The sequence below is a fragment of the Hyperolius riggenbachi genome, chromosome 4 (assembly GCF_040937935.1).
Source record: "Hyperolius riggenbachi isolate aHypRig1 chromosome 4, aHypRig1.pri, whole genome shotgun sequence".
Lineage (NCBI taxonomy): Eukaryota > Metazoa > Chordata > Amphibia > Anura > Hyperoliidae > Hyperolius > Hyperolius riggenbachi.
This window is the reverse complement of record NC_090649.1, coordinates 85,570,603-85,858,960: the sequence shown is the minus strand read 5'-3', so window position 1 is coordinate 85,858,960 and position 288,358 is coordinate 85,570,603. Positions and strand designations below refer to the sequence as shown.

At 45.6% G+C, this 288,358-nt stretch overlaps 1 protein-coding gene across 5 annotated transcripts; it reads right to left on the bottom strand.

Moving 5' to 3' along the window:
• Positions 1-79,917: 79,917 nt before the first annotated feature.
• CYRIA (CYFIP related Rac1 interactor A) lies at positions 79,918-243,779 on the bottom strand. 5 transcript variants are annotated; one of them, XM_068280278.1, is made up of 12 exons: positions 243,624-243,779; positions 163,984-164,049; positions 128,837-128,916; positions 108,607-108,728; positions 106,712-106,817; positions 105,416-105,552; positions 105,260-105,337; positions 98,816-98,932; positions 98,635-98,714; positions 92,255-92,381; positions 88,030-88,100; positions 79,918-83,707 (listed from the first exon to the last, which is right to left on the bottom strand). In XM_068280278.1, exons 3-12 carry the CDS (start codon positions 128,904-128,906, stop codon positions 83,644-83,646), a joined length of 972 nt encoding a protein of 323 aa, XP_068136379.1. In that variant the 5' UTR covers positions 128,907-128,916; positions 163,984-164,049; positions 243,624-243,779; the 3' UTR covers positions 79,918-83,643. The 5 variants fall into 5 exon arrangements, with proteins under 5 accessions (XP_068136379.1, XP_068136376.1, XP_068136380.1 ...); XM_068280275.1 differs by lacking the exon at positions 128,837-128,916 and adding an exon at positions 128,549-128,628 and having other exon boundaries at positions 243,624-243,777; XM_068280279.1 differs by lacking the exon at positions 243,624-243,779 and adding an exon at positions 178,609-178,818.
• Positions 243,780-288,358: the final 44,579 nt, after the last annotated feature.

The following is a 288,358-nucleotide window of genomic DNA, read 5'->3' as shown; positions in this document are numbered from 1 at the left end:
GAGATGCTCCAGCCTCAGGGCACAGTGTAGGAGGGGGCGCACAGCTCACTCAGTTATCATTCCCCTATTGTGTTTGAAGCAGAGAGAAATAAGAAAAGGGGATATATGGCAGTGACTGCAAGCCAGATAACTAGAGATTGAGGTGTTGGGGATCCTAGGGCACCTCTTTAGTCTAATAGCAATCAGTGTGTGACGACTGGGGGGGGGGGGGGGGGGGAGGGATGGAGGACCGCACTTTGGTGTCTCAGCCATGGGTGCTGGAGGACCTTGTTCCGGCTCTGGCCAGCAGGCAAACACTTCATACTCTGTAAGCTGAAACTGAAGTTGAGGCAATCTCTGGATAACTCATAAGTTTATTATATTTTATTATTTAGTATTTATATAGCACTGACATCATCAGCAGCACTGAACAGAGTAGGGGCTCACAATCTAATCCCTGCCATACATCTATGTGTGTATCATGTAGTACATGTATCATAGTCTAGGGACAATTTGGGGGGAAGCCAATTAACGTATCTGTATGTTGGGATGTGGGAGGAAACCAGAGTGCCTGAAGGAAACCCATGCAGACACAGGTAGAATATACAAACTCCAAGCAGAGAGTGCCCTTGCTGGGATTCGAACCGGGAACCGCAAGGCAGGAGTGCTAATAATCACTACTCCACCACGCTGCTCTTATTTTATAAAAGCTAACATTAAGTTATTAGTAATGTCATTGCGATTCTGAATTCTATTTTGCATTGGTGTTTGTAGCTACACTTCTATATTTTCCATGAACTGTATATGAGGTTTAGTGGTTTAAAGGTCAGTAAAAACAGTAATCAATAGAGACATTATAATATCATAATAAACCCGTAAAACATTTCTGCATGGCTGAATGCGTATTTGCGGTTTCCAGCTGGTAATAGGAACAATTTCATTTGTAGAGGTCATTTCGTAAATAAGTTTCTGTTACATCCTTAAGCAGCACATAGTGCAGGGCAACAGCATGGGACCTATTAACTGCAAAGCATGGATATTTCACATGTGGCGTTAGGTGCACAAAGCCAGATCAAGGGCACTGACATCTATCCATGCGCTTTTCTGTGATTTTCCACACATTTGATTATGCGTTTTGCAATGTTTTTTTGGGGGGGAGGGGGGGGGGGGGGGTTTCTGCCCTTTGATTTTTCTTCTGCAATTTCACATTTTTTTGTATGTTTTTGTATGTGATTTTTCAGCTTGCATTGTTTTTGAGCAGATCAATTAAAGTGAATTTACTTGAGACCTGTATCTGTTTAACTTCAAAGTGTGATTTTTGCAATTTTTCTGTGTTTTATTGACTTATGGAGCATTAGATGCGAATCGCACACAAAAAAGCATCACTGCGGTTGAGAGTGGTGGTGAAGGACAACGGTTCACTTGATATTTGTTGTGCTATGTGAGAATGAGGCCTTCATCTTTGCTCTGTTGTTGCAAAATAATCAACAAACAACATTTGTAAAGCGCTTTCTCCTGTAAGCATGGTTGAGACAAATAATTGGTTTAATGGTAAATTTTGGTACAGATGAAGAATTCCACAAGTCTGGAAATGCCAGGCTAAACGGGTGGCTTTTCAGTCTGGATTTGAATAACTCCAGAGATGGAGCTGTCTTTACTGGGTGTGGTAGGGAATTCCAAGGGGTATGGACAGCATGACAGAAAGCTCTGGTTTTTAAACAGCACAAGGACTGTTATGGATTGATTGGCCTAATTCTAAGATGCATACAGTTAGCACAAAATTTGCATGCCAAACAGAATAATTAGGATTTAATGGACTATCTCTAGTGCTGACTTTGAGTCTTGGTGTTGCTTTGTTTAGACATTTTAACTAAAGTTACCAGTAACTAAACATTTGATTTTCAAGAATTCTGCAAAATGGCGTCATCCAGCAGTGCACACCTAGAGCTACTTTAAGTTAATTTGAAAACTCAGTGAGATTGGCAACTTATTTTACAGTTAAAGTGGAATAAACGTGCCATGTTAATAATGCATTCCCATTGCGCTAATGCTCTGGAGGGAGGGGGAGGGGAGGGGGGGTGACAAAGGGCAAAGCATTAGTGATGTCAAAAAATATCTGCAAAGGATTTCTGTTTCCTATACTAGTTTTGTCTTTTAACTTGAATTACTGAAATAAATGGACTGCAAGATATTCTAATTTTTTGAATTTTACCTGTAGTTGTAAACGATGCTGATATCATCTCCTGTCTACCGATAGAAGCAAAAAGGAAGACCACAGGGTGGGATGTCCGGTTGTGAAGACCAGGCTATGGCAGCACATGGCTGTGATGTCAAAAGCCATTTCCTGTAAGAAGCCTAAAGCTATGCACCCACGTCTCGATTTTACTGAGGACTTTCCTGACAACTGTAGATTTTTTAAGCGCCATGCGGTCATTTCTGTAATATCGCAATATCGCACGACCACGCGAACGTCGCTTAGCATCGCGCAGCAATAACGACCATCACAGCGGATCGGATCTTTTACATCCCCGACGACTCCCGTGCAAAGTACCTAGATCGCGTGACATCATGCATACCTGCCAGCAGGAAGAGGTCTCGCTGAATGACTGCCGTCAAGGGGACATCGTTAGACCCGTCAGGTGGTAAGTAAGGAACTTTACCCCGATCTACTTCCTAGCTTCTTTGGCCAAACAGGAGATGCAGCCCCTGGCCGTCCATGAGGCGGGGTGAGGCAGGTTCCTCAGGCGGCAGAAGTGGGGGGGAGGGGCGGAGCACACCTGGCTTTGGTGGGGAGGCCGCCGAGCTGGAGGGGGTAGCAGCCACGAAGGGGAAGCAGCAGGCACAGGAGTGAGGAGGGGGGGTCATACCTATTCCCTTTTAAAATTAGTATTGTGGTATCCCCTGATATCCCTGGTGTCAGTGGTGGCACCTAAAATTGAAAAAAATGACTCACTTGGCAGGTGACTCTCCATCGTCGGTCTCCAGTCTTCCCTGCAGCAGCTCCAGCAAAACTCTTGTGCTGTGCCGACACGTACAGGTGAAACTCAAAAACTTAGAATATCGAGTAAAAGTCCATTTATTTCAGCAATTCAACTTAAAAGGTGAAACTAATATATGAAATGGGAACCCTTTGCAGGTGTTTTGGATGAATTAGCTGAATAAAGTCTGACACTTTTAGCCTGGAATATTGAACATTTTCATTGATCTAAATTCTCTATTAAAAAAAATATTTAAAAAAATTGTACTATGTATGGGCACCATAAGGGTTTCATCCCGTTTCAAGGCAGAAAGAACAGAAAGGAGAAAGAAAAGGAGAGCAAGAGAAGAAGACTAACAGAACTACTTGAGTCATGATTTCCATCCAAAAGAACCACACATGAGTTGGTGGATGCTGATGCAGGATCCCTAGGCTGTATACTTCCAATGGTCAAAGGAGGAATCCGCACACAGACTTCTTGGAAAGTTTGTTGTTCCATCACACACACAAGCAATGTGTCTGATCGATTGTCCAACGATCGTTTCGGGCCGTTAAGGTCCCCTTTGTCAAGGCATATTCGTATATGTTTTGTCTGCCCCATGCCTTGACAAAGGGGACCTTAATGGCCCCGAAACGATTTTCGGCCAATCGGTCAGACACATTGCTTGTTGTGTGTGTGATGGAACAATAAACTTCACTTAATGGTTCCAAGAAGTCTTGCGCAGATTCCTCCTTTGACCATTGGCTACCTGAGTCATGGACATCCACCTAACCCCTTACAAGTTTACTATTATTCAATCTGCAGTGGGTGTGGACCTACTAGGGGTTAAAAAGAGAAGACATTTCCCATACCTTTTGAAACAAGTGCATCTTATCCGATAACCTAGTAAGATGTTCCATCTTATAAACATACCTAACCTGAGCAATAAGCTTCTGGAGTCCTGGTGGATCTTAGATGGCCATTTTAGGTGTAAATACTTTTTTTCCCCCTAAAGCTCTTTGATCCTAACTGGAACAATTTCAAACCATTCTAGCTTGCAGAAAAAGAAAACTTTATTGACATCTTTATTCATGAACAAGACCGCTCAATTTTCCTGCCGGTGCAGATCTATTGCTGGCGTTCTGCTTTCATTACACACCGTCTCTTCCCCGCGATGACAGATGTTGCATTCAAAAGGAAAATCAGATTTTCTCTGAGGATGGAGATGCACATGAATTAACTGGCCTACTTGGCACCACAGCTAAGAAGATCTACTGAACAGATTACGAGTCTACACCTAGAGATTTATAATTACCTAATTGCAAGTTAAATCCTCTCAGGGCCAGGCTGGGTGATTCTCATTCAGGCGAGCAGCGCTGGGCCACACTAATTGTACCGTACTATTCATGGGGGTCATAATCTCTGGAAAAGACCAGAGTCTTCCGGTCACTCCTAATGAGACCGTTGCCCGTGGAGAGGTTACAGTGGCTTCAGCTTCAATGTCAAGGCAGCTATTAAGTCTGACAGACTGCCAATTGTCTCATAATGCGTCTCCCCATAGCTCTGAATAACCTACAATGATTCAGTCGGTTAAGGTTGACAGGCCTCCTTTAAAATGGCTGTGCGCAGAATTCCATAGGTCATTGTGAGTTTACAGGCCTCAACTCCAGCCGTGATGAATGGATCACGGCCAACGAAATCTCCGTTCCAGGCAGCAGATTGAACCAATTGCACTTTCTAATCAGTAGCTGACTACACACTCTGTGGGGAAAAACACCTGTCCATGTATCAGAGTGGACACTGTTTTTCTTTTTTGTTTTTCTTTCTTAAAAAGGAAAAAAAAAAGAAAAATCAGGAAGTATTATTGACCCACTGGCGGTTTTACAGTTTATGGCTTTTGGGTATAGAGTCAGACAAAATAATCACTGCTGGAGCTCTCAGGGCTGTTTGGTGCCTAGTAAAAATGTAAAAAATCTGTGCAACTGCCAAAAATATGCAGAGGAGGGGGGAAGAGGGAACCAGCTTGTGGGGCTTGTTAGAAGAAGAACTTAAAGAGGAACTCCAGTGAAAATAATGTAATAAAGAAAGTTCTTCATTTTTACAATAATGATGTATAAATGATTTAGTCAGTGTTTGCCCATTGTAAAATATTTTAAATCCCTGATTTATATTCTGACATTTATCACATGGTGACAATTTACTGCTGGCAAGTGATGTAGCTGCTGCTTGCTGTTTTGGCAGTTGGAAACAGCGCCCGCTGATTGTCTGTTTGTGAAAAGGAATAGATTTCTCATGTAAAAGGGGGTATCAACTACTGATTGGGATAAAGTTCAATTCTTGGTCGGAGTTTCTCTTTAACAGATGTTACAGCCAACAGTGGGAATACGCATGTAGCAGACTGTACAGCAGCTATGTGGTCAGTAGGCGGCAGTATTGTACGGGTGCATTTAGCAACGATTGCCACCCAGTTCTAGCAGAATAGTGTAGTTGTTGTTAGGTTAGCTAAATTGATCCCTCCCTGACACCTAACCCTAACCTCATGCCCTAAACATTAACTTTTTTTCTGACACTTTACCCTAATTTGCCAACACTTCCTGATGCCTAACCTTACCAATCCCCCTTAAAGATACAGTACCTCTCTTTAATGGCCAATCCTCAGCTCACCACATTATGCTCTCTCTTGATCCCCAGCCTTAACCTTTTTTCCCCTTATCATTAACCCCCTTCTTGTCCCCTATCCTCCCCCGTCAGCCATATCGCCTTTTTTTTTAAACCAATCTTGCCCTGTTTAAAGAAAAACCATAACCAAGAATTAAACTTCATCCCAATCAGTAGCTGATATCCCCTTTCCCATGAGAAATCTTTTCCTTTTCACAAACGGGTCATCAGGGGGCTCTGTATGGCTGATATTGTGGTGAAACCCCTCCCACACAGTGTGATGTCAAGACCATGGTTCTGACATCACACTGTGGGAGCCTTGTTGCATTGTGGGAAATAATAGCTGTTTAAAAAAGGGTATACTGTAAAAAGACGCACTAAATGGGGGGTTAGAATAATACTGAGCACATTATTAAAATGCACTAGAATAAGGAGACAGAGTAATGAGGGGCTGTGTAATAGGTGGTAGTGAAATAAACAGCCACACCTACTTTTAAAGTCCATACCTCCTGAAAAATTATTACAGCGGTTCCTTGAGATCCGAAAAATATTTGCACAGATCCTCCAGGGGGAAAAGGTTGAGAAAGGCTGGTCTAAAGGTTTAAAGAGAAACCGTGACCAAGGATTGAACTTTATCTCAATCAGTAGCTGATACCCCCTTTCCCATGAGAAATCTATTCCTTTTCACAAACTAATCATCAGGGGGCTCTGTATGGCTGATATTGTGGTGAAACCCCTCCCACAGTGTGATGTCAGGACCATGGTCCTGACAGTTTCCTGTCTGGGCACCTCATTGCTTTGTGGGAAACAACTTTCCAACTGCCAAAAAAGCAAGCAGCATCTCCTTCCACTGACATCACCTGCCAGCAGTAAAAATGTCACCATGTAATAAATGTCAGAATGTAAATCAGGGAGAGGAAAGATTTTACAATGGGCAAACACTAACTAAATCATTTATACATAATTGTTGTAAAAATGAAGCACTTTTTTTTATAACATTATTTTCACTGGAGTTCCTCTTTGACATTGGCAGTTTGCTCATGAAAACCCCTCCTAGCATCTGACCTTGACTGTCAAACCCAACCTCCCTCTACCCTATGTCCTAGCAATAACCCTCCTAGCTCCCACCAAACCCTCAGCAACAAATCTATGCATCAGGGGTTAACATTTTCGGGTCTTTGCCTACATGATGGCTGAACACCGGCATCCAAATTAACCTCTCCCAGCCCTAAAAGCCCCAAAATAACCATGACAAAATAAGCTGCTTTATGGTTTTCATGGTTGACAGAACTTTCCATGACTATTATTACTACTACAAGGTGTTCACATTTTACACATTAGTAAAATAAATTCATTTTAATTAAAACAATCTGACAGATTAGTTGGAATATGAGGCAACACAAGAAGTGAAGGATAACTCTATACTGACAACTGCAAAAAGATTCCTTCTTTATAATAATAATAATAATACTACAATACAATAATACAATAACATTTCTATAGCGCTTTTCTCCCATAGGACACAAAGCGCTTAGGCTCTCTCAGATTCAGTAATTAGTAGGATGAAGTATTCACACAACAAAAGTTATATTTCTGCAAATGCCAAACTGAACAGGTGGGTTTTCAGTCTGGATTTAAACACGTCCAGGGATGGGCTGTCCTGATCTGTTGAGGTAAGGAGTTCCAAAACGTAGGGGCAGCATGACAGAAGGCTCTGGGACCAACAGTTTCCAAGTGGACTCTGGGTATGACTAGATTATTAGAACCTGTGGATCTGAGAATGCGGGGATTGCTACACGGCTGTAACATATCTTTCATGTATCCAGGGCCCAGATTATTCAGGGATTTAAATGTCAGTAGGCCGATCTTGAATAGGACCCTCCATTCTATAGGTAGCCAGTGAAGGGAATGCAGGACTGGCGTTATGTGGCAGTGACGGGGTTGGTTGGTTAGCAGTCTGGCAGCAGTATTCTGTATCAGCTGTAGGCGGTACAAGACCTTTTTTGGAAGGCCAGTGTAGAGAGCATTGCAGTAGTCCAGTCGGGATGTGATGAAGGCGTGGACTAAGGTTGGCAGATCTTCTGGGGGTATGAGGTGCTTGATTTTTGCAATGTTCTTCAGGTGAAAATAGGATGATTTCACCACAGCAGAGATTTGAGTTCTGAAGTTTAAATCCCCATCAATTAGAACTCCCAGGCTACGCACATGATCAGAGCTGCGTAGATCCGTGCCTCCTATTCCCAGTGGTGAAGACTGCAAGTTAAGTTGTTTTGTTAGTCAACCTTAAAGAGGAACTAGTTGAAAAAATAGTTGTAGGTGAAAAAAATAAATCTACATAAGGAACCTGCCTGTTTCTGATGATGTTTCCGCCGAGACCCGGGCGGAATCCGTTGCTTCCGGGTCTCGGCGCTTTTTTCCCGCTGATGACGCTGCTATTGGAACACAAGCCGCACATTCTGATAGGCAGAGGGCGCGTTCCCAGTACGCCCTCCGCAGATGTAAACAATAGTCAGCTGACTCCGGTCAGCTGACAGCGTGGTGTCAGCTGACGCTACAGCTGACACCTAGGTAGGTGTACTGCTGTGTTATTGGATGTGGGGTGTGTGGCCAGCCACTGATGGGATGAAAGTTGTATTTAAACCTGCAGAGTGCTCCCAGTCATCGCCCGTGATAAACATAGCTGTGGCTAGTTGCTGGGTGCACACTCACATTGTCTAAATTACTGGAATTAGACCTTGGCTTGTATTTGACCATTCTTGTCTGCCGTTACTAACCCTCGCTTTGATTCCTGGATAATCTTGCCTGCTGCCTGGGCCGACCTCTGCTGGTTACCTGGACACTCATTGCCTGCTGTCTGGACCGACCTCTGCTTGTTACCTGGATACTCTTGCCTGCTGCCTGGACCGACCTCTGCTTGTTACCTGGATACTCTTGCCTGCTGCCTGGACCGACCTCTGCTTGTTACCTGAATACTCTTGCCTGCTGCCTGGACCGACCTCTGCTTGTTACCTGGATACTCTTGCCTGCTGCCTGGACCAACCTTTGCTTGTTACCTGGATAGTCTTGTCTGCTGCCTGAACCGACCCTTGCTTGTTTACTGGACACTCTTGTTTATACCTGGACTGACCTTGCCTGTTGCTTGGATAACCTTGCATGCTGACCTTGCATGAACTCTTTCACGTGCAGTTTGGATCATCCACTGCCTGTTTCCTGAATCATCTGTCATTACTGACAATCGATGCTGAGGGCCTCATCCTCCTAAATCAAGGTACTAGTCCTGTGTGATACTTATGAACTATTGAACTGTGTTATACTTGCCTCAGTGTGGTTCTGGCGGGTTACTGTATTCTCTACTCCAGTCTGTATGCCTTGCACGTTAAGACCTGGAGGTAACCATAGTCAGGAGACAAATAAAGCGTCCTGTTCAGGCGGGGGCTTGTCTATAGGTGAAGACCGTGGGCCGGGCTCAGAGCCGTAGCACTAGATTGGGGCATAGAGACTGATTGGGGACATAACCTGTCAGGCCTTACTATCTAATTGCAAAATGAGATGTTACAGAACAGAAGAGAGATCAAGAAATTATTGATATTTGTCATGTAATTTGTTCATATTGTTTGGTCCCCAATCAGCCTGCACGTCATCATCTTTACTACTGGCACACATGAAAAAAACAGAAGAGAGATAAATAAATGATTGATATTTGCCTTGTAATTTGTTAATGTTGTTTGATCAACAGTGAGCCTGCAGGTCATCATCTTTACTACTTGCAGTCAAGAAAAAATACTAGACAGCACCAACTGCTATTGAACTGCTAATACTGCCAGGACGTATTGTTCAATCATTCCCATGACGCGATCTCATCGCTCTCGATGTTCCCGACGCCGTTCAGGTCGCTGCACCTGCCATGCTAACAGCAGAGTTTCTGCATATCGGTCACGAGCTGATTTTATTGGCTCCTGACCCCCCACAGTGCTAATAAGGGCCCTGAAGGGGTTAAAGGATGTTAAGGGATCAAAATATGCATAGCAAATACCACGGTCCTCAATGGGAAAGCATGGTATAACTTATGAAAAAAAGTAATTTACACTATGGCCTCCTGGAACACATCTCTGGCATAAACTGAGAATTAACTGTATGTTTTAAAAAAAAAATTTATTCAAAGCCATTGGGCTGTACAGTAAAGCTTTAACCATTATTCTCCTGCAAAGGTATGCAAATGGGAAGCAGTAGATTTGGGCGCATGAGACAAGTGGACAAAAAGGGCGCCCCATTCACTTTCATTATAAATATCGTTTAATGGGCGCTGAACGGGGAAAATAAGGCGCCGGAGATTTTTAAGGATTTATAACGGCGCCCGGAGATTTTTAAGGATTTATAACTATGTTTGTGATGATTTAAGTTTACAAAATGAGCCCGTGACGAATAACGTTTATGAAGATAATAAATCACTATTTCTAAAACATTTCTAACACATTATTATCCACCCAAAAAAATAATTTACATTTTTTTTCTTTACATTCTTTATTTATTCATGTCTGTAAAACATTATTATCCATAGGGGGTTTTAGGTTTAGGCACCAACAGGGGGGTCTTAGGTTTAGGCACCTACAGGGGGGTCTTAGGTTTAGGCACTAACAGGGGGGTCTTAGGGTTAGGCACCAACAGGGGGGTCTTAGGGTTAGGCACCAACAGGGGGGTCTTAGGGTTAGGCACCAACAGGGGGGTCTTAGGTTTAGGCACCAACCGGGGGTCTAGGGGTTAGGGATAGGTACAGGGAGGGTTTTTAATAAACGAAAATATAAGTTTCACTTTACAAACAGGGAAGATTAACGTTTTAAGAATTGCCGATCTCATACACATTATTTAGTGATTTATACATTTTTAAATCACTATTTATAAACGAAATTCTACACAATAATTTCTATAAACGATATTTCCATTTATCGTTTATACCACGCGCCCTTTTTTCCCGACGCCCTTTTCGTACGTACGCATGCAAATGGCAAGCTTACATACCTAATTGGTGCAATGTAGGAGAAGGAGGAGAAGAGTACCTGGCACAATACAGCTAATAGTCAGAGAGCTGGGGGAATATAGAATGTGATAGGTGGGAGAAGTGGGACTGTAAGGCCTCTTTTCCATGGGCAGCTGAAGGCGGTGAGTTGCACAAAAAATGCATGCAACCATGAATCGCAATGCATGGATGGAACCATCAGACAGTGCTGCCTATTCACTTCTGCTCCTTTTCCCCCCAATCCAGCTCAGTGTTATTTATTTCTCTCTACTGCCACAGCTTACTGTCCCTCCAACATCAAACATCACCTAGACAACATCAGGCTTACATCAGTGTGCAAACTATTCGGGGGGGAATTTCAATCATAGTGTCCTTATCTTACCTATGTGCAAACTAGTGTCCTTATCTTACCTAAAATAGGAAGCTTTCTGTCATTTGCATGCTGAGATAAGCTTGTTACTGTAGGCAGACCAAGTAAAACAAAAATGGGGACAAATAGGGACCTATTTTTAAAAAAACATGGGTTTCAATATATTTTGGGGGCACTATTTGCGTACGTATGTTTCAGCCGCGCTTGAGCTGGGCACAGGGTGACCAGAATGATGGCTCACCCTGCTGCTGCTCAGTACCTCGCCGGCGTTAAATGCTGTTCCCCCACTGAGTTGTAGCAACTCAGGGGAGCCCTGAATTACTCTTACACGGGGTGTGCAGCATAACACTAGTTCAATGGCTGCGCCCAGCTTCTAAAATGACCTGATTCGCACTATTTTGTGGCAACTTTTTATTCTTGGATGATACAATAGGATGGAGCTGAGAGCCTTATCTCAAGCTGTCCTGCCCAGTGCCTGGCTTATCTCGAGAAAGGTAACTATGGCGGGAGAGCAACCCCCGACAATGCTGCCGTATTTGGCTATCATCTCCTATAAAGCATCGTTGGATGTTAGATGTCTCTGGATGAAGCACGTAAATATTTTTAATTTAGGTTTGGAAGCTTGCAAAATATATAATTGAATCCCATAAGAATTCTGTTTAATTACTTTTAATAGACTCTGTTTTTTTCCTTCTCTCTACTGACTTTTAAATAAGCAGCCTAAAACTTGAACACTGTCCATGTTTATTCTGCTGTCCCCACGGTGCTCTTGTTGAGGAGTTCTGCAATTTAGGATTTATCATTCCTAATTAAATATTTAAGATAAACGTGTTGGCTGGAGATAGTGAGAAATGTTGCCTTTTACATAAGATAAACGCTCACATTTAGCGAAAGAAATAGCATCATACCACTAGAAGACGGAACGCAGTGTAGCAGGTGAAGGGTGGCTGTAATGATTGGATTTAAAGTGGACCTGAAGTTGAACTCTTGCACAGGACAGAAGAAAAACAGAGAGAAACGCACCCTGTGTGTATTTAGAGAGTTTAGCCTGTCTAATTCCCCCTTACATGTGACTAATCACAAGTTGTAATTTGATATCTCAGCTGTGCCATCTGGTTGCCATGGCAGAGCAGCTAAATTGTAAACATAGGATGTTAACCCTATGTCTGCTCCCATGAAAGCAGGAAGTAGACACATTGCAGATTTATTGCAGGATTTGTATCAGATGTAACAAAAAAATTCTTTTTCTTTAAAGGTTATTATGCTGTTGCCTATCTTTTACAACTGAAGGAAGTTCTGAGCTCAGGTCTGCTTTAACCACTTGCCGACCGCGCACTCATACCGCGCGTCAGCAAAGTGGCAGCTACAGGCTGCTTCCTGTCAATTCACGGCGGGGGGCTCCGTGAATAGCCTGTGGGCCGCCGATGGCGGCTCGCAGGCTAAATGTAAACACAAGCGGAAATAATCCGCTTTGTTTACATTCGTACAACGCTGCTAACAGTAGCAGCGTTGTACCAGATCAGCGATCCCCGGCCAATCAGCGGCCGAGGATCGCTGTCACATGACAGCGGGGAGCCTGTTAGAGGCTGCACAGGACAGATCCGTTCCTGTGCAGCCTCGGATCTCCAGGGAAGGGAGGGAGGAGAGGGAGGGGGGAATTTCGCCACGGAGGGGGGCTTTGAGGTGCCCCCCCCCGCAACACCCAGGCAGGCAGGAGCGATCAGACCCCCCCCCCAGCACATCATCCCCCTAGTGGGGAAAAAAGGGGGGCGATCTGGTCGCTCTGCCTGCACCCTGATCTGTGCTGGGGGCTGCACAGCCCAACCAGCACAGATCAGCTAAAACAGCGCTGGTCCTTAAGGGGGGGTAAAGGGTGGGTCCTCAAGTGGTTAAGGTGCCCATTAACAGTACAATTTTTTATCAAATGTGGTCTGTCGATGCACTTTTTACAATGGAAAGTAATCAGAAGGTAAATTATTCTCATAAACAGACATGTTCTCTCTTTGAAGAGAGTCTGAAACCAGTAAAATTACCTTTTTTTTATTTCCCATTCCCCTTCAGCATTAACATGAAAGATGAGTCACCGCATTCCCGCAGCAGAACTATGTATTTATCCCGCCAAAATCCCCGGGGGCAAAATTCTCCATTACTTCCTGGAGGAGGCAGAGCTGTGTGCAGTAGCTCTGCCTCCAGTGCAGTCAATCTCTGCTTCTCCCCACCCCTCTCAGTCTTCTTTCACCAAGAGGGGCGGGGAGAGGCGGAGATTGTTTGGACTGGAGGCAGAGCTACAGCGCTCAGCTCTGCCTCCCCCGGGCAGCAAAATCTGCAACTTGGAAAGTTGTGAAATTTTGCCCCGGGGATTTTGGGGGTTAAATGCATCATTCTGCCGCAGGGATGTGGGGAATCATCTTTGATGTTAATGCTGAAGAGGAATGGGAAATAAAATAAGTAAATTTTACTGGCTTCAGACTCTCTTTAAATAAGATCATAAAATCCAACTTTGGAATCGACAGAATCTTCAGGTCCAAACGACCAAAGAATCGTTTCACATTGATTTTCACGAAACACTGCACTAATTTTTTTATTTGATCGTAAATATTGGGTGCCTTTAGAGACATTTATTGGGCATACACTTGTTGATTTTTTTTTGCATCAGTATCTGACTAATTCGATCAGTTGATTAAATCTCCGATCGGCTGACTTTTGGGTGAAATGGATCCGCAGTGGGCCAGGAGCACGTTGCTAGTGGTGTAGATTTTGTGATGAGCAATGTAGGCAGCAATGCTAAAGCAAAGTATAAGTACCCACAGCCAGATGAATCAGGGGATCTCCGCCAAGGAATGATCGTTGCCCCATCCATCTGGTAAATCTTTTGCCGTGGTTTATGGCCAGAAAACGATGATTGCAGAGAGGATTGTTTTCGCGATCGTGCTAACAGTCGCAGGAGTCTATGGGGATCTGAATAATCGCTCATTCAGAGATCAGCAGGGCTGGTTCTAGTAACAATTGGACCTCATGGCCAAATTAACCCAGGGGCCCCCAAGACACCCCACAACGAAATGTGGCATCAAGGGCCCTTTGTTGCAGCCAAATTTTCTCCTGGGCCCCTGAACCAGCTGCTGACCCTGCTGCCCAATCACCTTCAAAATGAACTTTGCTCCCCTGCAGAGTCTTTGGTAGTGTGGCGTCTCACCTGCCTACCAGCACAGGTGAGATGCTACTCTGCCTAAGACACTACAGAGGCACCAGGGAGGAACAGTTAAAATGGGGGAAGACACCTGGGGGGCCCCTACAGGTTGTGGGGCCCTGGGGCGATTGCTCCTTTGCCTTTATGGTAGCGCCGGCCCTGGTGATCAGACATGATGGTCCCAATCATTGCCCGTTGTCAAACACAATTGTGTTATCATGAATATGTTACATAGGTCACAAAATTGTAAAATTATCGTTAGTTGCGGAAAAGTTGTCTGAAAATTGCATCGTGGGTTTGGGTTTTTACTCTCACCTGTCTGCGGCTCGGTTGTCTTTTCTCCCCGCATTTAGTAGTTCAGTGGGATGCGAAAGTTTGGGCAACGTTGTTAATCGTCATGATTTTCCTGCATAAATCGTTGGTTGTTACGATAAGAAAATGTCAGTTAAATATATCATATATCATATAGAACAGTGGTTCCCAACCTTTTCCGGCCCGGGGAACACTGTCTGACCAAATTTTTCTCCGGGGAACGGCGCGGGGGGGGGGGGGGGGGATGGGGCCCCCGGTTGTTTGCGCGACCTAGTGGACAGTGCCGTGCGTAGCAGGCTATGGGGGGGGGGGAGGCCTGGGGTGCGGCTGCATAGCTAGCATAGTTGCCCCAGTGTAGGGGGTTTAGTTGCCTCAGTGTAGCTAGTATAGTGCCCCAGTATAGTGCCCCAGTATAGCCAGTATAGTGCCCCAGTATAGCTAGTATAGTGCCCCAGTATAGCTAGTATAGTGCTCCAGTATAGCTAGTATAGTGCCCCAGTATAGCCAGTATAGTGCCCCAGTATAGCCAGAATAGTGCCCCAGTATAGTGCCCCAGTATAGCTAGTATAGTGCCACAGTATAGCCAGTATAGTGCCCCAGTATAGTGCCCCACTATAGCCAGTATAGTGCCCCAGTATAGCCAGAATAGTGCCCCAGTATAGTGCCCCAGTATAGCTAGTATAGTGCCCCAGAATAGTGCCCCAGTATAGCCAGTATAGTGCCCCAGTATAGTCAGTATAGCCAGTATAGTGCCCCAGTATAGCCCCCCAGTATAGCTAGTATAGTGACCCAGTATAGCCAGAATAGTGCCCCAGTATAGCCAGAATAGTGCCCCAGTATAGTGCCCCAGTATAGTCAGTATAGCCAGTATAGTGCCCCAGTATAGTGCCCCAGTATAGCCCCCCAGTATAGCTAGTATAGTACCCCAGTATAGCCAGAATAGTGCCCCAGTATAGTCAGTATAGCCAGTATAGTCCCCCAGTATAGTGCCCCAGTATAGCTAGTATAGTGCCCCAGTATGGCCAGAATAGTGCCACAGTATAGCTAGTATAGTGGCCCAGAATAGTGCCCCAGTATAGTGCCCCAGTATAGCCAGTATAGTGCCCCAGGATAGTCAGTATAGTGCCCCAGGATAGTTCCCCCCGCCCGTCCCCGCCGCTGTTATTACCTTAACAGCTGCCGCCCCTCCCCTCTCCGGCGCGTGTATATTTCAAGCAGCGTATCTCCGGCTGCTCTGTGTGATTCGGAAGGAGGCAGGGCAGCGGCTTCCTGTAACGGCGATATGTATCGCCGTTACTATGGAAACCGAGCCCTGCCTCCTGCGCATCACACACAGAGCAGCCGGGAGATACGCTGCTAGAATAAAAACATGCGCTGGAGAGGGGAGAGCGGCCGCTGCTAAGGTAATAGCAGTGGCGGCCGCGGGGACGTGCGGGAGGGGGGATAAGAGCACGGCACACCAGGCAACGTTCCGCGGCACACTAGTGTGCCGCGGAACACTGGTTGAAAAACGCTGATATAGAAGACACACACACAGTGATATTTGAGAAGTGAAATTAAGTTTTATTGCATTTACAGAAAGTGCGCAATAATTGTTTACATAAAATTAGGTCATTTAATTGATTCCAAAACCTTTAGAACTAATTATTGGAACTCAAATTGGCTTGGTAAGCTCATTGACCCCTGACCTACATACACAGGTGAATCCAATTATAAGAAAGAGTTTTTAAGGGGGTCAATTGCAAGTTTCCCTCCTTTTTTAAATTTCTCTGAAGAGTATCAACATGGGGGTCTCAAAACAACTCTCAAATGACCTGAAGACAAAGATTGTTCACCATCATGGTTCAAGGGAAGGATACAAAAAGTTTTCTCAGAGATTTCAGCTGTCTGTTTCCACAGTTAGGAACATATTGAGTAAATGGAAGACCACAGGCTCAGTTCAAGTTAGGCTTGAAGTGGCAGACCAAGTAAAATCTCGGATAAACAGAAGCAACGAATGGTGAGAACAGTCAGAGTCAACCCACAGACCAGCACCAAAGACCTACAACATCATCTTACTGCAGATGGAGTCACTGTGCATCGTTCAACCATTCGACGCACTTTACACAAGGAGATGCTGTATGCAAAGGAAGCCTTTTCTCCACCCACAGCACAAACAGAGCCGCTTGAGGTATGCTAAAGCACCTTTGGACATGCTAGCTACATTTTGGAATAAGGTGCTGTGGACTGATGAAATGAAAATTTAGTTATTTGGGCATAACAAGGGGCGTTATGCGTGGAGGAAAAACAACACAGCATTTCAAGAAAAACACCTGCTACCTACAGTAAAATATGGTGGTGGTTCCATCATGCTGTGGGGCTGTGGGGCTGTGTGGCCAGTGCAGGGACTAAGAATATTGTCAAAGTTGAGGGACGCATGGATTCCACTCAGTATCAGCAGATTCTGGAGACCAATGTCCAGGAATCAGTGACAAGGCTGAAGCTGCACCGCGGCTGGATCTTTCAACAAGACAACGACCCTAACCACTGCTCAAAATCCACTAAGGCATTCATGCAGAGTAACAAGTACAATGTTCTGCAATGGCCATCTCAGTCCTCAGACCTGAATATAACTGAAAATCTGTGGTGTGAGTTAAAGAGAGCTGTCCATGCTTGGAAGCCATCAAACCGGAATGAACTAGAGATGTTTTGTAAAGATGAATGGTCCAAAATACCTTATTTATTTATTTGTTGTATTTATAAAGCGCCAACATATTACGCAGCGCTGGACATTAATTTAGGTTACAGACAATATTTAGGGGTGACAAACAGCAATATGACAATACAGGAATACAAGAAAACCAGATCACACAGCACAGTATGAGTACAAGGTAATGCTTAGTCAGTCACTGGATGGGAGCATGGAGTTAGGCAAGTTAGGTTCACTCAAATGCATAGCATGGGTGCACAGTAATAGAGGTGCATGATCAGGTAGGACACAAAAGGAGTGAGGACCCTGCCCAAAGGCTTACAATCTAGAGGGAGAGGTAGGGACACGAGAGGTAGGGGACCAGAGTTCGGCTGTGGGTTTAGAGCAATTGTGAGGGGTGGTAGGCAAGAGTGAAAAGGTGAGTTTTGAGGGCCTTCTTGAAGGTGTTGAAGGAGGGGGCTGCCCTAATGGGTGGAGGTAGGGAGTTCCATAGTGTCGGAGCGGCTCTTGAGAAATCTTGGAGGCGTGCATGGGACTGGGTGATGCGGGGGACGGTCAGGCGAAGTTCATTGGAGGAGTGGAGAGAGCGGCTTGGTGTGTATCTCTGAGTAAGATCAGAAATGTAGGTTGGACAGGTTTTGTGGATGGATTTGTAGGTCAGACACAATATCTTGAATCTGATTCTGGACTGGATAGGAAGCCAGTGGAGGGATTCACGGAGGGGAGCCGCCCTGGTGGAGCGATGGGAGGAGTGGATAATTCTGGCAGCCGCATTCATGATGGACTGCAGTGGGGCTATTCGGGTCTTAGGGAGTCCAGACAGAAGGGCATTGCAGTAGTCGAGGCGGGAAATTATGAGGGCATGGATGAGGAGTTTGGTGGTGGCAGGGGTCAGGAAAGGGCGAATCTTACAGATGTTACGAAGGTGGAAGTTGCAGGACTTTGTGAGGTTTTGGATGTGGGGAGTGGAGGAGAGTGCGGAGTCCAGGGTGACACCGAGACAGCGGGCTTGAGAGGTAGGGTGAATAGTAGTGTGGTTAATAGTGACCTGCACATCTGGGAGGTCCAGGGATGACCGGGGTGGGAAGATCATAAATTCCGTTTTGTCTAGATTTAGTTTTAGGAACCTAGCGGACATCCAGGAGGAGATGGCAGATAGGTAGGAGGAGACCTTGTCCATGGTAGTGGTGGATATGTCAGGGGTGTGGAGATAGATTTGGGTGTCATCTGCATACAGATGATAGTTAAAACCCAAGGAGGAGATAACCTTGCCAATGGAGGATGTGTATAGGGAGAACAGTAGGGGGCCAAGGACCGAGCCTTGGGGGACTCCCACTGAGAGGTGGTTGGGGGTGGACGAGGACTCATTGAAGGAGGTCGTGAAGGAGCGGTTGGAGAGGTAGGATGAAAGCCAGGTCGAGATCATGAATGCCCATGGATTGGAGGGACTGGAGGAGTAGGGGATGATCTACTGTATCAAAAGCTGCTGAAAGGTCAAGGAGGAGGAGAATGGTGTATTTACCTTCAGCTTTAGCTAAGGCAAGGTCACTGACCACTTTGGTGAGAGCCGTTTCGGTTGAGTGGGCAGGCCGAAATCCAGATTGCAGTGGGTCTAGTAGTGAGTTGGCATTGAGGTACTGGGTCAGGCGTTTGTGAACCCGACGCTCAAGGAGTTTTGAGGCGAAGGGGAGGAGGGAGATCGGGCGGTAGTTGGAGGGTAGCGAGGGGTCGAGGGAGGGTTTCTTGAGCAGAGGCAGTACAGTGGCCTGCTTGAAGTCTGAGGGGAAGGTGCCTGTGGATAGGGAGAGGTTAAACATGGTAGTGAGGACTGGGGCCAGATCCGTGAAGTGAGGCTGAAGTAGATCAGAAGGGATAAGGTCAAGGGGGGAGGTAGTGGTATGGGAAGTCTGCAGTAGGTGGTTGACCTCCTCAGTGGTAGTAGGAGTGAAGGAGGTGAGGGGAGGATAGGGTGGAGAAGGAGTAGGTTGTGAGCAGGTGGGAGGTGAAGATTGAAGATTGGATATTTCCTGACGGATGGAGACTATTTTGTTGGTGAAGTGGGTGGCTAAATCTGTGGCAGAGAGGGAGGAAACAGAAGGTGGGGGTGTGGGTTTAAGCAGGGAGTTGAAGGTGCTAAAAAGACGCCGGGGATTGGAAGCTTGTGCTCCGATGAGCTTGGTAAAGTATTCCTGCTTCGCATGAGCAAGGGCAGTGTGGAACTGCTGCAGGTTAGTCTTGTACTGTAGGAAATCCTGGTTTAGTCGAGTTTTCCGCCATTTTCGTTCAGTGGCGCATGTTTCCCTCTGGAGGTTGCGAGTATGGGTAGTGCGCCAGGGCTGGCGGTTAAGGGGTCGGTTGCCGCGGAATATTGGTGGAGTAGCTTTCTCTAGGGCTGATGAGAGAATTTGGTGATACTGAGCTGCAGCAAGATTAGGACAGGTTAGGGTGGGGAGAGTGGAGGATAGGCCATGGAGGGAGTCAACCAGAATCCAGACTCTCATTGGAACCTACAGGAAGAGTTTAGTGGCTGTAATTTCTACAAAAGGAGGATCTACTAAATATTGATTTAATTTCTTTTTTGTGGTGCCCAAATTTATGCACCTGCCTAATTTTGTTTAAACAATTATTGCACACTTTCTGTAAATCCAATCCAATAAACTTCATTTCACTTCTCAAATATCACTGTGTGTGTCTCCTACATACAGTATTTAACTGACATTTTTTATCTTAACAACCAACGATTTATACAGGAAAATCATGACAATTAACAACGTTGCCCAAACTTTGGCATCTCACTGTAAGTTGGTGTTGTGCTGGGAATACACTATGAGATTTTTCAGCAAATTTACTGTTAGAAAAACAATCGAAAATCAGATCGGACCTGTCGGAAATTATCAATCGAACCATCTATCTGCCAAAAGATCTCATGTTTCCAGCATTAGGCCTCTATGATGATGATGTTATCCATTCAGTCGTGTCCGACTCTTGGCGATTCTATGGGTTAGCTCTCTCCATGTTGGCCTCTATAGCATTTGTTAAGTCACACAGGCACCCCAGGACTCAGAAGTGAAGAGACAGAAAGGATCAGCCTTAAGGAAGAGAAGACATGGAAGCCTCACAGCGAACAAGTGAGTGTAAGCTCTGCAAGGCTCAGGGGGACTGGAAGACATGGGGCCCGCAGGCAGTGGGCACAAAATTTCAATAGATTTCATGCGGAAATCCATTGAAAATGTGTGTGTGTGGAGGCATTCGATCAGATAATCCGAGAGGGATCTATTTGATGATGGCTACATTGACCAGTATATTCAGGCCCGGATTTACCTCACAGGAGTCTATAGACACAGATGTCCTGGCACCTTAGACTTCACCCTCCATTAATCTACAATTCCTCACCAAACTGCGCCGCAAGTGTGCTGGCTGGCCCAGCTGTCACTTCTCCCTTACTTCCCTTGCCTGTCATAGGTAGCTACAGGTGCCCCTTAGGTAGCCAGAAGTACCCTCAGTATTAAGTAGCTAGAGGTGCCCCTGACTGTAGGTCAGTGGTCAGTGGAATGCTGAGATCCAGGTGAGTAACCTCTCATACACACTCTCATCAGTCAGGGCTCTGCATAGTGAAGGAGGGAAGTGCTCAGAGAGGGGAGTGAGCCGCCTTTCCATCATCAGGCGCCTGTAGGCACGTGCCTACAGTGCCTTATGAATCCAGCCCTGAGGATATTGGCTATATATCTACATATTTTGTGGCCCGATCAGCCATCTAGTTTGACCAACGAAGGCGACAGACCCCTGGCCGCTGTCCCTCCAAATATAAATGTAGAACCCCCCCAGTGCTTGAGCATTCACATCTCACTTGCTCCAGCTGCCCCGACTGTCCATCTACTCCCGGTCTCATTCACTGCTTCTCTCGAGTGCCACCAGGTACGTGTGTGTGATGTCATATGTTCCCCCAACACGTACCCTTAGTGCAAAACGATTTCTTATCGTATTAAGATTTGCGTGAAAAGTCGCATTGTGGTTATGTGCCTTTACCCTGATATGCTCTCTGGCCCCCAATCTCTCTATTCACGTTGGAGGAGGTGAAACAGTGCGGAATCTGAGAATCTGTGTACACTGCAGACACACACTTATATTTACCATTTAATATACACACACTTTTAGTCCGGCTATATAATTTATTAAAAGTATGGTAAGCCTTTAATGATTGAAACAGGTTTATTTCTTTTAGCCAGCCATCCAGTATATAGAAAAAGCTAAAAATATCACAGCTTAGCTCCACACTGGCACAAGTTACCGCTCATACTGTTCATACGCTGTCTAGCCAAGTCAAAGAATTTCAATTAAACTGATCCAAGGAAACAGTGACATAACGCCGTGTATAGTAACCACATACTTGCTGTGTTATAAGAAGGTGAGAACGAGATCAGCCTTTAGAGACCCTCTAACTTCACAGCAAAGTGCCAGAAAACTGTGCAAGGAAAGTGATAGAGGTGACCGCAATGGAATGACAGACCTCGAAGGGGAATTCCAGCATTTCACTTACACGCATGTGTTTTTTCTTCAACTCACGCATTTCATTGGGTTATATTAAAGCTATGGGAACTGAAAAAAACCCATAAACAAAGAGATACTTACCTAAGGAGAGGGAAGGCTCTGGTTCCTATAGAGTCTTCCTGCACCTCTCACAAACCAGGCATTCCAGCGCTGGCTCCCCAAGTGGCAAAACGGGCGGCTCTGTACCGTGCCTGCGCGAGCACGCTTTCTCACGCACCCACGTATGCGCAGTACACAGCCGCCTTCTGCGGCTGGGGATTCAAACAGAGGAGCCAGTGCTGGAACAAGAAAACTGTGAGAGTAACAGGAAGTCTGTATAAGACCCAGAGCCTTCCCTGTCTTTAGGTAAGTATCTGTTTAGTTTTTTTTTTTTTTTTTTTGCGCTTCCCATTCACTTTAATCAATTCTAAATTACCTTGCCCTGTTATTAAAGAAAAACTCCTCTGCCCAGCACTTTTGCAAATTTTTGAGATGAGAAGGAGGGACATTTTAAGACACACCCCTGGCAAACTTCTAATCATCATGCCCCTGCCCCCACCACCACATCCTTAGCCACGCATACCACTAAAAATTCATAAGTCAAAGATGTCATTCTAAAATTCAAACTATCATTATTGGTTTTTCTTCATATAAGCATTAAGAAATATATCAATTTAAAGGATGGTAATAAAGTTTGGAGCCAATTAAACACATTTTTCTGTAGAAGAAATATACATATATTTACATATATCTGTGTATCTGTTTCCTGAAGGAGGGGCAGATGAGGTAGAAAGAGGGACAGATGAGGTAAAAAGAGGGACAGAGGGATTTGGTTTCCAAAGAAGGACTGTCCCTCTAAAAAAGGCACAGTTGTGAGCTACCGTACTGCTTCCAGTGTACTGACAGGGCATTCTTCCTGTACCATTCAGTGGGCGGGGCGTGTCCCTGACTGCCAGAGTGCCGCCGCCCTTGCCTGTAGATTTTGAAACTATAGTCAAAATTTCCTCTCCGCTCCAAAGGATTAGACACACTATAAGTAATTCTAGGAACAAACTTCTGATTAAAGACACTCACCCCACCTGCCAGAAGCCGATAAGTTGTGCACCACAAGTTGTCCCTTCTTCACCCTCCATTCAACAGTACAGGATGCTCAGCTGCAGCCAAGCAGCATGTCTGTATAGCACTCATGCCAAACTGTTCCCCTAACAAAAGATGCACAGTCATTAAGGGTGACAGATATTGTGCCTATGTATGCACCTTAAAGCGGATCCGAGATGGAAGTAGCTTGTCTATATATCTAAAGTTTAGATAGTTTACACAGCAAATCTAGCTGCAAACAGCTTTAAAAGAATATGATTATTTCTTCCTGTGATACAATGACAGCAGCCATGTTGTTTGTAAACATTACACAGAGGCAGGCTTATCTGCATCTTGAGCACTCAGCCTGTGAAAAAAACCTAATCCCGCCTCCTCCCCTCTGCCTCTGAAATCTCTGGCTAGTAATACCTGCCCTTCCTCCTGCCCAGACTGAGCTCCCATGAGCCCTTGCTACTGTCTGAAAATGCCTTGGCTCTCTGAAAACCTGTGGGCGAGGCTTGTTTAGTTTATAGGGAATTAGAGTATTAAAACAAAACAAAAAAGTATTTGGCTTGAGGAATTCCCTATAAACTATATGTAAGGAACACAATTATGCAATGAGTAAAAGTTCATCTCGGATCCACTTTAAGGCCTCATTCACACCTAAAAGCGAAAACACAAGCGTTTGTGTGCTTGACCCAGCCCCCCTCCCGGCACTCCACTGCGTGCTGCGTTTCTGGTAAAAGCGCTGTTCTAAGTGCTTTTCCAGAGCAGTTTTGTAATTCACTCCCTGACGCAAGTCAGGAAGTGAACTCTTTGACCCCGGAAAGAATAAATACAATGTATTCATTCTCAAAAACCATGAACGCAATTGCCGCATAAAGCGGTTTTGCTCTTCCTATACCTTTCATTATAGTAAAAACACCCGAAAAATGGTACAGGCACCGCTTTGATGAATGCACAGCGCACAAACCGCCCTGATATGAACCTTATCATAGTGATTCACTGCACAAGCGTTTTGTGGGCGATTTTAAAAAATCGCCTGCGCTTGAAAAAAGGCCCGAAAACGCCCCTAGTGTGAACGAGCCCTAACTTATACTTAGCTTTAGTACTGGCAGGTGATCTCTACAGAATATAAGTTTACTGCGAGTTCTACGAGAGTCTGACGGAGGCCCAAGGACCGAAAGCTTACTCTCCAATATACAACAATATATACATATATAGGAAGTGTTTCTGATGTTGGAATACATTATTTTTTATGTAAAAGTGAGTATCCTGAATAATTTACTGTATTCTACAACATCTGGTTACCGTTTCTCTTTAAGACTATAACCCTAAATTTTAAAAAGCGTTGTTATTATAGTGATATACTACTTCTATCATCTTCCTTAGCTCAGTATAGATCTCGGTGGGTAACAATACCGGTTGTGTTCTTTACTAGTAAATGGATCCATCACTCACTCCCAGCACCAGTTTACTGCATCGCTACATGGGGGGAGGCAATAAAAAGAATTATTCCTAATTTCAAGAGGAAATACATTTGCTGCCAGATCACAGATGCACGGAGTGAATGTACAGCAGAGGAGGAGAGAGATTTAGCTGGGTGGGGTATAATTATAACTATCAAAGCATCCTTTGTAATAATATCCTTTATTTCATGTTCCCCTTTCCTACCTATGCGACAGATCTACGGGTGATCCATTTAATGGAGTGGGATACAGTATGTGATTTATATACAGACGGTGGGGTGTATTCATTAATATATCCACTAACAAAATAATAACAACTTTAAAGGGAGTATAGTGTGATTTTGCATATTTGTTTTATTGGCTTGTTGTGTTTTGCACCTAAAATTTAAGATGTAATTATTTCTATAATTGGAAATGTTTGAAATATTACAAATAAATGTCTCAGTTGTTTTGGTGCTCAGCCTGGTAATGAATTGTGAGCCTAAGGGCACATTCACACTACAGAGCGCATACACGAACGCGAATACACGTTGTGGTGCGCTAGGAGCGAAGATGTCGACAGCCAACCCATCAGGAGAGTGTGTGCGTTGTGCGATTAGATGTTCCCACTTCCCAGAAGCGTTACAGCGTATTACATCGTAACACATGGGAACGCACACCTGTAATGTGAATGGTAACATGAAAGTCTATGGACTCTCATGTTGCCATGTAGATCGTACACTATGTGCGTTGCGTCAGAGCTGACAGCGCAGCACATCGTGTGAATGAGCCCTTAGGGAGGTCATGTTACTGCTGCACTAGATTAGTCTCTCACATTCAAGTGAGTACATATGCACAAGTAGTATGGGGGCGTGTTCTGTACGGACACGACGCTAGCCTAGTGGCTGCTGCTATGCAGGGGGGGGGGGGGGGAGGAGACAACGTGCAGGAAGGGTAAAGAGGAGATTAATGGGCTCCACTGAGATGATACAGCTAGAGCTGCTCAAATCCAGGGACGGATCTAGGGGGGGGCAAGCGGGTATCTTGCCCCAGGCGCAGTTTGTTGAATTCTTAAGGCGGCAAAATGAATGGCAGTTTAGGCGCAAAAACCTGACCTTGCCCCAGGCGCAACTTGGTCTTGATCCGTCCCTGCTCAAATCCGATCCGGATGAAATCTGGATAGTAGCTATTCGGATTTCATCCGGTTAAACTCAAATCACCTGTGAGGGCTGGGCGGGGGGTTTAATCTTACCTATTATGACGTCTTCTTCGTCCGTCCCTCGGCGCCTCCCACAATGCGCTCCAATCCGGCGTCACGTGACTAAAAACACTTCCTCCTTCCGGGTTGAAGGAGGTGGTGTATAGTCACGTGACGCCGGATTGGAGCGCATCGTGGGAGGCGCCGAGGGACGGACGAAGAAGACGTCATGATAGGTAAGATTAAACCCCCCGCCCAGCCCTCACAGGTGATTTGAGTTTAACCGGATGAAATCCGAATAGCTACTATCCAGATTTCATCCGGATCGGATTTGAGCAGCTCTACTTTGGTGATGCATCGGGGTATCTACCAAGAACCATCTGGTGTTTATGCATGGCCTTTAAGCAAAGCTGAAGCAAAAATAAACTTATGATATAATGAATTGTGTGTAGTACAGCTAAGAAATGGAACATAAGTAGCAAAAAAAAATGTCTCATATTGTTTTCCAGTACAGGAATAGTTAAAAAAAACTTCAGTTGTTATCTATGCAAAAGAGTTTCCCTGAGCTATTTGATCCTCTGAGTCGAATACAGTCCTGTTTTCTGAACGTAAAGGAAACCAGAGGCAAAGCATATTCAAAGTTTTATAGATACCTGGGGCTTCCTCCAGCCCCATCCGAATGGATCGCTCTCATGCCGCCGTCCTCAGCCTTCCCCATCTCCGGTACCGGGTCCCGTAACTTCAGCCCATCGCGGCCAGTTTGACGCATGCGCAGTGCGCTGCCTCCGTCTCTCTCCGGCGGAGAATAGTACTGCGCCTGACAGAGAGAGCGCACTGCGCATGCTCAGACTGGCCGCGATGGGCTGAAGTTACGGGACCCTGTGCCGGAGATGGAGAAGACTGTGGACGGCGGTGTGGGAGTGATCCGTGTGGATGGGGCTGGAGGAAGCCCCAGGTATGTATAAAACTTTGAATATACTTCATCTCTGATACACTTTAAACAGCCAAGAAACAGCGAGAGACAGCTTGAGATAAGGTTTTACTGCAGGAAAGTTCAAAAGGTCGTTATTTATGCTTTGCTTTATAGCCTGAAAGACTTAGGCCCATATGCAATTCACTTTTTCTCCTGCATTTTCTCCTAGGTGATAATTTCACAACTTGTAATAAAATGCTTTTTAAGCCACCACCAAGAAAGAAATTACTCAAAATAATTTTGATGGTCGTTTTTCACCAACTTTTAGGTCATTTTTGAATTGTAAAATGATGAATAGTTATTTATAGAGAAGATAAAAATGATCTCCTAGGAGATAACTCAGGAGAAAACTTTAATTGCATATGCGCCAGAGTGTAATTTCTAAACTGCAAATGTGACAGAATGATGTAATGTTATAAAAAAAAAGGCTACCGGTATATAACTAAAAGAAATGACTGTTTTCTTTGCTACTAATTTTCTATTCGTTATCCATACTACACATACAATACATTATATTATAAGGTTTTTTCTTGCTTCAGGTTTTATCTGTATACAAACATGCCACGAGGTCATCGGAAACAAACAACAGCTCGGCCGATTATCATTTTAAAAAAATGTCCCAACAACAGTAAAAGACATTGATTATTGTCCATGTAGACTGATCCGTCCTGGCCGATTGGTTCTGATGATAATCGCTGTTAATCGATTCGTTCATATCACATGATGGCAAGTGATCAATCCATTCAAAATTCTCACACGTTGGGAATTTTGCACATCCAGGTCCTAATTTTTTATGCTCCTGGAAACATTGAATCGGGAGACTGTCATCGTGCCATCGCTGAATTCATTGTGCACCCACATCATTTGCTTGTTGTTAACCATCGAGGATTGCTCGTTTTCTGATGAGCGTGGTCACATTTGGTGAATGATAAGTAGACCCTATTGTGCTCCATCGAGCTATAATATAGGCCTTTCTTGTACTAAAGCTTGCCTGTATACATCTCCATAGATATATTTTAGTCCAACCAACTATCTGTGGCATGAAAGATCTTTTGTCATCAGAACAGAATGTCTAAAGGTGGCCATACACCTATAGAATTGCAGCAGATTCGACCATCAGATAGATTTTTGTCAGATGCCTGTCAAGCAGGGATGGTCGTAGTCAGCCAACTTCGCTACGCTGGAAATACGCGTAGTTTTACGCAATTACGCTCTGACAAACTACGGCTTCGAAAACAAATATTCGCTTCGTATGCATTTCGTAGAATACGCGTTAAAATACGCAATTACGCGTAGTGCGAAGCGTAGTGTATGCGGATACTTATGCCATTATGCGGAAAATTGTAGGCATTAATTTCTTTAGAAATGCATATACTGGGAATCCTTCTATGCGTACATTCCCCTTTCCAATGCGTAAATTTGTAAGCATACAATCGCATGCGGAAAATTAGACGCGAGTAACGCATTCGTAGTTCACTACGCAATACACATGTTAACTACGCATAGTGGGCGTAAGCTACGCGTAGTGGTACTTCGCTACGCGTAAATTCGTAAGCGTAGGTTTAAAACTTCGCCTATGAACTACGATGCGTAGATGCGAACTACGATGCGTAAATTCACACTGGCGTAGTTTCTGCTCATCCCTGCTGTCAAGTCGAATCTGACAGGAATCTAACTGATGTGTGCCACACACTAGGAACAGATTTCAGAATGAAATCTTATGGAAATAGATCTAAGTGTATTATTGGACCATTAGATCCAATACAACGCTATGGGCCATCAATCTGCTCCCAGCAGCGGAACGACCTAGATTTTCCATCCAGTCAGATTGATCAAATTGATCGAAATCAGTAGCAAATCGATCGATTGGCTGATTCAATAGAATCGATTTCTTATCGATCATTTCTATTGAATTGATGGCAGATTTTTTTTTGGCCAAATATCGGGGATAGATCAAGAAACAATAGCAACCCACCCGACAAAAAATGGAGAAACTCCGTACAGTGCTGCGTTAGCACTCTGCTGGCCGATGTATTCTGAAACATCAGTACAGGGAGCTTGCTATGAACGCCCAGTGATGCTAATATTAGCAGATGATAGGGATTGGGCATTGACACTTACTGAAGCTAAAGGGGATAATGGAAGTTGAGTATCCATTATAGTCATTGGTTAGGGTATGATGCCGAAATTGGTAGTTTTAATGTTAGGGAAGAGGAAAGGGACAGATAGCACCAGTTGTTGGAATTAGGTTAGATTTAGTCATCAGGAAGTGGTTAAAGGGTACCTGAGCTGACATATCACTTCATTAGACTGTTAAGAATTAGGACACGTTCCTTTTTTCTCACTGTATGGGTTAAGAATCCAGGGCTGGAGTTCACAGTTTCTCTGCATTTGGACTGTACTCAGACTTCAGTGTAAAAGTCTGTCGTACACACGCTCAACAAACACTTCACTTCAGGTTAATGTTGGGCGAGGTTAGGGTTGGGAAGCAGTGTATGCGGGGTGGAGGAATACAGATAGACATCATGAAGAGGTATGGTGTTAGGGAAATGGGTTGGGATAGGTGATGGTTGAGTCCTGGATCTACCTGTTAGGCAATTGTTGGGTGCCAGAAGTGGTTAGGGAGCATAAGGCCCCGTTCACGTCTAAAATAGCAAAACTCTAGCCCTAAGCGCTAGAGTTTTGCTTGAATGATTTTATCGCAATTAGAGCGGTAAAAATCACTGGACACTTGTAACGTTTGTGAAGCGTTTTCGTGTTCAGCGCACAAGATGCGCACTGACACAACGAAAACCCTCCACACGCGTATAATTAGGTGAACCCAGGCTAGGTGCAATGCACTAGCAGAGGGCAATTCCCACCGGCAGATGGCGCTGTGGAGTGCAGACGAGCACAGCCTCTGCACGGCCACAAATGCCAGATGGGAATTGTACAGATCTAAGACAATGCGGGGCTGAACAGCCCTTAAAGAGAAGAGCACAGAGATAGACTAAATGTGTGTTCCCCAAACTAGTCGCCACCCAGCGACGGCGAACACACAACGTATGAACGCGATCGCGAGAGAGGCGATCGCCAGAAGTGACACAAGACTGATCAGAACAGAACACAAGAGTAGCAAAGGCACAGCAAACGACAATGAGAAAATAACGAAAATAACAAACGCTAACTAAACGCGAACACCGCACTCATTCGCAACAGCGAACCCGTTTACAGCGCGATCTCCGCACGTTAAGCGCAACAGAGACAAGCACGCCTAACTAACCACCGACACACAAACACGAAACAGAGAACGCAAGCGCTTGCATAATGGTTGCCTCACCGAGCCTACACCAAGCGTTCGTATCAGACAAGACAGACAAACGGACGGGAAACAGGACTGGAAAGATCCACTGCTCTTTCCGCCAGAGCGAGAGCGATCCAAGTTCAGGAACAGGATAGGGAAGATCCACTGCTCTTTCCACCAGAGCGAGTGCAATCCGGGTACAGGAACAGGATAGCAGATCAGAAGGATCCACAGCTGCTACCACTAGGGGCCAGTGCGATCCAAACACGACAGACAGAAGAGGTAGCCGGTAGCAACCGCTGCTCCAGCTTACACTCCAAGAACATAGATCAGAAGGATCCACAGCCGCTACCACTAGAGGCTAGTGCGATCCAAACACGGCAGACAGATGAGGTAGCCAGTAGCAACCGCTGCTCCAGCTTACACTCCAAGAACATAGATCAGAAGGATCCACAGCCGCTACCACTAGAGGCTAGTGCGATCCAAACACGGCAGACAGATGAACAGAAGGAGCTACCAGTAGCAACCGCTGCTCTGGTTAGCACCCCAGACAGGCAGAACGATTTCCTGACAACCACCGTTGGCGACAGCACAATCGCAACAGAGAGGCAATACAGACAAAACAGATAGCAACCTAACTGCACTAGGGAAGCTGCCTAGTGCAGTCCCAAGAATTACTCTAAGATAACTTTAACAAGCAATAGCACGGCTGACACTCTAGGAGTGTTTCAACAAACCATGAAGGATGACCAGCAAAGGACTCTGGGAAAACATGGCTTTTATACTGCCAGCCTACAAAGGAGGCAGCAAGGTGATTTGCATAACCAATATATGCAAATTCCTCAGCAGCAGAGCAGATCAGAAACTTGCAAATGAAAAACAGGTCTCTCTTCCAGAGACCTGCAGCCCACAGACTAGAGGAATGGTCAAACAGCTGTCTGCCTGTGCAGCCAGCTGAGCGGATCATTACAACACTTCCGAGATTTCAGAGCGATCGCGGTCAGCGCTTATAAGCACTGTACCGTGATCGTGGCATCTGAGAACACAACAATAGGGTGAAATAGCACTAGCGCTTTAAAAAGCGCTAGCGCTTTAGAGATTAGTGGGAATCGCCCGCTAATCATTTAAGTGTGAATGGGCCCTAAGAGGGGAGGGAAGTCTTAGATTGTTTGGCTCCTGAGATGGAGAGGAGACACACGTTCAGAGGGATTGGGTTAGTTGTAGGGAGAGGATATGTGTATTTTAAACACATAGATGCATATAAATACATATTATATACATAAAAACGTTTTTACGTAAGTTGGTACTTTAAGCAGCTACATAACTTGGATATATCATTGGAGTTAAGACATTACTTGTTACGCTTCTAATGTTCCTTTTTTCCATGGTTGTTGCAGCTAGGTGGAGTCCCTTTTCTCTTGGAGGTGACAGACAGGTTCTAGCAAAGTTGGTAAGGTCAGGCCAATGGTTGTGCGATTAACCTGTTTTCATCAGGTAGCTCTCAAGTCAGTAAGGCGACTGTCAGAGGCTGGCATCAGATGAAGAGGGTGTGACCAGTCTTAGCGGAATCCCCAGCATCCCTTTAGATCTGGATACATGCCACTGGAGGGCACTCTCTGCGTATCAGTCTTTCTCTGTGCACATCTAAACGGTAACAGGGAAAATATCTATGAATGTGCCCTGCTCCTGCATCTTGTGTTTTATATATTTTTTGATGTCCCCCCAGCAGTACATCGGTGAGTGACAATGGAGTAAGGAGTAGGACTGGGCGAAGCAGGTGCTGTCAGCGCCTGGCGTCATGCGTGTAGCGCCTGACTTGGGCGCCACAATAGCACTAGTGCAAGTTTAATTCTGTTTTCCGGCGATTACTTCTCCCTTCGAGTTGGTTCGACTCGGAGGGGAAATAATATTTTACACAGCCAGGAATTTGGCCGTCAGCAAGGTGAGCAGTCATTTGGCTCATCTTGCACCCAACTCACCAGCGGTATGCATATAAGTACGTGGAATGGGTGGCTCCTCCTATTGCCTCTCTCCTTTGCCTATTTCACCAAATGGCTGACTGTTAGTTACCGACAGCTCCAGGCTGGAGCTAAAATACCGACCATCTCGCTTGTTTAACCGAATGTTCTAATCTTTGTGAATGGACATTATTGAGGTATTTACCGCACAAGTTGGTAATTTCACTTTTTCATGCGGTAATAGCCTTAGTGAATTGAAATTTGACAAGATGTTCGGTAAAATCAGCTATTTTCTCCATTATGGAATGTGGTAATGCTGAGTGAATTGAGCCCTTGGTGCCATTGCCCTGCAGCAAAACAAAGCATCATATTCCATCTGTGTATGGCGTGGTCACGCTCAGATGTGACGCAACACGGCAGACGCCTCTCCGCTCACTGTACCGGGCACTTGCAAGCACCCAGCCAGTGCTTGGGAGCCGCTGACAGGCGATGGATTCACCACCTTCAGCCTCCCATGGGAAACCAGTCCAAGAGTGTAACCAGGAACCTAGTGATGTTCATAAGCAGCTGGTTACGATTTCGTGAAATTTTGCATACATTATCGCAATTAGACCTATACGTAATTACGATATTTAAATTAAATTGATATTGTGTAATCATTTGTAATTTTGCTTACCCGTATTTTTCGGACTATAAGACGCTCCTGACCATAAGACACACCTAGGTTTAGAGGACAAAAACCAGGGGGAAAAATATATACTAAACCTGCTGCATCCATGGTGAAGGGGCATCTTGTGGATAATGCCCCCTTTGTATTTCATGCTTCTTGTGGCTCCCTGCGTCCCCTTTGTGTGTCCTCCTGTGTTCCCCATGTGTCTGCCTCTGTCCTCCTCTATGCCCCTTTGTCTCCCCTTGTGTTCTCCTTTATGCCCCTTTGTCTCCTCCTTGTGTCCTCCTCTATGCCCCTTTGTGTCTCCCTGTGTCCCCCTTGTGTCCTCCTTTGTTCCCCATGTGTCTGCCTCTGTCCTCCTCTATGCCCCTGTGTCTCTCCCTTGTGTCCTCCTCTATGCCCCTTTGTCTCTCCCTTGTGTCCTCCTCTATGCCCCTTTGTCTCCCCCTTGTGTCCTCCTCTATGCCCCTTTGTGTCCCCCTGTGTCCTCCTTAGCATGGGCACGGTATACGGAGGTTCGTATTGGCAGATGTTCACAAGTCCGGAACTCCCTGCATTTGGACTAGAAGACGCAGTGAGGGAGAAAAAGTGAGTCTTATAGTCCACAAAATACAGTAATGTTCGCGTAATTTTAAGTTTGTGCCGACTTTAGCAGTGAATAGCAAAGCCCCCATACATGCTGTTGTCACAAAAATTGCTACATATGTTAAGGATAATATTGGTTACAAGAAAAAAAATGTTCAAATAGACCCTGTAGTTTATGAGAAAATTGATTTTAAAAATGAAAAGAAAGATACTTTTTAAACTCAAAAAAATGACAGCTTAAAAAACATTTTTCCTTTGCATTTTTTAAAATCAATTTTCTCAAAAACTACGAAGTCTTTTTGAAAAATTCTTGTTTTGACTTGTACCCACTATTCTCCTTAGCATATGTAATTTGCAACATACTGTATGTCATTTTGGTGACAAAAGCTTTGCTATTATCCACTTAACACCGCGTTTCTGCACTAACCACGCCTTCGTCAGGTGACATGATGGCGTATACGGCTCAGACATATACCTCCCGTTACGGGAGGAACAAGGGAGTGACTAGTATCTGTCACTTTTTGTGGGCGGAACATCATTAAGCTGAATAGCGTAATAGAGTAATAAAAAATGTGTGGTAAATTGTTAAACAACAGTTTATTCACAAGAGAGGTTAAGTAAAATATATACAATAAAAACAAATTGCGAGGTACGTGGGTCCATATAACGTGGATAATGCTATTCCTCATAGGTTTCAATTTATAGTGCCTGGATGCAAAGTCATGCAATCTCAACTCATACACAGAAGTGGATGGAACGTGAGGAACACTGATTTTCGGCCGCCTTAGCTGCCAAGATCTTGTCACGGAAAACCGTGAATAGACCGTGTCGTCCTGGGTGGGGAGCACTCGAAGTTAGAGGGCTTCATATTTTGAAAGGGGCTTGCCACCTGAAGGACTGTTGTCCTTGTGTCTATTATGCGGATCAAAATAATATTCCGCAACACTAACACCTTATGGCAGACCCCTGATTACTGCCTGAATCCAATGAATGGCTGGCTCATAAGAATTATGAGCGGGGCTACAGGAACTTATCCCGTCATGTTGCTAGGGGTTACAATTGTAAAGTATTAGAAGACTGCCCACGGGATATTTTACCTGGAACCAGTGCTGGTCGTAATGGAGAAAGCTACGCTTACGGATCATTACGCGTAATTTTACGCTATTACGCATTACGAAATTACGCTATGGGTAAGGGGTACTACAAGTACCTCTATACTCATTTCTCCTGGGAGGGGGGTGGGCATCTGGGGGACCCCTTTTTAAAGGGGACTCCCAGATGCCACCATGAACCCCTCCCCAGGAAATCGCGGCCTCCACCTCCACCGCCCATCGGAGGTGGAGAAGAGCCCCTTGTCCTTGGATTGGACAAGGGCTCGGAGGGGGAGGGGAAAGCTTGGCTGCCCCTCCCCTTCCGAGACCCCCCAATCCATGGACCATGCGGGCTGGTATAGTCAGGGTGCGGAGCCCCACACGGCCGGTGCTCCGCATTCTGGCTATCCCAGTCTGCATGGGGGACAAGGGGTTAAAGAGGTCTGGGAGGAGGGACCCCACGTCGTTTTTTTTTTATATTTCCCACACTCAGAACGAAGTAAGTAAAACTCTTCCCACTTGGGGGAATCTATGAAAATAAAACACTATTGTTACCTGTGCAAAAAAAACTGACATTTTCCGCATTTAAAAGACATTTTCGCCCTTGAAACTTAAAAATCGATTTTCTCAAAAACTATAAGGTCTTTTTGAAAAAAAATTTTTTCCTCTTATTCCCACTGATCCCCTTAATATACCCTGTGAATTTGGTGTTCCTAAATTTTAAGCAGGCTTTGCTATTAACCGTTAAAGTCGGCGGGTTTTTAAATGTATATATTTTTCCTTTGAAACTTTAACATCGATTTTCTCAAAAACTATAAGGTCTTTTTGAAAAAAAATTTTTCCCTCTTATTCCTTCTGATCTCCTTAATATATTCTCCAAATTTGAGGCTCTTAGCACTTAAGGGGGCTTTGCTATTAACCCTTAAAGTCGGCGGCTTTTTTATATTATACGGGAGCGTAATATTACGCGATTACGGCAGACTGTGTAATTTCAATGGGAGTTTACTGTCTTACGCGTAATTTGTTACGCGTAAAACGTAACCCTACGGTCTACGCGTAATTAATTACGCGTAATACCGTAACCTTACACGTAACGCTTACGGTGCATTTGTAGTGAATTACGATGCGTAATTACGCTAATGCGTAATTTCGGCCCAGCACTGCCTGGAACGGCCTCCTTATGGCCCAATGGTTGGCATCAGGTATGCAGTGGCAGGGTTGATCGGTAATAAACTCCACCTGTGCGATGGGAAAGTCGCATCGGGCTTATTGCATTGGTCATTCCCAGCATGCGAAGTTAAAGTCGCATGGGGATTAAGAAACCCTATTTTAATAAAAGAGGCCGTTCTGCCATAAGGTGTTAGTGTTGCGGAATATTATTTTGATCCGCATGATAGACACAAGGACAATAGTCCTTCAGGTGGAAAGCCCCTTTCAAAATATGAAGCCCTCTAACCTTGATGCCCAAGTGTGCCCCACCCAGGATGACATGGTCTATTCATGGTTTTCCGTGACAAGATCTTGGCAGCTAAGGCGGCCGAAAATCAGTGGAGTCTCACGTTCCATCCACTTCTGTGTATGAGTTGAGATTGCATGACTTTGCATCCAGGCACTATAAATTGAAACCTATGAGGAATAGCATTATCCACGTAAGGTTATACGGACCCACGTACCTCGCAATTTGTTTTTATTGTATATATTTTACTTAGCCTCTCTTGTGAATAAACTGTTGTTTAACAATTTACCACACATTTTTTATTACTCGATTATGCCTTTTAGCTTAATGATTGATGTTCCGCCCACAAAAAGTGACAGATACTAGTCACACCCTTGTTCCTCCCATAACGGGAGGTATAATTCTGAGCCGCATACGCCATCACGTCACCTGACGAAGGCGTTCCTAGCGCCGAAACGCGTTGTGACATCAGACGGCTCCAGTGCGACCAAGCACCACCCACCGCTACCCGCTCCACACCGAGTGACATCGCATCTGTTGCTTTGGCCAAGCACAGGGCCGGAGAGGACGGCTGGCAGGCCTGAGATGCGCATTTGTTTTTACAAACACTGTAAGTGCAGCTTTTTAAGCGTGCTAATTTTAGTAAAGAAGTTAATACCCCAGAGGAGCGCTCTTGTTTCTTTTATCGTTTGCATAGGCTACTGGCACCCCCCAGCACCTGGAGCAGCACCTTATACACCCTAAAGCCATCTAATAGTGCAAGGGCAGCACAGGGTCAATTCTTACTGTATCAACCACTTAAGTCGGCACGAAGATTTTGGCAAAATTACGAATGATTATATTTACAGATGTAATTAATTACGATTTTTCCCAAAATTACGCATTAGGATTTCGCATTGTAATTACAAATTTTGATGCAAAATCATGTCTATGCGTAATTTGTGCTCATCACTACCAGGAACAAGAACAAAAAACAAAAAAAACACATTGTTTGGCAGTGGAAGGTGTTGATTTTTATAAGCTTTTAAGTAACCGCCACTTCTATTTAAATATATATATATTTTTATTATGGAAAGGAAATCACGAGATAGGTGTTATGTGTCTTTTACGGTAATAAAAGCTTTAAGGACTTTTAGCAGCAAGAAAATATCTGATACTGTCAAAGCCCAGTATTAGCAGCGTGTCTGTGCGGATACACAATCCCCCCGCCTGCGTTAATGGGTAATTCCTTTTACTGCATGCATCTGTGGCTCCCAGCCATGGGAAAATCGCTGCCTGTATTAGGTGGGAGAGCAACAGTTAAAGTGTAAGCTGTGGGGTACGGCGGCAGATTACATTATTGATTAGCAGAGTGATATCCGGAGGGCTGATTCCCAGGTGCCTTCTTGTAGTCTACTTCCTCGTATACTGCTAATCTCACTAAGGGGCAATGTAGGACACTTAAAAGGGAGCTCCGATTTTAGCTGAAAACCACATATACTTTATATGATTGCTAAAGAAGCTATTGTATTCTTTAAAGCCGATTTCCAAACAAACCCTGTTTTGTTAAAGAGGAACTTTATGAATTAAACTTCAGTAGCTGATATCCCCTTTCCCACAAAGAATCCTTTACCTTTTCTCTAATAGATAATCAGGGAGGGTCTGTGGCTGAAATTATGGTGAAAACCCTCCCACAGTGTGATGTCATGACCATGGTCCTGACAGTTTGCTGTCTGTTACCCTCATTGCATTGTGGGAAATAACAGCTTTTTTCAACTGCCAAGCAAGCAATATCTCCCTCTGTGCATAGAACATTCCGTACAGATCACCTGGCGAAACTAAAGATGTCACCCTCACCACCAGTGATACATTTCAGAATGTAAATCAGGGAGAGGAAAGATTTTACAATATCAGACCTGTTGGAAATTATCAATCGAGCCATCAGCGGCTCAATTGATAAGGGCCCATCGGCCCGTGTATGCCCAGTAATACAGCATACATGTCAAGCTCCGGCCCAAGAGCCCACAAGTGGCAATTTGGCCCACAAGTGGTTTTTCTACTTTGCATTATGTTTGGTCCACTCCAGACCACCAGGGAAGCAATATTGGAGGTGAATTAGATCACCAGAGAAGCCATATGAGGGAGAGAGGGATAAGCAATACACACAAGGTAAACAAGAGGTAGAAAGCACTAGACACAAGGTAAATGTATATGGGGGGGGGTCTCTAGACACCAGGGAACTGTATAGACGAGGGAGTACCACTAAACACCAGGGAACGATATAGTTGAGGGAGGACCACTAAACACCAGGGAATTATATAGGTGGCGGGAGGACTACTAGACACAAGGAAACTGTATAGGGGAGGGGAAGCATTAGACACCAGGAAATTTTATAAGGGAGGGAGTTGGCCACTAGACATTGAGGTCGGCCCATGACTTGGTCCCAGTGTTCACTTTTGCCGCACTTTTTATTTGAGTTTAGCACCCCCCTGCTATAGAGGCTTCACTGGTCCTCCTCGCTCATGCCGCTTCTCGCTGGGACCCTCCTTAACATCAGGGCCATGCTCCTCTTCTGAAATTAGCACAGTGGCACGGAGCAGCTCATGCATGTATGAGTATGGTCATGCTCATGCCTGAGGAGGAGAATGGCCCCGATATGATTACAGAGAAGCCCTTTTCATCGGGTCCGCACTCAGTGATGGGGGACCAGAGGTCAGCGTGGGAAGCCTCTATAGGATCCAGAGACTCCCTTTTTAGGTAAGTATGTCTTTTCGTACCTGAGGTTCTCCTCAGGTACAATGTTTTTATAAATGACATTTCATTTCAACCTTCCTCCAGATCTAATTCAGTTATAGGTTATGGACCCCCAGATTAGTGGGGTTTTTACTAGAGTCTGAGTATATAGAGGTGAGTGGCGTGCAGGGCCGGATTTAAGGCAAGGCCTCATGGCCTACGGCACCACAGGAGAAAGGGCAGGTGGGCAGCAAGCTATACTGGGGTGAGGGGCAAGAAGGGTCACCTGGCTACCTATACTGGAGGGAGGGGGGGTCATCGGGTTGCCTACATGTAAGGGGGAGTGTCATCTGGCTTCTAATACAAAAGGGAAGGGGGAGGGGTCATTAGTCTACCTTAACAGGAGGGAAGGGGGGGGGGTCATCAGGCAATAAAAACTGGAGGACAGTGGAAGGGTCATCTGCCTGTCTATACTAAAAGGAAGGGTCAACGGGCTACCTATACCAGAGGGAGGCGGCTGCTGACAGTGGCCTTGGGCGGTAAAGAGTACAAATCTGGCCCTGGAGGCGTGATCTTGACAATTGTAGCCCGGTACAAACTAGCGGTACCTAATCTATGCCAGTACAAATGAATGTACTGTTTTACATGATGTTATGTCTGTTTTTTAACAAGCAATTAATATAATTTAGGTTTTTAACAATTCACAGACACATCCGTGAGTTTTGCAATTCAGGGGATGATCATCTCTGTATACTGTGACCCCAATTATATGCCAATGTCCTGGGTATTCCCATCCCATAATTGAATGAGTCCAGTAGTGCAGGGGCGGGAGGAGGCCTCTAGCACTTTGTTCTAATTTATGACAGAACTGACCTGTGAGTTTTCTTACAGACAGATGTCATGTTTTTAAACTGCTAAAGAAAATCTGTTCAGGTTTCCTAGCAACTTTAGCATCAGTGCACTGAGTAATGGACTTCCGGAAATCCTCATATAGAAATGTGTACCGTATTTTTCAGCATATAAGCTGCACTATTTCTCCCCCCAAAATGGGGAGAAAAAGCCACTGCGTCTTATATTTTAAATACAGGGAGCCCCGACTTACGAATGCCTGCCGATACGAACTGCTGCGATTTTGGGAACTCCCTATATTGTCTCCTCTGCTCCCCTCTTGTGTCCTCCCCTGCTCCCCCTGAGTAAGTGAAAGCAGCAGCAGCCCGGCTCACCTACGGTAATCCATCAGAGACCCCTCCTCTCCCTCATGACTCCCCTAGTGGTGGCTTCTGCTGATGACGCGATCATCATAAGCCAGCACTAGTGGAACATTGAAGAAGAAGAGAGGTCTCTGATTAGCTCCGTACTGGCACTAGACAGCCCCCCCACACACACACACACACAGAGTCACATCTGCGGCTGCGCTCGAACGCTATATGTTGGGGTTCTCTGCCACTGACACCACCACGTTTTAGTGCTTGAGACTCATGGTGTTACAACTGCTGCCATTCAGCTGCGTTTACACTGCAATTGTGGTGATGGGCGGCAGATAAGATGCTGACCTGTTGGGCAAGAGCGTAGTTCAATCTTCTGTCTGAAGGAGGCTTTGTCAAATTTTTGTCAGACACATCTGATCTGCATGCTTGTTCAGGGTCTATGGCTAATAGTATAAGAGGCGAAGGATCAGTGGGACAGCCAGGCAACTGATATTTAAAAATAAATAAATATGACAGCCTCCATGTCCCTCTCACTTCAGGTTCCCTTTAAATGACATAACTATGAACACTATGTAAGACGATGTCATGGCGTTGGCATAAAATAGAGGCAAAATGGATGCTGTGTGAAGCCTATATAAGGCTAATAAAATGCCATTGTATATTGGGCGCCAAATAAGAAACCAAAAAATATTTACAGTGGTAATGACGATAGTAAAACATTGGTAAATATGACCGATAGTTTACTACAACTAAACCAAACTAACCCTACTGTCACACAGAACCCTCCACCCTCCAATGCCAAACCCTAAACCCACCATCCTGACACCCTACCCTAAAACCACCCTTCCTGATGCCTAACCTTAAATGTCCACTTCCAAACATTATAATTTAAAAAACAATAAATTGCAAAATGACAATTTAAAAAAAAAATAAAAAATTCATAAATGCAAAAGACAACATTTTTTCAAAAACTATTAAGTTCTAATTCTCAAAACTGAAAAATGAGTCTATTTATCAGGTGCCCAAATTTCTGCTTTAGGCACCAATAGTCAATATTGACTTTAGTGCCTATCGGGCACCCAAATCGGCCATTAGCCACTTGGCACCAAAATTTCCTGCTTCCGTCATGGCTATATAAATACACAATAATATTAATAATAATAATATTTGCCATTCTTGTTTCTATGTCACTAATGATTACACTGTATAAATATAGCAGGTGGCAGTTAATGACAGTAATAATTGGAGATAGAGAGGATACCCATAAAAAACTAGTATCCCTTTAATAATTACAGCGATCAGCTGATCCCCATAAAAGTGCTGTCTTTTTCCTGCAGGTATAAATTACCCCTCTCTATGTTTCCAGGAAGAATCCCACCCAAATATCGGCACATGCAAACTCCAAGCAGGCAGCTTCCCTAGTGGGAATGAAAACCAGGGCAATGCCATATTGCTAACCACTTAGCCACCGCGCTGTAATGCCTAAACGGCTCCCCCACCCCTCGCTGCCGAGTCCTTCCCTGTGTTTATCTGCCCCCAAGAGCCCCCCAGAATCTCCTTAATCAGCATCTATCCGGCTGCTGTCACAGCAAGAAAATTGATAGGATCTGCATTGCAGATGAATCACTAGAGCCAGATTAGCTGCTGATGCTGAGGCTCCGCTGCTCTCTGCAGTTTCCTTTGTCTTCCACTGTCTGCGTCTGTGTATAGATAGGCAGACACATTCAGCTGCTGGTGCCAGACAGACACATTCCAGCTGACAGACACGCCGCCTTCTGATACACCAGCGCCATCTAGAGGCCAAAAAGGATTATCACAGGTCAGGTTGTTCAGATGAAAGTTGGGAGGTTTCCAAGAGTAAAAAAAAAAGGCAAAGAATAAAAACTGCAGATCCTAAGCTCGAAATGAGCTAATTTTGTCATAATTACCCACAAAACTTCCCAGTTTTATTTCCTCTGGGGGTCTTCCTGCTTTTAAAGTGGGGGGTATTATCCATGCGGCGGTTGTTAGTGGCAGTGCCTGGGACAAGGTCATTTGGTGGTCAACCGACAGCATCCTGCGGAGATACAGTTTTCAATGAAAGCGACATGGCAATTTAGACACAATTGGGAGATAGTTAACAAATGACCACTGCAGCAAAGAGATAGACTTCTATTGGAAGCTCACACAAAAATCCTGACTTTATTTCAAGCGCCTTGCTTCTTTTAGGCTGTCACAGTAGTTAGTCGACAATAAAAACAATGCATCACTCCCTGTTCCCCGCACTGCACAAACGTATCCGCTAGTGTTACCATCACAATGCCTTGTAAGGAACCCTCTAAGAGCCAGGCTGTAAAACAAAACAAAAAAAAAAAAACAAAACAAAAAACTTCAGTCACTGCCTAACTGGATAAGAAAAACAAAAAGAAACAAACTTTGATCTTGAGAAAAAAAAAATCAGGTTGTAAAATTTCAATATACTTACGCTGCTACAGCTCTGTGTGTGGTGCAGATCCAGCATTTATTTGGGGGTAAAAGCAAGAAGTTTTGAATCAGGATTTGGGTTAGCAATCTGCCCGAGCGTCAGAAAAAAAAAACACTGCTCTGTTTACAAAAAGAGGCATTCAGCTTGAATATAATGCTAGTGTATTTTACAGTGATTGCAATTTCTTTTTTTTTTTAAAGGACAACTGAAGTGAGAAGAATACGGAGGCTGCCATGTTTATTTCCTTTTAAGCAATACCAGTTGCCTGGCACTGGCAGCGCTGCTGGTTTGTTTGGCTTCCTCCTTCCGGCCAGTGTGGGGTAGTAAATCGTGGAACGCGTCCCATTGGACACGTGTGAGAGTGTGATACGCATAAAAGCGGCGGACATCTGGGTAATTAACCCCCTCTCTCCCATGCACACACCTGAGGAAATTAAGCCTCATTAGAATCCCAAATTTGAGTAGTTATCTACTTGTGAGCCCATTACTGGTTGCAATCACTTAAAGGGACTCTGAGCACCTCTCATGGGCATGCCTTTGAAGGGGAACTGAAGTAAGAGGTATACGGAGGCTGCCATATTTATTTCCTTTTAGTCGATACCAGTTGCCTGGCAGCCCTGCTGGTCTATTTCTCTGCAGTAGTATCTGAATAACACCAGAAACAAGCATGCAGCTAGTCTTGTCAGATCTGACTTTAAAGTCTGAAACACATCATCTGCTGCATGCTTGTTCAGAGGCTGTGGCTAATAGTATTAGAGACAGAGGACCAGCAGGGCTGCCAGGCAACTGGTATTGCTTAAAAGGAAACAAACATGGCAGCCTCCATATACCTCTCTCTTCAGTTCCCCTTAAAGCCAGATGACTTCCAACAAAGTCGTGCTATAACCCCTCTGGAGGAGTCTCTTGCAATGGCCATGCGTGTCACTTCCTCTTCCTGCTTCATTCAGTGATGCACTTTTCTAACAGAGAAGACAGGGGTGACCCGGAAGTAATAACATAGTCAAGATGGCAGGCGCGATTTTTAAATTGAAGTCAAATGAAAACTATTTGGTGTAGAACGGTGATTCAGGCATCAAATAAAAGAGGAGAGCACAAGTTCCAGAAAGATATGCATCTTTAAAGAGACTTCGTAACAAAAATTGCATCCTGTTTTTTATCATCCTACAAGTTCCAAAAGCTATTCTAATGTGTTCTGGCTAACTGCAGCACTTTCTACTATCACAGTCTCTGTAATAAATTAATGTATCTTTCCCCTGTCAGACTTGTCCGCCTGTGTCTGGAAGGCTGCCGAGTTCTTCAGTGTTGTGGTTCTGCTATGAACTCCCCCTTCCAGGCCCCTCTATGCACACTGCCTGTGTATTATTTAGATTAGGGCAGCTTCTCTCTTCTCTCATCTTTTACAAGCTGGATAAATCGTCCTCTGAGCTGGCTGGGCTTTCACATACTGAGGAATTACAAACAAGGGCAAAGCTGTTTGCAAGAAGAAAAGAGCAGCCTGAAACTTCAGTGCATGAGAACTGCAGGGGGAAAGAAACACACAAATGATCTCTTGAGATTCAAAAGGAAGGGTGTATACAGTCTGCTTGTGTATGGATGTATTTTTCTATGTGTGGACATACTGTACATCAACCTACTTCCTGTTTTGGTGGCCATTTTGTTTGTTTATAAACAAACTTTTTAAAACTGTTTTTAACCACTTTTAATGCGGCGAGGAGCGGCGAAATTGTGACAGAGGGTAATAGGAGATGTCCCCTAACGCACTGGTATGTTTACTTTTGAGCGATTTTAACAATACAGATTCTCTTTAAGGACCGGGGCTGGTTTCTGTGATCTGTGCTGCGTGGGCTCTCCAGCCCGCAGCACAGATCAGCTTTGAGGCAGGGCGATCAGACTTCCCCCCCCCCTTTTTTCCCCACTAGGGGAGTCTGATCGCCGTCGCTCCGTGTGGGCGAGCAGGGGGGCTCCTCAAAGCCCCCCTCCGCAGCGATCTTCCGCCTCGCTCCCTTTCCCTCCCTCCCCCCCTTCCTCTGGGCGGCACAGGACGGCGATGCGTCCTGCACCACCTCTGATAGGCTTCAGCCTATCAGATGCCGGCGATCCACCGCCAATCAGAGGCCAGGCATCGCCGATCTCCTTTACGGCGCTGCTGCACAGCAGCACCGTATGGATGTAAACACAGGGGATTTCTTCCCCGCGTGTTTACATTTAGCCTGTGAGCCGTGATCAGAGGCTCGCAGGCTGTTCACGGAGACACCCTCCGTGAACTGACATGGAACGGCCACTCGAACGAGCGGCCATTTCCATGGAAACCCACAAACGCCACCTATCGGCGTTAGCTGGTCGTTTTTAAACTGTAATATCACCCACTTGAGCCATAGATAAACATGGACCTTACCTTGTACATTCAGTTGTAACTGACAGCTGCTGATATATAACTGACAGCAACTGGTATATTTCAGTTCTGACAAAATATTGTCAGAACTAAAAGGGATCACTGTAAGAAGAAAATGGTGAGCTTCTGAGAGGAACTGATGTGAGGTTAGTATGTAATATTCATTTGCAGCTATATCATGTGTTTATTTTAAATAATTTTCCTCGCTTCAGGTTCCCTTTAAATATCAGAGGTAAAAGCTTTAATTCATTGTGTGTAGGATTTAGCTCTATCGGGACAAATGATTCTCAAAAGGGATGTCTGTTTCAATGCAAAGCTAGTGTTTTTTTCATATCAGCCTACAGAGTTTTTTCTCTGAAAGCAAACAAAGTATGAAGAGCTGTGGTGTCACAGACAATTACAAGTGTTTACAACAAGTTACAATTCCTCTGATCTCTTCAGACCCTTCAGTCAGAGACACAGGACGCTGGACTTTCTCTCTCACACACAGGGTTAACACATGCACTGTGAGGGAATTCCTTCTCCCCTCATGGCTCATTCTGCCATCAGATTAGAGCAGACTGCCCTCTGTTTAGAGTGAAAGGAATATGATACAGTAAACAAAAGAGATAAGCAAATGAAATGTATTCAATATTATTTACCAGCACTTCAGGAACTCTCTTAATCCCAGGTTAAACAAAAACATGTTAATCGATAGTGTTTTGCTTATTCACAAACGCTAGTATAAGGGGCTATTCTCTCTTGTGATTTCCTGCAAGCACAAATCTGTATATTGTGTTTAGTTTTTTTAAATATTTTGCTTTTTTTTGGCTTTGTTATTTGTGTTTGTGTTCATGTTCAAATTTCTGTTTGCATTTTTTCTGTTATCGTGAAATGACATAGTTACATAGTTACATAGTTATTTTGGTTGAAAAAAGACATACGTCCATCGAGTTCAACCAGTATAAAGTACAACACCAGCCTGCTCCCTCACATATCCCTGTTGATCCAGAGGAAGGCGAAAAAACCCTTACAAGGCATGGTCCAATTAGCCCCTAAAGGGAAAAATTCCTTCCCGACTCCAGATGGCAATCAGATAAAATCCCTGGATCAACATCACTAGGCATTACCTAGTAATTGTAGCCATGGATGTCTTTCAACGCAAGTAAAGCATCTAAGCCCCCTTTAAATGCAGGTATAGAGTTTGCCATAACGACTTCCTGTGGCAATGCATTCCACATCTTAATCACTCTTACTGTAAAGAACCCTTTCCTAAATAAATGGCTAAAACATTTTTCCTCCATGCGCAGATCATGTCCTCTAGTCCTTTGAGAAGGCCTAGGGACAAAAAGCTCATCCGCCAAGGTATTATATTGCCCTCTGATGTATTTATACATGTTAATTAGATCCCCTCTAAGGCGTCTTTTCTCTAGACTAAATAAACCCAGTTTATCTAACCTTTCTCGATAAGTGAGACCTTCCATCCCACGCATCAATTTTGTTGCTCGTCTCTGCACCTGCTCTAAAACTGCAATATCTTTTTTGTAATGTGGTGCCCAGAACTGAATTCCATATTCCAGATGTGGCCTTACTAGAGAGTTAAACAGGGGCAATATTATGCTAGCATCTCGAGTTTTTATTTCCCTTTTAATGCATCCCAAAATTTTGTTAGCTTTAGCTGCAGCTGCTTGGCATTGAGTACGATTATTTAACTTGTTGTCAATGAGTACTCCTAAGTCCTTCTCCAAGTTTGATGTCCCCAACTGTATCCCATTTATTTTGTATGGTGCTAGACCATTAGTACGTCCAAAATGCATGACCTTACATTTGTCAACATTGAATTTCATCTGCCATGTATGTGCCCATATAGCCATCCTATCCAGATCCTGTTGCAATATGACACTATCTTCCTGAGAGTTAATGATTCTGCACAATTTTGTATCATCTGCAAAAATAGCAACATTGCTCACTACTGCATCTACTAGGTCATTAATAAATAAATTGAAGAGCACTGGACCCAGAACCTGTGGGACCTGTGGGACCCCACTGCTAACAGTCTCCCATTTTGAGTATGATCCATTGACCACAACTCTTTGTTTTCTGTCCATTAGCCAGTTCCCTATCCATGAACACAGACTCTTCCCCAGTCCTTGCATCCTCAACTTTTGCACCAGACTTTTGTGGGGAACAGTGTCGAAGGCCTTTGCAAAGTCCAAGTATATCACATCTACAGCATTCCCAATATCCATATTAGCATTCACTACCTCATAAAAGCTGAGCATGTTAGTCAAACAGGACCTGTCTTTAGTAAACCCATGTTGATGCTGAGAAATAAGATTATTTTCTACTATGAAGTCATGTATAGCATCTCTTAGTAACCCCTCAAATAGTTTGCATACAACTGATGTTAAACTTACAGGTCTATAATTTCCTGGATCAGATTTTTTGCCCTTCTTAAATAATGGGAAAACGTGGGCTGTACGCCAATCCACTGGGACTCTGCCAGTTGCAAGAGAGTCACAAAAGATAAGATAAAGGGGTTTATCTATAACTGAACTTAATTCCCTTAGGAACCGAGGATGCATGGCATCCGGGCCAGGTGCCTTGTCTATTTTTAATTTATTTAGTCTTGCCTTCACTTCTTCCTGCGTTAAGTATTTAATATTACAGTTAGAAGATTGAGACTCTTCCGCCTCTGTAGTTTGCAACAGTGCTGTTTCTTTTGTGAAGACAGAAGCAAAGAAAGCATTTAATAACTCTGCCTTACCTTGGTCATCCACCATTGAGTTCCCATCCTCATCCTTTAGGAGTCCTATACAGTCAACCTTTCTTTTTTTAGAGTTAATGTACTTGTAAAACTTTTTTGGGTTAGATTTGATATCCTTAGCGATTTGTTTTTCAGCTTCAATCTTTGCCTGCCTAATTTCTTTTTTACAATTTTTATTGCACTCCTTATAATTGCTTAGTGCAGCCTCTGTCCCCTCCTGTTTTAAGACCTTATAGGCATTCTTTTTCCTCTTCATTTTATCTTTAACCTTTCTATTCATCCATAGAGGCCTTTTTTTATTCCTAGACATTTTGTTTCCATATGGGATATACATACTACAGTATTGATTGAGTATAAGTTTAAAAGCTTGCCATTTCCCTTCAGTGTCTTCCCCTTGTAGTACATTATCCCAGTTCACCAAACTTAGTGCCTGCCTAATTTGAGTGAACTTTGCTTTTCTAAAGTTCATAGTTTTAGTGGTCCCGCTGCCCCGTGGCCTATCAGTCACCAGCTCAAACGTTATCATGTTGTGATCACTATTTCCCAAATGTTCTTGAACCTGCACATTTGATACATTATCTGGTCTATTAGAAATGATCAGATCCAGTAACGCATTCCCCCTAGTTGGTTCAGTTACCATTTGAGTCAAGTAATTGTCCTGTAGTGCTGCCAGAAATCTGCTGCTTTTACCAGAATGGGTAGCCTCAATACTCCAGTCAATGTCTGGAAAGTTGAAGTCGCCCATAATTATGACCTCATTTTTACCTGCAGCTTTTTCAATCTGCTGTAGTAATCGCAGTTCTGCAGCTTCATTAATAAGAGGTGGCCTGTAGCATACCCCAATAAGCAATTGGCAACTTTTATTTCCACCATGAATATTTACCCAAACGGACTCCACATCTTCGCAATCTTCCTCCATCTCATCGTTGAGGACAGCTGTAAGAGAATTCTTAACAAAGAGACCTCCACCTTTTTTCCCTGTTCTATCCCTCCTAAACACATTGTATCCTTTTAAATTAGCTATCCAGTCATGGCTTTCATCCATCCATGTCTCGGTTATTCCCACAATGTCATAGCCTTTGTCATTCAGAATGAACTCTAGTTCGTCTATTTTATTTGCAAGGCTCCGAGCATTGGTTACCATGCACTTTATATTTTTACCACCACATTTACCAATTTTGTTTACATGAAATTGGCTACTTGAATTTTTACCAACCTCCTTAATCTTTACACTGTCCCCACCCCCCTCTCCACCCTCCATAATGATAGGTTCCCACTGTCTTTTTACCTCATCTTGTCTACGTATTGAGACTTTATCCTCCCGCCTCCCCCCAGATCCTAGTTTAAAATCTCCTCCAACCGTTTAGCCATCTTCTCCCCCAATGCAGCTGCACCCTCCCCATTAAGGTGCAGCCCATCCCTGCTGTAGAACCTGTAGCCGACTGCAAAGTCTGCCCAGTTCTCCAGGAACCCAAACCCTTCCTTCCTACACCAATTTCTCAGCCACTTATTTAACTCCCTAAGCTCCCTCTGTCTCTCAGATGTAGCACGTGGCACTGGCAGTATTTCAGAAAACACCACCTTGGAGGTCCTTGCTTTAAGTTTATCTCCAAGTACCTGAAAATCCTTTTTGAGGACCTTCCATCTCCCACTAACTTTGTCATTGGTGTTTCAATGCATGTCGTTAATATACATGAAGTGTATCTAATTAACTAACTTCAAAAGCGGAATTTTTTTTAGCAAAATGTGATTTTTCTGCATTACCATTGGCATGCATTGAAACACAAAGTGCAAGTTGCACACACAAAAAAAAGCAAAAAAAGCAAAGAAGCTGCGTAAATTTAAGAGGCCCGTTCACACTGTGATTTTTGAGCGATCACAATTTGCACTTTTTTTAAAATTGCAATTGCGATCACTTAAACATTATGAAAAAGCACTGCATGTACTGCGTTTGCAATCACTGTGAATTGCGAATCGCTGGCGATCATGGCAGTAAGTTAAACTAGGATCTGGGGGGAGGCGGGAGGATAAAGTCTCAATACATAGACAAGATGAGGTAAAAAGACAGTGGGAACCTATCATTATGGAGGGTGGAGAGGGGGGTGGGGACAGTGTAAAGATTAAGGAGGTTGGTAAAAATTCAAGTAGCCAATTTCATGTAAACAAAATTGGTAAATGTGGTGGTAAAAATATAAAGTGCATGGTAACCAATGCTCGGAGCCTTGCAAATAAAATAGACGAACTAGAGTTCATTCTGAATGACAAAGGCTATGACATTGTGGGAATAACCGAGACATGGATGGATGAAAGCCATGACTGGATAGCTAATTTAAAAGGATACAATGTGTTTAGGAGGGATAGAACAGGGAAAAAAGGTGGAGGGGTTTGTCTCTTTGTTAAGAATTCTCTTACAGCTGTCCTCAACGATGAGATGGAGGAAGATTGCGAAGATGTGGAGTCCGTTTGGGTAAATATTCATGGTGGAAATAAAAGTTGCCAATTGCTTATTGGGGTATGCTACAGGCCACCTCTTATTAATGAAGCTGCAGAACTGCGATTACTACAGCAGATTGAAAAAGCTGCAGGTAAAAATGAGGTCATAATTATGGGCGACTTCAACTTTCCAGACATTGACTGGGGTATTGAGGCTACCCATTCTGGTAAAAGCAGCAGATTTCTGGCAGCACTACAGGACAATTACTTGACTCAAATGGTAACTGAACCAACTAGGGGGAATGCGTTACTGGATCTGATCATTTCTAATAGACCAGATAATGTATCAAATGTGCAGGTTCAAGAACATTTGGGAAATAGTGATCACAACATGATAACGTTTGAGCTGGTGACTGATAGGCCACGGGGCAGCGGGACCACTAAAACTATGAACTTTAGAAAAGCAAAGTTCACTCAAATTAGGCAGGCACTAAGTTTGGTGAACTGGGATAATGTACTACAAGGGGAAGACACTGAAGGGAAATGGCAAGCTTTTAAACTTATACTCAATCAATACTGTAGTATGTATATCCCATATGGAAACAAAATGTCTAGGAATAAAAAAAGGCCTCTATGGATGAATAGAAAGGTTAAAGATAAAATGAAGAGGAAAAAGAATGCCTATAAGGTCTTAAAACAGGAGGGGACAGAGGCTGCACTAAGCAATTATAAGGAGTGCAATAAAAATTGTAAAAAAGAAATTAGGCAGGCAAAGATTGAAGCTGAAAAACAAATCGCTAAGGATATCAAATCTAACCCAAAAAAGTTTTACAAGTACATTAACTCTAAAAAAAGAAAGGTTGACTGTATAGGACTCCTAAAGGATGAGGATGGGAACTCAATGGTGGATGACCAAGGTAAGGCAGAGTTATTAAATGCTTTCTTTGCTTCTGTCTTCACAAAAGAAACAGCACTGTTGCAAACTACAGAGGCGGAAGAGTCTCAATCTTCTAACTGTAATATTAAATACTTAACGCAGGAAGAAGTGAAGGCAAGACTAAATAAATTAAAAATAGACAAGGCACCTGGCCCGGATGGCATGCATCCTCGGGTCCTAAGGGAATTAAGTTCAGTTATAGATAAACCCCTTTATCTTATCTTTTGTGACTCTCTTGCAACTGGCAGAGTCCCAGTGGATTGGCGTACAGCCCACGTTTTCCCATTATTTAAGAAGGGCAAAAAATCTGATCCAGGAAATTATAGACCTGTAAGTTTAACATCAGTTGTATGCAAACTATTTGAGGGGTTACTAAGAGATGCTATACATGACTTCATAGTAGAAAATAATCTTATTTCTCAGCATCAACATGGGTTTACTAAAGACAGGTCCTGTTTGACTAACATGCTCAGCTTTTATGAGGTAGTGAATGCTAATATGGATATTGGGAATGCTGTAGATGTGATATACTTGGACTTTGCAAAGGCCTTCGACACTGTTCCCCACAAAAGTCTGGTGCAAAAGTTGAGGATGCAAGGACTGGGGAAGAGTCTGTGTTCATGGATAGGGAACTGGCTAATGGACAGAAAACAAAGAGTTGTGGTCAATGGATCATACTCAAAATGGGAGACTGTTAGCAGTGGGGTCCCACAGGCGGATCAGTTAATTGAAGCGCAAGTTGAAAAGGGCGCAGCTACTCCGCCAATGTATTTATCGGCTACAGCTCTTAGTCACGGCGCAGACTGAATAAAATGGGCGCATTAAACGGCTATGCATATGCCGCTGTAACTCACGTCTGTGCCTGCGGCTATGGCTCTCTTTAGAGTATTAGAGGCTTTGATGTTTTGCGGCTATGGTGATATGGCTCTCTTTTGATTATTAGTTCATTTGATTTAGTTTTTTTTGCGGCTATGGCTCCGTGGCTGTCGTGATGTCTGAGCCTGAAGCTTTATGTGGGAGACACTCCTGACATCTTTAGCACACAAAGCTATAAAAATATAGTATGCACTGATGTTTCTTAAATCATATGTTTAACTCTGCAACTGTAATATAAAACATGAAGTGCTGATAGACGCAACAGTAAATAACGGCAGTGCAGTGTGGAGTCGGGGAGAAAACCGGAGAAGAGAGGTGCAGTGAATGAGTGCGAGCTGAGCAATCATTGTAAAAATGACAATTATTGCTTAATGTTTCTATAGCGGCAGTAGTCTGGGCAAGTCAGAACTGCGGGATTTAGCTTTAGAGAGCGGTGGAGAAATAGTGATTGTGCATAAGGAAATGCAGGGATGATCGATACTGAGTGGCAAGCTGAGGGCACCAGGGATGATCGGAGCATGAATGGCATTAGTGCTGAGTAAGGGGAAGGAAAGCAAAGCAGGTACAGTTAGTGTGACAGGGTAACAAAACCGGGGATACACGGGGCTTAGAAAGTGGCAGAACACCCAGGCAGGGAATGTCATCAGTGGGGTTTAAATAGTGGCAGGAATACGGGGAATGTTGGCAATGCTGGTGGGGATTACACAGTAAAAGCTTTAATCCTTCAAACAGGCAGTTAACAAAATATCGGTAGTGCAGCATAATTCAAGTTTCAAACTGTACCAAAGCAGCCATGCGTCATTATTTAAGAGTTAAAGCCGGTATTCGTGTTTTCCTGTGATTTGAATGGTGGCACCGTAATTATACAGCAGATCTGTGCACCATAATTATTTGCTCTGATTTCAATAACCACAAGTAAATTGTTAATTAGCGGAATTTATTTCTGACCAATATACACTGCACATTATTCATAGTTACCACCTTACGTGTGTACGCTCTTTTATTAGAATTTGGGCACAATGAAGTGGTACATAGTTCATATACTAGCCCAAATCAGTGCTTGCTTACACTGCTAAAGGGGACTGACTTAATAAACCGCAAAGATACATTGTATATAGTAACAAGTATACACAAATCAATATACACCTGCTGTAGTAGCAGCCCTGCCTTTGGTACTTTACGTTTCTCTGCTTGCATATGCTGACATTCTTGTATTGGTAACAGTATCAAAATGTATTTTTTAAAGTAAACAATTGCTACAGTTGCGTCCGCTAAATGTGTTTCTCATCAGCACTTTTTTCCCCTGAAGTGAGATGGGAACTGCCCTAGTGTATCTATATTGAACATTCCCGAGCCCTGGCATCTGCACCAGGCAGTGCTGCGAGTTGGGCTCTGTAATTTCGGCAATGGAGCCCGTGTACAAATAGCGGTGGGAGCTGGGTGCCGCTGCAGAACACACAGGCTATATGGCTAGAACTGGTATTTGAAGCCAAAAGTGCAGAACAAGCTGGGAACTGAGAATTGTGACATAAGCTGGAAGCTGATTGTCACTGCAGTTATGGGGCAAAGGAATCAGAGAGCCTGGGCATCTGGAGCAGAACATTGCAGTGACTCTCAGCTCCTTCCAGAGTTCTCAGCTCCCAGCTTCATCTTCTGCAGTTTGTGTGCTCACCCTATTTAAACTATATAACTGGTGTTCTGCAGCGGCACCCAGCTCCCAACGCTATTTGGTCTCCGGGATCCAGCATCTGTTCTCTCTGTATAGATGCCAGGGCTCTGCTCCAAATGTCAGGGTTTGCTGCAGACTTCACCCCACAGCAGGGAGCTAAAGCTCCCTTCACCCCCCTCCACCACGCAGCTGCTGTGGGGTCTACTATACAGGCAGGCGCCCAATGGATTTAGTAATCATAATAGCGGCTACAACCACTCTCAAAATAAAAAGCTAATGGAGCTTTAGCTGCTGAAAAAACAGGCTAAAAGATTTGTAAGCGCTAATAGACGCGCATGAGGTGCACATGGAGTGCAGTAATAACCGAGATTTGTGCAAAGGAGAAGTAGCGCGGAAGGAAATTAAGAAAAAAAAAACGGCTATTGCCATTGCAATTGAGATTTAAGTTTACCGATATCCGCGCCCATTTTAACTTGCGGCTATTTTAAATGTACGCCCCACAGGGGTCTGTTCTGGGTCCAGTGCTCTTCAATTTATTTATTAATGACCTAGTAGATGCAGTAGTGAGCAGTGTTGCTATTTTTGCAGATGATACAAAATTGTGCAGAATCATTAACTCTCAGGAAGATAGTGTCATATTGCAACAGGATCTGGATAGGACGGCTATATGGGCACATACATGGCAGATGAAATTCAATGTTGACAAATGTAAGGTCATGCATTTTGGACGTACTAATGGTCTAGCACCATACAAAATAAATGGGATACAGTTGGGGACATCAAACTTGGAGAAGGACTTAGGAGTACTCATTGACAACAAGTTAAATAATCGTACTCAATGCCAAGCCGCTGCAGCTAAAGCTAACAAAATTTTGGGATGCATTAAAAGGGAAATAAAAACTCGAGATGCTAGCATAATATTGCCCCTGTTTAACTCTCTAGTAAGGCCACATCTGGAATATGGAATTCAGTTCTGGGCACCACATTACAAAAAAGATATTGCAGTTTTAGAGCAGGTGCAGAGACGAGCAACAAAATTGATGCGTGGGATGGAAGGTCTCACTTATCGAGAAAGGTTAGATAAACTGGGTTTATTTAGTCTAGAGAAAAGACGCCTTAGAGGGGATTTTATTAACATGTATAAATACATCAGAGGGCAATATAATACCTTGGCGGATGAGCTTTTTGTCCCTAGGCCTTCTCAAAGGACTAGAGGACATGATCTGCGCATGGAGGAAAAATGTTTTAGCCATTTATTTAGGAAAGGGTTCTTTACAGTAAGAGTGATTAAGATGTGGAATGCATTGCCACAGGAAGTCGTTATGGCAAACTCTATACCTGCATTTAAAGGGGGCTTAGATGCTTTCCTTGCGTTGAAAGACATCCATGGCTACAATTACTAGGTAATGCCTAATGATGTTGATCCAGGGATTTTATCTGATTGCCATCTGGAGTCGGGAAGGAATTTTTCCCTTTAGGGGCTAATTGGACCATGCCTTGTAAGGGTTTTTTCGCCTTCCTCTGGATCAACAGGGATATGTGAGGGAGCAGGCTGGTGTTGTACTTTATACTGGTTGAACTCGATGGACGTATGTCTTTTTTCAACCAAAATAACTATGTAACTATGTAAGATCACTGCCATATGCTTAACACTAGCTCTTTTATGATGCGTATGAACACACAAAAAAATGTGATGACATTTAAATGCATTAGATTGCAATTTTGAAAAGAACCTGCCAAAACTTTCTGCAAGTATTCTTACTCATACATTTCCTCATGATGTTCCCAGAGGAGTAGCTATGGGTGGGCAGGAGGGTACACATGTCCCCTGGTGCAGCACTGTGAGGGCGCTCAGCATGGGCGTTGCACCCCCACATACATGAGAGGCGGCTCGCTGGCTGCCCAAAGTGCCCCTGCTTCTTTTCTCCCTACACAGAGGAGTGCAGAAGTGTTAACAGCAGCAGAAAAAGCAGGGCACATCTGGCTATATAAAGGGGGGACATCTGGTTATCTAAAGGGAGGCATATCTGACTATCTATGGGGGGGGGGGGGGGGGCACATCAGGCTATCTGAATGGGGAAGGGGGGACATTTGGCTATCTATAGGGAAAAAGGGGGCACATCTGGCTATCTAAACAGCATTTGTAAATTTGACTCCACCCATGACCTTGACCATATTCTGATGTGTAGCCACGCCCATTTTGTCCAGAGGTGGGCACACAAACTGTCTTTGTCCCCAGGCACTGAAAACCCTTAGCTACACCTCTGGATGTTCCTGACTGGAGGTGTCATGGGGACAAGGGCATATTCCAGTATAGGATAGATCATTAGCCGCCCCCCAGTATAGGTTAGATTAGGTAGGTGCCCCCCAGTATAGGTTAGATTAGGTAGGTGCCCCCCAGTATAGGTTAGATTAGGTAGGTGCCCCCAGTATAGGTTAGATTAGGTAGGTGCCCCCCAGTATAGGTTAGATAGGTAGCTGCCCCCCAGTATCGGTTAGATTAGGTAGCTGCCCCCCAGTATAAGTTAGGTAGGTGGTTAGGATGGAGGAGGTGAGAGCAGCAGCTGCGGGGAGGGCAGCCCGACCTCTCCCTCCCTTCCTCTCCCCGGGCCGCCCTCCGAGCTCCCCCCTCAGATGCAGAGTGATTGCAGCAGGGAAGCGCTGTAAATAGTAACTCATCTCCCTGGTTCCAATCGCCGATCACTCACTTGCCGCCGGCCTCCTGCTCTGCATAGACGCGTATACACATGCTGCTTCCTGCTAAACAGGAAGCAGCGTGTGTATACCCAGATATACAGAAGAGGAGATCGGCGGCAAGTGAGCGATCGGCGATTGGAACCAGGGAGGCAAGTAGCTATTTACAGCGCTTCCCTGCTGCAATCACTCTGCAGTCGGAGGGGGGAGCACAGAAGGCAGCCCGGGGAGAGGAAGGGAGGGAGAGGTCGGGCTGCCCTCCCAGTGGCTGCGGCTCCCCCCTCCATTACAGCGCCCCCCTCCCAATAGAGCTCAGGGCGGCTGCACAGCCCCTAGAAACGGGCCTGACTATTGTAACATACTACTTTCTGGTCTACCAACTAACAGGCTGGCACCACACCAATCTATACTGAACTCTACTGCTCGTCTCCTTCTTTCTTCTCGCTCTTCCTCTGCTGCTCCTCTATGCTCTACATTGGCTACCAATTAACCAGAGGATCCAATTCAAACACTTAACCCTAACCTACAAAGCTCTTCACAATCTCTGTCCTGTGTATATCTCCTCACTAGTTTCCAGATACCAACCCAATCACAATCTCAGATCTGCACATGACCTTCTTTTGTCCTCCTGGAATGACCTCTTCGGATTCATGAATACAAGACTTCACAAGTGTTTCATCCCTCCTCCGGAATCCCCTTCCCAACCTGCTCCAACCTTTGAGCCCTTTAAACTCACTTTTCACGATAAGCATGCGCTCTACCTGAGGCCAGTATTACTTTGACCTCTGGCCAAGTTGTACTCTTACTAGATACCCTAAAACACACTGCCTCTAGGTATGAATATTGTATACTACCTCACCACTTGTCCCCCCCCCCCCCCCCCCCCATTCCTTTAGATTGTAAGCTCACAAGGGCAGGGCTCTCTCACCCTTTTGTGTCTTGGAATTTGTTACACATTTATTCATATTTATCTTGTCACCATTTCTGTACTTTGTACCAACTCTGTAGTTCAGATATCGGTGTACACCATTGTCCGTATTATTTTCTACCCCATGTTTGTTTCTAATGCTGTACAGTGCCACGGAATATGTTGCCGCTTTATAAAACGGTAATAATAATAAGTATTAGGCACTGATATGGTTTCAGTGTGAGGTGCATAATAATTCCACAAAACTAATTTCCCAGCAAGCACCTTGTAAAAGCACAATCCTGCTTCTCAGCTGGCACAAGATGGAGACTGAATGGCTCGTTTCTTCTATGACACAGAACAGGTGAAGAGAAAATATTAATAGATATTTATACTGTGGCATTAATACACGTCACTGCAGACACACACCTGCCTGTCTACCAGCAGCCAGTTCAGCACACTGCTCTAATTTATTTCATTAATGTTTGTGGGGAAAATTTATGATTATTTTTACTGTTTTGGATAATTTTCAAAACTACGAAGAGGTCTTTAAAATCATAAGCTAAAATGAAATTAAATTGTATGTAGGAGCCCCTTATTCCCTCTCCTGTAACACCTGGAAACACTGTGCCTGGCCAGGGCATGCAAACTGGAACTGAGCAAATATGAAGCTGTTGCCCATAGCAACCAATCAGTTTACATTTTTTACTCTTCAGTATAAACAGCAAGAAAATGATTTGTTTGATGGTTTCCTCCTGGCATGGAGTTTGTCATCTTTGGTAACTGGTTCCATAAAGCTCTGTGAGAATTATGATCAGAGCTGGATTTCTGATTAGGACACAAAGGCCCAGATGTTGGACAGCTAGGGCCCTAGGGGGTGGTTGGACGTGTAAGAGGGGTTGCTGCATATGCGACACATATATGCTGTCCAAAGAAGCTGTGCATGAAAGAAAAGGGCTGATGTACATGGATAGGACTGGATTTACATCACAGGAGCCTATAGACACCAACACTCTGGAATCCCAGATTTGGACCTCCATAAAACCACACACCCCTGCTGAACCGCACTGCAAGAGTAGTATATGCAGCCAGAGTTGCCTCCATTGTTAAAGAGGAGCTGTCAGCCATACTATATCAGAAAAGAAAACCACATATATGTAGATAAATACTTGCTCTACTTACATACCATATGTATTGCATTGTCCGCGTTTTGATTTTAGTGATTTTTCTATAGTAAAAAAAGAGAAAATCCTTCTTAGGATTCTCCATTTTAACTGCGTCTATCTTGAAGCCAATCCTGATGTCATTTCCTCTCTTACTCATGTATGGGAACCATTACTCTGTCTGTGCATCATTGCCCGCCCTCCTCACAGTTTTCAGGCACTCCCACCCAGCTCTGCAATAGAAAGTGCATTGTCTCAGCATGAGAAATATTGGCCAATCAGAGAGGAACAGAGGGGTGGGAGGAGAAAACAGGAGGGAAAGAGGCTTCAGCCAATCAGGCTCGATTAGTGAAGTCTGAGGGGAAATAAAGCAAAAAAAGACAACCCAGCATGCCCTGCAACTTCCTTTGTGTGGCAATGTACCAAATAAAAATCAGGTATTAACATTTCTCAACAAGAAAAGTAATAGTGATTTTTAACTTTTGGATTGCTTGGTTAGCATCCTTATTACTTGTTTACCAGATGAAAATAAAGAATTGATTGTTGATTTTATGCCCGACAGTTACACTTTAAATAGTCCCCCTCTTTCAGTATACAGTAGATAGCAGATTAAGCAGCTCTAGGCACTTTCCCCCAGTGTAGGTATTAGACATGTGTGCCTCGTCCTCCTTCCCTATGCAGAGTCGCCAGCGTAGTGTAAGGCTCTGTTCCCACTAGAACTGACTTTTTTTTGTCCATTCTCCGCTCATTGTTGATCGGAGAGAGTGAACAGCCGTTCACACTTGTTACGCTGCCACAGATCTGCGGGATCCATTGCAGTAAGCGGACCTCACTTCTGTGCAGTCCACGATAATCCCGGGCCAGGCAGATGCGTTCCCCCATATAGCCTATGGGGGAGCACATCTACCCCGGGCTTCAGCTGCATCACTGCCGACCATCGGGGCTCCCGGACGTGATGCAGAAGCCAAGTGGGAACGTAGCCTACTCACCCTGTCATTCTACTGACTCTCAACCACCGCAACCACTATTTCATGTTCAGGTGCCCTCTTGGGCAACAGCCACCCAAGGCCCGGGCCTTTGTGGCCCTTCCAGAAATCCAGCCCTGGTCCTGGACCAGATTTAAACCTGGGACCTCCTTGCTGTAAGACACAAAGGAGCGATTAAAAAAAACTAATAAATATACATTCTTGAGAAGTTTATGGTTTAGAGCTAAAATAAATGACTGTAAAAATAAAGTATAGAATCCCTGAAATTCAGGCTGTTCAGATGTGACTGAAGTGTGGCTGGCAGTGCAGTCAGCAGAGGCAGCCGTAACACACAGGCATTGTCTCGGGTGCTGATGTCATTAGTTCCTTGTCACTGTTCTGCTGAGCTGAAACTTCTCTTCCAGTCGCTCAGCTATCCCTCTATTCCCCGGATCCTTGTTATCCTTTCTTCTCGCTGAAATGAAGTCTTCCATCCACACTATTGTGTGCAGTGAGGAGATCAGGCCTTGAAATCCCCGGACAGCTGCGTTTCTTAAAAGACGGCACTCACAGGCTCTGCTGGGATGCCGGGGAAAGAAAATACACTCAGTAAAACATATAAAACAAAAATCTTCCGAGAGTAAAAATGCCCCCGCTTTGGAGCACCCAACTCTGAAGCAACGCATGGCAATCTGATTGTACAGACTTTGTTCATCTAGGATGATTGGTTCAGGAATTAAAATCTCGTATGCCTGGTACACACCATGCAATTTCAAGTCAGATCGATGAGTCAAATCAATAATTTCCAAAAGGTTTGATTTGTTTATTTTTTATCGATTTTGTACAGAAGTGATTGGAATATCAATCAGAAAAACAATCTGAAATGGGGAGGGACATGTCAGAAATGATCAGTTTGACCCGTCGATCTGATGGGAAATTGCATGGTGTACACCAGGCATACAGTATGTTAAATCAGGACGTAAGGAAAAAGGGCACAGGGTGAAGCCAAAATCTCAAAATACTCTCAAAATCTCAAAAACATATTTTTTTATTGTTTCTCCATGTTTATCATTAGAATAATAAATATTATTATAATAAATAAATATGCAGCAGGTGCATTGCAGTATGGTAATACACTGCATATAGTGCGTTACCACTAAACGCCTAAGTTAACAGTAAAAAGTAAAAGTGAAGCATATCTTTCATCAACTGTATGCTTTACTGTACTCGACACAACACAAGTATAAGGTGCATTATCACTGTCCCGATACGTTCTTCCTGCTACCACAGGAAACACACCGCAACGGCCACTGTGAACGTGGCTTGAACGAACATTCTGCAGAGATCACCTGGCAGGACTAGAGATGTTGCCGTCTGTGATAAATTTCAGAAAGTTAAGCAGGGAGAGGAAAGATATTACAATGGGCAAACACTGACTAAATAATCAATAAGGCTATGTTCACATTATAAATCGCCAGTGCTATTGCAAGCGCTGAGCGATTTATTGCAATTTTTAATAGTCTTTCCCTGCGCTTTCTAAGCGCTTTTGCAGAGCAATTCTTTTTTTTAACTCTTTCACCCGGAAATGAATAAATACAAAGTATTTATTCATGAAAGCGCTGGGGAAATCGCTATACAAAGTGCTTTTTCAAGCGCTTTGCGATTTCGCTATACCTTCCATTGAGCCAAAGCGCTCAGAAAATGGTACAGGCAGCACTTTGGTGAGCGGATCGCAAGCAAACCGCTCATATGTGAACACTTATAGGGAATCATTGCACAAACTCTTTTAGGTCGATTTAAAAAAAATCGCCAGCGCTTAAAAAAATATGCAAATGCTCAAAGTGTGAACAAGCCCTAAAAGTACAGGTAGTCCCCGGTTAACGAACGAGATAGGGACTGTAGGTTCGTTCTTAACCTGAATCTGTTCTTAAGTCGGAACACTGTGCCATCTCTGCCCCCTGTACCTCCCCTGTCCCCCTCTGTGTCACCTCTGTTCCCCAGTGCCTTTAGTGTTCCCCTCTGTGTCACCTCTGCCCTCTGTACCTGCTTATACAAGTTTAAAAGCCATTTTTTCTTTGAATTTTTCAAAATCGATTCCAATTTGAAATTTTTTTTTGGACTTGTTCCCATGGAAACAGAGAATTCATGCCGTTCGTATCGGCGGATCGTTCGTAAGTTGGGCGTTCGTAAGTCGGGGACTACCTTTATATTGTAAGAATAACCAATTTCATTCATTATGTTATTTTCACTTCACCTCTTTAACCACTCCTACTGTGAACTTGAAGCCGAAAAGGATTAGGATGAAATGGGGCCCTAGGCAAGATGGCACGTTTTGCCCAGCACTGATGGTTTGATAGTTGCATGGCTTTTTTAGCTAGGTTTGGTGGGGACTAGCATCCACCAGGCCCCTATCCCAGTGTTTCTCAAACCTTTCCTTGCTGTGGCTGGATAGTGTAATGGTTAAGGGCTCTGCCTCTGACACAGGAGACCAGGGTTCAAATCTCGGCTCTGCCTGTTCAGTAAGCCAGCACCTATTCAGTAGGGATGGTCGGAAATGCCAATTTCCGATTCCGCAGTAAATCCGCAGGTACTTATCCGTTAGCCGGGCGCATCCGGCAGGTGGCGACAAAACTCCACCAGAGTTACATCTTTTCCTACTATCCATGTCGGCCTGGAGGAGGAATAGTAATTAGCGCCACCTGCCGGATGCGCCCGGCTAACGGATAAGTACCAATCCGCATTCCGCCATTGCCAAATACCGATTCCGCTTTCCGCTACCAATTTCCGCATTCCAATGCAAAATTTCCGCCGGAAATTTTCTCAAAAACTATAAGGTCTTTTTAAAAACTTTTTTTGCATCTTGTTCAGGAGATTCGGTTTAATAAACCCTGAAAATTTGGTGTTTCTAGGACTTAAGGGGGCTTTGCTATTAACCGCTAAAATCGGCGGATTTTTACTGTAATGTAAATGCAGAAAATTGGCAGATGCAGATTTTCTGCATTTTACATTACAGTAAAAATACGCAGACTTTAGCGTTTAATAGCAAAGCCCCCTTAAGTCCTAGAAACACCAAATTTTCAGGGTTTATTAAACAGAATCTCCTGAACAAGATGCAAAAAAAGTTTTCAAAAAGACCGTATAGTTTTTGAGAAAATCGATGTTAAAGTCGGGCGGATTTTCCGCGATTTCCGGCAGAAATCCGCCTACCGCATTTGCATTACCAATTTCCGCATTCCGATGCTGAAATGCAATTTCCAATCGGAATTTCGGAAATTGCATTTCCGCGGAATCCGAATGAGCATCCCTACTATTCAGTAAGGAGTTTCTTGGGCAAGTCTCCCTAACACTGCTACTGCCTACTGAGTGCGCTCTAGTGGCTGCCTCGCAAGCGCTTTGAGTCCGACAGGAGAAAGGCGCTATACAAATACTGCCATTATTAATTATTATTATTACTGCCCAATGGTGCATGGTTTGCAGGCAACCTCACCTATGCACAGGTGGGGTAATTAGTGTCTCAGCAAGGTGGATTCCATGTAGCTGAGATACTAATTCCCCCACCTGGGCATAGGTGAGGTTGCCTGCAAAACAGGCCTGGATTTACACCACAGGAGCCTATAGGCACAGGTATTATTATTATTTATATAGCGCCGACATCTTCCGCAGCGCTGTACAGAGTATATTGTCTTCTGAGGGGCTCACAATCACAATCTAATCCCTACCATAGTCCTATGTCTATGTATGTATTGTGTAGTGTATGTATCGTAGTCTAGGGTCAATTTATGGGGAAGCCAACTAACTTATTTGTATGTTTTTTGGGATGTGGGAGGGAACCGGAGTACCCGGAGGAAACCCACACAGACACAGGAGAACATACAAACTCCTTGCAGATGTTGACCTGGCTGGGATTTGAACCGGGGACCCAGCATTGTAAGGCAGGAGCGCTAACCACTACACCACCTGGCCTAGGGTGCCAGATATCCTGCACCCTAGACTTCGCCCCTCAGGATCTACAAACTCCCACCAAACTACACCACAAGTGTTCTGGCTGGCCCAGCTGTCACTTCTACCTTACCTCCCTTGTCCTTCAAAGGTAGCTACAGGTGTCCCTTAATACTGAGGGTACATCTGGCTACCTAATGCAAAGTAGCTAGTGGTGCCCCCGACTGAAGGGAGATCAGGTCAGGGGAATGCCCAGAACTGGGTGAGTAACCTCTCATTTACGCTCTGCTTGGAACTCTGCATAGGGAAGGGTGGAGGAAGGCACTCAGGGAGGGGAGTGAACCGCCTTTCCATCATGAGGCGCCTGTTGGCATGTGCCTACAGTGCCTTATGGTAAATCCAGCCCTGCTGCAAAACATGCACCATTGGGGAGCCACAAAACAGGTTTGAGAAACACTGCCCTAGACTCTCTCCAGGCCCTAGGCAGCTGCCTACTGCCTATGTTTGCCTTGTTTATAAATTCGGCTCTGCTGTGAAGAATACCTTTTTTACACAGGTGGTAAAATCTCCTTCAAGCTTGGAGAGGCAGTAAAGATAGATGGGCCTGGCCTGCAGTGGCGGCGCCACACTGGGGCTTACCCAGGCTTCAGCCCCAGCTGGCGACTCATTAGCCCCCCTGAAAGCCCCCCCGCTGGCCGCCGCAAGTTCTGAGGAGCCCGACCCTGACCCGACCTTTGTGCAGCACAAACACGGAGCCGAGCCTGGCTGGGAGGAGGACTTGGGCTGGCACAGACTGTCACCACCCACCACCAGCGATCAGTCACCGGCCGCCCCGGCCCGAGTGCAGGGTCGGCTCACGCTGACACGCTCAGCCTTGCAGAGCGGCCCGCCCTGCAAGGGTACGTGGTGGCGACAGTATAAGTGTGCACTGTTGCGTGACGACGTCCGGCGGCATCACGTGACATGCAGCGCGCTCTCTTTGCCCGCCCGTGCAGCTAGTTGCCGCCAACAGGAGTCTCCTCTCCACTCCAGACTATCCGCCGCACAGGCACACAGCAGCGCTGCGCTACACCCAGTCACATCCAGTGGCAGTGACCCAGGAACCCGCGGACAGCGCACAGGGCTGGACTCAGCTAAGACAGCCAGCAGGAGGACAGCACTCGGAACTCCAACAAGGTGGGTGTCCTGTTCACTCCAGCCAGCCTGGCCAACTGCCAATTTTTTTTTTTTTGCACCAGACAGCCACCTAGGCCTGAGCTGCCCTCCTGAGCCTAGCACCAGCTGGCACCACCAACCATCAGGCCTGACTCTGAGCACCCCCCTGGGGGGCCACACTCCCTAGCCCACCCACCATCAGCTGGGCCTGAGGCATTTCCACCACCATCCAGGCCTGAGCTGCCCTGGGGCCCCCAGCCCACCACCTACCAGGCCTGAGCTACCTTGGGGCCCTCAGCCCACCACCACCAGCCAGGACTGAGGCCTTTCCACCACCTACCAGGCCTGAGCTGCCCTGGGGCCCCCAGCCCACCACCTACCAGGCCTGAGCTGCCCTGGGGCCCCCAGCCCACCACCTACCAGGCCTGAGCTGCCCTGGGGCCCCCAGCCCACCACCACCAGCCAGGCTTGAGCTGCCCTGGGTCCCCCAGCCCACCAGCTAGGCCTGAGCTGCCCTGGGTCCCCCAGCCCACCACCACTAGCCAGGCCTAAGCTGCCCTGGGTCCCTCAGCCCACCACCACTGCTGGGGCCCCCTTCCCTGGGGCCCCCAGCCTGGCCTGAGTCCTTCCGCCCAGCCCACCACCACCAGCCAGGCCTGAGCTGCCCTGAGCCCAGCCCGGCACCACCACCAGCCAGGCCTGAGCTGCCCTGGGGCCCTCAGCCCACCACCACCAGCAAGGCCTGAGCTGCCCTGGGGCCCCCAGCCCACCACCACCAGTCAGGCCTGAGCTGCCCTGGGGCCCCCAGCCCATCACCACCAGCCAGGCCTGAGCTGCCCTGGGGCCCCTAGACCACCACCAGCCACGCAGGCCTGAGGCCTCCAGCCCACCACCAGTCAGGATTGAGGCGCCCTGGGGCCCCCAGCCCACCACCACCAGCCTGACTACATATACTGGGGAAAGCGATACGCCTGGCTACATATACTGGGGACAGCTATACACCTGGTTACCTATGCTGGGGACACTGGCTGTCTGTCATTATGTGCATTTACTGGTGAAAAGTTGTCTCTTATGTGCATTTACTGGGGAAATGCTGTCTGTCATTATGTGCATGAACTGGTGAAAAGTTGTCTTTTATGTGCATTTACTGGGGAAAAGCTGACTCTTATGTGCATTTACTGGTGAAAGGCTATCTGTCATTATGTACGTTTACTTCATTTTTTTTAATGTAACTACGTTAGCTGGTACAACTACATTACAGCTAGCCCCGCCCACATGACGTCATGACCACGTCCAATTGTTCACCGCGCTCCGCGCGGCACAAGTTACCTCCCCCCCCCCACCAAGCCTGGCCTGCCAGCCCTTGTGCCCCCTTTGAGCCCCCCCAAAAATCTGAAGCTGGAGCCGCCACTGCTGGCCTGCTGTGCTCCATTAGGTCATAAAGAGTCAGACACTACTGGATAGTAACTGAATACAAAATCTCCTTTCTTCCTCGTCAGATGGTGATGGTAATATGTTTTCCCATGTCTGCAGAGTCCACCTGACGGTCTGTATTTGTCGATCGGAGCAACAAACGCTTTGATCACCCAAACCTCAGTGCTAGTATCTCTACCTATCCTGCTGGAGGGAAGAGCGCACTCTGGTATTGAGAATCTCAGTGGTTGGAAGAGCTAATTCAGCCAGACGAGCTGATTGGTGCCATCTGCTTGTAATGTAATTAAATATCTGCCCTGTAATCAGGGGTGCTTCGCTAATTTCTTTCATCTTTCCCAATTCCGAAGCTATTAGTGCTGACCAAGATAAGTGAGGAATTCCCAAGGACTTCCCGTGGCATTCCGCAGCCAGCAGAATGAGAAAATCAGAGATTCTTTTACTATTTCACTCGTTTTTTTTGGAACAATTACAAATTAAGGCTTGGGGTGAATTTTACATAGCAATAGTATCTAATCTACAACTGATAGCACAAATTCATCTAGAGCAGTGATGGCCAACCTTGGCACTCCAGCTGTGACAAAACTACAAATCCCATCATGCCTCTGCCTCCCCGAGTTAAGCTTAGAGCTGTCAAGAGTATTGCAGTGCCTCATGGGACTTTTAGTTCCACTACAGCTGGAGTGCCAAGGTTAGCCAACACTGATCTAGAAGTACACATAGACGAGTTTCCAGGCAGATCAGATCAGTGATCAGATCTGCCGGAGATTGATGCACACCAACTGACTATAAAGATGGCCATATACTGGTCGATATGGCCAATAGATACACCCCCTTAGGGCTGGAACCCACAGTGATTCCTAGGACGATTGCAACCACGGTTTGCTACAATTTGAAATAAGCTGTATAGCCCCAAAAGACGGTGCCCAAATTACTATGAAAAAAGCGTAATTCGGCCGCCAGCAATAGCTGAAAGCCAAATTATGTATTTTCCCACTGTCCATGGTGACCTAGAGTGGAAATGGTAATAAACACCGCCAGGACTTATGCAGGAGCAGGGTGAGACTTAATTATAGCTACACCTCCTGATTCCCCTCACTTGGGCCATGTGTTGTAGCTCACTGTCCACCGAGATCCTGATCTCTGCTCTTCCCGACGGCTCCTCCTTCTTCACTCCACAGTCTCACGCAACTGTGTGATGAGAAGACAGACACTAGCGGCAGCGTGGCACATACCTTACGTGACTACTAGAGGCCTCTAGTGTTAGTTACATCAGTGTCCCCCAACCCTGTCCTCACCAACACTGCATGTTTTGTAGAAATCCACAGAGGTAGTTAATCAGCTCTGCTGAGACACTAATTACATCACCTGTGCATGTTTGTGTTTCCTACAAAACATGCACTGTTGGTGGGTCTTGAGGACAGGGTTGGAGAACTGAGTTACATCACGTGTCCCAGGACATGAAAGTGAAGCGAAAGGAAGCAGCCAGCGTGGAGAGAAGACACCGGAACCTCGCACCATGGACAGGTGAGAGTAGCTCCATTAGGCGTTTGATCAAACATCGCTACTGACACAGATTAGAAACAATAGATGTTATTAGAGTGAGTGCTCAATTTAAATCCGTGGATCTCTTGTGGCAATTTATGCACGGGTATACCGTCATTTGGCAATGCCTATGCAATGGGTCTGTGTTTCTGCAACACAATGTACCCATTTTTATCCCACCACTGATGTACATCCCACACAGTGACTGCACTGGCTCCTAATCTCTCACGGCTATTCTACTTCTTCACAGCTTGATGAGCCTTCCACTTTATGTTGATTAACCTGAGTTGGAGATTAAAAATAATCACTGAATGGTGTGCGTTGGCTACGATCCTCTTATACTCAAGCAGTGACTAAGCACAAAGTTCATCAGAGCTTGCAGAAGACAGACGTATGTCGTTGTCTAGTGACCACCTCCCCCCCATACAGTTCTCTGGTGTCTAATGGACCCCTCTATACAGTACCATGCAGTCCCAAGGGCCAAAGTTTGACATATATGGTTTTGTAAAGATGAAGAAAGCTCTTGTATATGTTATGGCCAGAACACAAAGTCTGGCCTTTTCGGGTTCTGGCCGGGCAAAACTAGAAGTGGCCATCTCACTGCGGCCAATGTGAGAAATGAATTTAAGATTTCCGGATTCCTGGCAGCAATGTGACAAATGAAGCCGGCTCGTTGGCTCTGGCTCCTCCCGCTGCCCCTCTCCTATTCACGCGTGGCCCCCAGAGTCGTTCATAGCTGCAGGGAAGCAGAGCAGGAAGGTTGCACATATTGCTTCTGCCAGCATCCGCTTTGTCACTATAAACGATTCTGGGGGACACGCGAGTCCCCAGCTGCCATAGCTGAATAGGAGGTGGGCAAGGAGAGAAGCCAGAGCTGAGGAGCCATCTTCATTTGTCACATTGCTGCCGGGAATCCGGAAATCTTAAATTTATTTCTAGATTTGCCCGGCCAGAACCTTAAGTGGCCAGACCTCGGGTTCAGGCCGTAACATTTATAAGAAGCTGGTGCTATACTCCATCTATAATTAAAATGTTAGCATGGATGCCCAGTTGTTTACTTTGAGACAGTTGTGAATACTGGGGAGCAGGCCTTGTAGTGGTATGGGAGCCCAGGAGTGTGGGGGCTTCCAACTTCTTACTTGTCCTCCCTCCTACACAGTCCACCCACCTCAACTGCCCAAAGCAGAAGCTGCTGTGGCCAAACTTCTTATAGATGCTGGGAGTCACTCTGACCACACTGTTATGGGGAGGAAGGCGATCATGGGAGCCATATGTGTTATATGACACTCCAGTAGATAGTGTAATGGTTAAGAGCTCTGCCTCTGACATGGGAGACCAGGGTTCGAATCCCGGCTCTGCCTGTTCAGTAAGCCAGCACCTATTCAGTAGGAGACCTTAGGCAAGTCTCCCTAACACTGCTACTGCCTAGAGCGCACGTCCTAGTGGCTGCAGCTCTGTCGCTTTGAGTCCGCCAGGAGAAAAGCGCAATATAAATGTTTGTCTTTGTCTTTAGATGGCTCCTTGGCTATGGGAATCACCATTGGTAGAGGGATGTCAACATCATGGGGGGACTTGATCTAGTGGATTTATCATTCAGCAATTAACTTGACAACAAAAACCTTAGTCACTACAAAGGGAGCATTGAAAGTGTCATTATATCGGCCTCCTTGTAGCTGCGAGGAGTGGAGACAAATGGCATTAACATGGAGCTGCTTGATTAGCCTGCCAGTGTCAGCCATAATGTGCTGGCCCCATCCTGAAGGTATATAAAATAGAAACAGAGGGTGTTGTTTTATGAGCACACCAGCGCTGCCTGCCACAGTGCATATGTTGTGAGTTAACGTCAAAGGGAAGGAATTGAAAGCAGGCTGCTGGAGGTATTTATAAGACGAACATTTCCGCTCTTTGTGTCACATGGCCGGTTCACAATTCGTAAATATTTCAGCCTCTCCATAACAAACGTATGAAAGGTACCAGGCCAGCAAGTTTATAGAGACTAGTAAATTTCGGCACAACGGCTGCGCAGGACAAGTAACCAAAGTCCCAAGTAAACATTACAAGTCAATTATAAAAAAAAAATTATGGCGTACAGGAGATTTTAAGAGACGCAGCAGTCTAGAGGAGAGGCCTGTTTTCAGGCATTCCCTCATAATGACAAAAACAAGACTCAGTATCAAAAAACCGATAGTAGTCATGATATACAATTGAAAACATGTAAGGAAGAAAGGGCTTAAAGAGAACAAAAGTGAGTGCTTTTACACTGCCACCATTGAATCCATCCTCTGCACCTCCGTCATAATCTGGTATGCAGGAGTTACCACTGGTGAAAATTATAAACTCCAAAGGGTGATTAACGTGGTGGAAAAGATAATTGGTGATACCCTACCACCGCTAGATCTCCTCCATACCACTAGAATGAGGACAAGGGCCTCCAGGATTTCGCGTGATCCCTCCCACTCAGGCAATCACTACTTTGAGCTCCTCCCATCTGGCCACAGTTACAGAATCATCCAATCCAATACCACCAGGCGCAGGAGCAACTTCTTCCCTCAAGCAGTCCTCCTGCTGAACTCGAGTCCACCCCGCCAGATTGGCCCTCCTGGGGCACTTTAGCCGCCTGGTGAACACTCAGTGCACACTCTGAACTTCAAAAGCACCTCCTGTGCAGCTCTGCCCATCACTCTGCCTGCTCTTAAGTATGTCCTCATGCCTATATCAATGTAATCTCTTTGGTATGTCAATGTATAGTTTATCATATGTTTTTCCTTTACTGCCATGGCCATGTGAACCACAAATAATTCAGGGTATGCTAATCTTGGTGAATTAAGGTGATTTTGATTTATATGTAATGGAGTAATAAGGCACCAAACATCAAAAACATTAAAATATTGTGTGCTTTGACTGAAAAAAAAAATTAAGCATAAATAGTTATACTAGTAGTCAACCTGTCATTAGAGCCCCGAATAAACAACTGTAACTTGTGTGCTAAGCCCGATGGATCACTCAGGCAAGGTTCACACTTGGGGGAATCGCACACATTTTGTAACAATAAGAAAACACGTGATGGAATTTTCTATGGATGTCTGCGGTCTATTGGTGTAATGTGTGTTTTTGCGCGTGTGGGAAAGACCACCAGCTTTCTTGCTTTTATTTAGACTGAAATGGGTGGCTCAGTGCTAGAATGAGGAGACGCAGAGAGGAACGAGAAGACCCTAAGGCAGGGGTAGGGAACGTTGGCTCTCCAGCTGTTAAGGAACTACAAGTCCCACAATGCATTGCATGAGTCTGACAGCCACACTCATGATTAATAAAGGCAAATGCATGCTGGGATTTGTAGTTTTATGACAGCTGGTGAGCCAAGGTTCCCTACCCCTGCCCTAAGGCATACATGCCACACTCCGGCCCGCGGGCCAAATTTGGCCCGCAAGTGGTTTCCCCACTTTGCATTGTTTGGCCCACTCTAGACCACCAGGGAAGCTATATTGGAGGTGAAGCCCTAGAACACCAGGGAGGCCATATGGGGGAACACTCGGGAACTGTATAGGGGAGGCTGGGGGGCTCTAGCCACCAGGGAACTGTATAGGGGAGGGAAAACCTCTAGACACCAGAGAAATTTATAAGGGAGGAAGATGGCCAGTAGACATTGAGGTTGGCCCGCAACTAGGCCCAGTGTACAATTTTGGCCCACTTTGTATTTGAGTTTGACACCCCTGCCCTAAGGGATCCAGTCTTCCCTCCTCTTAGAGCAGTATCTAACTTTTTTTTTTTTTTTTTTAAATTTATAATTGTCCTTTAAACAGAACCTGAAGTGAGAGGAAAGTAGAAACTGACATTTCCATTACCTTATAAACAGTGCCAGTTGCCTACATAGCTTCAGGCTTTAGTCATTTTGAAACAAGCATGCAACCAGTGGAGTCAAAGCATCCGATCTGCATTCTCATGCTGGGCCAGTGAATCAGAATCATTTATTTCGCCAAGCATGAGGGGTCATGCCCGGAATTGTTTTTGGCACAATACAAATAGCTCAGGAAGAGAACATAGAGAGAGACAGGTGTCAGATTAACATTACATTGTAAACACATCACATTCCCAGAGTGTCATTGAGATTTCTAATAGTTAGTCTTGTGGGCTAGTCAGATGTGCGGCAGTTGCGCTGCCGGCCCCGCCGCTCGTTGAAGCTTGCTTTGATGGTAGAATGTGGAGGGAGTTAAGGAGGCTGACTGCCGAGGGGAAGAACGAGTTCCTGTGTCTCATGGTTTTAGTGGAGATGGCTCGTAGCCTCCGTCCCAAGGGCATAATGCTGAAGTAGCGGTGGCCTGGGTGAGAGGGATCATTTGCAATCCTCAATGCCCTTTGTTTTTAGTCTTTTGTTGTGCAGTAGGGCAAGTTAGGGGAGGAGGCACCCAATGATCCTCTCTGCTGACCTGATGACCCTCTGTAGTTTGTCCCTATCATTTACAGTGGCGCCAGCATACCACACCAAGATGGAGGAGCAGAGGATCGACTCAATGGTGGCGGAGTAAAAGCTGGTTTATAGTATTAAAGGCAGACCAGCAGCACAGACAGCAGGCAACTGGCATTGCTTATTGGTGAATAAAGATGGCAGCCTCTTGCTTCAGGTTCACTATAAGCTGGCAAACATGTACTGTAGTGACGCTAGCCAGGGTAAACTGTGACGTTTTAAGATCTACCAACCTTACTTCATGCCTTCCTTATATGCCAGCTGGACTACTGCAATGCTCACTAAACTGGCCTTCCAAAAAAGGACTTGTACCGCCTACAGCTGATGCAGATTACTGTTACCAGACTATTAACCAGCCAATCCCATCACTGCCACATAATGCCAGTCCTGCACTCCCTCAACTGGCTACTTATAAAATGTAGGGTCCTATTCAAGATTGGCCTACTGACATTTAAATCACTAAATAATCTGGGCCCTGGATACATGAAAGGCTCCCTGCACACTGCAAATCCGTTTTCCGATTCCGTTTCCGATTTTCCTTGAATACATTCAACAGAAAAACGGATCAAAAAACGCAGCATGCAGTTAAGATTAAAAATCTGAATCGGAATCGGATGTAAAAACAGATTAAAAATCTGAATCTGATTTGCTTGCAGTGTGCAAGAGGCCAAAGATATGTTACAGCCGTGTAGCAATCCCCGCAATCTCAGATCCACAGGTTCTAATAATCTAGTCATACCCAGAGCCCACTTGGAAACTTTTGGTCCCAGGGCCTTCTGTCATGCTGCTTCTACATTTTGGAACTCCTTACCTCAGCAGATCAGGACAGCTCCATCCCTGGACGAGTTTAAATCCTGACAGAAAACCCACCTGTTCAGTTTGGCATTTGCAGAAATATAACTTTTGTTGTGTGACTACTTCATCCTACTACCAACTACTGAATCTGAAAGAGCCTAAGCGCTTTGAGTCCTACGGGAGAAAAGCGCTATAGAAATGTTATTGTACATTATTGTAGAAGAATTGAGAGGGACATGGAGGCTACTACATTTATTGCCCTTAAACAATGCAAATTGCGTGGCTGATCTCTAATACTTTTAGCCATCAACCCTGAACAAGCATATAGATCAGATGTTTGATTTAAAGCCTGGCACACACCTTCAATTTTAATTGGCCGATTTTACTACCTTAATTTAGACAGCTTTTAAATACTATGAACAGATTGTGTAGGTAAACTCTCAAACTACATGGAGGTGATAAAATTGATCAGTGATTGGCCAATCAAAATTGAAGGCGTGTATCAGGACTGCCAGGCAACTGGTATTGTATAAAGGGAAATAAAACATGACAGCCTCCATATTCATCTCACTTCAGATGTCATTTAAAGTAAAACTCCAGACAGAGACAAAAAAATGTACTGGTTCCCACCACAATTTTATAAAGTAGGTAAAAAGGAACTTAAAATCCTTTCACTAAAAACATTGGCACATTGAGTAAAATGAGTCAAAAATTACTTCTCTCCTATGTTGCTGTCACTTACAGTAGGTAGTAAGAATCTGAAAGAAGTGACAGGTTTTGGACTAGTCCATCTCTTCATAGGGGATCCTCAGCAAGGCTTTTATTCTTTATCAAGATATTCCCTAAAAAGGATTTAAATAATGATGCTGGCCAGCCCCCCTGCTCGCTACACAGTTTTGTGGCAGTTGGACAGAGCAACTGCCATTCATTAAGTGCTTTTGAAAATAACTAAATCCCTGAGAATCCCTTATGAATAGATGGACTAGTCCAAAACCTGTCGCTTTTGGCAGATTTCTACTACCTACTGTAAGTGACAGCAACATAGGAGAAAAGTAATTTATGGTTCATTTTACTCTGGAAAAAATGTACTTATTTGTATGTTTGCACGTATTTTACATTTTACAATTTTTCACCATAGTGCCCATTTAAGAACTTAAATTCAGAGCATTTCTTCCATTAGAAATACATCCCTTAAGAGGAAATAAAAAACCCCAACTTTTTTTTCCTTCTTACCTTTACCCAGTTTTGTGCCAAATTGTGGTGACACATGTTTTCTATGAGCATATATTAAGATGGATTCTAGTCTACAAATAACTGGATACAGCTTTACCGGGGGTAGAAATTCCTGCAGCATTATGTCAAATATTTAAGAATGGGAATTAAAAATAGCATATAAAATCTGGGCCCAGCCAGGCTGGCAGTGAACCAGAAGAGAACATTTGGGAAGTATTATTGGCTTATCAGAGCTCGTCTACTGTGTGAAATCCGCTTCTGTATCTGCAGCTCAGACTCAGTATGCTGGTATATGGAGTGAAATGGACTACTCAGACCTCAAACCATTAAGTTATAAAACTTCTATCGGTGCGCCAAAACAAGTCACACACAAATAACAGACCTGGAAATTTGCCGCCATAATAATAATTCACATAATAATGTGAATTATGGCTATAGCAATGCTCAGTCGGTAATTTGGGTTCCGTCAAAAGATAGAGGCAAAATTACAATTAAACAGCGTAATTCGGCCGCCAGCAATAGCTGGAAGCCGGATTTCGTTTTACCCCAGAGTCAATGGTGGCCTGGAGGAGAAATAGTTATTAACGCCACAGGGCAAGGGGAAAGTTTTTCGACTTTACCCTGCACCCAAATTTCCCGGGTGTCTTATTTAGATGTTTCGATGGAATGTCTCATTATTAAAGAGGGGTGAGAGGATAACGTTTCCCTCACTCCCCTTTTGCTAAAATAGGACTTTTCATTAAACAGATGTTTATACAAAAATGTAATGTCATTGTAAAGAGGGGTCTTTAAAGAAAACCTATAGTGAAAAAAGTGCCCCATTTAGGTACTTACATAGGATTATTCAGAGGCTTCCCCTGTCCTGCTCCTACTCGCCATTCCACCACTTTGCCTCATTCACACTTGTGCCTCCACCCAGGTTCACCGCTGAGGAACAGCACTGCAATACTGATAGAATAATGTTGGACTGTCCACTACATCAGAAGCCTCTCTCCCTAGTGAGGATTTTCATTGGTCCATTGAGTGGGATGCCATTTTTATTGGTCCACGGAGTGGAATGTTTTGGAGGCCATGCAAGGTGCAGTAGGAAAGACAGCTGCTGGAAAAGCTGAAGCAGAATGCTAGCAAAAAGTGCCTGCTACCCATGCCCATGCTTGAGAGATTCCCCATCACTTCCAACCCATATGACATCATGTGACATAAAGGAAGTGACACCAACTAAAAAATTTTTTTGCAGTGGTTATAGTCCAGAGGAAATCCCCAGCATAAAGTCTTACAGGACTCTACCTCCATCCCTCAATGAGGACAACATGTAGGCCTCAATTCACTAAGCAGTTTAGACTAGTCTACTGATGGTTTTTAGTCTACTGATGGTTTGGTCAGTTGCATCAAAGGGGAATTCACTATTACCAAATGTTTTAGACCTGGCCACAAACGAGTAGCTATGACTGACATCTTTCTCCTCTGATGAGCTCTCCTCTGCATAAAATTAAACACCCGCATAATTAATTCAAAAGGTTCCATCCTCACATCTAAAATACCTCACAGAATTACTTTATCTACAGAAATCAGCTGGTCTAATCTCTGTCAGCAAAAGTGGGCATGGTTAGTCCTTGTTTGCCTTTGTGAATTGCATCTTTTGATCATTTCCTCTGCTTTACTGACCTAATTACCGAAGGTTTTAGACCAGGTCTAAAACATTACACCAAACCATCAGTAGACTAAAAACCATCTGTAGACTAGTCTAAACTGCTTAGTAAATTAAGGCCATAGTAAAAACCCTCCCTTGTAAAGCCTGGTACACACATCTAATAGTGATTGGCCAATCACCAGCCAAATTTACTACCTCCATGAAGTATGAGGGCCAAAACATTTTGAATACTATGAACAGATTGTGTAGGTAAGATCTTATATTACATGGCAGTGGTAAAATTAGCCAATCAAAATTTTAGGTGACCTAACTGAAGTCTGTATTAGCCACATGCTTGTTTCTGGTGTGTGATTCAGACTTTACTGCAGCCAGATCAGCAGGGCATCCAGGCAACTGGTATTTTTTTTAAAGGAAACAAATATGACAGCTTCCATATCCCTCTCAGTTCAGGTGTCAGTTAAAGTAAATCTGAAGCACATTTTTGTTTTCCATTTTAAAGAATATTTTTGTTCCTTTAGGCTGGTTTCACAGTGGGACGTTACAGGCGCACGTTAGAGCAGCCTGTAACGCACCCCACCCCACCGCACAGCAATGAAAAATCAATGGGCTGTTCACAGGGCCCACGTTGTGTTACACAGTAACGCTGCGCCATTACACAACGTACTGCATGCAGTACTTTGTAAGCGGCAGAGCCGCGTTAGACTGCTTGGACATGCGCAGTAATGTTGGGGAGGAGCAGAGAGCGGCCAGGCACATGGCTAATTAATATTCACTGCACTCAGTGACGTGCAGTGTTTACTTCTTAGAACGGCCGCTCTGTTCGGCGATTGGCCGGGCGGGACCACGTGATGCCGCATGCGTCCAAGAGTGCGCATCACGGACGCCAGAGTGAGCTGCACACCGCGGCTCACTCTGACGTCCACCTCAGAGAGCACCAGGCGTTGCGTTTGGGGCGCGTTATGCGACCATAACGTCCCCTAAAACGCAGCGTCCTGGTGTGAAACCAGCCTTAATGCTCACCTTTTACTCTGTGGTTACCCCGCGGCTCTTCGCTTCAACCAGCATGGTCAATTACTGTTGTAGCAGGAAGAGGCAGAGCTGATCCCTGTCTCTGATACATCCATCTCCGCCCCCTTCTTGTTACTACCACTGCCCATCTGATGCAGGGTGGCCCGCTCAGGGGTGCGGCATGTACACGTCAAGACAGGAAAGCCAGGACCCAGAGGTTTTACAAAGGTCACAGCCCTCTTGGGGCAAGAAGTATATTTTCTTTAGAGCATAAATTATTGGTGAATGAGAGGCGACAGTGAGGTGGTAATTGCTGAAACTAAGGTTATTTTAAATACTTTTCCCACCAACGTGATTTTTTTTCTTCATAACTATCACTTAAGTAACTGCATTGTAACTTGGCATACAGGGGAGGACTGTGACCTTTTGGCCTGGGGGAAAAAAACCCCAAAAAACTAGAGGCCCGTTTTCACGGCAGCACAAATGACATCACACACGTGCCCCATGTGCTATATGCCAGTAGTCACATGGGAACCATTGATGGAATTAGGTCTTGCAGGATCTTAGTTTTTGCCTCACCACCATCATCATCATCAGCTCAGTCAGAGATTGGACACAGGATGGGGAAAGAAGGGTAGATAGGTCTTCAAGTGCCACGTTTGAATAATTACCACTTATTAATACAGCTGTAGGCAAAACATTTCTACAGTCTCTACTGAACAGATTTTCCCAAAATACTTTGCAATTTTCACAGTGCATTTGCGTTTTCACACACAGGGCTGTGGAGTCGGTACAAAAATCACCCGACTCCAACTCCTGTTTATGAAACCACCAACTCCGACTCCAGGTACCCCAAATTGCTCCGACTCCTCAGCCCTTGCATGGCTATGCAGTGGGTACAAAAATCATGACTCCAACTCAGACTCCTCAGTTTATGAAACCCCAGACTCCAGGTACCCAAAATTGGACTCCCCAGTTTAGGAAATCAATGACTCCCGACTGCAGGTACCCAAAATTACTCAGACTGACTCCACAGCGCTATTCACAAATCACTCCATTGTGAAATAATAACCTTCCTTCATTTGATTAGCGAAGCAGGCAATTTGGCACCAGCTAGAGCTGGAAGTTTGGGCACCGCCATAAGCGCCTATTGAAATATCGGCATTGAGGCGCAATATCTGGCACCGTGGATGCCCAAATTATGCCTCAATGCCGATATTTCAATAGGCGCCTCTGGCAGTGCCCAAGAAATTACGTTTCAGTTAGGCATCAGGTAGGAAGTTTTCTTTAGAGCCCATTGATGATGTGTACAAAGATATATTGCAAAGCAATTGTCAGCTGCTTTCCTACCCACCTTACACCAATTTTATCTGTGCACTACAGTATTTACCTTGTGTGAAGGGGGAAAAAAACCCAAAAAACTAACTTTAAACATCACTAACTTTAAAGTGTACCTGTAGCGAAAAAAGTCCCCCTAGGGGGTACTTACCTTGGGAGAGGGAAGCCTCTGGATCCTAAAGAGACTTTCTTCCGCCACAGCCCTGCTCCAAAGCTGGGACTCTGAAAAAATCGAACACAAGGAATGCAGCGCAAGAGATTTGGGCGTAGCCGGCACCACCATAGACCGTAATAGGAATTATAACTATAGAGGCCCACAGAATGCAACTTCGGTGCCGTCAGAAGACAGAGCTGAAGTTACATTTAAAACACTGTCATTCGGCGGCCAGCAATAGCTGGAAGCCAAATTACATCTTCAGCAGCAGGATCAGCCATATACCAGCTGTACCCTGCGCCCAAGTCTCCCGGCGGCCACTTATCCTGTATGTGGAAAAAAAAGCGTATCGACAGCTCAAGCAGTTGCACTAGATGAAGCTGGTTATTTCCAGGATACACTTAACATTTGGTGCTCGGGCCTTTTCCTATGCAGCCCCTACTCTATGGAACTCACTTCCACAATCAGTACGAGAGGCTCCTTCTCTGGACAGCTGTAAAAAAAAAGGCTAAAAACTCACCTCTTTTCCCGAGCCTTTGAGACTGCATAATGCAGGGTCACAGCGCTTTGAGTCCTTAGGGAGAAAAGCGACATAGAAATGTTATTGTTGTTACCACCATCCTGCTTGGCTTTCTTCGGAAAAAGAAGGGCCGGATCGGCTCCGCGCTACTGAAGAGGCCATCTGCGTCTACGCAGTAGCATCGACCCAATCGAGCTTGGCTATCTCCAAGTGGGAAGGTAGTAATGTGCAGGGAGGTCACTCTTCAGGGGTCTGATCTGCATACTTGTTCAGGGTCTATGGCTAAAAGTATTAGAGACACAGATTTAAGAGAATTGCCAGGCAACTGGTATTGTTTAAAAGGAAATAAATATGACAGTCTCCATAGGTTTCTCACTTCGTGTTCCCTGTAATAAGGGAAGGAGAGGGAACTATGTGCTGAACACACATTTGTCTAGACAAGTGTCTTAAGGGATATGGAATTCCTCTGTAAAGAGCTTTTGCTACAGCTGTGTTGTTATTGGGGAACAAAACGACCCTGCCATATCCCTGACCACTTGGAGCATCAATCCAATTCAAATCCAGGCCGGGAACGCACTCGTCAAAATCGAATGCTTTCTTTTCCGCATGCAAAATCGCATTTCAACTGAAAACCATTGTAAGTCAATGAGATGATTCATAGTTTAATATACGCATATGGGAAAAAAAAAACTTCCTTTTGTTTCAAAGATCGTGTTTTGGACTGAAAACTCATCAGCTGCTGGGGAGAAACGCTTGTGTTTAAATGCACAGAAACCCTCAGTGTGTGCGGAAAAACTGTATGTAGGACACCAGATGTCTTCCCAGATTTATACACAGCCAAGAGGAAGAGGGTGACTCCCTTTTGTGAACTTGATGCATGAGGTATATGGAGGCTGACATATTTATTTCCTTTTAAGCAATACCAGTTGCCTGGCAATCCTGCTGATCTATTTGGCTGCATTGGCATCTGAATCATACCAGAAACTAGCATGCAGCTAATCTTGTTAGATCTGACAAAAAACAAACTTGATCTTCTGCATGCTTGTTCAGGGTCTACATCTAGAAGTATAAGAGGAAGAGAATCAGTGGGACATCCAGGCAACTGGTATAGCTTAAAAATAAAGCAAATATGGAGCCTCCATATACCTCTCACTTCAGTTGTCCTTTAATAGTAGTATCAGCTTTTCTAGTGAACACTCTGGCCGGATTTCTTTTAAGGACAAGTGAAGTGAGAGGGATATGGAGGCTGCCATATTTATTTCCTTTTAAAATGGACCTGAACTCTTGCACAGACACAAGGAAAACATAGAGAAATGCACCCTGTATGTATTTAGAAAGTTTAGGCTGTCTAATTCCCCCTCATTTGTGTCTAATCACAAGTTGTAATTTGATCTCCCTCCAGTGTCACATGACTGCCTATGGCAAATAAGCCCATTTGAAAGTACAGGCTGTAAGCAATATATCTACTTACATGAATCAGGAAGCAAAAACTGTGCAAATTTATTTTAGAATTTGTATCAGCTGTAACAAATACATGTTTTTTGTATAAAGGTTATAACGCTGTTATGCATCTTTTACAGCAGACAGGAGTTCTGAGTTCAGGTCCACTTTAAGCAATACCAGTTGCCTGGCAGCCCTGCTGATCCTCTGCCTCTAATACTTTCCGCCATAGACCCTGAACAAGCATGCAGCAGATCAGGTGTTTCTGACATTATTATCAGATCTGACAAGATAGCTCTATGCTTTCTTTTTTTTCAGCCAGTAGTGCAGCCTAATAGATCAGCAGGGTTGCCAGGCAACCAGTATTGATAAAAGGATATAAATATGGCAGACTCCATATTCTTCTCACTACGATTGTCCTTGAAGTGTTGACTGGTTAGATCTTCTGGCAGTCCAGTAAACGCTCGGTAGCTTTCGCCACACCCACAATTCATCCCATAGATCAACTTCCAAAAAACAGAATATCAGTTCTACATCAGAAAACTCTTAACATGTCTGAAAATTCTTTTGTTTTTCATTGTCAGGATGATTTATTTTTTTTTTAGCAGCAAAGTGAGTGGTTTAAACAAAAATAAAATCAGGGACATCTACAACAATTCAGTTTATTTGGTAACGGCAACGGAGTAGCAAACAGGAAGTCTATAAAATTCTAACGGGACTTCGCAGATATATAGAATTAATATATAAGATCTGTGATTCTCTCTCTTATACTGTGTATGGAGTGTTAACGCATGCTTTAAAACGGTATACAATAGGTCAAAGAAGCATCTGTTAGCAGCATTGTTCCACAATCAGCCAACCTTGAGATCAAAACTGGCCACCAAACAAAAGTCTTTAAAAAAAAATATGATAAAAAGAAGCCAGTATTTCAGGAATGAGAAGTGAACAACAGAAATCAAATGGATGAAGGAATAACAGTGCAAAGGGCAGTGCTGTGCAATAACCGCCATCAACGAGAGCTCCTACTGCGCCAGGCACAAATAGCTGAATGTATCCTTCAAAGACTGGTCACTTCAAAACACATCGGGGAAAAAGTAAAGGGAAAAGTGATTAAATTCATTGATATAGAAAAAAAAGTGTTGAAGTGTACCAGAGGCGGCACGGGGGAGGCAGATGGAACACAGAGGCACGTTCCCTGATCCATGACATGCCTCTGTGTCCTTTATGCACCGTTCTCTGCACCCCCCCCCCCCCCCCAGCTTGTCGCCAATCTCTAGTGGTAAGGACGTCCCTAGCAGGAGGAGAACTCCCACAAAACACCCACCGGGGGCGTTCCGAATGCCCTTTCCCCAGCTGCCATTGGGCAGTTCTGCCTCCCCACAGCTGCTCCCCCGCCTCCCTGCTCTGTGTGAGACACACAGAGATTGCAGGCCACAAAAACTGCAAAGAGCGGTGGGGTCTGCGGCTACCTGATCCAGCCAGCCCCCTGGATCAGGTAGTGTGTTCTTGTTTTTAGGTAAATTTGCCGCCTCGGGTTCCCTTTAAAAAGTTGGACTTCAGCTTGACAGGCAATAACACTGTCTATCCCTTGAGCAAGCAATATTTACATCCAGAATGGCTACGATCTTTAAGCAGACCTCCACGCTTAAAAGCTATCGAATGAAGAATCTATTGGACACAACCCGAGTGGGTGCAGCCATGTTTTTCAGCTGAACTACAGTGTCTGCATCATACGTGTGCTTTAGTGCTAGTGTCATTTAATGATCCCACTGTCTTGCTGTGGCAATTTACTAAAGACATTATGTAGCAAGTAAAGCAGGTTTCCCCTCCCTATTTCTACTTCCCTTTTCAGTGCCAATAGCAAAGTAAAAGAGACCGGGAATATGGGAGAAATGTTTATCAATTGGCTCTACAGACTGCATGCAAAGTACTGCTATCCAAAATATCCCCCTCAGCTTCCTGTATGCTCTGCCAGTACCTGCTCCTCCGAGCACTGGGGGCGGAGTAAGCATTGGTCAACAAAGCAGTGGTGCCAGGTGTAATCAAGTGCACAAAGCAGGATCCAGCTTTTAAGGCTCATGCACACGTCATATTTCTCTAAACGAACGGTCGTTTGAACGTCTGGTCATTTGGACGTCAAATCGGGCGTGTGTACGGTCGGTTATTCTGCTGATAAGACTGGATTTAAACGATCCACTAAGCAGATCGTTGAAATCCAGTCTTATCAGCTTAACTACCGACCATACACACACCCAATTTAACATCCAAACAACCGGACGTTCAAACGTCCAACTGACCGGTCGTTTAGAAAAATCTGACGTGTGTATGTACCTTTAAGATCAATTGATCCCCAGTATTTGCGGGCACAGATGAGCTGGGACCAGGCTGAGAAGTACAGTTAACCTTTAAAGAGAACCTGAACTCTTGCACAGGACAGAAGGAAAACAGAGAAATGCACCCTGTATGCATTTAGAGAGTTAAGCCTGTCTAATTTCCCCATCACCTGAGACTAATCATAACTGTAATTTGATCTCTCAGCTGTATCAACTGGCTGCCTTGGCAAAGCAGCTTATTTGTAAACACGGGATGTTAACCCCATGTCTGCTTCCATGAAAGCAGGAAGTAGACACTGCAGATTTATTGCAAGATTTTTATCAGCTGTAACAAAGGAATGTTTTTCTTTAAAGGTTATTATGCTGTTGCTTATCTTTTAGAGGGGCAGTCTGAGTTCAGGTCCACTTTAAATTTGGTAAAGGTGACGGTTAAAATACTGTGTGTGCAATGCCAAATTAACAAGAATAAAGACTGTACAGGACAGCTTTGGAAAGTGGGATTTTACTGTAGAAAGACATCAGTGTTTGCGGTACAGCAACTCAGTGCTGGTGTTTAACAGATAGTATTATAATTTATTAGGCAAGATAGTATTATAATTTATTAGGCATTTCTAAAGCTAATCTAATCCAAGAGAGAGTGCTCTGCTGCATCATTTCGCCAAATACCATACCATAAAATGCTAAAAGAAGGCTCAGTAATACCATAAAAACCTGACACCTGCAGTTCTTCTGAAAACTTAACCCAATAATGAATTCCGCACGGAGCGACGAGCACCTTAATTATTTGTTCTGCAGCTTGTACTGACTGAACACTCGGCACCTGCACATTGGCACATCTGTATTCAGCATCTGACACATAAATGAACGACACAGCACAGCTCTTTGCACAGAGTGGTTGAAGGACCCCAGAACTGAGAGGGATATGGAGGCTGCCATATTTATTTCCTTTTAACCCTTTAGCAGCCAATTTATTTAGAGGCTTGCAAGTGCTCCAGGCTAATTTATTTTAACACAATTTTTTTATTTTTGTTACATTTTCTTGCTTCTAATTAGTACTGCTGTAATATGTATTTATGGCCAATTGTCGCTAGGGATCAGTGTGAGACAACAGAGGACTTCTGCTTTCAGTTTCTATATTTTCTGCCAGTAGAGAGAGAGGTCAAAGCATTCCAAGAATTTACAGCACAAGAGTTCTGCTGACTGAGGTAAAAAGCAGTGCACTTATCTGAAACGAGGTAACTCTGTCGAAGCTGCTAATGGGTTACGACACTATTGCATCCAGAGAGATCAGCAGGCAATATGGCAGCCTCCGTATCCCTCTCAGTTCAGGTGTACTTTAAATGAAGCCTATAACGCAGAGATGACCAATGACGTACTCAGAGCAGGGCTTATCAAATACAACAGCCGATGATACGGATTGGTCCCGATTCCCAGCTGCATAAAATTGACATAAAATTTGCACCAACTCAAATGTATTAGCACCTCACTGGCCATCTGTATTCTTATGTCCCCAGTGTACAGCGATTTATCCGTTTGCTTGTTCACGTTTCCCTGGCCTCGGCGTACTAACCAGGACTACCACTACCTCTAACCTGAAACGTAGTCATGAAACGAAAACAATAAGAATTAACAGTGCCTAAACTGCATTTCTGGACAAACCGACAAGTAAAACACAATAGCAGATACAATCAATTCACACAACTTTAAAGTATGGTTTAAGCACTTTGGTAAAAGTAAAGAAAAAAAAATCAATTTTGCAAGTCAAATATAACAACAGAGTGTCATTGGAAAACTTGTGCTAAGTCAGATTCACCGCCCAGCCAATGGGGAAGCCGCCTCCTGGCATTGCCGGGAGACGGGCTGGGAGGGGCCGCTGCAACCCCGATGGGCTACAGACAGGAAATACAAGCCTAAAGGTTTCAGTGACAAGAGGGTCATGACTATGTAAATACACATAAGTATTAACATCAATCTGTATTAAATTATGTAAACATATACATCTTCTGAGGTCAGTAAAAGAATCCTCTTCAAGCGCAGGATCTTACTGAAGCATCGCCCGGACCTGTTTAGAAGTAGACTCGTCATTCAGGTGCTTTGTGGTGAACCTGAAATTTCAAATATAAATGGGAAAAATAAAACCACTGTTTTGCAATTCTTAATCCCAGCTCCCTTCACCCCTTCTAATGCTGGGAATACACAATGAATTTTTCAGCAGATTTACTGTCCGATCGCTTTTCCGGTCGTTTTTCCAATCATTTTTCATTCACTTCTATGAGAAATTAATCAGAGAATATCGAAAATCAGATCGGACCTGTCAGAAATTATCTATCAAACCATCTATCTGCCAAAAAAATCTCATGGTGTATTCCCAGCATAAGATAGACAAATAGTTGTGTTAAGGTGCCCATACAATGGATCCTAAAAAAATCTTTAAAGAGCAACTTCAGCCTAAACAAACATACTGTCATTAAGTTGCATTAGTTATGTTAATTAAAACAGATAGGTAATATAATCTCTAAAGGTGGGTACACACGTCAGATAAAAGTCTTTGGAAAATGAAAGATCACAGACCAATTTTACCCACTTCCATGTAGTATGAGAGCCATACCTACACAGTCTATTCTATGGAGCTGAACTCCCCATCAGATAAAAATCTTTGCAAGATGCTGCACACACAGATGCTGTACCTATGCAACAGATCAGTATCTGCAAAAGATCTGTTCATGCAAAACACATTTAAAGCCAATGATATCTGCAGATCTCATACACACCTTGTTTAATGGATCATCATCTGCAGATCAGAAAATTATCTGCAGATCTGAAGATCCATCCTGGTGAATTTGATCTGCAGATAATTGTCCGTTAAACAAGGTGTGTATGAGGATCTGCAGATATCAGACTATGAATGCATTTTGCAGGAACGGATCTTTGGCAGGAACAGATCTTTTGCAGATACTGAGCTTTTGAATGTGTACAGCATCTTTGTGTGCAGCATCTTGCAAAGATTTTTATCTGATGGAGAGTTCAGCTCCATAGAATAGACTGTGTAGAGTATGGCTCTCATACTACATGGAAGTGGGTAAAATTGGTCTGTGATCTTTCATTTTCCAAAGACTTATCTGACGTGTGTACCCACCTTTACCCACCCTGTTTTAAAAGAACAGGCAAATGTTTGTGATTTCATGAGGGCAGCCATCTTTTTGGTTGAAAGGAGGTGACAGGGAGCATGAGACAGTTCCAACTGTCTTGTGTCCTGATCACCCCTCCCAGTTGCTAAGCAATGAGAACTGTGGTCTGCAGCGTGACCAAGCATCAGGAGACGCGAAACGGCCGTCGCTTTGCCACCTCGTACCCACCACCCACCTCCATTTTCACTATGAGGACCCCCTAGTCCAAGGACACGTAAGATTTTGTATGCACAACAATACCTATGCAATATGCAATGTCAAAGGTTTAGCACAGATCACGGAATGTCACTTATGTGGAAATAAACCTGAGACGGAAGGTGCACGCCTCTTTGCCTCTTTGTGTAGATGTCATTAAAGAGAACCAGAGATGAAGCACCCTCTTGTATTTTACCTTATAAATCAGTGGGAACATGACAGTAAACACCTAATCTGCCCTTTGTTTCATTGTTCTCTGTGTAATCTGACTGTTATCACGTCTGATAAGAATCCCCGACTGAGAAGTCAGGCTGCTCTGTCTAGCTTTGCTACAGAAAGATTATAGCTAAGTCTGTATTCTGTGGTGTTATTTCAAGCCCAAGCCTGCCCCCTTGTGGCTTTGCTATAATGACTCAGCTATAATCATTCCCAGCAAAGCCAGATTTAATTGCTCAGTCTGGGATTCTTGTGACTGCTGTTAACAGACACTTTTAGCAGTGAGGAGGAAACAGAGAGCATGGTAAGTGTTTTCTCTAATGTTCTTACTGATATACATGGTAAAATACACAAGGGTGCTTCGTCTCTGGTTCCCTTTAAGCAATGAGAACATCATTAGAAATCCCATCATGCTTTGCACAGCATCAGTAGAAAAATGCCCGGGTAGTTTTCTTTGATGGGGCAGAGCTTAGCTAAAAATGCAGCTAAAAATGAGGCTTTGGTAAGAAAAACAAAGTTCTGATGCTGTGAAACTGTTAAAGAAACACCAAGCCTTTTCAGTGCTGCTTAGTAGATTTTTAGTCTGGAGGTTTACTTTAAAGCGATACGATAGGTATGCTAAATGACACTGTACCTTTAAAGGACCACTATCGCAAAATTTCTAAAAAATTAAACTAAAAAAGATTTTCTGGAAACAATACTAGTAGAAGGGATAGTGAAGATTTAAGAATTAGTTAAAAAATAAATCACAGTGCTGTTTACACATTCACAACAGCGTGAATGTGACAGCTCTTCCGACAGACAGCTCCTATCTGCCTGGCTAAGATTATTAGACTGTACTGCGGGCTGCTAATGGCATTTCAAGCAGTAAAACAGTCTCCTCCTGTGATTTTAGCCAGGTGGATAGGAGCTGTCCTTCGGAAGAGATGTCGCATCCACGCTGCCGTGAATGTGTAAACAGCACTGCGATTTATTTTTTAACTAATTCTTAATCCTTCCCTATCCCTTCTACTAGCATTCTTTCTAGTATAAAGCTTTAGTTTTATTTTTTAGAAATTTCACGATAGGGGTCCTTTAAGAGCAACAACCATTACCTACAGGCAGTCTATGAATCCTGTAATATGGCAGCGTTTACCAAATGTGAGAAAAACTGATCATTTGTATTTGCAATTTATATTTTTCAATACAATATTTGGTTAACATCTGCAAACATTTTGAAACGTTCTAGTCTAAAGCGGATTTCAAAAATTATAAAACATTTCCGGGATCAATTGCATTGTTAAAGTGTACTTGAGCACCGATGTGTCCCTTGCTGTCCTCCCGAGTACCTCAGTTCGGCCGCAATCAGTCCCGGCAATCTGGCTCAGTTGGCTCTTCTGTGCATGTGCGGCCTCTCCATGCATGCGCAGAAGAGCCGACTGGCGCGACTGAGCCAGATTACCGGGACTAATTGAGGCTGAACGGAGGCACCCGGGGAGGACGGTGAAGGACGCATCGGTGCTCATGGGGCTGGAGGAAGCCCCGGGTGAGTATAAAATCATTTTAATATGAGATTTCAGGTTTACTTTAAAGAGACTCTGTAACACAATTTTCAGCCTTATTTCTTCTATCCTATAAGTTCCTATACCTGTTCTAATGTGGTCCGACTTACTGCAGCCTTTCCTAGTTGCACAGTGGCTGTATGATCTCTGTTATAGAATCTAATCTTCTTTCCTTTGTCGGGCTCAGGCACTCAGGCAGGAATGTGCTGCTCTGCTTGCGAAAGGATAGAAGTTATACACACCCTCTCCACGCCCCCTGCAGGCTCTGTGTGAGTCACAGACTGGGCTCCTCTCAGCCTATCACAAGCTGGTTAGCAGCCATGTCTTTTGTTTGTAAACACGGTCTAAAACTGGCAAATACAAGCCAGGATTGCAGCAGGGAGTGGCAGAAACAGCACAGAGGGGCCCAGGAGAGCATAATGAATAGAATGGTATGCTTTTTACTGTAAGAATTTTAGAGTACAGATTCTCTTTAAGGTCAAAAAGTCAGGACCCTAATACTACTAGGGCTAGTGGCAAGATTTTGTGTTAAATACTCACACACCTACAGTGCACAAAAGTGCAAAACTGATGTTAAATGTCTGTTATTACATCTCATATAGCTGTTTGTATGGTCACTAGGGCCTTATCCTTATCTCAACCTCCTTAGCAGTATTCAAGAGTTCAGCTCTGGGTGGTAAAAACAAGTCAGGAGCGGTAACCCCGAGCTGAATGCTGCCGGGAGGTCTATGCAGTGCAATGCGAGCAGCGGGAGTTTTAACTCGCATCCCGAGGGATCAAGAAGTCTGCTGCCATTTTTCTTCCTCTCCTGCGTGGCTCTGCTTCCCCCTGGTGAGATCGCCGCCTGACGTCAGGACGACAGCCGGCAATCTCACTATAGGGTTACAGCTCCACCTGGAGGACTGAGGGAAAACTGCAGCACTGGATCCCAGAAAGGTGAGTGAATGATGGGCTGCTGCAGATCTCCCTAGCAGCATGATTTTTTCCAGGTTTTAGGATCTAAAAGCATGCAAAAAAATTGCACTGCTTTTAGACCCTAAAATCCGGAAAGAATCATAATGCTAAAGGGGTAAAGTAGAAGGGCTTCATCCAAAGTTTCTCTGGGTTCGGCCCATTGTCTTTAAATTACACTTCTGCTAGGTTCATGTACTTTTGTCTCCGCCCTTGATCACACCCACTTTTGGTTGTGATCACTAGTCAGTGCAACCCAACACACATTCACTCCTTTCTGGTGTGGTGGATCTTCCAGTATCCTAGCAACACGCAACTGTAGAAGTAGATCTATACCTGAGTGCATTTAATAGGCCTTCCACAGAATCTGGGGGCTGTTCTTTCAATACTTTTATACATCCTTTCATCTGGGAAAAAAAAAAAAACAGATACAAAATAATTATGAACTGTTGCTACAGACAGTGTGACCTATATAATGCACGTGTACACAAACTTGAAATCACAAACAACCAAATTGTCCATTTTGTTTGACTTACATAAGCGGTTTAAAATTACACACGTTATGGAGGAGCGTTGAAAAAGCACTGAAGTGTGGAAAGTGGTAATACATACACAAATTATGTAGGTTATTATTATTTAGTATTTATATAGCGCCGACATATTACGCAGCGCTGTACAGTGTATATATCTTGTCACTAACTGTCCCTCAAAGGAGCTCACAATCTAATCCCTACCATTGCCATATGTCTATATTATGTAGTGTAAGTACTGTAGTCTAGGGCCAATTTTAGGGGGAGCCAATTAACTTATACGTATGTTTTTGGAATGTGGGAGGAGACCGGAGTGCCCGGAGGAAACCCACGCAGCCACGGAGAGAACATAAAAACTCTTTGCAGATAGTGCCCTGGCTGGGATTTGAACCAGGGACCCAGCGCTGCAAGGCGAGAGAGCTAACCACTACGCCACCGTGCTGTATAGGTATGTATAGGAATGAACGGCTCTTATACACACTTCCAACCTAAACTGAGAACTCCCTGTACAGATAACTGTGTGGAGGTTAGCGCATTATAAAAACACATATATAAGTAGATACATATTTGTTCTACTTACGTAACAGATGTATTTTACTGTCCACATTTGATTTCAGTGAATTGTATATAGTAAATAAAGGGGGGTCTTAGGTTTAGGCACCACCAGGGGGGTCTTAGGTTTAGGCACCACCAGGGGGGTCTTAGGTTTAGGCACCACCAGGGGGGGTCTTAGGTTTAGGCACCATCAGGGGGGGGGGGGGTCTTAGGTTTAGGCACCATCAGGGGGGGGGGTCTTAGGTTTAGGCACCACCGGGGGGGGGGGGGGGTCTTAGGTTTAGGCACCACCAGGGGGGGGTCTTAGGTTTAGGCACCACCAGGGGGGGGGTCTTAGGTTTAGGCACCACCAGGGGGGGTCTTAGGTTTAGGCACCACCAGGGGGGGTCTTAGGTTTAGGCACCACCAGGGGGGTCTAGGGGTTAGGGATAGGTACAGGGAGGGTTCTGTGTAAGAGTAGGCTTAGGTATAATTTTAGTAAAATTTTAGTAATAACTACTAATGTTTTACAACACTTATTACGAACGTAGTTATATTTATATCATCGTTATAAAGAATATTTTCAGATTTTATTATAAGAACAAATCATAAATGAAGGTTATTCACAATAATATACAATTATAACAATTAAACATATATTATTGTTTTTTTAATAAACGTAATTATAAGTTTAACTTTTTAAACAGGGAAGATTAACGTTTTCACAATTTCCGATTTCATAAACATTATTTAATGATTTATAATTTTGTTAAACATTATTTGTAAATGAAATATAGCACACTATTTTTATAAACGCTATTGATGATTAATTATTAATTAGAGTTAACACCCCGCGCCCTTTTTGTCCGGGCGCCCTTTTTGTACGTACGCCTTTAAGATGGCCTACCCACCCCCTACCACACAGTAATTTTTATTCTGAATACTTATTCTACAGCCCTACCTACAGTGATGTGAAAAACTATTTGCCCCCTTCCTGATTTCTTATTCTTTTGCAGGTTTGTCACACTTAAATGTTTCTGCTCATCAAAAACCGTTAACTATTAGTCAAAGATAACAAAGCAAAATGCAGTTTTAAATGATGGCTTTTATTATTTAGTGAGAAAAAAAAAATCAAAACCTACATGGCCCTGTGTGAAAAAGAAATTGCCCCCTGAACCTAATAACTGGTTGGGCCACCCTTAGCAGCAATAACTGCAATCAAGCGTTTGCGATGACTTGCAACGAGTCTTTTACAGAGCTCTGGAGGAATTTTGGCCCGCTCATCTTTGCAGAATTGTTGTAATTCAGCATTATTTGAGGGTTTTCTAGCATGAACCGCCTTTTTAAGGTCATGCCACAACATCTCAATAGGATTCAGGTCAGGACTTTGACTAGGTCACTCCAAAGTCTTCATTTTGTTTTTCTTCAGCCATTCAGAGGTGGATTTGCTAGTGTGTTTTGGGTCATTGTCCTGCTGCAGCACCCAAGATCGCTTCAGCTTGAGTTGACGAACAGATGGCTGGACATTCTCCTTCTGGATTTTTTGGTAGACAGTAGAATTCATGGTTCCATCTATCACAGCAAGCCTTCCAGGTCCTGAAGCAGCAAAACAACCCCAGACCATCACACTACCACCACCATATTTTACTGTTGGTATGATGTTCTTTTGATGAAATGCTGTGTTACTTCTACGCCAGATGTAAAGGGACACGCACCTTCCAAAAAGTTCTACTTTTTTCTCGTCGGTCCACAAGGCATTTTCCCAAAAGTCTTGGCAATCATTGAGATGTTTTTTTAGCAAAATTGAGACGAGCATTAATGTTCTATTTGCTTAAAAGTGGTTTGCGCCTTGGATATCTGCCATGCAGGCCATTTTTCCCCAGTCTCTTTCTTATAGTGGAGTCGTGAACACTGACCTTAATTGAGGCAAGTGAGGCCTGCAGTTCTTTAGATCTTGTCCTGGGGTCTTTTGTGGCCTCTCGGATGAGTTTTCTCTGCGCTCTTGGGGTAATTTTGGTCGGCCAGCCACTCCTGGGAAGGTTCATCACTGTTCCATGTTTTTGCCATTTGTGGATAAAGGCTCTCACTGTGGTTCGCTGGAGTCCCAAAGCTTTTGAAATGGCTTTATAACCTTTACCAGACTGATAGATCTCAATTACTTTTGTTCTGATTTGTTCCCGAATTTCTTTGGATCTTGGCATTATGTCTAGCTTTTGAGGTGCTTGTGGTCTACTTCTCTGTGTCAGATAGCTCCTACTTAAAGGACTTACGAGCCCAAAAAGCTAAAAAAAGATAAGTACCTTATTCAGTTTTAAATGCACGGAGGACGCCGTCCGCGCCCTCCGTGCAGTTCCGCCGGGTCCCCGCAGTCTGATCGCCCCCCCGTGCCGCTCCCGACCCCACGGACGGGGTCGGGCTCCCCTTCCTCTCCTAAGATGGCCGCCGGAGCCGGCCGCGGCTGCGCAGTCCGCATACGCGTTAGTGCGGCTGCGCAGCTCTAGGGCCTCCCCCCTCGATCCACGCTACTGTGCGTGGATCGGGGGGGAGGGCCCTAGAGCTGCGCAGCCGCACTAACGCGTATGCGGACTGCGCAGCCGCGGCCGGCGGCCATCTTAGGAGAGGAAGGGGAGCGGCACGGGGGGCGATCAGACTGCGGGGACCCGGCGGAACTGCACGGAGGGCGCGGACGGCGTCCTCCGTGCATTTAAAACTGAATAAGGTACTTATCTTTTTTTAGCTTTTTGGGCTCGTAAGTCCTTTAAGTAATTTCTTGATTGAAACTGGTGTAGCAGTAATCAGGCTTGGGGGTGACTACAAAAATTGAACTCAGGTGTGATAAACCACAGTTAAGTTATTTTTTAACAAGGGGGGGCAATCACTTTTTCACACAGGGCCATGTAGATTTGCAGTTTTTTTCTCATTAAATAAAAAACATCATTTAAAACTGCATTTTGTGTTCAATTATGTTATCTTTGACTAATAGTGAACGGTTTTTGATGAGCAGAAACATTTAAGTGTGACAAACATGCAAAAGAATAAGAAATCAGGAAGGGGGCAAATAGTTTTTCACATCACTGTAGTGTGTCCATCTCCCCTCCCATTAGAATGTAAGCTTTTGGCATAGTCCTCCCATCCCTATTGTATTCTACATGATCGTTGGCTCATTTCCCATGACCACCTCTTATTTGTATTACTGGACCTACCTTACCAGCCCAAAATCACACGATAATGTATTTTGTACCGTTTGCCTAGTATAACTTTCTCCTATGCTGTATAACCTTATTACGTCTGTCATCCTTTGTAACATTGTATGTCATTGTCCAGCGCTGCGTAATATATGTTGGCGCTTTATAAATAAAAATAATTGTGCTATATGTGACTTCAGGCGCACTTTAGTGGTGAATGGTCATGTTCTAACAATACATCAACAAATGAGTCACTGCCGGTCTGACGAGACTGACTCATCCACAGCACATTATAGAGGTAGGGGGTCTTACATCAATCTTTGACGTCTTGCAGAAAGCACCAACTGGATGAACGTGGTCATAAAGGATTATTACGCCAACCATTACCCTCATACAAAACATGAGTGTGTCTTCACTGGTGAACCGACTCCTGTATTCCCTATGCAAAGAAAGGAGGAGACAGCACATTTACTCTTCAAACAAACAAAAAAAAATGCATCCATTCTCTGTATTTAAAGTACCTGAGACAAGAAGCCTGAAAGCCAGGCCGAGCCGAGCTGCGCCAGGCATGCACTGCCCGGCCAGGCACACTTCCCCGTCACGCTCCCATCCCTGTGCAGAACAATCCCAGTGACGGGAGCGCAACGGCGGAGCACACCTGGCCCGGGCTGCGCGATGAAGCACGGCTCGGCCAGTCTTTCGGGCAGTATTGCGGGTGACAGGAGCCACCCGTTGAGACAGGGAGGGACTGAGCGGCCTCAAGCGGGCTTTAGGAAGCCCCAAGTATGTATGGAACCTGAGACGCTTCTCATCTCATGTTCTCCTTAAAGAGAACCTGAACTAAAAATAAAAAGTCAAAATAACCGTAACCATGTTCCCATCCACTGATCCCAGGGCTACCAGTGGACACCACAGGGGCGCAATTGCGCGCGGGAGCGTGCCGAAGCGTGGCACCGCAGCAGAGCACCGTGAGCTTCACGTCCAGGCCTCAGAAATGGTTAAATACCCCTCCCTCCCCATCACAGCGATCGCTTCTGAGTCCCCCAGAGACTGTAGATCACAGCGCTGTACATGTTAATTAGGCAGGAATCGCCGCTCAGAGACTGAAGGCAGAGCTCAGCTCCGCCCACCGAGCAGGAGATGCGCACGCAGCCTGCGCGCGATTTCCTGCAAATCAGAGTCCCAGGACTTTACAACGATCGCCGTTAGTCGGTCCTGGGGCTGCCGCCGCAGCCACGCCCGTCGGCGTGACGCGGTTGGCTAGAGGTTAACAGTGTGCTGACCAGGAAGCTGTTATGGGGTAATGGCCATTTTTAAAATGGAGGCTGGAGAATTCCATTGATCGCAGTGGACAAATGGGACGCAGGAGAGGAGAAAGATTGAGTAGACTACTTACCCCCTGTGTAGTCTACTCAATCTCTTTCTCCTCTCCTAACCTAACGGCGATCGGCGTAAAGTCCTAGGGCTCTGTTTTGCAGGAGATCGCGTGCAGGGTGCGTGCGCATCTCCTGCTCGGTGGGCGGAGCTGAGCTCTGCCTTCAGTCTCCGAGCAGCGATTCCCACCTAATTAACATGTACAGCGCTGCGATCTACAGCAGCGCTGTACAGGGGACTCAGAAGCGATCCGCTGTGATAGGCTGCAGCCTATCACAGCCGATCGCTGTGATAGGCAGACGGGGGAGGGAGGGGAATTTAACCATTTCTGCCGCCCGGACGTGGAGCTCCCGTCCGGGCGGATGCCCTGCTGCGGTGTCGCGATCCCGTGCGCAATCGCGGGCGCGCCCCCGTGGTGTCCCCTGGTAGCCCTGGGATCAGTGAACAGGAACATGGTTCCCGATCACCGATCCATGTCCCCCGCAAAAAAACCGAAGCGCTCTTACAAGAGGCTTCAGTCTTTCTTCAGTCTTGCTGCGCGTCAAAATTTCCGCATCCCCCTTGTGCTTCCGCTTAGTGAGAATCAGAAGGAGGGAAAAAAAAAACTGAAGGTGGCCATCTTGTGGCCAAATCGTAAAACTACATCTACATATTTTTACATTACAATTTACACAAATAACATTAAAAATTAACTGTTTAATTCCCACACCAAAATATTACCCAAATAAAATTTGTAATGGAAAAAAAAAATTACGACATAAATATTTACCCAAGGGTCTGAACTTTTTAAATATGCATTTGAAGGGGGTATACTACAAACAATTTTTAAATTATAAGCTTGTAAATAGTGATGGACGAAAACAATGCACCTTTATTTCCAAATAAAATATTGGCGCCATACATTGTGATAGGGACAAAATTTAAATGGTATAATAACCGAGAAAAACGGGCAAATAAAATACATAGGTTTTAATTATGGTAGTGTGGATTGTTTTAAAGCTATAATGGCCAGAAACTGAGAAATGAATTTTTTCCGTTTCCATTGTCTTCTTATTAATCCTGTTAAAATGCATTTCTAAAAAAATAATTATTCGCAAAATGTACCACCCAAATACAGCCTAATTAGTGGCGGAAAAAACAAGATATAGATCAATAAATTGTGATAAGTAGTGATAAAGTTATTAGCGAATGAATGGGAGGTGAAAATTTGCTCTGATGCATAAGGTGAAAAATCCCCGTGGGCTGAAATGGTTAAATAAAAAAAAAATGCATTTTTAATAAAAAAAAAAAAATCAAATAAATATTTATTGCAAACAAACAAACCTGGGGACGATCAGACCCCACCAACAGAGAGCTCTGTTGGTGGGGAGAAAAAGGGGGGGATCACTTGTGTGCTGTGTCGTGCGGCCCTGCAGCTATGCCTTAAAGCTGCAGTGGCCTATTTAAAGGATTTAAAATAAATGCAGCATGGTGTAGGGGGAAAAAAAAAGAACATACTCACCGCTCCCCTCGCTCCCTGCCGTCGGGTCCCGTTCGTCTGCTATAGCTTCCGGTACCGGCCGACTCTTCTGACCCCTGACCCGTACATACTGCGCTGCGCATGCGCAGTATGTCCAATCATCTTCCCTTCTGCCGTCGCATCATGATGGCAGAAGATCGGACACTCCCCCGCCTCCTCCCTGCCCATCGTGTGCGCTCCACTAATAAAGCTAGCGTGACATGCTAGCTGGAGACACGCTGGGAGCAGCGATTTGGAGAGAGAGCGGAGGGGGAGTGAGTTGGGATGGCACTTATTATGAAAGTGCCCGCTTCCCGTCTATCCCAACTCATTCCCCCTCCGCTCTCTCTCCAAATCGCCGCTCCCAGCGTGTCTCCAGCTAGCATGTCACGCTAGCTTTATTAGTGGAGCGCACACGCTGGGCAGGGAGGAGGCGGGGGAGTGTCCGATCTTCTGCCATCATGATGAGACGGCAGAAGGGAAGATGATTGGACATACTGCGCATGCGCAGCGCAGTATGTCTGGGTCAGGGGTCAGAAGAGTCGGCCGGTACCGGGAGCTGTAGCAGACGAGCGAGACCCAACAGCTGGGAGCGAGGGGAGCGGTGAGTATGTCCTTTTTTTCCCCCTACACCATGCTGCATTTATTTTACCACAGCCTGTGGGCGGTGGTATCCTTTAACACAAAAAGGCCTGGTCTTTGGAGGGGAGGGGGGAGGGGTTAGAGGGTAAAACCTGTGGTCCTGAAGAGGTTAAACTTTAATATTACCTACTTGAGCCATAGGGAAACATGGACATTACCTTGCACATTCAGTTGTAACTGACAGCTGCTGATATATAACTGACAGCAACTGGTATATTTCAGTTCTGACAAAATATTGTCAGAACTGGAAGGGATCACTGTAAGAAGAAAATGGTGAGCTTCTGAGAGGAACTGACAATGAGGTTAGTATGTAATATTCATTTGCATCTACGCCATGCGTTTATTTTAAACAATTTTACTGGCTTCAGGTTCCCTTTAAGTGCTAACTCCATATTCATTAATACAAAGCTCCTAAAATTTCAGCATACGTTGAGATCACATGACTGCTGGAGCAGCCATTTATGGAAAACCCCTCTATAGAACCGTATATACTCAAATACAAGTCGACCTCGTGTATAAGTCGACTCCAATATTCAACTATCTTAAGCTGGATTTTTTTATTGACTCAAGTATAAGTCTACCCAGGCTGCACTTGGGGCCCAGAAGAACATACAGTACTGCAGCCATGAACCCCTCCTGTCCCTTAAAGGGAACCTAAACTGAGAGGGATATGGATGTTTCCTTTTAAACAATACCAGTTGCCTGGCAGTCCTGCTGATCTCTTTGACTGCAGTAGTGGCTGAATCACACACCTGAAACAAGCATGCAGCTAATCCAGTCTGACTTCAGTCAGAGCACCTGATCTGCATGCTTGTTGAGGGTCTGTGGGTAAAAGTATTAGAGACACAGGTTTAGCAGGAGAGTCAGGCAACCGGTATTATTTTAAAAAGGAATAATCCATAGCCTTCTCAGTTTAGGTTCCCATTAAGTGCAGCCAATACCTCCTCCAGGCCCCAAGTGCTGCAATTATTCACTCCCCATCCTGCAGCCGAGTATCTCTCCCTCTGCCACTTTCCTTGTTAATTGTTGTACCCAGACCTTTCAGACCTGTGTTTTCTTGGCATTTCCTTTCCTCAAAGTATCACTTAGCACTGGGTAAATTGCTGCAAATGGGAATATCACTATTAGTACACACATTACTTCGTGTGCTCAGTGTTGCTCGTGACTCGTGTATAAGTCGACCCCTATTCTTTTATTTTAAGAGTCAGACTTAAATTTCGAGACTTATACTAGAGTATATACAGTAGTAGTGTTGGTGGTCAAATTTAGCATAGCCAATTCAGAACACCCAAATACTCCCTATTACCACTGTTCAAACACGAAGAAGGGGACAGGGTCAGGAGGAGTTCATAGACTTGAGTTTCACGTGACTCCAATGCTTCTGCCTTCCAAACGGGAAGGTGATATTTCGCGGGTGCCGTGTGTGTTGGAGCATGCTGCAGGAGATCTAGCTACCTGTCCTCACTCCGGCTTGCATCCACTAGTGTTCTGTGAAGCTTCTGAACTTGCCACTAGAGCTCCAGGCTAACTGCCGTCACATGACCGTGAGCGTGGAGCTCTAGCGACCAGTTCAGAAGCTGCACTGGACACTAGAAGATGCAAGCTGGAGCAAGGACAGGTAGCTATACCTTCTATCTACAGCACGCACCAACGCGCCCTTTGCACCCACGGGCAATCTCCAACGTGCCCTGTGCACCCGCCAACAAGCTCCAATGCACACTCTGCTCCCGCTAGCACTCTCCAACATGCACTCTGCACCTGCCACCATGCTCCAATGTGCACTTTGCACCCGCCGGCACACTCCAACTGGTGCCGCCACACTCCCAACATACACCAACGCCCTTCACTGCAGTCGCATGACAGTGAGCCTGGAACTCTAGCGACCAGCTCCAAAGCTGCATGGGACACTAGAGGATGCATGCTGGACAGGTACCTTTACCTTTTACAGCACGCTCCAATGCAAACGCTACACCCGCCGGCAAGCCCCAACATGCACTCTGCACCCGCCACTACGCTGCCAGACTACTCACCTCCATGCTCCAACGTGCACCCACCGCCACGCTCCAATGCGCATCCGCCAGCATGCCCCACATGACAGTGAGCCTAGAGCTCTAGCAACCAGCTCAGAAGCTGCATGGGACACTAGAGGAAGCATGCTGGAGCAAGGACAGGTAGCTATACCTTCTACAGCACACTCTGCACCAGCCAGCACGCTCCAATGCGCACTCTGCACTCGCCAGACTCCACACTGCAATGCGCACTCTGCCGGCATGACCTAACATGCACCCTGCCCTCTCTGGCACGCTTCAGCGTGCAAGCTGCACCCGCCAGCACGCTGCAACATGCACTGTGCACTCGCCGGCACGCTCCAAAGCTAGAGGTAGATGAGGGAAAACCTTGCTATTAGCCTATTTTTTTAGACCAAAAGTGGGAAGGTCAGTCTATGCGTGGGAGGGCCTATCCATGCATATATATGATACATCTTGCTTTCTATTTTTCTAAACGGACATCTCTGGTAGATATATTTTGTATTTTCCTTAGGGCTGCTGAGAAAACAACAAGACTTTCTAGAATGGAAGGAAAAAGCACTCCTAAAAATGCATTTAATGCAAGGACAGGTGATGGCTCGAGAACATACAAGACGTTCCGGAAACAAGGAGATGTGGGTGGAACCAAAATCCTGGCACAAGGCACAGGACTGTACACCAAACTGTAGAAGATCACAATAAGAGGAGGATAATGTCATGGTTTCATTTGAAGCTGCACAACAGAGGCCAGTCTGCCTGGGAAGCAATTTGATTAGGAAAGTGAGCCAGTAGGAAGGCATTAAAAGGGTTCTCTGGGGGAGAGGGTGTTTGAAAATAAAATCTGACACTTACCTGGGGCTTCTACCAGCCCCCTGCAGCTGTCATGTCCTGCGGCGCCCTCCTCCGATCACCAGTTTCTCGCGGCCCGCACCGGGCAATTATTCGTCTAACAAGACGAATAATGCGGGCTCCCGCCATCGGGCGCTTACTGCGCAGTAAGCTTCCGATGACACGCGCGGCCACGCAGCTGCAGTTGGAGGAGATGCCGCGTTAGATCGGCGGCGGCCTTGGGGGGGGTAGGGCGGTACGTTGGAGGACGGCGTGGGACCGAGAACCCCTTTAAGGCAGGCGACAAAGAAGAAAAGACTTACGGTGTTTCAAGCATTACTTTGCAGACACTGGCCATTGTGCTCAAACAGTCTGTGGTGTTTTCAATGGGTAGCGTTTTATTCTAAAAGAAAGGAAAAAACACAGTTGGAAAGCAACAGTAATGAAAACCCAGACAAAATAGATCTCTAAATCCCAGAAGCTCAGCGGTAGAAGAGAACTCACATCGGATACAAAGCTGGTAGTGGCATTACTAAGCGTCTTCAGCATTGGCGTGGCTTCAGCATAGAATAGGGACATCCTGTTTGCCATCTCATTGTTTACTTCATTTTCAATGTCTAGCTGCAGAGTACAGAGAATCGGAAGAGCAGAGTTATTAAAAGGCTGTGAAAGCTGGAATGGAACATTCTGAACAGACTGTAGGAAGAAATGGAATATAATCTAAAGCAGCAGGGACAGCCATACTATGCCAGGGAAAAAAAACCACATATATAAGTAGATAACTACTTGTATTGTACTGTCCACGTTTCGATTTCAGTGAATTTTATATATAAAATAAAGAGCATTCTGTTTCTGGCATTTGCCATCTTTATTCCCACTGAGTGAAGCCAATCCTGGTGTCCTTTCCTCCCTTACTTCTTTTTTTTGCATGTAGAAGCACTGTCCTATCTAGCTTGCTTTGTAAACACATGAAAGCACAGCGTAGATTGTATTTCAGCTTCCCACTGAACAGCCCTCAGCCGAACAGTGAGAAGCAGGAATGTAGGAGGGGTGAAGACAAGCCTCTTAATTGGCAAAGGCAAAAATAGAGCCAGTCTGACTGAGATAAGATTTATTACAGCAGAGATATTTCTGATTATATTGGAATGCTTGCAATGCAGGGTGAGGTTGCAGGCTGTATAATAAAAACAGAGAAGTGGGTGAAAGGAATTTGATTTTGTGGCCGACAATCCCTCTAACAGTTTTTGAAACGAGTGCAAAATTTGGCATGTTTTCTTTTGCGTTCAGGGTAGGAACACACTAGGCAGTGCGGGAAAGGTAGCATTTTGCTGCATATGTGTTGGTGCGTTTTCAGTTTGCATATTTCCTGCACATGCGTTTTGCGTGCATTGTAATGTGTATGCGGTTTGCATATATAAATCGCATATGCGTTTTGTATGCTTCTTTATGCGTTTTATGAAAATCCCTAGGAAGTCGGAAATACATCATCAAACTTGTTTTGTTAAACAAACGCATAAAAAAAGCATCCAAAACGTACCAAAACGCAATTCCTCTGCATCACCATTGACTTTCATTATGTGCATTTAAGATGCGTTTTGGAAAACTATGCAGCAAAACCAGCGTTTTTAACCACTTAAAGAGAGTCTGAAGTGTCATAAAATGCCACTTTTTATGTAACATTTATGTTCAGCAGTTTCGCCCTAACTAAAACGCTGCATTCCTGCAGCAGATCGCTACATTTAAACCCTCCAAATCCCTGTGGGAAAATGTGGGGAGCGCTTCCTCAGAGGCAGAGCTTTGGGCTGTAGCTCTGCCTCCATGTGTGTCAATCCCCGCTGATCGCCGCCTCTCCCCGCCCCTCTCAGTCTTCCTTCACTGAGAGGGGCGGAGATATGCGCAGATTGATGCGCGTTTTAGTTAGGGCGAAACTGGTGAACATAAATGTTACATAAAAAGTGGTATTTTATGAGACTTCAGACACTCTTTAACTGAACAAAGTTTCAGGACGTAGATTCTACATCCTAATTACTCCCCCTGTGTGTTCTAGGACGTAGAATCTACGTCCTGCATAAATGCCCGCAGTCACGTGAATGATTGTTGCTGTTAGCTAGCAACAATCATTCAATAAAAATCGTCCACTATATCAGCGCAACCAAATAAAAGTCCAAAATAAGAGAAAAAGCAGCTGAAGTCCAACACTCCAGTACAGTGTCTTCAAGAAATACAATAAAACCTTCAGCGCTATTTTCCATGATTCCACCACCAGTAGCACCAATTATCAAGATGCGCTTACCGGATTCTTAGGACCTTAATTACAGGGTCCTAGATAAAGCCTGATCAGACCAGCAGATGGTTTCCTCCCTGCCTATCTCCACACATAGGATTGCTGTCAGATGTTATCTCAAGCGGTCAGATCCACCATAGCTCGTAATGTGCATGAGAAAAAATACATAAAAGGCTCATTTAAGCGTATAAATCTTAAAATGCTATTTATTTTCTAAAGATGAGAGCAGTGTTAAAACGTGACTCATAAGGGCCCTTATGACAGGGACCCCAACGATGTACAAGCGTATCAATACCAGGACTTCGTCCAGCCAAACATCCTCCGCGCCCGACCGGTTTCACTACTAGTTTCCTCGTGCGGAGTATGTTTGGCTGGACGGCATCATGTTATTGATACGCTTGTACATTGTTGGGGTCCCTGTAATAAGGGCCCTTTATGTGAGTCACGTTTTAACACTGCTTTTATCTTTGGAAAATAGAATTTTAAGATTGATACGCAATCCTATGTGTGGAGATTGGCAGGGAGGAAACCATCTGCTGGTCTGATCAGGCTTTATCTAGGACCCTGTAATTAAGGTCCTAAGAATCCGGTAAGCGCATCTTGATAATTGGTGCTACTGGTGGTGAAATCATTGAAAATAGCGCTGAAAGTTTTATTGTAATCATTCAATAAAGTTAGATAAAGAAAAAGTTGTCAAAGTAAAAAAAACTTTTTTTTAATTCCCCATTAATTTTTAACCTAAACTTAGCCTATTAACCCCTGCAATACCTACGCCTGTTTATAAACGTTTAATGACTGCCGCCAGTAGCAATCAGATGCAATCGCTAGGGTGAAAGTTTCAGGCCCCAATGCTCTACAGATGTAACGCTCTGCATCTGTACAGCTCTATGGCCCCCTGAACTGTCGCCCTAGCGAACGCATTTGATCGCCACAGACCCGCAGATTGGGGATAACTGTCCGCCATATGCTCAGCTAGAAGTAAAATGTGGCATATGAGGTATCATTTTCATCGGGAAGGGCCAAATAATGTATTTGTAAACGTTTTCTAACTGTGGGATGTGTGAGGTGAAAATTAGGAAGGGAGAAAAATGAAAAAAAGTTTGTTTTCTGCATTTACGCCTAATTTTTCCCCATAAATGGACTATAAAAAAATAGTTTTGGGAGAAAAATATTACCCAAAGAAAGCCTAGATTGTACTGAAAAAAACAAGATATGTATCACTAAGATGGCATAGATAATTAACAAGTCACTAGTACTCACTACTGTATCAAAACGACACAGCTAAAGTGTCAAAAATGTCAGGAGCTGTGCAACCTAGCACACAAGTGATTCAACCCCACCTCTCTTTTTCTGCCCACCAACAGAGATTTCTGATGGTGGGCTCTGATCCCTGCTTGCATATTTATTTGTATTTTTTTTTTTAAATATTACTATTTTTTCAAGCTGCTCCTCCCTCCCCCCGCCAGCCAATCACAGCGATCAGCTGGCATAGGCATCACCTCTGTGCCTCCAAAGGGGACAGTCGTGTCACACAGCTGTCCCCAGTGCAGCGATGCCTTAGATCACAGCGCTGTAGTGTAAATAGATGGCAGTTTCACTGTCTAACAGTCTCCTAGTGGCGATCGCTGCTGGGAGACTGATGACGGAGTGGAGCATCGGCACGCGCGATATCTCCTGCAAAACACCGTCCCAGGACATCACACCAATTGGTGTTGAGCGGTCATTAACCACTTAAAAAAGCACATTGCAAAACGCAAACATGTGCGTTTTTTTCATGCGGCCCATTGACTTGCATTATGTGTGTTTTCCGCAACGCTAGCGTTTCTGCCTAGCGTGTTCCTACCCTCACGCTATTTCTGATTAAAGTACACCTGAACTAAGGAATACCGAGGCTGACATTTATTTCCTTTTAAAAAATACCAGTTGCCTGGCAGTCCTGCTGATCTCTTTGGTTGCAGTTGAATAGCTGAATCACTCAAGTATGCAGCTGGATGGTGTACCGGTAAGGCTGCTGCCTTTGAAGTGGGATTTGAGCCCTCAACCAGGGTTTGAATCCCACCTCAAGCCACAACTTAATACAGTAAGGAGTATTTGGGCAAGACTCCCTAATGATCCTAGCTGCCCATGGAGCTGCACCCATAAGTGCTTTGAGTCCGCTAGGAGACACTCGCAATATAAATGTTCTGTGTTGTCTTATGTCAGATTTTGGCAGAAACATCTGATCTGCCTGCTTCTTCAGCAAATATGGCTAAAAGTATTAGAGGGATCAGCAGGACTGCCAAGCAATGTGCATGGTTTAAAAGGAAATAAATGACAGCCTCCATATTCCTTTCACTTCAGGTGTGCTTTAAGGGAGTTATCAGGCATATAATAGGAAAATAAGTGCTACTTACCGGGGGGGGCTTCGTCCAACTCCAAGCTCCCAGCATGTCCCTCGCTGCAGCTCTGCAGTCAGCTGCCGCTGCCTCCCAGTCCCCGGTGAGGACGTCAGGCTGACCTGGAGGTCGGCCAGTACTGCGCCTGCGCGAGCGGCGCTGTCAATCACTGCCACGTGGTTTGGAGTAGTACGCTCTGGTCCACGTGGCGGTGATTGACAGCGCTGCTTGCGCAGGCGCAGTACAGGGCAACCTCCAGGTCAGCCTGACGTCATCACCGGGGACCAGGAGGCAGCGGCGGCGAACGACTGATGGCGGAGCTGCAGCGAGAGACATGCTGGGAGCTTGGGGCTGGACGAAGCCCCAGGTAAGTAGCACTTATTTTCTTATTATATGCCTGATAACTCCTTTAAGGTGGATCTCCAGCTACATTTCAAATCTCTTTCAGGCTACAGCAGTGGATTCCTATACTTGCATACACTATAGGTTACCTTTACAACAGAAGGTAATGGCAGCGCTTCCAAACAGACGCTGCACCTGATTGACTACCTGCACAAATGTGCAGAGCTCAAATAACAGGCAGATTACACACCTTGCATTCAAAACAGGTACAGTAAAAGGAGGGTGTTCGCTTCAGCATAAATTGTGCACAAAGTATTCCCTTCTAGACTCTCCCACGACACTTCACTGTTAGACTAGTGGTTAGGTCTCTCTCATGGGGGCACGTCATTGTCGTGGGAGAGTCTAGTAGGGAATAATTTGTGCACAATTTATGCTGAAGCCAACGCCCTCCTTTTATTGTACCCGTTTTGAATGCAAGGTATGTAATGGTTATTCGAGCTCTCCATACCTGCACAGTTAGTCAATCAGGTGCACCGTCAGTTTGGAAGCGCTGCCAATACCTTCTGCTGTATAAAAAAAAACATAAGTATACTTCAGGCTAGCTGCATCCATGGGCTTCAGTTTGCATTCAGATTCTTAGAAAAGTTTGAACATAATTTGCATCCAATTTGTATACAAGGTGTGTATTTAGCCCCAAGGTGAATCTGTGCCTCTCTGTAGGTTTCATTTCATTTGCAGCCTGGAGCGCTGCCCATCGCTTGCTTGCTCCCTTTACAACAGCTTCACTTTGATCATCCCTCCCCCTCACCCATTTTCCATGGCCTAAAATGTATTCTCAGGCAGGTGGGAGAGGACGATTAATTGGGTAACAGTAAGGATGGCCATACACAAGTCGATTTTGCGGGCCAATCGACCTTCCAATTCAATAATTTTGCTACATGTCAACCCAATCACTCTCAAGATGGCTAATTTCGTTGATTTGGGCGCCACCATAAGCCGCAATGTGAATTATGGCTATAACGGCCCTCAGTGACTAAATTGGGTGCCGGAAATTGCTTTGAGCTAGAACTCAGAGGAAATAGCTTTAACGCCACCCCGGACTTTCATCAGGTGCAGGGTGTACCGTCTTTCACCTTCCACCCTGTGCCGAAATTTAGCCATGCCATTTTTAAGTGTATGCATCAATCTTTCGAGTAATTTCTGGATAAAAGTCAGTCAAAAGGATTGATTGGACACATGGCAGAAAATCTCGGTTGCAAGGGCTCAATCAGATGTATGTTGATAAGTGTATTACGCCGGTGACCCCCCTTCCTGTTGTGAAAGGCTCACCTGTCCCCTGGCACAACTCCTTGCCTCCTCCGGTGCCACTGCAAGTGCTCTTACCACACGACACCAACGTTTTTGTAGTAAATACACTACATATGGCAGTCTCACCTGGTGGTTGCCATGACGACGGACACAGGAGGAGACCAGAATTCATGCCGGGTGAGGCTTCAACACTGAATACGGGCATAGGAGACACAGATACACTTGAGGGGCATCAGCAGAACGATTTCCAATAGCTTTCATGCTAAAATCTATTGGAAATCACTGTGCAGTGTGTAGGCAGGCAAACTAATAAGATTAAGAGAAGGAACAATCTAATAGTAGATAGGCAGGTGTATGGGCACCTTAACAGTACACTACTCCATACAGAAATGACTGGACATGGTTGACAAATCTCATTCAACACTGCCTTAAAGCAATCTTCTCTTTGTATACTTCTATACCATTATACAGATCAGCAGTGCACAACCACAAAGACCTGCATAAGAGTGAATGACAATTGTTTGAGACTAGGGAGAATGAACAATAAGTATCCATGGCAACCTATTCACTTATGTAGGTATGATGCTGCCTCTGGTACGAGTCCGGATAATTCACAGATGTAATCACGCAGGTACTCACATGCATATTATTTATCCTGTTGCGACTTATCGTCCGCCTGTAGTAACTGAAATCATTCTGGATGGCAGGATTCCTCATCTAAAGAGAAATCAACAGTTATTTGCACTTTTCTTTCCGCTACAGCAGGAGAACCCATTGACTATGCGCCTGACTCACCTTCAGCTCATCAAAGCGTAGCGTAAAGTGCAGAATTTCAGCAAACTCTTTAGCCAGGGCCTGTTCCCGCTCCAGGTGTTGTGTGGGGGTGTAGGGGGGGCAGGTCAGAGACTCTAGTAAACTCTGTAGAGCTTTTTCTGCGTGGAGAGAAGGATTGTATACGTACATTACAACACTATTTTTTTGTAGGCCAATGTTAATAAGCTGCAACACTGGCAGGTGAGAGGTACGAGTAGGAGGAAAAGAATCACATCACCATTGTTGTCATTACTACACATTTATACGGAATAAACAAAAAAATGAAAACCACTAGCCTAATACTGTGTATACCACCTTGTGTTACACAAATGACTCTGGTGCATCAAGGCATGGAATTCACAAGACCGCTAAGGGTGTGTTGTCAGCGGCTCCCTTGGCAGGGAACACACTTGACAGTATGTTTTCCCCTGCGATTCCCAGGTTTCTGTCATTCTGAGTTAAAGAACATCTGTAAGGGGAAAAAGTGCACCCCGGGGGTACTTACCTCAGGAAGGGGATTCCTCTGAATCCTAATGTGGCTTCCCCCATTCTCCTCGGCCAGCCCAATCCTGTGCAGAGACTCCAGACAAAAGAAAAAAATCCTCTGCTGCCACTGAGCAGTAGTAGCTTCCTGCTCGGTCGGAAATGGAGTAGAGCAGTAGAGGGGAGCCGATTGGGATTCACTATGTCTATTGGAGATTAAGCTAGAAGCAGCCACCAAAGGAGATCTTTAGAGGTCTCGGTGCCGGATCTCCTCTACTGCAGATGACAGAGAAGCCTTTTTAGGATCCAGATCCTTCCCCCTTCCGAGGTTGCCTTTAGGGGCAATTTTTTCTTACAGGTACACTAACGTTTTTGTGTTTGCATAGCGGGTTGCCTTCGGAAGCTCCAGTTTCCAGCTATAAACCACATTTGTATGGGCACCTATGGCAGCACTTACATTTCCTGCTTCCAGAGGAAGAGCAGGAGAATCTGGAAGCAGTTGTAACACGGTTGTATATGGTGTTAAATGCTGTTAAATGGGAGGAGCTTATAAGCAATGGATAATCAGAATAAGCAGATCTCTTCCAGAGGCAAAACCACTATTCAGTTATACCGGTATTATTGCTGGGGATGGACTTTAGAATGGAGTCAGAATATTGGTGGAAGCCTGTCCACTGTTTCTAGTTCTGTGTTGTCCATTTGGGTTCAAAAATTGGGGGTGGGTTAGAATCATGGACAGCTTTTCAACATTGGGCGCACAGAGCTTCGGAACAACTCTGTTAATAGGAAACTTACCAAGTCTTAGGGAAAACTCATAGAACCGTTTCAGCCTAACGACCAGCGGGCACACAGAATTCCAGGCTTTTTCCTGTAGCTGGATGTCGTTTGGATTTTGTATGGCCTAAAATAAAAGTAAATAAGCAACTTGAAATACCAAAAAATAAATAAATAATCTTACATGCAGGCTTTGTCACTAGCTGCAGAACGGATTCTGTCGCCTGACAGTATATTCGGTGGGCCATGAACAGGGCATGTTACTGCTTAGGACAAATCAGAAACAGACAGCTGGAAAATGATCACTTCATACAGAGAAACTATTGGCTCACAGTGATCACAGGGTCAGGAGTCTAGGAAATCGCCTCCTGAATGTCTCAAGGAGCTCTGCTGTCATACCGACAGAAGAGCGAAAGGACTGACTGCAGTGGCCAGAGAGCAGCGAGAGCGGCAGTAGCCTGCGGAGCAATATCTATGCCCTTGCAGGGATAACAGGTCTCAAACAGGACGTAGATTTCAATTAGCCCAGTCTGGAAGCAATTAAGCCACCAGCAAAGCAGAAAAAAATCAGAATTATTTTGACAGTACTTGTTCTCCAACTTGCAAAGGCAAAGCACTGAAAAGTTATTTTAAATAGAAGATGAAAAATTATCTCCAAGGAGAAAGTGAATTGAATAAGGACCTTAGTGTGCACAGTTTAGTAATGTAACCTATTCAACGTTAACCTAGACTGCTAGCCAATAACTTTGATGATTGTTAGTCAGAGAAACTGTATTAGCAGCTGTATTGGGGAAACAAAAGATTTTCAGAGGCTGATGACTTTGTGCAGAAACTTAGTACCCTAGCCCATTGTTTCTCAACATTTTATTGGTGTGTACCCCTTTTTAAACCCTGTACTCGCCAAGTACCCCCTAGGATAGTAAACATTATCACAAGTACCCCTTGACAAATATATATTTAATCATAGTACATGATAATTGGTTTTAAATAATCTCCAAACATTTACTATTGCTTTTAATTAGCTAAAACACTAATTTGGTGTTTAGGTAAGATTTACAATTTTCTGAAACTCTAAATTTGTTATTGTTGGTGAAGTATATCAAGCACCCCCTGGAACCATCAGAAGTACCCCCTGGGGTATGCGTACCACACGTTGAGAACCTAGGCCCTAGCCCATTCATTACTCGATTTTCCTGTACCATTGACCATTCGATTCATTTCCTGCTGCTCAATCAATGGAAATGATGCAATATCTAATTGAATCAACCAATTTACCTGATCAGAAAATAGTGGTTGATTGTAAAGGAACTGGCTACTGCTCACATGATTCCGATCGACACAGAATTGATTTTTGTTTTCAGAGCATGGAGGCCCAACATCGCTCAGCTTGTTTAGTGAGAGAGAATCACATAGGATCTCACCTGCAGTGTGGGGGCCACTAGTAGATCGACTCTTAATCAACTACTCTGTAGCTGACCACCCAATAAAGTTGATTGCTCGATGGAAAAATCGAGTAATGTGGCTCCCTTTAGGCTTTGTTCACATAAATCGCCATCGCTAAGTGATTTGTTGAGCTTTTTTTAAAGTGCTTTTCCCTTAGAAAAGCTCAGCGATTTTTTTTTTCACTTCCTGATGTCAGACTTCCCTATACCTTCCATTGAGCCAAAGCGCTCAGAAAATGGTACAGGCAGCGCGTTTGCAATTTCAAGAAAATTGAAACGCTTACATGTGAACAGTGTCATAGGCAATCATTACACAATCGCTTTTAAAGTTTAAAAAAAAAAAAAAAAAGCCAACGCTGATAGTGTGAACGAACCCTATGTAAGGTCGCAGGGAAAGTACCCTTACTTTCTATCTTTATTAGTTACATTTGTTTTTTAGCAATAGTAAGTGTCAGGTTTGACAAACATGCGTACATCTCGTATTTCCTGTCCGGCTCCCTTGTACGCCTGGAGATCGGAAAGTATGCTCTCTGAGTCCTGCAGCACGGCATTGACCTGATTCCACACTTCCCGTTCACAATCCGTTGGCTGAGCATCTGCAAACACAAGGGAAAAAAAATATGAGTATTTCATGAAAACCAGCAATAAACATTTACTTGCATTACATAAGTGCTTAAAGTGAACCCGAGGTGAGATGGATATGGAAGCTGCCATACTTATTTCCTTTTAAACAATACCAGTTGCCTGGCAGCCCTGCTGATCTATTTGGCTGCAGTAGTGTCTGACTTACACCAGAAACAAGAATACAGCTAATATTGCATACGCTTATTCAGGGTCTATGGCTGAAAGTATTAGAGGCAGAGGATCAGAGAGACAGCCAGGCAACTGGTATTACTTAAAAGGAAATAAATATGGCAGCCTTCATATTGCTCTCACCTCGAGTTCACTTTAAATAGTTGCTATGGAGTGGAAAGGGTAACTTCTAAAACTGAACTCATTGAAAAGAGATTGGTGATTGGAGTCTGAATCTGAGCTCACTGAAGAGAGACTGGTGACTGGAGTCTGAATCTGAGCTCACTGAAGAGAGACTGGTGACTGGAGTCTGAATCTGAGCTCACTGAAGAGAGACTGGTGACTGAAGTCTGAATCTGAGCTCACTGAAGAGAGACTGGTGACTGGAGTCTGAATCTGAGCTCACTGAAGAGAGACTGGTGACTGGAGTCTGAATCTGAGCTCACTGAAGAGAGACTGGTGACTGGAGTCTGAATCTGAGCTCACTGTAGAGAGATTGGTGATTGAAGTCTGAATCTGAGCTCACTGAAGAGAGACTGGTGACTGGAGTCTGAATCTGAACTCACTGAAGAGAGACTGGTGACTGGAGTCTGAATCTGAACTCACTGAAGAGAGACTGGTGACTGGAGTCTGAATCTGAGCTCACTGTAGAGAGATTGGTGATTGAAGTCTGAATCTGAGCTCACTGAAGAGAGACTGGTGACTGGAGTCTGAATCTGAGCTCACTGTAGAGAGATTGGTGATTGAAGTCTGAATCTGAGCTCACTGAAGAGAGACTGGTGACTGGAGTCTGAACTCACTGAAGCGAGATTGGTGATTGAAGTCTAGCATTTGTTTTACGTATTTCTTCATGCATTTAGGTTATTATTATTATGCGTTTGTACAGCGCAGACATCTTTGGGCGTACGAGAGATAACGGTGCTGGAGACTTGGGAGCAGGATATGGCTGATCCTGCTGCTGCACAAGTTACCAGCCGTATTAAATACTATTCCCCCTCCAGGCCGCCATGGATAGTGGGGGAATGAAATAATTAGGCTTCCAGCAATTGCTGTAAGCCGAATTATTATGTTTTAAAAGTTAACTTCAGCTCCGTCTGACGGCGCTGACGTTACTCCCTGTGCCTGCTATAGGTGGCGCCGGCTGCGCCCAAATCTCTTGCGCTGCGCCCAAATCTCCTGTGCTGGTTTCAGCATGTTCGATCTTAGGATGACTAGGACCCAGTAGCATTTTGCAGCGCTTGCTGATCGCTGCTACAACAGTGGAATCCTATGAGGGTAATTCCACTACGCTAAGTGTAAACACCTGTGACTTGTGCTTAGCAATCTGCCTGCAGCAATTTTAGATTATGTTTGAAGTAACGCAGGGTAAAATTGCATTTCTTCAAAACACTTTGAAAATCGCTCGGTCTTAGCGGTTGCGATTCTTGATTCCTAGTGGATCGGAGCCCTATGTGAAATTGGGAGTCACTTAGGGAGTGAGCCAAGTGGATAGGTGGCATGGTATGGAGTATTACAAAAATTAGCTATAGGATCAGCTTTTTGAAGGACATGTTTGCATCCAGTTATGCTGCACAGTGGCATAGTGGATAGCACTCTTGCCTTGCAGCGCTGGGTCCCAGATAGATCAAATCCCAGCCAATGTACTATCTGCAAGGAGTTTGTATGTTCTAAGTTACTCTATTCCAGTAAACTAATCCTGCTTAAAGGGACTCCGAGCAGTGCAGAAACTATGGAAAGATGCATATCATTTTAAAGCTCTCTTTCTCCTCTTTCCAATGATATATAAACCACCACCATACGTCTTTTAGTTTTCGCTATTTTCGCGATTGAATTTGCCGTGGCCGCGATTTCGATCGCGAAAATAGAGAAAACTAAAAGGCGTAGGGCAACGATTTAGGTGTCGTCAGAAAGAGGAGAAAGAGAGCTTTAAAATGATATCCATCAAGCCATAGTTATATTGTATTACAGAGGACGACACTTTCCCCAGTGTCAGCAGCTCCATTCTGCTGAATGCAGCTGCTGACTTTGACAAAAAGTCGCCCTGTGTAATACAATATAACTATGGAAAGATGGATATCATTTTAAAGCTCTCTTTCTCCTCTTTCTGACGACACCTAAATCGTTGCCCTACGCCTTTTAGTTTTCTCTATTTTCGCGATCGAAATCGCGGCCACGGCAAATTCAATCGCGAAAATAGCGAAAACTAAAAGGCGTAGGGTGGTGGTTTATATATCATTGGAAAGAGGAGAAAGAGAGCTTTAAAATGATATGCATCTTTCCATAGTTTCTGCACTGCTCGGAGTCCCTTTAAAGGCAACTGAAGTGAGAAGGAAATGGAGGCTGCCATATTTATTTCCTATTAAAGGGACTCAGAGCCCCTCTCACGGGCATGCCTTTAAGACTCCGACCAGCACTGCAAAGTACTTAAAGATGCATACCTTTCTGTAGCTTGTGCTCTCCTCTTTCATTTGATGCCTGAATCGCCATTCTACACCAAATCGTTTTTGTTCTATTTCAATTTAAAAATCGCAGCTGCTATGTTATAACTTCCGGGTAACCCCTGTCTGCTCTGTTAGAGAAGTGCATCACTGAATGAAGCAGGAAGAGGAAGTGACATGCATGGCCATTGCAAGAGGCTCCTCCAGAGGGGTCATAGCATGACTTTGTTGGACGTAGTCTGTCGGCATGCCCATGAGAGGTGCTCGGAGTCCCTTTAAACAATACCAGTTGCCTCACAGCCCTGCTGATCTATTTGGCTGCAGTAGTGTCTGAATAACACCAGAAACAAGCATGCAGCTAATCTCGTCAGATGTGACAACAATGTCAGAACCAGCTGATCTGCTGCATGCTTGTTCAGGGTCCAAGGCTAAAGGTATCAGAGGCAGAAGATCAGCAGGACAGCCAGGCAACTGGTATAGCTTAAAAGGAAATAAATATGGAAGCCTCCATATCCCTCTCACTTCAGTTGTCCTTTAACTTTAACCCAACCTCCTAATAAAGTCTTCATTTTGTCACAAATGCATTAGTCTATTTTAGGGGACCCGGCAGGAAACCTCATTGTGAAATTCAGCTAAAGTGCTTGGGTGGACGGCATCCTGTGGAACTGCTAGGTTTCCAATAGGTTGTAGTAAACTACGCCAACACTGTTTGGCCAATCACAACTCATTGTGCTGTAAGAGGTTACGGTGATTGGTGAACTGTTTTCCATGAGGATTCCTGCTGGGCCCCGTAAACTAGCCTTGCACCATGTATTATTCTCCCAATAGGTCACCCAACCCTTTATAAACAAAATAAGCCGCCTGCTCTATAGTAGCGCTTCTCTGCTGTGAATGCAGGGAGAGCGCAGATAGAGCAGGAGGCATTTTTTGTTGTTGTTAAAGGTTTGGGTAACCTATTGGGAGAATAATGCAGTTGTGACAAAATAAAGAATTATACTTTCATAATCCAAAGTGTGGCAGTTTGATTACTATAACTGCAGTTTGTATGTTCTCCCTGTGTCAGTGTGGGCACTCTGGTTTCCTCCCACATCCCAAAAACATACAGGGGGTATGGGGGACACAGTGGCTAAGAGATTAGCACTACTACCAGAGCACAACTAAAATTGGAACTACACTGGTACAAAAGTAAAGCAAATGCTTAGATCAGCAACTCCGCTTGGTCACTCAGGTGTTCCGTTTCAGCACCAGATCGGCCGCAACATCCCTTGTATTAGCTAGATAATTCTGTCCCACATAGTACTGTTGCCATGGATGCAAGGAAATACAATTAGAGCTTACGGAGTTTGAAGCAAGCTGCAGACTGTAATGGAAAAGATCTTTGATACAAACAGGAACGGAACAACACTTCAGGAGCTTTGTATCTATTATCCTTAACCTAAAAATTACTTTTTAAAGGGAAGGTTCAGGGATTAGCTAAAAAAAATAAAAATCCATTTCCACTTACCTGGGGCTCCCTCCAGCCCGTGGCAGGCAGGAGGTGCCCTCGGCACCGCTCCGCAGGCTCCCGGTGGTCTCCGGTGGCCGACCCGACCTGGCCAGGCCGGCGGCCAGGTCGGGCCTCTTCTGCGCTCCATGGTGCGTTCCACGCCGGCGCGCTGACGTCATCGGACGTCCTCCGGGTTGTACTGCGCAGGCTCAGAACTACTGAGCCTACGCAGTACAGCCCGGAGGACGTCCGATGACGTCAGCGCGCCGGCGTGGAACGCACCATGGAGCGCAGAAGAGGCCCGACCTGGCCGCCGGCCTGGCCAGGTCGGCCACCGGAGACCACCGGGAGCCTGCGGAGCGGCGCCGAGGGCACCTCCTGCCTGCTACGGGCTGGAGGAAGCCCCAGGTAAGTGGAAATGGATTTTTATTTTTTTTAGCTAGTCCCTGAACCTTCCCTTTAAGATATTCCACAGTTTTAATTTATATTTAAATCTACATTTTAAGTTTTTACTGTTTTATTGTGTTTGCTCAATGACACATTCGTTGAAGCATGCCAGAGCTAAACTATAGGAACTATTGCCCATTTTTATCTCTTTCCTGCTCTCAGAAACCATTTTCTGTTAGGAAAGTGTTTTATAGTTGTAATTATCAGTGAGGGTCACACTGTAGTCTGACCCAGTCCTGACTGGGACAGCACTGTACATACACGCGTCTTTCCCATCAGGTCACCTCGGGTATCCTTTAAGGCAGTGTTCTCCAACCCTGTTGTCAAGGCCCACCAACACAGCATGTTTTATAAAAATTCATAAAAGTAGTTAATCAGCTCTGCTGCAACACTGTTTACCACCTGTGATTGTGTGTGGTCTCCTGCAAAACATGTACTGTTGGTGGGCCTTGAGGATGGGGTTGGGAACTCTGCTTTAGGCTACTTGCACACCAAGACGTTGCGTTAGGTGCTACGTTAAGGTCGCATAACGTGCACCTAACACAACGCATGGTGCTGCAAGTGAGGACGGTAGAGTGAGCCGCGTTAGGCGGCTCTATCCCTATAAGGTCTCCCAGAGTGGCGCTGATTGGCCGGCGGGACCACGTGGTGCGGAGCGAGACACTCCGCATCACGTGGTCCCGCCGGCCAATCAGCGGCCGCCAGTGCAGTGAATATTAAGTAGCCATGTGCGCGGCTACTGTAGCTGGCTCTTCCCGCCTCCTCTCCGCCCCCCACTGCGCATGTGCAAACAGTCTAACGCGGCTATAGCCGCTCTAACGCCGTAGCATGCTGCACTTTCCGGAGAACGTGCAGCGTTACATGTAACGCAACGTGGGCTGTGTGAACAGCCCACTTGTGTTACATTGCTGTGCGTTGGGGGAGCGTTACAGGCGCACTAACGTGCGCCTGTAACGTCTTAGTGTGTAAGCAGCCTTAAGGCATGGAGAGTCTAGCGCCCTAAACTCTGTCCTCTTAACACAGGCTACCGCCCAAATCTTGGCCCTTATTTTCTTATATCACATAAAGAGCTAAATGTACATGAACCAGCAGCAGTGTAATTCAAATAGTGGGCCTGTCCAGCAAAATCTTGGATAAGTCCCCCTCTACTTTAATAATTTAACAAAAAAAAAAAAAGATTATATATGGCCTTAGTTGCCTTACCTCTTTACACAATCAGGGACTAGGCTACACGATTGGGGGTTGCACACAACCAAGTCACCACCTTACATTGCCACAAGCCCACCCCCACCAAGAGGAAAAGAGCAAGTGGCAAATGGCAGTGTGTGTGGCCAGAGTGCTGCAGCTGGTGTGGTGCCGGGACAGAGGATGTAATCCCCACACCACCCACCACGCTACTCTCACTTTCACAGGCTTAAATCCCTGTCGCTAACTACATGCCTGCAGCTGCCGGACTGGAGCCGGTCGGTGAGTGACATCGCCCTCCGGCTCTGCTGAGAGAGAGGAAATTCGGGAAGGGAGCCGCCTCTGCCACATAAGGCGCCTGTAGGCATGCACCTACAGTGCCTTAATCTGGCCCTGGATACAAAGCAAGCATATTTATTGGCAAGAGTTGTGCAGCATCCCTCTATATTTATGGAAAAGGCAGAGTAGGTAAATGTCATTAAATGTGTGATCTTGGCTGGGAATCCCTGCGGTGAATTTAGGTAACACTGGACTCCTGGCAGCAGAAACAGAACGTGTTTCATGTGTAACTGCACAGACCATCGCCCCGCTATACGTTATTATGTAGGCTGTCTCCAGCTCCCTGTCTGCATGTGCTCCTGCCAATCTGATCCGCTCTGAAGAAAAATAACATGCGTGATAAACATAATACCAGAGCTTGCAGCAGCCTTCTAGAACACTCTGCTTTTATTTCTGAGAGAACAGCCAGTGTCCACGGATAATCGAAGCATTCTGACCAGGACGCCTCTCAGGTAACACTGCCAGACACCTCTCTGTACTGCTGCCAAGGGGCCCCATCTAACCGTAACCCACGGGCCTTGCTCCAGAAGGAGTGCATTACAATTCCAGGGCATACATTACATATTTACTAGTTCATGTGTTGGAGGAGAAAAGCATAGACGGGTTAGTTTATCAATACAGATCTGAAAGGTTTGCTGGGAATACTTGCTATGTGCGCACTTCCCTGGCCAATATTCATGTGTGTTACAGAGAACCCATAACCAAGAATTGAACTTTATCCCAATCAGTACCTGATGCACCCTTTCCCATGAGAAATCTATTCCTTTTCTCAAACGCATCATCAGAGGGCTTTGTATGGCGGATTTTGTGATGAAACTCCTCCCACAGTGTGATGTCAGCGCCTCACAGCTCTGAAGTCCTGTCATCAGATTGTGGGAGCCTTGTTGCATTGTGGGAAATAACAGTTGTTTCCAACTACCAAATAAAAGCAAGCAGCATCCCCGTCCAGTGACATCACCTGCCAGCAGTAAATATGTCACCATGTGATAAATGTCAGTTGGCAGTTGGAAAAAGTCAGTTGGCAGTTGGAAAAAGCCATTATTTCCCACAATGCAATGAGGTTCACAGACCGCAAACTGTCAGGACCATGGTCATGACATCACACTGTAGGTGGGGTTTCACATCACACTGTGGGAGAATAACGTGCTTGGTGCTGTTGGGTTTATGGGTGGTGCTCTCTCATAGTACTAAAATGGCTGTGTGCTGCCTGTGTACGGGAATCTTACCGATGCATGCTTAGCCAGGACCACAGAATCAGCAGCCGTATTCAAGTAACTTTTTCTCCTGAGTTTTTTTCCTATGAGATAATTTTTCATCTTCTCTTTAAAATATAACTTTTTAGCACTTTGCAACTGAAAAAAAATACCAAAAAGTGTAATACTACCGTAAAAAATTATTTTGAGAATTTTCTTGCTTGCTGGTGGTTTAAAAAGGTGTTAAAATTTCACCTAGGAGAAAAAGCTAATTGCATAAGGACCAGTGTCTTAGTGCTATAGTCCTTGGTTTGCCCAAACCTAACAGATCCTCTAAATATTAATCCCTCTATCCAGACCCCTAAACTCCACCTCTCCATCAAAATAAACTAATTCCAGATACCAAACCCGAAACCTCCGGTCAACATAAACCCCTACATGACACCTAATCCTAACCATCCTACCAAGATAAACCCCTTCCTGACGACCAACCCAAACATCCATGCCAATATAAATCCCTTCCTGACACCTAACCCTAACCTTCCTGACACCTAACATCCATGTTAGTATAAACCCCTTCCTGAACACCTAACCAGCAGTAGGGAAAGGAGGGGAAAGATGTCCTCATTCACAGCTGCCCCTTTAAAGGGTACCAGAGATCAAACACACTAAAGATTTGATACTTACCCGGAGCTTCCTGCAGCCCCATAAGTTCATCTGAGTCCCACGTCGTCCTCCCGCAGTCTGACGTTCAGCCCCACTAACAGCTCAGCCGTGTCCAGTCTGGGTCTTCTGCGCATGCACTGGAGGTCTGCACATGCACAGAGGAACCAGACTGGAAGCGGCTGAGCTGTTACAGAGGCTGATCGCGGCTGAACGGCAGACCGCGGGAGGACGGCGTAGGACTCAGACGAGCTTATGGGGCTGGTGGAAGCCCCGGGTAAGTATCAAATCTTTAATGCCGTTGATCTATGATTCACTTTAAGTTTCTGTGTGCTGGATCGTGAAGTGACTTCATGGAACACCTGTACAAATCTTTGACTGACACGAGTTAGACTGGCCACGTTGGCCCTGTTCCGTCTAGTGCATATACAAGGTTTTACACTATAGTCTGCCTACCGAGAATCTTGATCAAACTAGTAAAGACAAAAAACACACAGGGACGCCGGGAGCCCAGTATCGTGTATTACCGTACCAACAGATGGTCTAGGGAAAAAAATCGTAATATACTCACAAACGTGGGTAGCTTTTGACGGCAACCAGTGAGCTGTGCTTGTGGAGAAGTACCGTCTCCACTCAGCCTTGTCGGTCGCTGCTCCAAAAAACCTTTGCCCTATAACTATAGTGGTGAATACCCTAATAGGTAGGGTGAGATTCTAGTGTCACTTGCTACGGAGAATCTTGTTATGCGGAAACCTGAATTTTTAACCCTTACAGTGAGAAGAAAAACAAACAGACTAGTTCTGAGCAGGACTGAGACAACATACATGCTTATCTCATTTTACGTCATTTCAGGTACCCTTTCAAGTGTAGCGCAGAACAAGCAACAGCATACCAGGATTTTGTGAAAGAAGTAGCAAGGTCTTGATGAAATGTGCAAACAGAAGAAATAATCACAACGGTTTCAGATTCAAAGTACAGACAATACTGTTATACTGTAATATGAACATTTGAAGCTGAACTCCAAGCAAATTGATATGTACACATACACACAGATGTAACCTACTTTGTAATAAGTATTGGCAGCATTCAGATTGGGAGAGCTGGTAGTGTGAGCCAATCAAATGCTATTGCACATTGCGTAATGATGCCTAGTAACAACTAAAAGGTGGGAGGAGCAGCAAAACAATGACCTCACTAGAATGCTGCTGCTCTCTCCTTGCACCAATCATAAGGCTGAGGCAGGCTTGTAACAAAGCTGTACTTCTATGCACACTGGATACAGAAAGTGTGGAATCTTAAAGGCCTGCTATTGCAAAAAAACACAACAACAACAAAAAATGAAAATACACACATGTAAAATGTAATTTCTCCCAGAGTAAAATACCAGTCCGCCATAAAATAACTTCTTTTCTATGTTTCTGTCAATAACAGTCGGTAGTAAATGCAGCCAGATTTTGGACTCGTCCATTTCCTCATGGGAGAGTCTCAGTATTACCTTTATTGTTTACAAAAGCACTGCCTGGAAAGGATCCATACAAAGAGGTCAGTCAGGTTCCCTACTCATGTGCACACTATTCTGGCAGTTGGACTGAGCAATGGCAGTTCATGAACTCCTTTTGTAAATAAAGTCATAACTGACAATACCCATGAGGAGATGGATAAGTCCAAAACATAACATATCTGTCAAATTGACACTACCTAACGTAAAGAACAATGGCACAGGGAAAAACTAATTTAGAGGGCATTTTACTCTTGGAGAAATGCACATTTATATGTATCTGTTTTAAATTGCGTAATTTTCTGCAAAAGTTGTCCTTTAAGTGCTGTCTCGTATGACTGATTTACAGGAATGCCTGAACCAAGCTGTACAGCTATGCGCAGATAAAAGAGGCTATATACCTGGATTCCGGCTGTGCATATACAGATCTGCTTGGGTTTCAACCTTCATTATACAACACATTCAACAGTGATAAATGTACAATATATAAATAGACACAACGCTGGCGTCACCCCACCACAGAGCAGCATCAGGTTAGACATGCACATTAGTACAGATCATGCAGGAAGACAGAAGCACGGAAATCACAAACAAAAGAATAACCATCCCTGGAAATGACACTAAACTCCTATCTGCACTAATCTAGATCTCTGCACTGTACATGGATGTGTGGGGATTGTATGCATTACCTATTACCATGGGGATGCTCCGCCCCCTGCTGGAGTCATGGTGATTCTTCCTCATTTGGCTTCTTAAGATTTTCATACCCAGGTTAAACTTATTTCTATGACAGAGCCTGATAAAGGGACCTGTTGCAGTCTGAAACGGACTAGTTTCATCACTAATATTTTACCTGTTCTGGAAGTATGCAGTACTTTATTCTAGGTCAACTTCTGTCATTGTGGAATTATGCGATGTAAATCTACACATAGGCCTGGTGCACACCAAAAACCGCTAGCAGATCCGCAAAATGCTAGCAGATTTTGAAACGCTTTTTCTTTTTTTTCTGCAGCATTTCAGCTAGCGATTTGCGGTTTTGTGTAGCGGTTTTGGTATAGTAGATTTCATGTATTGTTACAGTAAAGCTGTTACTGAACAGCTACTGTAACAAAAACCGCCTGGCAAACCGCTCTGAAGTGCCATTTTTCAGAGCGGTTTGCGGTTTTCCTATACTTAACATAGAGGCAGAAACGCATCCGCAATCCAAAATCTGCAGCAGCCCGGGAGTATGCGTTTCTGCAAAACGCCTCCCGCTCTGGTGTGCACCAGCCCATTGAAATACATTACCCTAGCGGATCCGCACCCGCAAGCGGATCGCAAACAGCAGCGGAAACGCTCCGGTGTGCACTAGGCCTTAAAGGGAAGGTTCAGGGAGGGGATTAAAAAAAATAAAAATAAATTTCCACTTACCTGGGGCTTCCTCCAGCAGGAGGTGCCCTCGCCGCCGCTCCGCAGGCTCCCGGTGGTCTCCGGTGCCCGGACGTCCGCCGGGCTGTACTGCGCAGGCGCAGTAGTTCTGCGCATGCGCAGTACAGCCCGGCGGACGTCCGATGATGTCAGCGCGCCGGCGTGGGACGCAGAAGTTCCAGGAAATGGAGCGCAGAAGAGCCCGACCTGGCAGCCGGCCTGGCCGGGTCGGGCACCGGAGACCACCGGGAGCCTGCGGAGCGGCGGTGAGGGCACCTCCTGCCTGCCACGGGCTGGAGGAAGCCCCAGGTAAGTGGAAATTTATTTTTATTTTTTTAATCCCCTCCCTGAACCTTCCCTTTAAAGAGGAACTCCAGTGAAAATAACGTAATGAACAAAAGTGCTCAATTTTTACAATAATTATGTATAAATGATTTAGTCAGTGTTTGCCCATTGTAAAAGCTTTCCTCTCCCTGATTTACATTCTGACATTTATCACATGGTGACATTTTTACTGCTGGCAGGTGATGTCAGTGGAAGGAGATGCTGCTTGCTTTTTTACCAGTTGGAAACAGCTTTTATTTCCCACAATGCAACAAGGTACACATACAGGAAACTGCCAGTAACATGGTCCTTTCAACACATCAGCCATACAGAGCCCCCTGTTGGTCTGTTTGTGAAAAGGAATAGATTTCCCATGGGAAAGGGGGTATCAGCTACTGATTGGGATGAAGTTCAATTCTTGGTCACGGTTTCTCTTTAAAGGGTCCTTCCGCACTGTGCGCATTGCCATGTGATACCATTGCAACGCTTCTGTCACACCGTGTGTTAGACGTGTAGTGCGACTATACAGTGAGGCTTACAGTACAATGAAAGTATGCTGCACGGCCAATGTAAATGCACTTACCGGGTAAATGCTCAATGCGCCGCATGTAACTGTCGGAACCCTTCGCACCGCATGTGAAAGCACCAAAGGAATATCCTTGCACAGCGTTGTGATGATATTGTCCGTTGCCACGAAACGCAATGGACACAGTACTGCGAGCGTGAAACCACTAATGGTGTATTTGAATAATGATCATTTACGCTGAATGGGGTTTTTTTTGGGGGAGGGGGTCCTCCCCAGACACTGATTTTATACACTCTTAGGACAGAATATTGGCTAAATCTTTTCTGGCGTCGTAAACAGAGACGCCAGAAGTATAAAACTAGTTAAAAGGTTTAAAAATGCTTGGAAGGCAGCGGTGGACTTACCTCCTATAAGCAGACACAAAAAGTCAATTTAAATAGACAAAACATTTATTTGTATACTCCACAAAGTGTTGCAACGCGTTTCACAGGTATAGTCTTGCTTCCTCGGGCAATAAGAATAGGGGAGCACACAACAGTCGAATGTCTGCAAACAGAGGCGCCTGGTGCATCCAGGACCATCGAATGTTGTGTGCTCCCCTATATTTATTGCCTGAGGAAGCAGGACTATACCTGTGAAACGCGTTGCAACACTTTGTGGAGTATACAAATAAATGTTTTGTCTACTTAAATTGACAGTTTTTGTGTCTGCTTCTAGGAGGTAAGTCTACCACTGACTGAGCATCTTTAACCCTTTTAACTCGTTTTATACTTCTGGCGCCTGTTTACTACGCCATTCTTTCATCCACCCCTGGTCGAGGAGGAAACCCCCTTTTTCCTATCTACAGAGAGTGCCTTCTTAATCCTGAGTGGGGACAGGTCAATCTCCCCACCTGCCTTCACAGTGGTTACCTTGGAGGTAACCCTGCTTTGTGAGTATACATTATTGTACTCTTTTACATCATCCATTTACCGGTATATACTACACTATTGGGCTCTCTGTCTCACTTCTTTTAAATCTTTTCTGTTGGACCACAGAGAGCAATAAAAAAAAAATCCCTTTGGGTAGGTTTGGGAAAACTCCTTTTTCCATCCAAACTCTTCATCTTCCCCTCCCCATGTACCCTGTCCCCATAGCTAGTATTCATTGCACATTCTCTGTAATTATTTGTATGAGAAACACAACACTAAAATGGAAGGGGGCAGTGGCCTCAATTCACGCAGCTTTACCAAACACTTTATCAAACGTTTGATAATTTACCTCATGGGTAAAATCTAATTTTGAATTCACTAAGGTGTTATAGATTTATCGAATGTTTTATCGATGAAATGATCAAGCTATAACACCTTAGTGAATTCAAAATTAGATTTTACCCATGAGGAAAATTATCAAACATTTGATAAAGTGTTTGATAAAGCTCCGTGAATTGAGGCCAGTGTAACAAGGTATATTATACCGGCGCTTAGTGTCGTGCAGCGATAACGACTATCACAGCAGATCTTTAAGATCCCAGACGACTCCCGGTACAAAGTACTGCGGTCACTTGAAGTCTTGTTCGTGCCCTTTCGTGTAACGTTGCGCATAACCGCTGGCCAGAAGATGGATCAGGCAGCGCTCGTCGTCAGGGAGATGTCGCTGGATCCATCTCCCTGCATCGAGAGGTGAGTATGTAGCTCTAGTGGCGGAAGATCAACAGGACACCCAGGCAATTTGCATTGTGTAAAAGGAAATAAATAGGTCAGCCTCCAAATCACCCTGACTTCATGTGTACTTTAAGGGCCCGTTTCCACTAACGCGAATTCGCATGCAGATTCGCATGACAAATCAAATCTATGAGCCTGTTTCCATTACAGTCGCCCCCTCTCCCCCCCCCCCCCCCCCCCGTGCAAGAAAAAAAAAAGAAAGGCCGCCTCAACGATATTGAGCAGCAAATCTGGCAGAGTATGCATTGCCTCGGCAGCTGGTAATTTGGGGGCTGTTTGATGCAGATAGTAAAATATCTGTAATATTATATTACCAATCTGAATTAATAACTTGCCCACTACCTCCATCTAGCACTAGCCCCATTCCTAATGCATAACACTAACCTCCTCTCCCCATTACCCATCCATCAGCACCTAAATGAACCCACCAGGTAGCCGGTTGGATAGTAATAGCCAGATAAGTAGCCAGTCATCTACTATTGGCCTAACTGCTCAGAACTGTGTTGTCTTGGCATTTCCTTTATCAAGACAGTGTCACTTACCCCCCAGGGAAATTGCTGCAAATGGGAATGTCACTAAAAGTACACACATTATTCAGTGTTGCCCCTGACTCATGTATAAGCCGAACCCTATACATTTATTAAGTGAGACAGGCCTATATTTGTAGACTTATACTGGAGTATATATATATTTTATGTATACTCCGGCCCCTCAGCAGTTTGAAATATGTTGACCCGGCCCTCGACCCAAAACGATTGGGGACCCGTGCTCTAGGCAAACACAGCGGCCAAAATAAACTGATTTGAACTCAGCAGTCTCCATCTTACATAAAGACAAGCTAGAACTGTGATGTGTACTGCCCTAGCAACCACTATATGATTGTTGGCTTAATTCATTCCTAATGCTGGGAATACACGGCTCGATTTTGAACCATTAAGATGGCTGTGTATTCCCAGCAGTATGCCTAGTACACACCATACAATTTTTCTGTTTATTTTCTGTAGCAACTGGTCATTATCTCTGGTGCATGGTCTTCTGGTTATTTCCTGCCGAGTAGAACAATGCCTAATTGCTAGGCAGATAGATGGTTAGATAGATCAGGGGTCCCCAACCACCGGGCCGCGACCCACTGCCGGTCCGTGGGCAGTTGCCAGCTGGGTCGCGGCGGGTCTGGCCTCTCGCCCCTCCTCCCCCCGCGGCCGCTGCTCCTGTCATCTTATGAGCTGGCGGCCGCTTCCTGTCAGATTCCCCGTAGCTGCTCTCCTCTGTGTAGCGTCTGCGTCTCCTATTACAGCAGCGCTTCCTGTGCGGCTGCTGTAAGGAGGGAAGGAGGCGGGGCAGCGGCGTTCGCCGTTACCATGGGAACCGCTGCCCCTCCTCCTTCCCTCCTCACTGCAGCCGTGCGACGCGCTGCTGTAAATAGAAGATGCTGCACGGAGGAGAGCGACTACGGGAATCTGTGACAGGAAGCGGCCGCCAGCTCATAAGGTAACAGGAGCGGCGGCCGCGGGGGGGGGGGGGGGGGGGATGAAGAGTCGGCTGCACTCGGGCACTATACTAGCTATCATGGGGCACTATACTAGCTATACTGGGGCACATGGGGCGCTATACTGGGGCACTATGCTAGCTATACTGGGGCACACTGGGCACTATACTAGCTATCCTGGGGCACACTGGGCACTATACTAGCTATACTGGGGCACATGGGGCACTATACTAGCTATCCTGGGGCACACTGGGCACTATACTAGCTATCCTGGGGCACACTGGGCACTATACTAGCTATCCTGGGGCACACTGGGCACTATACTAGCTATACTGGGGCACACTGGGCACTATACTAGCTATCCTGGGGCACACTGGGCACTATACTAGCTATACTGGGGCACACTGGGCACTATACTAGCTATGCTGGGGCACACTGGGCACTATACTAGCTATCCTGGGGCACACTGGGCACTATACTAGCTATCCTGGGGCACACTGGGCACTATACTAGCTATCCTGGGGCACACTGGGCACTATACTAGCTATCCTGGGGCACACTGGGCACTATACTAGCTATCCTGGGGCACACTGGGCACTATACTAGCTATCCTGGGGCACACTGGGCACTATACTAGCTATCCTGGGGCACACTGGGCACTATACTAGCTATCCTGGGGCACACTGGGCACTATACTAGCTATCCTGGGGCACACTGGGCACTATACTAGCTATCCTGGGGCACACTGGGCACTATACTAGCTATACTGGGGCACACTGGGCACTATACTAGCTATGCTGGGGCACACTGGGCACTATACTAGCTATCCTGGGGCACACTGGGCACTATACTAGCTATCCTGGGGCACACTGGGCACTATACTAGCTATCCTGGGGCACACTGGGCACTATACTAGCTATACTGGGGCACACTGGGCACTATACTAGCTATACTGGGGCACACTGGGCACTATACTAGCTATCCTGGGGCACACTGGGCACTATACTAGCTATCCTGGGGCACACTGGGCACCATACTAGCTATCCTGGGGCACACTGGGCACTATACTAGCTATCCTGGGGCACACTGGGCACTATACTAGCTGTACTGGGGCACACTGGGCACTATACTAGCTATGCTGGGGCACACTGGGCACTATACTAGCTATGCTGGGGCACACTGGGCACTATACTAGCTATACTGGGGCACACTGGGCACTATACTAGCTATGCTGGGGCACACTGGGCACTATGCTAGCTATACTGGGGCACATGGGGCACTATACTAGCTATACTGGGGCAACTATACTTGGTCACTTTGATACTAATCAAACTGGGGCACTATACTAGCTGTACCGGGGTAACCAGACTCCCTATACTGGGGCAACTGTGCTTGCTGTGTCGCCGCTCCAACCTCCCGAATCCCCCCCCCCCCCCCCCCCCCCCCCGCCGGGCCCCAGAGAAAATTTTGGACGGTTACCGGTCCCCGGGCCGAAAAAGGTTGGGGACCCCTGAGATAGATAATTTCCAACATGTTGGAAATTATCTATCTGGCAGGTAAATCTAACAGAAAATTGTATGGTGTGCACCTAGCATTAAGCCTCATGCAGAGGGTACAATTTTCCATCAGATCAACCGGTGATCTGATAAGACATTGCATAGTGTGTAGACGCCCAAATTGCTCCCGATAGATTTTGCGTTGATAAGTACCCAAAATCGATCACAAAAATTGATTGAAACCGATCGAAAATTATCTAATAGATCTGTCAATCTGATGGAAAACTGTAGTGAGTACCCAGCTTTATATCTGGGCTGATGGTGAGTAAAACGAAGCAATTGCTAGCAACCTACAGCATTCCAGGAGCAGCCAGACTGCACACATTATCTTACGAGCCAGCGAGCCTGGGAAAGGTCCTGCAGAATAACTATTTATGCCCTTTTCAATTACAGTAGCTGCTTTTGTATATTCATAAAGCTCAGCCTAATCTGTGGAATACATTTATAGCTGCTATATTATTAACAAGTCATTAGCGGCCAATTTGCAAAACAGTTAAGTCAGAAAACATGCACAGCTCATGCATTAGAACACAGAGATTTGCCACGTCGCCAGTGAATTTTCAATTTCTAGATATGAAAATGAAAATCTAATTAGGGGGGTTAATTTGGACCTGCGCTGAAAGTAGGAAGTCGTTAATATGGGAAGGGTCATCTGGGATATTTTAATTAGTGTGAAATGTACTTGTCAAATACACTCCGGTCTTGGGTCATGGTTTAAAGGACCACTATTGCGAAAAAAGTAAGCAGTTAAAATCTGACAGAACCGAGAAAGTTTTGGACTTGTTCATCTCCACATGGGAGATTCTCAGAGTTTTTCAAATGCATTTCCTGAATGGCAGTTTAACTGCCACAATTGTAAGATACCAGCCAGCCTATCTACTCACTTGCACACTATTTTGGCAACTAGACTTAGCAACTGCCATTCAGGAAATGCTTTTGACAAAGAAAACCCTGAGAAATTCTCCATGAGGAGATGGACTGGTCCAAAACCTGTTGGTTCTGACAGATTTTAACGGTTTACTTTTTTTGCTGGAGTGACCCTTTAAAGAATAAACAGTGTTTCTAGTTCGTAAAAGCAGCCTTCCTACCCATGTGTTTTTCCGGCTGATGTGGTGGAATGGCACAATACACCACCCATCTTTGTAATCTAATTGGGGGCCTAGGCAAGAGACAGCAGGTCAGTTTGTGACAGATAGCCATGTCCACTTCTAACTCTGAAAAACCCAACTAGATTCCAAATTAAACAAGGCAAATTCAGATTGTAAAAACAGTTTACAGAAGCAAACTACTAGAGAGAAAATCTATCCAGTGAGCCAGAGAGGGCTTTTCGCTGCAGGGCAGCTTGCTTACTGTACTTTGTGGATTCAGCTGCTGGGCAGACCAATCAGGTGCGACCATGTGACACCCCAAAAAAGGAAGCCCAACAGAGTCCAGACTACATTTCCAAGCATCCCTGCATCACAGTAGAAATCATATCTACATGAGGAGGTGGGACCTGCAGTTCACAGGAAGGGGGGTAGCAATTGTGAGATGCCAATCTGCAAAGGCAAGCAGAGCTGCACAATGGAATTTTCAATCTGAAAAGTACATTTTCAATAACACTTACTTTTAACCGCTTTGAGAAGTTGTCTTGTTCAATTTTGGGATTAGCTGGGGTTTAAAGTGCAACTCCAGCCAAATCATGCATGAGCATGGCTATACTGCGCCTGTGCAAATCTGACCGTGCCTGTGCACACAACCAGCTGGCCGTGGTCTGGAGCACATGTAGAAAATGGGGCCTATGCTAAGCCACTGCAACCAACTTTACTGGCTATTATGGAGAGGAACAATCAATGAAATGCTAATTACATCCACTTGTATACAAATGCAATACAAATTACATGCAATTGGACCAAATGCTCTTCCTGCCAGTTTGCAATGGACAAGTCCTAGGCCAGTGATGGCTAATCTGGACACTCCAGCTGTGGTGAAACTACAAATCCCATGAGGCATTGCAATACTCCGACAGCTCTAACCATAACTTGGGGAGGCAGAGGCATGATGGGATTTGTAGTTCTGTCACAGCTGGAGTGCCAAGGTTAGCCTTCACTGTCCTAGGTTATACACCATCTGTTTGCAAACTGTCAATGAAAGCATCTCACAGCCCATCTCTAGTGAGGAGAAACAGTGGCCGTGAATGTGTGTATGCCTGTTACTGATATGAAACCTGTTTAAAGAGGAACAAGAGTGTACATATATTAGGGCGAAAGAGCCCTTTTTGTAAGTGTCAGCGGTTGTCAGCGAAAATAACTCACCTGGTTGCCCTTAAAGGACCACTATCGGGAAAAATTGTAAAATGTAACTTGCATGTGTGTGCATACGTATAAAATGTAAAATTTGTTCCAGAGTAAAATGCACTACCATTGTTTTTCTTTTTTACTATGTCACTGGCACTTACAATAGCTTGTAAAACTCTGATAGATCTGACAGGTTCTGGACTAGTCATCACCTTATGAGGGATTTTCTGGGTTTTCTTTTCACTTTTTTATTTTCACTTCCTGAATGGCAGATTTTTAACCCAATTGCAAAAAAAGGGTACGAGCAGGGAGGCTGAGTGGCAACTTTGTATAGATCTTTTCCAGTGAGTGCTTTTATAAATAATAAAGGACATCTTGAGAATCCCCCACGAGGAGATGGGCTAGTCCAACACCTGTCAGATTTTTACTGCCTACTGTAAGTGACAGCAACATGGGAAAAAAGTAGTTTATAGTGCATTTTACTCTGTAAGAAATGTACTTCTTATACACATGTATTTTAAATGTTAACATTTTTCATGTTAGTGGTCCTTTAAATTAGAGGTCTGGAACTCCACCCCCTCCCCATTAGCAAGACCATCGTGGTTAGTTTTATCTGAAGTCTTCCGAAGCTTTGGCCACCCCCACTTATGCTGTCTCGGCCCGCCCCCACCTCTGCAGCCGCCTATTAGGCAGTCATGGCCACAGCTTCGGAAGACATTATAGAAAACCCACCATAGCAGTTATGCAGGTGGAGGAGGCAGATATTTAAGATCTCTAATGATTTACAAGCGAGAGGGTGAGTAATTGCAGCTGGCACTGGCCGATCCTGGCAGGATTAACAGAGTGCCTTACATCACAGGCACTCTTGTTTCTTAATCTAGTTCCTTATTCTTCATGGAAAGGAAAAAATGACACTAAGTTCCTGATGCCAGATTGAGATGTTAAGGGGTGTTTAGCAGATTTTTCCTGACGTTTTTAGCGAGGTGAGCCCTGAGGGGCACTGAAGCGAGCGTTGGCAAATCTTGAAAAAACATGCAGCAGACAACATGCAATGCTGTTAGTCGCAGGCATCACAGCCAGGCAAGGGATGTGCTCACTTTCAAAGTCAAGGAAAAAGTTTGGCCCCTGCTCAAGCTCTGTGCATGTAAGAACTTTTAAGAGATTTCCCATTTGGCTCCTGAAAAACAGAAAAAGGAAAAGAGAGAGGAAAAGAAGATCTAAGTGGGTGAGACTCAAAGTAACATGCAAACAGACAACATTCTCCGGTGCAAAGATGCTCTCGTCCCGGCCTTTCTCCAGCTCGTCAGCGAAGATCAGGGAGGTAAAATAAAAACATTTTGGTTTTGTTTTAGCCATTGTTCTAGCTGTCCCACCGTTAAACTTACTTTCAAAATCCAGGAAAAAATGTGGATAATTTTCAATTTCCCTGGTAAGCACTTTAAGAAGATTACCCATCCCAGCAAACCTGGTGGATGCAATACAAAACAGTACAGTTATGACAACAATGCACTACAGAATTTCATCATTAACATTCCACAACGGCAGGCAGCTGCAATGTGGCTACGAGCAAAGCTTTATTGATAACACTCCTTTGCGTACAGACGTAACAGAACAATAAAATAACATGGCTCATAAAATAATAAAAAAAAAAAAAAAACTGCTACATCAAAAAAATAGTTCAGCTGGCACAGAAATATGAGGACTGACTAACTTGCTGGGATCAAACCTGAAGCAAAAAAACAAAACACTTGATATAATGGACTGTATGTGTAGTACATAATGAATAGAACATTAGTAGCAAAGAAGAGTCTAATTTTTGTCCTTCCCCCATAACATCATTCTATCATATTTGCAGTTTAGAAACCATGCTGTCTTAATTTATAAAACAAAGCAGAATAATGACCCTTTGAACTTTCCTGCAGTAAAGCCTCATCGCAAGCTGCCGCTCACTGTTTCTTGGCTATTTAAGTGCTTCAGAAAACAGGACTGTATCCGACCCATGTTGGGTCTAATAGCTCAGAGAAGCTCTTTTGCATAGATAACATCTGAAGGTTTTTTGTTTTGTTTTTTATCACTACCGGTACTAGAAAACAACATGAGACTTTTCTTTGCTACTACGATTTCTTAGCTGTACTACGCATACAATTTATTATCTCTTAAGTTTATTTTCGCTTCAGGTTTGATTTAAGACTGTAGTGCGAGACTTTCCCCCAGCTTGCTCTAAAGGCCTGCACACACGCTCAACCAAATGGCCTGATTGTAATCGAACAGATCAAAATCAGGTGTGTGTATGTGTGGCAAACGACAAGACCACTGCCTGATAACCGGCAGATTGCCTGATCTATAGGGAGGATTGGCTCACAACAGATATTGTGAAGTTGGCCACGTGTGTACCATGTTTGAACTACAATGTTGTTTTGAATGCAGCCATGACGTGCAGTTTGTTGTTTGGCTTGTGCATGGAGTATTTGAAAGAGTTGGTCGTATAGTTGGTTGGTGTGCGGAAAATACTTGTGTCATCAGTTTATTGTGGTGTTGGTGGTCATGTGGTGACGTTGGTCGTGCACCTTGTTGGACATGAGTACGAGCCTTAAAGAAAATCTGTATTAAGAAAAAAAAATGCCCCTGGGGATTGCTCACCTTGGGAGGGTGAAGCCTCTGGATCCTATTGAGGCTTCCCCCGTCCTCCTTTGTCCCAAGGTTGTGGCGATACAGCTCCCGAATGGTGGGGAAGTAAATATTTATCTTACCAGCTCCAGTGCAGTAGTGGCTCAGAAATAGGTGGAAATAGCCGATCGCAGTTGAATCCGCTCTACTCGCATGCACAAGTCTCCTACGCCTGTGCAGTAGAGCGGACCCGACTGAGATTGGCTATCTCCGTCTATTCTCGAGCAGAGAACCACAATAGCCCCACCCGTTGAAGCCAGGGAAGGTAAATATTGAACAGCCTGACAAATTGTCGGCTGTGCCTTACGAGGGGCAGACAAGAGACCACCGTGGGACACAGGATGACGGGAGAAGCCTTAATGGGATCCAGAGGCTTCCCCCTCCCGAGGCGAGTACCCCCCAGGGGCCCTTTTTCTTTATACAGAGTCTCTTTAAGCCTTTTATTTGTGAGGAGTAAAGACCATTAAATGTACCCATACATTACTTGATTTTTCATCAAGAGATTAAGCGATCAACTTTATTGGGTGATGGAAAGTAAATTGACTAGTTGCCCACACTGCCGATTCTCCTTCAATAGTCTACCTGAGCGATGTTGTGCCTTCATGCTCTGAAACCAATCAATTCAATGACGATTGAAATCATGTGAACAGTAGCAGATTCCTTTACAACTGACTGATATTTTCCATCCTGTCAAATCGAGCAAATTGGTTGATTCAACCAAATATTGAGCAATTTCCATTAATCAAGCAGAATGGATCATCATCAATTCTCCCTTGATCCGATAACATGATCAAATAGAATGGTGGATTGTACAGGATAATCAGGTAATGTATGGGCACCTTCAGAATGTGTAAATCCATCAGCTGTCGTTATCACAGTTGTGAACTCTCAGTACTTCGGCTGGGGACATTTGTTTGGGATGCTGCAACCCCTTTGGCACTTTTTAATTGCAGATTGCTGAAAGTTACTTAAAAGAGAAGATGAAATATTACGGTAGCTCCCAGGAGAAAATTCAGGAGAAAAAGTGCATATGGGCCTGGGGAACTTATTTAAGTTACTTTTTCTCCTAGGAGATGATTTTTAATTTTCTGTTTAAAATGAATTTCCAGCACTCTGTAACTGAAAAGATGTCAAAAGTAGGTGAAAAAGTATTTAGTATTTTAGAAAAGTAAGAGAAATACTGTTTTATTCAGTCCTTCAAAACATAAATGCTTTGGAGGCTCTTCTGGAAGTACGAGAGCACAGCACACCTGATGAAGTGAATAAATTGCCAAACGAGTTGTGTTACACATGGTTAAAGTGTATCTGAAGGCAAAATAGGAAAGTTAGATACTTATGGCAGTTGAGGGAAGTCTCTGGATAATCCAGGGGCTTCCTCCAACCCTACTGAGCTCATCATTCCAGCTCTGGAACCCTCTGAACCTATTTGACTAAAGATAATGAGTCCACATGGCTGCACTCCTATCAATGAGCACAGGTGTATGACCGCTCGTGCCTGCCCAGTAGCATGGAGCCATTTGGGCACAGCGTTTTCCTCTGTGGACGAGCGGCCATTTATGCATCTGTGCAGTTGCACGGAGCCACTTGAACAGAGCGCTTTTTCTTTTATGCGCAAGCAGATTTGTGCTACTACGCAGGCAGGGATCGGGGAGAGAAACCAATGTACCCAGAAGTCAACGGATGGAAGACGAATGATCTCAATTGTAAGCTAACAAGTCCACATGGTAACCCTTCAGCTCCAGTTAAATGAGCATGGTTGAGGACAGGGATGCTCACCGGATGCTCTCATGAGTAAAAACGAGGTTTACAGTAATTGGCGCAGGTGTGCCGTGGGGATACAAGGTGTTATTTACCCATAATTCCGCCGACGATCGCCCTGCGTTCCAAAGAGCTTGCATGTATGCTATTGGTCGCGTGCAAGCCTCACACCGGCGCACTTCCTCCCTCCAGCTTGTAGACAGGAAAGATGATGGGGTAACACCCCTCCACCAAGAGTGGACTTGGAATGCACTATGAGCCAGACAGAGGTGCTTTTACCGGCTCAGACTCTGTAAAAGTTACTCCTGATATAGCCCGATGAAGAAGGCACAGACCATTAAAACATGTTGCAAAAATTTTGGAGTTAGGAATAAAGAGAATTTTTTTTTGTGTTTAAGTTAAAATAACTACTAGAAAACTCAGGAGAAAGTTATTTGCATATGGGCCATATATGCCCCCCCCCCTCCTTAAAATAAAAAGACACTTAAAATATAAAGACTTTACACATTATTTCTACAACTTTGTTCTAGCTTGAGAGCATTTCTTTGGTTGTGCTTTGAACAATCCAAGCTTTGTAAGGCAATACTTAGTGAGACAAACGCACACTTATAACTGATAAGGATGCTTGTAGCACTTTTCTTATAAAGTCTGGCAAACGGTAAAGAGAAAGCAGAAAATGTTCCAGTTTATTTTATTAGAACTCGCCGCCTGGGCCAGAAACCTGAACATACTGAGCCTATATAGTCCTGGAAGCAAGATTGATGCATTTGTCTGGCTAAAAGAAAACTTGTTTTTATTTTCTGTTAATACAGCTCCACAATATGTAACATTATCTGAATGGGAAAGCCGGTGAAAGGAATTTGTTTACTTTTTGGGGGAGCGTGCGGGGCTCTCCTGGGGCCCGCCGGCTATGTGATTAACCAAGTGATGTGAATTAAATGCACACGTCTGTTTGGCAATAGTAAATGCAATAAATGTGTACACATTAGCCTGCAGACAAGACCCGGAGACTGTGGCTTCTCGCGCTAAGTAGATAAACCATCAACTCAATAGGCTTTTTCTAGCAGGGGATTGGGATCGTGTCAGAAGACACGGAGAAAGTTTCCTAAACAACCTGGGAGTCCTGAACATGCTGTGACCTCAGCCCAGCTCAAATCCTCCAGCCTCTTGCTGCTGCTCAAAGAGGCCTTTTAAAAACTGTCCCCCGGCTGCTGCAAAGCAAACATTGCAGATCGTCAGCAGGCTTGTATTGTGGAGGAACCCCGCTGAGCAATGTTTGCGTCTACCAAACAGCCATAGAACTTGCCTACGTTCCATTCAGATTCATTTTGGGCCAACTTACTCCCAATACTAAGGTGAAATTTAGGAGTTGAATTCACATTCCACTGGAGTGATGGAGGACTTCTGTTGGTGTCCATTACAGGCTTTGTCTATTTTTTAAAATGGGATTAAACTCCCTAAACTAAAATTTATAGTACCCCATAATAGGGGAAAAATCTACTGATTGAAACCCACGGTGGGCTAGCAGTTTTCTACGCAGAATTTTTTTCCCAGCCAGGTGGCAGAAAAAGGTAGCAGGGTGGAGAGGGACAAGGAAATGCAGTGCTGGCGCTTCCAAAAGGGCAAACTTGGGCAATTGCCAAGGGCCCGAGAGCCATCTGACGGGGACATAGAGAAATCACACAGTACAAACACACACAGAAGCACACACTACACACCTTGCACAGTAGGCTTTTCAAAAATATAGGAAAAGCTTACCCCGGGCACTGCAACAGCATGTGGTGGAGGTGGGGGCCAGCTAGGACTGCAGTGAATATTAATAAAGATGAGGCACAAGTTAACCGCACTCGCTTAGGCCTGATTCACACTACAAGCGCTTTTAAAGCGGAACTCCTAAAAAACGTTTCACTTACTTGGGGCCCCCTGCAGCCGACCTGTGCCCGCGACGTGGCATACCGATCTACCATTCCCCTGCTCACTTTCCTGTCTTGCAGGCGGTGTCGACTGCGCCTGCGCATCCTCATTCACGCTCCTGTTGTATACTGCGCAAGACACTCCTGGCTACGGGAATGTGTACGAGGATACGCGCTGAAAGGGCGCAGTGGCAGTTGACTTCCACTACGAGAAGAAAAGTGAGGGAAATGGAGGATCGGTATGTCATGGCTGAAGGAGGCTGTCAGAAGCCCAAGGTAAGTGAGCTTTTTAGGACATTTCAGTTCCGCTTTAAGTTTGCAGCATTGTCGGGCTGGTTCTGATAGGATGGGAGTGAGGAGGAAAGCGAGGAAGAGATCCGAAGACAGCCCATCTAAATTAGCCGGTCGGCACGCCCGGCTGATAGGGCTTGGGGAGAACACCGGCTAGATCACCTCCACTTGAGTGCGTTGTCACTGCTCGTTGTCCTCAACCCCCGTTTTCTTGTATCCTGTTCCGCTTTTCTCTGCTGCCACCCGAAGGAAGTTCCTCCCTGCTCAGAGCAGTTATGAAGTACGCAGGCATGAGTTTATAACTGCCTGGATGAGCGCTTTCACTAGGCTTGTGCTGTTTTGAACTTGCATCTGAGTAGTTCATTAACGTAGTAGCAGCCACATTAGTGAAGTATCACAGCGGCGATAGGTCACTATCGCGCAGCAGTAGGAAAGAATGGTTGTTGCTAAGGAGCGCACGGTACTCTGCCAGTAGGGCACGCAGGGTGCACACAGCATAATTAAGTCACTGTAACTATATTTACGCGAGTAAGGATATTGTTAGGCATAGTAAATCTGCCCAAAAGACACAATCTCCAGGAACTGAAGAAGCTGCAGAGACTGGTAACCGAGTGATGGGCGGGCCTCAGTTATGAGGAAAGGCGAAAAAGAGCTAAATGTATTCACCCGTGAGTAGAGACTACATTTGCCTAGATAGACACTGTGATGCTGCTGTAACCCCCCCAGCAAAGCTACTGCACGCATCTCCTGAGTGCAGAACCAATCAGTTCTTTTAGGTGCAGCTCCCGCCTGATCATTTGGGCTGCACCATAGGCCACTGAAGAAATGGCGGCAGTAATTTGGAAGCTGGCTAAATTGCCACTGTGGCAGGTGCTGTAATCTTTGCTATACTATAGCGAAAGTACAACTTTTAAATTTAGCAGCGGAAAACGGAACCTGGAAGGCAATTTGGGCATCAATTGCAGTTATGGCGGGTGCCAGAGTTCCAATGCAATACAGAGAACCTCAGTGCTGCAACCCAGATTATGAAGGACCAGGGAGTTGACCAGTCAACACTCGCATCCACTAAATGTGGATATTCAGCCACAGAAAAGGCAAGACTGGGTTCAACTTTGATCTGGGCCTTTATCAAGCCCTTGATAAAGACCATAGAGTTTGAAACGTTGTGCTTTCTTTGGCACTTGCAAGAAATTGTCCAAAAAGTCCAAATGCAGGTTGAGAACCAGTCTTTCCTATTCTGGAGTACCAGAGTTCCGCCATGCTATAGCCGAACTCTGGCTTTCAATTTAGTGATGGGGAACCTGGAAGCCGAGAAAGCCATTTGGGTGCCGTGTCAATTGCGGTGAAGGTTAGTCTTTGATGTAGGTGGGGGCTTAGTGTTAGTGGTGAAGTTAGTGTTAGGTGTAGGTAGGGGAGTGGTAATGTGAGAGTAAGGTTCCAGTTAAGTGATAGTACAATATTGGTAAATATAACAATATTTTAACGGTAAAAGGAGTTACTGAAGTAGAATATTGGGAAAACTGCACCAGTTTTAATTCACATCTTTTTAAAGAGACTCTGTAACAAATTTTTCAGCCTTAGTTCTTCTATCCTATAAGTTCCTATGCCTGTTCTAATCTGTTCTGGCTTACTGCAGTCTTTCCTAACTGCACTGTCTCTGTAATAAATCAATGTATCTTTCCTCTGTCCTGTTTGTCGGGCTAAAGCTTGATTGTGTGGAATGTGCAGGGCTGCTTGTGATTGGTAGAAGCGATACACACCCTCTGCAGGCCCCCTGCATACTATGAATGACTCACACACTATGCTTAGCTGAGCCTATTAGAAGCTGGTTAGTTTGTTTGTAAACACTGCCTAAAACTGTTAATTACAAGCCAGGATTGCAGCAGGGAGTGGCAGAAACAGCACAGAGGTGCACAGGAGAAAATAATGAATAGAATGGTATGCTTTTTATTGTAAGAATATTAGAGTACAGATTCTCTTTAAAGAGGAGCTGTCAACCATATTATCTCAGGAAAAAAAACAAATATACAAGTAGATAAATACTTTCTCTACTTACATAACATGTATTGCACTGTCCACGTTATGATTCCTGGGAATTGTATAAAGGAAAAGTGGAGAATCCTATTCTAGACAATTTCCATATTTACTGTGCCTATTTTGAAGCCAGTTGTGATGTAATATCCGCCCTTAGTCTCCCCTGCCTGATTTGCCCGCCCTTCACTATAGAAAGTGCATTGTTTCAGCATGAGAAATTGGCTAATCAGAGAGGAACAGAGATGTGGGACGAGATGTGGGACGGGAAAACAGGAGGGAAAGAGGCTTCAGCCAATCAGGGCGTATTAGTTAAGTCTGAGGGGGAAGTAGAAAAGCAGAAAAATAAAAACACAACCCAGCATGCCCTGCAACTTCTCTTTTGTGTACCAAATTTTCTGTGTACCAAACAAGAGTCATGTAAACTGGGGAATGATAATTTATCAACAAGAAAAGTAATAGTGATTTTAACTTTTGGATTGCCTGATTAGTATCATCATTATTACTTGTTTACCAAATAAAAATAAAGAATTGATTTTTGATTTTATGCCCGACAGTTACTCTTTAAAATAAAACCTACAAGCCACATGCTGTCCTACAACCAGTGCTGCATGTAATATATACACACTAGAAGGTTAAAGACCCAGCTATAACAAAGCTGAATGTTTATCATTTGCTGCCCTCTGCTGCTCACTACAGGAAACATGAAAAACAACAACTGACAAGACTGAAGACTATCAACTCTTGTTTGTTTCCCTACAGGACACCTGCTACTTGTGGACCAAACCACATTCACAAATATGCAATCACTTCCCATCAAGAGTGGTCATGATAATAAGGCAATCCGGAAGCCAGGCTGTCCACAACTAAGAACAGCTGTAATTGAGAAGCTACAAGGCTCCTGCAAAGTGGCTGGATAGTGTAATGGTTAAGGGCTCTGCCTGTGACACAGGCGATCAGGATTCAAATCTTGGCTCTTCCTGTTCAGTAAGCTGCACCTATTCAGTAAGGATCCTTGGGCGACTCTGCTACTGCCTACAGAGCGCCCCTAGTGGCTGCAGCTCTGGCGCTTTGAGTCCGCCAGGAGAATAGCACGATATACGGTAAATGTTCTGTGTTTGTCTGTGTCCTACACTTCATTCCGTTCTGCCTTCAGAGAAATCTGTGATTTATATTGAAGATTTTATAACGCGTAAAGGGGCCCATACACCTAACTATTTTCCCGCCGATATACGGCCGATTCGATCACAGTGATCGAATCGGCTGTCAAATCGCTGCGCACACCGCTGACAGAACGATCGATTTCTGTCCGAAATCTGTCCCCGTCGATCCGCCCGTGCGGAAGATTTTTCTTGATCGCCAGCGGGTCGGGAGTGTGTCGATAGCAGCAGCGTTCGAATGCCTCGGCGACGGACGCAATACAGCGGGTATACATTACCTGTTCCATCCGGCACAAGTCCCCTGGGCCCCGCTGTCTTCTTTCCGCGCTGGGTTCCGGACCGGCGGCAGCTACGCAGAACTTCCTGTCCCGGCGGGAAGTTTAAACAGTAGAGCGCCCTCTACTGTTTAAACTTCCCCTGGACAGGAAGTTCAGTAGCTGCAGGAACGGTCTGGAGCCCGGAGCGGAGAAGAAGACAGCTGGGACCAGGGGACTCGCGCCGCCCGGAACAGGTAATGTATGCGGGGGGGGGGGGGGGGGGGGGCTGAAATCGATTCACAATCTGTTTGCAGTAAAGGTGGCCATACGATCCCTCTCTGATCAGATTCGATCAGAGAGGGATCATTCTGTTAATGGAAAAGGCAGTTATCCGGCACTGCCGTGGCTTTATTGGTGCAAACGTGCAATGACCTTGTTGTAGGACTTACTAGATAAGGGGCTGATAACAGGATAGGAGGCGCCCTATGTGGAAAAACACTTGTAGAATTATCACAATTTGAAAATTTGAGTATGAATATTACACACTTACCTCACCCTCAGTTCCTCTCAGAAGCTCACCATTTTCTTCTTACGGTGATCCCTTCCAATTCTGACAATATTTTGTCAGAACTGAAACATACCAGTTGCTGTCAGTTATATATCAGCAGCTGTCAGTTACAACTGAATGTGCAAGGTAATGTCCATGTTTCCCTATGGCTCAAGTGGGTGATACTACAGTTAAACAGTATGCTGACCAGGAAGCCTGTAGGGGGTAATGGCCATTTTTAAAATGGAGGACGGAGAAATCACTTGATCACAGCGGACAAATGGGATGCAGGAGAGGAGAAAGAGATTGAGGAGTAGACTACACAGGAGGTAAGTATGACCTGTGTACGGTTATTTTGACTTTATCTTCAGTTCAGGTTCTCTTTAAAGACTATTAAACCTTCCTTGAGGTAAGCTACCTGTCAAATTTTCAATTTGTGATATCCATACAAGTGTTTTTCTACACTGCGCACCTGGGAGGGAACCCAGCGAGGGTCACATCCATGCTTATGGGGCTGGAGGAAGCCCCGGGTAAGTAAAAAAAAAAAAGTCCCCTTTGTCATCTAGGAGTCTCTTTAAAGAAATAAATATGGCAGCCTCCATAGTCTTCTCACTTCAGTTGTACTTTATGAGAAAGCAACTGTTCACAAAGAGACCTACCCGAGTGCGGGACGGGAGTTACCCACACATGCAGAAGGCGTTTACTATTAGTAGCCTAACTTACGTGTTTTACTTTCCATATCACCCACTCAAGTGCCACGCATACATATTGGGCTCCTGCCCTTCTTTTGAGTTTTTTTTCTTCAAGGTTTCTGGTCTCACCCCCAAGATAAGGGGAGCACACACCTGGCGGGTGGTGAAGCAGTGGGTGCAGGGAAACTAACTGCAACTGCACTTCCCCTGAGGTAGGGGGCATTTCTAGATATAGAGATGGTCAGAGAGATGCTAATAATTTCAGCTTAAAGGGAATCTGAAGCGAAAATAAACTTATGATATAATGATTTGTATGTGTAGTACAGCTAAGAAAGAAAACATTAGCTTTAGAGATATGAGTCTCATATTGTTTCCAGTACAGAAGAGTTCAGAAACTCCAGTTATCTATGCAAAAGAGCCACTGATCTCTCCAAGACTTTAGTCGCAGAGTGCTCTGTCTACTAAAGCTTATTATCTCAAGTGTCTGTCACTGTATTTTGTTTTTCTCTGCAGAGGGCAGTTCAAAAAAGTTCACTAGCCTGCTCTCTGAAATCATTTAGAATGCTAAGTAGTGTGTAAAATGCAAATATTAGAGAATGATGCAATGTTATAAAAAAAACCTCTATAACTGAAAATAAAAATATGAGAATATTTTCTTTGCTACTAATGTTCTAGTAATTATCTGTACTACACATACAATTCATTACATCAATTTTATTTTTATTTTTTATTTTTTTTACAGCTTGAGTGTTACTTTAACCACTTCACCCCAAAGCGTTTTTTACATTAACGGACAAGAGCGATTTTCACCTTTCAGTGCTTTATTTATTTGCACATCTCACCAAACGCCTCATTCATATTCAGGTTTTCACATGAGACAGACAAAAGCTTCTGTCAATCACTACACTGGCCCAGCCTTCTCTAAACTTGTAGCCCACGAGAAGCACTTTGGAGGGAAGGAAGACCAAGTGGTGGGGTCTGGAACTGTGAGTAAGTGTAGAGCTATAGCACAGCAATACCACAGATCAGTAAATGCAGTGGGCCAAAGTAATACTTATAGCTTGGAGTGGTTAAGATTGTGAGCTCCTCCGAGGGACAATTAGTGACTTGGTTTGGGTATGAAGGGTTAGTGACTGAGTATGAAGGGTTATAAGAGCGAGGTTGGGGAAGGGGGGGGGGGGGGGGGGAGGGCGGGGGATTCTGGAGAAGACACAGCCTCCCACCACCAGGAAGTGGGGCCAGGGTTATGGTGCACAAAATAGAAATATGGATCCGCACACAGACTTGTTCAGACTTGTTTTATAGCGCTTTTCTCCCTGGGGACTCAAAGCGCTGTGACCCTGCATTATGCAGTCTCAAAGGCTAGGGAAAAGAGGTGAGTTTTTGGCCTTTTTTTAAAGCTGTCCAGAGAAGTAGCCTCTCGCACTGATTGTGGAAGTGAGTTCCATAGAGTAGGGGCTGCATAGGAATAGGCCCGAGCACCAAATGTTAGGTGTATCCTGGGAATAACCAGCTTCATCTTGTTGGCAGAGCGGAGGGTGCGTGGAGGTGCATAAAGTTCCAATAGATCCGCTATGTATTTGGGTTCCATGTGGTGTAGAGCCTTGAATGTCAGCAGGTAGATCTTAAAGTTGATTCTCCATTTTACTGGCAACCAGTTAAGAGTTTGCAGTACTGGGGTGATGTGTGAGCTGCGGGGGGCATTGGCTAGGAGTCTGGCTGCAGCATTCTGTACTAGTTGTAAGGGGCGCCGAACCTTATATGTAGATCCGATGAACATGGCGTTGCAGTAGTCTAGGCCGAGGATACAAATGCATGAACCAGGGCAGGTAGAATGAGACAGCATGTTCGTTTGTGCAGCAATATACTAAATAAGAGTCAGGTAAACTGGGGAATGAGCATTTATCAACAAGAAAAGTAATGGTGATTTTAACTTTTGGACTGCCTGGTTAGCATCCTTATTACTTGTTTACCAGATAAAAATAAAGAATTGATTTTTGATTTTTATGCCCGACAGTTACACTTTAACCACTTCGCATTCAGACCTTGTTTTTCCCTTATTGACCAGAGCAATTTTGACGTTTTAGCTATGTCCCTTTTTAATCAGCCATAACTTTATCCCTACTCACGACACCTAAATGATCTAGGTATCGTTTTTTTCAGGACAAACTAGACTATCATTGGCGGGTATTTTGTCCCTAGACCAAAAAAGTTTTCTATGCATTTTAATGGGAAAAAGAGGGAAAAAATAAAAAAATTTAATTTTTGCTCAGTTTTTATCAATTCCAGTTTAAAAATAAAAAGTGCCACAGAAGATAAAAACATGTCACCAGTATTCTGTCCCCCAGTATAGATAGCAAAATGTGTCCCGAGTATCAGACCCCCCCCCCCCCTATAGCCAGATGTGTTCCCAATATCAGTCACCCCCAGTATAGCCCGATGTGTCCTCTGTTTGGCACCTCCCAGTATAGACAGATGTATCCCCAGGATTACTGCCCCTCATAACTAAAATGTCTCCCCAGGAATAGTGGTCCCCCATTATAGCCAGATGCGCCCTCAGGATTAGCGGGTGCACCCTGGATTAGGCCCCCCCCCCACCATTATAGCCAGATCTGCCCCCAGTATAAAATTATTCACATTAAAAAAATTGTATCCCCTCTTACTTTGTCCTCTCCCCCCCCCAGCTGCACATTTTACCCCACCCCCCACCAGGGGTTCAACAACCCCCATAAGGGCCAGCCAGATGTCCCACCCCCCACCCAGGCAGCCCCCTCGGTGGCCAGATCTGTTAAAAAAAAAAAAGGATTAGAAAGCAGCCTGACTCACCTTTTTCTGTTCCAGCAAACAGCCTGCAGCCCAAGCCTCCGATCGCCGCTCTGCACGCAGCCCTGTGATGCCGGTTACCGGGTCCCGGCTTGATGACGTCATCAAGCCGGGACTCGGCTATTCAGCATCACAGGGCTGCGTGCAGAGCGGCGATCGAAGGCTTGGGGTGCAGGCTGATCACTGGAACAGGAAAAGGTGAGTCAGGCTGCTTTCTAATCCTTTTTTTTAACAGATCTGGCCACCGAGGGGAGAGATGAAGGATCACCGCTGTTTGCTACAGCGGTGATCGTTCATCCGTGGAGGGGTTACTAATTGGCTACAAGGGAACATTTTCCCTTTCACCAATTAGTATTGCAGCTGTTAGTGTCGGGAGGTGCGCTCTGAATCGCACCTGTTCCTGCACAACAGGGCTGCAAGCAGGTCAGTATATCTACGTCGCTGTGACTTGGATAGAGCCACAGCTGACGTAGATATACTGTATCAAAGGACAAAGTGGTTAAGCGCCAGGAACAATTATAAATACTTGAGGCAGGTCTTCCTTTATAAAGGACTTATTTTTTAAAGTAGTTTTAAAATAACCCATAGGGTTGTTTCACTCCAAGTGCTTGATGAAACAACTTTATGGTTGGTTTGAAAAGTGTTTGGTTAATGTAATCAGATGGACTATTTGATACTAGAGTGATTTGTTTTTATTTTTTAATTCCGATTCTGTAAAAAGTATAGAAAAGAAAAAATCTCTTTGAAATCGCTAACCACAAAGGGCTTTTTGGTGTGAAACATTACACCTAAAAAGAAAGGAAAGACTACATTCATCTGTATTACTGTACTGTGGCTGCTACTTTCCACAACAACCACCAGGAGGAGCAAATTCCCCACACATCGGCTATGGCCAGGAAAATGCAGAAAATTACCAGAGAAAAAGAAAAAGGATCAGTTCTGCCCACAGCAACCACCAAGCTCAGGTTCAAGCTCAACATAGCTGGAATTCCACCAGTGCTGGGAAGTGTAACAGTTCAGTGGTAGACATGATACGCTCTCCTGAATTACAATAGGAACCGCTTCCTTAACCTCCAGCCTGATGTTTGCCCCTTCCTGAAACCAAACCAAGCACCATCCCACCCTTCATTAAACCCTTACTGACTCCTCACCCTAATCTCTCTGCATCATTTAGCCCCATTCACACTTGAGCATTTTGCCGGCGATTTCAGCAAAACGCTCAAACGCTAGCGCTTTTAAAAAAGCGCTAGTGTAATAAAACCCCATGGGCCCGTTCTTACTTGAGGGGATTTGCGCTAATTGCCGCAAATCGCCCAAATTCGCCAAACGCGTAGCTTGCACCATTTTCAGGCGATTTCCCGCGATCGCGTTTCAGTGCTACAGAAGCGCTAAAAGCGATTGCGGAGAAATCGCTGCACTGTCCAGTGTTTTTTCCGTGTGAAAAATCACGCCCGCAAAACGCCAGCAAACATCGCCAGCGTTCGCAATTCTAATATATTTTAATCGCCATCGCTCAAAAAACGATTTTTCCGCATTAATTGCTAGCGTTTTGCCTATGTGAATGGACCCTGAGGGTTCTTTAACACTTAATCAGTTGCTTTCAGTTATAACTGAAAGAAAACTGATTTCCAAAGTAATATCTAATGTTTTCCTATGGCACTGCTCCCACAATGCGCGTTTAACTGAAAGCTTTTTCACAATGCGACACGGATTACTTCAACTGCGAGTCCATGGCGACCAGGAGAGGGTATAGTAATCAATGCCACCAGGACTTTTGCAGGAGTAGGGTGAGAATTTTTTCGGCTTCACCCCGTGCTCACATTTCCCAGCGCCGTTTTTGCATGTAGGACCACATTGATCCCCACCCCGCATGACATCGCGACCCCTCCCCCCACTGCTTTGTCAGCGCCTCCCCATGGCGAAAGAATACATGACTGTCTGTCAGTCTCAGAGAAATATCCGCCGGGAGCCATGCCTTGTACGTGTGTGCAAGGCTTTTAGACATTCATATCTTTTGACAGATTAAAGTATGGGTACCGATGAAAACAACATACTGATGTCCTCCCAGGTTCCCTGGAGTTCTGTAAACGGAATGCTGTTCTGATATATTACCATGTAGTGCAAGTCTCTCTAGGTGGCTGCTTTACATTACTTGCAACCAAGTAGTTGATTCAGCAGCAAACCCTGCAGAGTTCCTCCCATTCTAGGAGCACAGAGAGAACTCTGCACTCCACATGCAGCATTTCTTCTGCTGCTCAGAGGTGATTTATTTATTCTACAGGAGAGCTCTCAGCACAAGCATTGCACAGGCGGCAGCTATAAAAGTCATAATTATAACACATAGCATTCAATTCTATTAATACTACAAGGGGCTTTTAATAAGTCTAAGGAGTTTGTAAAGCCCATTTATTCAAGGATCTACCGTAACTAAAGTTATTCAATCTTATAAATTATACAGATTAGATATCTTATGTAAAGTGGACCTGAACTTTTACACAGGACAGAAGGAAAAGATAGAGAAATGCACCTTGTACGTATTGAGAGTTTAGCCTAATTCCCCCACATGTAAGACTAACCACAAGTGTAACTTGATCCCTCAGCTGTGTCAGTTGCCTGCCACGGCAGAGCGTTAATTGGTAAACACAGGATGTTAAAGACATACTGTCATTAAGTTACATTAGTTATGTTAATTAAAATAGATAGGTAATATAATCTCTTACCCACCCTGTTTTAAAAGAACAGGCAAATGTGTGATTTCATGAGGGCAGCCATCTTTTTGGTGGAAAGGAGGTGTCAGGGATCATGAGACAACATCAACTGTACTGTGTGCTGATCACCCCCTCCCAGTTGCTAGGCAACATGAATAAAAACATAGGAAATCCCATCATGCTTTGCACAGCATCAAGGAAAAAACGCCCGGCAGTTTTCTTTGATGGGTGGAGCTTAGCTAAAAATGCAGCTAAAAATGATGCTTTGGTAAGAAAAACAAAGTTCTGATGCTGTGAAACTGTTAAACGCCAAGCCTTTTCAGTTCTGCTGAGTAGATTTTTAGTCCGGAGGTTCACTTTAACAATACATCTGCTTCCATGAAAGCAGGAAGTAGATCAAAATTCTGCAATAAATCTGCAGTCTTTCAGCTGTAACCAGGGCCACCATCAGAAATTTTGGGGCCCCTCACACATCATCAAGCCTGGGCCCCCCTCCCTGGGCCCACCCACTGGTTTCTGTGCCTGCCCACTAGCCACCCCACCCCCATGTCCGTGCATGAATGTGCATTGCTCCGACACTGAAGAAAGCAGCATGCACAGCATGATGCGGCAAAAACTGGGCATGACCATGACATGTTGTGGGTGGAGCCAAATACTAGCAAAATACAGGTAGTCCCCGGTTAACAAATGAGATAGGGACTTGTAGGTCCGTTCTTATCCTTTATCCATTCTCTTTTGTGTCCCTCTGTCTCACCTCAGTTTGTGCCTCTTTTGTGTCCCTCTGTGTGACCTCATGTTCCTGTCTCATCTCTTTTCTCCCTGTGCCTCTTTTGCCCACCTCTGCTCCCCCTGTGCCTCTTTTTATCCCCGTGTTACCGCTTGCCCCCTTCTGTCTCAGCTCGTCCCCCTGCCCTAGCCAGGTATAGGTGCCACCAGTATAGGTAGCAAACATAGGTGCCCTTACTATAGGTAGCCAGGTATAGGTTCCCCTAATATAAGTAGCCAGCTATAGGTGGTGCCCCAGTATAGGTAGCCTGGTGTAGATTCCCCCAGTATAGGTAGCCTGGTATAGATGGTGCCCCAGTATAGGCCCGCAAGATACAGGTGCCTCAGTATAGGTATTCAACTATAGGTGGTGCCCCGATATAGGTAGCCTGGTATAGTTGCCCCCAGTATAAGTAGCCTGGTATGGGTGGTGTACCAGTATAGGTTAGCCAGGTACAGGTGCCACCAGTATAGATAGCAAGCTATAGGCGCCCCAGTATAAGTAGCCAAGTATAGGTGGTGCCCCAGTATATGTAGCCAGGTGCAGGTGTTGCCCTCAGTAAAGGTAGCCAAGTATAGGTGGTGCCCCAGTATAGGTAGCTAGGTATAGGTGGTTCCAGCCCCAGTATAGGTAGCCAGGTATAGGTGGTGGCCCAGTATAGGTAGCCTGTAGCCAGATGTAGGTGGTGCCCCAGTATAGAAAGTCCGCTGTAGCGGGCTCACTCGTCTGTTCCCCACGTTCAAGCGCTGATGTCACTCTTCTCTCAGTGCTGGAACACAGTGTGCTGGTTAGTGAGCCACAGGCCTGCAGCTAGCAAGTGCGGCCCTTCCAGCGCTTTGGGGGGGCCCAGGGCCCCTCACTGCAGAGTGTGGTCCCCACCATATGCCTGCCCTGGCTGTAACAAAGAAGTGTTTTTCTTTAAAGAGGAGCTGTCATCCATACTATCTCAGAAAAAAACCCACATATACAAGTAGGTATATACTTGCTCTACTTCGCATCACGTGGTCCCGCCAGCCAATCAGCGGCCGCTCCAGGAAGTAAACACTGCAGTAGTGTTCATTGAATCAATTCATTGAAAAGAGCCGGACTTCCTATCTACTGTTCAGAATCGATTCAGAGCAGCAGGACTGAACCTAGTGATGGGAAGTCCGGCTCTTTTCAATGAATCAAGCCGAACTTCCCATCACTACACTGCAGTGCAGTGAATATTAATTAGCCATGTGGCTAACAATAGCGGACTCTCCCCTCCTTCTCAAAAAAAATAAAAACAAAACAAAAAACCACACACACGCACAGCATTCTGCACTTTCAAATAACGTCCACGTTACAATGTAACAATGTTACAATGTGAACAGCCCATTGATTTTTCATTACTGTGAGTTGGGCTGCGTTACAGGCTGCTCTAACGTGCGCCTGTAGCGTCCCAATGTGAAACCAGCCTTAACGGAATAATCAAACGAAATTATCTAACAGAACAAAATGAAAAAATTGTACCATGTATGGTCACCATTACTCTGTGCATCATTGCCCGCCCTCCTCCCAGTCTTCAGGCACTCCCACCTAGCTCAGCAGTAGAAAGTGCATTGTCTCACCACAAGAAATGTTGGCCAATCAGAGAGAAACAGAGGTGTGGAAGGGGAAAACATGAGGGAAAGAGGCCTCAGCCAATCAGGCTGCATTAGTTATGGCTGAGGGGAAAGTAAAGAAGAAATAAAGAAAATCCAGCATGCCCTGCAACTTCCTTTTTGCAGCAGATGCTCCTCCTAGATAGAGCCCACCATTCCAGCGCTGGGTCCCTCTTCATCCTCCAGCCATGCTTCCGGTCTTGGACAAGTGTACACAAACTGGGCATAGTGTGTAAATGGGTTACAAGAGTTTGGGAGGGGCTGTCTATTGAGGTCCCACAGTTTACCGCTCAGCTCTGTTGTGCACTACAAGGGGGGTTGCACTTTGGTAGTGATTTGTGTAGAAGAAGAGACCTCCACTTTTGGGGCACTTTTTTTGGACTAAAAAACACGACTTATACATGCGTATATACGGTATGTGAAGGGGGGGCGAAATAGGTAAACTTGCCACCACCATTAATTTGTTCATCTCATAAGATGCCAAAACCCCGACCAACACAGATGTAAAGGTTCGTACACACATCAGATAGAAGTTGTTCAAATCAAATGATAAGCAACGAAAGACTGACTTGTGACACTCCTGCACACAGCACTGTAAGCTACCGATGAATCATCAGTTAATTTGCACCCGCGGCCAGAAATGGCACTTTTTTTTCACACAGCCGCACTTTGCGGATGCATTGTTCATGATGGACTGATTCCTGTAGACGCTATTGATTAAGAACGATTGTCGGCCGAAACGATCCGCTGAGCAGATCGGCGAAAGTGACCGAGAACCACCGCTTATTATTGTCTTTCAGTCATTCGCTTCCATTTTCTTTAAAGCGGAACTGTAAACTATAAAAAACAAAAACAAACAAAAAAAAAAAAACAATTGTTTCGCTTACCTGGTGCTTCCCCAAGCCCCCAGCAGCTTTCTCTTTATTTACTATATAAAATTCACCGAAATCAAAATGTGGACAGTACAATAGACGTTATGTAAGTAGCACAAGTATTTTACTACTTCTATATGTGTTTTTTCCTGGGGTAGTATGGCTGTCCCTGCTGCTTAAAGTGGATCCAAGATGAACTTTTTACGCATTACATAATTGTGTTCCTTTCCTATTGTTTACAGGGCATTCCTCAAGCCAAATACTTTTTTGTTTTTGTTTTAATACTCTAATTCCCTATAAACTAAACAAGCCACGCCCACAGGTTTTCAGAGAGCCTTGGCATTTTCAGACAGTAGCAAGGGCTCATGGGAGCTCAGTCTGGGCAGGAGGAGGGGGAGGTATTACCAGCCAGAGATTTAAGAGGCAGAGGGAAGGAGGGGGAATTAGGTTTTTTTCACAGAAGATGCAAATAAGCTTGCCTGTTTGTAATGTTTACAAACAACATGGCTGCTGTCGTATCACAGGAAGAAATGATCATATTCTATTGAAGCTGTTTGCAGCTAGATTTTCTTTGTAAACTATCTAAACTTTAGATAAGATATATAGACAAGTTACTTGTTATAGTTAGTTTTTCATCTTGGATCTGCTTTAAGTTCCAGGCCATTCAGTTCAGCCTTAGAGCCAAATGCCAAAATAGTTATTTTTAGATAAAATGGCCTCAATTCACTAAGCAGTTTAGACTAGTCTACTGATGGTTTTTAGTCTACTGATGGTTTGGTCAGTTGCATCAAAGGCAAATTCACTATTATCAGATGTTTTAGACCTGGTCTAAACCATCTGGTAATTAGGTGGGTAAAGCAGGGAAATGATCATAAGATGCAATTCACAAACAAGCAGCTATGACTGATCTCCTTCTTCTCTGATGAGCTCCCCTCTGGATACAATTAAACTCCTGCATAAATAATTAAAAAGGTTCCATCTCCACATCTAAAATACCTCACAGAATTACTTTACCGACGGAAATCAGCTGGTCTAATTTCTGTCAGAAAAAGTGGGCGTGGTTACTCCTTGTTTGCCTTTGTGAATTGTGTAATAACTGAATGTTAGACAAGGTCTAAAAACGGGTCTAAAACATTACACCAAACCATCAGTAGACTAAAAACCATCTGTGGACTAGTCTAAACTGCTTAGTGAATTGAGGCCAATGTGGAAAGATGTTTGAACTTTACTAAAATGTTACCGCTTCCCGTGTCACTATTAAGATGGGTAAATCTTCTAAACAGGGACAGAACCCTCAATAAATAAGCCCCTGTTTTGTGGTAAGAGGAAAATTAGAACCCCTATGAAGTTATTGCAGGTCTTCATTCTCTATGTCCAGGACCATCAGGGTCATTATTGAAGCCATACAAGTCCATGGAGGCTGCAGCGCATATAGAAAATAGGGACACAGACTGCACTAAAACCGGTTCCAACTCCCTTGCATGCTGACTTAAACTGAGAAAATCTATTTCTGACCGCTGGACTGTAAAAGTATCACTATTATTTTAATTTAGTAATTATATAGCACCAACATCTTCCATAGTGCTGTACAGAGTATATCTTAACTGTCCCTCAGAGGGGCTCACAATCGAATCCCTGCCATAGTCACATGTCCATCATAGTCTACGGTCAATTTTGGGGAAGCCAATTAACTTATCTGTATGTTTTTATGTGGATGTGGGCGGAAACCGGAGTGCCCTGAGGAAACCCACGTAGACACGGGGAGAACATAGAAACTCTGCAGATAGTGCCCTGGCTGGGGTTCAAACCGGGCATCCAGCGCTGCAAGGCGTGAGTGCTATCCACTATGTCATTGTGCTGCCCACTAAAGCCAGACTGTAAGTACTAATAGAACAATCCCTTATGGTAGTTTAGTTGTCTGAGGGACCATGTACAGTTAGAAGTTACAAAAAATAAAGGCTTCTGCAGTAACAGGCTGGTCACATCACCTGACACAGACCAGCTGAAGGAGTGAGCAGCAGGCCCAGACTTAGTGCACAGACCAACCTCTTTGGGTAATGACAATCTGCAGCTCAGGAAAACTGTGCTGCAACAAGTGGCTGGTGAAAGGCTTCCTGGCCAGGTATATACACTGACATCAGCTAATATAGAGGTGTATGCACTGATAAACGCCACATTCTGCTCCCGAGCGCAGGAATAGAATAGCGCTTATGCTTGCGGGATAGGCTTGGCGTCTTTGCACAGATGGAAGATATTTTCTTTGACACGGGCTCTGACAGCGGATTTCCAGCGGAATACACGGCGGCTTCTAGTTCTCGTTAGGTGAGCTTTTGACAGATGTCAGATCTGGTCTACTCTCCTGCCACTAATGCCATCTCATGGAAAGATGAGTCAGCCAGTTTCCCTTCTGCACACTCCGCTAGCTCCAGGCTCTGCTCAGATGGATGGAAGGCGCTTTTTACACGTTTTCCTCCAGCTCTACTTTTACCAATGTCAGTCTGTAACCACTACAAGCAAGCCATGCTGGAATCCTCCCAATAGAGGCAGACAGATCTGTGGCCAGCACAGTGCAGGGCTGAATAGCTGAGCTGCGCACTGCAGCCTCCATAGGTATACTGCTGTGTGTGTGTGTGTGTTTGTTTTTGTGTGTGTGTGTGTGTGTGTTTTTGTGTGTGTGTGTGTGTGGGTGTGTGTGTTTTTGTGTGTTTTTGTGTGTGTGTGTGTGGGTGTGTGTGTTTTTGTGTGTGTGTGTGTGGGTGGTGTGTGTTTTTGTGTGGTGTGTGGTGTGTGTGGTGTGTGTGTGTGTGTGTGTATGTATGTATGTGTGTAGTGTGTTGTGTGTGTGTGGTGTGTGTGTGTGTGGTGTGTGTGTGTGGTGTGTGTGTGTGTTTTTGTGTGTGTGTTTTTGTGTGTGTGTGGTGTGTGTGTGTGTGTGTGTGTGTGTGTGTGTTTTTGTGTGTGTTTTTGTGTGTGTGTGTGGTGTGTGTTTTTGTGTGGTGTGTGTTTTTGTGTGGTGTGTGTTTTTGTGTGGTGTGTGTGTGTTTTTGTGTGTGTGTGTGTTTTTGTGTGGTGTGTGTTTTTGTGTGGTGTGTGTTTTTGTGTGGTGTGTGTTTTTGTGTGGTGTGTGTTTTTGTGTGGTGTGTGTGTGTGTGTTTTTGTGTGTGTTTTAGTTACATGCAGGAGGATGCATACAGATTTACCATTGCTATGTCTTATATTAGATGCAAGTTTCTATCACAACAGGAATTGGATAGGTATAGGATAAGGATAGGATAGGATATGTATAGGATAGTGATAGGAGAGGATAGGGAGAGGATAGGTACAGGATAGGGATAGGAAAGGGTAAGGATAGGATTAGGACATGGATGAGAATGGTATAGGATAAGGATAGGAGAGGATAAGGATAGAATTAGGACCGGAATAGGAAAGGTATAGGATAAGGATAGGTACAGGATAGGGATAGGAGAGGATAAGGATAGGGATAGGAGAGGATAGGTAAAGGATAGGGATAGGATAGGGTGCTGGTGCTGCACCTCAGTTCTGCTGTTTGTCTCCTGGGTTAGAGCTGCTGTATTAGAGGCGTAAACAGATATACAGAGCAGGAAGTGAAAGCTCTGGCAAATAATGCAGTGAAATGGCAGGAAAAGCAGAGCCCACTCCCTGCACTATGATCTCTCCTCCAGGAGGGCTGATTGCTCCACCATCTATGTGCTGCACTGCTCACACATGTGAACAATAGAGCTTTGTGGCAGAAACGACACAATTATCAGTCATGTGGCGGTAGCAGCAATTAGGGATATATTACATCTGCTCTAAAACACACATGCCAAAGAGAAGATTAGAAAAGCCACGGAATAGCAAGAAGCAGACCTTTTCAAGACTTTCTTTCTTGGGAAATCTGAAATAAAGTGGAACTCCAAGCAAAAATACTGATCCACTGCTTGCCATCCCTTAGAAATAAATGTGCAGAGTATTTCCCTCAGACAACCAATCAAAGCTCCCGCCCTAACCGCCTCCCAGTTGCTCTGTAAGAACATGATGTGACAACTGCTGCATTTAAGCTCCGCCCACTGTTAACACCCTACAGCTCAGCTGGGGAATTTTTGTTTTTGAAGCTGCAATTTATAACGACTTTAATTTACAGAATAAAAAAAAAAGATACAATTTTGGATTTGTGACCTATATTGTAATACTGTATTACAATTTCCTTCCCAAAACATTCTGCAACTATGTAGCTATGCTTTTCTACATATGCTGAATTGTATTTCCTTACAGGCCAGCCCACTGATTCCTGCATGTAACAGCTTAAAATTTTCATGTTCACATCCCCATTTCACTCTGTAGCAAGCTCCATACAGGCTGGACTGTTCACATCTAGAGGCATATCATTATACTAAATGTCTGTTCATTGTCCGTGTGCAGCCTCACTCCAATTTGGTTATCTTTCAGTACACTTGAGATAGAGGAGAAGAGGAAATCAACTTTTTACAGAATAGGTTTTCTGAAATCTATGCAACCAATCTATGCAACTGATCCAGTCAGACTCCAGTCAGAGCACTGGATCTGCATGCTTGATCAGAGACTATGAGTAAGGCCCCTTTTCCACGGGCAGTTGAAAGGCAGTGAAAGTCCTCTCAAACTCTCACAACTGCTTGCTGCTGCCTGGTAACTGCTTGATGAGCACACCGTTCGGCCGCCTGTGAAAACGGGCCCTAAAAGTATTAGAGGCAAAGAATCAGCAGGACAGCTGGGAAATTTGCAAGGTTTAAAACGAAATACTGTAAATATATGGCAGCCTCCATATCCCTCTCACTTCAGGTGTGCTGTAATGTCCCAGCCGAGTGATATGTATGTGGTAATAGTATATGCTTTCTTTAAGAGGTGGAAGTTGCAGGCACACCTGAACTCAGCTGATCCTTTCATTTTGATGATAGACATTCGTGTGATAAGACTCAGGAAGGTCGCAGGTGTTCTTTTTCAGGCATCTGTCTGAACTAATCATGCCACAAAGGCCTGCTCACACTTTTGGAACAATGTGGTACATGAACTCGCATATAGTATGTCATATACTGCAACACCAAACAACATTGGAAGTATTGTCCAACTTTCCCACCAATGGCCTGTGGATCTCTGCACTGTGTAAATGAACTGCTACATGCCTATATATGTAAGGTCTCATTCAGAGCAATAACTGTCATTAACACAAGGCACTACACAGTCATCTACTTCCTTTATGGCCCTTTTCCACAGGTAGCTGAACTGCATGCTCAGTGAGCAGCCACCAGGCAGCAGCCACCAGCCACCAGTCAGCAGCCACCAGTCAGCAGCCACCAGATCATGATCACATGGGATGGGCAGCACACTTCCAAAAGGAATCATGTGATATTTGGGGTGACACGCGGCATAAGGGAGACTGTAGGAGATTTGACCAGAAATAGAGGCTGGGAATGTGTAGGGAAGGACTGTGTATAAGGCTTCAACTTTACATTCTGGTTAATGGTTGAAACACTTAGGCTTACTTTAACCGCTTCTAGACCAGCAGGCTCTGGGCCCTTAAAAACCAGAGACTTTTGGGTCAGAATAAGGGACTCACTGACATCACATCTCACAGACCAGTCTTTCTCTTTGTGCTGCTCTCCTGTCACTGATAGACAAATAAGACAAATAACATTTATATTGCGCTTTTCTCCTTGCGGACTCAAAGCACCAGAGCAGAGCAGCAGCCACTAGGGCGCGCTCTATTGGCAGTAGCAGTGTAAGGGAGACTTGCCAAAGGTCTCCTACTGAATTAGTGCTGGCTTACTGAACAGGCAGAGCCGAGATTCGAACCCTGGTCTCCTGTGTCAGAGGCAGAGCCCTTAACCATTACACCATCAGCCAACTTACCATCAGCCAACTTACCATCAGCCAACTTACCATCAGCCAACTTTGAGCCAATCACAGGGTCAGGAGCCAATGAAATTGACTGACTCACAAAGCTCTGCTGTCATACAGACAACTGAGCAAGAGGATGGAGGGAGAACGTCATGGTAATTTAAATCTACTCCCTGGCAGGGATAACAGGTCCCACACAGGGTATAGATTTCAATTGGCAAGATCCGGAAGCAGTTAATGCAAATCATAAATGGTCAATAAAAACACTGTCAGTTCATGGCAGTTAGGTGACAGGTCAAATAAGGGATTCAACATTTCCAGAATTACTGCTTTTATCTGCCACCCCATTTTCTCGGGCCACATTGTCTAACGTGGATGGCCGTGCGATTGGAACACAGTGTGCGTGATCGCACGCCATCTGTGCAACTGTTTGTTGCGCTGCTGATCCCGTGTACTACAGTGAACGGGTCAGGGCTGCACTTTACTTAAAAAAGCATGCAGAAGTGTGATATTGCATCGTACTGCTGCGCAGCGGATCGAGCCTGAACATCAGACAGTGCAGTCCGCGCACTTCTGATTTTCTTGCTGATCGCACACCATATGCATTGCCAAAATGCACATGGCAACACGTATATTGGGAACGAGGCCTTAAAGGGAAGGTTCAGGGAGGGGATTAAAAAAATAAAAATAAATTTCCACTTACCTGGGGCTTCCTCCAGCCCGTGGCAGGCAGGAGGTGCCCTCGCCGCCGCTCCGCAGGCTCCCGGTGGTCTCCGGTGCCCGACCCGACCGGCTGCCAGGTCGGGCTCTTCTGCGCTCCAATTCCTGGGACTTCTGCGTCCCACGCCGGCGCGCTGACGTCATCGGACGTCCGCCGGGGTGTACTGCGCATGCAGACCACCGGGAGCCTGCGGAGCGGCGGCGAGGGCACCTCCTGCCTGCCACGGGCTGGAGGAAGCCCCAGGTAAGTGGAAATTTATTTTTATTTTTTTAATCCCCTCCCTGAACCTTCCCTTTAATATCTGCAGCAGGGCATGTCCTCAGCCAATCAATAGTTGCAAGCCTGTTTACAGTAAGGGGTGAGGGCTGTGTGCATGGGAATTCTGTGGCCATGGTTTTCTTTTAGAACCAGCTCACAAAGCCTGTGGCTCGCCTTGCAAACATCAAACAACAGCTTAGCATAGTTTCCCATTTCTCTGTCCAGGGCTGCAGAGTCGTTACAAAAATCATCAGACTCCAACTCCTCAGTTTATGAAACCATCGAGGCATCGACTGACTCCAGGTACCCATAAATTGCCCCAACTCGTCGACTGTCACCCTCGTTATGTCACAGAGTTTCGTGCCACAAGATGGGCATGGAATTGTGAATGTAGCCAAGGCTAGAAATGACATGTGCCTTGAAAAAGTGGATCCACTGTGGTGCTTTTTGAACTGTCAGCAATTGACAAATACATTGAGACAAACGCTCCCAATCATCTTAATGTGGGACATGATGGATCCCAGTGGTAAGCGTCGAGGGCAGACGCCTGCAGCAGTCTGACTAAACCAGTCCTCAAATGTAACTTTTTGTTAGTGATTTATCTCAAGGCTCAGGGGCTTAAAGAGGAACTCCAGTGAAAAAAACAATGAAGTGCATAATTTTTACTATAATCATGTATAAATGATTTAGTCAGTGTTTGCCCATTATAAAATCTTTCCTCTTCCGGATTTACATTCTGACAGTTATCACATGGTGACATTTACTGCTGGCAGGTGTTGTCAGTGGAAGGAGATGCTGCTTGCTTTTTTGGCAGTTGGAAACAGTTATTTCCCACAATGCAACAAGGTGCCCACAGTGTGAGGTCAGACCCCTGGTCCTGACATCACACTGTGGGAGGGGTTTCACAAAATTAACCATACAGAGCACCTGTTGATCAGTTTGTGAAAAGGAAAAGATTTCTCATGGGAAAGGGTGCATCAGCTACAGATATGAAGTTCAATTCTTGGTTACGGTTTCTCTTTAAGTGGTAACAGCTTATTACAGTTTTATCTTGTAAATCACATAAGGTAGAGCTCCCCTTCTATGTGTCATCTTAGTGATTACCTCATGTTTCACATGTTTTTATTGTACAGTGCTGTATATTTTGAAGTTTGAAAACATTGTATAAGCACGGATTAATATTTAAAGTACACCTGAACTGAGTGTGATAATGGAGACTGCCATTTATTTCCTTTTAAGCAATACCAGTTGCCTGGCTGTCCTGCTGATTCCCTGTCTTTAATGCTTTTAGCCATAGGCCCTGAACAAGCATGCAGATCAGGTGTTTCTGACTAGAGTCTGACTGAATTAGTTGCATGCTTGTTTCAGGTGCGCCGCCCAGATACTACTGCAGCCAAAGAAATCAGTGGGAACCCTCTCAGTTCAGGTGTCCTTTAAATATGACTTCTACCAGGCTCCATAGGTGTTAATGGAATGGGCGCTGTCAGAGAGGAATGACTAAACAATGACCAATTTCGAGAATTGTTTCCGTAACTTATACAGTATTGGGAGTTAGAGTGTGAGTGTGTGTGTGTGTGTGTGTGTGTGTGTGTGTGTGTGTGTGTGTGTGTGTGTGTGTGTGTGTGTGTGTGTGTGTGTGTGTGTGTGTGTGTGTGTGGGGGGGGGGGGGGGGGTAAGAGACTTATAGATGGAATTCAGTTCTGGGCACCGCATTACAGGGAGAATGTACAGTTTTAGAGAAGGTGCAGAGACAAGCAAAAAAAAACGATGAAAGGGGCGGAAGGTCTCGCTTACAAGGAAAGGTTAGATAAACTGGGCTTATTTATTCTGGAGAAAAGACGCCTTAGGGGAGATCCAATTTACATGTATAAATATATCAGAGGGCAATATAAAAACTTGACAGATGAGCTTTTTGTCCCCTAGCTTACGCAAAGTACAAGGGCACATGATGGAGGAAAAAGTTTTAGCCATTTGTTGAAGGGTTCTTTACAGTTAGAGTGAATAAACTGTGGAATGTATTATCACAGGAAGTAGTTATGGCAAATTCGATATCTACATTTAACCCCCCTGGCGGTATGATTGCTTCTGATTTTAGGGTCTAAAAGCGGTACAATTTTTTTCATGTGCTTTTAGAACCTAAAATCATGAAAAAAAATCATACCAGTAGAGTCTGCAGAATCCCCAGCAATCACTCACCTCCTGGGCTCCAGCGTAGCAGTTTGCCCTCCAACCTCCGGGTGGCGCTGCAATCCTAAAGTGAGATTGCCGGCTGTCCTCACCCGGAGGAAGCAGAGCCCCGGAGGAGAGGAAGAAGAATGGCGTCCGACGTCGGGATCCCCGGGAGGTATGTAGAAACGCTCCCGCTGCGCGCATTGCTCTGCATAGACCCGGAGCAGTGCTTTTCAGCGCTGCTAGATTTGGGCGCAGCTGGCGCCTCCATAGACTTCAATAGGAATCATTCCTATTGAAGTGCTCAGTGAGTAACGTCGGCTCCGTCAGAAGACAGAGCCGAAGTTGCTTAAAACCATAATAATTCGGCCTCAAGCAATCGCTGGAAGCCGAATTATTTCATTCCCCCACTATCCATGTCGGCCTGGAGGGGGAATAGTAATTAAATCGGCCCGGACTTGTGCAGAAGCAGGATCAGCTATATACCGCTGTATCCTGCGCCCAAGTCTACCGGCGCCGATTTCAAATGTACGCCCAGCGGCTATCCCGTGTGCAGGTCGGGGTTACCGCTATGAGCTGTGGTTTTCTACCCCGACCATAGCACGGGGTTACTGCTAAGGAGGTCTTTAATGCTTTCCTTGCGTAGAAAGACATCCATGGCTATAATTACTAGGTAATTCCCGGAGGTGTTGATCCAGAGAATTATTTGACTCATCTGGAGTCCGGAAGTTTTTTATTTTATTTTTTTTTACACACTTAGGGCTAATTGGACTATGCCTTGCAAGCCTTTTTGCATTCTTCTGGATCAACAGGCAGTGTTTTCCCCAAGCTCTTTTAGCCGGGTGCTCCACCCAGCTACTTTTGGTGAGCACCCGGCTGTCTATTCTGTAGGCAGAGTTGCTCACAGAAGCACCGGCCCTGTATTCTCTCATCTCGCCCCACCCAGCTACTTTTTTATGCCACCCAGTTGGAAACAAATTCTGTGGAGAACACTGAACAGGGATATGTGAGGGAGAGGGCTAGTGCTGTATCTTATTTTCTGGTTAAACTTGATGGATGCCTGGTTTTTTTTCTTTTGTTTTTTTCTGTTTTAACCCAAATAACTATGTAGCTATGTATAAAAGAACTGCGCCAGGAAGGACAAAAAAATATTCCTCCCACTCAAATGCGCCTCTGAAGTAACTGTACCATTACCATGCTTCAGTAAGATGCATCATGGGAAAATGATCCCGTTGCTCATAATGTTATGTAAGTGCCTGAGGGAAGCGCTGGGACATCACTGGCATCTCTGCCTCTTCCCCTCCTTGCTAAACACTTCTCACATCACCAGCGAGTAAACAGATTTACACGTTACACGCACCGCGCCGGACTCTCCACAAGGGAGTATTCCACAGAGCTTCCTGATCAGACCTAACGTCATTTAAATTAGACGCAGCCTTGGGAGCTGTCCCTAACCAATTACTTTACTGCCTAATGGCTTCTAACAGAAGTTTGGAGAGTTCTAGCCAAAACAATGAGCAAATAAGTCGTGTCAGGATTCACCCTGTCTGCAGTGAAGGGAGGAAGGGATCAGCTTTACAGGATTCTTCCTCATAATGGAAATAGTCCTCAGACTTACAAGGCGCACGTAACCGTAACACATACACTGACTCTGGAGACCTGATGTACAACCTTGAGGGCCCCATCACACCGGGGCGGGGCCGGATTAAAAGAACGGAGCAGCCGGAGAGAAACCCTACGCACCCTACGCATGTATAAATATACCCATTATCTGATGCCTAGTACACACAAGGAGATTTTCAGGCAGATTTCCTACCAGACTGATTATTTTCAACATGTCCGATCTGATTTCGATTTTTCCAATTTTCCATAGAAGTGAACGGAAAATCAAAAGGAAAAATAGAAATAAGGTCGGACATGTTGAAAATAATTGATCTGACAGGAAATGTGCCTGAAAATCGTTTGTACTAGGCATTGATCTCAGGTACACTTTAAGGTCTTTCGTCAGGAAATTCGTCAGTGTACTGCCACCACCAGGAGCAAAGAAAAAGGGATTATATATTTTGTTCACACAGTTTTTGTTTCTCCTAAAGGGCCTATTCATACTAGCAGTGTAGATGGATATGCACCACTCAGCAACGCCGGTCACTATGGCACACACTGCATCGTAACCACGGCTCAGGATAAATCAATAGGGGCCATCTAGTCACTGAGCCAAACCTCCACTGGTCAGATTTTCTACTGTACACCACACTGCTCCTAATGTCAACCAGAGCCGAGCTTCAGAACCCCTATACGAGGAGTGATCCAAAAGTCCACAACACAGAATAAACCGCAGATGTTATAGGCTTAAAATTTGGCAGGCACACTTTAAAAAACAAAATGCTATAATATACTAACACCACCCTAAGCCAATCACACTTCTCACATGTTTAGATCTGTCATTTTGGATATCCAAAAAACACCATTTCATGGAAGGCTAATAAAACGCTGGCAAATAATTCAATCATATCCTGACTTCACTACTGTAACACCCTACTCTGTGGTCTACCAAAAAACAGACTGGCATCTTTCCAGTCCCTACTGAACTCTGCTGCCTGTCTCATCCCCCTCTCCCCCTGCTCTTCTAATGCTGCTCCCCTCTCTGCCAATTTCCCAAAGGATCCAGTTTTAAACTCCTCAGCCTGTCATACAAAGCCCTACATAAGTTGTCAGCTCCATACATTTCCTCAAGCTCCAGATACCTCCCCGCCCAGAACCTCCGTTCCCCCAGGAGACCCTTTTTGTCCTCTAGCTTAGTCACCTCCTCTAACTCCAGCATCCAGAACTTCTCACGTGCATCACCTCTCCTTTGGAGCTCTCTCTCACAGCCTGTCCATCATGCTCCAAGCCTTGAAACTTTCAAACGTTCTCTAAAAAAAACACCTTTCCAGACAAGCCTATAATTTGCTATAGGTAGCATTGGAGGCTCACAGCCTAATACACTAAGCCCTGTGTCTCCTTCCCTAATGTCTCCAACCTGGGGACAGAAAGGGATACAGGATGACACATGGGGAAACAAATTGGGGGAGAACATAACCTAGGCCTCCAAGACACTCCTTTTAGATGAACGCACCAGGTTTAGTATACATATTTTCTTCCCTTGTTTTTGCCCTCTAAACCTAGGTGTCTCATATTCCAGAGCGTCTTATATAGCGGCAGATAAGGTATTTATGTATTTGTATCGCTAAATATCCTAACTGTACAGCGTTTTGAACGTCTCCTATATCTATGCTCCCCACTATTTGTTTTGTACTATGTACAGTGCTACAGAAGATGTTGGCACTATTTAAATAAAAAAATAATATCCCTTCGCACATTTTTTACTAGGAATAAAAATATACCTGTGTTATTAGGCTCCGATAGAAGCAGCCACTGACTAACTCAAGAGCCTAACCCACCCTGAAATTAGATTGGTTCCTGCTTAGGAAGGCCCATAAAATCAAAACAAAAGTCAAATTTCTGTGCCGCTAAAAAGCATAACTAAAACTACAAGTATAATATGACATAATTTAACAGCTATTAGTAGAGCACTTTTACGCCCATTTTGGTGCTCAGCACCGAATATAAAGCTGTCAGGACCCTGCAAAAGACACATCTGTAATAAACAGACATAGGAAGAGACCTTGGCAATAAATTAGGGGGAAGTGCGTGCTCGCCCACAGTGTGAAGTCAGCATAACAAGAAAATAGCCCCCTCATCCCCCCCACACAATGATAATGGTGTCTCTCAGACAGGCTTAAAATCCATGTAGGGACTGAACAAACAGTGCTTGTCTCACAGCAGAGGGCTGCAGGCAGCGTGGGTTTGGGGGCCGCAGAGCATGGAATGACATTAGGCAAGGAGGAAGGCATGCTGAAGGAAGAGGAGAGAGGCACACAGTATATACGCTGAATGGAAAGGACAGCTCTGCAGCATCTCATGCAAATCTGATCCAGGGACGTTTATATACAGAGGATGAGAGAAAACTACTGTACATTGTACTAGGAGAAGAGGAAACCACAGTGACAATTGCTGCACACTACGTCACAGCATGCCACAGACAGAGGAGCATTAATGAACTGTAAACCTAAAAATGTCCATGAACTGCTAACCCACTGTACCCCTAACCCCACACCTTTCCATGTCCCCTTCCCCCACCTGCTTTGGTAATGCCTGTATGAATCTTGGTTATGCCAATAAAGCTATCTTTGATTTGATATTTCCTGTACCTCTAGCAGTGAGGTTTATTCTGAGCTGCAGTTTCCTCCTACTGCAATCATAAAGCCCTCACTAAACTCATTAATTTATTTTATATTATGCCAACTTCCTAAGAAGTAGCAACTCCTGCGCCTGGCTGCAGGAGAGGGTACACAGCGACCATCTTGTCTTTCAGTGAAGCCTCTCTGGGAGACTCAGGGTCAACTAAAGGGAACCTGAGGTGTGAGACATTTGTAGACGGACATCTTTACTCCCTACTAGACCTATGGCCCGTTAAAATAATGGGCGCTAGGCCTCTGCTCAAAACCCCCCTCCCCACCCGTCCCTATCGCGGTTCAGAGCGCATGTGCGCATGGCCGCGAGGCATACCCGCACGCCCACCCCCCTGGCTCCGTCCTCCTCCTGTCCACACGTGCCGTGCATGTGTGCTAGGCTAAAAGCACGGACACAGGGTTTTATATATAGAGAATAAACAATGCCTGACTGTCCTGACGGCCCTCTGCCTCTAACACTGAACAAGTGTGCAGCAGATCAGATGCGTCTCACGAAGATCTGACAAGATTAACTACATGCTTGTTTCAGGTGTGTGATTCAGACACTCATAACTAGAAAGATCGGCAGGAATGCCAGGTAACTGGTATTGTTTGAAAGGAAATACATACGGCAGCCTCCATATGTCTAACTGCGGGCTCGTTCTAAAAGGAAACAAACTTCCCTTCTTAAGCTGGATTGAACGTGGCCTTATTGGACGATAAAAGGCCGTATCAGCCTAGAAACCTGAGTGAATCCAGCGTGTACAGCAGCCGCCAGACATCTGCTAAATGTCGGCATGCTGAATCTTTAGCAATCTGCCGCTTGAGCAAGCAACCAGCGTATTGTTCTGCCCACTCACCCCACCCGTGTTAAGCTGATGAGTCGTACGGCACTCATTGTTCCTCCGCCCCCCTCCACAGCAATAGACATGTCGCTAGCCTGGAGGCTATTGGCACATCTGTACAGCGTTGGCTCTGCACTGTCACCCTAGGGATCATGTACAGATCCTTGCTGGTGTATACATAACTCTACTGATAATCATGCCTCAACCTATATTCAATTCCTTTATTTTAAAGTCTGACCATTGAAAGACACACCGGAGGAGGAGAGGATTTGCGCCAGCCTGACAGATTAGTCTTTAACCTCTTGCTGACCACCTAATGCCGTATGGCGGCGGCAGAGGGGCTCGGTTGTTCGTCAGCACCGCCATATGGCGTCATCTCGCACGGAGTGAGATTTGAGGGGAGCTCAAACGAGCGCGCTCTCCCGTCACTGTGCACGGAGGATCCCATCGTATAGCCTGCTAGCCAGAGATCGGCGCTGGTAGGCTGTTTATTTAGGCTATTTATGTAGTTACGTTTATTTATAAAGGGCTGACATCTCATGCAGCACTGTACAGAGTAATCTTGTCACTTAACTGTCCCTCGGAAGGGCTCACAATCTAATCCCTACCATAGGCATATGTCTATGTATGTAGTGCAGCCCCTTCTCAACCTTTTTACCCTGGAGGAACCCTGCAAATAAATTTTGGATCTCAAGGAACCCCTGCAAATATTTTTTTGATCTATTCTAGAGGAACCCCTGCATTTATCTTGCAGGAGGCGTGGTCTTTAAAAGTAGGTGCGGCTGTTTCATTACCCCCTATGACACTGCCACTCAGTATACTGTCTCCTGAGCCCCCAATTAAGTGCTTCTTTTAACAGTACCACCTATTCTATTGTGCTCTATTATACTTCCCCCACTATGGGGGAAAATGCCAAGGAACCCCTGCAGAGTACTCAAGGAACCCTGGTTGAGAAAGCCTGATGTAGAGTAATGTACGTATCGCAACCTATGGCCAATTAAGGGGGAGGGGGGGTTAAAAAAAAATAAATTAAGGGGGTAAAATTAATTTGGGTGCGAAGTAGTATGACCAAGCAGGGATGGGCTCAAATTAAAATTCAAGTGAATCCGGATAGTTGCTATCCGGATTTCCCCCTTATTAATGGCAATCACCGGTGCGGGCTGGGCGGGGGTGTCAATCTTACCTATCTGACGTCTTCTTCGGTCCGTCCCTCGGCACCTCCCACGATCACGTGATTACAAACACTTCCTCCTTCCGGGTTGAAGGAGGAAGTGTTTTTAATCACGTGATGCACGTGGACCGCATTGTGGGAGACGCCGAGGGACGGACCGAAGAAGACATCAGATAGGTAAGATTGACCCCCCCCCGCACAGGTGAATGTCATTAAAAGGGTGAAATCCAGTTAGCAACTATCTGGATTCACCCGAATTTGAATTTGAGACCATCCCTGTGACCGAGTAATAAACAGTTAAAGTTGTGCGTAATTGTAATAAAAGGCCTGGTCACTAGGGGGTATAAACCTCTGGTCTTCAAGTGGTTAACACTCACCACGGACCAGGGATAGCAGGCCTCGGCACTAGAAGGATTTCCTTAAATTTCATGCTGTTCTATCACAAGTCTGTTTGCAGTGTGTAGGCATATTTGATCATGGCTACCTTGTACGTTTAGATTTCTACCAGATTCGACCATCAGATAGATTCCTGTCAGATCAAGACCGACAGGAATCTTCTCTGAGGTGTGCTACACACTAGGAACAGATTTTAAATAGATTTCAGGATGAAATATTTTAGAAATCTATTGAACGGCATCATTGCGCTGTTCGATCCAGTGCAATGCTACGGCCCGTTGATCTGCTGCCACTTTTGACCTGCCGCCAGTCGACCTATATCTTCCATCCGTACCGACTGAGCTATTCAACCGATCTTCATTTGACATCAATCGAGCAGGTCGCCTACTGCATCAATTTTAACCCGAGTTGATCAGAGCGATCGATCTGTCAGTATATTGACAGGAGAAATTGATGTGTGTATGGCAACCTGTCACTGAGATAGCAGAATGTATCACACAGACACAGGAAGTGATAGAGATAACACTACAATTCATCTCTTGCACCACAATTCACCCCAAACATGACCCTACAGAGGATTTGGCAGCAAGTGAAACGGTGAAGGCTGACTGAAGAGAAAGCTCATATAAAAAGCATAACAGGACATGACTTTTCTGTTGCTATTATAAAAAGGTATATAGGTAAGACATAAGTAAACCAGCATATGAAAAACTTTACCTTTTCCACCAACTTTCCTAATGAACGACTCCAAAGATCTATTCTCTTAACATGAGTTCTGTAACCCTGTAAAAAGAATAAAACCATATATTATAAAAGGTTTTTTATTCTAACACAAATGTAACATTATGCAGTTTCTGTTAAAAATGTCAATAATATCTCTTTGCTCCATATAGTAGAGCTGGCCATACACTTATAGATTTCCACCCAATCTGGGAAAAAGAATCAATTCCTACCATACACTGCACATCAATTTTTTAATAGATTCCAGCAGGGAATCAATTAAGAACTGATCAACCTACAGCATTACACTGTCTGATATTATTATTATTATTATTTAGTATTTATATAGCGCCAACATATTACGCAGCGCTGTACAGTGTGTGTGTGTGTGTGTGGTGTGTGTGGTGTGTGTGGTGTGTGTGTGTGGTGTGTGTGGTGTGTGTGTGTGGTGTGTGTGTGGTGTGTGTGTGTGTGTGTGTGTGTGTGTGTGTGTGTGTGTGTGTGTGTGTGTGTGGTGTGTGTGTGGTGTGTGTGTGGTGTGTGTGTGGTGTGTGTGTGGTGTGTGTGTGTGGTGTGTGTGGTGTGTGTGGTGTGTGTGTGGTGTGTGTGTGGTGTGTGTGGTGTGTGTGTGGTGTGTGTGTGGTGTGTGTGTGGTGTGTGTGTGGTGTGTGTGTGGTGTGTGTGTGGTGTGGTGTGTGTGGTGTGTGTGGTGTGTGTGGTGTGTGTGTGTGGTGTGTGTGGTGTGTGTGGTGTGTGTGGTGTGGTGTGTGTGGTGTGTGTGGTGTGTGTGGTGTGTGTGGTGTGTGTGTGGTGTGTGTGTGATGTGTGTGTGTGATGTGTGTGTGTGTGTGTGTGTGTGTGTGTGTGTGTGTGTGTGTGTGTGTGTGTGTGTGTGTGTGTGTGTGTGTGTGTGTGCGTGCGTGTGCGTGTGTGTGTGGTGTGTGTGTGGTGTGTGTGTGGTGTGTGTGTGGTGTGTGTGTGGTGTGTGTGTGGTGTGTGTGGTGTGTGTGGTGTGTGTGTGTGGTGTGTGTGTGGTGTGTGTGTGGTGTGTGTGTGGTGTGTGTGTGGTGTGTGTGTGGTGTGTGTGTGGTGTGTGTGGTGTGTGTGTGTGGTGTGTGTGTGGTGTGTGTGTGGTGTGTGTGGTGTGTGTGGTGTGTGTGTGGTGTGTGTGTGGTGTGTGTGTGGTGTGTGTGTGGTGTGTGTGTGGTGTGTGTGTGGTGTGTGTGTGGTGTGTGTGTGGTGTGGTGTGTGTGGTGTGTGTGGTGTGTGTGGTGTGTGTGTGTGGTGTGTGTGGTGTGTGTGGTGTGGTGTGTGTGGTGTGTGTGGTGTGTGTGTGGTGTGTGTGTGGTGTGTGTGTGATGTGTGTGTGTGTGTGTGTGTGTGTGTGTGTGTGTGTGTGTGTGTGTGTGTGTGTGTGTGTGTGGTGTGTGTGTGGTGTGTGTGTGGTGTGTGTGTGGTGTGTGTGTGGTGTGTGTGTGGTGTGTGTGTGGTGTGTGTGGTGTGTGTGGTGTGTGTGTGGTGTGTGGTGTGTGTGTGGTGTGTGTGGTGTGTGTGGTGTGTGTGGTGTGTGTGGTGTGTGTGGTGTGTGTGTGGTGTGTGTGTGGTGTGTGTGTGGTGTGTGTGTGTGGTGTGTGTGGTGTGTGTGTTTGGTGTGTGTGGTGTGTGTGTGTGTGTGTGTGTGTGTGTGTGTGTGGTGTGTGTGGTGTGTGTGGTGTGTGTGTGGTGTGTGTGTGGTGTGTGTGTGTGGTGTGTGTGGTGTGTGTGTGTGGTGTGTGTGGTGTGTGTGTGGTGTGTGTGTGATGTGTGGGTGGTGTGTGTGTTTGGTGTGTGTGGTGTGTGTGTGTGTGTGTGTGGTGTGTGTGGTGTGTGTGGTGTGTGTGTGGTGTGTGTGTGGTGTGTGTGTGGTGTGTGTGTGGTGTGTGTGTGGTGTGTGTGTGGTGTGTGTGGTGTGTGTTTGGTGTGTGTGGTGTGTGTGGTGTGTGTGGTGTGTGTGGTGTGTGTGGTGTGTGTGTGTGGTGTGTGTGGTGTGTGTGGTGTGTGTGGTGTGGTGTGTGTGGTGTGTGTGGTGTGTGTGGTGTGTGTGTGATGTGTGTGTGTGATGTGTGTGTGTGTGGTGTGTGTGTGGTGTGTGTGTGGTGTGTGTGTGGTGTGTGTGTGGTGTGTGTGTGGTGTGTGTGTGGTGTGTGTGTGGTGTGTGTGTGGTGTGTGTGTGGTGTGTGTGTGGTGTGTGTGGTGTGTGTGGTGTGTGTGTGGTGTGTGTGGTGTGTGTGTGTTGTGTGTGTGTTGTGTGTGTGTTGTGTGTGTGGTGTGTGTGTGGTGTGTGTGTGGTGTGTGTGTGGTGTGTGTGTGGTGTGTGTGTGGTGTGTGGTGTGTGGTGTGTGGTGTGTGGTGTGTGTGTGTGTGTGTGTGTGTGTGTGTGTGTGTGTGTGTGTGTGTGTGTGTGTGTGTGTGTGTGTGTGTGTGTGTGTGTGTATATATAATCTCTTGTCACTAACTGTCCCTCAAAGGAGCTCACAATCTAATCGATATAGTACAATGCTATGGGCCGTGGATCTACCGGCATTCCTGCCTGGCCCCCGATCGACCTAGCTCTTCCGTCCTGTCCGGTCAGTTTTAATAAATTTTTGCTCAAAATCGTCAGAAAGTTGATCGATCAGAAATTTTGGGAGAACCCACTCTTTGCAGTTCAATCAAATCTGCAGGGAATGGAATGGGAAAAGCAATAAGTGTATGGGCACCTTAACACCACTAAGGGTCCTTCTACTCTATGCCTTAGCAAGTTAGTGAATTTTATGTTAAAGTGGAACTGAGCTCCCAAGATCAAGCAGATTTCCAGAACTCTATACAAAAAACAACAAATAAATAAAATGGTTTACAAGTTTTGCAGCTAAAGGCCAGAAAACTGGATGGGCAGCAGCATAGCGAGGTAGTGCACTGAGCATTACCATGCCAATGGTTTAATCAAATCAAGATTTCATTGACCACTACCACCCAATCATTTTCATACCAGGAACTGAACAACCCTTGTGTGGATAACTTTAACCCCCCTGGCGGTTTGCAAAAAATCCGCCAGGGGGCAGCAAATCTTTTTTTTAAATTTTTTTTTTTTTTTTTCATGTAGCGAGACAAAGTCTCGCTACATGATAGCCGCTGCTCAGCGGCATCCCCCCAGCCCCTCCGATCGCCTCCGGCGATCGGAGATCAGGAGATCCCGTTCAAAGAACGGGATCTCCTGGAGGGCTTCCCCCGTCGCCATGGCGACGGGCGGGATGACGTCATCGACGTCGTGACGTCAGAGGGGACTCCGATCTGCCCCATAGCGCTGCCTGGCACTGATTGGCCAGGCAGCGCACGGGGTCTGGGGGGGGGGGGGCGGCCGCGGCGAGAGGAATTGCGGCGGATCGGCGGGTAGCGGCGGCGATCAGATGCTACACGCAGCTAGCAAAGTGCTAGCTGCGTGTAGCAAAAAAAAAAATTATGCAAATCGGCCCAGCGGGGCCTGAGCGGTGCCTCCCGGCGGCATAGCCCGTGCTCAGCACGGGCTTACCGCCAGGGAGGTTAAAGGATTCCGGAAATCAAATCTCTGAGGTGTTCTTTTCCCCTTTCTTTTAAAGGACCACTGTCGTGAACATTTTAAAATTTAAAACACATACAAATAAAAAGTATGTTTCTTCCAGAGTAAAATGAGCCATAGATTACTTTTCTCATATGTTGCTGTCACTTGCATTAAGTAGTAGAAATCTGACATTACTGGCAGGTTTTGGGCTAGTCCATCTCTTCATGGGGGATTCTCAGCATAGCCTTTGTTCTTTACAAAGACATTCCCTGAAAAGGATTTATACAAAGATGCTGGCCATCCTCCGTGCTCACCGTACACTATTTTGGCAGTTGGATGGAGCAACTGCCATTCACTAAGTGCTTTTGAAAATAAAGAAATCCCTGAGAATCCCCCATGAGGAGATGGGATAGTCCAAATCCTGTCGGCTCACTGTACTTACTATAAGTGACAGCAACATAGGAGAAAAGTCATTTATGGCTCACTTTACTCTGGGAGAAATGCACTTATCTGTATAGGTTTACATATATTTTATATTTTAAGATTTTCACAACAGTGGTCCTTTAACCAAGCATCGGCTGACTGGCTTACAACAGAATCAGAAAGATCAGCAAAATGACCCCCTCAGGATGAGCGTGCCACGAGCCATCTTCCAGGTATGTGTGACGTCAAAAGACGGGCGCAAATGGGAATACCTTGTGTGGAATCATTGGGGATCTTAAAGTGGACCTGAACTCTTGCACAGGACAGAAGAAAACAGAGATACAGTGGGATGCGAAAGTTTGGGCAACCTTGTTAATTGTCACGATTTTCCTGTATAAATCGTTGGTTGTTACGATGACAAAATGTCAGTTAAATATATCATATAGGAGACACACACAGTGATATTTCAGAAATGAAATGAAGTTTATTGCATTTACAGAAAGTGTGCAATAATTGTTTAAACAAAATTAGGCAGGTGCATAAATTTGGGCACCACAAAAAAAATTTGAAATCAATATTTAGTAGATCCTCCTTTTGCAGAAATTCCAGACTCTAAACGCTTCCTGTAGGTTTTAATGAGAGTCTGGATTCTGGTTGAAAGTATTTTGGACCATTCCGCTTTACAAAACATCTTTAGTTTAATTCAGGTTTGAAGGCTTCCGAGCATGGACCACTATTTTTAACTCACACCACAGATTTTCAATTATATTCAGGTCTGGGGACTGAGATGGCCATTCCAGAACGTTGTACTTGTTCCTCTGCATGAACCAGTGTTCCCCAACCCTGTCCTCAAGGCCCACCAACAGTACATGTTTTGCAGAAAACCACACACAATCACAGGTGGAGTAATTAGTGTTGCAGAAGAGCGGATTACCTACCTCTGGATTTCTACAAAACATGTACTGTTGGTGGGCCTTGAGGACAGCGTTTGGGAACATTTCCTTAGTGGATTTTGAGCAATGTTTAGGGTCATTGTGTTGTTGAAGGATCCAGCCCCAGCGCAGCTTCAGCTTTGTCCCCGATTCCTGGACATTGGTCTCCAGAATCTGCTGATACTGAGTGGAATCCATGCGTCCCTCAACTTTGACAAGATTCCCAGTCCTTGCACTGGCCACACAGCCCCACAGCATGATGGAACCACCACCATATTTTACTGTAGGAAGCAGGTGTTTTTCTTGGAATGCTGTGTTTTTCCTCCATGCACAACGCCCAAATAATAAAATTTTTGTTTCATCAGTACACAGCACCTTATTCCAAAATGAAGCTGGCTTGTCCAAATGTGCTTTAGCAGCTTTTTTTGCGCTGTGGTCGGAGAAAAGGCTTCCTCTGCACCACTCTTGCATACAGCATCTCCTTGTGTAAAGTGTGCCAAATGGTTGAACGATGTGTAGCGACTTCATCTGCTGCACAATGATGTTGTAGGTCTTTGGTGCTGGTCTGTGGGTTGACTGACTGTTCTCACCATCTGTTGCTTCGGTTTATCCGAGATTTTTCTTGGTCTGCCACTTCGAGCTTTAACTTGAACTGAGCCTGTGGTCTTCCATTTCCTCAATATGTTCCTAGCTGTGGAAACAGACAGCGGATATCTCTGAGGCAGCTTTCTGTATCCTTCCCCTAAAAGATGATGGTGAACAATCTGTCTTCAGGTCATTTGAGAGTGGTTTTGAGACCCACATGTTGCTACTCTTCAGAGAAAAATAAAAGAGGAGAAAAACTTACAATTGACTCCCTTAAATACTCTCTCATAATTGGATTCACCTGTGTATGTAGGTCAGGGGTCACTGAGCTTACCAAGCCAATTTGAGTTCCAATAATTAATTCTAAGGGTTTTGGAATCAATAAAATGCATCTGCCTAATTTTATCTGAACAATTATTGCGCACTTTCTGTAAATCCAATAAACTTCATTTCACTTCTCAAATATCACGGTGTGTGTCTCCAATATATGATATGATATATTTACCTGACATTTTTCATCGTAACAACCAACGATTTATACGGGAAAATCATGACAATTAACAAGGTTGCCCAAACTTTCACATCCCACTGTAAATGCACCCTGAAGGTCTTTAGAGAATTAAGGCTGTTTAATTCCCCCTCATCTGTAACAAAGCACAAGTTGTAATTTGATCCCTTAGCTGTGTCAGTTGACTGCCATGGCAGAGAGCTAATTGGTAAACACAGGATGTTAACAATATATCTGCTTTCTTCCAAGAAAGCAGGAAGTAGACACCGCAGATTTATTGCAGGATTTGTATAAGCAGTAACAAAAGTTTTTTTTTTCCTTTAAAAGGTTATTATGCGGAGGAAGTTCTGAGTTCAGGTCAGCTTTAGAGATCCAATCTGCCACGACGGTCGTTATTGCCACACAATGCTAAACAAGATTTGCGTGAACGCACACATGTACCTATGTCTCAAGAACGTGGAAATGAACGGTCATCACTCAAAGTATCGCCGGGTTGTCTGGAAAATCCCGTCGTGGATACGAGCCTTTATACATACGGGCCATTATAGACGGCCACCAAATTCCACCATCAGATCCCTCTCAGATTAAATCTGATCTGAGAACAACCTATTACTGCCACACATTGTGAGATTTAATAGATTTTACAATGAAATCTATTAAAAATAATAATAAAAAACTGACCCTAGCGATGCACTGTTCTATGCAGTGCTATGCTAAGGCCTGTCAATCTGCCACTGCTCCTGACCCACTGCCGATCGACAGATCTCTCATATGTGGTGCGATCAACCACTTCAAGCCATTTTGTCCATGGCATCAGCTTTAGCAGATTCAATCTGGGGGATATCAACGGGGGGGGGGGGGGGGGGGGGGGGGGGGAGGGGAAATTAGTAAGTGTACGGCCAGCTTTATACGATTCAGCGTGTTATCACATGCAGCAAAACGCACACCGCCTAACTGGCAATTTAAGTCAATGGCCCTCTCAGGAAGCGCATATTCTGTGCGTTCAACCACATTCTGTCTACACGATTAAAAATTGGATGACTTTCTGCTTTTTTCACACATTTCACTCATTTCCAATATCAATGTATCTTGCCGCAATGCGAAAAATCAATAGGAGCGCGCACACAAAAAAATGCATGCGGGAAATGCGATCACATTGTGCCGGAAAATGTCCAGACAATTGCAAGGACACACCTTGCCTGAAACTTAATTTTAAAGTGAACCTGAGGTGGGAGAGATATGGAGGCGGCCATATTTATTTCCTTTTAAAGAGAACCTGTAACAAAAAAAAAAAAACTCACCTCGGGAGAATATCATTCATAAAGCGCTCCCGCATGCGGAAATGCTAAAAACAGCCGACTTTACCGAGCACTGAGTAAAATGTGTATTCATAAAGGCTGTTTCCGCATGCGAAGCTGACTTTTCCGAGCAGAGCAATAAATTACAGCCTTGTGCGGTGATTCTATGCGGGAATGTAACAAAATGTAAATTCATAAAATTTAACGCAAGCGGTATGCGGACGGGGATTACCGCTCCCCTGGATGTAGCAATAAGCATGCGGAGTACATGCAAGTGAATGGGACAAACCTCCCAAGCAGCAGCAGAGAGAACACCGCATGGAGGGACTCGGCCAGCTTCTCCTGTTTCCGCATGCCTACCGACAGCCTAACACTAGCCTACAGCGGGATATCTCCGCACTCCTATCGCATCTAGAAACATTTTTATGAATGACCACCCAGAAGGCTGAAATAACGACAGCGGTATTTTCCCGCAGGGATTTTTGTTACCGACAACACTTTTATGAATGATAGCGAAAGTGTTAGACCAAGCACTCCAATAGAGATAGGAGTGTGCTAAAGCTCAGTGTTCTCCCCAGGCTCTTTTAGCCGGGTGCTCCACCCGGCTAGATTTGGGGACCACCCGGCTGTCATCGGCTCACCTTCTCACCTCCTCCTATGCTGTAAGCAGAGTTGCCCTGCATTTTCATCTCGCCCCACCCAGCTGCTATTTCATGCCACCCAGCTAGAAAAAATTCTGGGGAGAACACTGAAGCTGATATGACCCTGATGCCCAAGTGTCGCAGATTCAAGAAACCAAGATCAGCAGCACCACTCCTGAAGAAATAGCTCTTTATTCAGACACGTAATTAAAATCACATGCCAAAAAAAACCCTGTTAGAACTTACCGGTAGCGGTATTTCAACGAATCCTCCAGGATGGCTAATACATGAGAGGAAGCCTGCTCCACCCACCAAAGGAAACACCTCCAATTAATCAATTAGACAGGCCCCATAAATCCTCCCCTGCCTTCACCTCGTCAGTTATTATAGAGTACCACTTAGAAGGATCCAACAGGAAGAGGAAAACATGCAATAATTCATAGTTATATTAACCATTTTACTAAATTTTATAATCGCCCAGATAGGGAGGGAACTAAGGTAGCCATCCTGGAGGATTCGTTGAAATACCGCTACCGGTAAGTTCTAACAGGGTTTTAACAACTCATCCTCCAGGATGGCTAATACATGAGAGACCAACGAGAAGTTTAATAAGGTTACCTTAGGGAGGGATGATGTTTTGTAGAACTTTTCTCCCAAAAGATAAGTCTTGACTTGACAATAGATCCACTCTATAATGCTTTCACAAACGTCTGATGACCAGACCAGGTCGCTGCCTTACATATTTGCTCTAAGGAAGCCCCTGACCTTTCAGCCCAAGAAGTGGCGAGGAATCTAGTGGAGTGTGCATTTACAGTTTGAGGGATGGATTTCCTGCATCGCTAGAGGCTAAAGTAATAATCTCCCTAATCCATCTTGCTATAGTATTCTTTGAGACCTGTAGTCCTTTCTTTGAGCCTGCAAAGGCTACGAAAAGGTGATTTCACTTTCTGAAAGATTTTGTAGTCTCCAGGTAAGAAAGAAGAATTCTCCTGACATCTAGTCTGTTAAATTTTGCCTCTTTCTGATTGGAAGGTGGATCACAGAAAGAGGGAATAATAATATCTTGAGATCTGTGAAATATAGAGGAGACCTTAGGCAGATAAATAGGATCTGTTTTGAAGACTATCCTGTCTGGGAATACCGATATATACGGGTCTTTAATTGAAAGGGCTTGAATTGAAAGGGCTTGAGTGGTTCAAGAGAAGAATCAGTTAAATAATTCAAAACTAAACTTAGATCCCAGGGAGGTATTAGCTTTGACAGGATCGGCTTTGATCTGGATACTGCTTTCAGGAAATCAATAACTGCCTGTTCCTTGGCTAGTTTAAAATTAGGAAAAAAAGGATAGAGCCGCAACCTGGACTCTTAGGGTACTGGTAGCAAGACCTAAATCAACACCATCTTGCAAAAAATCCAAAATAATAGGTAGTGTGGTTTCTTTTATGCTCCTTTTTCGTTTCCAAGAAGAAAATACTCTCCAAACTTTACAATAAATCTTCCTTGTAGTCAACTTACAGCAATTGACTAAAGTAGAAATGACTCTGAGAATCCTCTTAACTTCAGGGATTCCCGCTCAAGAGCCAGGCCGCTAGGGCTAATTTCTAGGGGTTCGGGTGCAAAGATTCTGCCTGTAACAAAAGGTCCATCCTGGGAAGCAGAAACAACGGTCCCTGTAGATATAGACGAAGTATTTTCGAAAAGCTTTTTTTTTTTTTTTTTTTTTTTTTTAGCCAGTGGGGGCTACAAAAATTACTAGAGCTGATTCCTGCTCTATTTTCTTCAATGCTCTCACTATCAAGTTGAAGGGAGGGAAAGCATATAGAAGCCCTTTCGGCCATGGTACCGCCAGAGCATCCAGGTGTGACAGACTGGATGAGGGATGAAGGGAAAAGAAAGTTTTGACTTTCGCATTTTGTGGTGACGCAAATGGATCCACACTCGGCTGTCCCCAATGAGGTATTAACTGGTTGAACACTTCTAGGTTGAGAGACCATTCTGCTTCTGTGCATGGTTATCTGCTTAGTCGATCAGCTAAAATATTTAGCTAGCCTTTTATATGCACCGCCGAGATCGTCCTGAAATTTTCTTCCGCTATTTGTAGAATTCGGTGCGCTAAATCCCTTAGATCCTTTGATCTCGTTCCTCCCTGTTTTTGAATGTAGGATACAGTTACTATATTGTCGGACAGTATATTTACGTGACAATCTTGTATGGCTGGGAGAACTCCAGCAGTGACAATTTTACTACAAAAAGCTATCTGAAATTTGAAGATTTTGCCTGAATCTCCGGGGACCATTGTCCTTGTACATGATCTAAATGAGCTCCCCAGCCCCCCAGACTGGCATCCGTATAAATTATCTTCAAGACCGGAGGATTCCAGAGGCGATCCTGGTTGAGGTTTGTCACTTTCTCCCACCACAGAAGGGACGAGATTACAGAGGGTGGGAGTGCACAGGATTGATCCAGACTCTCCCTGGACTTGTCCGAAACCGTCAGGAACCATTCCTGAAGGATACGGGAATGAAACTGTGCCCAGACTATCCCTGGAATTGTGGACGTCATTAGGCCCAACAGTGATAGAGTCTCCCTCAGGGATACTCTTGACTGGGCCCTGAAGTCCTGTATCTTGAGAATTAGATTCAGTTGCTTGTCCTCTGGCAACAAAAACATTTCCCTCATGGAATCTACCCAGAATCCCAGAAATTTCACTTTCTGGGCTGGGATCAACATTGACTTGACGTAGTTCACTAGCCAGACCAACTGGGAGAGGTAATGTATAGTTAGATCTATATGAAGCAGAAGAGTCTGAGTAGAATCCGCTATCATCAAACAATCGTCCAAATATGGTATTATTTGAACTCTCTGCAGATGCAAAAATGATGTCACCTCTGCCATGATCTTTGTAAATATGCGGGGAGCGGACGAGATCCTGAATGGAAGGGCCCGATACTGGTAGTGGTGAATTGTATCCCCCACTCTTATCGCAAACCTTAGGAAACGTTGATACGCCGGGTGTATCGGCACATGCAAATATGCGTCCTGGATGTCTAGCGTTGCCATAAAGGCATCCTTTGGGATTAAATTTTCTATCGTGAAGATATTCTCCATGCGGAATTTCTTTTCCCACGACTGGAGTATCACGCGGCTTTCCTCGCGCGTGTCCGCAAACCTCCGCTTCCCATTAGCCAGTCTGCCTGCGGATACAGCCAGCGTAGACGCTCCGTCCAGGCCGCCGCCACTCCAGGACACAAGAGATCCCTCTGCAGCCACCCGGAGCGGGGAGAGCTCCTTACGCAGTCCCATCCGCTGCCAGGGAAGGAGGCCAAGAATGATAGGAGACAGGTAAAGTCCTGCCTCATGTGCTATCCTTCGGTGTGGGAAACACACTAAAACTGACGAGGTGAAGGCAGGGGAGGATTTATGGGGCCTGTCTAATTGATTAATTGGAGGTGTTTCCTTTGGTGGGTGGAGCAGGCTTCCTCTCATGTATTAGCCATCCTGGAGGATGAGTTGTTAAAATGGGCTTAGACGCAGCTACAGCCCGCTGTTTCGAGCTTGCAGCTTGACAAAGAAGCATTCGGAAACCAGAGTGGTGCTGCTGCTGATCTTGGTTTCTTCAATATTACTTTCATTCATTTTTCTCCCTGTAGCACAATTTCTGCCAACAAAGAGTAACACACATGCGCCTACTTTGCCTAGCTTCAGTTCCTTTCCCTAAACTATTGTCAGGGATTTGCTTACAGGTGTGCCTGTGGAAGCCACACACTGCTCATCTACTAACGCCTGAGGACAGTGGAGAGTGTGAGCAACACAGACACTGCAGGCTGGACTTTTCATAATAGTTTGCCATTCGCCTCTAGGTGGAAAACGTTGCTGCAGCCCTCACCTGGGCCATGCCAGAGCAGGATGAAAGGTTGGCACATTAGTTGGTGCTATTGCACCCTATGGAGCACCCACAGCACAATCTCTTACATAAAGGCCAATACCTGATGGAAGATATGGATCGTTGGATTGATCTGTTTGCCACATTGTTTGGCAACCCAACTGAGTATGGCCACCATTACACTTATATCTTTATGTGGTAAAACTTACAAATGGAAACTGCAGTTTAAGCAAAGCTAGGGGTGCTCTAATGCTGGGTAAACACTTTAAATTTTTCGTGCGATTCTCCGACGCAATCGTTTTTGCGGCACGATTCTGCACTCAATTCTATCTTCATTCGTTTTTCTTATCTTTTTCCATTCACTGCTATGAGAAATCGAGCACGGAAACGATCGGGAGCAATATCGGACATGATGGATTTTATCTATCTGATCCATCTATCACCTAGGTTTTCAACATGCGGTACGCGTACCCCAGGGGGTACTTCTGATGGTTCCAGGGGGTACTCAGGCTTGATATACATAACCAAGAATAACAAATTTAGAGTTTTAGAAAATTATGAATCTTATTTGAACAAAGCCAAATTAGTATTTTAACTAATTAAAAGTCATATTAAATGTTTGTAAATTGTTTAGAACCAATTGTCATGTACTACGATTCAATATATATTTGTCAAGGGGTACTTGTGATAATGTTTACTATGCTAGGGGGTACTCGGTGAGTACAGGGTTTCAAAAGGGGTACATACCAATAAAATGTTGAGAAACACTGATCTATCACACGAAAAAACGTAATGTGTGTATCCAGACACACACACGTCAATATCAAATAAGCCTTTTAGGATTTAAACCAACAACAAACTGATAAGTTGTAGTAACGCCATCAAAGATCAGGTAAAGCCTCATCTACATGGTACAATCTTCCATCAGATGGACGGTTCTAGAAATTGCATCGTGTGTAGACGTCCAAATTGTTTCAAAATCAATTTTGCGATAGATTTTGCTTTGATAAGTACCAAAAAATCTATTGCAAAATCTAATGGAATCCGATTAAACCGGTTGGAAATTATCCAATAGATCCGATCTGACGGAAAATTGTACCGTGTGGATGAGGCTTAAGACTGATTCAGGAATAATATATTACACAGTTAAAAATGCTTATTTACAGCCCACTTGAACAGAGTGCGATATGGAAGCTGACATATTTATATCCTTTCAAATAATGCAGATTGCCTGGCTGACCTGCTCAGGTCTCTGTCTCTAATGCTAGATACACACCATACAATCTTCTTACAGATTTACCTGCCAGATCAATTATTTCCAACAAGTCCGATCTGAATTTCAATCGATTTTCCGATTTTTTTTTAATTTATTTTTTTGCTCTCTTTTTAATCGATTTTCATTCAGTTCTGTGAAAATCAATAAAATAAAAAAATCTAAAAAATTAAAAATGATCAAAAAAGTAATCGAAATTCAGATCGGACATATTGGTACCTAGCATAACACTCTTAAAGAGGATCTCTAGTGAAAATGTAATAAAAAAGTGCTTCATTTTTACAATAATTATGTATAAATGATTTAGTCAGTGTTTGTCTATTGTAAAATATTTAAAATCCCTGATTTATAGTCTGACATTTATCACATGGTGACATTTTTACTGCTGGCAAGTGATGTAGCTGCTGCTTGCTGTTTTGGCAGTTGGAAATAGCTGTAAACAGCTATTTCCCACAATGCAACAGGGTTCACAGACAGGAAACTGCCAAGAGTACGTACTCAGAATTTCTTTGTGGGAGGGGTTTCACCACAATATCAGCCATACAGCGCCCCCTGATGGTCTGTTTGTAAAAAGGAATAGATTTCTCATTTAAAAGTTTTTGTAAAAGATTGGCAGGGCTGCCAGGCAACTGCATTGTTTAAAAGGAACCAAATATGGCAGCTACCATATACCTCTCAGTTCAGGTGTCCTTAAAGACCAACCAAATCAAATAAGGCACATTCTAATAGGGATCAGATTAATCAATGAATATAAACAGTGCATCAAAGCAGAGAAGTGGATAGTATGTGATCCCGTTTCCACTAGCGCGGTTTCCGTGCCAAATCCAGAGAATTTCCCCGCAGGCACATTGCGTGGGGAAACTCTGCCATAGGAAACATAGGCGCCGCCGGACGAGTTGCTTGCGCTAGCGATTCCGCCGACATTGCCATCCATTTTGGTGCGAATCCCATAGCCTTGCATGGCATGGCTGATGGGATTCGTCTGTGTATTCGCACACCAGGATGTGCCACCACACATCTTGCAGCCGCTTGCGGCACAAGTGAAAACGGGCCAAATGTACTTGGAACTAGAGCACAGCATACTTTCTCCTTTCTCTAGATTCACCTGCTAGGCAAGTGAGGGGTAGAAATGTGACGCATAAAGAAAAAAAAAACATATCTGACTACATTTCCCAGAATTCCTGCATTACGGTAGAAACCAGGTGTCTGTCTACATGAGGTGTGTAAATGGAAGATAAGGCTTTGCAGACCTCACTGGTAGAATGCTTGCTCTAGGTTGGAGGCTCATTAGCTAAGGAAGGCAAAATCACAGCAATGCAGGATGATTGGATGCTTGAAAACAAATGTAGCAATAGTTACTGCTCTCCTACAGGCCCCAGTGGAAGCATGGGGCAGCTGTGATGTAGGGCGAGACCATTGATGTCTATGTACCCTCATCACAGCTGCCTGCGCACATTACTTACAGTATGTTTGGCAAATGCACCCCAGACGTAGCACACAGGACCACCACTGACACACAGTACCTGTCACAAGCAGAGGTTAGCAGCTCCCTGTAGATAAGCCCAGTTACACCGCTATACACGCTGCGAAGGTCTCATACGCCAAACATGGGCGATCTTTTCCCACACTGGACTCCAATTCAGCAACGTCCTTCATCAGGGATGAAAGAAATTCCCCGGGAAGAAAATCAGTAGGTAACCCTGGTGACAATCAAACGGTCCCAATAGAAAGTGTCTGCCTGTGGCAGTTACCATATATGGTCATGAAAGCTCTCACATGGCTCTGGAACATCCTTTATCAAATGAGAATCCGAGCAGCATTATCAGCACTACAAACAGCGCGAGCGCACACACACAGCAGAGACTGGGGGGGGGGGGGGATGCTACACACAAGTGCACAGCACAATCACCACACATTCCTGGCTGCCTGCAAGGACGCGCTACCAAGCCTGCTTCCTAGTTTCCCTGTCAAATGATTTAGAGCAGTCACAGCACTTAAATGAATGGAGAGTACTGTAGAAAACGCCATGCTGAATTCTGACTGAAGCCGTGTACACACAGAAACCTAATGGGTTCAGGTGACAGCTTGCCAGCTTATGGAAGACTACATTATGAGGGGCAGTTACTGACATCTCTTTGGCTGCATTAGCGTCTGGATCACACCACTATACTGTAAAGGTGGCTAAACATTAGCGATTAGACGGCCGATCGACCATCCGATTTGATTATAATTATCTAATTGGATTCAAATGGTACGCCAAAAGCATAATGAAATGACGATTTGACCATTTTTTGGGCTGAAATTGGTCAAATGTATTGATTGAACATGCTGCTAGATGTCGAGGCGACATGCTCGATCGGGTGTAGGGTGCAAACGATGTGGTCAGAGCCTCAGCATTATTCCCCCCATACTCTGAGGGGTGCAGAGGGATCCCCTGCCTGGAGAGATGAACAGGTACTTATTTATCCCTAACAACCCCCCAATCCTCCATCACTAAGATGGAGCCTGTCAGTTTTACTGGAGGTACTCTTTAAGACCACCTGTAATTAAATGAAAGTGATAATTCCGGAGTGCCATTGAAATTGCTTGTCCAAGGAGTACAGGCCAAAGAGAAAAGACAAAGAGCAAGCTAATGCAGGAAGCCATTTCTAGCAGTGAAGATATTATTGTACATGGCACAATTATTGCCGGAATTACATGGGAAGCAGTCACGCTGTTCTCTGCAGAGCAGAAATGATACAGATATCAGTAAGGCAGAGGAGATAGGAACATTCATCCAGTGACAATGGCCCCAGGGACCGGTGATTATATATTATCCAAATGCTTCTGCACAAGATATTGAAATGCTCATTTTGCTTCTTATAATTGCCATAGAAACAATTGAGAGCGTACAATTAGCATTTCTGCGTTCAGACGCGAGCCTGGAGCCGCAGAGGGCCGTCGAGAAACACAGCCCAGGAAATCTGAGCTACCCGAGTGCCCCAAGTGCGACACTAAATAGCAGGGAGTGACCGCTGCCATTACTCAGCATTTATTATTACTACAATAGAGTCTGGTTTATCCGGCACTGACGAGTGATGGCTGATGCTAAGGGTAAGGGTGCTTTGCAGCTGCTTGAGACTCTGGCCCCTTTTACACTTGCATTGCAAGCGTGCGTTGTGTTGCCCTGTTTTACCGCAGAGTAAAGCAATGAAAGGCAATGGGGCCTAGCGCACACACTTCTTTGCATTGCGGCAGAAGTGCCTGATATACCGCCAAGCCTCCACAAAGTCAAAATCGCATTACCGCCGGACTTCTGTGGTAGCGCAAGTGATGTAAGTCAATGGGTGATGCATACCTTTTAAAAAGTATGTCGGCGGGATTGCGACCTTGGGATGGAAATATGACGGTGATCCCAGGGAATCCCAGTGACATACTTCCTGTCCAGCGGGCGGTGCTATGCATATGACCCTGTTAGGGCTCTCTGCCGCAGGGTCACATGTTTGTCATTTCATGCTTTGCAGTGTGATGCAACGGGGCATTGCATTGCAAACGCACACCTTAAAGGAGTTATCAGGGAAAATTGAATAAAATAAGTGCTACTTACCGTGGGCTTCCTCAAACCCCAAGCTCCAAGCATGTCCCTCGCCGCAGCTCACCCCACAGCCGTTCACCGCAGCTCGCTCCCGATCCCTGGCGATGACCTCACGCCGACCTCCAGGTCGGCCTGTACCACACCTGCGTGAGCGGCGCCGTCAATCACCGCCACGTGGGCCGGAGAGGACTGCTGCGTAACCAAGGATTGAACTTCATCCCAATCAGTAGTCGATACCCCCTCAGTGTTCTCCCCAGGCTCTTTTAGCCGGGTGCTCCACCCGGCTAGATTTGGTGACCACCCGGCTGTCATCGGCTTACCTCCTCACCTCCTCCTATGCTGTAAGCAGAGTTGCCCTGCATTTTCATCTCGCCCCACCCGGCTGCTTTTTCATGCCACCCGGCTACCATTTCATGCCACCCGGCTGGAAAAAAATCCTGGGGAGAACACTGCCCCTTTCCCATGAGAAATCTTTTCCTTTTCTCAAACGGATCATTAGGGAGCTCTGTATGGCTGATATAGTGTTGAAACCCCCTCCCATAGTGTGATATCAGGATGATGGTGCTGACATCACACTGTGGCTGCCTTGTTGCATTGTGGGAAATAGCTGTTTACAGCTGCTTCCAACTGCCGGAAAAAAAAAATCAGCATCTCCTTCCGGTGACATCACCCGCCAGCAGTAAAAATGCCACCATGTGAAATGTCAGAATGTAAATCAGGAAGAGGAAAGATTTTACGACAGGCAAACACTGACTAAATTATTTATACATAATTATTGTAAAAAATTAAGCACTTTTTTATTAAATTATTTTCACTGGAGTTCCTCTTTAAAGTTCAGTTCCTCTCAGAAGCTCTCCATTTTCCTCTGACAACGAGCCCTTCCAGTTATGACAACATTTTGTCAGAACTGAAATATATCAGTTGCTGTCAGTTATAGCTGAGAGGACAACGGATGTGCCAAGTAATGTCCATGTTTACCTATGGCTCAAGTGGGTAGGGCTACAGTTTAACAGTGTGCTGACAACTAAGCTGTTATGGGGTAGTTGCCATTTTCAAAATGGAGGACTGAGAATTCCATTGATCACAGTGGGCAAACAGGACATAGGGAGGAGAAAGGGATTGAGGAGTAGACTTCACGGAAGGCAAGTATGACTTGTGTATGTTTATTTTAACTTTTAATTTTCAGTTCAGGTTTTCTTTAAAGAGAATCTGTATTGTTAAAATCGCACAAAAGTAAACATACCAGTGCGTTAGGGGACATCTCCTATTCCCCTCTGTCACAATTTCGCCGCATTAAAAGTGGTTAAAAACAGTTTTAAAAAGTTTGTTAGTAAACAAACAAAATGGCCACCAAAACAGGAAGTAAGTTGATGTACAGTATGTCCACACATAGAAAAATACATCCATACACAAGCAGGCTGTATACAGCATTCTTTTTGAATCTCAAGAGATCATTTGTGTGTTTCTTTCCCCCATGCACTGAAGTTTCAGGCTGCTCTTTTCTTCCTGCAAACAGCTTTGCCCTTGTTTGTAATTCCTCAGTATGTGAAAGCCCAGCCAGCTCAGAGGACGATTTATCCAGCTTGTAAAAGATAAGAGAGAAGAGAGAAGCTGCTCTAATCCTAAATAATACACAGGCAGTGTGCATAGAGGGGCCAGGAAGGGTGAGTTCATAGCAGAACCACAACACTGAAGAACTGTGCAGCCTTCCAGACACAGGCCGACAAGTCTGACAGGGGAAAGATACATTGATTTATTACAGAGACAGTGATAGTATAAAGTGCTGCAGTAAGCCAGAACACATTAGAATAGCTTTTGGAACTTGTAGGATGATAAAAAACAGGATGCAATTTTTGTTACGGAATCTCTTTAAGTTCAAAACCGGCCTCAATATTAAAAATAGGTCTAACTAATACAGCACTATACTCCATACCATGAACTCTGTATTGAATGCTAAAATACAGTCATTGAAAGTACATTATCCTTAGGGGAGCCACGGAACCCAATCTGTCAGCGCAGCAGAGCCTACAAATAGCCTAAAAATTTGGCCATTGAGAGAACTGCCGATTTGTTGTTGGCTGAGACTCCTGGTTAGTTGAGTTCCGGATAACCGGGACCCTACTGTACTGTGGCACGCAGGAGCCTGGTGCTTACTCAAGACAGGGACCCATCCTCTAAAGCTTTGTCACACTGCAGGACTTCATAAGATGGAAAATAACTGTAGGTCAATGAAAGCCAAGTCTAGGTAGCATGCATGCATTTTTGATTTGGAATAGGACCAGTCTTGAGACATTCAGATGGGCAGTGGACATAGCTGTGCATCGAATACCTGCAATGTTATTATTCTAACTAGTGACCATAGCCCGTTTAAAAATGGGATAGGTCTGTCACCGCTCCTCCTTGCACATGCGCGCACTCGCATGTCGCGCACGCACACCCACACCTGCCCACCCCTTCTGGCCCTGTCCTCCCCCAGCTCGCTTTAGTGTCTCTGTGTCCCTCCCTGCACATGCGCAGTGCTAAAAAGCACTGACACACGGACATGGGACGCAAGGACACTTGCTTTTAATTAGGTAGGATGCCTTAGAGCCAAAGGGGTGAAAAAACTGATCCAGTAAAAACTGATCCATTTTCCGTTTAAACCAGTGGTCCTCAAACTGAGGCCCGTAGACCGAATGCAGCCCCTGAGGCTTTTTCACTGGCCCCCCAAACACCAAATGTATAACTTATAGATGTGGCCCACTGCACCTTTAAATATCAGTGGCCCACATATAGAATAGAAGTGCTGGCACCACCCATCCACATACTGTAGAAGCCAGCGAGCAGTTATTCGATTTCAATCAGGTTCATCAGGTGACACTGCTGTCCAACTGGATGGCAGGTTGTCACCTGGGTATGGTTCACTGTCTGAGCACAAAGACATTCTTTGGGCGCTGCAAGACTGAATGGCTGCTGCTGGGAGGTCTCCTCCAGGCTTAATGGGGGGGGGGGGGGGGGGGGGGAATCAATACGTAGATTAAATGCAATGTTCTTCAACATCATTTTATGTATGTTCCGGCCCCCCCGCAGTCTGAAGTATGTTGACCTCGGCCCTTGACCGAAAAAGTTTGGGGACCCCTGGTTTAAACAGATCACTTTGTTACGTTGTGCATCAGTTAGTTGGGATTCATAGAGTTTCTGTTGTCACTTATATATATTATAAACGTTCTGTGTTTTGTCTTGTACAGCCGAGAGCATTGTCTCCCCACTCACCTGGTTCCCACATGGCATCAAAGCCACGCCGCTCTGGAGGCCCATCCCAACCAGGCAGCAGGCCTTTTACATATGTACAAGGCTTTATTTGGATTTTTTTTTATTTTTTATTTTTTTTGCAGGAGCCTATGCAGCAGCAGTCAGCTTCACATGGTGTCATCTGATGGTCCTGCAGCTCCCTTCACTACAGATTAGAGTCCAGATACAAGGGGAGATGTTAGGTGTCCAGCAGGACCGCCTGACAGTGGTGCTGCAAATCTGGCGATGCTGTGGCCACCTATCTGCTGCAGAAGTAAGCCAGCAAGACTGTGCTACCCGGTAACTGTATTCAACACCATCCACACATCTGCTCAAATCAGCTTATAGGTTTAGCTCAGCTTTCAGTACAGCTGATCACACATCCTGAGATCTGCCTTTATATTAGCCTCCTGTAATCCTCCTAATCTGCTCTACTGCATCGCACAGTGCCATCCACTACCCCGCCGTGCCACACAGGACAACCATCAGGAACAATTATAAAATGTAGAAAATCAGTGTTCTCCACAGAATTTTTTTCCAGCCGGGTGGCATGAAAAAGTAGCCGGGTGGGTCGAGGTGAAAATGCAGGGCAACTCTGCTTACAGCATAGGAGGAGGTGAGGAGGTGAGCCGATGACAGCCGGGTGGTCACCAAATCTAGCCGGGTGGAGTACCCGGCTAAAAGAGCCTGGGGAGAACACTGAAAATAAATAAAAATGTACATTTCTTGCAGTTTAAAATGCACTATAAATTACCGGTACTTTTTTCCTATGCCACTATCACACTAGTTAGTGAAGATCTGATGGGTCTGACAGGTTTGGAACTAGTTCATCTCCTCATGGGGAATTATCGGTTATCTTTTAATTTACAAAAGCAGTTGACTGCAGTTGCTCAGTCCAACTGTCAAAATAGTGAGCAAATTAGTAGGGAAGCTTTCTGACATCTTAAAGTAAACCTAAAGCTAGAGGAGTGTGGAGACTGCTATATTTGCTTCCTTTTAAACAATGGCATGAGACCTATTTGGCTGCAATAGTGTCTGCATCACACCTGAAACAAGCATAATAGTGTCAGATTTGACAAACAGGTCAGAAACACCTGATCTGCTGCATGCTTGTTCAGGGTCTATGGCTAAAAGTATTCAAGGCAGAGGATCAGCAGGACAGCCAGACAACTGATATTGTTTAAAAGGTGATAAATATGGCAGCCTCCATATCCCTCTCACTTCAGGTGTCCTTTAAGTAAAATCTTTTCCAGGAAGTGCTATTGAAAAGAATAAAAGGAAATTCGGTACTAAGACTCCCCCATTAGGAGATGGACTAGTCAAAAATCTGTCAGCTTTTTTTTCTATCTACTGTAAATGACAGCAACATAGGACAAATACTTTTATACAGCATTTTATTCGGGAAGTGAAGTACATTGTATGTATTCAATATTTTACAATTTTTCACCATAGTGGTCCTTTAATCAAACAGTACAAGCAAAATGGACACTAAACAGAAGCAAAAGTGGAGAAGTTGCTCAGAACGTCCAACTGAAATCCACGATCTGGACATCTGCTCCAGCATTCTCCAATGCCACAGGTGCTTGCTGATCCTTACAGAGACGCAGTACTTCCAGTACAATGAATGGTTTGGCTGTGACAGGTAAACAATCTGTCCCCCATGGCCTAGTGCTGTGACTGTATGCAGAGGACAGCTGCGAGAGAAGACAGAGCACAGCAATAAACAAACTGAAAAGGCATTTATCTGCAAACGATTATGTCTCGGCAGTCACTTCCAAACTATGCAAAAAGCACTTTAGCTCTCACACAAGAACGTCAGTGTCCTTTGCAATGCCTTCTACTACAGTTACTATACAGCATTTTATTAGCATTTTCTATTGTGCCAATTATTCTGCAGAGTTTGGCAAAGCACAATAAACCATCTTGCTAAAGCCATATACTTCATTAAAATACTCCATGGCCAAAACTATTGCCCATGACCAGGGGCTGGAGGAAGCCCCGGGTAAGTAGATCTTTTTTGAAAAAAAATCCTTGGACCTGGCCCGTTCACACCTGAGCGGGAATCGCACGATTCCCGCTCACGGCAAACCGCTAGCGGTTCTGCAAGAACCGCTACACATTGTAGCGAGTGGCCGTGTTCTCACTGCCGCGGTTGCGGTTAGCGATAACCGCAACCGCGCTGCATGCAGCGGTTTGCCGGCGACGAGCGTTCCGCGATTTGCGATCGTGATTAGCGTGCATAGCACACTAATTGCAATCGCTCCAAAACCGCCGCAGTGTCCAGTGATTTTTCCGCGCTAATCGCGGGAAAATCACTCCCGCAGAACGCCGGCGGTAATCGCCGGCGTTCTGCGATTGTAAGTGTGAAGAGATCAGGGCACTAGGCAATTCTCCAGTTTGGCCCTATGGAGGCACCAGCCCTGGAGTTTACCAAAAGCAGTGCGAAGTGACCACTTTGCTTCTTATCCTCCTTTTCAGTGATAAAACTGCCTGTGAATTGCCAATCAAATGATGAACACTATGCTGTTAATGAGAACCCAGTTATTAAGAACAACCAGAAATTTTGGTACGTCGTTTAGCTTAATTTAAGTCAAATGTTGCAGGAAAAAAATAAAATCCATGAAAGTGAGCCATGGAGAATGTATAAAACAAGACTGTTTCTCTGGGCTTTATGAAAGATGCCATGTAAAAGCAGTGAGGAGGAGGGGGGAGGGGCACAGATACAGCTGGACACCGAGCCACAAACACAGGAAATAAAACTTCCACAGGAAAGCTCTATTTGTATCTCCTCAGCTTTCACTTTCTGCCTCCCATGAATAAGCAGCAGCACCTGAACCTGCCGCCTGCATGACAAGAATGGAAAAGCAGGAGACAGTTTTAAAATAAAGAACTGCTGATTTAATTACTTAAAGCCTCATTCACATTAGGTGCGTTGAGAAACGTGTAAAAGCACATGATAAAAAAACACATGTGAGACATTATAGGCTCACTCCAATCTGAATAATCGCAAATACCTTTTGTTTTAAGAAGGTAAACATTTGTTTTAGATAGAGTAGATAGGCTTTCCAATGCCCTACAGAGCACTGACAGCTTCAGTGCTGAGGGCTGGTGCACACCAGAGCGGTTCTGGAGCGTTTTTTAAAACACTTGCAGGGGGAAAACCGCTTGGCTAATGAAAGTGAATGGGATGGTGCACAACCAGGGTTACCATTAGGCAACCACTGTAAAAGCAGGTTGGGATGATTTTCCTTACCTCACTCAGGAATAAGAAGTCACTCTCTGTAGATGAGAAAAAGGGGGTTCAACCCTCCACCCAGGGTGGACTCAATGTTATGCAGGAGAACAGAGGCGCCAAAAGGATAAAAGGAAGCTAAATGAGCTTAAAAAAAACAAATTCTTGGTAAATAGAGGAGGTAGTGGTGGACTTACCTCCTCCAAGTAGACAAACAACGACTGTAGTAAAGATAGTCAATATATTTTATTTATGAACTCCAAATATGCAACGCGTTTCGCCGGTTTGATCCTACTTCATCAGGCAATAACGGAGCAATAGCATACGTGGTCAGTAGAAGAGCCAGGCGCCTCTTTGTTACAGAAGCTGTTCAATAACAGCTTTACTGTAACAATATTTGTAATCTGCTACACAAAAACGCTCCAAAAAAAGTTAGGCATGTTTAGAAAACGTCTCTAAACATGCCTAGAATCGCTCTGAAATCTGCTTCAAAAACCTCTAGTGTTTTGCAGATCTGCTAGAGGTTTTTGCTGTGCACTGGGCCTAAAAAGGCATTGTATAAATTGCATTTAAATTTTCTTTGCTGAGTATATTGCTAGATCAAATTGTGATTCCATTTCATATGTATCTATACTTCTGTTTAAAAATGAAAACTGTAATTTAAAGGCTTATCTTGCACTTTGAGGTATCTAGTCACAAGTAATAGCTTTAAACAGACATACTTCAGAACAGATCAGTTCAGTGCCTAATTAGGAATCATATAAGATTCACTTACCCTTTAAATCCAAACCGACAGCTTTTTCAAATAAGAGAGGAGTAAGAAGTCATGCTTTTGGCTTTTACCGTGCTGGATTGTGCTTAAAGCAAATACCATAGCCCACAAGAAATTAATTTTACAAATTGCTGGAGACGTGTGTAACAGCTAATTACTAGATTGCAGCTCACATGTGGAAGCAGAGTGTCTAGCAGAGGATAAGCCTGCACACTGCCACGCAGATAACTCGCTAAGGCCAGAAACCCACTGGGAGCGCTTTGTAAGCGTGAGTGATTTGAAAAAGCTCTTGGTAATGCAATGCTATGGGGGATTTTTATAAAATCACATCACTCTAGTGGGATCACACCCATAGCATTACATTAGTTAGAGCTTTTCAAATCACAAAGCGCTCAGAAAAGCTCTCCTAGTGGGTTTCTAGCCTAATAGAGGAAATACATAGGCTGCCACCGCCAGCCTCTGCACCTGAAAATGTCATTTACCGGTGACACATCCACTGACCCAGAACAAGTATGCAAATCAGGCGATTTGCCTGCCTCTGACAACTGCCAAACTTGCTGAAAGTGAACCTTAAGTCATAAAAAAAAAAAGAGTGAGTTTTACTCACCTGGGGCTTCTACCAGCCCCCTGCAGCAGTCCTGTGCCCTCGCAGCCACTCACTAATCCTCTGCCCCCCCCCCCCCCCCCCCCCCCCCCCCCGCCAGCTAGCAGCTAGTTTCATTTTTGCCGACAGGCCCGACAGGACTGGGCACGCGTAGATTTTTAGCGTTATTGCGGGCCACAACGCGCACAAAAATACACGTTGCCGCATTACGAACGCATAGATATGCGGCAACGCATATTTTTGTACGTGTTGCGGCCCGCAATAGCGCTAATTGCAGTGGGGAATACAGAAAAAGCTACGCGTGGCCGGGCCTGTCGGCAAAAATGAAACTAGCTGGCAGCGGGGGACCAGAGGATTAGGGTCCTTTTACACTTAATCAGTTGGTGTGCGTTAGTATGCGTTAGTACGCGTTGGTACGTGTTTTTTTCCATAGCAGTGCATTGTGACAAAGATTTCAGTTAAAACACATTAAGTGTAAAAGGTGCCATAGGAAAACATGGGCTTTACTTTGAAAATCAGTTTTCTTTCCGTTTTAACTGAGAGCAACTGATTAAGTGTAAAAGGGCCCTTAGTGAGTGGCTGCGAGGGCACAGGACTGCTGCAGAGGCTGGTAGAAGCCCCAGGTGAGTAAAACTCATTTTTTTTCTGCTTTAAGGTTCACTAGTTATATTAAGCTCTTGACAAAACATTCAATAAAAATGTGTTCTTCTACTTTTTATTACCATACAGTTACTATATATGCTTTTGTACATAAGTAATTCTGTCTATTTATAAATGACAAAGTCCCGAAGTACAGTTTATCTGCTTTGACAGCTGCCACAGCATTTTATTGCACAGCTGTTGTATTTATATATTCTAATCTAATGATCACTTCTCAACTGCACACATATTACAAGCAGAGAGAGCTCAGTTTCAGCAGTTTACTAAATGTATCTGACAAAGGAATGTAAAAAGATAAATGTTATCACCTCTTGGGATGAGGCCAGGAGCTGCCCACTGAAGATTCATCACAACTGTAATTTGATCTCTCAGCTGTGTCAGCCAACTGCCTTGGCAGAGCAGCTAACTGGTAAACACGGGATGTTAACCCCATTTTTGCTACCATGAAAGCAGGAAGTAGACAGCAGATTTATTGCAGGATTTGTGTCAGATGTAACAAAGAGCTGCTTTTCTTTAAAGGTTATTATGCTGTTACTTATCTTTTAGCGCAAAGTGGAAGTTCTGAGTTCAGGTTCGCTTTATGGTGCATAGCCATTGGTTAAGCGTGATAACTCAAGAGCTAGCAGTATCTAAAGGTGCCCATTAACTGTACAATCTACCGTACAAACAGATCAAGTGCCATTAATTGTGCCGATTAAAGGGAAATGATTATTTTAGGCCTCTTTTCCATGGACTGTTGGTAGGCAGCTGCTGCCAGGTGACTGCTCGCTGAGCACACAGTTCAACAGTCCATGGAAAGGAAGCCTTAGTCTAATTGACTTGCTTATCAATTTCTCCTCCGTTGATAATCCTGAATGATCATTTCCAATCGATCGCAACAATCAGATGGTTGATCGTTCAGGAAATTGTGATTGTTAACTGGCATCTTAATGCAATTTCCCATCAGATAGATGGGTCAAATCAAATTTCGAGTTTTTCTGATCACTTCTATACAAAATTAATCCGAAAAAATATCCATATTAGACCTGCTGGAAATTATCAATTCAATCTGATGATCTGATGGGAAATTGCATGGTGTGTACCAGGTAGCTTGTACACATCCAAACAATTTGCCCAACTATCAGCTAAACTTGCTCTGTTGGAAGACAGCTGGGCGTGCTGGTAAACAACAAGACCACCGACTGATGGTTGTTGGCCAGATCCAACCGACAGATCAACTTGCACAACTATCTTGCAGGTTGGCCATGTGTGTACAAGTCATTTAAACAACTTTGTTTTTTAACGCGGACGTGTGCGGTTTGTCGTTTCGCTTACACTTGCAGTATTTAAGTGAGCTGGTTGTTTAGTTGGTTGGCAGGTGCATGTACTTGTCATGTAAACAACCTGTCATGCGGTTGGTTGTGCATTATGTTGGACGCGTGTATGTTAAGAAAAAAAAAGGGAATTGGCAGATCTCCCATTTTGATAGCTCACTGCAGTGTCCAGCTCCAGGGTGACTTCTGTAACTGGACACTGGAGCGTAACATGCAGGAGCCAGACAGATGATAAATGAGATGCTTCTGGCCATTCACTCCAGAATCTCTCTATTGTGCTTGTAACCAGATATACATGTGATCTGCGGACACAGGAAATTATCATATATCCTTTTTATTGTCACAGCTAGATAGGGGGAGAAGCCAGTGCTATTTGCCATGGTTTACAGAGGTTGCCAAGTGACCTGTGTGTGGCCTTACAGTGACCCTGTTGAGTTACCGCATACCTGCCTGGTAGTAATGCTGCACACTGAGCAACTTTCCTTCCTCAGCACCTCTGGCTGCTGTCACAAAGCTCAACTATGGATGCAACTACGGCCATCTGTCACTCCACACAGATGATTGGCCTGCACACTGCTGCACAGGCCAACAATGACATCATCCAGAGGGGTGTGGCAGATGCAGGCAGAGGTATATTAAAGCGGACCCAAACCAAACATTTTTTTAATTAAAAATATTTAGTTGCACCACTCTGACAAATACAGAGATAAATAAACACTCTTTCAAACCTATGATCATTTCAGTGCATGCTTTTCACCCTTCTCTTTTCATAGCTAGGGTTATACTGGGGGCAGCCATTAGCAATTCCTCCATTGCCGGACACCATCTACTCCACCAGTTTACCGAAAAATCCCGGCAATTTGAAAGGAAGGGAGGAGTTTCTCCAATAAATGTAAAATATTTTATATTTGTCATCATGCAGCTGAAAAAAGGCTGCTATTTATTATTATAATTTAGAAAATAGATTTTATTCCTGAAATCTTGTATTTTTAATTTGGGTCCACTTTAAGCTAAGAGCTATGCAAGTCAGCTTACTACAGTGAATCATGCAGAGCTTCAGAGTAGTGATCAGGGAAAAACACCAGAATAAACACAGGCAAATTCATTCATTAACCCTATCCAATCATATGTTACACTTTGTCTGACATTGGCCTTCTCCAGTTTAGGCCCTATGTCGGACATAGACCAGTGTATGAAGCGTAACTTCAGCCTAAACAAAGATACTGTCATTAAGTTACATTAGTTATGTTAATTAAAATAGATAGGTAATATAATCTCTTACCCACCATGTTTTAAAAGACCAGGAAAAGGTTTGTGATTTCATGAGGGCAGCCATCTTTTTGGTTGAAAGTAGGTGACAGGGAGCACGAGACAGTTCCAACTGTCTTGTGTCCTGATCAACCCTACCAGCTGCTAGGCAACAAGAACATCATCATCAGAAATCCAATTATGCTTTGCACAGCATCAGGGGAAAAGTGTCCGGGCAGTTTTCTTTGATGGGGCGGAGCTTAGCTTCTAAGCAGCTAAAAATTAGGCTTGGGTATGAAAAAAAAAAAAAAAGTTCTGATGCTGTGAGCCTGTTAACCAGTTCACCCCCAAGGGTTTTTATCCTAACGGACCAGAGCAATTTTCAGTTGTCAGCGCTCCTCCCTTTTATTCCCTAATAACTTTATTACTACTTATCACAAGAAAATGATCTATACCTCGTTTTTTTCGCCACCAATTAGGCTTTCTGTGGATAGTACATTTTGCTAAGAATTTTTTTATTCTAAATGCATTTTAATGAGAAAAACAGAAAAAAAAGAAAAAAAATCATTATTTCTCAGTGTTCAGCCTTTATAGTTTTAAAATTAAACATTCTCCTGTGGATAAAACAAACACGTTTTATTTGCCCAGTGGTCCCGATAATTAAACCGTTTAGATTATGTCCCTACCACAATGTATGGCGACAGTATATTATTTTGAAATATAAGTGGTTATTTTTCTGTTTGTTCTGGCCATAATTACAAGCCCCTATGTAATAAATTAAAATTAATTTTCCCCCATAAAATATAGAATAAAAAAAGCTGAGTCCCTAAGGCAACTATTTATTTATTTTTTTTAAGCTGATTTTTTTTTTTTACAAGTGTTTTTTTTTTGGGGGGGGGGGAGGGTTGGAAGTGTAATTTTATTAATGATGTGTATATACTTGAAAATGTATGTATTTTGTAGGTGTAATATACTTTGTGGCCAAAAGATGGCGCTAGTGAACACTCATAGGACGTGTTCACATTTTTTTTTTCTTTTTTTTTTTTTTTTTTTTTACACTTTATTAAACTGTTACATTTCCTGTTTATGTAAATGGACGTAGCCGCTGTTCGCGGTCACGTCCATTCACTCCAGGCACTGCGATTGGGTAGAGGACTGTTCAGTCCTCTTCCCCAATCGCCCAGCACGGGATCCCGACGGTAATGGCGGCGGTAGCGGCGGACACACGGCGGTAGCAGCGGCGGGAATGCGCGACGTATTAAAACGTCATGTTGCTGTTAATAGCGGTAAGCATGACGTTTTAATACGTTAGGATGGCGGTAAATGGTTAAAGAAACACCAAGCCTTTTCAGTGCTGCTGAGTAGATTTTTAGTCTGGAGGTTCACTTTAAGGCTGACAACTACATGGGGCACGAATCCAGAAGAGGAGTGTGGACACAATGTTGGACAATTGACAGGTAAAGTGTAACTACATAGGGCACATGTACATTAGAGTGGACAGCGGCCTGGGCTCATCCACGATTATCGCAAGCCATTACCGCTACACAACTGATCAAGCAGGTCGAACCGTGATTCTCTAGCATATCCCATTGATACATGCGACCAGTTTCAGCACCGATTTTCATCCGATTTGATAATTATAGAATCAGATTGTCGCTAGATCACCAAATTTACAGATGTGTGGCCACCTTAATACTTTTAGCCATAGACCCTAAACAAGCATGCAGATTATATTTTCTTAAGGAAAGGTGGGGGGAAAGACTGCGCATCCCTAAACACATGTTGCAATTGAATGGTTAATCGCACAGGCATACACCGCCTCTGCCAGACTGAAAAATGCATGCCCTGCATCCAAGACAAGTGCTAACATTTATTAAACTAGGAGGAACTTTAGCTTCCAATATGGTTTGCATGCAAAGTATACTATACTAGACACTTGCGCCACGGTGAGGCAAACCTGCGGGAAAGTGACCTAACCTAAATTTAAAACCTTGGGAGCAGCCAAGCAAAAAAAACTGAATAACTTACATTTGGTTGAACAACGAGGAGAACGCCAGTGCATACCACTAAGGCTGCATCTGAAATGACCACCAGCTCAGTGTGCAGCACCGAAATAGATTTTCTGCACACTTCGCATTCAATTCAGATGCAAATCATATGCAAATCTGCTACTACTTATAATGCAAACAGGAAACTCAGGAGGAGGGGCTGGGAGCAGCTAACCTGACAGTTACATAGTTACAAAGTTAAGGAAAGGTGGGGGGAAAGGCTGCGCATCCCTAAACACATGTTGCAATTGAATGGTAATCGCACAGGCATACACCGCCTCCGCCAGACTAACAAATGCATGCCCTGCATCCAAGACAAGTGCTAACATTTATTAAACTAGGAGGAACTTTAGCTTACAATATGGTTTGCATGCAAAGTATACTATACTAGACACTTACGCCACGGTGAGGCAAACCTGCGGGCAAGTGACCGAACCTAAATTTAAAACCTTGGGAGCAGCTGTTTCCATGATAAGTAGTAGTAGATTTGCATATGAATTGCATCTGAATTGAATGCAAAGTGTGCAGAAAATCTATTTAGGTGCTGCACACTGAGCTGGTGGTCATTTCAGATGCAGCCTTAGTGGTATGCACTGGCATTCTCCTCGCTGTTCAACCAAATGTAGATTATATTTTCTATCTTAAATTTGACTGGATTAGCCGCATGCTTGTCTCAGGTGTGCGATTCAGACACTTCTGCAGCCAGAGAGATCAGCAGGATGCCAGGCAACTGGTATTGTTTGAACAGGAATCTAAATATGGCAGCCTCCACACACCTGTCACTTCAGTTGTCCTTTAAAGCGGAACTGTGTGTATTTTGAGGATTTGCTGAATTCTGGGCCATTCACCTCAACAGCAAGCAGGACAGCAAAATATCAGATGAGGAGTTGTACATAGATCATCAATATATGCAGAATAATAGGATATGCGTTATCAGGTGGGACTGAAAGCTTCTCCCTATGAGGAGATCCCAGAGGTGGGGCTGAAAGCTTCCCCCTATGAGGAGATCCCAGAGGTGGGACTGAAAGCCTCCCCCTATGAGGAGATCCCAGAGGTGGGACTGAAGGCTTCCCCCTATGAGGAGATCCCAGAGGTGGGACCGAAAGCTTCTCCCTATGAGGAGATCCCAGAGGTGGGACTGAAAGCTTCTCCCTATGAGGAGATCCCAGAGGTGGGACTGAAAGCTTCCCCCTATGAGGAGATCCCAGAGGTGGGACTGAAAGCTTCTCCCTATGAGGAGATCCCAGAGGTGGGACTGAAAGCTTCTCCCTATGAGGAGATCCCAGAGGTGGGACTGAAAGCTTCTCCCTATGAGGAGATCCCAGAGGTGGGACTGAAAGCTTCCCCCTATGAGGAGATCCCAGAGGTGGGACTGAAAGCCTCCCCCTGTGAGGAGATCCCAGAGGTGGGACTGAAAGCTTCCCCCTATGAGGAGATCCCAGAGGTGGGACTGAAAGCTTCCCCCTATGAGGAGATCCCAGAGGTGGGACTGAAAGCTTCCCCCTATGAGGAGATCCCAGAGGTGGGACTGAAGGCTTCCCCCTATGAGGAGATCCCAGAGGTGGGACTGAAAGCTTCCCCCTATGAGGAGATCCCAGAGGTGGGACTGAAGGCTTCCCCCTATGAGGAGATCCCAGAGGTGGTACTGAAGGCTTCCCCCCTATGAGGAGATCCCAGAGGTGGGACTGAAAGCTTCCCCCTATGAGGAGATCCCAGAGGTGGGACTGAAGGCTTCCCCCTATGCGGAGATCCCAGAGGTGGGACTGAAAGCTTCCCCCTATGAGGAGATCCCAGAGGTGGTACTGAAAGCTTCCCCCTATGAGGAGATCCCAGAGGTGGGACTGAAAGCTTCCCCCTATGAGGAGATCCCAGAGGTGGGACTGAAGGCTTCCCCCTATGAGGCGATACCAGAGGTGGGACTGAAAGCTTCCCCCTATGAGGAGATCCCAGAGGTGGGACTGAAGGCTTCCCCCTATGAGGAGATCCCAGAGGTGGGACTGAAAGCTTCCCCCTATGAGGAGATCCCAGAGGTGGGACAGAAAGCTTCCCCCTATGACAGGCATGGGCAAACTCGGCCCACCAGCTGTTACAGAACTACACGTCCCACAATGCGTTGCAGGAGTCTGACAGCCACAGTCATGACTCATAAAGGCAAATGCATTGTGGGACTTGTAGTTCTGTAACAGCTGGAGGGCCGAGTTTGCCCATGCCTGCCCTATGAGGAGATCCCAGAGGTGGGACTGAAAACTTCCCCCTATGAGGAGATCCCAGAGGTGGGACTGAAAGCTTCCCCCTATGAGGAGATCCCAGAGGTGGGACTGAAAGCTTCCATCTATGAGGAGATCCCAGAGGTGGGACAGAAAGCTTCCCCCTATGAGGAGATCCCAGAGGTGGGACTGAAAGCTTCCCCCTATGAGGAGATCCAAGAGGTGGGACTGAAAGCCTCCGCCCTGTGAGGAGATCCCAGAGGTGGGTCTGAAAGCTTCTCCCTATGAGGAGATCCCAGAGGTGGGACTGAAAGCCTCCGCCCTGTGAGGAGATCCCAGAGGTGGGACTGAAAGCTTCCCCCTATGAGGAGATCCCAGAGGTGGGACTGAAAGCCTCTGCCCTGTGAGGAGATCCCAGAGGTGGGACTGAAAGCCTCTGCCCTGTGAGGAGATCCCAGAGGTGGGACTGAAAGCCTCTGCCCTATGAGGAGATCCCAGAGGTGGGACTGAAAGCTTCCCCCTATGAGGAGATCCCAGAGGTGGGGCTGAAAGCTTCTCCCTATGAGGAGATCCCAGAGGTGGGACAGAAAGCTTCCCCCTATGACAGGCATGGGCAAACTCGGCCCACCAGCTGTTACAGAACTACACGTCCCACAATGCGTTGCAGGAGTCTGACAGCCACAGTCATGACTCAAAGGCAAATGCATTGTGGGACTTGTAGTTCTGTAACAGCTGGAGGGCCGAGTTTGCCCATGCCTGCCCTATGAGGAGATCCCAGAGGTGGGACTGAAAGCTTCCCCCTATGAGGAGATCCAAGAGGTGGGACTGAAAGCCTCCGCCCTGTGAGGAGATCCCAGAGGTGGGTCTGAAAGCTTCTCCCTATGAGGAGATCCCAGAGGTGGGACTGAAAGCCTCCGCCCTGTGAGGAGATCCCAGAGGTGGGACTGAAAGCTTCCCCCTATGAGGAGATCCCAGAGGTGGGACTGAAAGCTTCCCCCTATGAGGAGATCCCAGAGGTGGGACTGAAAGCTTCCCCCTATGAGGAGATCCCAGAGGTGGGGCTGAAAGCTTCCCCCTATGAGGAGATCCCAGAGGTGGGGCTGAAAGCTTCCCCCTATGAGGAGATCCCAGAGGTGGGGCTAAAAGCTTCCCCCTATGAGGAGATCCCAGAGGTGGGGCTAAAAGCTTCCCCCTATGAGGAGATCCCAGAGGTGGGGCTGAAAGCTTCCCCCTATGAGGAGATCCCAGAGGTGGGACTGAAAGCTTCCCCCTATGAGGAGATCCCAGAGGTGGGACTGAAAGCTTCCCCCTATGAGGAGATCCGAGAGGTGGGGCTGAAAGCTTCCCCCTATGAGGAGATCCCAGAGGTGGGACTGAACGCTTCTCCCTATGAGGAGATCCCAGAGGTGGGGCTGAAAGCTTCCCCCTATGAGGAGATCCCAGAGGTGGGACTGAAAGCTTCCCCCTATGAGGAGATCCCAGAGGTGGGACTGAAAGCTTCCCCCTATGAGGAGATCCAAGGGGTGGGACTGAAAGCCTCCGCCCTGTGAGGAGATCCCAGAGGTGGGACTGAAAGCCTCCGCCCTGTGAGGAGATCCCAGAGGTGGGACTGAAAGCCTCCGCCCTGTGAGGAGATCCCAGAGGTGGGACTGAAAGCTTCCCCCTATGAGGAGATCCCAGAGGTGGGACTGAAAGCTTCCCCCTATGAGGAGATCCCAGAGGTGGGACTGAAAGCTTCCCCCTATGAGGAGATCCCAGAGGTGGGACTGAAAGCTTCCCCCTATGAGGAGATCCCAGAGGTGGGGCTGAAAGCTCCCCCCTGTGAGGAGATCCCAGAGGTGGGACTGAAAGCCTCCCCCTGTGAGGAGATCCCAGAGGTGGGACTGAAAGCTCCCCCCTGTGAGGAGATCCCAGAGGTGGGACTGAAAGCTTCCCCCTATGAGGAGATCCCAGAGGTGGGGCTGAAAGCTTCCCCCTATGAGGAGATCCCAGAGGTGGGACTGAAAGCTTCTCCCCATGAGGAGATCCCAGAGGTGGGACTGAAAGCTTCCCCCTATGAGGAGATCCCAGAGGTGGGACTGAAAGCTTCCCCCTATGAGGAGATCCCAGAGGTGGGACTGAAAGCTTCCCCCTATGAGGAGATCCCAGAGGTGGGACTGAAAGCTTCCCCCTATGAGGAGATTCCAGAGGTGGGACTGAAAGCTTCCCCCTATGAGGAGATCCCAGAGGTGGGGCTGAAAGCTTCCCCCTATGAGGAGATCCCAGAGGTGGGGCTGAAAGCTTCCCCCTATGAGGAGATCCCAGAGGTGGGGCTGAAAGCTTCCCCCTATGAGGAGATCCCAGAGGTGGGACTGAAAGCTTCCCCCTATGAGGAGATCCCAGAGGTGGGGCTAAAAGCTTCCCCCTATGAGGAGATCCCAGAGGTGGGGCTGAAAGCTTCCCCCTATGAGGAGATCCCAGAGGTGGGACTGAAAGCTTCCCCCCTATGAGGAGATGCCAGAGGTGGGACTGAAAGCTTCCCCCTATGAGGAGATCCCAGAGGTGGGACTGAAAGCTTCCCCCTATGAGGAGATCCGAGAGGTGGGGCTGAAAGCTTCCCCCTATGAGGAGATCCCAGAGGTGGGACTGAACGCTTCTCCCTATGAGGAGATCCCAGAGGTCATACTGCAGCTTCTCCTAATCTGGTGTCTGGCCAGCGTCTGCCCCATAAACCACTGATCACCTCTCTGCTGCTTGTTCTGCTCATGTAGTAAAAACAAAGCATATAAAAATGCATCACAGCTCTGAGCACAACATCCTCCCACATGGAGGAGCTGCTGCAGACGGGCGGATAACCTCATTAAAAGGCTTCAGCGCATAAATGAAGCACTTCATAGTAAAATAGGCTCACATGAAAACTCTACAAGCCTTTAAATATTTACTACAGCGCTGCTTCCACAAGCAATACCTGCCACACACAAAGCATCACGCTTGTCACGTGTGGTCACGGTGCTCTGCCGCAGTGTCCTCTGCCTACCCAGCTACTACTTCATACCAACCACACGCAATGCATCACGCATGTCACATGTGGTCACACAGTAATTTGCCGCAGTGTCCTCTGCCTACCCACCTACTACTATATACCAGCCACACGTAATGCATCACGCATGTCACATGTGGTCACGGTGCTCTGCCGCTGTGTCCTCTGCCTACACGGCCACCACTGACAGCCGCCGTGCCAATGCCGCCACTGACAGCCGCCCTGCCAATGCCGCCACTGACAGCCGCCCTGCCAATGCCGCCACTGACAGCCGCCCTGCCAATGCCGCCACTGACAGCCGCCCTGCCAATGCCGCCACTGACAGCCGCCCTGCCAATGCCGCCACTGACAGCCGCCCTGCCAATGCCGCCACTGACAGCCGTCCTGCCAATGCCGCCACTGACAGCCGCCCTGCCAATGCCGCCACTGACAGCCGCCCTGCCAATGCCGCCACTGACAGCCGCCGTGCCAATGCCACCACTGACAGCCGCCGTGCCAATGCCACCACTGACAGCCGCCGTGCCAATGCCACCACTGACAGCCGCCATGCCACCACTGACAGCCGCCGTGCCAATGCCACCACTGACAGCCGCCGTGCCAATGCCACCACTGACAGCCGCCGTGCCAATGCCACCACTGACAGCCGCCGTGCCAATGCCACCACTGACAGCCGCCGTGCCAATGCCGCCACTGACAGCCGCCGTGCCAATGCCGCCACTGACAGCCGCCGTGCAAATGCCGCCACTGACAGCCGCCGTGCAAATGCCGCCACTGACCGCCGCCCTGCAAATGCCGCCACTGACCGCCGCCCTGCAAATGCCACCACTGACCGCCGCCCTGCAAATGCCACCACTGACCGCCGCCCTGCAAATGCCACCACTGACCGCCGCCCTGCCAATGCCACCACTGACAGCCGCCCTGCCAATGCCACCACTGACAGCCGCCCTGCCAATGCCGCCACTGACAGCCGCCCTGCCAATGCCACCACTGACAGCCGCCCTGCCAATGCCACCACTGACAGCCGCCCTGCCAATGCCGCCACTGACAGCCGCCCTGCCAATGCCGCCACTGACAGCCGCCCTGCCAATGCCGCAACTGACAGCCGCCCTGCCAATGCCGCAACTGACAGCCGCCCTGCCAATGCCGCCACTGACAGCCGCCCTGCCAATGCCACCACTGACAGCCGCCCTGCCAATGCCACCACTGACAGCCGCCCTGCCAATGCCACCACTGACAGCCGCCCTGCCAATGCCACCACTGACAGCCGCCCTGCCAATGCCACCACTGACAGCCGCCCTGCCAATGCCACCACTGACAGCCGCCCTGCCAATGCCACCACTGACAGCCGCCCTGCCAATGCCACCACTGACAGCCGCCCTGCCAATGCCACCACTGACAGCCGCCGTGCAAATGCCTGGAAATCAACTATGTGTAGTCTTCCAGGCCTTTCATAACGCTATCAGAGTAAGTTTTTGCTATAAGGGACAAGCAATGTGGCAATTCACATTTTAAACAGAAAGGGGACATGGGGAGCTGAAATAATATCACCTGACTTGTGCAGTCTGGAAGAGGTGTGTGAATAATAAGTCTTGCTATAAGAAGGACACCTTTTATTGTAAGGCGACAGCCCGCATATACATGTCAGAGATGCACACTGCAGTTTGCCTGAAGCCCTGGTGTCTGGTTATTTCACCAGTTGTACATCTGTGGTGGTGCTTGAATTATTCACAACATGGCCTGAATGTGGCTCTGAAAGATGTAAGAGACTGTATGACATGCATTAGAGATAATAACAGCTGGACATGTCCCCAGAGCCCCATAGGCAGCACACCTGCTGGTGTCCACTTTCCAGGAGTCCCCTGTGGAACAGACCTGCAGGCATCTACCCGCTACCTCCTGTGAGGAAGAAATGCCTCTGGCCGCATCACTACGGCTTCTATTCCAATATTCCGTGAGGACTGAGGCTGGGTTCATAGAGGTCAGCTGCACAACACACACATTAAAATGTGTGTACAGCAATGGAGACTGGAAATCGACTTTCAAGTGTATCTGAGATGGTACACTGTGGCGTATGTATACTTACCTGGGACTTCCTCCAGCCCCATGAGGACTGTGGCCTCTATTGCCGTCCTGTTCGGCCCCTCTGTTCTGCAGCTATCATCTAAAAAGGTACACGTAATACATAGGAATGAAAAAGGCTGGCCTAACAGCCGTTTCGCAGGTTCCCTGCTTCTTCAGAGGCCAAAGAGTGGCCTCTGAATAAGCAAGGGAACCTGCGAAACGGCTGTTAGGCCGGCCCTTATCACTCCTATGTATTACATGTACCTTTTGGAATAAAGTCGTTACTGGATTATTGCAACCGGTGCCTGATCTACTTTTCTCTCAACAATCCAAACATGAGAATATTTTCTTTGCTACCAATGTTCTAGAAATTATCCGTACTACACAACCAATTCATTATATCATACTTTTTTTTTCGCTTCAGTGTCTCTGGACAGGAGTCTAAAGAAGAATACATATTATGCCTGGTAGGTACACGTCATGCAGTTTTCCGCCAGGTAGACTGGTCGAATCAATGATTTCCGACAGGTTCGGACAATTTTCTGATCACTTCTATACAAAATCAATCAGAAAAACTATTGGAAATTAGATCGGACCTTGTGGAAATAATCGATTCGACCCATCTATCTAATTGCACGGTGTGTGCCCGGCATTGTAATAAATGCTTCCACTCTATTGCGTTTGCCATTATATTGTATCATCACTATTTTTTAAAAAAAAGGTTGTTTTACTGATGGCTACTCTAACATTGCTTAAAAAAAATAAAAATAGAAGCACAAATAAGAAAACAAGCACAGTTAATGAGACATAATGGTGAAAGCTTCTGAGCATTTTACAACAAGCACTACAGGTCCACATCTATCAGCACTGTCCAGAACTCACCATATGGTCACTGCAATTTTCTAGAGTGGTGAAACAAAGGCCATTGTGCAGCCTGGACCAATGAGATGATGACCAGCTGCCTTGGTGTGGTCACTAAAATCACCAGTTACTCCAGCCTTAATGGACATAATGAGTTTGAAATTAGGAAGAAAGGGAGGATTTCTGTAAAGGAAGCAGCGTATGGTCATATTCAGGATATTCCTTGTCTAGATAATGGGGTCATGACCTAATATCTTTACAGCAAGAAAGAACTTAAAAGAGGTCACTCCGCCCAAACGTGAGATTTTAGTTTACACCACAGGCCCAAGCGCTAATTACATAGCGGGGAAAAGCTACTTCTAAAGCGGTATGCACACTTAATTTTTGTTTGTTTGTGATTGTCTTCGGCAAAAATCTAGTTTGTGTATAAGTGTCCCCACAACAAGGTCATAAATGATCTGGCGGTGATCTGAGAACTTCTACTAAAAGTTACCGCCGTCACCTTCATGGCCTTGGGGCCCGTCTCACAAGGGTTATAAACCAAGTGTGGCCATCATGATCTTCACACCCTTAACAAGTGTAGCCACAAAACAATTCATCTGAAGTATAGTCCTCTGTATCGGAGGAAGGGGAGGTTAGTAGTTGGGGGCCTCCCACAGCTCAGGGCACCCATGCATTCACAGGTGCTGCTCCCCTCTAGCTACACCCCTGCAGCCAGGGCTGTGGAGTCGGAGTTGGAGTCTGACTCGCATGATTTTTGTACCAAATTCACAACCCTGGTTAGAATTAGACTAAGGAGTCGGAGTCGGGCCATTTTGAGTACCTGGAGTCGGAGGCTTCATAAACCGAGGAGTCTGAGTTGGAGTCGGATGATTTTTGTACAGACTCCACAGCCCTGCCTGCAGCTATGGATCACTCAGCGAAAAATCGCAAAATTACTGCAGGACCCGCGATTGTGATTTTAGTAAATCGTAGTAGCGGCAATGGAATCACCTGCATTGACTAACATTAGCCTAGCGCTTTTGGAACCGCTGGCAATTTCAAAGGGAGGCTAATGGCCCATACTCACGGGCTACAATTGTCGCCCGTGAGTATGAGGCGCAACACAGGCGCGCACCCCGAACCGTCGCTCGTGTCGCCAGGCGATTGGCGCAGTCAATCGCCTGGCGACAGTTGCCGCCGCAACTCCGCCGCAACTGTCGCTAGTCCGCGTGGATATGCGGACTAGCGACAGCAACAAGCAGGGAATACCTTGAGCTTCCGGCGGGGGGAGGAACAACAGCGACAGCTTCCGCCGCATCAGTTGCCAGGTCCCTCCGCCGTGTGTATGCGGAGGGACCTGGCGACGAGCTGTCGCCGGCCTGTCGCGCACACGCTCCCGTGTGCTAGCGACAGGCCACAAATGTAGCCCGTGAGTATGGGCCATAACAGTGCTGCTGTGGGTTCCAAGCCCAATAACTTCCAGTGTCAGAAGCCTGGTAACATTAGAAATCATTTACTTTTCTCTATATTCATCCTGGGTGGGCATCCAACTTGAGCTCACAACTGCATGAAAAACGTAATCGCTCCAAAATCGGAATAGTTTGAAAAGAAAATGGCTTCCTCTTCCTCTGCTTCCAAAACTAGGAACTGCAGGTTCAAACAGGTACACTCGCCTGACTGTATAATATTTATTTATGGGGGGGGGGCAATGGTTTACATACATTTCGATTCAATCAATGTAGATTTTTAAAAAAAATTATTTAGATAACAGTTTAATCCCACTTAAAGATTAAAATTAATTAACAATGTTAACCTTTTATTGAACACAGACTAATCTCCCAAGCATAAAGTTCATAAAGAGGAACGCAAGTGAAAGGGGTGGGGGGGAAATCACAATATTGCAAAGTGAGGCGTTAAAATATAAAAGATAAATCAAGAAATGATTGATATCTGCCAAGTAATTTTTTCATATTTATTCCACAATCAATCTGCACGTCATCATCTTACTACTGGAAGACATGAAAAAAACAGCACCAACTGCCATTATCTATAACCACGCTCCTAATAAGGTCATAGGATAAAAGGTTGCTCATTTATAAATATACTGTACATACGCACAGAGGGAGATGCTGGTTGCTTGGCAGTTGGAAAATATGTTATTTCCCACAATGCAACAAGGCTCACAGACAGCAAACTGTCAGGACCATGGTCATGACATCACTCTGTAGGAGGGGTTTCACAACAATATCAGCCATACAGACCCCCCTGATGACCTATTAAAGAAAAGGTAAATATTTCTCGTTGGAAAGCAGGTATCTGCAACTGATTGAGATGAAGTTCAATTCGCGTGTGTGTGTGTGTGTGTGTGTGTGTGTGTGTGTGTGTGTGTGTGTGTGTGTGTGTGTGTGTGTGTGTGTGTGTGTGTGTGTGTGTGTGTGTGTGTGTGTGTGTGTGTGTGTGTGTGTGTGTGTGTGTGTGTGTTCAACAAAGTGGCTCTGACTATAGGCAATAGATCATTATTTGGGCTAATCTGGTTGACAATCCATGCACAATACAAGGGAAAATGTCAGAACCCCATTTGTGAGAGGCAAGCTTGACTGGCCAGGGGTTCAGGAGGTCAGCTGTAATTCACACAGGTATGTTACTTGTACATCACAGGCTGGTGACACATCAAAGCTGGGAGACTAGAAGAAATGACTTCAGAGGTCTCACCACAATGTGACCCTCACTGCTGTGAGCATACAATACCAGCTAAATCACACAACTTCCTAAACAAAGGGGAAAAAGCAATAGGTGAGCCAGTGTAACATGAGCAAGGCAACCATGAAAAGGAGGAAGAGAGGAGAGTGGAGTACAGCTACTGGCACCATGGGGTCATCACTTCTAATGTAACCACACTTCATCTCCCAGCATGCACTTCAGCACTACACCCAATGTGTAAGCGACTACAGCACAAGACAAGCAATGACTCCACCCCCACCCCCAATCCCAGGACAGGGGTATAATGCATGAGCTAACCCAATCCTCTGTACTAGATAGTTGTAACCAGAGATGAACTTTTGAAAGTCTTTGGGGTGAAAGTCTGCCAACAATGGTTGTTTGGATAGGCTTGTTAGGCTTCCTAGAAAGTAAAATATGCAGCACTACAGAGAAGAGTTGGAAGGGGAGAGTGTGGAAGTTTTCCACAAAGGAAAAATGCCATAATTTCACAAAATAAGTGAAATATATGGGAAGTATAGGTAAACAGCAAATGTCTATAAAAAACTCTAGAAGTGCATAAAAACTAAACAAACAAAAGAAAAAAAAACACAAAAAACATCACATGTATACAGGATAATTTTGTTATAATAAACTAGTAAACAACCTCTACAGGTCCCGGCCAATCTCCATTATGTCTATGGCAGCAACATCTGGAAGATCCAAAGACTTCTTACTTAAACCTGGTACACACTTTCAATTAGGATTGGCCAATCGCTGACCAATTTTACCACCTCCATGTGGTATGATCAACAGATGTTGAATACGGAGCAGATTGAGTAGATAAAACCTCATACTACATGGAGGTGTTAAAATTGGTCAGTGATTGGCTATATATAACTAAAAAGTGTGTATCCAATTTTTTTCTTTAACTGCCTTGGGTTTGCTTTAGAGCAGGGATGTCAAACCGGTCCTACGAGGGCCAAGATCCTCACACATTTTTGATACAGCTCAAATGAATTGATGGGTCTGAATCAGGAAAGGTGTGGTCCATCAGGTAGAACACATTCCTTTCTTTCTGAGTCCATCCTAAACACTGGCATGGATCTGGCCCTCCAGGCCTGGAGTTCGACACGTGTGCTTTAGAGCATACCCAAATGCCTGAAAAGAGAGGAATATGGAGAATGATATTCATTTCCTTTTAAACAATGCACATTGCCTGGCTGTCCTGCTGATCTCCTGCCTCTTATACATATACCATATTTTTAGAATTAGAAGATGCTCCTGACCATAAGACACACCTAGGTTTAGAGGACAAAAACCAGGGGGAAAAAGATATATACTAAACCTGCTGCATCCATGGTGAAGGGGCATCTTGTGGAATATGCCCCCCTTTGTACCTCGTGTCTCCCTGTGTACTCCTCTGTCCCCCTTGTGTCCCCCTCTATGCCCCCCCTCTATGCCCCTTTGTGCCCCCGTGTCCTCTGTTTGTCCCCATGTCCTCCTCTGCATGGGCACAGTACAGGGAGTCCCCGATATTGTGGCGGGTTGGAGGTTCGTGTTGGCCCCCTGTGTTCTCCTCTGCATGGGCACAGTACAGGGAGTCCCCGATATTGTGGCGGGTTGGAGGTTCGTATTGTCCCCGTGTGTTCTCCTCTGCATGGGCACAGTACAGGGAGTCCTTGACATTGTGGCGGGTTGGAGGTTGGTATTGGCAAGCGTTCACAAGTCAGGAACTCCCTGAATTTGGACTATAAGACGCAGTGACTTTCTTCCCCACTTTTGGGGGAGAAAAAGTGAGTCTTATAGTCCAAAAAATACAGTAGTCATAGACTCTGAAAAAGTGTTTAGATCAGGTGCTCTGACTAAAGTGCGTCTCCAAGATGGATACAGCCACCTGTGCACCGCGATTGCGCATCAGAAACACTGTGGCCGTGCCAAGCAAATACTATGGGGATTCGGACTCACTGCAGTGCTTCAGAGTTGTTTTCATGCACGCAAATTCAGAAGCAGCCCATTTGTTTCAATAGGCTGAGATTCCGGGTCCCTATTTGTGTGTGTGAAAATCAGGTACAATCAGCCCCAGTGGAAATGGGCCCTACAATTCTGCATCATAACCTATAGCAAGCCAGCTATTCTGAGCTCTACACTATTAAAGGCAGTGTGACTCATCCCTGTGCCGCTACCAGTGCAATGAGTATAATGGCTACTTATGTAGCTCTTCACCTTGCCATTGAGAACCAGAGAAGCTGCCAGATTCACTGCAGACATCCTATACACATCCTAAGCAAAGGACTGCGCGATCCTGCAAGAATAATGCGACCACAAGCCGCCAGGGTCATTCTGCTTCAGGCTGGGATGGAAGGAGAACTCCTCTGCACAGCTCTGGAAACCAGTAGTAGGTTACTGGTGACTCAGACAGTGCTAGTCACCATTAGATATTTATAGAACAACTCTCTCTCTAGGACAAAAACTTTTTTTATACTAGACAGACTAGGCAGCAGAATTATGGTGGTCATTTCACTAATAGAGATTGCAACTCTGGCACTTGCGGTCAATCACAGGGACAGATAATACGCGCCCTAAACCTGTATCCTCTGTGGGAATTCCAAACAGCAGTGTCCCTCTTGCACCCCCCCCCCCATAGTAAGATTGCTGATCACCCAGGAGATAAGAGAGATGTTAAGAACCAATACATGCGTTTCTATGGCATTTTGGTAGAAGCAAGGCTTTAAATGGACCTGAACTCTTGCACAGGACAGAAGGAAAACTTAAAGAAATGAAGCCCGTTTGTGCTTAGAGAGTTTACACTGTTTAATTCCCCCTCATCTGTGACTAATTACCACTGTAATTTGATCTCTCCCCATGTCAGCTCAGGAATCTCCTCTGCCTTAATGCTCGGTACACCCGTTACGTTTTTCCACTCGATAGGTGCGTTCGATTGATAAATTCCGTCATGTCTGATATTCCTCTCAATCGTTTTACTGCTTAATTCCTCATAGAGGTGAATGGAAAAAGATAAGAAAAAGTAACAGAAGAGAATCAAGTGGAGAATCGAGCGGAAAAAAAGATCAAACGGGAAAAACGTATCGCATGTACCCGTCATAAGCCAGGTACACCCCATACAGTTTCCGTCAGATGGGTCAAATAGGTAATGTCCGTTGGGTCTGCTCTGATTTTCGATCGTTTTTCTGATCGATTTGCACAGGAGTGATCAGAAAAACGATCTGCAATCCGATTGGATGTGTCGGAAATTATCTATCTGATGGGAATTTGCATGGTGTGTACCAGGCATTAGCAAAGCAGCTAATATGTAAACACAGGATGTTATCAATATGTCTGCCTCCCTGAGAGCAGGAAGTAAACACAATGCAGATTTATTGCAGGATTTGTATCAGCTGTAACAAAGAAATGATTGCTCTTTAAGGGTGATTATGCTGTTGCTCATCCGTTTACAGCAGAGAGGAAATTCTGAGTTCAGGTCTGCTTTAAGCACCTGCCATAGCAGGTCTTCCCTGAGAAAGGGAGTTTTGACCAATCCTGATAAGGCCCCTCCCTCTCTGTGACCATCCTCCAACCTCTGCAAAGATGCAGAGACCAAAGTGTGGCCTATCCTTTTACTAGGCCAGTGACATGCAAACTTGGCTCTCCAGCTGTTAAGGAACTACAAGTCCCACAATGCATTGCAGGAGTCAAGCCAGTAATGATTCATGACGTCAATTGCATTGTGGGATTTGTAGTTCCTTAAAGAAAACCTGTAATGAGAAAAACCTCCCGGGGGGGGGGGGGGGTACTCCCCTCGGGGGGGGGGGGGAAGCCTCCGGATCCTATTGAGGCTCCCCCCGTCCTCCTCGGACCCACGGCAGCCGGCGAAAATCCTCCCGGAACGGCGGGGGGTAAATATTTGCCTCCTGGGCTCTAGCGCAGGATCGGTTCTCCTCCTCGGAGAAAGGCGGAAATAGCCGATCGCTGTTGGCACGCTCTACTGCGCAGGTGCAAGTCCCCTACGCAGTATAGCGGACCCAACGGAGATCGGCTATTTCCGCCTATCTCCGTGCAGAGAGCCACAACAGCACCCCCGCTGGAGCCAGGGAAGGTAAATAAATCAGCGCTTATCAGGCTTGTCGAGGGAGGGAGGACTCCGGGACACTCTGGGGAGCCATCGCTGGACTGCCTGCAGCTACAGGGGAGTGGGAAGCCTCATTGGGACCCTGAGGCTTCCCCCTCCCGAGGTAAGTACTCCCCAGGGGAACTTTTTTTGTTACAGGCTCTCTTTAACCGCTGGAGAGCCACGTTTGCAGATCACTGTACTAGGCTAAACTGCAGCATTGCAAAAACAAACTCAGCAGAGCATGTTTTATAGAACCAGACTGGTCAGTAAATTTAGAAGGAACGCCACTTTCCCGTTTGAATTTTTAATTTTCCGTTTAGCTCTCTGGGTGGTGAGGTTTGATGAAAATACTTTGGATAATTCACACACATTCGCCCTGACAAGCTCAGAACACCACTTTCCAACTGTAAAAAAATGCCTCAACCAAAGTCCACAGCTAATTGATTATTCAATAGAGCAGACAATCCAGCATCCAGACAGCTGACATAATGTTTTCCTACGCTGACAGATGTACACGGATTTCATTGCAGAGAGCAAAACAAAATGTAGCACATTTACATAGGACAAGCCGATCTGAAAAATAAAGTTAGAAATAGAGGCGCCAAAACAGGATAAGATAAATTAAAAACCGTTTAAAACGAGGGGGTGGGTGGATCCACTACCCTCATAAAAATGACCAGGCTAAATGCAAGGCATAATAATAAACAACTATTTATTGGTCTCCAAAAATAATGCAACGCGTTTCACGGGCACACATCCCGCTTAATCAGGCAATCTGAGGTAGGAGAACACAGTTCTGGGTCATTTGTGAGCTAGAGCGCCTGGTCATTTTTATGAGGGTAGTGGATCCACCCACCCCCTCGTTTTAAACGGTTTTTAATTTATCTTATCCTGTTTTGGCGCCTCTATTTCTAACTTTATACATCTTGTCCACCCCAGGTGGAGGGGTTTACCCCCATTTTCCTGCTATAGAGAGCGACTTTTTATGCCTGAGTGGGGTCAGGTAAAAATTCTCCCCACCTGCCATTTCAGTGGTCGCCTGTGAGGTGACCCACACTTGTGAGTATATTCTCATCGAAATAATTTTTTCCATATTGGCTAAACCTACTGCACCAGATTCGGCTCTCGGTTTTTGTTTCCTGTCTTTCAAGCACGGATCTGAAAAATAAGATCATGTTGTTTTACCGGCCATTCTGGAACATTGGGGTTCCCACAGAAAGCCAATGCAGCAATATAACAGCTCAGTGAACGCATCGTGCCATCACGGTACCATAGCTCATGCTGGAAAATCTAGCGTCACTGGGTGCTAAAAACACATTTATAAAGTTTCCCCAGACTTTTTTCCATTAGCTGCAAACCTCCTGATGGCTCTTAGGTTATTAGATGGGTGTAGTTTCCAGTTTGTAAAACCCAGATCCAAGCACAAAGTATATTGCTCATCTTGTATAGACAGAACTTGTTTCTATCTGGGAACCACTACAAATCGTGAATTGCATTCAAAAGCCCTTAAAGGGAACCTGAAATGGGCAAATGGCAGCCGTAAGTGTGTGGCTGTTTAGCATATAGAGGAGACCAGCAGCACTGGAGCAGGTATATATGACTCTGGGTATTCTGCAATCTGCATGCATGTCAGGACAACGGGTGTGCATGGGGGAAGGGTGGGGGACAACGGGTGTGCATGGGAACCATAGCGGGGATAAATTTGTATTTCAGGGGGCCCCACGACAATTTTGCAGGGGGGCCTCATGGGCTGTTATTACGCCTCTGAGGTAGTCTCCTGTAGTCTATACACATAATGCCGTTCATCAAAGGGTGGATAACAATATATTCAGTTGAGAGAATCTCTCTGTACACCCCACCTGTTTTAACACAAAGTGAAAATTTTGTGTTAACCAAGGTAAAACGAAAGTCCATAGACTTTCATGTTACCTTTCACACCTGACGCTGCGTTTTGGTGCGTTGCGTTTCAACGCACCCAGGTGCTTTTAATCGTTCAGAGGCGGCGATTTCCTGCCGGGTGAATGAATAGCTACCGCCGCTGATTGCGTCGCCAGGCAACATCCAGACGACGCGCCGCAGGCCATATAGAACGGCTGCTACACGCGTTCTAGATGTGAAAGAAGCAGATCCCTCTTTAGCTTACACTTGTGCAGACTGTGTGGTGAGACTTCTAAACACCACCCAATACACAACTCAACGTGTTTCACCCTTACGGACTTCATCAGGAGTGACAATTATATACAGTGAGATGTGTGTCTGTGTCTGTGTAATTTTAACAGAATGGTCAGCATTTCAGCCTCTGTCAGAGCTCACAGCTCCAGCTCTGACAGGGGCTGAAATGCTGACAGGTGGTTTACCACCACTGTATCACAGCAGGAAGTCATTCAATAACTGAGATGGATGGCTTTTTTATCACTGCAATTCTCTGCAGCACTTCCCTGTATAGATTTTTTTTTTTTTTTTTTTTTTTTTTAAATACTGCATTATATGACCAAAGAGTTGCCGTTGTACTATCATGTGGTTGTATAAACTAGTTGCAAAGAAAGGGGAGGAGGGTGTTCTGACCTGGCATATTTCTTTTCAAGCAATACCAGTTGCCTGGCAGCCCTGCTGATCTCTTTGGCTGCAATAGTGTCCGAATCACACCTGAAACAAGCATGCAGCTAATTCAGTCAGCACACCAGACCTGGATGCTTGGTTAGGGTCTATGGCTAAGGCCCCGTTCACATCACAAACGCGAATGGCCACGCATGCGGAACGCAACGCATGCGAACGCACGCCATCCGCGTTTGTGTGCGTTGCGTGGCTGATCCCATCACTGAAAAGTAAATGGGACAGCCACGCGTTTTTACAAAAAAAAATGCGAGCAGCATGCATTCCCGGACCGCACAGGTCCGGAACGCATGCAGTGTGAACATCAGACATTGCACTCTATGCAATGTCTGATGTCGTGCGTGTCGGCCACCTGCACGCGTTTCCAAAACGCGTCTGGAAACGCGTGCAGTGTGAACGGGGCCTAAAAGTACTAAAGGTAGAGGATCAGGACAGGCAGGCAATATGCATTGTTTAACCACCCTGGCGTTCTATTAAGATCGCCAGGGCGGCTGCGGTAGGGTTTTTTTTAAATAAAAAAAAAACTATTTCATGCAGCCAACTGAAAGTTGGCTGCATGAAAGCCCACTAGATGGCGCTCCGGAGGCGTTCTTCCGATCGCCTCCGGCAGCCAGAAGTAACACGGAAGGCCGCAATGAGCAGCCTTCCGTGTTTGGCTTCTCCTGTCGCCATGGCGACGAGCGGAGTGACGTCATGGACGTCAGCCGACGTCCTGACGTCAGCCGCCTCCGATCCAGCCCTTAGCGCTGGCCGGAACTATTTGTTCCGGCTGCGCAGGGCTCAGGCGGCTGGGGGGACCCTGTTTCGCCGCTGCTCGCGGCGGATCGCCGCAGAGCGGCGGCGATCGGGCAGCACACGCGGCTGGCAAAGTGCCGGCTGCGTGTGCTGCACTTTATTTGATGGAAATCGGCCCAGCAGGGCCTGAGCGGCAGCCATCGGCGGTGATGGACGAGCTGAGCTCGTCCATACCGCTAAGATGGTTAAAAGGAAATACATATGGCAGCCTCTATATCCCTCTCGCTTTAGGTTCCCTTTAAAAGACACCCGAGCTGAAAAAAAAAAAAAAATATTAGTGAAACAATTGCATCTATCCTCCTCTTAAAAATAACTTAAGATATTCCACATTTGATATTCAATGAAAATCTACTTTTTAAGTTTAAACGGTTTTATTGTTTTTGCTCAATGACACATTCATTGACGTATGCCAGAGCTAAAATCTATGAACTATTGACCCTTTATATCTCTTTCCTGCTCTAAGAAGCCATTTTCTGCTAGGAAAGTGTAATTTCTTATCAGTGAGGATCACACTGTAGTCTGACCCAGTCCTGACTCAGACAGGAACTGCTACTTACATACCTGATGTTTAATGTTTAGGCAGAGAAAGAAAAAAAAAAAGGAACACAGCATAGTTATTTGTGTGCTGGGCACTGTACATACACATGTCTACTCGGGTACCCTTTAAGCTACACACCAGTCTGAACTCGGCCGCAGCGGACAATAAAGACCGCCATGGCCAAGAACTGGGAGTCAGACCAGCGTGTGTGTATAGTGATTAAAGAGACTCTGAAGCGAGACTAAATCTCGCTTCAGAGCTCAAAGTTAGCAGGGGCATGTGTGCCCCTGCTAAACCGCCGCTATCGCGCCACTAAACGGGGGTCCCTTCACCCCCAAATCCCCCTCCCCCCGCACGACTTGGTCGTACATTTGGTCGCTCCTGGAGGCAGGGCTAACCGTCGCAGCCCTGCCTCCAGTCGCGTCTATCAGCGGCGCATCGCCACCTCTCCCCCGCCCCTCTCAGTGAAAGAAGACTGAGAGGGGCGGGGGAGAGGCAGAGATACGCGCTGACAGACGCGCGTGGGGCAGGGCTGCGGCGGTTAGCCCTGCCCCAACCAGGAAGCGCTCCCCGGCTGTATCGAGGGGATTTGTGGGATCAGGGACCCCCGTTAAGCCACGGGATAGCGGCGGTTTAGCAGGGGCACACATGCCCCTGCTATTTATGAGGTCTGAAGAGAGATTTATTCTCGCTTCAGACTCTTTAAGATCTGACATGCCGGATCTTCAGCAAACCACAATGCCTGAGCACCACATGATCGCATTGTTCTTCCCACGGAACCTCGCACAAGAGTGCATCAGTTCTGCGATTGTACAAGCCCGGACTCTAGCGTGCACAGTATGAATGCACTCAGCTCTGGAACTAATCAGGCATGCAAGTAGTTCCGAAGGCTGCCCGAGGAGTACTGAAGATCTAACACAGGGGCCAAGGGCCATATAGTCGTTCTTGAGAATGCTAGAGGGCCAATCTAGTGAAATTAAACTTTTTGGGAGGAGGGGGAATAGTTTGGTTGATTAAACCGAGATATGCCTGTGACATTTTGTCAAATAAAACATTTCCTCAGGAAATAACTCCTATACCGTGTGCAATTAGCCCAGTCGCACCTGCTAATCAGTGGCTGTTACAGTGGTGGCTGCTAATCAGTGGTCATTACTGCTGGCACAGTGGTGGCTGCTAATCAGTGGCTGTTACTGCTGCTGGCACAGTGGTGGCTACTAATCAGTGACTGTTACTGCTGCTGGCATAGTGGCAGCTGCTTATCAGTGGCTGGTACTGCTGCTGGCACAGCGGCAGCTGCTAATCAGTGGCTGTTACTGCTGCTGGCATAGTGGCAGCTGCTAATCAGTGGCTGGTACTGCTGCTGGCACAGTGGTGGTTGCTAATCAGTGGCTGTTACTGCTGCTGGCACAGTGGCAGCTGATAATCAGTGGCTGTTACTGCTGCTGGCACAGTGGTGGCTGCTAATCAGTGGCTGTTACTGCTGCTGGCACAGTGGCAGCTGATAATCAGTGGCTGTAATTGCTACAGTGGAGGCTGATAACCTACAGGTGAGCAAAGGGGGAGGCAGTGTGGCGATAGAAGGTGGTCCCTGCATGCGGTACCACAGCTATGGCCGGTGGGCTAAATGGAATTAACAATTGTAGAGAGCTTTGGGGGCCACCAGAAAAGGCTTGGCTGGCTACATTTGGCCTCCAGGCCAGACTATGGATATGCCGAATCGAATAGGTCGAGTAACTTCAACCAGGGATGGCGAAGGAACGATGGGGCAGACAGAGGATGGGGAAGGCTCTATGGTATCAAGAACATTCTCTAGTAGCTCTGCCCTTACGCAGTACAGTCCGGATGACGTCAGTGCGACTCAGTGAGCTGCACACTGGAGAGCAGCATCTGCAACAGAGGGGATCGGAAGACACCGGAGCTGCTGCGAGGGAGCAGGACGGCTGCCAGGGGCTGGAGAAAACCCCAGTCCCTGTTATCCGGCACCCACAGGGATTGCCTGATGCCGGATAAGTGTGCTTGCTGGTTGCTTGAGACCGACTGTTATAAATAAGCCTAGTTAATATAGTACAATCCCCAGCTCTGTATACATATCATGAACTCTGTATTAAATGTTAAAATACAGTAATTGAAAGTATATTAGCCTAGTGAGGGCCATGGAATCCAGTGTTTATGCACTGCAGAGCCTACATAAAGCCTAAAAAGTTGGCCTTCATCACTGTAGTACTGCCAAAGATTTGTTCTGGTTGGTTGAGACTTCTGGTTAGTTGAGTTCTGGATAACTAGGACTCTGCTGTAAGTAGATTTTCGATTATTATTCACCATGAACTTTCACTTTAGGTGGCATATTGTGACCTTGAGACTGTACTGTGTGTACTCCTATTTGTTATTGCCTGAAGAAGCGGGAATATACTTGCGAAACGCGTTGCACTGTTTATTGGAGTATATAAATAAACGTGTTTGTATTAAAATTGATGGTATTATGTCTACTTCGGAGAGAGGAGTCCACCACTGCCTCCCGAGGAATTTTAAAGCTTTAAATACATTTTATTCTTTTGGCGCCTCTGTTCTCCGTACAATATCAGCATCCACCCCTGGTGGAGGGGTTGGATCCCCCTTTTCTTCTCCCTATCTACAGACAGCGACATCTTAAAGGGGAACTGAAGAGAGAGGTATATGGAGGCTGTCATGTTTATTTCCTTTTAGACAATACCAGTTGCCTGGCAGCCCTGCTGATCCTCTGCCTCTAATACTATTAGCCATAGCCCCTGAACAAGCATGCAGCAGATCAGGTGTTTCAGTGGTTCAGACTTATAAGTCTGATCTGACAAGACTAGCTGCATGCTTGTTTCTGGTTTTAATCAGATACTACTGCAGAGAAATAGACCAGCAGGTCTGCCAGGCAACTGGTATTGATTAAAAGCAAATAAACTTGACAGCCTCCATATACCTCTCTTCAGTTCCCCTTTAATCCTGAGTGAGGACAGGTCAAATCTCCTCACCTGCCTATACAGTGGCTACGTATACGGTAACCCTGACTTGTGAGTATATTCATTTATATACCTCGCATTACCCATTATTGTACATACTACACTATATTGGGCTCTTGGCGTTCCCTTCATTTTTTCTATAACTTAGACACCCAGAGACGTATAAAATATACGTATAAGACGTATAAAGTATTATAAATTTATATATACACCTGGGGCTTCCTCCAGCCCCATTATTATTATTATTATTTAGTATTTATATAGCGCCGACATATTACGCAGCGCTGTACAGTGTGTATATATATATATATATATATATATATATATATATATATATATATATATATATATATATCTTGTCACTAACTGTCCCTCAAAGGAGCTCACAATCTAATCCCTACCATTGCCATATGTCTATATTATGAAGTGTAAGTACTGTAGTCTAGGGCCAATTTTAGAGGGAGCCAATTAACTTATCCGTATGTTTTTGGAATGTGGGAGGAAACCGGAGTGCCCGGAGGAAACCTACGCAGACACGGAGAGAACATACAAACTCTTTGCAGATAGTGCCCTGGCTGGGATTCGAACCAGGGACCCAGCGCTGCAAGGCGAGAGAGCTAACCACTACAGAGGCGGCAGAGAACGGCAGCTTCGGAGCGATCCATGCTGATGGGGCTGGAGGAAGCCCCAGGTATATATACATTATACTTTTCGTCTGAGTCCCTTCAAAGTGAACCTGAAGTGAAAATGAATTGTATATGTAAAACAGATACTTAATAAAACATTAGCAGCAAAGAAAAGTCACATTTTTATTTTCAGTTACATAGCTTTATTTAGAACACTGCATCAGACTGTCACAGTTGCAGTTTAGAATGCATACTTTGTATATTAAGCTGTAAAACAAGCAGAAGTAGTGACCCTTTGAACTTCTCTGTAGTAAAACCTTATCTCCAGGTGTCTCAACATTTCTTGGCTGTTCATTCTCTGCAGAAAACAGGACTGACTGACCAAGCTGTCCACTAGCTCAAAGACAACAGCTCAAGTTTTAAACTCTTCCAGTACTGGAAAACAGAAAGCGACTTTGCATAATTTCTTAGTAGGGCTAGCATGTGAATATTTGTATCTCATCTTGAGCTTGATTCACTGAGACAAATGGCTCGAGTAACCTGCTGTTATTTGCGCTATTTAACCCTGCGCGCCTTAATGCATGCTATTGGCAGCATAGCGTGCATTATTACCTGTTGTCAGAGGAGTGCCCGCTATGCCCAGCATGGGTACTTGCAGCTTACGCCAGCTATTAGGCAGTAACGGGCACTCTGATCATCCCGCCTTGGACCCTTTTGGGTCCAGTAACTGAAGTGGTCCTGGCACTATGAAAAGCCCAACAGGCTGCCTATCATGTGACATCACTTGACAGGCAGTCTCTTGGGCCAATCAGAGTAGTGAATCAATACCTATCAAGTTCACTGTACCGTCCTGTATCACCTTCTATTCAAAATAAAGTGTGAACTATCTGCAATAAAGTACTCCCTACATAGGATCAAATCTTGCCCCATGCCAGCAAAACTAGAACAAACAGATTTTATCAAAGTTCCCTTTAGCAACAACTGCCTTCGAGGTTTCTAAGCAGCCACCATATTTATGCCTGCAAGTGGAGCATAAAAGTCTGAGCGTAATTGGTTCCTGCGCAGAAATACAGCCGGTTCCTATTAAAGCGCGGTTGATAAATGAGGCCTGCTCTGTTTTGTGTTCAGTTTTAACGATAACAACGTCAGGCGAACGCATCTGCTATTACCCTTGGTGAGGAGAGTTTCAAAGCGTTGCAATTTGCATGCATACATATGGAATGAGACAATCGAAAACAGTTTCTGACAAAGCTGCACCATTCATGAACCCCAAGGAGATATTAACATGCTGAAAATGAGATTGTGAAATACAGCATTTTCCCCACCTTGTCATAGAACACAATCACGCTATTCAGCCATTCGGGGACGCCAAGCAGGAGTGACAGAGGCTTCAGCTTATTAAAATTATGAGCAGAGGATCCCGGCCTGGACAGACTAATCCACAAATAAAGAGGGGGATGCCCCCCGCGTAACCCTTGACACAAAAGACGCCATAGAGATGCAGAAACGCAAACGAATGAATGAACAGGGAGGGTCAGCAGCCTCCCACCATCTGCTGTCACCACAGAAAGCATTATCCAGACTCGCAAGTATGTGACAAGCCAACAATTCATCCGCTGCACATTAAAATCTCAACACTGCAAGACAAGGAAAGAATGTTTATGGCATTGACTTACATCTCCACTATAAACAGTCAGGCCCTGCAAAGTACAACTGTATACCCAAGAGGTGCACTCTGCGCGTCTGTCTGCCTTCAGCTCCTCAGTGTCACGGTCTTCCTCCCTCACTGAAGAGGATCAGGATAGAGGATCATTACCAGAGCCTACCATACAATACCGACTAGTAACATCAAATCGTACAAAGATCGACTAAAAACAACTACTTTACTGATTTGTGATCAAAATATCACCCGAAACTCCAACAGGAAAGGCATCTATCAAACATGCTTGAAGAGGTGTAGGGGTGTGGCAATATGAAAGAGGACATTTGGGTACCGCAGAAGTTTGGTCGCCGTCATAGGCACCTTAATGGCAGCAAAGAGCGGCTATAACAGGCGATCAAATATTAGGCGTCCTGGTGTAGCCACAGTTTGTAAAGAGTGTGCCTAGTATTGGCAGCTGCAGCTAGGCATCGGTTGGGGGTGGAGTCAGTTAGGCATCAGGTGTGGCCTGTGGGGAGGGGGTCGGTTAGGGTCAGGCATAGAGCCTTATCGTAGAATGTTGGTAATTTTACCAATATTCAACTAGTGGCTACACGCAGTGCCAATTTTTCCAGATGCCCTTTGTGTATAAATGCATGGCAGAAGCAGAGCATGAACAACAGAGGCAAGGCGTTGCTAAAAAGCTGGGGGTGACACTATTCTGGCCGAAATCTGACTGATGTCAAGTGGTGCAAGCATGTGGCTAATCCAGTCAGACTTCCGTCAGAGACATCTGCATGCGTGTTCAGGGTCTATGGCTAAATGAATTAGAGGCAGAGGATCAGCAGGACAGCCAGGCAATGTGCAGTTCCCTTTAAGGGTGCTGAAGGATTGGGAAGAGAGGATATGACTGAGGATGCTGGGAAGTAAGAGTGTGTGGTTTGGGGTGATGTTGTTCCCTAGTGAAAGGATAGCTTCAAGACAAATGAGAACGCTCTTTAACCGCCTTCGGCCGGTGATAGTTGAAATTACTTCCTGTTTGTGTCTGCCTAAACCTACCAGGGCCTAGATTTCAACCATCGCATTCCGCACGGACCCGCCGCTACCGCCAATAGCGCCACTCTCCCGTCGCTGAAGCTCACTCACCCTACTGTCAGTATGATCTCATTTCATTGGCTCACAGTGATCACAAGGTCAGGAGCCAATGAAATCGGCTCTTGACCAGTTCACAGATCTCTGCTGTCATAGTGACGGCAGGGCAAGTGAGTTTCCTCGATGGGAGAGCGGCACAGTCGGCAGTAGTGGCAGATTTGTCCAGCATCGTTGGTAAGCTGGTTTTCATACCAGCAGTCTCTGGTCCTTAAAAGGGCAGGTCCATGCAAATTAAAAAAAAAAAAAAATCTACTTACCCGGCAATTCCTCCAGCCCCTGGCAGCCGTTCTGTGCCCTCGCCGCAGCTCCACTTCCAGACGGTGGCCCCTCTGGTGCAGATGCCGACCTCGCAAGGTTAACATCTACTGTGCCTGTGTGAGAGCCGCTTACGCTGATGAAGTCTGGAGTGTACTGCGCATGCCGGCATCTGCACCAGAGGGGACCCTGGGCCACCGGAGCTGTGGCGAGGGCACAGGATGGCTGCCAGGGGCTGGAGGAAGCCCCGGTTAAGTAATAAAAACAAAAAAACTTAAAGACATCCTAAAAAGCCTCCAAACTCCATCCAAAACTAAAACAGAAGAAAGAAATACACTTGCTATTAGCAGGAGATCCATCTGCAGGCTGGATGTTTCAGTGGAACCAGCTGTGGGGATTACAGCGATGGAAGGTAGCTGTGATAATTACAGGGGAACCTGTACTGCTTCCACAGGGAATTAAGAAATTCAAAACAAACACAGCAAGGAAATGAAAGGAGCAGCAGCCCAGGCCATGGAGACTGGTGGCCGATAGCTGGCCTGGCACCTTCCACTGAAAGCCCAGGAAGACAAAGTGTTTTACATCTGAATAAGGGAGGGGCGGCTCTATTGTTATTGCAGTCTGTGTCCCCACTGGGAGATTCTGTGTCAGTTCCTGGGTCACAGACTAAGCTCGTCTCCAGGACAGGAAATTAGTTGCAGTGGTCAAAACTGTGGGATTCCTACTTTCTTCCACTCAGCAAAGGTGGCTCTCGCTCGCTCAATTTTCCTGTACGATTTACCGATCAATTACTGTATTTTTTGTACTACAAGACTCACTTTTCTCCCCCAAAAGTGTGTGTGTGTGGGGGGGGGGGGGGGGGGGGGACGACACTGCGCCCTATAATAATAATGCAGGGAGTTCCTGACTTGTGAACGACTGCCAATAAGAACCTCCAACCTGACGCAATGTCGGGGACTCCCTGTATTGTGTCCATGCAGAGGAGGACACAGGGGGACACCAAGGGGCATAAAGGTGTACAAAAATGGCCAACATGCAGGAGCAGGACAAGAGCAAGACATGAGGACACAAGAGGTACAAGGGGGCATGAGGTACAAATGGGGCACAATCAACAAGGTGCCCCTTCGCGATGGATGCACCAGGTTTATTATATTCCCCCCCCCCCCCCCCCCCGGTTTTTGTCCTCTACACCTCGGTGCGTTTTATGGTCAGGAGCGTCATAGTTCCAAAAATAGGGTAAATAATTTTCTCAGATCAAGTGAGAATAGATTATGTTCCAATCTGTTTGATCAATGTAAATTGGTCGATATCTGGTCAATTCAACCAATTTACCTAGACAGGATGGGAGATAATGCTATATCATTAAAGAGGAACTCCAGCCTAAACAAACATACTGTCATTAAGTTACAATAGTTATGTTAATTAAAATAGATAGGTAATATAATCTCTTACCCACACGATTTCATGATGGCAGCCATCTTTTTGGTTGAAAGGAGGTGACAGGGAGCATGAGAGACAGTTCCAACTGTCCTGTGTCCTGCGCAACTCTCCCAGTTGCTAGGCAACGTGAAGAACAACATAGGAAATCCCATCATGCTCTGCACAGCATCAGGTGAAAAAAGACCGGGCTTTTTTTCTTTGATGGGTGGAGCTTAGCTAAAAATGCAGCTAAAAATGATGCTTTGGTAAGAAAAGTTCTGATGTTGTTCACTTTAAGGATTCGGCTACAGTTCACATGATCTCAATCGACACAGATTTGATTATTGGTTTCAGAGCATGGAGGCCCAACACTGCTGAGATCGATAGTGAAGGAGCATTGCATAGAATCTTGCTTGTAATGTGAATAAAAGTGGTTAATAGAGGCGCCAAAATAGGATAAGATGGGTTAAAAACCGTTTAAAAAGGAGGGGGTGGGTGGATCCACTACCCTCACTAAAAATGACCAGGCTAAATCAAGCCGTAAATGATGCAAGAAAATATTTATTAGTCTCCAAATACAGTGCAACGCGTTTCACGGGCACACATCCCGCTTCATCAGGCAATTGAGGTAGGAGAACACTAAAGGGGAGAACAAAAAAACAAAAGAAAAAACAATGCTAGGAGGTACTCAAAAACTTTCACTTTCACAATATAATGACATAAGGATTATATGGATTTACAACTTTATAGGAATAGGAGATATTGGAAAAATAGCCCACGTATTACAAAACCAAACGGATGTTGCTATGGATGCTTATAAAAACAATATGGTAAATTGTTGTGAAAGTTTTTGAGTACCTCCTAGCATTGTTTTTTCTTTTGTTTTTTGTTCTCCCCTTTAGTGTTCTCCTACCTCAATTGCCTGATGAAGCGGGATGTGTGCCCGTAAAACGCGTTGCACTGTATTTGGAGACTAATAAATATTTTCTTGCATCATTTACGGCTTGATTTAGCCTAGTCATTTTTAGTGAGGGTAGTGGATCCACCCACCCCCTCCTTTTTAAACGGTTTTTAACCCATCTTATCCTATTTTGGCGCCTCTATTAACCACTTTTATTCATATCTTGTCCACCCTGGGTGGAGGGGTGTATCCCCATTTTTCTTTCTATAGAGAGCGACTTTTTATACCTGAGTGAGGTCAGGTGAAAATTCTCCCCACCTGCTATTAGTGGTCGCCTGTGTGGTGACCCACACTTGTGAGTATATTCTCATTTTTATTACCTTTTCCACATTGGTCGTACATACTACACCAGATTTGGCTCTCGTTTTTTTTCCTGTCTTTCAAGTATACTTGCTTGTAATGTGCTGGCCACTATTCGATCGACTTTGGATCAACTACACTGTAGTTAATAGCCCAATAAAACTGATTGCTTAATCGCTCGGTGGAAAACTGAGTAATGTATGGCTACCTTTATACATAGCAGCCCTGTCACTGCCACAGAAATGAATCCGCATCACACAAGACAACAATTAAATTCACAACGGAAGAGGATACAACTCAATCCCACATTCTCCTGAACAAGAATACTGTATATACTCGGCTATAAGTCGAGAAATTTAGGACTGACTCACTGTATAAAAAAGTGTGTGTGTGTGTGTGTGTGGGGGGGGGGGGTCGCCTTATACTCGAGTAGTCCTAAAGTTCTCCACTTATAGCTGGTATTGGGGGGGGGGGGGGGTCTCGCTCTTCCTCCTGGCTGTGCTGCAATTTCCTTGGTGTGCTAAAATTTCCCCCTCCCTCTCACCCACCATCATCCAAAGGGAGACTCTGCATCTATTTCCCCCTTCGCGCTGTGTAATCCTATGCAGCGTGATTAGCGCAGCAGAAGCCGTCACTCACCATCAGCGGGCGCACCGTCCTCCCTTCACTCGCGCTGATGCGTAGCCCCGCCTCCCGATATCAGAAGACGGAGCTACGCTATGCATGGAGATCAGCGGCAGCGCGAGTGAAGGGAGAAGAGAGGACGATGCGCCCGCTGATGGTGAGTGACGGCTTCTGCTGGGCTTCTCACTCTGCATAGGATTACACAGCGCGAGGGGGGAAATACAAGCAGAGGCTCCCTTTGGATGATGGTGGGTGGGAGGGGGGCAGGAATTACAAACAGAGGCTCCCGTTGGGGGAAATACAAGCAGAGGCTCCCATGGGTGATGGTGGGTGGGGGGAAATGCAGACAGACAGCTCCCATGGGTGATGGTGGGTGGGAGGGAGTTACAAGCAGAGGGCTAATGGCTGCATGTGTGTCCTGGAGGAGTTATTTGCTGTACTTGGTGTGCCAGGAGGGGTTATTGCCCCAAGTACAGCCATTAACTTTACTGGGTAGACTTATACATGAACAATTGGAAAATTCCAGCTTTTGAGGGTCAAATATTGGGGTCGACTTGTATCCGAGTATATACGGTATATTTTTCCGTTGTAAAAGTGGGTTTTAAAGTTATCCTAAAGAGGCTTCCCCCATCCTCTAGATCCTGCGCTGTGACCCCCTAAGTGTGGCTCTAGTGTGCATACACATTCAATTTTGATTGGCCAATTTTACCACCATGTAGTAGGACAGCATTCAGCTCATAAGGTACCCATTAATGATCCAATTTCCCCCCCCCCCCCTCCCCAAAAAAAATAAATAAACCCTTCAATGATTATCGTAACAATTAAAAATGATAAGCACTACGATTAGACAAAAGTTGCGGCGTAGAAACCTGTGACATTGTTCACCCTTCGGGATCGGGACCTGATCGCCTTGGGCTACATGGCTGGGCAGGTCAGTATAGATGCGTCAGGTGAGGCTTGTCCAGTTATCGCTCATTGTTACCACTGCGCACCTGATCGACCATGACAACCCAACGTCTTGCAGCATGTCCGATCAATACATTGACTAATTTCAGCCCAAAACTGGCCGCATAGTTGATCGGGCATGCTCTTGGGTGGCACCGATTTTCATTTGATAATTATCTAAATCGGATGTTTGATCGGACACCAAGTCGACAGATCTACAGCCACCTAAAGTTCAACAAACACCATACAATCTTCGTTGTACAGATTTACCAAATCTATGTAGTGTAAGGGCCAACCAATTGGAAATACTTTGAAAGGGTTGTTATGACAGGCTCTTATACTATATGAAATTGGTAAGATTGAACCACCAATATTGTATGGTGTGTGGTGAGACTAAAGTTCCGTACTCCACCAGACGGGTTCATCGACGTCCCCCTGATGACGGTCATTCAGCGACGCCTCTTCCTTCCAGCTGACATACACAAAGTCAGGTGCAAACGAGACGGTACTTTGAACGGGAGTTGTCAGGGATCATCTGCCGTGACGATTGATTATTGCCACACATCGGTAAGCGACATTCGTGTGGTCGTGCGCCTCTACCCACGCTTTCATATCTAGGAAACCACCGCTTGGTGCTTAAAAAATAAATAAATAAAAAATTGCCGGTTGTCGGGAAAATAGCCTGTAAAATCGTGACATGGTACATAGCTTTATAGTGGAGTCCTCCTGATGCTTCCTCCTTCACAAGCAGACAGCCAATCAGCACACTTGTATAGGGATCACTGGAAAAACATCATCTAACAATCAGGACAGACTGTTTTGAGCAACAATAATCCTACATGTATGCATGGCACGATTCAGAGGCAGACACAGGCCTCGGGTCCCATTTCAAGCAAGACAGCAGTGTAGAGCCAGCTGGTTTGTGCAGAGGACGTGTACAGTGTGTGGAGGAAGTCTGCACAGCACATACACATGGCTGCTGATTGAAGATCACCGATGCACAGATAAAGGATAGAAGGGGCATGCACATATAAGGCAATGTTAGGAATGGGGGGATCCAAGCACAGGACTCGGTTCGGAAGCCCAGCTAGCTCACATCTGACTTCCTCTATGGAGACGCTTAACTAACAGTGCAGAATGTAAATAAGAGGGAATTCTCTAAACTGGATTTTAATTTTAACAGTCCGCTTTTGGAGCTGGTCCAAGCGTTGAAAACCTAAAATCGGCCTGAGTTTAATATCAGCATGTCACTGAAACTATCTGCTGTCAGGTGAGAAAACATTTTGTAAAGGTGACAATACATGCACAGATTGCCACCCAACATAGCAAACAGATCAATCCCTCTGATCAGAGAGTGATCAAAATACCCCACACAATGCACACAGATTTTCAATAGATTCGCAATAAAATCTATTGAAAATCCATTGAACCGTAATGCACATGCAACACTGTGGGCAGCTGATCTACTGCTGTTCTCCTGCTGCGTGCAATTTTTTTGTGTATTTGTTTTTAATTACAATCGTCGCTGCATGTTGTGCTATAGATTTCCACTTAGGGTTGCTGCAGTATCCCAGTATATCACGGCTTGAATGTGCATGGTAATTATACAATGCACAATCGTGTTTCACCGGTTTTCAAGGCGGGGACAGAGTGGCGGCATGAACAGCGGCGGGGGAGGGAAGCAGGGGCGGAAGCATGGACAGCAACAGGTGTAAACAAGTATGTTGCTGGGATCCAATCTGCACATGTACTACTTACTTCTTCCTGTGCCTGCGTTCCATCTCACTGTAACAGCACCTGTGTTCCATCTCACTGTAATAACGCCCATAGTCTATACCTGGCTACTTACACTGGAGGCACCTATACCTGGATACCATACAAAGGGGGTAAGGGAGTGGAGCTCTGTAAATACAGTGCCGGACATTTGGCACAGCTGGTGCCACCATAGGCCGTAATAGGAATTACAGCTATAGCAGCGCTCAGTGAGTAATTTGGGCGCCGTCAAAAGAGAACACAAATGACTATAGAAACACTAATCTTTCCCCACTATCCACGTTGACCTGGACGAGGGAATAGTATATAACGCCGCCGGAAGTTTTACAGCTTTAACCTGTGCTCAAATCTTCCAGCGGCTTAATCTTATGTATGCTGAGGTAGTGGGGCACATCTGGCTACCATACTGGGTGGGTGGCACCTTAAAGGTAAGGGGGAGGCCCGGGTCCAAATAATTGTGTAATACCGAATGCCGTGATAACTCAATTTTAAGACGGTTATGTCAGGAAAAATTCACTTCATCACCATAGAAGCACCAAGAGAGACATTAAAATCATACCGCTGAGAACACCTTCACAGGGTGACACTGCTGTAGCGCTTTGCCAATGGCTGGTGAACGGCAAATTAAAGAGACACTGAAGCGAAAATAAAATATATGATATAGTGAATTGGTTGTGTACTATGAATAATTACTAGAAGATTAGCAGCAAAGAAAATATTCTCATATTTTTATTTTCAGGTATATAGTGTGTTTTCTAACATTGCATCATTCTATAATATGTGCAGATTACACAACACTCAGCATTCAAAATGATTCCTTCAGAGCAGTCTGAACTAATGACCTCTCCTCTGGCAGAAAAAAAGTAAGTAGTTCAGGAACAGTAGAGATAATAAAAGTCAGAAGACAGCCCTCTCCACGACTTTGAAAGTTGTAGAGATTAATGGCTTTTTTGCATAGAGATAACAACTGGAGTTTCTTAACTCTTCCTGTACTGGAAACAATTAGACTGATGTATCTGATCTTAATGTTTTATTTCTTAGCTGTACTACACATACAAATCATAATATTTTTTTTTTCGCTTCAGTGTCTCTTTAAGTGTAATTGCTTAAAGTGTGGTGAAGAGGTGAGCCTTGGGTCAAAAGTCCTATACATACCCAAGATGAAAGAAGCCTCTGGATCAGACAGAGGCGTTCCACGCTGTCCTCCAGCACATGCATCATACGTACTGCAAAAAGTCCCGATACACAAGGCATGAAACCATAAGCATTGCTTATTAGTGCAAAGTCGCTATGATATTCATTAAAAAAATGGACGGCTAAGTAGGACTTTTTAGGACATGTCCAGAAAGACACAAATTATTTAGTAACAAAGGAAAAGCTGCTTCATGTTTTTATTGCGCTATTTGTAAGGAAACAGTGATTTTTAAAGGGAACCTAAACTGAGAAGGATATGGATTTTTCCTTTTGAAATAATACCAGTTGCCTGACTCTCCTGCTGATCCTGTGTCTCTAATACTTTTAGCCACAGCCCCTGAACAAGCATGCAGACCAGGTGCTCTGACTGAAGTCAGACTGGATTAGCTGCATGCTTGTTTCAGGTCTGTGATTCAGCCACTACTGCAGCCAAAGAGATCAGCAGGACTGCCAGGCGACTTGTATTGTTTAGAAAGGAAACATCCATATCCCTCTCAGTTTAGGTTCCCTTTAAAGAGGAACTTTAACCAAAGATTGAACTTCATCCCAGTCAGTAGCGGATACCCCCTTTCCCATGAGAAATATTTACCTTTTCTTGAATAGATCTGGGGGTCCGTGTGGCTGACATTGGAGGTGAAACCTCTACCGCAGTCCGCAGTGTGGTGTCATGCCCAAGGTCCTGTCAGTTTCCTGTCTGTGAACCAGGGCTGCGGAGTCGGAGTCAGAGTCGTGGAGTCGGGCAATTTTGGGTGCCTGGAGTCGGGAAAAAATGCACCGACTCCTAATTAATTTGTAACTGTAATTAAAATAGAAAATATGATAATGTTCTATTTCTCAGATAATAGTCATTAAAAATAATGTATATATACATAGTAATAGCTGTGCTTAGTCCACAAAAAACAATCAAAATTAGTTACTTGTGCTGCTTCAATAAAGCAGTCCCCGTATTTTTTAAGGTCAGATATACATATCTGATTGTGACTGTATATATGATGTGTACACAGGAATCTCTTATATATACTAAATAACATCTATGCTGTAAGAATAAAGCCTGATGTGTAGCTGTGTCACTAATAGAGATGGTCAATGAGATGGAAATAATTCTGCACTGATGCTGATTTATGCAAATGTATGCACTCCCTTTGCTGAGGAAATCAAATAATTTGATATGTTAAAATTTGGTTTGGTAACTACAAATTAAAGGGTACCTGAGACGGATGAAAAGTAAAGTTTTATACATACCTGGGGCTTCCTCCAGCCCCCTTCAGGCTAATCAGTCCCTCGCTGTCCTCCACCACCCGGATCTTCTGCTATGAGTCCTGGTAATTCAGCCAGTCAGCGCTGTCCGGCCGCATGCCACTCCCACAGCCAGGAACATTCTGCACCTGCGCAATAGTGCTGCACAGGTGAACTATGCTCCTGGCGGCGGAGTGTGTGCATGCACACTACGCCCGACTGACTCAAGTACCTGGACTCATAGCAGAAGATCCAGGTGGTGGAGGAGGACAACGAGGGACTGATTATCCTGAAGGCGGCTGGAGGAAGCCCCAGGTATGTATAAAACTTTAATTTCATCCGTCTCAGGTTTACTTTGTTACACAGTAGTACTATACTCTACATATGCACTCCCCATAGAGCTGCAGGGAATCCACTGAGAATGCTGTGCACATTGAACACAGAGGTGTTGTCTGTTTACAATCTCCTCATTCCCCTGCAGAGTACCTGTACATCATTCTTACATGTACCCACACTTACATTGCCTAGGGCCTGATAAATGTTCTTTGTTCCGGTTTGTACCTTTTACAAGTACTCTTACCAAGGACTAGTTTTAGTCTAAAGGGAATAAATATAGTAGTCTGCATATCCTTCTCACTTCAGTTGTCTTGTAAAATTCCTAAGCGTTGGCAGTTAAGAGACGAATTTCATGTTGCATACTTTTAATCAACAAAATTGTAATATGCAAATTAGAGGAGGAGGAGTCTGAGTCGGAGGAATCCTAAACTGAGGAGTCGGAGTCGGTGGATTTTTGGACCGACTCCACAGTCCTGCTGTGAACCACATTGCATTGTGTGAAATAACGTATTTTTCCAACTGCCAAACAAGCACTCTCCCTCTGTGCATAGAACTCGCAGTAACGAATATTCCGTACAGATCACCTGGCAGGACTAAAGATGTCGCCACCTATGATGCATTTCTGAATGTAGATCCGAAAGACAAAAGATTGTACAATGGGCAAACACTGTCTAAATCTATAAATGAATATTGTAAACAATAAGCAATTTTATTCATTATTTTCCTTTCACGGCTACAGTAAGGAAGTGCACAGGGTGGGGGTATTTTTGACTCCATGGATCACAGAAACGAAAGTAGAAGACAGCAGGCCACAGTAGCAGTAGAGAGCAGGGGGTCAGGTAGCATTGGTTTTCGTTTTTTTCTTTCACATTTACATCCCCACCTCAGGTGCCCTTTAAAGGCTCTAGAGTAGGCATGGGCAAACTTGGCCCTCCAGCTGTTAAGGAACTACAAGTCCCACAATGCATTGCAGGAGTCTTACAGCCACAGTCATGACTCAAAGGCAAATGCATTGTGGGACTTGTAGTTCCTTAACAGCTGGAGGGCCAAGTTTGCCTAGAATTGGCCGGCCGTTTCTAGAACTGGCCGATTTGACGTCGGCCAAAGTCCAAAATGCTGGGAATTTCTGACATTGGCCGGCCAGTTCTAGAAACGGCCAAAGTCAGTCGGCCAAAGTCCAAAAGGCAGAAATCTGCACCGTGCCCAGCACCGTGAATGGCACTCGGAACGTCCTCTCTGCTCCGCAATACACACAACAGCATAATAATCTTTTTAAAGAAAATCATTTCTTAGTTACAGCTGATGCAAATCCTGCAATAAATCTGCAGTGTGTCTACATCCTGCTTTCTTGGGAGCAGACATATTGTTAACATCCTGTGCTTTTAAATTAGCTGCTCTGCTGTGGCAGTCAGGTGACAGGGGGAGAGATCAAATTACAGTGGCGATTAGTCACAGATGAGGGGGGGATGCATGGCTGTAGGGGGCTTTACATTGCTGGGGGCGCTTTGCATGGTGGGGGGGGGTCTTTTCTGGGGGGCTGTGCATGGCTGTGGGTGCTTTGGTGTGCACTTTGCATGGTCGGGGGGGGGCTTTGCATGGCTGGGGGGGGTCTTAGCTGTGCACTTTGCATGGTGGGGGGGGCGGCTTTGCATGGCTGGAGGGTCTTTGCATGGCTGGGGGTGCTTTGCTGTGCACTTTGCATGGTCTGGGGGGGGCTTTGTTGCTGTGCACTTTGCATGGTGGGTGGGAGGCAGCTTTGCATGGCTGGGGGGGGTCTTTGCTGGGTGATTTGCATGGTGGGGGGCAGCTTTGCATGGCTGGGGGGTCTTTGCTGGGTGCTTTCCAGGGTGGGGGGGGAGGCGGCTTTGCATGGCTGGGGGTGGGCTTTGCTGGGTGCCTTTTAGGCTGGGGTGCTTTGCTAGGCTGAGGGGGGGCTTTCCTGGAGGCTGCCAGTGCCAGCACTAGTACTCAGACCTCCGATCAGGGCGACCAGAGAGGTGGAGAGAGGCAGAGCAGCGCGCGCTACCCGTCCGGACCCGTACATTTCAATGCGGAAGTATTCAATGATGTCACTTCTGCATTGAAGTGTATGCGTCCTGCGGGTGAAGGGTCGCGTGAGCTGCTCTGTCTCTCTCTGCTTCCCCAGCCGGTTGCCCTGATCTGAGGTCTAGAACGGCAGCGGGGGAGGAGCGGGGCTTCCTGGCTGGCGGTGGGGAGGGGAGAGGAGAGCAGCTGGCGGGGGAGCAGTGCAGGGAACTTCGGGACTTGGCCGGCCAAGGTAAGTCACAACGCGTTCTGGCCGGCCAAAGTCCGAAATTCCCAGGCATTTTGTATATTGGCCGGATCAGCCGGCCACTTCGCGTTGTGACCGGCCAGAACCCGAAGTGGCCAGACTTCGGGTTCTGGCCGTAACACATACACCAAACTGCTTCATAATGTTATGATTAGAAATATTGCAAGGATTCTATTTTTAACACTCTGTGAGGTACCTGCTGTACACACCATCTGCTATACTGACCAGTGCCTCTAGACTAGTGCTTATTCAACAGGACGGAAAACTGAAATCTAAAATACACACTACACATCTACGGTACATTTGCTCCAGAGTAAAATGCACAGTAAATACCTTTTTTTGCAATGTAAGAGTCACTCACAATAGATGGCTCTGAACCTCTTACCAACAGGTTTGGACTAGTCTACCTCCTCATGGGGAATCCTCAAGGTTTCTTTTATTTTCAGTAGCACTCCTCGGCGGGCAGCAGTAGCATCTTAGTACAGTATTGGGGTTGGATAGACAGAGCCAGGCATCCGTGCTGCTGACTTGGACGGGGGGGGGGGGGGGGGGAAGCTACCATCACGCTGTCCTCTGACTGGTGAGATCTGCTGGTCTGGAAAACGTTGCTGGTGTTGTAGCATGCCCATGATGTCAGCAAAGGAGTTGCTGTGTGTACGGGACTCTCAATAATTGTCAGCTGGTGTCACCTTGGTCTAAGGAAGATTCTCATTACTCTCCTCCCCTCCCCACTCTGAAGAAAATCCGGAGTATGTGGTACCGGTACCAGTGTGGGTGAGGTATGGGTGGTGTGTGATTGGCCATGTGTGAGGAGCGCTCCACAGTTGGTTTTTAAGTGTTTTTAGGCAATTGGATCTATTTTGCAGCTCTTGATGACTGAATAAAGGTTTATAATGATTGGTTAATTCCCTGAGCAGTTGCTTTATTTTGAATTTAGACAGTATTGGGTTTTGCCAGGAAATGCAATTGAAAAAAAAAATGAAACCTTGGCAACTACCCACGAATAATGGCAAAGAATATCCACTGCATGCATAGGTTTTGTCGAGTAGCTCTTGCATGGTTTATTTAGAACTACCCTGCAATACTACATTACAAACTGAAATGCAACACCTGTGTACACCGCCTAGCCAGCTCCAGGGCATCCAAACACAATGTTAAAGGGGCACTATGCGAAAAAGTGTAACATTTAAAATATGTGCAAACATAGACAAATAAAGTATGTTTTTCCAGAGTAAAATGAGCCATAAATGGCTTTTCTCCTATGTTGCTGTCACTTACAGTAGGTAGTAGAAATCTGACAGAAGTGACAGGTTTTGGACTAGTCCATCTCTTCATAGGGGATTCTCTGCAAGGCTTTTATTCATTATAAAGATATTCCCTAAAGGGTTTAAACAATGATGCTGGCCAGCTTCCCTGCTCACTACACAGTTTTGTGGCAGTTGGACAGAGCAACTGCCATTCACTAAGTGCTTTTGAAAATAAATATATCCCTGAGAATCCCTCGATGAAGAGATGGACTAATCCAAACCCTGTCACTTCTGTCAGATTTCTACTGCCTACTGAGATCAAACTGACTAAAAAATTGATACTAACCCACAGTTTCCTCCTGCAGCATAAGCTCATCTGAGTGGACCTCCCATGCATGTGCAGAAGAATCAAGGACATATACCTTCCAGCTCTGTATAGGCTTGTTTCCACTGGGGACAATTCGCTGCATTTCCCTACATGCAAATTCGGAAGGTGAAAGGCAGCCTATTAAAATCAATTCACATTTAATGGTGCCTAGCACACTGACAACGCCGCACTGAGACGCAAGTGCCCGATCTGCCTCCAAACCAAAGTTAACAGCGCGTTACGTCGGACTTCCGCAGTGACAGGAGTTATGTAAGTCAGTAGAATTCTTGTGCGGAATGACAAGAATACGACGGGGAAACCCAGTGATGTCCTTCCTGTCCAGCAGGGAGCACATCACTGGGCGAGAGGCGGCATTATGCATATGACTCTGTTGGGGGACTCTGCTGCGGAGTCATGATTGACATTTTGTGCGTTGCACAATCCAGGTGTAAACTTCAGCCCCATAGAACTGTATTGGACAGTGAGCTGACATGCAGAATTATTCTGCAACTCAACTGAGTACTGAGAACCTAGCCCTGAAAGTTACATGGATTCATTCATCCCTATTGACAACTAATCCAGCACCACCCAAATGCCCATATGCCACTTAAAATGGAAAACGGCGCGAATGGTGGAAGATTTTATATTGGAGTGTTCTTCCTAGAATTTTTTTCCAGCCAGGTCGCATGAAAAATTAGCCAGGTGGGAAGGGATGAGAAAATGCAGAGCTGATGCTTCTGTGCGCAACTCTGCTTACAGCAGAGGAGGTGAGCTGATGACAGCCGGGGTGCTCACTAAAACTAGCCGGGTGGAGCACCCGGCTAAAAGGGCCTGGGGAGAACACTATATTGCCATTGGTGCCGGTATTAGATATTGTTTCTTCTTCCACCCTCACATGGACATGTACCCCCCGAATTGTTGTGCAGCAGCCTGAAGCCAACCTCTGGGTTTTGTATAGTCCCCATCACAAACCTACTAGATGGGCAATATTCCCAACACACATCATCACTGATTATCAATCATCACCAGGACTTCTAGCTAAATACAAATAGGGCCTAGGCACTAAAGCTTGGTTCACACATTCAATTATTTTTGGCCAATCAATGACCAATTTTACCACCTCCATGTAGTAGGAGGGTTTACCTACTCAATCTCCTAATAGTATTATATATCTGCTGACCCTCATACTACATGAAGGTGGAAAAATTGGTCAGTGATTGGCCAATCGTAATTGAAAGTGTGTACCAGGCTTTTGGGTGGGAGTTTGGTCAAATGCTAAAACAATCCATCTTAATGGAAGAAAAAAATAAATAAAACACACAAAAAACCAGATGTTTTCATAATTGATATACTATAGAAGCAATACAAGTCATTGTGAATAATTTAAAGCTGCATTTTAGACATCACATCTGCTGTGAACTATATAAGGGAAAAAAAAACTCCCATTGCCTCAGTATAAACACAGTACTCTGCTGAAATAAACCAACCCCTTCAACGTAAGGGTCTAAAACAGGCATGGGCAAACTTGGCCCTCCAGCTGTTGAGGAACTACAAGTCCCACAACTCATTGCAGGAGTCTGACAGCCACAGTCATGACTCATAAAGGCAAATGCATTGTGGGATTTGTAGTTCCTTAACAGCTGGAGGGCCGAGTTTGCCCATGCCTGCTCTAAACGATAACCGGAAACAAACTAAGATGCTGAACTAGTGCTGGACCAAGCCATCATAACCTGATTATGCCAAGCTAGTTCTAAGGTACCTACATAGCTAGCATTTTCTAAGTAGACACCATCATTTAAAGCGGACCCAAACCAAACATTTTATTAATTAAAAATATTTAGTTGCACCACTCTGAGGCCCGGTTCACATTAGCGGTTGTTTGCCAAACGGACCGGATGACCTGACCGGATCCGGATCGGAACCATACGGTTCTGATCCGGATCCGGTCAGGTTGCATCAGGTGGTAATCAGGATGCGATCCGGATCCGTTTGGCAAAGTTAACGTAAAAAAAAAAAAAAATGTTGGGGTCTGGGAGGTCAGCAGAAGGGGGACCTGTGGAATCAGGCCCTCTGCTGTTTAGCACTCACCTCCACCTCCGACATGCTGCCAACATCCTGCCAACACCTCCAGCTCGTGCTGCTCCACTCCAAAATGCTTGCCCATGTGTCCCCAGCCAATATCGCCGCAAAAATCCGCATAGGAAGTGGGGTAGAACATCCGGATTTCTCAGCCAGTGTGTTGTGCGGCCTCCGGTTCCCATTTGTTTGTATTGGCCGGATGGTGCAGTCCGGCTCCGCCCCGGATACGGCTGCCGGAGGGGCCGGATGAAAAAATAGCGCATGTTGGAACGGAGGCCGGAGTCCGGATCCGGCCCGGATCCAGTCCGGCTCCGGTTCTGCAGAACGGACCCATGTGAACGGACGCATAGGCTTTAATTGCTATGCCGTGCGTCCGTTCCGTCCGTTCTGCAGGCGGTGCGGCTCCGGCACGGCGATTCCGGAGGGCCACCGCAAGTGTGAACCGGGCCTGACACATACAAAGATAAACACTCCTTCAAACCTATGATCATTTCAGTGCATGCTTTTCACCCTTCTCTTTTCATAGCTAGGGTTATACTGGGGGCAGCCATTAGCAATTCCTCCATTGCCGGACACCATCTCCTCCACCAGTTTGCCGGAAAAATCCCGGCAATTTGAAAGGAAGGGAAGGGTTCCTCCAATAAATGTAAAATATTTTATATTTGTCATCATGCAGCTGAAAACAGGCTGATATTTATTATTATAATTTAGAAAATAGATTTTATTTCTGAAATCTTGTATTTTTAGTTTGGGTCCACTTTAACTTGAGCAAAAGTTAAATTATTTTCCACCTTCTCTGTATCAGCTCACATAATGTATCAATAAACATTATACATTCCCCCTCTGGGCACCTGCCATCAATGTCCAGTGCCCAGCCTGCCCTGAGGGCACTACATCACACACCCACAGCTGCATACATTTAAAATCGGCGCCGGTAGACTTGGGCGCAGGACACAGCCGGTATATGGCTGATCCTGCTTCTGCACAAGTCCGGGCCGTATTAAATTACTATTCTCCCTCCAGGCCGCCATGGATGGTGGGGAATGATATCATTCGGCTTCCAGCGATTGCTGGAGGCCGAATTATTGTGTTTTTTAAGCAACCTCGGCACCGTCTTCTGACAGCGCCGACATTACTCACTGAGCGCTGCCCAGTTGTGATTCCCTTTATTGTCTATGGAGGCGCCGGCTGCGCCCAAATCTAGCAGCGCTGAAAAGCACTGCTCCGCCCACAGCTGTATGGTGTGCCCCTCTCTGGGGTGCAGTCTACGCACACAGCTCTACAATACATAACCTGGAGATATCAGGTCACACTACTTCATGTACAACATTGGAAAGCTATTATTAGGTGTACTGCCATGTACAAAGCACCCAGAAGAGTGGCATGCGCTGAGAGGTGCCTGCCCCTAAAACAGGCCATGCACGTTTCACTGGCGGGTGGGGAACAGGTAACATACACTACCTTTTATGGATACATTATTAAGGTGCCCATTTCAATTTTAGCGAACAAATGGCCTTCCGTTTGGATAGTTCTGGTGGTGCCAATCGACACCAATCAATTTATCGATTGTTTAATCTATCCATTTTGCTGATCTATTCTAATTGAAATAATTGGATTAGTTATTCTTATTCTCTTTTTGGGCTTGATTGATTCCATCTGATCGCATAAGGTCGATCTTTCGCTAAAATTTTATCGTTTTTAGGCACCTTTAGGCAGGCCGTTACCCACGATACTTCCTTTGAGGCCAGAATTTCACCACAAGCATTTAGATTGCAATCTTTACATTTGAATCCATACACATTCTAATCTTCTGTCACACAGATATACATGGAACTGAAAGAAATGTTTCCATTGCCATATTTGAGTGTGGTTTTGTTTTATGGCAATGGGATAGATTGCCATCAGCAGAATAGAAGACTATAGAATAGCTAGTGTAAAGGTGGCCAAACATCTAGCGATGATGGGCAGATTAGACCAAGAGACAGATCTCTCTCATCGAATTTGATCAGAGAGAGATCTGTTGTCTGCCCATACACTACACGCCAATTCCGGATCAATTTCAGCATGAAATCTTCCAGGAATCTGCCTCGTGAACGCTGCCTCACCACCAAGACCAAGAGACAGATCTCTCTCATCGAATTTGATCAGAGAGAGATCTGTTGTCTGCCCATACACTACACGCCAATTCCGGATCAATTTCAGCATGAAATCTTCCAGGAATCTGCCTCGTGAACGCTGCCTCACCACCCATGCATGTAAAAACTGTACCTATCTTCTGCCTCCGAATCTCCAAGCCATACTTCCACATTTGAGTCTCATGTGACCACTGTCATTTTGAGGCACATCACATTTTGAGGGACAGCGACCAGGAGTCTAAATCACATTCCTCGTTAACGATTATCACACTAAGTTACCACCGTGCGCCCAGTCTACCACATCGGCCAAGATTTCCCAGCATGTTTGATCGATACATTCAACCAATTTCTTCACAACATCTGTTAAATCACCGATCAGGCATAAGGTGGTCACACACACGATACAATAAATTGATCCAATTTTACAGCAATTCGATAAATATGATCGGATCTCCCGGAAAAAAAAAAAATCAAAAGCTTTTTTTTTTTTTTTTTTTTTTCCCATTCGACTGAAAAAGAAGCTTCCTATTTTTTTCACTCAGGAATGCTGGAAAATTTTTTTCAATTTTTCGAAAGATTGTATGGTGTGTTAACACTAGATTTACCAGGGTTGCGCAAATTTGCGTTAATTCACTGGAGCTCACACCTAGTATCACCCCTGCTGAGTTTTTTAACATGCTATCAACTCCATTGTTCTCTTTCTTTTGTTCTGAAAACAAGCACATTTCCATTTGTTTACTTGAACTAAACCACCTTGGGTCTAAGTTACTATTTGCCCACCTCCCATCCCCCACAACCAGAGAATTCTGTCCTTTGAAACCTCTAAAAGCTCTTCCCAATGTAATGCTATAGTTTTTTTTTTACAAAACCTCATTGCTCCAGTGTGCACAGACACTCACTGCTGCCTGGTAAATGTTTGTTGCTGCCTAATAACTGCTCACTGCTGCCTGGTAACTGCTCGCTGCTGCCTGGTAACTGCTCGCTGCTGCCTGGTAACTGCTCGCTGCTGCCTGGTAACTGCTCGCTGCTGCCTGGTAACTGCTCGCTGCTGCCTGGTAACTGCTCGCTGCTGCCTGGTAACTGCTCGCTGCTGCCTGGTAACTGCTCGCTGCTGCCTGGTAACTGCTCGCTGCTGCCTGGTAAATGCTCGCTGCTGCCTGGTAACTGCTCGCTGCTGCCTGGTAACTGCTCACTGCTGCCTGGTAACTGCTCACTGCTGCCTGGTAACTGCTCACTGCTGCCTGGTAACTGCTCACTGCTGCCTGGTAACTGCTCACTGCTGCCTGGTAACTGCTCACTGCTGCCTGGTAACTGCTCACTGCTGCCTGGTAACTGCTCACTGCTGCCTGGTAACTGCTCACTGCTGCCTGGTAACTGCTCACTGCTGCCTGGTAACTGCTCACTGCTGCCTGGTAACTGCTCACTGCTGCCTGGTAACTGCTCACTGCTGCCTGGTAACTGCTCACTGCTGCCTGGTAACTGCTCACTGCTGCCTGGTAACTGCTCACTGCTGCCTGGTAACTGCTCACTGCTGCCTGGTAACTGCTCACTGCTGCCTGGTAACTGCTCACTGCTGCCTGGTAACTGCTCACTGCTGCCTGGTAACTGCTCACTGCTGCCTGGTAACTGCTCACTGCTGCCTGGTAACTGCTCACTGCTGCCTGGTAACTGCTCACTGCTGCCTGGTAACTGCTCACTGCTGCCTGGTAACTGCTCACTGCTGCCTGGTAACTGCTCACTGCTGCCTGGTAACTGCTCACTGCTGCCTGGTAACTGCTCACTGCTGCCTGGTAACTGCTCACTGCTGCCTGGTAACTGCTCACTGCTGCCTGGTAACTGCTCACTGCTGCCTGGTAACTGCTCACTGCTGCCTGGTAACTGCTCACTGCTGCCTGGTAACTGCTCACTGCTGCCTGGTAACTGCTCACTGCTGCCTGGTAACTGCTCACTGCTGCCTGGTAACTGCTCACTGCTGCCTGGTAACTGCTCACTGCTGCCTGGTAACTGCTCACTGCTGCCTGGTAACTGCTCACTGCTGCCTGGTAACTGCTCACTGCTGCCTGGTAACTGCTCACTGCTGCCTGGTAACTGCTCACTGCTGCCTGGTAACTGCTCACTGCTGCCTGGTAACTGCTCACTGCTGCCTGGTAACTGCTCACTGCTGCCTGGTAACTGCTCACTGCTGCCTGGTAACTGCTCACTGCTGCCTGGTAACTGCTCACTGCTGCCTGGTAACTGCTCACTGCTGCCTGGTAACTGCTCACTGCTGCCTGGTAACTGCTCACTGCTGCCTGGTAACTGCTCACTGCTGCCTGGTAACTGCTCACTGCTGCCTGGTAACTGCTCACTGCTGCCTGGTAACTGCTCACTGCTGCCTGGTAACTGCTCACTGCTGCCTGGTAACTGCTCACTGCTGCCTGGTAACTGCTCACTGCTGCCTGGTAACTGCTCACTGCTGCCTGGTAACTGCTCACTGCTGCCTGGTAACTGCTCACTGCTGCCTGGTAACTGCTCACTGCTGCCTGGTAACTGCTCACTGCTGCCTGGTAACTGCTCACTGCTGCCTGGTAACTGCTCACTGCTGCCTGGTAACTGCTCACTGCTGCCTGGTAACTGCTCACTGCTGCCTGGTAACTGCTCACTGCTGCCTGGTAACTGCTCGCTGCTGCCTGGTAACTGCTCGCTGCTGTCTGGTAACTGCTCGCTGCTGCCTGGTAACTGCTCGCTGCTGCCTGGTAACTGCTCGCTGCTGCCTGGTAACTGCTCGCTGCTGCCTGGTAACTGCTCGCTGCTGCCTGGTAACTGCTCGCTGCTGCCTGGTAACTGCTCGCTGCTGCCTAATAACTGATCACTGCTGCCTGGTAAATGCTTGTTGCTGCCTGGTAACTGCTCGCTGCTGCCTAATAACTGATCACTGCTGCCTGGTAAATGCTTGTTGCTGCCTGGTAACTGCTCGCTGCTGCCTGGTAACTGCTCGCTGCTGCCTAATAACTGCTCACTGCTGCCTGGTAACTGCTCACTGCTGCCTGGTAACTGCTCACTGCTGCCTGGTAACTGCTCACTGCTGCCTGGTAACTGCTCACTGCTGCCTGGTAAATGCTCACTGCTGCCTGGTAAATGCTCACTGCTGCCTGGTAAATGCTCACTGCTGCCTGGTAAATGCTCACTGCTGCCTGGTAAATGCTCACTGCTGCCTGGTAAATGCTCACTGCTGCCTGGTAAATGCTCACTGCTGCCTGGTAAATGCTCACTGCTGCCTGGTAAATGCTCACTGCTGTCTGGTAACTGCTCGCTGCTGCCTGGTAACTGCTTGCTGCTGCCTGGTAACTGCTCGCTGCTGCCTAATAACTGATCACTGCTGCCTGGTAAATGCTTGTTGCTGCCTGGTAACTGCTCGCTGCTGCCTGGTAACTGCTCGCTGCTGCCTGGTAACTGCTCGCTGCTGCCTGGTAACTGCTCGCTGCTGCCTGGTAACTGCTCGCTGCTGCCTGGTAACTGCTCGCTGCTGCCTGGTAACTGCTCGCTGCTGCCTGGTAACTGCTCGCTGCTGCCTGGTAACTGCTCGCTGCTGCCTGGTAACTGCTCGCTGCTGCCTGGTAACTGCTCGCTGCTGCCTGGTAACTGCTCGCTGCTGCCTGGTAACTGCTCGCTGCTGCCTGGTAACTGCTCGCTGCTGCCTGGTAACTGCTCGCTGCTGTCTGGTAACAGCTCAGACACAGTGCACAGACACATAGGATAACATTAGCAGCAGATTTAAAAACTCAAAACGCTCAGAAAAACTCCTCTGGTGTGCACCAGGCCTATGAGTACAAGGTAATGCATAGTCAGTCACTGGATGGGAGTCTGCTAAGGTTTGTCATTGCCATAATACATATGATATTTATATAAACCCACGACGGACAATTTCTTTACTTCACTGTCACTGTCGCACAGACTGCTGCAGCGCAAAACAATGCTGTTGGGCACGGTGAATAAAGTCCGGTGTGAACTTCCTCCGCTTGCAAAAGACACTGCACAGCGAGAGGTATTATTATTATTTATTGTATTTATAAAGCGCTAACATATTACGCAGCGCTGGACACTAATTTAGGTTACAGACAATATTTAGGGGTGACATACAGCAATAAGACAATACAGGAATACATGCAAACCAGATCACGCAGCACAGTATGAGTTGACTTGTCATCAAATCGAAGGTGTTGCATAATTGAAATTAATCTATTTCGGGGCATTGTCTCTTTGATTACTGGCACCCCAGTTAGGTAGTGAGTGACAGCAGGGACCCCTGTTAGGTAGTGAGTGACAGCAGGGACCCCCATTAGATAGTGAGTGACAGGGACCCCAGGTTAGATAGTGAGTGGCAGGGACCCCCGTTAGGTAGTGAGTGACAGGCGCCCCTCACCTCGCAGCCAGCAGCGACCTTACCAGTTAGAGTGGGCGCCGGGCGCAAATATGCAGAAGTGATGTCACTTCCGCATATCAGCGGTGTCCGCTAGGGCCCCCCAAAATAGCGATAGCGACGCCACTGAGCACTGGTGTAAAATTCAGTGCAGTTTCTAGGCTAAAATGCACCCAGGGCGAGGGTGTAAAAATTGCGCCCCCCCAAAGCAAGGTATGGGTGCCCGCAGTATAGGTTAGCCAAGTCTAGTTGCACTCAGTATAGATTCCCCCAGTATAGGTAGCCCAGAATAGGTACCCCAGTATAGGTAGCCAGCTATAGGTCCCCCCAGTATAGGTAGCCAGGCATAGGTGAGCCAGTATAGTTGCCTCCGGTATAGGTTAGTCAGGTAGGTGCCTCCAGTATAGGTAGCCAGTATAGTTGCCCCCAGTATAGGTTAGATAGGCAGGCGCCCCCGGTATAAGTTAGATAGGTAGGTGCCCCCAGTACAGGTTAGCTAGGTGGGAGCCTCTAATATAGGTAGCCAGAATAGTTGCCCCCAGCATAGGTTAGATAGGTAGATGCCCCCAGTATAGGTTAGTTAGGTAGGTGCCTCCAATATAGGTAGTCAGTATAGTTGTCACCTGTATAGGCTAGCTAGGTAGGTAGGTAGGTGCCCCCAATACAGGTTAGATAAGTTAATATTCCCACTATAGGTTAGATAGGTAGCTGCCCCCCCAGTATAGGTTAGATAGGTAGGTGCCCCCCAGTATAGGTTAGATAGGTAGGTGCCCCCCAGTATAGGTTAGATTAGGTAGCTGCCCCCTCAGTATAGGTTAGATTAGGTAGCTGCCCCCCAGGTTAGATAGGGAGGTGCCCCCCAGGATAGGTTAGATATGTAGGCGCCCCCCAGTATAGGTTAGGTAGGTGCCCCCCATGATGGAGGGGGGAGCCGCAGCCGCGGGGAGGGCAGCCCAACCTCACCCTCCCTTCCTCTCCCCAGCCGCCCTCCGTGCTCCCCCCTCAGACTGCAAAGCAATGGGCAGGGAAGCGCTATACAAAACTACTCACCTCCCTGGTTCCAATCGCTACTCACTCGCCGCCAGTCTCCTCTCTGCATAGACGCTGATATACACGCTGCTTCCTGTGTGTGTATCAGCGTCTACTCTGTGCAGAGAGGAGACTGGCGGCGAGAGAGCAGCGATTGGAACCAGGGAGGTGAGTCGTTTTGTATAGCGCTTCCCTGCCCATTGCTTTGCAGTCCGAGGGGGGAGCACGGAGGGCGGCCTGGGAGAGGAAGGGAGGGAGAGGTCGGGCTGCCCTCCCCGCGGCTGCAGCTCCCCCCTCCATCACAGCGCCCCCCCCTCCCAACAGCGCTCAGGGCGCCTGCACGGCCCTAGAAACGGCCATGGTAAAATTATACACACATTCACATACCTTCATGTGGTTATAGTCTGTTATCGCGTTGGGTTTCCTCTTTCTGCCGTCACTGATCGTCACGTCTTGGTGCATGGAACTTAGAACACACACAGTCTTGTTTTTTTTAGGTGCATAAATTGTCAAGGAGACACTGCCACGTCTAAGCACTGAAGTGGAGAATACCTCTCGCTGTGCAGTGTCGTTTGCAAGCTGAGGAAGTTCACGCCGGACTTTATTCACCGTGCCCAATAGCGTTGTTTTGCGCCGCAGCAGTCTGTGCGACAGTGAAGTAAAGAAATTGTCCGTCGTGACATTTCTCCCATCATCCAAAAATGGCTCCATCAGATTCATGACCACGTTCTCTGCCAGCCTCTCTCCCTCCGACAGGACAGCATCACACCTTTTGGCCACCTCTACAGCATTCATATGTTGTGAAAAGCCAGCCTAATTGCATTACAGTATCTGCCATACTGCCATCAATGCCATGGCAATGGAATGCCTCAGTCTGTCATCATTTGTCATGTCAATGGAACACTGCCAAAAGTGCCAATTGCCCTCTGATTGCATTTTGCTGCATGAATCGGCAACAGAGTTCTGTGTCTGCGTGGGTTTCCCCCGGGCACTCCGGTTTCCTCCCACATCCCAAAAACATACAGATAAGTTAATTGGCTTCCCCATAAAATTGGCCCTAGATGACGATACATACACTACATGATACATACATAGACATACTGTATGATTATGACAGGGACTAGATTTTAAGCCCCTCTGAGGGACAGTTAGTGACGAGACAATATACTCTGTACAGTGCTGCGTAATATGATAGGGCAGGCATGTCTGAAGGTTTCCATCCAAGTCTCACACAGCTACTTTGTGTAAACAAATGTGCAAGGCCTTAGGTAATGGGTGGTTTGCACAACAATAGATTGAAGATAATCAACCCTGAAGACCTGTGAACATCTCAGCAGGAGTGAATAACACCTCTAGCCTTGCAACAGAAAGTAGAAAACTCGGTAATTCTAGTGTTAAATTGTCGATATACACACCCTAGCAATGTTCTCAGTTTCCAATCATGTTTATGAAAATTGGGGGGGAAAATGAACATTTGAAATGTTACAATCAGTCAGAAAAATGTATTGAAATTTTTTAATTGAACAGATATTTAAACAGTCAGATATTTGCATCTAATTCGATAATAACTATGACATTGGATGGTCGATCAGCCAAGTAGATAGATGTATGGCCACATAAACAGGCTGCATCAGTGCAGCACTATCACTATGGGTACCTCTAGGAAGCATCCTTCCATAGCTGAACATACTACAATGCAATGATGGCAGCACCATGTAATGGCATGTACACCCTGCAGTGCTGGTAACACGGGGGGCACACACACACATGGCCAGCAGTGCCCACCAGCAGCAGTCAGAGGGCATCAGGCACAGTGTGGGTGGAGCAGTGGCCGCATTCACGAGGCGCTGGCTGGGCACAGCGCGATTCGACGGGTAGGTTATTTCGTGGGAACACCGGCGGAGGAATACGGGCAGCGCGGGATGGCCGGTACTTACTGCTCAGGCACAGCGCTGCTCCTGCCGCAAGGACCGCTCAGCTCGCTTCAGCTACCGCTGCCTCTGCTCTGCTGCTGCCGAGCCACAACACTGGGCATGCGCACAGATGCTCTCCGCGTCCCTCCCCTCCATCCAGAGTGGAGGCGGCAGTGCGCAGGCGTGGTGGCGGAGGTGTGGCGGTTTGTGGGCGTGGCTGGAGGAGGCTGCGTCATGGGTTGCCAGGGGAGCTGAGTGCTGCTGGTCAGCAGCTGCGCCGTCACTCAGATGGCACCACCGGGGTTGGTGGTGCAGCGAGCGGAGGGGTGGTCAGCTAGTCTTGCCATGGCAAGGGTTGCCATACCAACGGGACATACACGTGACTGCTAGAGTGCCAGTGGTCGTGGTTTTAGCTTGAAGTATGGGGCTGCTGCCAGTCTAAATGGGCTATGGATGTCTTTTTAAAGGGAAAAATGCACAATTCAGTAAATACCTCAATAGAGGGAAGTTTCTGGATGAGCCACCCCTCCTCACAGTAAGGGCTGGTTCAGACGGACGGTTGTGCAGCGTTTACCGCCAGCGTTTGGGGACTGGCGTTAAACGCTCCCATTCAAGTGAACGGGAGCGTTTGTACCAAGCTTTCACGTGCGTTTACACGAACGCGGCGTTCGGGTCCCGATTTTCCCTGGCATTCAAGGAGCCCCTGGAAGCTACATGTAGCTTCCAGGGTCGGCTAACCGCGACGGGTAATGTCCCCCTAGGGGAAGAAAAAACGCGACCGCATTCGAACGCAACGCGAATGCTGCTGAAAGCCCGAACGCATCACCACCGCGACGCCAACGACTCCGAACGTCCGTCTGAACCAGCCCTTACTCTGCTGTCCCATCCATAAATCCGCTTGTTGACATATATACACATATGCTCAGTGTCGTACTGGGAGCTGGGAAAGCTGAAGAAATCCACTTGCTGCTCACAGTGAAGACTTGCAGGTTTCTATTGGGAGTGATAACCCAGGGTTATTGCTGCTTGGCCTGCAGGTGGATTTCCTTAGTTTTTCCACCTCCCAGTCCGACACTGCATGTGCTGTAGCATGAACCCACTTGGATTTTGGGGGGGAAAAATCAATCGTGATGGAGTCTGTACTACTGCGCATAAGCAAGCTGTCTGCGCTTGCACAGTAAATGGACCAGGTCGGGCTTGGCTTTTGGAAGAACGTTAGAGTGCACCATTAGTCCTTCCACAGCCTCGCATGGGAGATTGTATGTTGTCTATAAAAAAACAGCACTGACCCTCCCTCTTGAGGAAATGGAATAGCCCACAGCCTATTGTAAAGTTCCCACCTCCATCAGTGCCAGGACTTCCACCCATGGCACAGGCCATCAAGAGCTTTCTCTGTAGATACAGCCCTGACTAGCCTACAGCCTAGCAATGCATTATTTTGCTATGGAAGGGGAGAAGGAATAATGACAGTGTACAACAGAGCTGCTTCTATGCAGTGGTGGGCTCACGAGTCCATTAGGACTTGAATTTGTGATTTAAATGAGGCTTAATTAATTGCCTCAGTTGTGAGGCTGGGTGAGAGGGGGTTACTTACCCATAAGTCCGCTGTCTTGTATGCGTTGTATGCGTTCCAAACGTCTTGCACGCATCCTATTGGACGCGTTGCAAGACTCACTACCGCGCGCTTGAAGGAGGAAGTGAGCGATAGTGAGTCTTGCAATGTACAGTGGAGGAAATGATTATTTGACCCCTCACTGATTTTGTAAGTTTGTCCAATGACAAAGAAATGAAAAGTCTCAGAACAGTATCATTTCAATGGTAGGTTTATTTTAACAGTGGCAGATAGCACATCAAAAGGAAAATCGAAAAAATAACCTTAAATAAAAGATAGCAACTGATTTGCATTTCATTGAGTGAAATAAGTTTTTGAACCCCTACCAACCATTAAGAGTTCTGGCTCCCACAGAGTGGTTAGACACTTCTACTCAATTAGTCACCCTCATTAAGGACACATGTCTTAACTAGTCACCTGTATAAAAGACACCTGTCCACAGAATCAATCAATCAAGCAGACTCCACACTCTCCAACATGGGAAAGACCAAAGAGCTGTCCAAGGATGTCAGAGACAAAATTGTAGACCTGCACAAGGCTGGAATGGGCTACAAAACCATTAGCAAGAAGCTGGGAGAGAAGGTGACAACTGTTGGTGCGATTGTTCACAAAATGGAAGGAGCACAAAATGACCATCAATCGACCTCGCTCTGGGGCTCCACGCAAGATCTCACCTCGTGGGGTGTCAATGGTTCTGAGAAAGGTGAAAAAGCATCCTAGAACTACACGGGAGGAGTTAGTGAATGACCTCAAATTAGCAGGGACCACAGTCACCAAGAAAACCATTGGAAACACATTATACCGCAATGGATTAAAATCCTGCAGGGCTCGCAAGGTCCCCCTGCTCAAGAAGGCACATGTACAGGCCCGTCTGAAGTTTGCCAATGAACACCTGAATGATTCTGTGAGTGACTGGGAGAAGGTGCTATGGTCTGATGAGACCAAAATAGAGCTCCTTGGCATTAACTCTACTCGCTGTGTTTGGAGGAAGAAAAATGCTGCCTATGACCCCCAAAACACCGTCCCCACCGTCAAGCATGGGGGTGGAAACATTTTGCTTTGGGGGTGTTTTTCTGCTAAGGGCACAGGACAACTTAATCGCATTAACGGGAAAATGGACGGAGCCATGTATCGTGAAATCCTGAACGACAACCTCCTTCCCTCTGCCAGGAAACTGAAAATGGGTCGTGGATGGGTGTTCTAGCACGACAATGACCCAAAACATACAGCAAAGGCAACAAAGGAGTGGCTCAAGAAGAAGCACATTAAGGTCATGGAGTGGCCTAGTCAGTCTCCGGACCTTAATCCAATAGAAAACCTATGGAGGGAGCTCCAGCTCAGAGTTGCACAGAGACAGCCTCAAAACCTTAGGGATTTAGAGATGATCTGCAAAGAGGAGTGCACCAACATTCCTCCTAAAATGTGTGCAAACTTGGTCATCAATTACAAGAAACGTTTGACCTCTGTGCTTGCAAACAAGGGTTTTTACACTAAGTATTAAGTCTTTTATTGTTAGAGGGTTCAAAAACTTATTTCACTCAATGAAATGCAAATCAGTTGCTATCTTTTATTTAAGGTTATTTTTTCGATTTTCCTTTTGATGTGCTATCTGCCACTGTTAAAATAAACCTACCATTGAAATGATACTGTTCTGAGACTTTTCATTTCTTTGTCATTGGACAAACTTCTAAAATCAGTGAGGGGTCAAATAATTATTTCCTCCACTGTATCTAATAAGACGCATGCAAGACGTTTGAAACGCGTACAAGACAGCGGACTTATGGGTAAGTAACCACCTCTCACCCAGCCGCACAGCGGAGGCAATTAAGCCTCATTTGACTCGCAAATTCGAGTCCTTCAGGACTCATGAGCCCATGCCTGCTTCTATATATGGCAAGGAGGAGAACAGCTAGCCTGGCGAGATGGTCCTGCATTCTGGATCCTTTAGTTATGCACTGGGGCAGCTGTACACATGCTAGATTCTCCCAGATGTCTTTATGATTTATTAGCCACTTCCCTACCATTGGTTATTTCTCCTTTAAAACCACAGCAATTTTATTATATCACGCTCCTCCCATTCAATCGCCAATAATTTTACCTCTACTTATCACACCGGAATGCTCTATATGTTGCTGGACAAACTAGGCTTTCTTTATAGTTTGAAAATAAATACTGCTACTGTAGATAAAACTCACATATTGTATTTGCCTATTTGTCCTGGTTATTCCACCTTTTTTCTTAAATGCAAGTCGTGTTTATTGTAGAAAATGACATATACAGTACAGATACAACATTTGCACGACTGGCTTAAATTTGTAAAAATAATAATAAACAGAACATATACAACTGTTATAACAATAAACTTGTTGCCATCAATGGTATATTCAGTAGATTCATAGCTGAAGGTATCAAAAGTGCATATATCATTGGTATTTAACTTATAGTACCATATATACTCGAGTGTAAGTCTAGAAATGTAATTCTGTTTCATTTCATAAAAGTATAGGGGTCGACTTAGGCCTCGTTCACATCAGGGACGTTTCTGTGCGCTTTCCACAGCGCACTGCCCTGTGCGTTCAGCAAGGTATTGATTTTTCCATGTAACTAAATGTAGCTGGTTCACATCTATGCGCTGCGCTGAGCAGCGTTACAGAAACGTAGTGTTGCAGGCATTTCTGTGCGTTGAGCTGTAAAGCGCACATCAATGCAAGTGAATGGGTCCGCTTTTTTAGCGCATAGAAGCGCGTACAAGCGCATAGAAGCGCATGCGTTTTTTACCCCTAATTGGAGAAAAAAATACATTTACATACAAAAACAAAGTTTTATTGACAACTGCTGCTGCTACAGTAAGCAAAACGTGCTTTAAAGAAGCGCAGCGCAACGCACAGAAACGCGGACTAAAGCGCGCACAAGCGCATGCGTTTTTTACCATGCGCTTTAACACGTTTTTAAGCGCAGCAGATGTGAACGAGGCCTTATACATGAGTGACGGGCAACACTCAGTTATGTGTGTACTAATAGTGACATTCACATTTTCAGCAATGTATCCAGTGGTAAATGATACTTTGAGGAAAGGAAATGCCAAGAAAACATAGGTCTGAATGTCCTGGCTACAACAATTAACAAGGAAAGGGGCAGTGAGAAATATAGTGGGCTTCAGGAAGGGGCGTGAATAATTGCAGCACTTAGAGGTCTGGAGGAGGTATTGGCTGCACTTAAAGAGAACCCGAGGTGTGTTTAAAGAATGTTATCTGCATACAGACGCTGGATCTGCCTATACAGCCCAGCCTCTGTTGCTATCCCAAACCCCACTAAGGTCCCCCTGCACTCTGCAATCCCTCATAAATTACAGCCGTGCTGTGAGGCTGTGTTTACATCTGTAGTGTCAGTCTCAGCTGCTCCCCCGCCTCCTGCATAGCTCCGGTCCCTGTCCCTTCCCTCCAATCAGCAGGGAGGGAAGGGATGCAGGCGGGGACTGGAGTTCTGCAGGAGGCGGGGAAAGCAGCAGACTGACACTATAGAGATAAACACAGCCAGCTCTGACAAGCTGTTTGTCAGCAGCGTGGCTGTGATTTATGAGGGATTGCAGAGTGCAGGGGGACATTAGTGGGGTTTGGGATAGCAACAGAGGCTGGGCTGTATAGGCAGATCCAGCCTCTGTATGCAGATAATATTCTTCAAACCCACCTTGGGTTCTCTTTAAGGGACAGGAGTTGATGGCTGCAATACTGTATGCAGTGCAGTCATTAAACCCTCCTGGGCCCCAAGTGCAGCCATTAACTTTGCTAGATAGACTTATACTTGACTTAATAAAAAAATCCAGCTTAAAGCGGATCCGAGATGAAAAACTAACTATAACAAGTAACTTGTCTATATATCTTATCTAAAGTTTAGATAGTTTACACAGCAAATATAGCTGCAAACAGCTTTAATAGAAAATTATTATTTCTTCCTGTGATACAATGACAGCAGCCTTGTTGTTTGTAAACATACACAGAGGCAGGCTTATCTGCATCTTGATCACCAAGCCTGTGAAAAAAAACTAACCCCCCTCATCCCTCCTCCCCTCTCCCTCTGAAATCAATGGCTAGTAACACCTCCTCCTCCTCCTGCCCAGACTAAGCTCCCATGAGCCCTTGCTACTGCCAAGACTCTGTGAAAACCTGTGGGCGTGGTTTATTTAGTTTATAGGGAATTAGAGTATTAAAACAAAAAAGTATTTGGCTCGAGGAATGCCCTATAAACAATAGGAAAGGAACACAATTATGCAATGAGTAAAAGTTCACTTCGGATCCACTTTAAAGTGGACCCAAATTAAAAATACAAGATTTCAGAAATAAAATCTATTTTCTAAATTATAATAATAAATAGCAGCCTTTTTTCAGCTGCATGATGACAAATATAAAATATTTTACATTTATTGGAGGAACCCCTCCCTTCCTTTCAAATTGCCGGGATTTTTCCGGCAAACTGGTGGAGTAGATGGTGTCGGCAATGGAGGAATTGCTAATGGCTGCCCCCAGTATAACCCTAGCTATGAAAAGAGAAGGGTGAAAAGCATGCACTGAAATGATCATAGGCTTGAAGGAGTGTTTATTTATCTTTGTATGTGTCAGAGTGGTGCAACTAAATATTTTTAATTAAAAAAATGTTTGGTTTGGGTCCGCTTTAACCTCCTTAGCGGTAACCCCGTGCTGGACACGGGGTAAGCCGCCGGAGGGTGCCGCTCAGGCCCTGCTGGGCCGATTTTCATAATTTTTTTTTTGCTGGACGCAGCTAGCACTTTGCTAGCTGCGCCAACACTCTGATCGCCGCCGGCCCCCGCCCGATCGCCGCTATCTGCTGTGGCGCGCGGCCCCCCCCCCCCCCCAGACCCCAGCGCTGCCTGGCCAATCAGTGCCAGGCAGCGCCGAGGGGTGGCCCGGGACTCCCAATGACGTCCCGGGCCAGGAAATCCCGTTCTATGAACGGGATTTCCTGATCGGAGATCGCCGAAGGCGATCGAAGCGGGCGGGGGGATGCCGCTCAGCAGCGGCTATCATGTAGCGAGCCCTGGGCTCGCTACATGATTTAAAAAAAAAAAAAAAAAAAACCATTGCTGCGCTGCCCCCTGGCGGGATTTTTCATACCGCCAAGGGGGTTAAGGGGGTTGAATATTGGAGTCGACTTATACACGAGGTCGACTTGTATTCAAGTATATACAGTACATACAATCCACCCAGACAATATATCATACCCTGGTTCGAGAAGCGTTAGCCATGTAGACCAAATTCTATTGAATGCCGCGACGCTGATACACTGCTTGTGTAGCCGGAGCACCTGATTCACAGATCTGATCCACGCAGTGGAGGCATGGACTGTAGCGAGTATCCAATTTGTAGTAAGCAGTTTTTGGGCTAAGTGAAGGACTTCATTGATTTGATATGTTTACCAGTTAGAGTCTCAGGGAAAATGTTTAACCTCTTGAGGACTGCAGGGCTAAACCCCCCTAGTGACCAGGCATTTTTTAGCTAAAATGGCCACTGCAGCTTTAAGGCCAAGCTGCAGGGCCGCATAACTCAGCACACAAGTGATTCCCCCCCCCTTTTCTCCCCACCAACAGAGCTCTCTGTTGGTGGGGTCTGATCGCTCCCCCCATGTTTATTTTTTTTTTAATAAATATTATTGTTTGTTTTTTTTTTAAAAAAAACCCTGTTTCTTTAACTCCCTTCCCTCCCTCCCTCCCTCCCTCCCCACAGCCGGCCAAATATGGCGATCGGCTGTCATAGGCTTCTGCCTATGAGAGCCGATCGCTCTCTTGTCCCCCATGGGGACAGCCGTGTCACACGGCTGTCCCCAGTGCAGCGCTGCTGCTGATCGCATCGCTGCACAAAGTAAATAGACGGCGATCACGCCGTCTACCGGTCTCCCGAGCGGCAATAGCCGCTCGGAGACTGAAGGCGGGGCGGAGCTCCGCCCCCCAAGCAGGAGATGCGCGCGCAGCCTGCGCGCGATCTCCTGCAAAACAGAGCCCCAGGACTTTACGCCAATTGGCGTTAGGCGGTCCTGGGGCTGCCGCCGCGGCCACGCCTACTGGCGTGACGCGGTCGGCAAGAAGTTAAAAAAGAACTGCAGTGAAAATAACATAATGAATAAAATTGCTTATTTTTTACAATATTCATGTTAAATCATGCAGGGTAATGTTTAATTTTGAACTTCGGCTTGGGTTTTCTCTAAATCTCTAAATTTCTCTTATTAAAGGACCACTATTACGAAAAAAAAGTAGGCAGTTAAAATCTGACAGAACTGACAGGTTTTGGGCCAGTCCATCTCCTCATGGGACATTCTTAGGGTTTTCTTTGTTTTCAACAGCATTGTCATGAACAGCAGTTGCAAAGTCCAAGGGCCCATTTACACTTAATCTGTTAGTGTGCGTTAGTACACGTTGGTATGCGTTGGTGCGCATTTTTTCCACATCAGTGCATTGTGAAAAAGATTTCAGTTAAAACGCGTTAGTGTGGAAGGTGCCATAGGAAAACATGGGACTTACTTTGAAAATCAGCTTTCTTTCAGTTATAACTGAGAGCAACTGATGCTAAACGGGGCCTAACTGATAAAATAGTGTGTAAGGGCTCATTAAAGAGAAACTCCGACCAAGAATTTAACTTTATCCCAATCAGTAGCTGATACCCCCTTTTACATGACAAATCTATTGCATTTCACAAACAGACCATCAGGGGGCGCTGTATGACTAATATTGTGGTGAAACCCCTCCCACAAGAAGCTCTGAGTACCGCGGTACTCTGGGCAAACTGCCACAATGTAACAATGTTCACAGACAGGAAATGGCTGTTTACAGCTGTCTGTAACAGCCAGAACAGCTAGAACAGCTAGAAACAGCTACATAACCTGCCCACAGTAACAATGTCACCATGTAATACATGTCAGAATGAGAATCTGGGAGAGGAAAGATTTTACAATAAGCAAACGCAGACTAAATCATTTATACATAATTATTGTAAAAATGAAGCACTTTTTTTATTACATTATTTTCACTGGAGTTCCTCTTTAACACCAGTGCGCTTCTGTCTGCTTTTTTTTAGCAATATGCACACCAAAACCGCTAGCAGTTCTGCAAAACACTAGAGGTTTTTGGAGCAGATTTCAGAGCAATTCTAGGCATGTTTAGAGACGTTTTCTAAACATGCCTAGCGTTTTTTTGGAGCGTTTTTGTGTAGCAGATTACAAATATTGTTACAGTAAAGGTGGCCATAGACTGGCCCGATTCGCGGCCGTTTCGACAGCAGATTCGATCCTGGGATCGAATCTGCTGCCAATCGTTCGCGCTAAACGCACCCGCCGATCCGATTTCCTCCCGAAATCGGATCGGTCCGTCGATCGCGCCGTGCGGGAAATTACCCTCGATTGCCCGCGGATAGGGTGCGCGTCGCTAGCGGCGGCCGATCCGATCAGGTATACATTACCTGACGCTGGCTCCCGGGCGTCTTCTCCGCGCTGCACCGCTCTGTTCCGGCTCCATCCCGGCGCTTCCTGTGTCACTGCAGTGACCAGGAAGTTCAAATAGAGGGCGCTCTATTTGAACTTCCTGATCACGGAGTGACACAGGAAGCGCCGGGATGGAGCAAGAGCAGAGCGGTGCGGTGCAGCGCGGAGAAGATGCCCGGGAGCCAGCGTCAGGTAATGTATACGGGGGGGGGGGGGGGGGGCACAGGCGGCAGGAGCAGCTCAACAGATTGTGATCGGTTTCAGGCTGAAATCGATTCACAATCTGTTTGCAGTAAAGGCAGCCATACGATCCCTCTCTGATCAGATTCGATCAGATACGGATCTGTCAGCTGGTCGATCTAATGGCAAATCGACCAGTGTATGGCTACCTTAAGGCTGTTACTGAACAGCTTCTGTAACAAAAACGCCTGGAAAACTGCTCTGATCTGGCGTTTTTCAGAGCAATTTTCCACTTTCCTATACTTTAACATTGAGGCAGAAACGCCTCAGAAATCTAAAAAATGCTGCAGCCCCCGAGTTTGCGTTTGTGGAAAAAACGAACCGCTCTGGTGTGCACCATCCCATTCACTTTCATTAGCCAAGTGGTTTTCCCCCTGCAAGCGTTTTAAAAAACGCTCCAGAACCGCTCTGGTGTGCACCAGCCCTTCGTGAGTAGGGAGACTGGCTGGTATCTTACTATCTTGGCAGTTAAACTGCCGTTTAGGAAATGCTGTTGAAAATAAAGAAAACCCTGAGATCCCCTATGAAACGATGGACTTGTCCAAAACCTGTCAGTTCTGTCAGATTTTAACAGCCTACTTTGTTCGCGATAGTGGTCTTTTAATATACTGAGTTTTTAAAAAGCAAAATGAATTGCAAAACATTTGCCCGCTCAACCCTATTTGTACAACTTTTCCTAATCTAAACTAAAGAAAGCAATCATAAAACCCCTCCTGAAGAAACCATCACTAGATCCTGATTCTGTAACCAACTACAGACCTGTGGCGAACTTACCATTCCTATCAAAAGTTATCGAGAAAGCAGTCGCCAACCAGCTAGAAGCCAGGCTTACAGATAACAACATCTTTGATACTTTTCAGTCAGGATTCAGGAAAAGGCACAGCACTGAAACAGCATTAGTCCGAGTAATGAATGATCTACTTACTGCAAGGGACAAGGGTGATTGCTCAATTCTGATTCTTCTTGACTTGTCAGCAGCATTTGATACTGTGGACCATGAAATACTAATCCAGCGACTGAAGAATTACTGTGGCCTAAGGGGTACTGTTCTTAGCTGGTTTCAGACCTTCCTATCTGGCAGGACACAGCAAGTATGTCTGGGCACACACTACTCTAATCCAGTGCCACTTGCCTATGGAGTTCCACAGGGTTCTGTACTATCACCATTACTCTTTGCAGTCTACATGCTCCCACTGGGCAAAATAATCCAGAACTATGGTTTAGGATACCATTGTTATGCAGATGACACACAACTGTATCTGTCCTTCAAGCCTGGCACCCAAGACCCATCAGCATCCATAAATGCGTGTCTAGTGGATTTACAAAATTGGATGAACACCAGCTGGCTGAGGCTGAACTCTGACAAAACAGAGGTGTTGGTGGTAGGTGGTCCACACATGATGGATAAAGTTCAAAACGCTCACCACCTCAAACTAGCAATTGGGGGAGATACTGTACAGTATAAAGACTCTGTGCGAAACCTTGGGGTGATCCTGGATGGAAATCTAAAACTCAGACAGCAGGTATCAGCTGTCGTCAAGTCTTCCTTCTTCCATCTAAGAAATATAGCGAAAATAAAACACCTTATCCCAGCTGAAGACCTACCTGCCCTGGTTCACGCATTTGTATCCTCCCGCCTAGACTACTGCAACGCCCTGTTAATCGGATCTACAGATAAGGTTCTGCGCCCCTTACAGCTAGTACAGAATGCTGCAGCCAGACTCCTAGCCAATGCCCCCCGCAGCTCACACATCACCCCAGTACTGCAAACTCTTCACTGGTTGCCAGTAAAATGGAGAATCAATTTTAAGATCTGCCTGCTGACATTCAAGGCTCTACACCACATGGGACCCAAATACATAGCGGATCTATTGGAACTTTATGCCCCTCCACGCACCCTCCGCTCTGCCAACAAGATGAAGCTGGTTATTCCCAGGATACACTTAACATTTGGTGCTCGGGCCTTTTCCTATGCAGCCCCTACTCTATGGAACTCACTTCCACAATCAGTACGAGAGGCTCCTTCTCTGGACAGCTTTAAAAAAAGGCTAAAAACTCACCTCTTTTCCCTAGCCTTTGAGACTGCATAATGCAGGGTCACAGCGCTTTGAGTCCCCAGGGAGAAAAGCGCTATATAAATATTATTGTTATTGTTATTGTTGTAATCTGATTTGGTAATGAGAACACAGCAATGCTGTGATGTTGTGCTTATAGTATCCTGTTAAAAAAAATTTGTTTCAGATATAAACGATTTTTGGGGGGTAAACTTTCTAGAAAATCATATTTATTTATAGATTTTCCATGAATTAATTGACAGTTCTGTTTCAATTGAATAATATTAACATGCGCAGAGCTGTGATTATTGCGGTCACACCACTCAATGTCTTTGGAAGGACAAGGAAGCAATCTACTTGCCTATCATTTAGAAAATTATAGTTGCTATGAATATTCCATTACTGACTTGATTAGCTATTGTGTGGCCAACATGTTAAGTGGGTATTTGTGTGCTGAGACCTAGTATTCCCTATTTTTGTAATAATTATATTTAGACTTCGTTTGTGCATTAATTGCCTGCTGAATATTCATGCTTCCAGACAATTAATAAAGTTATATGGCCAGTTTGCGTTGCCCCCTGTAAATATTCTTTGTTTAGGACCAGCATGTGGTCCACAAAGGATGTTTGCTGAGACGGATGACTAGCGATTATCATAATATGCTAAGTTCACTTACAGCTTGTTCACACTGGGCAAAGCATGCACAAACATGATTTTGTGCATGCGTTGCAACGCATGGAAGCGCTCGTGTGATCGCACATGTCAGCGGCTTCCAGTCCATTGAAAAAAAAAAGCATGAAAATTTGTACGTTGCGTGCTAGGATGTTCCCATCTGTGTTATAACGCATCGCATGGGAACGCCTACTGCAGGGTGAATGGTAACATGAAAGTCTATAGGCTTTCATGCTACCTGCATTGCAGACACTGGGCCTTATGCAATTTACTTTTTCTCCTGAGTTTTATCCTAGGTGATATTTTTAAATTTGTAAATAAAATGCCTTTCAAGTCACCAGAAATAAAGAAAATACTCAAAATAATTTTGATAGTTCTTTTTCACCTACTTTTTTGTACTTTTTTAGTTGAAAAGTGATGGCAAGTTATTTTAAATTGAAGATGAAAAATGATCTCCTAGGACAGTGATGGCTAACCTTGGCACTCCAGCTGTGACAAAACTACAAATCCCATCATGCCTCTGCCTCCCCGAGTTATGCTTAGAGCTGTCAGAGTATTGCAATGCCTCATGGGACTTGTAGTTCCACCACAGCTGGAGTGCCAAGGTTAGCCATCACTGTCCTCGGAGAAAACTCAGGTGAAAAAGTGAATTGCATATGGCCGACTATGTGCTGTGCGTCCTGACAGAGAGCACCGCACACAGGGCCTGGTTTACCATAAGGCACTGTAGGCTCATGCCTACAGGCGCCTGATAATGGAGTGGCGGCTCACTCCCATCCTTGAGTGCCTTCGTCCTTCCCTATGCAGGCTCCCAATTGGAGCATAAATAAGAGATTACTCACTCAGCACTCTGCATTCTACTGATGAGATTTCCCTTTTGGGAGCACTTCTAGCTACCCAGTACCTGGGGGGCACCTCTAGCTTTTTAGGTAGCCAGAAGTCAGCCCATATAAACCACATGCTTGTTCCTGGTGGGTGATTCAAATGCTAATGAAGCCAGAAGGATCAACAGGACAGTCAGGGCCCGTTTCCACTATCGCGAATTCGCATGCGTTTGCCGCATGCGAATTCGCATAGCCAATACAAGTGGATCGGACTGTTTCCACTTGTCAGGATTTCTGAGCGTTTTCATCCGTGTGAAAAATCCACATGGCAAAGCCATCAGAATTCGCATACCGCTATGTGAATTTTCACAATAGAAAAGCACACAGGCACTGCCATGGTTAAATTCGCATACAGCGTCATTCATGCAAATTGGGAAATTTGCATCCGCATGCAAATTTTTACCGCGACGATTCGCACCGCACAAGTGGAAACGGGCCCTCAGGCAAGTGGCATTGTTTAAAAACCAATAATAATTATGGCAGTTTCCATATCCCTCTCATTAAAGGGTCACTTTAATTATGTTATTGGGGGGCATTTACTGAACATGCTGTCCTGATAATATGATTGTCATTTTAAGACTGACCTAAGACTCACTGACCTATTACCACATCCCTCATTTCACCTTCTCTGCACTCCAACCTGACAATGCTTTCAAATGTTTAGGGAGTGTGCTACATATGTTACAACCCTGGTTAAATCTCAGGATCATCTCCCTTAAAGAGGAACTGTAAAAAAAAATTTACATAAAGAATAAAGTTGCTTTTAGTTTTACAATATTCATTAATAGATTATTTAGTCAGTGTTTGCCCATTGAAAAATCTTACCTTTCCCTGATTCAGTTTCTCTGACCTGTATTACAGGTGGCAAGTGATATCTGTGGAATGTTCACTACTAAAATCAGTACAGCAGGGTCAATGTCAGTCCTCAAAAGGTCTTTTGTGGTCAGTTAGAGTCCTCAAAAGGACTATTGGGGGTTCCCAGCAGAGCACCAGCAGAGCACCTAGGAAGCAGCTACACAGAACAGCAATATCAAATAACAGCCCATCTCTCACTGTCCCTGTATCTGCAGTAGCAGCTCCTCTCCCGACACTGACTACGGGCAGAGTGAAAATGGCCGCTGGGATAGTGTCTTGTATAAGGCAGGGCCAGGCCGAGGCAGAGGCGAGAGAGGCTCCAGCCTCAGGGTGCAGTGTAGGAGGGGGTGCACAACTCACTCGGCTATCATTCTCCTATTGTGTTTGATGCAGAAAGAAATAAGAAAAGGGGGATACATGGCAGTGACTGCAAGCCAGATAACTAGAGATTAAGGTGTTGGTAGCCGGGGGCCACCTCTTAGTCTAATAGCAATCAGTGTGTGACATCTGGGGTGGGAGGGATGGAGGGGCACACTTTGGTGTTTCAGCCTTGGGTACTGGAGGACCATGTGGGCGGGGCGGAGGAGGGGCGACCTGGGTGGTGAGCATGTCTGATTGGCCGTCCTGCCCCACCTGACTTCAGGGTGAAGGTTTAAAAATGGCTCGTGAACGGTCGGGAACAAGTGAGCAGTGACCACCCGCTGGGAACCGTTCAGAGCCGAATAGGTTCGGATATGCCTAAAGGTCATTAGAGGGAGCAGTGAAATTAGGGCCAATATGAGAAGCTTATACAAACATTGGCACTATATTAAAGGGTGCACTTGGATATGGGGAGCACCAGAAAGCTGTAATAAAATTAGATTAGCTAGTGGCATAGCTAAGGAGCTTTGGGCCCTAGTGCAGGTTTTACATGGGGCCCCCCCAAGCACTCTATACATACCAATTAATACGGCCTGCTAAAATCTGCCAAGGACAACCACAGTGTCAGAGGTGCCAGAAGGGGATGGGGAACAGAGTGTTCATGATTACTGCTATTCAAAGCATCTATAGAAGGGATTATTATAAGCACAGGACCAATAAAGAGCTAAAACTGCAGTTGAGGGAGGGTCTTACGGGGCCCCTCTGGCCCAAGGGCCCTGATGCGGTCGCAGCCTCAGCAACCCCTACTGCTATGCCACTGAGATTAGCACTGGTCTCAATGTCAATGCCAGCCCTGCATACTCTACTAGTACTAATAGAGTTTTGGAGAGCTGTATTTTCCTTATGTGGCCCTACCCCCCCCTTCATACCACACCCACTTTTTAACTGTCCAGTGTAACGACTGGTGAAGCACAGAGAGGTCTGATTACCGGTGATCTGCAGTATCACGGGGAATACAGACGTATACCAGATTATAAGTGATCTGCAGTATCACCGATAATCCGATATACAAGCTAACCTCTGTTCACCTGAGTAAAGTGTGGTGTTTAGTGTAACAGTAACACTTAGAGGACTAGGCCTCAGTGCAGCAAGGAGTACTGCACAGATTCCTTCCGCAGACCTGAGCTCTCCGAGACGGGAGGAGTCAGACTGACAGTAGGAAGGATAGTCTGAGAGTGACACTCAGGAGGAGATGTCACTGACAGGACGAGGAACCGCCTCCAAGCGTAAGGTCGGTTCTCGAGGTCGGACAAGCCAGGTCGTACACACACGGACAGACAAAGTACAAGATCATAAGGCAGAGGCGGAGTCTAGGTACAGGCAGAGTTCGGCAACAGGGTATCAGAAATATCGAGGTACAAGATCAGGAGGCAGAAGCAGAGTCTAAGGACGAGCCGGGGTTCGGCAACAGAGTATCAGAAATATCGAGGTACAAGATCAGGAGGCAGAAGCAGAGTCTAAGGACGAGCCGGGGTTCGGCAACAGAGTATCAGAAATATCGAGGTACAAGATCAGAGTTCAGGAGGATAGTCAGGCAAGCAGGAAGTCATAACAGATCATCACAATCAAACTAGTACTTTAGCTATCAACAGAATCTAGCTAAGTGTAGGATTACAGCTCCAGCTGGTCCCGGCACACTTACGGATCTGACTACGGATCTGGGTGCTCCCACATGTGTGATCGCACGCCAGACAAGGAACAAGTGAACAGCCAGCAGTATATATACTCAAGGACCTTTCCAGGACCTCCCTAATTGCTGGACCAATGAAAGTTGTGGAAAATGTCAGCTGACCAGCCTGGTCAGCTGACTACTTCTGGCTGTTATATAAGCTCTGTCTCTGTGCGCGTGTCACTCTGAATCCTGGTGGACTATCAGTCCCAGCCACACCAGAACTGTCTTGCAATGTATCTTGAGCACCGCGTGTGGGGGCCGCTTCCAATGCGGATTCCGCCGTTTCAATGCGGATTCCGCCGTTCCAAATGCGGATTCCGCCGCTCTGCCTAAGCGGCATGCGGCGGTTTTTCCGCGTTGTGATGCCCTGCTGGACGCGGAAACAGCCGCCTCACTTTGAGAGACAGCGGCTTTTCCGCGTTTCATCACAGTACCCCCCCCACCCCGAGGAGTGGACTCCGGACAACTCCTACCAGGTTTCTCGGGGTGTAAGACATGAAATTCCCTCACTAACTCATCCGCATGCATGCGGTTCCCAGGTACCCATTGCCTCTCTTCAATGCCATACCCTTTCCAATGTACCAGATACTGTGTAGAATTTTGTACTACCCGAGAATCTAAAATCTGGACACCCAGACCAAGTCTCCTGGTTGAAACCTCCACTCTAAAGAGCGTCTCTTGTCCGCTTGACCTTTCTGACTCTGAAATGCTTTCACTAGATAATCTTTTATGGTCCACCACATGTCCCTAAATGACCTCTGCCAGGCCTCCAAGGCTGGGAATGGGTTGGACGCAATCGGTAACGGAGAGAATTTAGGTAATCTCCCGGTCACTATCTGAAATGGACAGAAACCCGAGGAAGAACTCTTTAAGTTATTGTGCGCAAATTCTGCGTACGGTAAAAATTTGACCCAATCACTCTGCGCTTCAGCAACGTAACATCTTAAAAATTGCTCTAATGATTGGTTGACCCTCTCCGTTTGGCCATTTGTCTGTGGGTGGTAGCCTGAAGAAAATGACAGTCCCATGCCCATTTGGTGACAGAATGCCCTCCAAAATTTTGAGACAAACTGGACTCCCCGATTGGATACTATGGGCTTGATTCACAAAGCGGTGATAACCCAGTTATCACGCCTAAAAGACTTTAGGCGTGATGACCTTTTCACCACTGAGTTATCACCGCTTTTTCCTGCTCTTCGCGCGAAGTTACCGCGTGTACGCAAGTACGCGCGGTAACTTCGCGCGAGTTTCTTCTTATCATGCCTAAAGTGAGTTTAGGCGTGATAAGGGCCTTTTCACCAGCGTGCAAACACTTTGCACCGCTTTGTGAATCAAGCCCTATGTCTTCCGGAATGCCATGCAGCCGGAAGATATGGGTGATGAATAGGTCGGCCAATTCCTGGGCCGAGGGGAGTCCTTTCAAGGGCACGAAATGGGCCATTTTACTAAAGCGGTCGACTACCACCCAGATGACCGACATGCCCTCCGACCTAGGAAGCTCCCCCACAAAATCCATGGACAAGTGGGTCCATGGTTCGCTCGGGGTGGGCAAAGGCTGCAGAGTACCTACAGATGCCAGCCGGGAGGGCTTGCTTTTTGCACACACCGCACATTCCCTGACAAACTCTTTGCAGTCAGCTGCTAGGGAAGGCCACCACGCACACCTGGCCACTAAATCCTGCGTTCTAGACGCCCCAGGATTGTAAGGAAACGCGGAAAGGCCGCCGTCTCTCGAGGTGAGGCGGCTGTTTCCGCGTCCTGCATGGCGTCACAACGCGGAAAAAACGCCGCATGCCACATAGGCAGTGCGGCGGAATCCGCATTGGTAACGGCGGAGTCCGCATTGGTAACGGCGGAATCCGCATCAGAGGCGGCCCCCGCTCTAGATACATTGCATGACAGTACTGGTGTGGCTGGGACTGATAGTCCACCAAGATTCAGACTTACATGCGCGCGAGCACAGAGGCAGAGTTTAAATAGCAGTTAGAAGGGAGTTGGCTGACCAGCTGGGTCAGCTGACAAATTCCACTGCTCTCATTGGACCAGCAATTAGGGAGGTCCTGGAAAGGTCCTAGAGTATATATACTGCTGGTTGTTCACTTGCTCTTTGTCTGGCGTGCGATCAGATCCGTAGTCAGATCCGCAAGTGTGCCGGGACCAGCTGGAGCTGTAATCCTACACTTAGCTAGATTCTGTTGATAGCTAAAGTACTAGTTTGATTGTGATTATCTGTTATGACTTTTGCCTGCTTTGACTACTCTTCTGAACTCTGATCTTGTACCTCGATATTTCTGATACTCTGTTGCCGACCCCGGCTCGTTACTTAGACTCCGCCTTTGTCTCCTGATCTTGTACTTTATCTGTCCGTGTGTTTACGACCTGGCTTGTCCGACCTCGAGAACCGACCTTACCGTTAGAGGCGGTTCCTCGCTCTGTTAGCGACCCTTCCTCCTGAGGGTCACTTTCAGACATCCTTCCCACTGTCAGTCTGACTCCTCCCGCCTTGGAGAGCTCAGATCTGCGGAAGGAATCTGTGCAGTACTCCTTGCTGCACTGAGGCCTAGTCCTCAAAGTGTTACTGTTACACCAAACACTACACTCTACTCAGGTGAACAGAGGTTAGTTAGTATATCGGATTATCGGTGAGACTGCAGATCACTTATAATCTGGTATATATCTGTATTTCCGGTGATACTGCAAATCACCGGTAATCAGACACTCTCTGTGCCCACCGATCGTTACAGAACGCCAGACCAAAAGACAGATGGAACGCGCTGATCCTCTGACTGCGCTTGCCACTTCGGTGGACAGTATCCATCAAGCACTGGGCCAGCACAAAGCTTTAATCGATGCTCTATCAGGCTCAGTGCGTACCCTCCAGACGTCAGTTGATTCAATGCGATCCCCTCCTAGTGACGACATTCGCATGCCTGTACCTGATAAATTTTCCGGCCACAAGTCTGACTTCCGGAATTTTAGGAGTAGAGTGTTATCGTACTTCGAGTTGAGACCCCGATCCTCGGGGACTGAGACCCAACGGGTCACCTTTATCAAAACTTTGCTGACTGGTGACTCCCAGTCATGGGCATATAACCTGCCTCCTACCGATACTGCTCTGACCTCGGTAGAGGAATTCTTTAGGGCCATGGCCGTAATTTATGACGACCCTGACCTGGCTGCGTCCTCGGAGCGGAAGCTCAAAATTTTGCGGCAAGGCAGAGGTTCGGTCGAGGATTATGCGGCAGAGTTCCGTAGGTGGTCAGTCACCGCTAGATTTGACAACTTTGCCCTGATGGATTACTTCTTGTCTGGGTTGTCGGAGGAGGTCTCCGATCTAATGTTAACCATACCCGAGCCCAAGACAGTTGATGAGGCCATATCATCGGCCATTCGAGTTGATCGCAGGCTACGCCATCAGAGGCAGGCTAGGGGCAGTCACCGTGTCAGAGTGACTTCGTACGCAGCAACATCCGCTGCATCCTCAGTAACAGCATCTCCGCCTGTCTCGCCCTCTTCGGCCTTGCCTCCACCTTAGCAAATTGGTCGATCAAGACTGACCTAGGTGGAGTGAAGGCGGAGGATGACGGAACGACTGTGCCTATACTGTGCAGAGGCAGGGCATAGGGTGCGTAATTGTCCTAACAAGTCGGGAAACAACTTTGCCTAGGAGTAGTGGGGGGTGACACCCTAGGCACACAATTTTCGCCCCTCAAAGAGAAGAAATTGCTTCTCCCCTGTACCATTACATGGGAGAATAAGTCAGTAGCCACTGAAGCATTTATTGATTCTGGCTCAGCGGCTAACTTTATGAATCTTGAATTTGCTCAGGAGTTGGGTATTCCCCTCACTCCAGTAAGTCCCCCCATTCTGGTCACTGCGGTGGACGATTCTCCTTTGCAACGAGAGCGCCCACTGTCACAGACCCCGGAGGTGAAAGTCGCCATAGGGGTATTACATGGGGAACAGTTACGGTTTTTTGTGTTACAGATGTCCACCTCCACTATTATCCTAGGTATGCCGTGGTTGCAAACTCATTCACCTCAAATAGACTGGGCCACGGGTCAGCTAAATTCCTGGTCACCTCATTGTTCTCGATGGTGTCTGGGAAAGGTAACATTGGGGCAAACTAGAATACAGGTGGGAGGTGTGCCAGACCAGTACTCAGAATTTTCCGATGTATTTTGTCCCAAGGCAGCTGACAAACTGCCCCCACATCGCCCTTTCGACTGTCCCATCGATCTCCGTTCAGGTTGTGTACCCCCTCGGGGCCATTTGTATAATTTGTCGGGACCCGAGAAATTGGCCATGCAGGATTATATCAGTGAGAATTTGGCCAAAGGTTTCATTCGCCCGTCCCGGTCTCCTACTGGAGCCGGGTTCTTTTTTGTTAAAAAGAAAGATGGAGGCCTGCGACCCTGCATTGATTATCGCGGCCTTAACAAAATTACAGTGAAAAATCGCTATCCGCTGCCTCTGATAGACGATTTGTTCACTCAAATCACTGGTGCCAAGATCTTTTCCAAACTGGATTTGCGGGGCGCATACAACCTCATACGCATAAGAAAGGGCGATGAGTGGAAAACGGCCTTTAATACTCCAGATGGGCATTATGAGTACCTGGTAATGCCCTTCGGGCTTTGTAATGCCCCGGCCGTTTTCCAGGAACTCATCAATGAGGTCTTCAGAGAGGTGTTGGGGAGATTCGTTCTAGTCTACCTTGACGACATCCTTATCTTCTCCAACAACCTCTCCGAACATAGAACCCATGTGAGGTTTGTGTTAAATCAGCTTAGGCAGAACTCTTTGTATGCCAAACTTGAAAAATGTATTTTTGAGGTAACTTCTGTCTCCTTCCTGGGGTACATAATTTCCACCACGGGCCTGGCTATGGATCCCGCCAAGGTCTCCGCAGTTCTAGAGTGGCCTCAGCCGGTTGGGTTAAAGTCCCTCCAACGTTTCCTCGGTTTTGCCAATTATTATAGGAGATTTATTAAGGGGTACTCCACGGTCATCTCTCCCCTTACCAGTCTTACTAAAAAGGAGCAGATACCACTCACTGGTCTCCTGAGGCTGTACGGGCGTTTGCCACCCTGTAGAGCCTATTCTGTTCAGCACCCATCCTCAGACATGTGGATACGTCCTTTCCGTTTATTGTTGAGGTGGATGCTTCGGAGGTTGGGGTGGGGGCTGTGCTGTCTCAGCGGTCAGGTTTGCAGGGTAGAATGCATCCGTGTGCTTACCTTTCTCGGAGGTTCTCCCCTGCAGAAAGGAACTATGATATTGGCAACAGGGAGCTTTTGGCTATTAAATTGGCTTTCGAGGAATGGCGACATTGGTTAGAGGGAGCTGAGCATACCATCACGGTTTACACCGATCACAAAAACTTAGAGTACATCGAGGGGGCTAAGAGGTTGAGCCCTCGTCAGGCTCGATGGTCACTATTTTTCTCTAGGTTTAGTTTCATTATTACGTACACTCCAGGTAGCAAGAACGTTAAGGTGGATGCGTTATCCAGGTGTTTTGAGGCAGAGACAGCACAGCCCTCCGTTCCCGAGACCATTGTTCCCCAGAGGTTCATATTGGCAGCAACTGGAACTTGGGAGGATTGGAAGGAGACTTTGATCCCCTTTCAGCAGGACATCCCGGAAGGGAAGCCCGCAGGGGTTCTATTTATCCCTCTGCCTTTTCGTCTCCAGGTACTGGAGATGTTTCATATGCATAAGAACGCTGGGCATCCAGTGGCATCCAGAACACAGGATCTGGTGGCCAGATGTGCCTGGTGGCCCTCTCTGGCAGCAGATTGTAAGGAGTATGTGAGGGAGTGTGCGATATGTGCCAGGAGCAAACCCTCCGGCTGGCACCTGTCGGCACTCTGCAGCCTTTGCCCACCCCGAGTGAGCCATGGACCCACCTGTCTATGGATTTTGTGGGTGAACTTCCCAGATCCGAAGGCATGGCGGTCATTTGGGTCATAGTTGACCGCTTTAGCAAAATGGCCCACTTTGTGCCATTGAAAGGACTCCCCTCGGCTCAGGAATTGGCCGAGTTATTCATTATGCATTCCTGAAGACATAGTCTCTGATAGGGGAGTCCAATTTGTCTCCCGATTTTGGAAGGCTTTTTGTCAGCTTATGGGAATAAAGCTATCATTTTCATCAGGATATCATCCTCAGACTAATGGCCAGACCGAGAGGATAAACCAGTCCTTAGAGCAGTTCTTGAGGTGCTATGTTGCAGAGGCGCAAGACGATTGGGTCAGGTTCTTGCCCTTCGCAGAGTTTGCTCAGAACAATTTAAAAAACTCATCCTCTGGATTTTCTCCCTTCCAGGTAGTAACGGGGAGATCACCTAAGTTCTACCCACTTCCTGTGGCCTCCACTCCGTTCCCAGCCCTGGAGGTCTGGCAAAAGTCATTTAGGGACCTTTGGGGGACGGTAAAAAGTAACCTAGAAAAGGCATTTCTGAGTCAGAAGGGTCAAGCTGACAAAAAACGCTCAGTAGAGTGGAGATTCCGACCAGGGGACTTGGTCTGGGTATCCACACGTCACTTGACCCTGAGACAACCTTCTGACAAACTTGGTCCCAGGTTCGTGGGTCCATTCCCGGTTGCTAGGAAGATCAACGAGGTCACATATACCGTTGATCTTCCCTCCAGCATGCGGGGAGTGAGGTCCTTCCACGTATCACTTTTTAAACCCGCAGTCCAGGTGGGTCCCACTCCTCCTCCTCCTGTGTTAGTAGATGCCCAACCTGAATATGAAGTGGAAAAGATTTTAGATTCCCGCACGGTACAAAACTCGGTTCAGTACCTCGTACATTGGAAAGGGTACGGCATTGAGGAGAGACAATGGGTACCGGGTTCACGCATGCATGCAGACGAGTTAAGGAGGGAGTTTCATACCTTACATCCCGAGAAACCTGGTAGGAGTTGTCCGGAGTCCACTCCTCGGGGGGGGGGGGGTACTGTAAGGAAACGCGGAAAGGCCGACGTCTCTCGAGGTGAGGCGGCTGTTTCCGCGTCCTGCATGGCGTCACAACGCGGAAAAAACGCCGCATGCCACATAGGCAGTGCGGCGGAATCCGCATTGGTAACGGCGGAGTCCGCATTGGTAACGGCGGAATCCGCATCAGAGGCGGCCCCCGCTCTAGATACATTGCATGACAGTACTGGTGTGGCTGGGACTGATAGTCCACCAAGATTCAGACTAACACGCGCGCGAGCACAGAGGCAGAGTTTAAATAGCAGTTAGAAGGGAGTCGGCTGACCAGCTGGGTCAGCTGACAAATTCCACTGCTCTCATTGGACCAGCAATTAGGGAGGTCCTGGAAAGGTCCTAGAGTATATATACTGCTGGTTGTTCACTTGCTCTTTGTCTGGCGTGCGATCACATATGTGGGAGCACCCAGATCCGTAGTCAGATCCGCAAGTGTGCCGGGACCAGCTGGAGCTGTAATCCTACACTTAGCTAGATTCTGTTGATAGCTAAAGTACTAGTTTGATTGTGATTATCTGTTATGACTTTTGCCTGCTTTGACTACTCTTCTGAACTCTGATCTTGTACCTCGATATTTCTGATACTCTGTTGCCGACCCCGGCTCGTTACTTAGACTCCGCCTTTGTCTCCTGATCTTGTACTTTATCTGTCCGTGTGTTTACGACCTGGCTTGTCCGACCTCGAGAACCGACCTTACCGTTAGAGGCGGTTCCTCGCTCTGTTAGCGACCCTTCCTCCTGAGGGTCACTTTCAGACATCCTTCCCACTGTCAGTCTGACTCCTCCCGCCTTGGAGAGCTCAGATCTGCGGAAGGAATCTGTGCAGTACTCCTGCTGCACTGAGGCCTAGTCCTCAAAGTGTTACTGTTACACCAAACACTACACTCTACTCAGGTGAACAGAGGTTAGTTAGTATATCGGATTATCGGTGAGACTGCAGATCACTTATAATCTGGTATATATCTGTATTTCCGGTGATACTGCAGATCACCGGTAATCAGACACTCTCTGTGCCCACCGATCGTTACAAGGATGTCCCGCATTCTTGTGTGAGTGGACCATCTCCAAGATCTGGAGACGGAAGGGCAACGGGATAAACAAAACCCCCTCAGGTTTCCCTTCCGGGACATCCTGCTGGAAAGGACCCAAAGTTTCCCTCCAGTCCTTCTAAGTCTCGGTAGCGGCTAACACCAACTTTCGTGGAACAATGGTCTCAGGAACAGAGGGCTGTGCTAAAACGACTTTAATGGTTAATAGCAAATCCACCTTAAATGCTAGAAACCCTAAATTTGCAGGATATGTTAAGGAGATCATTAGGAATAAGAGGGAAAACAATTTTTCAAAAAGACCTTATAGTTTTTGAGAAAATCGATTTTAAAGTTTAGAAGGAAAAAAGTATAGTTTTAAATGCGGTAAATGTAACTTTTAGTAGCAAACCTAACGGTAGTGTAATTTTACATGCATCAAACGAAAGCGCAATAAATTTCCTGACAGGGTTTCCAGGGGGTCTATACGCAGCCGCAGCGCTTTGGCCAGGGATCGCTATACAGCCGCAATATGGCTGTATGAAGATCCCTGGCATTTTTTCCTATTTTCCCAAATTTTTTTTATGTTTAGAGTGTGGGAATTTAAAAAAAAAAAAAATATGTGGGGTCCCCCCTCCTGAAACTTTTTAACCCCTTGTCCCCCATGCAGGCTGGGATAGCCAGAATGTGGAGCTCTGACCGATTGGGACTTCACACCCTGACTATACCAGCTGCAAAAAAGGTCCCCTAATGCCGATTTTTGTTCCGGGGTATATGTTGGGGGCCCCCCCCCCAGGTTTATTTTGCCCTGGGGCCCCATTGTTGCTTAAACCGGCCCTGCCAATGCGGATTCCACCGCTCTGCCTAAGCGGCATGCGGCGGTTTTTCCGCGTTGTGATGCCCTGCTGGACGCGGAAACAGCCGCCTCACTTTGAGAGACAGCGGCTTTTCCGCGTTTCATCACATCCAGCTTCTGGTTTATCCCACATAATTTCTCGGGAAAGCACTGCATATGATGCTCTGCTGTGCAGTGGCCTCAGCCTTTAGGACTAGTGCACATTAATCAAGTATTTAAACATCTGTTTACGTGTTCTCAAGTGAAATCCTCATTCACGGTAATGTACCGGCAGACATAAGGCATTTTACGGGTTGCATTTGATGGAGTACAAGTAAACCATGCAATGTCCAGGGACTCTTTACTGGGAAACGATGAATCCAAATGTGCATTAAAGTGAGAAAACAGGCAAAAAGGCTCGCTGCTCAGCCATCTATAACATCTATAACAGACTACAACAGACTTTAAAAATAGCTGCATAACCACACGCAAACATGGCCAGTATACCTTTATCAAGCATTTTAAAAAATTGTCTGTGGAACTAACTAACAATTGTGATTGTACAATGGTACTAAATATATGTAGTAGAAGGATAAACTGAGCGAATATGCTGTACTTTGAATGGACACCATTCTTTTAGGCCCCTTTTACACCTGCAGGTTAAACCTGTGTTGCATTACCCTATGTACCTTGGATGCTTCCCTAATCCTTTTGCAGCCCAACATTCTAGCACTGGTCCCTCTAAACCTTTATGAGAGGAGCTTGTTGAATAAACTTCTTGTAGTCATGCTCCCGCCATCTGCATGTGCATTCGGACTGGGCATGTGCGAGTAAGCTCCAAGCATGCCCAGTAGAAGGTAATGCTCATGCACGGAGGACAGTAGCCATGCAAGAGTGGCTTCACTCTGCTCTGGGCATGCACAGACTTTACTCGTGCATACCAGCGCCAAGCCGTGTTGTGCTCAATTATAGACACTTTATTGACCTGAAAAGGTTGTGTACACCCGTTAATCGTGTCATCATTTTAGTGTATAATAAACAACAGTTTATATATTTCCTACATTCAGGCCCGGATTTACCTCACAGGAGCCTATAGGCACAGATGTCCTGGCACCTTAGACTTTGCCCTCCATGAAACTACAAACCCCCACCGAACTGTACCGCAAGTGTGCTGTCTGGCTCAGCTGTCACTTCTCCCATACTTCCCTTGCCCCTTAGTATTAGGTAGCCAGAGCTATCCTCTGTATTAAGTAGCTAGAGGTGCCCCCAAGTATTAGGTAGCTTGAGGAGCCCCCAGCTTGAAGGTAGATCTGGTCAGTGGAATGCTGAGACCCAGGTGAGTAATCTCTCATTCACACTCTGATCAGGATTCTGTATCTGGAAGGAGAAAGGCACTTGGGGAGGGGACTGAGCCACCTTTCCATCATCAGGCGCCTGTAGGCACGTGCCTACAGTGCCTTATGGTAAATCCAGCCCTGCCTACATTGTTATCCTTTATTGAGGTAAGCCACTTGAAGTGAACCTGAGGTGAGAGTGATATGGAGGCTGCTTTATTTTTTTCCTTTTAAAGGATACCAGAGCCCAAACATAGTTTATAAACGGGGGGAGCACGCATGCATGGTGAGCTGTCCTGATACTCACCACTCCCTCCGTTCTCCTTTCTGCACACTCGTTTAGCAGCAATTGCCCAGTGACCCCGTCTTCTGGTCGGCCGGGTCAGTAGCATTGCAGCTTTCTAGCTGGGCTGCACGCGGGCTATAGCATGCAACCTCTGCCAGCAGTAATACATCAGTACGGGAAGTCCCGGCCGGGACCACTCTATGCTTGGTGTGACCTCATGCAAGCGTAGAGGGGTCACGGCCGCCGGGGCTTCCCTTTTCTGGTCCTGAAGTCAGGGACGGATCAAGACCAAGTTGCGCCTGGGGCAAGGTCAGGTTTTGGCGCCTAAAGGTAAGGTTTTGGCGCCTAAAATGCCATTCATTTTGCCGCCTTTTTAAGAATTCAATAAACTGCGCCTGGGGCAAGATACCAGCTTGCCCCCCCCTAGATCCGTCCCTGCCTGAAGTGGTTAAAAGGAAATGATTATGGTAGCCTCCGTCCGTATCACTCTCACCCTAGGTTCACTTTAATACTGAAACCATTTTTAGTTATTTGGCACTTTGGGGTGCCTCTACCGATGTAAGTATTTTTTTTTTTTTTTTAAGCCAAGATAAACATATTTTAATTTGAAAAGCCAGCAAGATAAAGCACATCCAGAATAATAATAATAAGCATCATTATGTTTAACAATTGTGCACACAACAAATTTTATTGTTATGTTTAAAGAGAACCCGAGGCGGAATTTGTAAATCTTAATTGGACACAGAGGCATGTCATGTGCACAATGACATGCCTCTGTGTCCTTCTATCGCCGCTGCTAGTCCCCCCTGCGCTCTGCTGTCCCCCTGAAAATATCGCCAGGCTAGCGACAATCTGCTTGTCGCTAGGCTTCTGTGTTTACCTGAGGCTTGTCAATCAGCCTCCACCGCATCGCCGCCTCCATTACAGGCTCTCTCCGCCGCGCCCCGCCTCTGCTAGCTTCCTCCAATCAGAAGCCAAGCCACGGCCCAGGAAGTACTCCTGAGTCGCGGACAAGCTAGCTACCGCGAGGCCACTACTATGTTATCACAGCCAACACATTCCGATTCAAATTTCTTACTTATAGGTATATATCATTATAAACCTGACTGCAAACTGTCCAAGTAAGCAACATTTTCTGTATGAAAGTGAACGAATGCCCAATTTATTATCACTGGCTGAAATGATTGCAGCAGAAGACGTTGGAATTGATTGCTTGGTAATATCCTATTTCCCCTGGGAAGCTATCGTTATTAACTTTTTATAAGTGAGTTCACTAAAACTATTATTGTATCCTTTATGGGTAGATGCCAGAAAGCTGAATCATCAGCTGGCTGACTTATTACACCACAGATAACTCTACAATTGCTGAGTGCTGGTACCAAAGCATGGTGTCAAATAAGCCTGCTTCTGAACGTGGTGCCTGGACTCCAGCTCTGCAGAGTAATGTGGCCTGCATCCAATTCATCCTATCCTGAGTTCTCTCAGGAGTAGTGATGAGCGTAATCAGCAAATTATGATCACGCAAATTTTCATGTATATTTTTACAATTTCTCCTATACGTAATTATGATTTGTAAATTTAATTGATTTCGTACAGTCATTCGTAATTTCCCATAACATTTCACATAATTTTCACGTAATTTCGTGCCAACTTTGGCAGTGAATAGCAACGCCCCCATACATGCTATTGACGCCAAAATTACTACAAATATTAAGGAGAATATTGGGTACAACTCAAACATTTTGAGAAAATCAATTTTGAAAATGCAAAGAAAAAATGGTTTCTAAACTGAAAAATGACAGTTTAAAAAAAATGTTCTAAGCATTTTTAAAATCGATTTTCTCAAAAACTACAAGGTCTTTTTGACTTGTACCCAATATTTTCCTTAACCACTTAAGCCCTTGGTCCTTTTCACTTTCTGCATCCGAGCAATTTTCACCTCCCATTCATTTGCCTATAACTTTATCACTACTTATCACAATGAACTGATCTATATCTTGTTTTTTCGCCACCAATTAGGCTTTCTTTGGAGGGTACATTTTGCTAAATGCATTTTAACAGTAAGAATAAGAAAAAAGCTGAAAAAATTCATTATTTCTCAGTTTTCGACCATTATAGTTTTAAAATAATACATGCCTCCATAATTAAAACCCACATATTGCATTTGCCCATTTGTCCCGGTTATTTCACCGTTTAAATTATGTCCCTATCACAATGTATGGCGACAATATTTTATTTGGAAATAAAAGAGCATATTTACCGTTTTGCATCCATCACTATTTACAAGCTTATAAAAAAAAAAAAAAAATAGAAGTATTTCATCTTTACATAGATATTTAAAAAGTTCAGACCCTTAGGTAAATATTTATGTTTTTCTTTTTTTATTGTAATGTTTTATGTGGGTATTTTTGGGCGGGTGGGATATAAATAGTATTTGATTTGGGGAGATATATGTGTATTTTAATGTTTTTTTACTTCTAGATGTAGTTTTACTTTTTGGCCACAAGATGGCAACCTTGAGTTTGTTTACATGACGTCACTCTAAGCGTAACATGTACGCTTAGAGGAACATAGGAGTCAGAAAAAGCGAAGCTTCCGAGTGAAGCAGTCGCTTTTTCTGCGGGGGGGAGAAGAATCAGTGATCGGGCACCATGGCCCGATTCATTGATTCCTGGGCTAACGATCCGCGGACCGGGAGCGCGCCTGCACGTGCACGATCGGCCGTGGGAGCGGTCAGGAGCGCACATGTCCTGCTTGATGTAGAACTACGTCAAGAAGGACAAACTGTTTAACATATGTAGCAATTTTGGTAGCAATAGCATGTATGGGGGCTTTGCTATTAACCACTAATTTCAGCACAAAATGATGCGAAATTTTGTGAAAATTACATGAAAAATGATGTGAGATTATGAAGTATTACTATTACACACTAAATTTATTACGATTTTTCCTGAAATTTCGCATTACGATTAAGATGCGTAATGGCGAATTTCGATGTGAAATTTCAGCCCACCACTGCTCAGGAGATATTTTTTCATCTTATTTATAAACTAACTTACGATTGATACGGGAACAGAGCTGTAAGGTCTAAACTACTACATTATTCCCATTGATACAGGGGGACTATCCTTCCCATCAGGTGTTTTTGGGGCTACTCTATTTATGGGTGTGAAGATCATGATGTCCACACTTGTTTTATGACCCTTGTGAGATGCGCCTCCAGGCTGTGAAGGGTTCCAAGGGGAGGCCAGGGAAAGGGTGGGAACATTGAGGAACCCATCAAAGTTTTTCTGGGGGGCCCCTAATTTGTAGTTATACCTCTCACAAGTTTGCTTCAGGCAGCAAAAAGTCTAGAACCTGCCCTGGCCTCATCGGACCACTACCAATGTCCAAAGGCCCTTAATTTATTAGTTTAGCAATGGTTCTATCCAGAGATGGATTAAGATGGAATGAGGCCCTAGGCAAGGCAGTAGATTTTGGGCCTCCTTGTGGTCCTTTTGGTAAGCTGAAGTGGAGAGAGGTCAAAGAAGGTTGCAGTTGGGCACCTTGACACCCAGTAGGCCCCAAGCACCTGCCTTGGTTGCCTGGTGGATAATCCTGCTCTGGTTCTATCTCAGAACATCTACTTTCTTTCCAGCAGAGGTTCTCTTTAATTGAGTATGTTTCAACATATGTTTCAACATATTTTCAAATTCAAAACAGATCATTCAGAAAAATCTTTCAGTATCTTACAGGTCCACATTTCCCATGTTGCCTGCCAGCAGCTCCAACATCTGAAAACCTCACATTTACTGATGGCAACAGACGGGGATTCTGAAATAGTGTTGTTGCCCCGGGCAAATGGTTAGTGATGCGTATATTCATTGTGACAACTCGGAGATCAATGTGCATTGTGCATGCTCGAGGGAATTACCAAGACTGCAGATTTCAAACATCGGGTGTTATCCGTCCCAGAAAACGAATCAAACGGCTCGTCTTCATGGCACGGGTCATCATGAGGACATCCTGACTGGTTTCAGCGAAAGCAAAGCGAGACACGGCAGTCAACACAAAACTTAAAGAGACACTGAAGCGAAAAAAAAATTATGATATTATGATTTGTATGTGTAGTACAGCTAAGAAATAAAACATTAAGATCAGATACATCAGTCTAATTGTTTCCAGTACAGGAAGAGTTAAGAAACTCCAGTTGTTATCTCTATGCAAACAAGCCATTAACTCTCCGACTAAGTCTTAAAGAGACTCTGTAACAACAAAAACCTCCCCTGGGGGGTACTCACCTCGGGTGGGGGAAGCCTCCGGATCCTAATGAGGCTTCCCACGCCGTCCTCTGTCCCACGGGGGTCTCGCCGCAGCCCTCCGAACAGCCGGCAACTGTGCCGACTGTCAGTTCAATATTTACCTTTGCTGGCTCCAGCGGGGGCGCTGTGGCGACTTTCGGCACGGAAATAGACGGAAATATCCGATCTCCGGGAAACTTGCGCCTGCGCAGTAGAGCAGACCCGACGGCGATCGGGTATTTCCGCCTACTTCGGCGCCGAGAGGCATCAGAGCGCCTGCGCAGGAGCCAGGAAGGTAAATATTGCGTCACCGCTGCACGGAGGGCTACAGCGAGACCCCCGAGGGACGCAGGACGGCGTGGGAAGCCTCATTAGGATCCTGAGGCTTCCCCCACCCGAGGTGAGTACCCCCCAGGGGCCGTTTTGTCGTTACAGTTCCTCTTTAAGGCCCATACACACGTCGGATTTTTGCGAACGACCCGTCGTTTGAACGTTCCGTCGTTCGCAAGTCGTGGAGAGGGCTGTTATCTGACATTTCTTATCTCAACTGTAAGTGAACTGTTTACTTTTTCTCTGCTAGAGGAGAGGTCATTACTTCACAGACTGCTCTGAAAGACTCGTTTTGAATGCTGAGTGTTGTGTAATCTGCACATATTATAGAATGATGCAATGTTAGAAAAAACACTATATACCTGAAAATAAAAGTATGAGAATATTTTCTTTGCTGCTAAACTTCTAGTAATTATTCATAGTACACAACCAATTCACTATATCATATTTTTTTTTTCGCTTCAGTGTCTCTTTAAAACCAGGGCTGGTTGGAAGAGTACTGCAAGATCTGGAGCATATCAGCGTTGAGGTGGCCACACACGATACAATAAAATGATCCGATTTTACAGCAATTCGATAAAGAAAATTGTATCTCTCGAAAAAAATCGAACGCTTTTTTTCATTCGACTGAAAAATCTGATCGGATTTCCCGTTTTTTTTCGATTTATATTGATTCGGAGTGCCAGATATTTCTCTTCAATTTCTACTAAAGATTGTGTGGTGTGTGTTGGATTGTCAATTTATTATTATTCACACCCTAGCAATTTTATCAGAGTTTCCAATCATTTTTAACATAATTGGGGAAAAATTGAACATAGGTGTGTGGTACAATGGTCACATTTTTACATAGTTACATAGTTACTTGGGTTGAAAAAAGACATACTGTACATCCATCGAGTTCACCCAGAGAACAAAGTACAACACCAGCCCGCTCCCTCACATATCCCTGTTGATCCAGAGGAAGGCGAAAAACCCTTACAATGCATGGTCCAATTAGCCCCAAAGGGAAAAAAATTCCTTCCCGACTCCAGATGGCAATCAGATAAAATCCCTGGATCAACATCATTGGGCATTCCTAGTAATTGTAGCCATCAATGTCTTTCAACGCAAGGAAAGCATCTTGAAATGTTACAATCAGTCAGAAAAATTTGATTGCAATTCTTAAATTGAACAGATATTTAAAAAATGGTATGGTGTGTGGCCACCTTAAAGGGAAGGTCCAAGCAAAATAAAAAAAATTGTTTCACTTACCGGGGGCTTCTCCCAGCCCCCTGCAGCCATCCTGTGCTCTCGTAGTCACTCACTGCTGCTCCAGTCCCCCGCTGGCAGCTTGCCGACCTCGGAGGACGGCGGGCCGCATTGCGTACATTTTTACGCATTCCTGCTAGTGCAAGAACATTAACACATACATTTTTACGCGTTAGTAGTTCAATGCGTAAAAATGTACGCATTGAACCATTAATGCGTAAAAATGTATGTGTTATTGCTCCTGCGCTGGAGGGAATGCGTAAAAATGTACGCAATGCGGCCCGCCGACCTCCGAGGTCGGCAAGCTGCTAGCGGGGGACTGGAGCAGCAGTGAGTGACTACGAGAGCACAGGATGGCTGCATGGGGCTGGTAGAAGCCCCAGGTAAGTGAAACTCATTTTTTTATTTTGCTTGGACCTTCCCTTTAAGGGTAACTGCATATTCACTTGAAAATTCATAAAAAGGCTGTAAAGTGAACCTGTCATAACAGAGATATGTAGTATGGCATTTCAAACCCTGGTTGGGGAGCGGTGTGGTCACTGCTTGGCAACTACTCAGTCAAACCAATGGGTATTAGTGGCTGGCTGCTGCATTTGGGATTGACTTGTGGATGCATGCATATACATAACCCCTGCAACCCCTGGGACTGCAGGGGGGCCCAGGTGCTATGGGGGCCCGCTCCTCATCCCATCTTAAAGAGTAGAGCAGTAAGCATTTTAATATTAACATGCTCTATATTGCCATCCTCCAGATGCATGTCATTGAGTGCCAAACACTGGCACAATGTGCGGGTAGTGCTTGAAGAGGAATGTAGTGAAAATAATGTACTAAAAAATGTGCTTCATTTTTACAATAATTATGTATAGATGATTTAGTCAGTGTTTGCCCATTGTAAAAGCTTTCCTCTCCCTGATTTACATTCTGACATTTATCACATGGCGACATCTTTACTGCTGGCAGGTGATGTCAGTGGAAGGAGATGCTTTTTTGGCAGTTGCAAACAGCTGTAAACAGCTATTTCCCACAATGCAATGAGGTTCAAAGACAGGAAACTGTCAAGACCATGGTCCTGACATCACACTGTGGGAGGGGTTTCACCACAATACCAGCCATACAGAGCCCCCTGATGACCTGTTTGAGAAAAGGAATAGATTTCTCATGGGAAAGGTGGGGGTGTCAGCTACTGATTGGGATGAAGTTCAATTCTTGGTTATGGTTTCCCTTTAAATGCTGTTATTTTATAACAACTTAATGGTGGCTGCATATTGGTAGATTCCTAACAAATGGCAGAAAGCTGTACTGATGATTTTCCAAGTATCAGACTTGTTCATCTCTCACAAGAGTACACCTTTCATAAACTCGGACAATTCAAAATGTGCCCATGATAATAATCATCAGTAGTTCCCCGGATGGATGGGGAACTAAAACACACATTTCCTTGCAATTCAATTTGGTTCGGTTTGCATATGAAGGTCACTCTTGACCCGTCCCGTTCACCTGTTAGGACTTTATAGCTAATAGCCATATGAAGACCTCCATACATCAGATGGTCGACATGTTTGACAAATCCAGATGACTCATGGGAAACGTTTAATGCATCAGGACCAATGCTTTTGTGTGGTCTGTAAAGCCCTGCATAATATGTTGCTGCTGTACACATAAATACCCAACAGTGCCCATCACCAATATGCTCTGCTGGAATGAATCATGCTTGGCTCAGGATAGTTTAATGTACATTGATTACTCTGATGACTAACTTATTACAGATGTCCTGGAAGGAAAAGCATTGCTGGTGAAATACGCTGCCTTACCCTGCTATAAAGCTATACAGTACGGTACAAGTCTGAACCCAGTATGAATCTCTCCTGTAGATCTGCTGAGTTGTGATAAATAAACTGCTGTGCTGCTGACAAATGCAAGTCATTTTACATCAGCACATCATCACAGATCGATGAGACCGTATCACAATGCGGCCACAGGCTGCAGGCGGTTAGCTATACCATACTCAGGGACGGATCTAGACCAAGTTGCCCCAAGTTGCGCCTGGGGCAAGGTCAGGTTTTGGCGCCTAAACTGCCATTCCCCATCCAAATTGTGCCGCCTTTTTAAGAATTCAACAATTTGCGCCTGGGGCAAGAGACCCGCTTACCCCCCCCCCCTAGATCCGTCCCTGACCATACTACACTCTGTTATACTCTGTTATACTGTATACACTGTATAAAACGTTGTATGCCAGACGTTTTACATCAGCTTATATGAGCAGATCTATAAAAAGGCAGTATCAGTATGTAGGAGCAGAATGATGGGGATTAGATATACACAGTGGCATAACTAAGGAGCTTTGGGCCCCGGTGCGAGTTTTACATGGTGCCAAAAGCTGAGGTGTATTTAGAGTAAGGAAACAGTTTGTTAAGGATTACTACTATGCAATGCATATATAGAGGTATTCATTGCCAGCATAGCACCACTAAAACACTAAGAAGATGGGTAGAGGAGGGCCCCTACTAGGCCCCTCAGGTCCAGGGGCCCCAATGCGATTGCTACCTCTGCAACCCCTATCCATACGCCACTGGATATATAGAGATTAGATATGAAATATAAGGCCTCGTTCAGACCATACGCGCTGCCGTGCGCATTCATTGTAATGAATGGGATCTGCAGCGCAGCACATAGGAGCGCAGATGGCGTGCGATCGGACGCGTTGCGTTCCGATCGCACAGCCATCTGCGCTAAATGATGTGAACGAGGCCTAAGTCGTTTCTGAGTTTTCTCATCTGGGCCCTTATGCAATTTACTTTTACCCTTCAGTTTTCTGAAGATAGTTTTTCATCTTGTATTTAACATTTTGGTACTTTTTCCATTTTTGAAAAAAGAATGTGAAAAAGTACTAACAACATTTTTTTGAGTATTGGCTTGCTTCCTGGTTGCTTAACCTCCCTGGCATTCAATTTTCCCAGGATTTCTTTACAAAAAATGCAGGTTATTGTATTGAGTTCGATACAAAAAAAAAATGTGTTTGATGACGATGCGTGACCCTGGTGTCATCAACACGGATGGCCGGGGAACATGTCATCGCAGAGGAAGAAGCAAATCTGCCGGAGGATTCGGAAGAAGGCCCTGGAGAAGCTATCGGAGGTACACGAGAAATCAGCATACCAATGGTGAGCATAAGCTGCCTCGAGTATAAGACCCCCCATGTCTCCCCCGTGTGGGTGATGCAGAGTGCGCATTGGAAGCTAATCTTCCAATCAGGGCAGTTTCTAGGCTAAATTGGTCTCCGGGCAAGGGTGACCCCCAACCTCAGTATAGGTAGCCAGATATAGGTGCCCCCAGTATAGGTAGCCAGGTATAAGTGTCCCCAGTATAGATAGCCAGGTATAGGTGTCCCCAGTATAGATAGCCAGGTATAAGTGTCCCCAGTATAGGTGGCCAGGTTTAAGTGTTCACAGTATAGATAGCCAGGTGTTGGTGCCCCAATATAGGTGAGCCAGCTGTATGTCCCCCAGTATAGGTTAGCCAGCTATAGGTGCCCCAGTACAGGTTAGCCAGGTATTGGTGCATCTGCAATCAAAAGAAGGCAGGAGGATCTGACTTCCACATGAAGAACCCTCAATAAGACTTCAATCAACAAATGAAGAAAGAAGGAGATGAATGCTAATGTCATGTGTCTGGTACAGTAAATATAGAAGTACAGTAAATATAAATACAGTAAACAGACACTAGAGAAAGGCATAAAAGGAGGCTGTCTCGCTCTTTGATTATAATTATTATGTCTTATCAAGTATGCAGGAAAGTTTATGAAACACGTAATTGTTGTTTTCCCTGAACATAGAAACAGTGAGCAGCTGTCAGGAAGGACTTTTCCGGCATAAAAGTGATGGAAAAAAGCCAAGGCAGTGTTCTTGAAGCAAAACAACAATAGCCCTCTTAGCAGCACAAGCTTCAGTAATTAACAATGGCTCCTGTATGAGCTACAGTCTCATATTCTGTGCTGCGAAGATTTTTCTCCTCAGCTACGGAGGGCAGATATTAAGGAAGAGCTCTTCTCAGCCATAGAACCACTCATTTCAGCCCACGCTGTACATATCAGGCGGTCTCCATTTGTTTTACATCAACTGGACATCCATTTACTGGCCACCAGGGGCTCGATTCACCAAGCGGTGCAAAGTGTTAGCACCGTGGTGAAAAGGCCCTTATCACGCCTAAACTCAGTTTAGGCATGATAAGAAGGGCTTCGCGCGAAGTTACCGTTAAGTTAAGTGCGTAAGTGCGCGCGCAGCACCCGACGCTTCGCGCGAAGCTCCCATTAAACCCTATGGGACTTCGCGCGAAGAGCAGGAAAAAGCGGTGATAACTCAGTGGTGAAAAGGTCATCACGCCTAAAGTCCTTTAGGCGTGATAACTGAGTTATCACCGCTTGGTGAATCGAGGCCCTTGTCTGTCATTGCTGTTTACAAGTTGCACCCGAGTTACATGCCATACATTTGCCAATCCTGTGATTATGCTGGGCAACTGTTTACTTGTCCAATGGGTTTGACTAGAGGAAATGGATATCTGATGCATAGGAGAGGATTTTATCCATACTCTATGTTACACTTTCTGATAATGTTTTTAACTGCCTCAGCTTTGAACTTTAAAGTGGACCTGAACTCTTGCACAGGACAGATGGAAAACATAGAGAAATGCACATTGTATGTATATAGGGAATTTAACCTGTCTAATTCCCCCTCATCTGCGACTAATCACAAGTTGTAATTTGATCTCAGCTAAGTCAGCTGGCTGCCACGGCAAAGCTGCTTATTGGTAAACACAGGATTTTAATAATATGCCTGCTTACGTGAAAGCAGGAAGTAAACACACTGCAGATTTATTTCAGGATCGGTATCAGCTGTAACAAAGAAATGTTTTTCTTTAAAGGTTATTATGCTGTTGCGTATCTTTTAGAGCAGAGAGGAAGTTCTGAATTCAGGTCCACTTTAATTGTTTGCCTCTGAAGAAGCATCTCTTTTATAGACCATGACACGTACAGTAGGTAGTAGAAATCTGACAGAACTGACAGGTTTTGGACTAGCCCACCTCCCCATGGAGGATTCTCAGGGTTTTCTTTATTTCAAAAGCACTGAGAGAATGGAAGTTGCTCAGTCCAACTGCCAAAATAGTGTGCAAACTGGTGGTGGTGGCTGCATCTTTGTATAGATTCCTTCCAGGGATTGCTTTTGTACAAAATACATAAAATACTAAAAAATACTAAAAATCACGGACTAGTCAAAAACCTGTCCGATTTCCACTACCTTCTGTAAGTGACATAGAAGAAAAGTAATTATGGCTCATTTTACTCTGGAAGAAACGTACTTCTTATTTGTATTTGTTTACATGTATTTTAATTTTTTTGCTATAGTGGTCCTTCAATAGCAGAGCCGGCTTCTCCCGGCATGACTGTGCCCTCTCTGCACCTGTTCTCAGAGCGCCAGTGTCCTTGTGCGTATTTCTGGGTCACTGTTCTCCATGCTGGGTTTCAGCAGAAGGCGAGCTGCCAGGCTGCATCTTTCATGCCTCTTCCGTGTGTGGGAAGAGAGGCTCAGTTGGCTGTTATCTCACATTTTTAAACTCTCTGCTCTCTGTTGCCATAGTGATACACTTAACTTGCTAGAATCCATGTTTTGCAGTTACGAGGGAAGAGCTGCCATGAAAACGGAGCACAGAATGAAAACACTGCAGAATCAGAGAAGTGGTGTTCAGTGAAAACTCCATATCAGGATGAGGAGTAGTTCCAGATATGGGACGCTAAATTAATAGGCAAATTTCAAAAAAAATTTTGTGTGCAAAAACCTAGGTTGTCTTGCCCATGCCATCGCTTAAAGAGAAACTCTGACCAAGAATTGAACTTCATCCCAATCAGTAGCTGATACCCCCTTTTACATGAGAATTCTATTCCTTTTCACAAACAGACCATCAGGGGGCTCTGTATGGCTGATATTGTGGTGAAACCCCTCCCGCAAGAAACTCTGAGGACCGTGGTACTCCTGGCAGTTTCCTGTCTGTGAACCTTGTTGCATTGTGGGAAATAGCTGTTTACAGCTGTTTCCAACTGCCAAAAAGCAAGCAGCAGCTACATCACTTGCCAACAGTAAAAATGTCACCATGTAATAAATGTCAGAATGTAAATCAGGGATTTAAAAGATTTTACAATGGGCAAACACGAACTAAATCATTTACACATAATTATTGTAAAAATGAAGCACTTTTTTTATTACATTATTTTCAATGCAGTTCCTCTTAAAGTAAAAGTGAACAAGCAAGCCCCTTAGATGTGGACTGTATTTGTTACAAGGGCTTGGCAAATATGTGTTTAAAGGACCATTCCAGTGAAAAAATTAGGCAGTTTAAATCTGACAGAGCTGACAGATTTTGGCCAAGTCCATCTCCTCATGGGGGGGGGGGGGGGGGTTCTCTGCGTTTCCTTTGTTTTCAAAAGCATTTCCTGAATGGCAATATTCTAGATAAATGTTTGGTAGGTTTCTTTGGAAAAATTGCTATTTGAGCTCACAGAGCCCCGTAGTCCTGCACAGCAAGCTCCAAATGAAAATGGTAAGATACTTTATAATAACGTTCAATTAAAAATGGGTTGAGTAGCTATGTGTCATAGCATTTTTTAAACACTCAAAAAAAAAAATAGCTAACTAGACCATAGATGTTTTCAATATAAAAAATATGGAGAGATTACCACTAGTAGAATATTGGTGAATTTACCAATATTCTAATAGTGGGCTTTATGTAATTACGACCCCATTCTTGCTTGAACCCTCCCTCTAGCAATATCCCTAACTGATCCCTTAACTCAACTGTTGCCTAAAGGTCCGTACACACGCCGGACTGGAGGCAACGACGGGTCCGTCGTTGCCTCCCGCTGGGTGGGCGTTCCAACGACAATCCGGCGTGTGTACGCACTGTCGGCGGACTGATACGGCTGTTTCTGAGCGATCCCCGTATCAGTCCGCCGACAGTGCGTACACACGCCGGACTGTCGTTGGAACGCCCACCCAGCGAGAGGCAACGACGGACCCGTCGTTGCCTCCAGTCCGGCGTGTGTACGGACCTTAAAGCGGATCCGAGATGAAAAACTTAATATAACAAGTGACTTGTCTATATATCTTATCTAAAGTTTAGATAGTTTACACAGCAAATCTATCTTAAAACAGCTTCAACAGTATATTAATATTTTTCCCTGTGATACAATGGGAGCAGACATGTTTTCTGCTTGTCACTATTACACAATTACACACACAGGCAAGCTTATCTGTATCTAGGCATGCTAATATGCATATTCTGTGAAAACTCCACTCTTATCTCCTCCATTACAGGCAACTGATCTGTATCTGCACTGCAGCTCTCAGATTGTGAAAACTCTGCCTCTGAAATCTATAGCTAGTAACACTTTTTTCACCTGCCCAGACTGAAATCCCACAATCCCTTGCAAGCGCCAAGGCACTCTGGAGAAGCTGTGGGTGTGGCTTGTTTAGTTTATAGGAAATTAGGGTATTAAAACAAAACAAAAACGTATTTGGCTTGAGGAATGCCCTATAAACAATAGGAAAGGAACACAATTATGCAATGAGTAAAAGTTCATCTCGGATACACTTTAAGCCTAACCAACCCCCCAACTGATGCCTAAGCCTAACCAACCCCCCAACTGATGCCTAAGCCTAACCAACCCCCCACAGATACCTAACCCTAACCGACCCCTCACTCATGCTTATACCCCTGCCAAAGTGCCACAATCCCCACCGATATCCTTGCCGCCTTCGCTATTTTACTGGGCGCCAAAGCCCAAACATTCCCTGTGGCACCAGAGCCCAACTTTCCCTATTTCGCTGATAACAGCCTTGATGGTTCAGTTGAATTTGATCAAATTCAAGGGGGCACTTGAACATGAAAGAGGGGTTGCTACATAGGAGAGAGGGGGCTAAAAATGGGGAGCAACACATGAAAACGTGAAACTGATGCCCAAGGGAGCTGTTCATAAAAGAGAGTGGCTACAGTACATGCATGATACACATGGAAGAGGGGGCTGCACATGGAATGGGAGCTACTGCACATGAAAATGGGAACCACAACATACTCGGCCTAGGGGCACAAAAAGTGTCAATACGCCCTTAGAGATGAGATTTATCCCGGTTTTAGTGTGACACAGAGACAAAGAAGGTTCCCTTCTCTACTGCAAGTGGTAATGCTTATTTGGCTAGATGCATATATTATTATAGCCATCTTAGGAATGACACAGGTACAAATAAGGCCAGAGCTCTTCCTGGTGGAAATAAAACAAGCTAGGAGCGGTGTGATGAGGGTTTTCTGAGGACACATCACAAGGAATTCAGATGAAGCACACAAGGGTGTGTGAAGTCCCCAGCACTACTGTCAGGAATGGAGAAGGCTTGGAATGTGGCTATATAATACAGTGTGAAATCTTGTATTAATACGACAGCCTGTATAAACCATACAAAACAGACATGACAAAAGACTACAGGAATGGTTTACTGCCATAGTTCCAGCTTTTCATTTCTGAAAGGTCAGCTGCATCTTTAGTTTTACGAACATGCTAGAAGTTTCACCTCTCATTACCCAGATTCCATACAGGTAGGGGCGGAACTATGAATCAATGGCCCCCTCACCCAGCAAAACTTTGATGGCCTTCCCAATGTTCTTCACACTCTTTCCCTTGCTAACCCCTTGTGACCCTCACAGCCTGTAGGGTCCATCATGGATCGATATCTTCACACCCATAACAAGTGCAGTCACAAAAACACCTGATTTGAAGGATGGACCCCTTTCTTAGAGGGAGTGAAGTAGTGGTTGGGGCCCCCTTACAGCTCTGGGCTCCCCTGGGATTGCAGCGGCTGCTCCCCTGTAGTTACACATATCGGCATACAGGTACAGTATGAAGCTGCTGTAGTGGGCTGTTTTCCCACGAATTTACTACTACAGCCCACTATTTACCAGTAGGAGCCATTCACACTTGTCAGCCTGCAAGAGATCCGTGGGATGCATTGTGGTAAGCAGGCCGCACTTCCACGATAATCCCGGGCAGAGGGATGCATTCCCCCTTACAGCCTGTGGTGGCCACGCATCTGCCCCCAGCTCCAGCCGGACCACTGCGGACCATCGGAGTGGACACTACACTGTCCCCACCCACTGGTCACACAAGATGCTGCACAAGTGGGAACACAGCCTTAAAGCTATTCTCGCTAGTTATCGGTATAGTGATGGGAATGTAGACAGGAGAACAAGAGCTAATCAAATGATCATAACGTAGATCTAATCATGATACAATAGAAACTGTATTTACTGTATGTGCTTCTGATCTATAATTATTATTATGGTGTATTTCTATAGTACCGGAATCTTCCAGAAGGCTTTACATAATGTATACAGTCATATCATCAACTGTTCCTTAGAGGAGCTCACAATCTATCCCTACCATAGTAATTTATTGTCTCACATTCCTATTGTAGCTTACGGCCAATTTTTAGGAAGGGCCCAATCAACCTATCTGTGTTTTTAGGATGTAGGAGTCAACTGGAGTACCTTGAGGAAACCCGTGTAAAGATCTTGAGAACATACAAACTCCATGCACATCGTGTCTAAGCCTGGATTTGAACCAAGCGGCTTATGGTAAGATTGTTTTCCAAAGATCTGGTGTGTCAGATGTTTATGTGGCGTGGGGAGGCACCTGTACACACCCTGGACTCTTGGGTGGGAAGAGCCACCTTGGCCAAATGTCAGGCATGTGTATCTAGCTTTACACAGGGCAGGAGATGAAGCTGTAATTGGGCAGCTGTCTTCTCAGGGCAGAGGTCAGGAGCTTTGTCAATGGGCACCTGACCCTGTGATCACCATGATAATTAATGATCCAGCTGCTGTGTCTTGATTCCTATCAGCAAGTCCTTGAGTGACAGCCAGAGACATTATTTCAGCTTGTGTTCCATAGACGAGAGGGTTTAGTAGGTTGGGTCTGAAGTGGTTAAACAGTAAGGTTTGTACAATGGAAAATATATCTGAAGCACTGTTATAGTGCTGAGCATTCTCAGAAGATAGCTGCAGTGGGCCATTCACATTCTGCCATTGATCAGCTCTGTTTATTTTTACTTAGAACTTATGTACAAAGTACTTTGCTGAATCCCAGAGAAAACAAGCATTACTATACATATGTGCAAGGCCAGATTTTTACATTTTGTGCCCATAGGCCAAGTATGTTGTGGCTCCCCCTTTAATGCAGCTGTGCCCCTCCCATTCCATGTGCAGCCCCCTCTTCTATTTGTATCATCCATGTACAGCAGCTCATCTTTCATGAACAGCTCCCTTGAGCATCTGTTTCCCTTTTTCGTGTGTTGCTCCCCATTTTCAGCTTCCTCTTTCATATGTAACAACCCCTATTTCATGTTCAGGTGCCTCCTTGGGTTGCAGCCGCCCAAGGCCTGGGCCTTTGTGGTCTTTCCAGAAATCTGGCCCTGGATGTGTGCAGCAATATAAAGAGGCTATACACACGTGGTGACTGACTGCACATCACCACTACTTTGTTTACCTGCAGAAGAACTTTTTTAACCACTTCACCCCAAGGCAGTTTTTACCCTAACGGACAAGAGCGATTTTCACCTTTCAGTGCTCATCCCTTTCATTTGCCAATAGCTTCATCACTACTAATCACAATGAAATGACCTATATCTTGTTTTTTTCACCACAAATTGGGCTTTTTGGGGTTGATATTTGTTTTCAGTAATTACTTTATTTTCTATGCATTTTAAAGGGAAATACAAGGAAAAAATGAAAAAATACACTATTTCTCCAATTTCATCCCCTATGGTTTTAATATAAACACTGCTACTGTGCATAAAACCCACACATTTTATCTGTCCATTTGTCCTGGTTATCACAAGATTTTAATTATGTCCCTAGTACAAAGTATGGTGACAATATATCGTTTGGAAATGAGGGTGTATTTTTGGGGGGGTGTTTTTTTTTCTTCACAATTTTCACATGCACGGAGATGCATGCGCAGGAGCGTGCACACGCACGCGCACAGCGGCAGCAGCACTTTCTGACTTATAAAAACATCCTGGAGCCATTAAGAGGCTCTAGCAGGACATTTTTATAAATCAGCATGTCATTAAGTGGTTAAGATTGCATATTTATAATGGGGGGATTTGTTTAGTTATGATGGTGACCAGTGCTTTGGCCACCTATCACAATTGCCCTAAAGTATTTATTTTATTTATTTATTGTATTTATAAAGCGCCAACATATTACGCAGCGCTGTAGTATATTCACTAGAGTACAAACCAGACAAAACCTGCTATGTACTTAGTGCCAAAGGGGTTATTCCCAAAAATGATCATGCCTCAAGGTGGCCATACCTCTGGCGATTTTGTTGGCTGATCAACCAATATACAGATATCTCTCTGTTTGAATCTGATCAGAGAGACATCTGTTGGCCGTCATAAACCGCAGGCTGATTCCCGATCTTTTTCAGCATTAAATCTTTCGGCAGTCGGCCTTGTGATGCCGCCTCGTAGGTCCTGGCTGCTGTCCTCCCAATGTACATGTACACCCCCCCCCCTTCCTCGCCACTGCACTAAAACTGTACCTGTCAATCCATTTACTGTGCAGCCAGGCAACCACGTGGGCCGTGAACTCGGAAGAAGAATCCAGACATATCGGCGGATGGTATTTAAGATATAGTATTTATGCAGGGGTACTGGGTGGGGGAGGTGTGGTTACATGTACACTGGGGAGACAGGCCGGGTATGCTTCACAAAGCCATCCTTTGGCCGCCACATGACTGAATGGCTGCTGCTAGGAGTTCTCCTCCAGCCATGGTTGGGGGAATCAAACCTAGATTCAATGTAATGTTTTTCAGCATAATTTCATGTATGTTCCGGCCCCCTGGCAGTCTGAAGTATGTTGACCTGGCCCTTAACTGAAAAAGTTTGTGGACCTCTGGATTAGGTGCTCTGGCTCTGACACAGGAGACCTGCGTTCAAATCTCGGCTCTTTTTGTTCAGTAAGCTGCACCTATTTCAGTAGGAGACCTTGGGCTAGACTCCCTAACACTGCTATTGCCTATAGAGCGTGTCCTAGTCAAAAGTGCGATATAAATGTCCTGTCTTGTCTCTAGTTGATTAGTTGAGGCGAAATGCAACTAAAGTTTCCATGCAGACCAGAGGTTTGAGGTGGAAGGAACAAACTTTCTGATGTAGACCTACACACCACTTTAACGCTATAATGAATGGCGGAGATGCCGCCGCGCGGTCTGGCGGCGGGGCGGCTATCTCCGCATTTAGACTGGCGGTTTCCGCACAGCGACATGTGTCTGGTTTGTCTGGGCCTTCTAGTGCACACAGATGGAGAGTTACGCGCGCGCGCGCTAGAGGACAGGACCTTTATGCCAACAGAAGAGGAATTAGCTGATCCCAGCGGAACTCCTGATTGGCTGAGCGGCTGGGGGCGGCGCTGAGCAGTGCTGGAGTATATATAGATCT

Excerpts from the sequence above, each read along its gene's own strand:
- CYRIA (XM_068280275.1), bottom strand. The coding sequence starts at position 128,621 with ATGGGAAATCTCTTAAAAGTTCTTACATGCACAGAGCTTGAGCAGGGG. Across the intron at positions 108,729-128,548 it reads CTTTTTCCTTGACTTTGAAA|ATGCTCAGCCAACGGATTGT; the intron begins GTGAGCACATCC and ends TTGTGTTTGCAG. Across the intron at positions 88,101-92,254 it reads GCAAGACGTCAAAGATTGAT|ATGAAAGGATGTATAAAAGT; the intron begins GTAAGACCCCCT and ends TTTTTTTCCCAG.